Source organism: Euleptes europaea, chromosome 5, assembly GCF_029931775.1.
Source record: "Euleptes europaea isolate rEulEur1 chromosome 5, rEulEur1.hap1, whole genome shotgun sequence".
NCBI lineage: Eukaryota > Metazoa > Chordata > Lepidosauria > Squamata > Sphaerodactylidae > Euleptes > Euleptes europaea.
In genome coordinates, this window is record NC_079316.1 from 95343024 (window position 1) to 95631381 (window position 288358).

The window sequence follows — 288358 nt, forward strand, 5'->3', positions numbered from 1 at the left end:
CAGCCAATCACAGGGAATAGGTAATTCAAACCAGATATTTGTCAGTGAGAGCATCCTCCCTGTGATATACCAAAGAGATGGGTCTTATATTCCTATCGAGGACAGAAAGAAGGATATTTCAGCTATTAGCAAAACCTTCTAATGGGAAGGGCTTCTGCAGCTGAGATGATCACAATGAAATTATATTTCTCATTGCACCTATTACTAAACAGGTTTGTGACAAACAAAGGAGAGAGGTTTGGGTGGCATAGTTTTCAAAATTATGTTTAGAATCCTGTGCAGAGTTACCACAGACTTTAAGCCAACTGAAGTAATGGACTTAGACTAGAGATACTTTGCATAGGACTGCACAGTTGGAATAGCACTTAAAGAAAACAATGTAAATTAAAACAAAACAAATCTACTGCTAAAGAGCATGATACACTTACTTTGCTCTTGGAAGTGAGAGAAGCTTCCTGTTTCTATGAACAAGGGGAGAAGCTGTGGATCAATGGTAGAGATCTATTTGGCATGCAGAAGGTTCCAGGTTTAATCCCCAGCATCTCCAATCACAAGTTCCAGGCAATAGGTGTTGCAAAAGACCTCTGCCTGAGACTCTGGAGAGTTGCTGCCAGTCTAAGTAGACAATACTGATGTTGATGGACCAATGGTCTGATTCAGCATAAGGCGGTTTCATGCGTGTGCTTATGTGTGACAAGCAGATTATCTTAAAGGAAGGGTGAAGCAAAGACAAAAGCAGACAAGGGACCAAGTCTCACACAATCCATAAGCAGCAAGGAGCAGCACGTTGCCACTCAGACTAACCAGTCACTTGATCTTTAGAGATATCAGAGACTATCACCTGGCCTGCTCTGGCTTCTGGGAAGTGGTTTCCTGGCTGCCTTGGCTGGTCTTCTTTCAGTTCCTTCTGTTGGCCATAGCTAGATGGTGGCACATGAGCTGAATCTCTCTCTGCTATGCCTCAGGTTGCCAATGCAGACATTGCCAATGCAGACTAGGGTTATGCATATCGATAAACCCGAACCAAAAATAAAACTGAAATTAGCCATTTCAGAAATGTTCAGGCTTTGGGTTCACCCAATGCCAAAACCTGAGGGCCTGCCCAAAGCCGAATAGGTGATTCCTGAAAAAGCTGAATAAATATTTGGCTTCTTCAGGTTTGGCTATTTGCCTTTGCTCAGAGGCACAACTCTGTGCTTTCTCCCCGTTTTCTTTCTTTTTTTGACTGATTTTGTTAGGGTCCCATAGTTGGGGCCCTTTTGAGGTAGGGGTCGTGTAATTGGAGCCAACTTGATCTAACCAACTTTTCAGGTATCTCACCCAACAGAAGACTTGGTCTGACCAACATCCAACCACACAGCCATTTTTCCATCACCGTTCAGTGAGTTAATCTAGATCAAGCATAAGGGTTATTTAAAAGATGGGGCTCACCCAGTCCCATCCAGAGGGATGTACCCTCCAACTAAAAATTGCCAGCTTTGACTGCTGCTATCACCAGGCTTCTGAAGGAGATTTCTCAGCTTCGTGGATGAGCACTTTCCTTCAGAAAGCCCTCGTGGTTGAGTCTTCGGCAGGCTCCGATATCCCCCCCCCCAAAAAAAAACCTGCTCTCAAACTGAAGGTCACCCTGAGTAGAGGCTTTGTTTCCCAGCACTGTGACCATCTCTTGCAATCAGATTTTTGATGGCCATAATAAAGGACTGTTCACTGTTCTTGCCACCAAAAGAAATTTTTCCCATGCCTTATTTTTCTTGCATTTAAACCTTTTTTCTCAGTTTGGAAGCTAATTTGCATGGACATGTGCTCCAGATAAAAATGGAGTTCCCAGACTTTGAGGCGCCAGCCTGGCTTTTTCCACCAGTCTTCAGCAATGCTGAACTTCTGAACCTGAAAACCGATGGACAGCTTGGCTCCCAAATGCCTGGAGGATGGGGGCGATTGCTTTGGCCCATAAAATTGGACCCCCTGTCCCAAAGTTCACCAAACTTTGATGACCATCCAAGGAGAGTCATCCAAGGAGAGCCCTGTCATCCAAGCAGAGTCCCTTGCAGCCATGCTGCAAATTTGGGGACTCTACCTCCAAAAATGCCCCCCAGGAGCTTCAAAAAAGTCCCCATAGGATACAATGGGCCTGAATTTTTTGATAAACACAAAAATAAGCCGAATACTGAAATTTACCAGTATGGGTAAATTATTCTGGGTTTACTGAAAAAAGCGGGCCCAATAAACCCGAACCCAAAATTTACCGATCCCCCCCCCCCACAACCCTAGCTCTGACTGTGCACTGGCTTCCTATCCAGTCATTCCCATCATAAGCAGGACTTGTCTCATTTGCTACTGGTTAGCATGATTTTTCAAGGGTGGATCTGAAAGCCAAAATGGCCCTCGAAAAGGACTGTCCTGCTTCTGCCACCATCTCCATCACTGATGGAGAGCCAAAGAACCAGCTGGAAAGAAAGGAGGCATCACTGTGCTCTAGCGTGGTGTAGTGGTTAAGAGTGGTGGGTTCTAATCTGGAGAACCAGGTTTGATTCCCCACTCCTCCACATGAGCGGTGGACTCTAATCTGGTGAACCAGGTTAGTTTCCCCATTCCAACACATGAAGCCAGCTGGGTGACCTTGGGCTATTCACAGTTCTCTTTGAACTCTCTCAGCCCCACCTACCTCACAAGGTGTCTGTTGTGGGGAGAGGAAGGGAAGGCGATTGTAAGCCGGTTTGATTCTCCTTAAAAGGTAGAAGTTGGCATATAAAAACCAACCCTTCTTCTTCTCCTCACTGCACACACTGGGCCCAGGCCAGCACAGGGCAAAGCCAAGGGCCACCATGCTCCTCTTCCTCCTCCATGCTTCATTGTGGGGGGTAGAGGGTTTCAGGGCAGCAGCCCACTGGGAAGTTTGCCTGTACCCTGTCCAGTTCTCCCAACCCCCACCCCGTTTCTTATGGATTGCACTCACAACTTTTATGGGCCACAAAGAGAATGTATTATTCATGTATCAAGTAAATTTAAATTTTTCCCCTCACCCAATATAAACTCTAAATCTGTTCTAGTCAAGTGAAATTAATTGGCTGACTAAATATTCTTACAATTTCACTGAGAGTGGCATACAGTGATATTTATCTCAGCTAGCTAATCAATCAGTGAAAGGCCAGGAAACTAATCAATCAAAATAGGCTGACATCCCTACTTTCTCAGCTGTTTCATTTCAGGTCCTGTCCAGAAGGGTTTCTCTGCCAACGAGCTTCCCAAGTAAATTAATATTGAACAAAACTGATTATTTTCAATCTCGTTTCAGTGAACAAAATGCTGCTTTAAAAGAAACAGCTGATATTTTGCACAATATATGGTTGTATCCTTTAACACAAAGAGGAAAGTAAAGAACTGACCCACCATGAAAATTGTCTAACCTATGCAGAGAAAGGCCACTCAGCCTCCTGCCCAACAAAAGGGCATAAATCAATGAGGCAGAGCACAAAAAGTATCTGCTGATCAGAAAAATAAAACACTGCAGTAGAAAGATGTGCTCTCTGGCTGACTACAGCAGATAGATGAGGGGGAACATGAAGAAAAACCATTATAACGGAAAGATAAATCAGTAGGGAAAAGATCACCATGAAAAAGGCTACTATAAAAATGACATGAAAATCAAAGTACAGAGTGGTAAACAAAACTAAAATGCATCCATAAAGGACAAATATGAACAAAAGACAGTCAAATGGATACAGAAGACCTGCCTGGAGTACAAAACACAGTGCCAGCATAAGTCAAAGGAGGGATAACAGTTCAAAGAAGAGGCTCAACATTACAACAGACAAGGAAAGCATGCAGAAATTGGACCACATTAAACTAAGCCAAGAGAAACTGATCAGATAACAGTACTTTTGCATTCCAAACATAAGTATGTTCCTTGCTGCAATTAAAGCAATTTTTAATCCCCATTTGTAGGAGAGTCATGTCTCCAACAGTCACTGCTGCTGACCTTGAAAGGTCAGGAATACATTCAATGAAAACCTCATCATTTTGTTATAGAGCCAGTATGGTGCACAGGGATGGACTGGAAAGTGAGGGGGTCAGGCTGTGGGTAAGGGGAATAGTAAATGCTTTCTTGAGAGCAGGAGTTGTGCCCTCTGTGCTCAAGGAGGCAGTGACTAGATTTGTTCTGAAAAAACCCTTCCCAAGCCTTACTACGTTGGAAAACTTCTGGCCAGTCTCCAATCTTCCATTTTCGGGCAAGGTGCTACAGCAGGTGATTGCTTCTCAGCTCCAGGGGCTCTTGGAAGAGACTGATTTTCTGGGCCCATTTTAATCTGACTGTTGGTTGGGATTTGGAACAGAGACTGCTTTAGTTATCTTGGTTGATGACCTCTATTGAGAACAAGACAGGGGAAGTGGGACCCTGCTCTTTCTGCTGGATCTCTCAGCAGCCTTTCATATCATTGACCATGCTATCCCATTGGGATTAAGAGGCACTGTGTTAAGGGGCACTTTGTTTGAGTCCTATCTGGGAGATCAATCCCAGAAGGTGGACCTGGGGGAGTCCTGCTCTGCCCCATGGCTGTTGGTCTGTTAGGTTTAGCAAGATTCGATCTTATCCTCCATGCTATTTAATATCTTCATGAAGCCACTAGAAGAGGTCATCAGGAGGTTTGGCTGCAGTGTCACCAATATACAAATGATACCTTTCTTTTCAACCTAATTCCAAGGAAACTGCTGATGTTCTAAATGGGTGATTGAAGTCAGTAATGCTCACTGCTCTTTTGAATAATTGTTCACCCTATGTTCTGGAAAAGGTAGCACAGTTGTTAAAGATTGCTATAGAACGCCACAAATTATTTAAATAGATGGATGTGTTAGCTCACAACACTATCTTATGCAAGTGTTTTTTAACCATTTTGTAAGGTTATATCTCAAATATTTACGCTACCGTATGTACAGTGATTTTATGACAATAAAGGACAATATGACTGACTGACTGACTGACTGACTGACTGACTGACTGACTGACTGACACATAGAAATAATCCTTAGGCAGGCTTCATCAAAGTTTGACTGGCCTATCCCACAGCAAGCATGTAGCCAACGTCTACAGATCTGGTTGAGTCCAGATAGAATCCTGAGAATTCTAATGCGTATGCATGCATACTAACAAAACCTTGATAGTTTCCCCAAGATCTCCACCAAAGGCAAAGGACAGAAAGTCCTTTAGGTACTAAAATAGGGACTATCCCTGGTAAATATAGACGGACAGCTGGAGCAGTATGAAGATTTAATAAGGTGACTTCAAGATGAAAGTATCAAAACATGACTGTCAAAAGTTAACTGAAGTTGAAAAACACATCTTTATGAAGCAGTTCTTCATTTTCCCACAGCTGGGAAGAAATTCCCCTGATGTGGGAAATTTTACAATTGCTTAGCACAAAGAACAGGATACATCACCCATTCTCTAGGTGTATGTGCTTAGATTAGGGCTGCTGAAAAAAAAATTCGGTAAAATTTGGATTCGGCAAAATTTGGCCCATTTTTATTCAGGAAATGCCGAAGTCCGAACTCCCCCGCTTCGGGTTTGTGCAATTCGGCATGAGGTCTGGAGTTCGGGGGAAAATTCGGCTGAATAAAGCCATTAAAATCACAACCGCACCTTTCCACGGCTCTGGGGGGTAGAGGTCCCAAACCTTCAGCATAGCTTCAAAGGACCCTTCTTGCAATAACCCCCAAGTTTTGTAAAGATTGGATCAGCGGGGGCTGAGATATGGGCCCCGAAAGGGGTCCCCCCTCCTTAATGTGCATTTGCAATTAGCAGAGCTTGCCGCCCACTCAAAACTCCCAGCCCCGACAAACAGCTGAGCTGTGGGGAGCAAGGGCGGGGCAGGTGCGAAGAAGTTTGCAAACCATGCAAAGCAACACAACCATGCAAACCATCACGTTTGCAACCATGCAAAGCAAGACCTGACGCCTGGGAGTTTGCAAACCATGGAAAGGGACAGAAGAAGTTTGGAAACCATGCAAAGCAACACAACCTTGCAAAGCAACACCTTTGCAACCATGCAAAGCAACACCTGACGCCTGGGAGTTTGCAAACCATGGAAAGGGACAGAGGCATGCTGGCTAAGCATAAGAAGCAGGAGGGGTGGGATTTCCCCTTTTGCATCGGACTCGGGACCAGGCAAATGCATTCTTTAAGTCACAATTTGAAAACAATTTTTGAGCAAGCATCAAAATAGACCTAACCGACCTTATGAATGAGGGCAAACCTGAGGACACACAACTAAAGCCCCCCCCCCAACCCAGGGAGAGAGAGACTCGGGGAACACACCCCCAGACAGAATGGGCGAAAGCCCCCTTTCCCTTCCCCCCCACCCACAGAAACTGCTCCCTCCCCACACACACACACACAGGCTCTGCTTCCCCCCCACACACACACACATACAGGAGAAAAAATATAGATTAAAGCCCCAAAAGGAGTCTTATTGTGGGTGTCTTCTGTTCCATCAGGAAGGACTTGGAGGACTGAGTAATCCAATATGGTTCCATTTAAGCACGGGAGGTTTTGCCTTGGATTTGCCGCTGTCAAGATGCACACAGGATCGGCTGATCCCATTCATCCCAATAAGGAAAAGGGGGGCCATATCTCAGCCCCCGCTGATCCAATTTTTACAAAACTTGGGGATTCTTTCAAGAAGGCTCCTCTGAAGCTACGCTGAAAGTTTGGGGGCTGTACCCCCAAAAATGCGCCCCCTGCAGCCACGGAAAGGAGTGAATGTGCCCAAACACCCCCCCCCCCACAGGGATTTCTCTCTCACACAAACAGATACTCTCTCTTTCTCTCCCTGGCTGGGCCGCGCAGCAGCTGGGCTCATGCACTCAATCGCGACTGATTGGCCAGAAGAAGACCCAGCTTGGTCACCGATTGGCCGGGGGAGAATGCTGCTTACTAACTGACGGTTATGCTGCTGCGCCGAACCCTGAATTTGCCGAATTTATTCACCAAACACCCCGAACTCGCTGAATTTGGCTCCCCGTTTTCCTGCCTTTTTGAGTTCGGTTCCATCTGAACTAAAAACCGCCGAATCAGGGGAAATTCGGCTGTTTTTCAGTTTGGGATGAACCGAATCGACAGCCCTAGCTTAGATAACTATCCTTTACAATGTTGTTGTTTGGCTGAAGCCCTATTCCACAGCATAATAAGGCATAATGGTGAACCCAGGCCTGAGCTTCCTGGTTCATGAAAATAAGAAAAGCATTATTCTTATTTTGAAAAAAATGTGGCATGACTTATATTAAAGAAATGTTTATTATTAAAGAAATATGCTTTCCTTGAGAAAAAGCCCTGTCATTTAGATTAATAACATAAATAATTTTGATATATTTGTGATCATGATTCTCCACCTAATCTCTAGCATGCTAAATCTGCTAAACAAAAATGCAAGGCTGCATGTATTTAGACAGCCTGCTATTGATAGCCCTTGTATTTATGTCTGAACGACATTTAAATATAAATTGCAATACTAAATGCCAAGTTTTATCCATGTCATTCACAATCCATTAAGTATTTTATTACACGGATTGTGTCAGAAAGCAATTTATAGCACTCATTTACAGCATTAAGAAGAGATGATGAAACCACACTGAAAACGGATTGCTTTGTGGTTTATTCAGTGGCTTACAGTTAATGTATAATGGGAATCAGGGCTTTCATGTTTTATTATAAGAAGAGGGAATCCAAGCATTATCATGTGAATAAAATAGGGAGAATTTTTTGCTAAATTTATGCAGGCAGGAATTTTGTTTTGCCCTAACACAGGGGTGTTGACCTCATTTATTACAAGGGCTGGATATGATGTAAATGTCACTTGGTCGGGCCGGGCCATGCCTCACCAGCCAAGATTGAGAGGTGGAGGGGTCAGGGCAAAAGGGGGGCAAAAGTACCAAATGGCGCTCCCATATATTATACACATATTTGTCTTTATATATACATATATAATCAACAACTCTTTTAAACAATAGAATAAATTGTGTTGACCTCTATGAATTGTTAAAGAATAATTACACTTTTACCTTATCTTACCTATCTGTTACCTATGAATAATTACTCTAAGAAGTAACTCCTGTCCAAGTTCTGCAAGGCTCACTCCCCAGCAAAATTATGCCTTCAAGGGGTCACAGCTTTATTACAATGTCCTGTAGTAGTTATCTAGTCCCAGTCCCAGAGTAGTGTATCTGGGTTTAGAGACCTTACTGGAAAATCCATTCCACATTTTCTTGCAACTTTTTTTGTGCTGTAATGTATTTCAATGGAGTCCATGCAAGTCAATGGGCAATCCAGGCTCCCATTATGTTCAATAGGCTGTGCAGCCTCTCCCATTGTTTCTAATGGGCTAGCCTGTCATTCGTTTTAGTACATCCCCATGTTACACAAAGAATCAGGGCAGGTATTATGGCCCTGGTGGCCCTCACCAGGCCAAGATCACTTGAATGAGGCACCTTTTCTTGTCCTTTTTTAAATCCTTGGGAGGTTTTGCTGCACACCAACCGCTTGCCTTTGGAGCAGCCCTCTTTAGTTCCTGGAGGTTGGCAACTCTAGGTGCAGCCCATTTGCAGAGACACTGGGTGGCACTGGCTGAGCCTGGGAGCTGAGTGGTAGCAGTTACAGGTGGTGGTGGGGCTGGAGCACAAGCCCCATGCCTCCGACCTTGGGAGCTCAGAAGCGAGGAGTTGCCCTGCAGCCAGCCTCGCTTTGGCACTCCTCCTCTCCCCACGCCCAGGGCAAGTGCTTTGGCCGGTCAGGCAGGGGGGAGGCTGCCTTGGCTAGCTCATGGGCCAGATAAGAGCTCTCAAGTTTGAGACCCCTGCCCTAACATATATAAACTTTTGTGCTGTATTTTTGCTCAATAATGCCATATTATAGAAACAATGGAGACATCTCATGTTTTGAAAGCTGAAACAAAGTAATGCACAAAGTAATACACCATCCTTTAGAAATTTACATATTATTACTAAGAAGATGCTAACATTTGAAGAATCAGTCTTAGAAACATCTTCTGCCTGCTTCCACAGAGAGAAAGAAGGGGGTGACCCTTATACAATACAGACAACTCTGTCTAACATACAACATCCCAAGAATGTGTAACATTCTTGGTGCTTGAGGCAAACCCAGAAAGCCTCGAAGGCACAAAATCATCAACCCTACAGGTTACAAAAGTTGCAAAATGGTACATGTATTTCTTGTACCTAATTCAATGAAAGAAATGCACACAAATGTGTCTATGAGTTTCTTATCTACTGATGATGCCAATACTCTGACCATTTGAGTTACTAGCAGACACAGGAGAGAAATAAGTCCACATGGGAGTTCACTAAGGAAATTAAAAGACCCAAATCCACAAAAGAGGACTGAAAATAATATAATTCCCAGTCTTACACACAAATCCACCAAGGTTACTAGCCCACAAAATGTCTCATATTTACTCAAAAGGATGCTGCTGAATATAAGACAACTTGCCACCCAAAAAAGAAGGCTCTATGTGTTAGCCATTGTTAGCTGTGTTGCATGTTTGTGTATGCATGTGTATGTCAGACAGTTCTGTGTGAAACCTCAGTCTTAGAACTGACTGCAGAGCATATTCAGTGCTCCCCCTTTGTGTAGAGAAACCCCTGGAATACGCTCTGTTAGTGGGCCTCTTAGAGAAGCTGCATTTACTGTCTGTCAGAACTAGGAAGTCTATACATGAGATAGTTCTTATGAGAAGACATTAGTCTTGTTAGAACAAATGAGTTCTCAATGTCACCATATTCAAACATGGTAAGATCCATATCCTTATAATCCTTAGAGTATAAGGACCTTCATCACATATTTAGGATGAAGCATTGTACAGACAGTTATTCCAGACAATCAGTCTTCAGAGAGACAGACTGTGTGGCATAATACCTCTCTTTGTAAGAGTTCTCCAGAAATAGAGACAAGAATAAATGATTTCTCCTAATTCACGCAAGAATCAGGTTCCTAATTCACACAAGAACTAGGGTGTCAAAGTTTTACATCTTTGATAGATGGAGGAAGTCCATAGGTCAGCATGTTTAGACCATCAGGAACCTCTCTAACCTGTAGTCAGCGAGAGAGCTCTATTTATACCTTTTAGAATCCTTATCAGAGCCATTTATCTTGTAGATCGGCTGGTTCAGTCAACTTTAGTTCCAGCATCTCTTAGCTAAAGCATTCTATAAATAAACCATAACTTGTCAGTAGCCAGTAGCTCAATCAGTCATTCAGCTGCAAGCTGAAATGGATACAATACACTTCTGCCATCTACAGTGGTTAGTGGATATGACCCCTGCCTATCATTTGCTTAGTCAGATAAGTGCTCCTGTAGCTGAGAGCAGCTCAGTGCTCCTGCAGCTGTGACCTTCAGCTGAGTCAGGAGTATTAAATGATTACAATATCAAGACCTTGATTTCTATTGCAGGTTGCCAACCTTGAGCTTAATACTGTCACAGTATTCTACAGCATAGCAAGTAAGCCTTGAGCTTATACAGCCAAAGGTATTCCAGCTTATGAAATGACATCATTTTTATAACACATTTTAACACATTTCTATCCTTATGAAGCCTAATGGGACATGCTTCCACACCAAAATCCTGGTCATACGTTGCAGCCTGTGACACTATGTGATACACTTTGTCTTTATGGAGGTGCAGGGTGAACTTTCCCACCATTTAAAGCCCGGCTTCCCCATTGAGATACATTGTAAAGATCACATTAAAGAGTCTGAACACAGCCACTTTGCCAATGCATTGCAATGAAGGAGGATGGGGTGACCCATTCCAGACCCATAACTCCAGACCCCCTGACCCAGTCTTTACCAAACTTGGGGGTTCTTGCAAGGAGACTGAAAAGGCTACCCTGAAAATCTGGGACCTTGACCTGCAAAATTGCCCCCCCAGGAGCCATGAAAAGCAGCAAATGGGTTTAAATGGGTTTAAATGGCCAAATTATTTGGGAAATCCGAATTTAAACCCGAATTCCTACCTTTACCGGTATAGGAAATTCGGCAATCGGGTTTTCCTGAATAAAAAAATGGTCAAAAAACCCGAACCCGAATTTTAACGAATTTCTTTTTCAACAGCCCTAGATCAGACCAGTAATATCAGGATGCATTACTCTAAATACCAGATCCATCACCTGGGGGGCACATGAGACTGGTTTCAAGTGATTTTGCCATTTGAATGAGATGTTCATTAGAGATGCTAAGATATTTGTTGGGGGAATACATGCACAGTTCTGATACGATGTCTTTGAAAGAGGGCTCAGAGGCATAATCCGGCTCCTATTTCATAACCAGAGTGGTTGTAGCCACAATCCAAGTCCCCTAGAGTGTTCATTTCTTCATCTGGTTCTTTTGGGAGTCCCAGGTCATCCATGTGATATGTGTCTGCATCCACTTGGTTGGAACTGAGAGAAGCATATGGATCCCAGCCTTGGTCATAGTGGTCATAGTAGTCACACTGGAGGTCTTGGCATGGCAATTTGGATGACATCCAATACAAATCTCTTGGAACAATTGGGGAGATGGTTCCAAATACTAGGATGAGAGGAGTTAAATGTACAGGGTGGAAGGTTACGAGTCCTGGACTTCACCTTCTGAGATGGAGCAGGATGAGGGTGATGAATGATCTGTTGGAGAAGGCATTCTCAGAACGAGGACAAACTCTTTGACTGGTTCCAAAGAGATTTTATAATGGACCAGATCCTTATGATGACAAGAAAGAGTGGATGATGACAACATCTTAGTAGACCTCCACATGCTTGTGCTTATGCTGAATCCTCTTCAATTGAGCTTCCTCTGGCTGGTAGCAACAGTTCTCTGGGGTCTCCAACAGAGGTTTTTCCTTGTTCTGCTACCAAAGATTCTGTATATGTGGAAATAGCAGAGACTGAACCTGGGTCCTTTGATATGTCCTCTACAATGAAACTATGGCCTGTCCCCAATTGTGGAGCCAAAATGCCCTTTAACAGGAAAATAATCTGAGCATTCTCTGAGGCATTTAGCGTCAGAATAACTGGAAAGGGTTTTTTTTTTTACTTTACCCAGCTATGCAAATGAAGACCAAAGTAGTAATCCTCCACGGTAATTCTGCATTTTTGTTTATCCTTTGAGGTGTTATCAAGCTAAAGGTAATTCTTTTTCTCCCTTACACAAAATCATAAACATGAAAAAATGGTCCTTCCTAGGGCTGTTGATTCGGTTCGGTCCAAACCGAAAAACAGCTGAATTTCCCACAATTCGGCGGTTTTCGGTTCAGACGAACCAAACTCAAAAAGGGGGGAAACCGGAGAGCCGAATTCGCAGAGTTCGGGGTGTTCCCGAATAAATTCAGTGAATTTGGCCCCTTTAAACAGATCTGCGCCTTCCAGCTGGAAGGCGCAGATCTGTTCCCCCCCCCCCCCCGCGCGCCTCCAGGGAGCTTCCCTCCAGGCACGCGGCAGGCTCTTTAAATAGATCTGTGCCTCCCGGCAGGGCTGGGGGGGGGTCCCTGCAGGGCTGGGGGGGTCTGGAAACCCTCTGCGCAGAGGGTCTTGCCAGCCCCCCGCCAGCCCTGCCAGGAGTCCCGGCAGGGCGGGGGGGGCTTCAAATAGATCTGTGCCTCCCAGCCGGGAGGCGCAGAGCTGTTTGAAGACCCGCCGCGCGCCTCCAGGGAACTTCCCTGGAGGCGCGTGGTGGGCCCTTTAAATAGATCTGCGCCTCCCGGCCAGGAGGCACAGATCTATTTAAAGCTCCCCCCCAGCCCTTCACAGACCAAGTGAGAATGGCACACCTGGCACCATGAGTGACCAATTGCAGGGATATGGGTAACCCAGGGCAGAAGCTTCTAGTCTCTCAGCTCAGATGACCACTGGTCTGAGAGAATAAAAGCCAGAACCAAACGGCCAGAAGGGAGGGAGTAACTGGAGGACAGCTGAAGCTGTCTGGCCTTGGTCTCTCCATCCTGAAAGATGTAAAACCTAAGAAGATTGAAGGGAGACAACTCTGGTTGTCAGGCTTCACTCTCTTACCATCTCTTGCATACAGATTTACAGTCTTCTTGCCTAAAGCTAGAAATCCCTTTTGAAAGGGAATTCAGTTCAGCAATTCTGGTTCTCATAAAGGCTAGAATCTGAAGTGAAATGCTGGCAGGCTGCTCCATGACAAAGATGGAGACCTTAGAACTCCTAGCACTCTACCTTAGAGATGGGAGTCTAAGTGTATTGGATCTTCACCATATTTGGTATATTGAGCCTCAATTGATCCTAGCAAGGTTTAATGGAACCTCAAAGAATATCTGTCTGATCCTGTTCTGGCTTTCCAAATGCTGGCAAGCATGAGGATTGTATATCCTCTATAGATCCTATAGAGATAACTCCCTGGACCTGTTCAGAAGTCTTTTCTAAATAACAGAAGGGCTTCCGAACTTTCTCAGGGTAAGAGGCCAGAGATATTCCTGAAAAGAAAGGAAGATCTCTGTTTTCTGTGGTAATACACAAGGCACATATAATGCAGTGCTTACATAAAACATATACAGAACCTATGAGGCTTATTTATGGAGACTCTTAACCAAGTAAACATATTCTCTGAAATTGGCAAAGCCAGAGAATAACTGAGTCTTCCATAGAACATTAATACAGCCTTAAGCTTACACATAATAAATTATACATAACACATAAGCTCTGCATTGCTAACTGTAAAAATACACGCATACTTTCAGCATGTATGTAGCATTCCTGATCTTAACAATGATCAGAAGTCCATAAACATATAATAGATTAAATACAAAGCTTATGGAATTCTATCCTCTACACACAGCATTGGGTAAAGATAACACATATTGAAACATATAAATATCCTGAACATAAATTCAGTTCCCATGAAGTTAAGATGATTTACAGATGACATGGCAAGATAAAAGCATGTCTTTTGTCCTGAAATATTGCTATGATACCTGGAATGATTTTAAGATGTTTTTACTAATCATATCTTCCCTCCCATTATATTAATCATGTTTCGATAGGGATTCTGTAATGATTATACAATAACCATGTTTTTACAAGATTCTGTAACTGTAGTATACTAAATGAAATAGAGATACAAGTTGAAAGGTTTAAACTCTCATAGAGAGAAATATTATGAAACATAGAAATTGCTTATAAAGATTGTTAGAAACTGCTTGCATATATCATAATGTATTTATGACATGTTTTGAGAGTGTGTAAATATTCACATGCATATATATATATATATATATATATATATATATATATATATATATATATATATATATATTGTGAAATAAATGTTATTTAAAGGAAGTTCATTGTTTATAAATTTTCTGGCACACTTCAATAGAAAGCCTACAGTAGTAGGAATTATCATTGACTCCTGTCTGTGAGGTCTCGCTGAATAAGATAACTTCACTTCTTAGTAAGTGATACATTCTAAGAATGTAGACCCCTTAACGACATGAGCCATGACACTGGAATGTAATTTAGCCCTATGAGCAGAACTATAATCCAGTAAATAAAAAGCAAAGTGGTTCTACTGTGATACTTTCCCTAACTAATACAACAGGCATTTAAATCCTCTCTTGTATAGCTACAGAAGATTCATGGCAAAAGGAATCAATTTGTGTCTGGAGTTCTGGCAGAAGGTGCAGCATGGATGCTAGGAAGCACTGTCACCTTGATTCCAAACTGAAGGAGCACCACTAACAAAAGGCTGGAGGATACTTGAGAAATTTGGGTGCAAAATTAACACCAACACCAGGATCTGCTTTATGAAGATTCCCTGCTTTTTGCGTAAAGTAAGAGCTTTGCCTAGTCCAAGTTCAGTACACCTACAACTTTACTCCTAAGAAATGTATGCAAGTTGGCTCACTCAAATACATAGAAACATAAGTATATACAACTCCCAGAATTTAACATTTATATAACAGTGACACTGAAGTTTAAGAACAATATAGCATGCCTGAATCTCCCAGAGCTCTCTGTCTGGTTTCTGCTGATGGACAGAAAGCTAAGCTGTATGGACAATTGATCTAATGTGATATAATCATGCATTTATGGGAGGATATGGGAATTCTCTCCCCCAAACAGCACACAACAGAAAAATACTAAAAATTCAACAGTTAACATTTGCTACCTCTGAACAGCCCTCCTTTTCATAATCAAACTGTGAGACTATATTGGGTGTCAATGTGTACCTTACAGCCAACTTGCATTTTGATACAATTTTAACAGCCATTAAGGAGGTATTTGGGCTTGGGAAAAGAAATAATTTCTTAACAATCACAGTTTAGCTTCCAATGCCATCCTGCCTCCCTGGAAAGCAGATGTGTTAAGCCCTGCTGCTTTCCCATTAAAGATTAATAGGGAACACAGCAGGGCTGAGAACACTGATGCTCCAACAGTACGGAACACGATCTTACTAGTAGTGCTGCAGACTCCCCCTTTAACTACTTGCTTTTCTGTACCAGAAGTATAATTTAGGCATTCCTGAAAACACCTGCCCAAATACAAATGGAAGTCATTTATAAATATTTGTAGAGTCCCTACAGGACTTCAAACAATATTAAGAACAATATTATAACCAGCCTCTGTCAAAATAATCAGGTGATTTTTTATAAGTGTTCAAGGGAAGTACATGTATAACATCAAGGTCATTATTAATGCCAGGAATAATGTACAGTAAAAAAAAAAATTATCCAGCCCTCATGGGGGAATGGCGGTTGCTGGTTAATCAAATATGCTGGATACTCAAGCTTATTGCTCTGTCCTGCCAGCTACCCAGAGGAATCTATCACCAGCAAATCCTCCTTGGGAATGACACAGCAACAGTCCCCATGGCTTCTCCTTGAACCATTGAGATACCCTACTCAGCATGGTACAGATGAGAAGCCAGATGTCCAAGAGCCCTCTGACAAAGCTGGCTCCCAACAGTTGAAGGCTAGCTGAGGGGTAAGGAGGTACCCAAGGATGGTATCAGCTGGTAGTGCCAGCTGTCAAAAGCCCAGCAATGGCTGGAGGAACCAAGCCAAGCAGCTGGAGAAGCAGGAGTAAGATTTGCATACACTTGAAGACACAATGGTATAGTGCCTGACAGGGAGGAGTTTGCCCTCTAGGTGATGCTGTTTAACTAGGCATTCTGGATAATCATGTGCCAGATAACAAAGCCTTTCTGTATATATTTTGCTGGAGGCCATTGACATGGCTGGTCAATAGTTGTGCAAAATAAAAGACAGGACTCATAGCTTAGTGGCTGAGCACATGTTGTGCATGCATATAAACCTGAATTCAGTCCCCAGCATCTCCAGTTAAAAAGGATTGTGGGAAGAAGTGCTGGGAAACAGTCTGAGACCCTAGAGCAGTCATCAATCAGATGATACAATACTTGGCTGCATGCATCAATTGTCTGACACAGGCAGCTTCATACTTTCAAAAAAGTATTTATTGGAATCTAAAAATCACCAACTTGTCACTGAATATGTATGCATTTGATTTCAAGATTTTCCTTCAAACATTATTGAGTTCAAGACAGAAGAGGAAGTCTCTTTGACCTAAGAATCCCATCACAAAGAATCAAATAATTGTACTCATCCACACCTGGTAAGTGAAAAATCTAAGAGAGTCTAGTCATAGCCTTAGCCTGGATACATTATTGCCTCTCTCAGCATGATTCAGATATCATGTTTGATCTCAGCTTTTCAGAGAGGTACTATATTGTTACATTCAAAATTTGACCCATTCTTTAACTTTGATGCCTTGAACAACTGCAGCTGAAGTTCTAAAATTGCCAGCCATTTTCTTTCCCTCAGCTGGAGTTTTTAAAGAGATGACTTTCTGGTATTTTTCAGCTCTGGCATCCTCTCTGCTGAATGGCTTTGTCTCCTTTTATTCTTTTCTGTTAAGAAGAGGGTTATAATGGCGAATTCATTGGCTATAGAGATGTGAACATTCAGCTGTTCATTAAATTAAGAGTCAATGAAGATGGTCAATTGAGTCCCGAGTGGACTGAGCAAAGAACCGGAGAAAAATTTCTGGAGTATCACTGCCACTTGCTTGTTATGAGGCCATGAAGTTGAAATTCAGACAGAGCTGAAGTCAAAGGGAGATTATTTAGCATTAATATTGACTAGAGAGTTTCATTTTTAAACATCAGATGAATTTTCTCTCAAGAGAATGCAAAACTGGGCTTCTTTTTAATGGCATTTGACATGCCTGACATTCCTATTTAAATGTATTTTTGCATCCCACTTTAATTGTGGTCTCTTTACAATTTTTGATTCTGGAAGCCTGCTGTTGCATTTCATTCAAAACAGCATGACTTTTGACCTCACCAGAAATGTCTTCAGATACCCAGTTAAAAAGAAATTCTGTAAGATGATGTGAAACAAAGCATACTCAGTAGCAAATAATTAGCAAACTCACACACTGTGATATTTTCTGAAATACTTGCCTTACAGCAGTTAAAATATTGCTTTAGAAAAAATAGACAGGAAGAAAATGGGTAGCTAAGAAACATCTCCTCTAGGGCTGACTTTGTAAGAATCATGTACAATGCATTTCATCTGGATTAAAATCTCATTAAAACTGTGTATTTCATTCCACTATCTGAATAATAAGTTCAAAAAGTCATTTCAGCATGGTCCCAATATATCTCTAATGCCCATAATTAAGACATGCAATGGGCTGGGAAGACCTTGTGTACCAACCCTATTTCCAAAGCACATCCATCAACTCTAACAAACAGGTTCACCCATGTTTTAATGTATACAATACAAGAATAGGCTACTATTACTTGGAAAAATGGGTTGGGGTGGGGAAATTGTATACTAGTCATACAGAATGGATGGTATTTTCAGGAAATACTATACATGGTATCAAGTACCATGGTACCCCCTGGCCTGGTGGGAAAGTAGGTTCAGATGAGCTCAGACCAGAGTGACATAATCTCATTGAAGGTACATGTGAATATGATCATTCTCTCTCAAATATCTTGTTTTATAGTCTAATTAAAGGATTCTTCCTCACTTTTGTTCTGTTAGATAAATGCAGGAAGAAGATGGTACCATCTACATTTCCAGTTGCTTCAGTAACCAACAATGAGCTTTGTAATTTGGAAGGCAATTTTACAATATGACAATCAACAGGACTGAACAGTTATAACAATCACTTTGTGAATAAGATGGCTCCATTATTTGACAAAACTTTTGAAATCACGGGGGTGAAACACTCCCCCACCCAGCAATATTGTAAATACATGCAAATAAGTTTATTTTAATGTCTCAAACACACACATACACTTACCTATAATATACTTTGTGGAAAAATGAGAATTGAAAAATATATATTTACAGAAAATAATAAACAATCTATATGTATATTTTATTTATTCAAGGGAAAAGAGTAATGGGTTAAGCCTTAAGGCCACCCAAAATAGAGATGAATAAGAAAACATTTCCAAAAAGAACAGCATTTGTTTTAATTTAGGGCTTACAGTTTTCAGTAGTACTTAATATTAGGAAAAATGTTTAAGGTATCAGGCATCATATTCAAGTCACTTATAATTATTACATAAAGCAAGTTGCAGACCCAGGAGGATTCATGGCAGGGCAGAATAAAAAGATTCTTCCCCCAATCAGCTTAAAAGTTAGGGGTATGATTAATTAAGAATTAAATTTGGATTTTCCTCGGATCCTACTTAATTCCCTGGTCAGTTATCTTTTAATTTAAAATACAGAGTTGCCCTTTCCTGTAACTGCTGTTCATTGAGTGTCTTCAGTGCAGGCATGCATGGGACTATGCAGGCCGGCTGCAGAAGAAAGCTTTCAAGTTTCTAGAAGCTTCAGAGCACTTGCAGCACCCTTCATGACTGGGTTGATTTCCTGCCCAAAAGATCGCATGCTGGAGGCAAGGGGAGTTCTCCTCCCTCAGTTCTCCCTTCGCCGCCATGGAGGAAGGCACCAGATCAAGATGCACAAAAATGGCAGCCCACAGCGGGGAAAGGAGGGAGGGATACATGCCTGCACAGAAGACATTCGATGAACAGCAGTTACAGGTAAGTGCAACTCTGTTTTCATCATTGTGTCTAGGGCTGTCGATTCGGTTCATTCCAAACCGAAAAACAGCTGAATTTTCCCCAATTCGGCGGTTTCCAGTTCGGATAGAGCCAAAGTCAAAAAAGGCGGGAAAACGAGTTCAGGCAGATGATGGATAAATTCATACAAGTTTGGCGCACCCAAAGCAGCATTCTCCTGTGGCCAATCGGTGGCCAAGCTGGGTTTTCTTCTGGCCAATCAGTCGTGGATGAGTGCATGAGCCCAGCTGCTGCGCAGCCTGGGAAGAGAAAGAGAGAGAGTCTGTTTGTGTGTGAGAGAGATCCCCATGGGTGGAAGGGGTGCGTGTGCACATTCGCGGCTTTCCGCGGCTCCGGGGGGGGGCACTTTTGGAGGTAGAGGTCCCAAACTTTCAGTGTAGCTTGAGGGGACCCTTCTTGCAAGAACCCCCAAGTCTTGTAAAAATTGGGTCAGGGGGTCCTGAGATATGGGGCCCAGAAGGGGTCCCCCCAAAAAATTGCCAATTAGAATAAAGCCATTAAAAACACATTAGCGGCTTTCCATGGCTCTGGGGGGGGCATTTTTGGAGGTAGAGGTCCCAAATGTTCAGTGTATCCTGAGGGGACCCTTCTTGCAATAACACCCAAGTTTTGCAAAGATTGGGTCAGGGGGTCCCGAGATATGGGGCCCGGAAGGGGTCCCCCCCAAAAAATCACCAATTGGAATAAAGCCATTAAAAACACATTTGGGGCTTTCCACGGCTCCCGGGGGGGGGACATTTTTGGAGATAGAAGTCCCAAACCTTTGGGGTAGCTTGGAGGGACCCAACTTGCAAGAACCCCCAAATTTTGTAAAGATTGGGTCAGGGCCCCCCGAGTTATGCAGTCCCCCCCCCATTGGAATAAAGCCATTAAAAACACATTTGCGGCTTTCCATGGCTCCAGGGGGGCATTTTTGGAGGTAGAGGTCCCAAACTGAAATTAAATCTATCAAAGACAGAGATCCTATGGTTGGGTCAGAAAGAGAGAGATCAGGCGAATCAACTCTTGATGGGATGCAGTTGGTACCATCTTCCTCTGTCAGGAGTTTGGGTGTGAACTTGGATGCCTCCCTTGCTTTGAAGACTCAAGTTACTACTGTGGCCAGGACAGCCTTCTTTCATTTTCGTTGGATCTGACAACTTATGATCTATGTAATGATAACCTCCAGACTGGATTATTTTAACTCTCTCTATGTGGGGCTGCCTTTAAGGCTGTTTCAGAAGTTGCAACTGGTCCAAAATACAGCTGCACAGGTCCTTACAAGAACCCTTTGGACAGCACATATACGTCCGGTGCTCCATTAGCTGCATTGGTTCCAGGTGGATTTCCAGATCTAGTTCAAGGTGCTGGTGCTTACCTTTAAAGCCCTTACCTTTGGTGCTTACCTTTAAAACCCTCGTATCTTTGTGACCGCCTCTCCCAATACACCCCCCAGAGGGCTTTACGCTCATCTGCTGACAATCTTCTGGTCATCTCTGGCCCAAAGTCTATCCGGCTATCCTTGACCAGAGCCAGTTTCAAAGGGCTTGTAAGACAGATATGTTCTGCCAGGCTTATGGGTGAGGACAGCAACGGTTATATAGGTACTACAACTATAAATGCTGACATGAATCCTGGACCCTTCCCCCTTGTCTTTTTCTGCCCAGTCCCCTCACCAGCATTTTCCAACTATCATCCAGGCTGTCTGGCTTATCTGACTCCCTGAGCTACGGAGCAGATTTATATGTGGTGATACTTTTGCTGCAGGGTGGATGTTTATATGTTTTTAGGTGCTATAGTTGTTTTTAGGCTGTTGTTTTTAGGCTGTTTTATTAATTTTATTGGTCTTTTATTGGATTCTAATTTTTTATTGTTGTGCTCATGGCAGTTATTAATTATTGTAGTATTACATTGTGAACTGCCCTGAGCCCTGCTTTGGTGGGGGAAGGTGGGGTGTCAATATAATCAATCAATCAATAAAAAGAGGACAACCAGCAAACTAAGTAGGAAAAAAACTCCTGACAACCTGCTTCTCGGACAGCAAGATTTGGTCCAAAGATGTAGCTATTTGGAGGACCATTCTTCCATGTATACACCTATAAGGTCACTCCAGTCCTCTCAGCAATTTCTCTTCACCATTTCCTCCTGCAAATGTGTAAGAATCACCTTGCCTTGATCACTGGCCTTTATTGTGATGGCTATGGTTTTTGGAATGATCTTCTTGAACAGGCTGCACATTATTCAAGAGGGCTGCTGAGGGTGATCATAGTAACAGTTTATTTTCTGGTCTTGGCTTTCATTTTTTGCTTTCTTGTTTTTATTGTCATTTTCAAGCTGCCCTGCTGCTTTGAGTCCCTTCTTTGCAAAGGAAAGTGGAATTGAAGTGTTTCAAATAAATAAGTAAAAAGAGGCACCTGGCTTTTGACCTGGTCAGAAAGTTTAACCCATATCCCACCTATCACAGATAAGTCGATCCCTTGAAGAACATCACTATCCCTCACCAGGATCACTTCCAATTTGCCTAAACTCCATTTCAGCATATTTACCATCATCCACTTGACCACTACATCCAGACACTGATTCAAAGCATATAGCCATTCCTAGCTACTTTGTTAATAAAACACATACTTGAGTGTCATCAGCATACTCAGCATAGTCTGCCACCATCTGCTTGATCTGCTTGAACAAAAATGAAACATTGGAAACTGGAAAAATATTGGCCAGGTCATCCCAACTGGAAGAAGATTTTTCTTTAGCAATTGTCCTGTCACTGCTTCTTTTAAGGCCCTAGGAAACTTCACTCATTCAAGAATAATCCTGACCTCTCTGAGGCAGGACCGCAAGGATCTAATTTCCAAGTGATGGCTTTCACAACTACAAATTGACCCATTGACTTCATTATTTATAATATTTTTTTAATGTTAAAAATCTTTTGATAAAATATTGTGTGTGTGTGTGTGTGTGTGTGTGTGTGTGTGTGTGTAAAGTCCCGTCAAATTGCAATGGACTTTTGGTGATTCCAGAAAAGGGGCTTTCAATGCAGATGAGAAGCAGAGGTGGTTTGCCATTGCCTTCCTCTGCAGAGTCTTTCTTTAAGGTCTCCTGATCCTGCTTAGCTCCCAAGTTCTGATGAGACTGGGCTATACTATGCCACCTTCCCTCTGTAAAAATATTATAGCCACATATTAAAGGGCTTTCTCTGACTTGGGATAGCAGGTCACTTTAAAGCAAGCGGTATTGGCAGTGTATTGTGGGAATGAAAGACATCTGGTCTCCAGACTCTGCCAAAGCATGAACTGACAAAATAAAGAATGATATGGAACCAAAAGGATGTGGATGTCACACACTCAGACGTTGTGGACTGGTTGCAGTGTGAGCCGAAAGGCAAAACTAGCCTCTTTTCACAGTGCTTTGTCTCTTTTTCCAAGCTTCACATCTTCCCTCATATCCTCTTGTGCTGTCTGTCTGGTCAAATTTATGTACCCTCTACTACATGCACTCTCTCATTCCTGTTTCCATGCCAAGTCTCCATATTGCTGCTCCTTGTGCAAGGAATAGTCTTTCCCTTGGAAATTAACAATCTGTCTTGATATCTCCCTTTTCTGTTTCTGATCATATAGCTCTTTGTCTTCTCATGTCTCTAATGACCACTGTAAACAGTATTCAACTAATATTCTTTGGCCCACTGCTATTCTGGTTTGCTATCATACCAGCCCTTCCTCTTTCCACATATTGTTGCCATCACACAATTATATTCTAAGCCCATCAGTTAGGTCTGAGTCTGTTTTATATTCTGTACAATGGCTCTTGTCTCTGGTTGGCATGAAACAAGTTATTGAAATGTATCTGCAGTTCTTGATTATAAGAACAAATAATGTTACACAGTTGCCTAAACAGTGAACAGTGCTTTGTCAAAAAACGAAATGTTCAGCCACATCCTATCCCATGTTGCTTCAGCTGGAATATATACAGCACCAATTAGTCTAATATGTCTTGACTGACGCTTCACCATTGAATTATGTACTTCTGGGGAAATGGTTCAGTAGCTGTCTCACTGAAATAAAATTAAGCAAGGATTTATCATCTGAGCATAATGAACAGGCTAAGGGAAAAAGCTCACTCTCTCCTGTCAATTGCCTCAAAAGGTTAGCATATTAGAAGAAAATTATATATCTGAAGTGGTTCATTGGAAAGAGGCAAAGGCTGAAACCATTCTATCGTTACAGCGGCACCTTTAACTTTAGGGAAACAGGTGATCACATAAACATGATCCTGTAAACATTGGAGCAGGAGTCAAATGGCCTAAAAGATTATCCCTCCCCCTTAACATCCAGACTGATGAAAAATTATGTACAACTTAGGGCTGTTGAATTAAAAAAAAATTCGGTATAGTTCGGATTCGGCTGAATTCATCCCGTTTAGATTCGGGATATGCCGAAGTCCGAACTCCCCTGCTTCGGGTCCGTGCAATTCGGCAGGAATTCAAAGTTTGGGAAAAAAATTCGGCCGAATAAAGCCATTAAAAACACAACCGCGCCTCTCCGCGGCTCTGGGGGGGCATTTTTGGGGGTAGAGGTCCCAAACTTTCAGAGGAGCTTCAAAGGACCCTTCTTGCCAGACCCCCCAAGTTTTGTAAAGATTGGGTCAGGGGGGGCTGAGATATGGGCCCCGAAAGGGGTCCCCCCACCCTTAATTTGCATCTCTGGGCAGAGCTTGCCGCCCACGCACAAAGCTCCCAGCCCCGACAAACAGCTGATGAGAGCAATGGCGGGGCAGGTGCTAAGAACTTTGCAAAGCAATACAACTGCAAAGCAACACCTTTGCAAACATGCAAAGGGCGGGGCAGGTGTGAAGAATTTTGCAAAACAATACAACTGCAAAGCAACACAAGCACACAATGCAACAGTGCAAAGCAACACAATACAACTGCAAAGCAACACAAGCACGCAATGCAACAGTGCAAAGCAACACAAGCACCTTTGCAACAGTGCAAAGCAACACCTGACACCTGGGAGTTTGCAAACCATGGAAAGGGACAGAGGCAGCTAGCTATGCATAATGAGCAGGAGGGGGTGGAATTTCTCCTTTTGCATTGGACTTGGGACCAGGCAGATGCATTCTTTAAGTCACCATTTGAAAACCAGTTTTGAGCAAGCATCAAAATAACCTAACTGATCTTATGAATGAGGGAAAACCTGAAGACATAAAAATGAAGCCCCCCCCCCTCAAACCAGGGAGAGAGAGACTGGAGGGGGAACACACACCCCAGGCAGAACCAGCAAAAGCCCCCTTTGGCTTCCCCCCCACCCACAGAAACTGCTCCCTCCCCCCACACACACAGACTCTGCTTTCCCCCACACACACACACAGAGAGAAAAGAAAAATTACAGATTAAAGCCCCCAAAGGGGTCTTACTGTGGCTGTCTTCTGTTCCATCAGGAGCGGCTGGGAGGCTGGGTAATCCAATATGATTCCATTTGTATCCAATATGAGATCCATATGTATGCATCTCTCGAAGGTGATCCATTCATCCCAATAGGGAAAAGGGGAAAGCCCATATCTGGGGGGGCCCTGACCCAATGTTTACAAAACTTGGGTGGTCTCTTATGAAGCCTTGTCTGAAGCTCCGCTGAAGGTTTGGGATTGGCACACCCAAAAATGCGCCCCCTGCAGCCATGGAAAGAGAAAAGGGGGAGCCGATATTTCTGCCCCCACTGAACCCATCTTTACAAAACGTGGGTGGTCTCTTAAGAAGGATTGTCTGAAGCTATGATAAAAGTTTGGGGGCTGCACCCCTAAAAAAGCGCCCCCTGCAGCCACGGAAATGGAAAAGGGGGGAGAGGGAAAAGGGGTGGAGCCTATATCTCGGGACCCCCTGACCCAATGTTTACAAAACTTGGGGGGTCTCTTAAGAAGCCTTGTCTGATGCTCCGCTGAAAGTTTGGGGTCGGCACACCCAAAAATGCACCCCCTGCAGCCATGGAAAGAAAAAGGGGGGAGCCCATATCTCGGGACCCCGACCCAATGTTTACAACACTTGGGTGGTCTCTTAAGAAGGCTTGTCTGAATATCCCCTCAAAGTTTGGGATTTGTACCCCAAAAAATGCGCCCCCTGCAGCCACGGAAAGGAGCGAATATGCACAAGCACCCCCGCACACACACACAAGGATTTCCCTCTCTCTCTCTCTCTCCCCGGCCGGGCCGCACATCAGCTGATTCCTCCAGTACTCAATCCTGACTGATTGGCTAGAAGAAGACCCAGCTTGGCCACCGATTGGCCGGGGGAGGAGAATGCTGCTTACTGAAGGTTATGCTGCTTACTGACGGCCAAATTTGCCGGATTTATTCGTGAACTCCCGAACTCACTGAATTCGGGGCCCCCGGTTGCCCGCCATTTTTGAGTTCGGTTCGTCCCGAACTAAAAACCACCGAATCAAGGGAAATTCGGCTGATTTTCAGTTCGGGCCGAACCAAATCAACAGCCCTAGTACAACTTGAAATATTGTACATTATGCTGTATTGTTTCGTTTGGTCTTTTAAAAATGTATTGCATAGCGTTTGTTTTTGGATGAATACGTTGCTTACCTGCAATTGCCATTTTTCAGGTGGTCAACTATGCAGTCACACAATTGGAAATTCAAGAGTGAAGAGGGCCTCAATTAAACTTGCTAGAGCTAAGAATGTTTTGGCGTTAAGCCTGCTGTCTTGGGAGGATCTGGATGTGAGGCGCTGTCCTCCCCATCTGGCTAGCAGAGTTGCCCCACACATACCCAGAGTGGACAGAGCAGCACCTGCTATTCAGGTCCTCTCAAGATGAAGCAGCAGGCAAAAAGGAGCTCCTTTTGTGGGGAAGGAGGGCAGGTTGTGTGACTGCACAGACAACCACTCAAAGAACCAGAGTTACAGGTAAGAAATCTGTTCTGCATGGTGGTCTCTGTGCATCACATTGTTGGGAGAAGAATGGAAAGCTTAAATAGCTGGAGGTGGGAAAAGGTGAAGTCACACAAAGAGCAAATTAGGGACTGCCTTGCCAAATGTTGCATCTCTCCCAGCCCAAACATCAGTAGCATAATAATTGATAAATGTGGATGTATGCAAGCAGGTAGTGACTCTCTAGAGGTCTGGTAACAAGACTCTGGAGAAGGCTGGGCAGGTTGCCATGGATTTGGTAGAATGTACCTTAACTACAGATGCTGCAGGTTTCACAGCAAATGTGTTCAACAATCAAATTTGATGCAGCAGAAAACGTAAAGAGAAAAAATAATGAGATAAAAATCACAATGTTTCCCACTTAGCTGTGAAAAGATAACGAGGAAAGAGAACATTGTTAATGGAGGACTTGCTACAATGGCCACTGAAGAACTGAGCAGGAGGCATTGCCCTGCTGACCCTGATGTCAGGTGATGTTGGACAAGTCATCCCCCTTCAGGCTAACCTACCCCACAGGATTGCTGTAAGGATAAAATGGAGGAAGGGAGAAGGTTGTTGCTTTGGGTCTCCAATAGGGAGAAAAACGGGGACTAAACAGCTAAATAAATGAAGGCAAGCAAGAGTGTAGCCTTTATCTAAGCTCACAATTCTCTTGCTACTGCCTGGTGTTGCCAACATCTAGGTGACTGTGCCACTTGGAATGCCAGTGCCACAGGTTGCCAACCTATGAACTAAAACATGGCAAGCTCCAGTCTGGGCTCATGAAAAAGCAACCACAAGAGCAGGATTAAACCATACATGCTGACTTCAATAAATAGAAGGTAATTTGCCTAGATGCAGCTATACACATTTTATCTTGAACTCGTAGACACCTCATCCAGCTGTGGCTGCTGGCAGCTAACCACATGTCATAACTGGTGGTCCTAATGTGGCTGCAAATCCCCATACACATTAAAGAATGTATTCAGGAGTTCCAACAATCCCAAACTGGGCTTCCCAATGCAAATGGGAACACATATCCAAGATGTGAAACTGTAATGTGCATAGAAGGCTGATTACATACAAGCTTCTTTCTTATTGAATAAAGGTAGTAGGAAGTAGGAAGTGCACATTGCCAGCAGCCAAAGGTCAGTCCGAAATAAATATATATATTTACAACTGCAAAATGCCAGATACAATGATAATAGAAAGTGCTGTTGTCACAGCCAACTTAGGCAAATCCTCATAGGGTTTTCAACTCAAGAAACAAAATGTACGAACACACTGAAAAGAACAAAATGCGAAACAGCAACTTTTAAAGAGATTTTCTGTGTTTTCCTTTTGCATTTCGCATTTTTATTTTGCATTTTTACACTTGGAATAAATGCACTTTATCCAGCTTATGTATATTTGAAATACAGAGTACTAAACACATCCCCAACATTTCTGTAGGCATTAAAATTGTATTGGTGTCCCCAAATGGTCCCTTCAAATGCATTCATTTAAGAATCTGAATATATCTCACTGGACATTAACAGTGCATTCCTGAGATGAGTCCGGGTGGTGCACACCGGCATTTGTGGACCCAGCGCCGGCGTTTGTGGCCGGACACCGGTCTCCAGCTGCTGCCGCAACAAGCGCTTATGAGGGCAAAGGCCACGGCAGCGACCCAGGAGGTGTAACCAGGGCGTTCCAGTGCCGGCCGGGGGGCAGGGCCGCTGTTAGGCCCCCTCCTAAGTCGTTATGGCTTGGGAACACCCCCTTTTATTTTTGCTGAGATTTATTTTTGCTGAGATATGCCATCTTTTAGGGGGCGTATCTATAGGGTTGCATGGATTTTGGGCACTGGTCGGAGGTTTTGGCCGGGCCGATACCTCCTTAGGAGGCAGTGCTGCTGTGTTGCCTCCTAAGCCCGGTGGAGGCATTCTGCTCAGGAATGTACTGTAAGAAAATATCATGTTAGTTCAAAGAAGTTTTACTCCCTGAAATGAATAAACATTTTCAGTATTGGAACGAATTCTGTAGAGCTTTTAAGAGCGGAAAAGAATTCCAAATATTGTCATCCAGTTTGGTTTACAAAATCAGTACATTGACATACCTGGGATAATTCACTCTATTTTATAATCTGTAAGGAAAGAAGTGTCTGAAGAAGTTTGCTCATGTTTTGGGAGAACCTCTTGATTCTTCAAGGTGACATCCATATCAGATGTTACAGTGACAAAATGTGATAGCCAAGTGGTCAAAGGCCAAGAGTCCCACACCTCTCTGGTTCCAATTACCAAGGAGGAGATGACTCAGGCATCAGGTAAAGGAGTTTTATTAAGCCGGCGGGAGAAAAGCACAGCAGAGAACAGCAGGGCTGAAATCAGTTCTCCAAAGATTTCCACCCAAGGTTCAAGCAATTATACTTTTTTTCATTGCCCATATTTGGGGCTCCCCTTATCTTACACATTCTATTGGATGATCCACATTTCCTTTGTCCCTTGTCATTTCCTTGTCTCCATGTTTTCTGCTATTTTGGGGAAATTTTGAGGTGGGTTGCAGCAGGGGGGTATGTCTATGTCTGGGTACTAATATGGTCCCAAAGTGTCAGCAATCTGCTTATTGCAAAATCAGCTATTAGTGTCTTAGACAACTCTGTGGTTAGTGGCTTACTTGACGGTTAGTAACTGAACTTCAGGCGTCTTGACCTTCACCCTACATCCTGTTTGTTCCATTGCTATTTCTATTCCTGTTACTAGCTAACTCAGCACCAGCCTGGGTGACAGGGTGACTGGGACTTTCCATTTATTGTCTATTAGGGTCCAGATTCCAGGGGCTTTCCAGCGCCAAAGGCTTTGGGGTTGGGGACTTTGGGATTTTCCAGTACCTGGGCCAACTGGCATGTTCATCAATGTATAAACATTTGTGTTCTAGAAACCGAACTGGATAAACCAAAGCCTCAATTCAGATAGCTAGTGATTTCTTGGTCTCATTAAAATCAATGGGATTTAAGTTAGTTTTGATTAATTATCCCTTTTATCTCAGTGGGCCTTATGCATGGCTTACTTTTTCTGGAGATAGCCTTGCAAATCCTTATATAGGACAAGTCAGTCCTTAATCAGCTAAAGGCAGCATTATAAGGTCAACTATGAGGTCAGCATAGGTTTATTTTCAGTTCGGATATATCAATATGCACAACCCTAAAACGAACCTATCCATTTAGATTAGTTTGTGAGCACCATCCACCAATCATCCCGGTCGCTCATCTCTCACCACTTCAAACTCCTCAATTCCTACTTTTCATCAGTCTTTTCTTGCAAGGGATACGGTGCTCAACATTCTCACCACTGCCATCTGGCCTCCAGGTGCTCCCTTTCAATGGCAGCCCACATGGAGGAGAAGGTGGGGAGGATGGGTTGTGCCAGCCAGGGGCCACGTGCATGAGGTGTATTCGGGTAACTACCAACCCAGCAGCTTGACTTCTATACCGGGAAAAGTTTTTGAACAAATCATCAAACAGTCAGTCCTTGAGCATTTAGAAAGGATGGATCTGATTACTAAAAGCCAGCACGGGTTTCTCAAGAACAAGTCATGTCAAACTAATCTTATCTCCTTTTTTGAGAAAGTTACTAACTTGCTGGATCAGGGGAATGCTGTAGACATAGTTTTTCTTGATTTCAGTAAGGCTTTTGATAAGATTCCCCATAATATTCTTGTTGACAAATTGGGAAAATATGATTTAGATCCTGTTGCTGGTAGGTAGAGCTGTAATTGGTTGACAGGTCGCACCCAAAGAGTGCTTGTTAATGGTTCCTCATCCACTTGGAGAGGAGTGACTAGTGGAGGGCCTCAGGGATCTGTCCTGGGCCCTGTGTTGTTCAATATCTTTATAAATGACTTGGATGAAGGAATAGAGGGGATGCTTATTAAATTTGCAGATGATACTAAATTGGGAGGGGTAGCAAATGCAGTAGAACACAGAGCCAGGATACAGGATGATCTTGACAGGCTGGAGAATTGAGCTAAAACCAATAAAATGCATTTCAACAGAGATAAATGTAAAGTTCTGCATTTAGGAAGGAAAAAACAAATGCATAATTATAGGATGGGGGAGACTTGTCTTAGCAGTAGTGTGTGCGGAAAGGATCTTGGGGTCTTAGTAGACCAAACACTGAACATGAATCAGCAGTGTGATGCGGTAGCTAAAAAGGCAAATGTGATCTTGGGCTGCATCAACAGAAATATAGTGTCCAGATCACATGAAGCGATGGTATCACTTTACTCTGCTCTGGTTAGACCTCACGTAGAGTATTGTGTTCAGTTTTAGGCACCACAATTTAAGAAAAATGCAGACAAGCTGGAACGTGACCAGAGGAGGGCAACAATGATGGTGAGGGGTCTGGAGACCAAGTCCTATGAGGAAAGGTTGAAGAAGCCTGAAGAGGAGAAGACTGAGAGGGGATATTATAACCATCTTCAAGTACTTGAAGGGCTGTCATATAGAGGATGGTGCCAAGTTGTTTTCTGTTGCCCCAGAAGGTCGGACCAGAACCAATGGGTTAAAATTAAATGAGAAGAGTTTCTGTCTAGAGATTAGGAAGAATTTTCTAACAGTTAGAGCGGTTCCTCAGTGGAACAGGCTTCCTCGGGAGGTGGTAAGTGCTCCTTCCCTGGAGGTTTTTATGAAGAAGCTAGATGGCCGTCTGTCAGCAATGCTGATTCTATGAACTTAGGCAGATCATGAGAGGGCGGGCATCTTGGCCATCTTCTAGGCATGGAGTAGGGGTCACCTGGGGTGTGGGGGAGGTAGTGGTAAAATTCCTGCATTGTGCAGGGGGTTGGACTAGAAGACCCTGTTGGTACCTTCCAACTCTATGATTCTACTTAGGAGCTGGCCCCGCTGCACCGTTACTCCGCAGCTCACAGCCCTGGTACTGCAGCCTCCCCCTCAGGAATGAGCTGCAAGTTAGCAAGATTAAAATAGAAAGACAGATTTAATTCAAATCACATTGAATGTCCACATGAAGAAAAGCATAACAATTGAAATTGTTGATCTCCGTTTTTTAAGGATTTTATCCACATCCTCAGAATGCATAAGTAGAGAAGACTCTCAAATATGTGTAACAAAAGATGTCAGTTTGCTTCATGATCAGATGAACAGCCTCAGTGCAATCTTTATCCCCAAAGGAATAAACCTAACTGGTTCTGTCATACAGACTTAAACTAGTTCATTGTAAAGTTTATGGTAAACTCGTTCATTTTGACATTAATATTGGTTCATGTAACGAATTTAGTTGTCATCTTTTCACAAAAACAAGGTCTCAGAGCAGACATAGGATTTCAGAGCAGCATAATATTACTACATAGTAGAATACCTTTTAGAAACCAATCACTTTTTAAAACAGTTAGTCATACAACTTAAAATAAATTTTGTGGGGGTTCCAATATAAGGAACAGAAACAAAATTGCACATCAAACAAATCTATTCAGATCTTAAGTTAATATTGAAAACCCTGTAGGTCGTACTTATATTTAAACTTAATTATGTAAAAAGCATCATTAGGCAAGCTGTATTATGCAAAATTGAAGGAAGTTAAATGATATGAAGAGTGCTTGAACAAATAGCTACAGGGAACATGTAACTTATACATAACCATTAGTGTGAATCCATAAGTCTATTTAATTAGACTTTATTTCAATATGTCTGTGATCTAGACAGAAGTGCAGAGATGTGAAAATAGACATTGATGAGGTTGTACAGCAAAGGGCTAAATGGATAGCCCTTTATTGTTAGCCACCCTAAACCCTGTTACCCACCCTGAATCTGGGGGAGGGAGGGCTAGAAGTATGATAAATAAATAAATAAATAAATAAAGATTAACTGTGTCTACAGCATTCCCCTGATCCAGCAAGGTAATAACATTCTCAAAAAAGGAGATAAGATTAGTCTGACATGACTTGTTCTTGAGAAACCCGTGGTAGGGTGGTGGTGATGACACTGCTATGGAAGCAGTGGTACTGTGTCATTGTTGCTACATCTGCTATTTGAGATATTGTTTTGTCTTCTTTTTAGCTGCTGTTAGTGTCCAAGTTTACGACTGCAACTACATTGCAGTCTATGCAATGTAGTTGCAACTAAGCAGGCATTAGCAGCTGCCGGTATAGTGTGGCCATAGTTCATTCAGCACAGAAAGCTAAATTTAAAAGTCATCCAAATTCTCAAGTACCACTTAGCACTCCTGAGACATCTGAAAAGCACTTAGATGCAGCCTAACCATTAGCAGGCATATTCTAGAACTGTGATTGTTCAAGGTCCCACCCTTTAAACATTTTATTCTACAACAGCTCCATTAAAGATACTAGAATTGTATTATTCCACTTTAAGTACTCAGAGGCTTACAACTCAAGAACACAATGGTGATGCCAGAGTCAAGTAACAAATTATCCACTGTTAAAATAATACAGGCAATAAACAGGGCAACAAACTTGGAGAACACTGTAGTAAAACAGTATATTACATACAACATATAATCCAATAACATGGGATTACAAAATTAGATAACAATGTGTTTAAATACAATATAATACAGTAAATACAGTATAAATACAGTATAATCTATACAGTGAAGTCCTTGGAAGAGTCAACCTCATTCAACCTCATTTCCAAGCTGGCTGGGAGTGCATAGACTTCTGTAAAATGGATTCCTGGATCTATCTTGTATTGGCAATAAAAAGGGACTCTGCCAGATTCCTGTCTATGTCTATCTTGTAAAGAGCTATTGGCAAATTCCCTTGTAAATACAGCTCACTGGAGCAGACTACTTTTAAAAATGATCTGGGGGTCTTTTCCACTTTGTGTGCATGCATTTTGACTTCCATGGGGCAGCTGCCCCATGCTTCGAGGGGTTATGAACTGATCCTCCAAGGGTTGGAAAATTGCTCAGCAGCCTATATTGTTAACATTATGGTGTCTGGCTCCATGTGGAACCAGCACTAGCAACACCTCACCTGTGTTTTCACTGCTGGGCTCATCACCAAGCCCAGCAAATATAGTGTGGCCTAAACTACCATCAAATATTTGGGGCTTGTGGTGAGGATCAGAACCTGTTCTCCAATCCCAAGATCTATTTATTGCATTGTTAGTGGTATCTATTATACTCTGCCTTGAGTCTCAGCAAGAAAGATGGACTATAAATGAAGTCAATAAATTAATGCATTCTTCACTAACCCCTAGATTCTCAGGGCTACAACTTCTTGATCTATGACTAATCTCAGCAGGAGGGGCAAAGGCTGATTAGACACTCAGACCACTTTTCCTTCAGGCATTTTTATATGGTTGATGCCTAAGTGGGTGTTCCCTGGTTTGGATGACTACAGATTCATCTAGCTCCACTCAAGGGCCCAAAGCTGATGACACCATATGTCTAGTGAAGTAGGGATCCAGGTCTAGCTGGCCAGTGGGCAGGAAGTAGGCCACTTTCAGCCCTAACTCATCTTACTCTCTCTCTCCAAGAAGATTCCCGCCACCACTCCATCCTTTCAACAAACTGATTTGAAAAACCTATAAAGGCTTCCTTTATTCAAGGTGTTTGATCTCAGTTATCAGGGCCAACCATTTAGGCTATTTCATTTGGCTCTGTGAGCAGGCCATTCATTTGGATCCTGCTGAAGGCAAAGGAACCAAGGTCCATTGCCCTTGGTTAAACTTGCACGACCTGACTTTCCAGTTATAATATAGGTTTTTTAAATTTTTATTTTTATTTTATATAAGAGGGATACAGAAAGGAAAAGAAGGGAGGGAGGATAAAATAAAAGATATATCATCCTCCAAGCTACTACATAGTTAAAATTTAAAAGGAAAAGGGAAGATATTACCAGATATTCTATTGTTCATCCTAAACATTACACTTCTTAAGATTCTCTAAGATGTGGGGGGGGGGAATATATTTCATCCTCTGAGCCTTCACATCAGCTAGACTTAAGAAAATCGAATACCATGGCTTCTATTAAATTTCTTAAACATATGTACATCTTATAAATCTCCATAAAATCTCTTATAATTTGCCTTCAACCTTATTAAATTGTTTTTTGCCACCTAAATGGTAATAAAAAAAAAGGCTGCCACATCAACATAAATTCATCTGTTGATTTCATGTTAACCAGTTGCGTTATTTTGGCCATCAACGCAAAGTTGGAGAGTTTGTTGTTCCACTCATTGATATTGGGAATTATATTAGATTTCTAATATTTGGCATACACAATTCTGACGACTGAAATTGCATATTGATAGAGTTCTTTATTAGTAGAATTCAGTTGGGTGGGGATCATGCCCAACAGCATATTTTTAGGTTCTAGTTCAAAGCATTTTTAGGTTCTAGTTCAAAGCATTTTCTGTAGTTGTTGATGAATCATTCGCCAATACTTTTGACTTTTTGTACAAGTCCACCACTGATAGAAAAAGGTTCCTTCTGTATCTGAACATTTCCAGCACTAAGCTTGATCCATTTTGTACATTTTCTTGTGGTCCTTAGGTAAAAGATATCTATAAAACATATTGTACCAGTTTTCTCTGATAGTTTGTGAGGAGGTGAATTTTATCTCCATTGTCCAAAGTGATTCCCACTGCTTCATCGGGACCATCTCTCCAAAATTTTGCATCCATTGGACTATACAGGTTTTCACTTGTTCTGTTTCTGTATCATGTGTCAGAAGGAGTTGATATACGCTGGTCTGTAAATGGTCTTTTGATTTGGTTATTATGGATTCAAAATCTGTTAACTTTCTAGGATTTCCTCCTGCAAAACAGTCTTTCTTTAATCTGTCAACTATTTGGTGGTGTATGAACCACGAGATCTGAGCAAGGCTGTCAAAGATAGGACACTTTGGAGGGCATTGGTTCATAGAGTCACCATGAGTCGGAAGCAACTTGTTGGCACTTAACACACACAACATGAACCACGAGACATTCTTGCCTGCTTTCTGTAGGTCTTGAAGTGTCTTAATTTTCCCATTTTTCATTATTAAACAGTTATAATATAGTTTTAATGCATCCTGGGCCCTCCTCTCATTTAATCAGTCTATCGATTCCCACTGGCTACGCGAATATCCATGACCAATGTGGAGGAGAAAAAACTGAATCTGCAATGGGAGGAGGAAATCAGCAAAAGTTGTGCTCTCCCCTCCACCAATGAAAGCACCATTCCCAGGCATAAGGGATGTTATAACAGCGAAACAACACTTCTGAACCCAAAGAGATTGGGAGAGTAGCAGGACAAAAGTGAGACTGTTGCAGCTTGATCCAAAACTGGTAAACCCTTTACAGCTGAACTCTCCCTTACTCTCAACCTTCTGTTTTCTTTCCCTCGGCAGCCTTGTCCATTTCTAATGCAGTGTATGTCACCCTCCCTCAAGCCCTTCTGCAATCAATTGAAAAGCAGCCAGGCAGGCTGAAGCAGCCAATGGATCCCAAGGCAGGGAGCAGCTTTTCTTTTCCTTACCCGAACCAGACACCAATTGAGTCTCCCTGGCCCACTAAACAGAGTAAAATCCATCCTTTTTTTGCCCCTGTTAACTCCCCAGGTTCCCTAGACAAGATCTCTGGATCAGTTTGTTGGATGTTGGATGAAGACAATGATCCTCTAGGTATTCTTGAGCCTGAGGAGGGTGGTTATGACACCAAAAAGGCAGTAGAAATTGCTCTTTTATGCTCTAGAACACAGAGGTATATATTCGAACAGCTAAATTTGGTGTTGTCTAAACTCAGTGGTCTCATCACAACTCTTAACAAGTCAAGTTTGGCTCCAAAACTCTCCTCTCAGGGCCTATGTCCCAAGCCACAAAGATATAAGGTCCTACACCCCTCTCATTACTCACAGAATAATTCAGTATCCCCTCCTTGGTATATTTTGGGTCAGCCTGATAGGGAACAGCAAAAGATTTAATCAGTTGGGAAGACTGCCCAGCAATTCCTTCAATTATGAAATGTTTTCATCTGCCCAATCTATTGGGGAGGACCTAATTTATTCTTTCAAAGCCCTCCCAGATTAGGAACAATTGGTTATTACTGGTCGGCCAGCACAGCTGAGGTCAACACTTCTGGAGCTGAGGGGTACAGAAAATTCTCCCTCTTTTACCTCTCTGTCCTCTGCTGCATTAAAAGCTAATAACTTTGACTAGGTTTTCCTGGGATGCCAATCACTACACATTCAACCTGGAGATTCCAGTCTACATGAAACTCGGTCTTGTAGGGCTGAGTACAATAATCCTGTGAACGTAGCCCCTTCACATTCTATGAAAACTCTCAAGCCTACAGATGTAGAACTCTTTGATTGTTACCTGGAGGATCATGAGCTTAGCCCGCAATTCTTTCTCCCATCTTACAACTAGGACACCTAACAAGAAATAATAGCTGCATTTTTTTGGACATTAACAAGTCTCTATATATAGTCGAGAAAGCAGATTAATGGTTTAAAATCCTTTCATGGAACACCATGTGATGGAGTAATAAATTTCATGATTCAGCATTTTCCTTTTATTTACAGAAATTTGATATTTTATGTATTCAGGAAACTTGGATCTCAGAGTCCAACTCTATATTTCTTCATGGGTTCCGTACATATGCGGTTCCTGCAATCAAATTCAGCAGCAAGGATTGAGGTAGTGGTGGGATACCAATACTAGAATCGGTGGATTTATTGGCTAATATTCAAATGATGACTAGCGAATCACCAGATTACATTCAGGTTTTGAGGATATGTGGAGCCAAGGATAACTCCCCAGTCGACCAATGTTGAACTTCTAGATATCTGGGAATCACATTTAGTGATACACTTTCTTGGAAGGCCCATCTAGAAATTACAAAAACAACAGCCCTCCATACAATGGGCTCCATCTTCAAATTCTATCGTACCAAAGGGAGCTACCTGATAGATCTGGTAATAAAGATACTCCAGAGCAATGTGATTGCACAGCTGAGTCGAGGTATGGGGTTGGAATGATGCTCTTGCAGCTAACCTGGAGAGAATCAAAAAAAAAGTATTTTTGAAAAAGAGTCTAGCTCTACCTCCTAATACTCCAGCTGCCTTACTGAGAGCGAAAATGGGTCTTCCTTCCTTGCGGGCATGTGCTTACAAAGCCCTGTTTAATTATTGGTACAAACTGAAGAGAGCTCCAGTAAGCCAGCTCCCAGGTACTTATTTTGCACTGAGCATCCAACTACAATAGAATCCTTCAACTGTATGATTTGCCATATGTTATTTGAGGGGCTTCCCAAGCAGACTTCAATTGTAGCACCAGATTTATAAAACTAATGCAGTATCTGACAGGCAAGTAATTCTAGGATCCAAATTTTAACCTGGGTATAAATTAATAACAGTAGATCATTCTAGGGCACACAATCTGTCTATTATTACATTCTTTAAATTAAGTTCCGCTTTTACATCAATCTGTTTTCAAACAATGCAAATGGCTATGCTCGAAGGGCACTATTTCCAACCAGTTGCCCAGCATACATGTATTTGCAGAGGCTCAGAACTGGAAGACCTATGCCATTATATGCTGGTTTTCCCTTTATATCTTGCTCCAAGACAAAAATTCTTAGGGACAATCTTGACCAGGTTAGATCATTGTACAATGAAAGAGAAAGTTCTATCTCTCCTTGCAGACATGGAACCAGCTGTCTCATATAAAGTTGCCCTGTTTGCTCTAGCAGCAAAGAAAATTAGCCTGGCCCAACACATTAAAATCAATTAGAACTGAACTGCAAATTCCATTTACATGTGGTTGGCATGGTAAGAAGTGAGATTCTCTATTCATAAAAGTGAGCTCTAACTAGGCAAGTGTTAAAAGCTATGACTCTAAGTTATGACCGGCTGTGGTTTTTGGTGGTTAAAGGTTAGATAATTTTGATTGTAAACAATGTTTTATGTTCAATACTTTGATAAGGTTCGGCGGTTTAAAGATTTTTCTTTGTGTTTTAATTTGGTACTAAAATGTAAATGTAAACATATATGTTATCAAAGATTGTTAACATGATTTTATAGTGATTTTAGTCCAATTTCTGTAATGGCCTTTGGTCACACACAATAAAACTGAACTTTGAACCTTGAGTACAGTGATTCATGCTACCAAGAAACCTAGATTCATGTCAAGACCGAATTTAATCTGAGCCTGGACTCAGCCCCACACTAAGTGACACCATAAAGCCAGAAAAAGTACAGAAATTAACAAATAAACAAGTACCATCCCTAAAAGAAAAGGTTAATTTTGGAGCTTCTTATGGGGGGAAAGGCAGCATAGATTAACAGGACTGGCAAAAAAAAAAAGTACACACTACCCATAACCAAGTAATAAAATTCACTACACCAGAGCTTTAATATAATTTCATGGAGAATAGGCTTATCAATGATTTTCAGTCCCAATAGCTAAATGTACAGCTCCACGTACAGAGAGGATAGACTGCTGAAGACCAGTTTTGTGTCTTGCTTATGAGCCACTGCTTATGAGCCACTCATGGAAAATATCAGCCCTTTTATATGCAGAAGATATGATCTTATTGTCCATAACCTGAATTAGGCTGAGAAGGAATATATTCAAAAAGGAATATAAAAACTGTCTTGCTATATAGTCCTATATTCTTTTCTAGCAAGACAGTTTTTATATTCCTATTTGAATAAAGCACTATAATGAAAAGAAACTATGTCCATGAGCTTTCCCATATTACACAGCCCCCTTCCCAACATATGATTTGAAGACAGGGTATCTAAACCAAAGAGTTTCCAGACAGTAATCGACCATACTAATTTCGTTGTTGGAAATTAAACATTGTCCTGAACTTACTTACAAGAAACAGATTTATGTATATTTCATTTTGGCAAATGATATCATATGCAAAATAACACCCATCACAGAGAAAGCACTGCACTTGTAGAATACAGAGCCTAGCCCTGGCTCTAGTTAAATCTTCGAACAGCAAGATTGTCTTGAGACCAGATTTTGAAGATAGACTCCCCTTCTTAAGTACCTACAGTGAAGCATCTAGATTTATGAAATTACTCAGGATCCAACAGTTCTTAAAATCTGGGCCCTGAATTGATGTGGAATTGGAAAGCCAAACTGTTCAGGAAATCTGTTTTGAAGTGCCCAATAAATGTACAAACATCTGAACTATCTGAGGGGAAGCAACATTAAAAAGAATTGAAATTAAGGAACAGATGCGCAGAGAGCTGAAATTAGCTGATGTTAAAAATTAAGTAAAGAAAAGTAGGAAGGGAGAAAAAGAGAGCTGCATGATCCAAACGTGAGCATAAGAAGCAAATGTGAACCCAGCCACCACTAATGTCAGCCTCTCAAAGTACACACCTGTTCTCTCCACCCACCCCTGCTGAGTGTATGAAAAAACAATTTCAAAAGACTGTAGTGAATGTGAAAATTACAGGCCCATCCATCACCATTATTCCCTCTATAGAAACAACTGCTGAAAAGGGAACAAAATAAATGCAATACACTTTTTTATTTTATGAAAAGACACATTTTCTATAGACTCAGGCTGTGTGCTGAATTATCTAGGGCAAAGATAAGCTGGGACTAGCAAGTTATGTTTTAATGCCTTGGAGAAACTGTCGTGAACAGATATTACAAAATAACTCTTGCAATGTGTCTCTTGATGAAGTCCATATGAACAAGTGAAGTCTATCAAGGTCAGTACTGTCTACTCTCTGGCAGTGACTCTGCAAGGTCTCTGGGTCAAGGTCTTTTGCATCAAGGTCAATATTCTCTTCTCTGACTAGCAACAGTTCTCCAGGGACTCAGGTCGAGGTTTTCCCATCACTTACTACTTGAAACTTTTTTAACTGGAGAAGCCAGGGATTGACACCTAGGAACCTTCCGTGCACAAATCAAATGCTCTGCCACTGAACCAGAGCCTCTCCTGAATCAAGCATACATAGCAGTAGCAACATTCAAAGCAACAACTGAAAATCCGCTTTAAATGCTGTGAGAACAAGATACAGTTCATGATTAGCTAAAAATTGGTATTGGTATTGGTATACTAGCAGCACGTGAAATATGTAATTCGTGAAACTAGTTGGCAAGAGAATGGCGTGCACCAATCAAGTGGAAGTAAAAAAAATGTATGAGCTATGAATGTAAAAATGTGTCATGCCATGTTTTTGTATGCTGACTTTTTGCCTAAAAAATCCCCTAAAGCCGCTAACACTAAAACCAAAAATTGACAATAATCAGTTGCTGTTAGAAACAATTATTCAAAATATTTACCAAAGAATGCAAAAGGGGCCATTCTACAATCAATCAATTCAGCTCTAAGGACTTCCAGAACAGGAATTTCTTTAAATTAAACAGCAAGACTCCAAGGAATGCAAGTAATATTCATAGCTTTATTCCATTGGCTTAACACCAAATTGTGTTTCTCAGAAACTTGTCAGGGATTCCCCAACACAAGCCTTTCTAAAATATAGAAGAACACAAAACAATAGACACATTTGTGCTTAACAAGGACCTATTAATTTCCAAACATTACCTGGAAGAATCAAAGGAAAAAATTAGAATGTGCAAAGAAATAATAAAACTATCTTTCCAACACCTCAGTTCCATCAACTGTCAGCATCACAGTCTAACATGTCAAAAAATACAGAATTCAGGATGGGGCCATGTGATACAGATGAGGGACTTACTCAAGTTTCTCCTATTTAATTCTATGGGACAAAAGAATCTGGAACTGTTAAGGAGGAGGGGGAGAACTGACTCTCACCCACAACACAGGGTTCTCCACATGCAGGAGGTTGGTTTAGATAACTGCAATGTGTTTGTTGTTCCTAAGTGCTAGTGAAGTGGGTCTGTGCCTTTCGAGTGACTATGCTCTTAGAAATGACCCCTTCCTGAGAAGTGGTATGTTATCTTATTCAGTTAGTCACCTACTAAGCAGGACTCAACTACTTTACTCACTTTAAAAAAGTAAGTCTTTTTATTGATGTGCTCCCAGTAAATATGTGTATATGTATATGTGTGTGTGTGTGTGTGTGTGTGTGTGTGTGTGTATGCATGTATTACAAAGTTTTAACATTCAGTAACAATGTATACAGTAAAGCAAGCAAGTTCTACATACTATTCAGTTTTAAAATCCAATACTTAAAATATAACAGTTAAAGAAGTCTTATTTAGTTCAAAGTATCTAATTCACAATATCTAGAATAATATATTTGTAAAGCCATACATACCAATAGCCTCTTCTTGAGACCCTCTGAGAGAGGTCTAGCCTTTCTGTGCCTGTATTTATACTGTTTCAAGCACATTCAATAATGCTGATCTTAAGAGAATTAAATTCTCCTTCTTACTGTTCATGCTCAGTAGCCTTCCTTCCTATTACCAAATATGGGCTTTCTTTCCATCAGGCTATTTTGTCAAACTATAAACAATCAGTTTTGAGCTTTGTGATCACTCTACATACTCATTTTTAACATCATTCTCATCTCCAGCAATAAACGTTGAGATTGAACCCATTCATTAATCAATAGCATCATGTTTACATATTTAAATAATAAAATACAATTATTGCTTACATTGCATTATTACATCTTGGTCAGCATATCATACCATCTAGATAGCTGCTTGTTTTTCAGTAGAAATAATCTCTCATGAGAATTAGTTTGCCATAAGAATTAAAATGCCATGAAAATTAAGTTGCCATGAGAATTAAGTTGCCATTGTTGCAAAAACTAGGAAAGGTCGTGGACAAGGCAAATGCGCTGCTAGTTACTTATTGAAACCCTTTAGTAGTGTAATTGGGTTTTATATTGAATAAATTCTACATATGTACAACACCAATACCATGTTCATGTGCTCTAATATGTCAAAGCCTGCAACACTAGGCTGACCATATTTCCTTGAGACAAAAACGGGTCATTGGGATGGTAAAACAGGACAGGGGTTATGTAATATTCTGTATTCATGAAAAAGCAAGGTGATTAAAAAAAAGTTTTATTACATAAACATATTGAGCTTACCATTCTTCTTCAGTGACAGAACCCATACAAAAATTCAGGTAGACATAGAGGGGGACCTTATTTCACCATGATCGTACCATGAATATTTCTCCAATGAAGTAATCTTGCACAGCAAATTTTGGTCTTTCAACACCTTATCATAAAACTCCTCACACTCCATGGCACAATTTTGTCTAACAACTAACATAGCCCTCATTGTCTCAAAGTTAACCTAGATTTCTTGTTTGACCAAAAACAAAAAATGTTCTCTCAACAGGTGCTGTACTTCCTGGAAGACAAAGAATAAACTCTACAATATTACAAAAGTCTTGAAAGTCTAGGCATTTTTTCCTCATTTCAGAAAAAATCTGTACCCATCTATCAGATACAGGAATGTTTTCTATATTCCATGTATCCAACTGCCTCACAATTATAGATTTTATCCACTGATCGAATACGCAAGTTTCTTCTGTTTTTGAGTGTATGATGTCATTCAGGCTGTCCTGTATTTCTTTCCATTCATGTGTCTTCCTTAGTGGTATGCCAATGAAGGTACTGAAACTGAAACTGTGTCTTCCTTAGTAGCACCCACTTGAACTTCCCAGTGTTTCCTAAACTGCACTTCCACTTGTTCACATATTCTAAGCTGGTTTCATAAAAATTCTCAACTACCTCAAAAAACTTTGCCCCATTAATTTCTTCTGAATCTACTAACATTTTCAGTTGTTTTTTGACGTCAGTAGTTACAAACACTTCACTTTTTCTGGACTCTACATTGTTTACACAATTTTCAATGTTCATGGCTACCTCTGTAGCTTTAATATTCTCTTTTTCAATTAAACTAATGTATGTTTGGAATGTAGACACTTGATCTTTTGCAAATGACAACCACAATTCCAAACAGGGATCTTCAAACAAATTTCACAACGTAACAGGGCATTTTCTTGAGAAAGAAAATAAGAATGAAGCCCATCAAACATGTTTAAAATTCTGTCAATTGATGGACCCAAGGACAAATTTCCATGCTCTTAACAATATACCGTAATTGTTTCCTGCAAAGTCACAAACGTTTTTCAGTTCTTAATCTCTGACTGTGCAGATATTGAAGTATTTGTATACTTTCACTGCAAAACATTCAATATTATTGGTAAACAGACAACAGCATACTGGAGACAATAGTGTATAAAGTGTGCCCCACAACGAATACCGATAATCTGCCTCTTCAGTTCAGTTTCAGGTTTTCACCACACATTATTTACAAGTCTTTTGCAATCACCAAAATTGGTGTTTGTGTTATCTGCACACAAACCAACAATTTTGTTTTGTAAGGCAAATTTGTCACTTATTTCCTTCAACATAGCACACTGTAGATCATATGTTTCACCAGGTAAGGAAATAAAATCTATAATTTTGTCTTGAACACCACAGTTTGGCAAAAAGTACCACACAATTGGAAGAAGCTTGATGTCTTTTTTGTTTGATGCATCTAAAATGACCGTAATGCTTTTCATTTTATTCAAATCCTCTATTACTTCACCCAATATGTATGATGATAAAAAGTTGGTAATTATTGCTTCTGATTTGGGACGTGGTAAAGAAAATTTTGGTTCATAAAATTTCTTTATCAATGTCGACAAGCAGTTAGGGCTGTTGATTCGGTTTGTCCTGAACCGAAAAACAGCCAAATTTCCCCTGATTCAGCAGTTTTCAGTTCAGATGAAACCAAATTCAAAAAAAGGCGGGAAAACAACGAGCCGAATTCGGCGAGTTCGGGGTGTGCTGAATAAATTTGGCAAATTTAGGGGCTCAGAATCAGCAGCATAACCGTCAGTTAGTAAGCAGCATTCTCCCGCACCCAATGGTGGCGAAGCTGGGTCTTTTCCTGGCCAATCAGAGCAGGGATTCTCACTTTTGAAATGGCCAGGAGAAGAGTTTGATTTTGGGGTTTTTTCTCTATACCTTTTCTCCTGTGTGTGGGGAGGTGGGTGGGGAAGCAGAGTCTGTGTGTGGGGGGGGAGCAGTTTCTGTGGGTGGAGGGGAAGCCAAAGGGGGCTTTCGCCCGTTCTGCCAAGGGATGTGTGCCTGCTTGCCTCTGCGGGAGTGTGTGTTCTGCTTTTAAAGTTTAAAGTTGAGTCTGTGCGGCGGCTAGCAAGTCTCTCTTCACTAGGCACCCAGGCCACGCCTCCTCCTCTTTGGTTTTTTTCCCATTTGGGGTTGAGCCGAGCTGTACTGGTTTGAGGGGGGCTTCGCCCGTTCTGCAGAGGGTGTGTGCCCGCTCACCTCTGTGGGAGTGTGTGCTGTGCTCTGCTTTTGTTTTTTGCCCCTAGCCTGGGGTTGAGTGCAACGGTGCAGCTTGCGTGAGTCTCTCCCCGGCGCCGCTCAGCAACCGCGCCTCCTCCTCCTTGGTTTTTTCCCCGTTTGGGGCCGAGCCATACTGGTTTGAGAGGGGGGTTTCACCCGTTCTGCCTGGGGGTGTGTGCCCGCTCATGTCTCTCTCTCCCTGGTTTGAGGGGGGGCTTCAGTTGTGTGTCCTCAGGTTTTCCCTCATTCATAAGATCAGTTAGGTCTATTTTGATGCTTGCTCAAAACTGGTTTTCAAATTGTGACTTAAACAATGCATTTGCCTGGTCCCGAGACTCCCGACTCCTGAGTCCGATGCAAAAGGGGAAATTCCACCCCACCTGCTTCTTATGCATAGCTAACGCGCCTCTGTCCCTTTCCATGGTTTGCAAACTCCCAAGGTCGCGTCATGTGTTGCTTTGCATGGTTTTGCAAACTCCGAACGGTCTATTTATTTCTATTCATTCCAATGGGTGGAGGGGGGACCCCTTCCGAGCCCCATAACCTGGGACCCCCTGCCCCAATCGTCACCAAACTTGGGGGTTCTTGCAAGAAGGGTCCCCTCAAGCTACGCTTGAGGTGTTGGGTCCCCGGCCGGTGTTGGACCGTAAATCGGAACGGCAGGAGGGACACATACCACCGGAGTATCCGCGGGTTATGGTGCTTCATCTGATGCATCCAACGAAGGGGGGCATGGTCGGTGACCAGGACAAAGGGATTATCTGTGAGGTAGTACTGCAATGCCCCTACGGCCCCTTTAATGGCCAAGGCCTCTTTCTCGATGGTGGCGTAGTGGCGTTCGGCCGCCTGTAGCTTGCGACTGAGATACAAGATAGGGTGTTCTGCCCCATCATATACTTGGACCAGCACTGCCCCGTGGCCGGCATCCGAGGCGTCGGTGTGAACGTGGAATGGTCTGGAAAAGTCCGGGTTCCTCAGGACGGGGTTCTGGGACAAGGCGCAGCGGAAGTCCTGGAAAGCTTCGTGTCGTTCAGGTGTCCACCGGACTTGGTTTGGTTCTGAGTTCTTCAGGCAATCCGTTAGCGGGGCGGCCCGCGTAGCAAAGTGGGGTATGAATTTCCCGTAATAACCTACGATTCCCAGAAATCGGCGCACCTGCCGTTTAGTGCGCGGGGGTGGAGATTCCGCCAACGTCGTTACTTTGTCGGGTACGGGCCGAAGTTGTCCGTTCCCTACAACATAGCCCAGATACCGTAACTCCCGAAAACCTATGTGGCTTTTGGCTGGGTTGGCTTTAAGCCCTGCGTCATGTAAGGCTTGCAATACCGACCGCAGGTGGTGTAGATGGGAGACCCAGTCTGGGCTGAAGACAATGATATCGTTGATGTAGGCCATGGAAAACCTGAGACAGTGGGCTAGTACGTGGTTGACTAGCCGCTGAAAGGTAGCAGCTGCACCATGAAGGCCAAAGGGCATTACGGTGAATTGGTAGAGGCCGGATGGTGTGGCAAACGCTGTCTTCTCCCGGTCTTCCCATTTCATTGGGATCTGCAAGTATCCCTTTGTCAGGTCAATGGCCGAGATGTAACGGGCGGTTCCCAATTGGTCGATGAGGATGTCCGAGCGGGGCATGGGGTAGGCGTCGAACTGAGCTATGTCGTTGACCTTTCGGTAGTCAACACAGAACCTCACTGTCCCATCGGGTTTTGGCACCAGGACGATGGGACTCCGCCAGGCACTCCGTGAGGGTTCTACTACCCCCATGGCTAACATTTTGGCCACTTCGCGTTCCACGGCCTCCCAACGCTGTCGGGGGATGGGGCGCCAGGGAGAACGGGCCACTTTCCCTTCCGGTGTGTGGACTTCGTGGGAGACCAGTGTCGTGCGTCCGGGGTCGGAGGCAAATACTACTGGTAAGTTGGCAAGTAATCGGACCACCTGCTCCCGCTGCTCCGAGGTTAGTCCCTGATCTATGTGAGGCTGCCCCGGAATCGCCCCCGGTAAGTCCCATGGTACTTGCCCATCGGGGAGTTCTAGGGGCTCCTCTCCCAACTGGCATATCCCTGTCGGATCTGACCTGTCAATCCACTCTTTCAGGTCATTGATGTGTATTTGTTTCCGTTGGTGTCCCCGCTGTCCACACTTCACCTCGTAAGTGTAGGGACCCACCACTTTGGTCACTTCGAATGGGCCTTTCCAGGGATCGGTCTCGCCGACCCCAAAGATCTGTCCCTTCACCAGGACCTGGTCTCCCACCTGGAGGTCGCGGTCTCGGGTGCCCCGGTCGTACGTGGCTTTCTGTTCCTGCTGGGCTTTTAACAGGTTTTGGGCGGCCAAGTCTCGAGATATTGACAGTCTCCCCTGTAGGTTGCGCTTATATTCTTGCACCTCTAGTCCCTCGGTCCCCTCCTCGGGGCCTCTCCACTGCCGTTCAACTAGTCCCAAGATGCCCCGGGGTTTCCACCCATACAACAGTTCGAATGGGGCATAGCCGGTGGAGGCTTGCGGGGTCTCCCTCACTGCGAACAGTACAGGGTCTACATAGAGATCCCACTGTCGGGGATGATCTCCTGCCAGTTTCCTAAGCATGCTCTTTAGCGTCTGATTGAACCGCTCTACCAGCCCATCTGTCTGGGGATGGGCTACGGACGTAAAGACCTGTCGGACGCCGAGAGTCCTACACAACTGTCGGGTGATACTTCCCATAAAGGAGGACCCCTTGTCAGTTAATACCTCACTCGGTAGCCCCACCTGAGCAAAGAACCGTATCAGAGCCCGGCAGACCCCCATCGCCTGCATAGACCGTAGCAGGATAGCTTCGGGGAACCTCGTGGCGTAATCTACAATCACGAGTATGAACCGGTTTCCCCGGGGCGTCCGCGGAAGTGGTCCTATGAAGTCCATTGCAATACGGTTGAATGGGGTTCTGATCACTGGGAGGGGTTGTAGCGGGACCCGAGGAGGTGGGTGGCTGGTCCAGCGTTGACATTGTGGGCAAGACCGGCAGAAAGCCTTTACTTCCTTAGAAATGGCAGGCCAAAAGAATCACCCCAGGAGGTGGTGCAAGGTATTCTTCACCCCCTGATGGCCTGCCCAGGAGTGATCGTGACTCAACCTTAGTAGTTGGGCCCGGTACTCGGAGGGCACCAACAGTTGGTCTACCTCTCTACCCTTGTCTTGAACCACCCTATACCACCCCCCTTGTTTCTCCCTTATATGGGGCCACCGCCCCGCCCTCCGGGAATCCCTAACCCACCCTTCACTCACCGCCACCATTCGTCTGAGGGCCGCCAGGGAGGGGTCCTGGTTCTGGGCTCGGATGAACTGGTCATCATTCTCCCATCTGTTCGTCAGGGAATCCTCAGACGTCGGGGTCGTTTCTCCTCCGTTGCGGGAGGGCCCCGGCTGGGCTTCGTCAGCGACCTCTGCTACCCCAACGCAGTTTCCCTCTTCCCCTGGTACTTGGTGTCCGACGACTGTCATCATTTCACCAAAACAGGGGGCGTCCCGTCCGATCAACATAGGATAGGGGAGAGTTCGGACTCTCGCTACCTCCATCCGCCACCAACGGGCGTTCCATTCAACCCCCACTTGAACTACCGGGTATTCCTCCACGTGCTGGTGGAAACACGCAATCGCCACAACCCTCCGCACTGGCAAATCCGGAGGCAAGAGCGAATCGAGTACCATGGAAATGGAAGAGCCGGTGTCGAGTAAGGCTTGGAGGGTTCGTCCCCGCAACTGTAGACTCACCAAAAGGGGTCTGGGCCTTGCCCCGGGTGACCCGGCTTGAAAGGCATACTCTCCCCCGAAGTCGCACTCCATAAGGGGACATTCCCGTTTAAAGTGCCCCCACTGTCCGCACGTAAAGCAGGGGCCCTTCCCCGGTGTCTCTCCACTGACTCCCTCAGGCCGGGGTGGAGGACGGAGGGGCCCGCTTGAGCCGGCGACAGGCCCACCTCCTGGTTTTCCCAGCGGACTGGGTTGACCCCGGGGGTTCCCTCCCTGTAACGGGCATGGGAGGAAGCGGGCCTGTCCTTCTCGGGGCGGACCGGGGCCCCCTACTGGACGACTGCCTACTCGAGGGACTTCCCGTGTCACCTCCCGTATCTCCAGGGCCGACACGTTTTCCAACAAATTCGTCGCTTCATCCAGAGTTTTGGGCCTGTTACAGACCAGCCAGTCCTTAGCCCGGGAGGGCACAACCTGTACCAGCTGTTCCATTACCACCTTCTCTACTATGGTCTGGCTCGGTGTGATGGCCGGCTGGAGCCACCGTTCCGCCGCCTCCTTAAGTGAGGTGACAAAAGCTCTGGCCGGTTCCCCCTTCTTCCATGTTAGTTGCCGGAATTTCTGCCGATAGGTCTCTTCTGAAATCGCACAGCGAGCCAAGAGGGCTTTTTTTAACTGGTCATAATTAGCACTTTCAGCCTTGGGTAATGACTTCAGGGTGGCCTGGGCGGGGCTGGTAAGGTGTGGACCAATTATGAAAGACCAGCGATCCTTGGGCCACCCCGATGCTTCGGCCGTCCGTTCAAAGGCCTCTAGATATCCATCTATGTCGTCATCCGGCCCTAGCCGGGCTAAGGGGATTAAGGGCATGCGGGGCGTGGAGCCGGGCGGGTTGCCCTCCGTTCCATCTCCCCTGCTATTTCAGGCTGGCTCTAAGGACTTACAGATGTCCCGCACCAGACTGGCTTGCGCCTCTTGGCTCTGACGCATCATGTCCCTAATCAGCCGTTGCTGGGACTCCTGTTGTTGCTGCCACGTTTCTTGCATGAGGCGACTTTGGTGTTCCACCATCCACTTCCCGAACTGGGAAAAGTCGGTACCGGCCGCCCCTGGTGCTTCCGCGGGCTCCATCGATGGACCTGTGGCGGGTCAGGGGATGGCAAAGACCGGGGGTCGTAGCACAGGGCGAGAGGGCCGCCAACCGGGTTGGGCCGGGATATGTGGGGGTGGCCGCTTCACCTGGCCCCCACTGCCCGCATCCTCCACCACTGTGAGGCGCTCTGGCCCCCCTGGACTGATGACTCCGCCTGCCGGTAGAGGAGGGGTCCGGGTTGGAGGAGTTTCCTCGGCCTCAGACCATTCTGAGGGCGAGTCTGTGCTCTGCTCCCCCTCAGAGGAAGCCAGGATCACTGTGCCGCTTGCTCAGTCGATCCCCTGGACTTCCTGTATTCCTCCCCGGCCTCCACTTTCTCCACCCTTATATCCTCCTCTCCCCGGTGCCGCCCTCCACCCTTCCCACTCTCTTTTTCCCCTTCCCAGCTGCTGCCCCTCAGGGCCTTCCCCCTCTAGCCTGGTCCTCCCGTGCCTGGGCTGCGTGCCCCCGCCCCTTTCCCGGACGGGCGCAGCCACTTAGCAGCTGGCTCGCAGGCTTCCGCCCGCATGGTTCCGCCTGGGGGCCGCCTCTTCGCCGCCGTCCCTCTCCGCCTCCACCGCTGCCGCCGCTCCCCGGACCATCCGGCCCCCGGTGGGGCTCACGGCCGCCTGTAGAGGACAGCGGGGAGCCCGGTGAGTCTCCGCCGGGGCCGGGCCGCTCCCCCGGGACCTCTCCTTCCCCTGCACCGCCCACCCCTTCGACCGCCGACCCAACCCCTTCTGTTGCTCCCACCGGCTCTCCGGACAACCCCCCTCCCGGTTCCTCCCCCGGCGAGAAGGGGGGGAGCCCAGCTGAGTCCGGTGACACCCGGGGTCCCGGGGGTCGCAGGACAAACACGTTGTTGCCCTAATGCATGTGTTATTATGTTGTCTTTAGTAATACCCTTCTGTGTGAGACATTTATCTTTTATATGTTTATTTCCCTCAGAACGTAACCGCGGCTATAGTGGAATATTCTATGTAGTATAAAATAACAGTATTATTTTTACATTTCTCAATTTGATTTTAACCAGTAACTATTGAACCTCAAAATAATGTGAAAAATAAGATTAAAGTAGGCTCAGGTCCACTTCAAAAGATAAAAGGCAGGACAAGGGGACGGGCAATGACAAATCTTTTGACAAATGGTTGGCAGGTTACGCCATATTCATGGGGGTGGTCTCTTTGGCTTACCCCAAAAGGGGATGGCATTTGGCTAACCACCTCAGAAATGTTTTAAGGACCTATTCATTAGCCGGGGACCAAGCAACTGTTGAGTACGACAAGGCCTTCAGAAAGCAGGCATCGCAGAGCGAACATGCCAGATGGGACCTCATAAATGACAAGCTTTGGCTGGTCAATGTGGGGCCACATAAAAAAGGAAAATCAGATGGGAGCCGCACAGGCCAATGGAGGCCCTCCTGTAGCAATAGCTCAAGGCGTATCTGCTGGGACTACGGGCAAGGGAAGTGCCAGCGGTAGATACGAGCACTGTTGCAACACATTCTATGGACCCCATCCCCGGATGCTCTGCCCCCAGTGCAGCACTAGCTCACTGCCCTTTGGTGGGAATAGACCCTCCGTGAGGAAAGATGGGGGGCCCACCAACAACACTACAGGCAGAAAGTAGTGCCGTGGCACTTGGCAGTTTGGTCGTGACACTGGTTAAGAGGAATGTTATGGCCAAGTTCCTGGCACGTTACTCTGCTAGAGCGGAGGCTGGTTTTTTGTGGGAGGGCTTCTTTATTGGCTTCTGCATTCCTTTCTTTGGCCCCAGGGTGCCAAACATTGACATGTTTCCTACAGTCCCAGCCTCATCAACCAGGCATTCTTTTCATCCATAAAGATGAGTCATGCTTGACGTGCTTTCAATTTGTACAGGTTTTCCGTTTGGGATTGGGGGGTGGTAGGTTTGTCAGCAGAAGAATTTGGAGCCCACTTGTTCTGGATTGGGGCAGCCATGGCCACTGCAAGATCAGGTTTGCCGGCCGAGGGCATTCAGGCTCTCAGCAGGTGGAGATTGGCAGCCTATAAAGGTTATATACGGCCACACCTTGAGCTGATTTAACACCTTCCATTTTTTCTCTCCTTTCTGAGTTTCATTGTGTTGCCTAAAACACATCTGGATTGTGGGGCAGAGCATTGTGCATTGGGCTGGACGATATTCAGTTTCCTCTGGTTGGGGCATCATTTGGGTCTCAAGGGTTTGCTGACTATTCGCTGGCTTGAAAGGAGTGGCATGAGATGGGCAGCTCTGATCCCCACCTTGCTTCGGCAATCTCGGCGGTACAAGATTCTAGATATCTTGTTGATCCAGCTCGGGGAGAACGACTTGGGCTGTCAAAAGGGGAAGAAATTGTCAGAAGCAGCTTGCAAGGATCTGAGGGCAATGGCAGATCAGTGGCCCAGTACAGTGCTTGATTGGTCGGACCTATGGGAACAGTGGTGTTGGAGGAGAGGAATCAGTGCAAGGAAGAAGGAAGTGGCCTGGCATAAGGTTACCAACACAGTAGGGCAGACAATTGTCTCTCTGGGAGGCTTCATTGTGTGCCATTGGGAAATCTCTTATCGGCAAGCAACCATATTTCAACTGGACGGGGTCCATTTAATTGATTAGGGGATGGACACAGGGCTACAAAGCATTAGGCACTGCCTGCAAAATTGTCTTTAGCTGTAGGCATGTTGGTGGTAGCTGGGCGGCTTTGACGGCCCAGCTCTTTGGCCGATTAAGCATGGGGGCTGGATTGGTTTACTGGGGGGAAGTGGCCTGTGTGCCCCTTTCCTTCTTTTGGGTGACCCCTATAAGGGGTTTTGGGTGAGGCCACGGGTTGCGAGATGCCTGGCTTGGGGGCGGCATGGTTGGCCTCTACCCAAGTGGGGGGGGGGAACCACCAAGTGGCTCATGACCAGGTGTATTCCCAGCACCGCCATCCCTTGCTACTCCCAGTGGGCTCACTGGGAGATGAGGCACATCAGTTTGCCTCGGGCCAGCTGATGTCCCAATCCAGCCCTCATGCTATGCCAATGCGTTTGTTACAGCTGTTTGCCAATAAAAGAGTTGTGGCCATTTTTTCTCCAATCTTAAGCGTGTTGTGTTAATTTGTGTGCTATTGCAGTTACTTGTTTAAGGTATTAGATTTCATGCCCCCAATGACATTAGCCCCATTAGGCTTAGGACAGCAATCAGAGTACAAATGACTGAAGGCCTCAGTGATAGCACTGTAACTTTCCAGAATAGCTTCTGTGGCTTTGGCAGGTGCCTCCCACCTGGTGTCTGACAAATATTTAGGCACTTTTGACTGAGGCTGCAAAAATGATTTTAGAACTGCCCATCTCTTTGTGGAGGATGAAAAGAAGGTATACATTTCTTTGATAATGCCAAAACAGTTCACTGCATCAAGGCAGCAGTCAACAGCTGAATGGCCCACCAAATTTAAAGAATGATCAGTGCATGGAATAAATCTTTCAAATTTGTTTTTTTTAATGACTTTTTGCTGCATACCATTGCACCTACAAGCCATGTTGGCATTTTCTAAAGTCAATTTCAAGCTCAGTAGTGAGGCAGTTAAACACTAAATCAGACATGCTTTCTCCTGAGTTGTCTTTTAGCTCAAGGAAAGTTAAAAATCTCACTTGATCTTCAGGGGATACATATCTGATAATTAAAGTCAACTGATCAGAATGTGAAATGTCAGGGGTGGAATCTATTGTCAAGCTGAAATAGCCAGCCTTTTTCACGTCAACCAGAATTGCATCCTTAATTTTCTTTTTTTTTCTTTTTTTTGCCATGAGTTGAATCATTTCCTCATATACAGTTTTTGACAAATAAGATGGATTTCCCGATCCGGAATTTCCATACCGATTGATATGAGCAAGTAAAAATGGATCAGATGTTGCTACTAGTTCTAAAAGACCAAGATGATTGCCATTTTTTGGAGATCCAAATTTTTAATTGTCTCCTCTGAATGGTAAGTCTCATTCTGCAAGAGTGCATGATATGACAGCATGTGTAAGAAAGGCCTACGGCAGAGTCAAAAATATTATACACCTTGGCTGGAGGCCCCCTAGATTTTGAGGCCCTAGGCTTCAGCTTGCCAAGCCTATAGGTAAATCTGGCGCTGGCTCGTACCCTCCTGGCTTTCCAGTGAAGCTGCAAAACACAATTATTGCAGAGGGTTTTTGGGGTACAGAACCTGGGCAAACACAAAAGACAATGCTGGTGGAGACATAAGGTGTTTTTAGACAGGTTTTAAATATTTTTTATCTCTGTTGTTTCAATGTTTGTTTTATCAAATTGTTTTAATATTGTTATTTCCCTTGGATCTTGAGATGCTCAGGAGAAAGGTAGGCATATAAATATTTATATAATAAAATAAAATTATATGTCATGAAAGGGGAAAAAGTCTTTTTTTAGACCATGTCATGGTAACAGGCTTACCGTCTGAAAAAGTGTACCTGTTCCCCGCCCCAAAGGGTATAACAGGAGAAAAGTACCCAGTCCAGACCTGTTCATAATTTAAATCTGAAGACTATTTATCAACAGGCCCTTACCAAGTGTTTTTAACTAGCACAATGAACAGGGTTGCCAGCTCCAGGCTGGGAAATACCTAGAGATTTTGAGGGTGGAGCCTGAGGAGAAGAGTTGGTTTTTATATGTTGACTTTCTCTACCACTTAAGGAAGAATCAAACTGGCTTACAACCACCTTCCCTTCCCCTCCCCACAACAGACCCCCTGTGAGGTAGGTGGGGCCAAGAGATTGTGACTAGCCCAAGGTCACCCAGCTAGCTTCATGTGAAGGAGTGGGGAAACAAATCCAGTCCACCAGATTAGCCTAAGTGGGGAATCAAACCCGGTTCTCCAGATCAGGGTCCACTACTCCAAATAGGGTTGCCAGGTGCCCGCTGCTGGTGGGAAAACCCCCAGCAATTTGCCCCTCTGCCCACCAACCACCTGAGGGTCTGCAGGCAAACGTGCACGTGCACACCTCGTGCGTCACTTCTGGTTTAGAACTGGAAATTCCGCCTTGCGAGGGGCCTTATACCTCTTAGTTTGAGTGATAAAGGGCTGATTTACCACTCAAACTTAGAGGTATAGGCCCCCTTGCGAGGCGGCACTTCTGGTTCTAAACCGGACGTGATGCGCACACATACGCGCATGCACACATTCATGCTACAGCCTCCCACTGGAGAAGAAGGACCTGGCAACCCTAACTCCAAACCACCGCTCTTAACCACTACACCACACTGGCTATTTTCTCCAGGTGAACTGATGAGATCTGTTGTAATAGCGGGAGATCTCCAGCCATCACCTGGAGTTTGGCAACCCTAACAATGAAGACCTTGAGCAAGCCCTTACTCTGGGGACATGAGAAACCTGAGCTTGTATTCTAAAAAAGCATGCAACCTAGCACCCTCAGCCCTCTCTAGTATAAAATGTGAGTGCAAACAGGCTCTTCAGACAAAATTCTTTTCTTCAAAATACAGAAGAGCAAAACAAGGGATTACTTTACTTAAGCAGATGTATTGCTTCTCTGCTTGGATTGAGTGAAATTAGCATATCAAAGAGTCGAGCAGGAGACCAACTGCACCTTATTAAGCAACAGCCAAGCTGAAGAATCTCTAATCATGCTATGTGTTATACAGGTCAACTCCATCCCATCAGAGAGATTTCCTCACAATCTTCCCCATCCCAGTAATCTAAACGGACATCCATGATTCCAGGGTCCTGAGCCAATAAGAGCTCGGCAGATCAATGAATCTGAGTCCCCAACACCTGCATTAACATTTACATTGATAATGCTACACAAAAAGGCAGACTAGAATGAATCTACAACTTGCTTACTGTGTGTGACAGACAGGATTCAGCAGCAGGACTGGCTGCTTTGCTGGCTCCCCAAATGAAGTCTGCTACTTTCAAAATCACAGTAGCCTTGTCAAGCAGCAGGTCAGGGTTATCAAACTTGCATATGATTGAATAGGTGCCACCATGCACTTAAAGGAAAAGCAAAGAACTGCACTTTGGGACCCTGTTGCAGTACAATCTAATTCCCAAGAAATTTCAGAAGGAGGAGGACAAAGTACCTCTGTAAGCAGAATGCATATCAATACGTTGTACCTATTAGGGTTTTTTGGCAATATATAGGCCTTCCTTCCCTTTCCTTAGGAAAAGGATTGAAAATAAGATGGCCAATATTGTAATGCCCTTGTATAAAGCTATGGTGCAGCCTCATTTGGAATACTGTGTTCAGTTCTGGTCACTGTATCTCAAAAAGGACATTGCAGAACTGGAAAAAGTACAAAGGAGGGCAACTAGGGTTGCCAGCCTCCAGGTGGGGCCTGAGGAGCTCCTGGAATTACAGCTCATCTCCAGACTACAGAGATCAGTTCCCCTGGAGAAAATGGATGCTTTGAAGGGTAGACTTTATGGCATTGTACCCCACTGAGGTCTCTGTCCTCCCCAGGTTCCACCCCCTAATCTCCAAGAGTTTCCCAACTTGGAGCTGGGAATCCTACCCCCTCGCCCCCCTGCCAGTGGCCAGGGGGAACCTGGCAACCCTAAAGACAATCTCCTGAATGGATTACCTCAGTATTTTCTGTTCAAATTAATCTTGAACACCTGTGCACTTGGCCAGTTGCTGCTTGTGTTATAGGGCCAGGTCATGACTTGGTAATAAAAAAATAACAAATGTGCATCACGGTTTGCAGAATCTTGCCCTCTTGCACAGTCTGCAACAAAATCTTCTTAATCATCTGAGAAGAGACCCATATCTCAGGGAGACTACTTTATCACAGCTGCTGCTCCTGCTATCTCCTACTACTTGTATGCCTCTGCCTCCCCCAATTGTTAAAAGCATAGGATTAAAAAATTCTGTTTGAATTTGAGTTCAGAGTTATTATTTAGGTATCTCAGTGTGCCTCATGGGTCACCTGGGGGCACAGCTGGGTCACTGAAATTATCTATTTGCCAAGCAAAGAAGCAGCCCAGTTTAATTCTGTCCTTGTGCCTCTTTTAACTCTGATGCATCTTTTAACTCTAGAAAGGATACATTGTCTACCTTTTGTACTTGCACACTCAGTGGTACTGTGTGTATCAAGAGGTGACTGCAAGATTACAAGGTTAAAGGGCAGACACCAAAGGCACAACATAGTAAGTCACAGATGGGGAAGTAGCAGCTGTGAGACAGCAGTGTAAATGGATACATCTGAATTAATCTGGATACTTCTGACCATCCCATTGAACAACTGACTTCCTAATCACAATGACTGAGAAAGATGCAAGCTGAACTGGCAGGTGGTCAAGCATGAGTAAAGACTAGTAGACATATAAACACTAGCTCTAAGAAGTAATGGGCAAAACACCCCACCCCAGCCTGGACAGCACCCTCTTGGCTCTTTCTGTGCGTGTTCACACACACACACACACACACAAACAAACACACACACACACACACACACTGCTCTATTTAGTAAAAGCAAAGGAGGATAGAAAGGACTCCCAAACTGGGAATATACAGATTTCAGGAAGGCTGCAGACTCTGCTAAGTATTCATGGTATGTCCACATCAGGGATCATAGGAGCTCCAGAAAGACAGAGATCCATATCCCTTCAGATGCACCTGCATCTAAGTCCTTCCTAAAATTGAGGGCCTTCCTGATCTGAATAAGATCCTTCCAGCTTCCACACCCTGTCCCATCTGATAAATTATATGGAAAAGGTCCAATCCAAGATACAGCAAGAAATGTCCCATCCAAGTTACAAAGGGCACAGTTTCAAAAAAGCATCTGCACTTTTTTGCTCCCAACTAAATCAGTGAAAGACAAAAAGGTCCACAGGACTCTGCAAACATGTTTGGTCAAAAACTAGTTGCAGGCTGCAGTCTCTGTCTCACTAGGATTTCAGGTATCCTCTAGAGGGTTTATGCAAATCTGAAACCCAGCTTGATCAACAGGCCAAGGAGGCAATGTGTATCTGTTCCCCAGGGATGCATTGCCTCCACCATAGGGAAAGCGTCTTTAGCTTCCAATGAAGATACTGCCAAATCAGGTCAAGGGGAAGGCATTTTCTGCTTGGCTTAGCTCAGTCTCTCCCCCTTTTATGTCTGGTTGCCTCCTACATTGCTGATTCTTCACATTTGTAATATATTTGATTGTCCTCTGGACCATGAGGATAACTGCGAATGCAATTCATTGGAAATTCATTGTCCCAGATTAAATAAATGATTGTGCTGTGTATTGAAATTGAACAATTCTATGCAAATTCATTCAGCTTTATGTATGTCACACTATGCCAAACTGTCTTACAGAACATGCCAGGAATGGCAGTTTTTGCAGCCCCTTACTTGATCATTAAGGAAACTGCTTCCAAAAGCGAATGATTCCAGTGACCTCAAATGGTACTTTGAATACCTAAGTGCTCACTAGTTATTCATGCAAAGGAGAAAAACTCCAGACAAATAAAATGTGAATCATCTGTTTTACTTCAGCATTAATGGTAAAGTACTTTGCACATTCTGGAGCTCTCCCTCTGCCAAGAACTTCTTATTGGTTTGCAGGGCCTTACAATGATATACATACAGGTTGGTATTCTATAATAAAAATAGCAACACATACGTTTTTATCTCAGAAAGTCACAATAAGAAAATCTATGCAATGCAGAAAACAAATGTTTCTGGATACACTGGTCAGGAACTAAAAGGAACCAAGATGATCAGGGGGTTGGAGCACCTTTTCTATGAAGAAAAGCTGGAAAGTCTGGGACTTCTTAGTTTAGAAAAAAAGCTAATAAGGAACATGATAGAGGTTTATAAAATTAAGCATGGGGTAGAGAAAGCAGATGGAGGAAGTTTTTTCTTCCTCTCCCATAATACTAGAACAGGACGGGGTACCCAGTGAAGCTAATGGATAATAGGTACAGGACAGACAACATGAAATACTTCTTTACTCAATAGGGTTGCCAACCTCCAGGTACTAGCTAGAGATCTTCTGCTATTACAACTGATCTCCAGCTGATAGAGATCAGTTCACCTGGAGAAAATGGCTGCTTTGGCAATTGGACTCTATGGCATTGAAGCCCCTCCCCAAACCCCGCCCTCCTCAGGCTCTGCCCCAAAAACCTTCTGCCAGTGACAAAGAGGGACCTGGCAACCCTATTACTCAATGTGTAATTATGTGGAATTCACTGCCAGTGGAGGTAGTTGATGGCCACAAGCATGGATGACTTTAACAGGGGGGATGACAGATTCATGGAGGGTAGTACTAAATGGGTACTAGCCATGATGAATAAAGTGAACCTCCACATTCAGAGGCAGTAATACTCTGCAGCCCAGTGCTAGGAGGCAATATCATATGAAGGCCTTGATCTGTGTTCCTTTTTTGTTGGCCATCCCCAGGGCATAGAGTTGCCAGGTCCCTTTTTGCCTCTGGCGGGAGGTTTTTGGGTGGAGCCTGAGGAGAGCAGGGTTTGGGGAGGGGAGGGACTTCAACACCATAGAGTCCAATTGCCAAAGCAGCCACTTTCTCCAGGTGAACTGATCTCTATCAACTGGAGATCAGTTGTAATAGCAAGAGAGCTCCAGCTAGTACCTGGAGGTTGGCAACCCTACCAGAGCAAATGCTTGACAGCTGTGTCAAACAGGATTCTTGGCTAGATGGACCACTGGTCTGATCAGGCAGGTATCTTCTTATGTTCTTAGCACATCTCTCCATGTCATGCTTTATTCTCACAAGGCTCCGCGTGTCCGCCCTCCCCGGAGCACACCCCGGAAGTCCACTCCACTCCAATGTTCTGACTGCAAAACAGATTCCTTTCATAATCTGAAAAACTCCTTGCAGGAGATGTTCTTCATGTTTAGCAGCTCATGAATTATGTGCAATAATCCAAAAGGGTTCCTTCTGTTTTTGCAGCCTGGCTAGGACTGAAAAATGGGAGAGGAACTAAGCACCCAGCAGGCCACAATAGATCATTGGTGGGCTGTGTTTGGTTGGGTAAATCACAAGCTATATGGACCTGTTCTAATTTATGGCTAGATATAATCTGCTCAGGATAAGAAAATATTTTTAAGGGATAGCTAGACCTGACTTGTACTGTGCTGTGAAGACAGATGGCTCCTTTCCTAGAGTAAAAAGTGCAAAACAGAGACTTGTACACAAGCCTTTAGGGGTATAAAAGCCTCAGAATTAATTGCCCTGTCATGGGAAATTGAGAACTGCTATACAAATAAAATATTCACATTTAAACCAAGCAGGTGAGGTCAAGACAAAATATATCTTTCTCTTTACAAACACTGTTAATATTTTACCAACCAATTTGTCCTACAGGGTATGCCTTAAGTCTTGTCAGTTTCATGAACACACACTGCATATACACTATATTTAAAAAAAAAATTGGAGGAGAACGGAATTCCATTAATTATGTACAGGTACAGACTGAAATTAATCTGAAATTAATCATGCAGAGCGATGCAGTTCTGGTAGAGAAGATCTGTGATTTCCTGTTCCTAACTAAATCCTCATTTGAAAAAAAAAAACCACTCCTGAAAAACAAGCCAAGATTAAACATTCAGGAAATGTGTGCCAAATCTGCTGGAGACAGCGTAGACAGCTAAAGGCTGTCAGTGGGGAATATTGTCATAACACTAAGAATAATGTGTTATCAGGTGTCTAACACTGAACACTGTGTAAACAATTAATCATGGGATAGAAACTGCTGAAAATCAATAATTTGAGTTGCATTTACAGTGCTGTGCTGTTCAAGAATTTACTCTTAGTTACTGCTTATGATAAATAAATCTTGTTAACCTTTGTTGATAAAAATATGTCATACCCTAAGATGTAGGCATCTCACATTAGCTTCCTTAAGAGCTGTCTCTGAGAATGGAGGAATGCAAACACCAATGCAGGGATGAACAAGCAGCAAAAAGTTTTAAGGATCTGGGGAACAACAGATAAATTATCAGTGCCAATTGCTTGGTAGGTACACGTACAAAACCAGTTATTATATGTTCAGAAGCAGAAAATCCTGATTTAGAAATAATAGCATAGTAGATGCTTAACTGATGCAACATAGTCCCAGAAGGTCAATGTATAAACTTTTTTTTTGCTGAAGGCTTTCAGGGTCAGAGTTCATTGGTTCTTGTAGGTTATCCGGGCTGTGTGACCGTGGTCTTGGTATTTTCAAATACCAAGACCAGGGTCACAAAGCCCGGATAACCTACAAGAACCATTTTTTTTTTTTTGCTGTCAAGCCACAGGTTACTTATGGCATTTTTCAAGGCAAGAGATCTTTGGAGGTGGTTTGCCATTGCCTGGCTCCATGTCATGACCCTGGTATTCCTTGGAGGTCTCCCATCCAAATACCAGCCAGGGTCAGGGCTGAGACTGTGTGACTGACCCAAGGTCACCCACAAGCCTCCATGGTGCGAATAGGGATTTGAACCTGGGTTTCCCAGGTCCTAATTTGACACCTTAACCACTACACCACACAGACTCTCTTCAGGCCTACTCAATGTGCAATTCACTAGGCAAAAGCACCCCACTGTACATTTATTGTGAACTACCAAATTAACCTATTTTTTCTGCCTGTCTTGAACTGCATAGATAGGGAAGTTGTCCAAGCATCTGGCTGGCTGCAATACATGAATGGTGGGCTGTGTTCAGTTTTCATCGATTCTGCTTGCCTGCGATACATTGTCAAGACTGGGAAGTAAAAATTGACAGTGAACTATGCTCTTTTTTTTTTTTAAGAAAGCAACAGAAAAGCTTTTTTTGGAAGAAGTGGGTATTGATGAAAGATGTGAAGAAGGGAAAACAGAGGCTGTTCCAGGCTTTAAGGAACAGCATGACAGAAGATCTGGAGACCAGAACTGGAAAAGAGCCGAAAGAAGCTGATGAGAGATAATGAGTCAGAGGAGTGAGATAAGAGTGCCAAAGGAAGGAGGAGACAAAGTAGTCGGGGAAGAACCCGATGGAGAGCCTTACAAGTCCCCTTTGGCTTCCCCCCCACCCACAGAAACTGCTCCCTCCCCACACACACACAGACTCTGCTCCCCCCCCCCCACACACACACAGGAGAAAAATTATAGAGAAAAGCCCCAAAACGGGTCTTACTGTGGATGTCTTCTGTTCCATCTTCTTTGCACCTGCCCCGCCCTTGCTCCCCGCAGCTCAGCTGTTTGTCGGGGCTGGGAGCTTCGGGAGTGAGCGGCAAGTTCTGCTAATTGCAAACCCCCATTGTCAGAGATGCACATTAAGGAGGGGGGACCCCTTTCAGGGCCCATATCTCAACCCCCCCTGACCCAATCTTTACAAAACTTGGGGGTTCTTGCAAGAAGGGTCCCCTCAAGCTACGCTGAAAGTTTGGGACCTCTACCCACACAAATGCCCCCCGGAGCAGCGGAAAGGCGCGATTGTGTTTTTAATGGCTTTATTCGGCTGAATTTTTCCCCGAACTCTGGATCTCATGCCAAATTGCATGGACCCTAAGCGAGGGAGTTCAGACTTCGGCATTTCCCGAATAAAAACGGGCCGAATTTTGCCGAATCTGAATTTTACCGAATTTTTTTTTCAACAGCCCTAGTTCTGATTGGTGCACATGTTTCCTATTTAGTGACTTCTATATTTTTAATAATTTTGTCACTGTAGGTTTCAAAGATTCATTTGTATCATATAAGCACATTACAGGTCTGAAATACAACTGATACATGTTTAGATTATACTGTATGTATATGTTTGGTATACTAGGCTGATCAACTGATGCACAAACAGCTCTGAAAAATTGATACATTTTATAGGGGAAATCTGGTGCAAGGAAACATACAATGGTTCAAAAATAAAGAATTGTGGATTCCGTTCTCACACAAGAAACTGCATAGTGGAATTTGGGATTTTCAGGCTGAAAGGCAGATAATGAGAAATTTCAAATCATTCCTAGAAATTATTTCAGGAAATGAAAAATAAAGTGGAAACCAGAATAAAGGGACCCCTATCATGGAAAGGAGATAACAGAACATTACAACTAGGAAATCCAAGGAGATTGGGGAAATTTAGAGCAACCCATTGTTGCTTAAAAGGAAAATGGGAAGGAGGAGACCTTGGCATCTTCCTGGCCATGAATTCCTGAAGATCACTTAAACAGTATTGGGGGGGGGGGAGGACCCAACATGGAATGTAACTAAGTCAAAATACAGGTATAGCATAAGTAGCACACAGCAATTCCTTTACACCGCATATTGTCATCATGTACCACCAACTATGGCCTGTCCAATCCACTAAATTGTGCCACTTTTTCTTTTTTGCTGGAGTGAGCAGAGCCAACCCCATACAGCAGACAAATCATGCACAGACTAAACAAAAACTGGAAGTTGTATGTGTGTGTGTGTGGGGGTATTATTCTAGTATTTATCTCTCTATGCTCATTCCCACACCTTGCATCCAAACTCCATCTTGTATCTCTACTTCCACTCTCATTGGTGGTTGCCAAATCATTAGGTGTGGATAGGGTTACCCTCTATTACCACCCTCCAACTGATTTCTAGGCACCAGAGACCAGTTCACCTGGAGAAAATCACCGCTTTGGAAGGTGGACTCTATGGCATTATACATCATTGAAGCCCTTCCCTTCCCCAAAGCCCACCCTCCTGAGGCTCCATGCCCAAAAATCTCCAGGTATTTCCCAACCTGGTGTGACCCTAGCCTCCCATACCTAGCTTCCCTGGCATATATGTACTAGTGTGCAGTACTAAGGGACTATGCAGAGAGCCTACAACACAGCAAGCCAAGGCATGGAAGTAACCCAGACACTACCTTGGACCAAGCAGTATGGAGCCAGCAGGACTCTGCACATGGCAAGCAGTGATATGGATCCAGAAAAGGAAGTGACCTGAACTCCATCTTGGATGTGGCTGCACAGTAGTGGAGGAAAATACTGACCTCCAGCCTCGCCTGCATCTCCCTTGAGCCATGGAAGAGCTAGACATTGGGGCGTTTGCATAACCATCAATGTGGCCATCCTATCAAGATCTGTCTGACAACCAGAGTGAGAGACAATGGCACTCCCCTGTCACACCCTGAATTCCTCTCCTGGGATAGCCTGGGACCAGGCTAATCCCATCTTCTAATTCCTCCTCTTCCCCTTCACACCCTCCAGCTCCTGACAGCTGCTTGATATCCATAATGGCTCAATACCTGCCAGCCATCAATAATCCTATCACTTTCTGAATAGTTTAGCTCCCATCCTTTCTCCCTATAACACCCAAATACTTGACAAGCAATTTTACCTTTGAACACCCAAGACCACCTGTCTGGTGAGTCACCCTGCCTCAAGGCAGAATTTTAGTATAAATATCACTGCCCTCCCAATGGCAACTTTGTAAGCATTTTACTGGATCCAAGCGTTTTGCCCCGTGCTGTGAGTGCAGTCTACTTTTTCCTTTGCTGACTCCTGGCTGTAGTTATGTTCCTTGGAACCTCTCTCTGGACCTCAGAAGGATGCTACAGAATCCAATTGCCCTATCTCTATTAGGAATCTGTGTGTGTTTGAATTACTGCATTATTTCTGTATGTGTATACCCCTTCTTTCCCCTTATTAAAGACCATCTGTTTTACTGTTTAAATTGCTTCCTGCTAGTTTTATTCCTCTGGATTTGCTCATCCCTTGTATACAAAGGTCCAAGACCCTGCTTTAAATCAAGCCTCTCGTTAGCTCTCTAAATTCTGTCAAAAATAAGCTAATTCCCCCATTAAATATTGGAGACCCCAGCATTCCCCGTAACACTGGAGCTGGCAACCCTAGGTGGGGACACTGGCACTTCCTCCTTTAGTTGTTTTTGAGCCACAATGGTTGTTTTGAGCCACAAAGAAGCTGAAAGCCTTCTAATATATCACCTATTTACCACCTATTTTCACAGTTACTCTGTGCTCATGAGTCAAAATCCAATCAACACAACAGAAAGACTGCATCTATGTGCTATACAGTATGGCCTGAAAGGACCAGAAAGCCACATTCCTAATTATAGCCACCCTTTTGATCTAAGCACAGGCACTCTAAATTAGCTTTCTTCATTCCTTATCACATAAGTAAATGACTTGATCACAACTTGCAGAACTGAAGTTTCAGAAGAAGTTGAACCAATTTAAATTTGGGCTGAAACATTCTCAAAAGCAGGAAAGATAAATCTGCAATTAACACTTGCCTACAGCTGTTTCAAAAATATATTTGTCAGCTTCTGGCAAATTAATTAATCCTGAAGGGAGTGAGCTAATGTTCTTGCCATTCTTTCTTTCCTCTATCACTGCTGCAAAGACCCAGGTCCTTCCTGAATGGCAGTGCATTTTAATTTCAAACTACTAATGAGATAGGACATTTTGGAGGACTTTCATTCATAGGGTCGCCATGAGTCGGAAGCGACTTGACGGCACTTAACACACACACACACTAATGAGATGTGTGTAGTTTAATGCAATGGCCTTCTCAGCTTGATGAAACACATTTTCTTAAGACAGAGCTACTGTTAAGTTATCTAGAGATGCTACCTTAAACATGTGGCTCTATTAGATTTGTTTCTGATAGGGAAAATAAGAGCCCCATGGTGCAGAGTGGCAAGCTGCAGTACTGCAGTCAAAAGCTCTGCTCACGACCGGAGTTCAATCCCAATGGAAATTGGTTTCAGGTAGCTGGCTCAAGGTTGATTCCGCCTGAAGCGGGTCAGGGCCTTTCGAGTGACTATGCTCTTAGAAATGACCCCTTCGTGAGAAGTGGTATGTTATCTTATTCAGTTAGTCACCTACTAAGCAGGACTCAACTACTTTACTCACATAAAAAGTAAGTCTTTTTATTGATGTGCTCCAATGTAATTGTATATATATATATGTATGTATATAAATATTACAAAGTCTTAAAATTCATTAACAATGTATACAGTACAGCAAGCAAGTTCTACATACTATTCAGTTTTAAAATCCAACACTTAAAATATAACAGTTAAAGAAGTCTGATTTAGTTCAAAGTATCTAATTCACATTCTAGAATAATATATTTGTAAAGCCATACATACCAATACCATCTTCTGAGACTCCCTTAGAGGTCTGAAGCTCTAGCCCTTTCCCTGCCTGTATTTATACTGTTTCAATCACTTTGAAAAGGGGCTGTCTTAAAAAATCTCCATGCATTGGAGTAACAGTGCTGCTGCACTGTTTTAGGAATGTTACTACACATGCTCAGTTGCTCTACTTTAGATGGCCATATATGGACATCCACTTCCTCTAGGCTAAGCATGCTATTTCTTAAACAGTCAGTTTTTATTTTTGTTATACTTTATATAATCACTTTTACCATCATTCTCATCTCCAGAAAAATATGTTGAGATTGAACCCATTCACTAATTTCTAGCATCTTGTTTTCATGTGTAAATCATAAAATACAATCTATTGTTTACATTACATCATTACATCTTAGTCAGCATTGAATACCATTGGAATGGAGAGTATTTCTGCACTTGAAGTCATTGGAAGGGCAGGAAGTGCGGCAAACATGCTGCTCTTTAGCTTAAAAAATATAAAAAGTGCTGCGGGGGCTTTGCTCTTCTCCATTGAAAGGGGAAGGTCATGAAAAAATAGGAAAAGTACAGCTTGGGAAGGTGCAGTGAGCAAATATGCACTGACACTGAAATAGGAAAAGTGCAGTGAGCAAATCTGCACTGAAACTGAAATATTTGACAGAATAATTCAGAAATATGGCAAGTAGGGCTGTCAAAAAAAAAATTCGGTACAGTTCGGATTCGGCCGAATTTGGCCCTTGTGGGTTCGGTACGTGCTGAAGTCCGAACTCCCCCACTTCGGATCCGTTCAATTCGGCGGGAATTCAAAGTTCGGAAAAAAAATTCGGCCGAATAAAGCCATTAAAAACACAACCGCACCTTTCCGCGGCTCTGGGGGGGGCATTTTTGGGCTTAGAGGTCCCAAACTTTCAGCAGAGCTTCAAAGGACGTATATTGAAAGACTCCCCGAGTTTTGTAAAGATTGGGTCGGGGGGGGGGCTGAGATATGGGCCCTGAAAGGGGTCCCCCCCACCCTTAATGTGTATCTCAGCAGAGCTTGCCGCCCACGCACAAAGCTCCCGGCCCCGACAAACAGCTGATGAGAGCAAGGGCGGGGCAGGTGCTAAGAACTTTGCAAAGCAACACAACTGAAAAGCAACACCTTTGCAAACATGCAAAGGGCGGGGCAGGTGTGAAGAATTTTGCAAAACAATACAACTGCAAAGCAACACAAGCACGCAATGCAACACCTTTGCAACAGTGCAAAGCAACACCTGACACCTGGGAGTTTGCAAACCATGGAAAGGGACAGAGGCAGCTAGCTATGCATAATGAGCAGGAGGGGGTGGAATTTCTCCTTTTGCATTGGACTTGGGACCAGGCAGATGCATTCTTTAAGTCACCATTTGAAAACCAGTTTTGAGCAAGCATCAAAATAACCTAACTGATCTTATGAATGAGGCAAAACCTGAAGAATAAAAATGAAGCCCCCCCCCCCTCAAACCAGGGAGAGAGAGACTGGAGGGGGAACACACACCCCAGGCAGAACCGGCAAAAGCCCCCTTTGGCTCCCCCCACCCACCCACAGAAACTGCTCCCTCCCCACACACACACACAGACTCTGCTTTCCCCCACACACACACACAGAAAAGAAAAATTATAGATTAAAGCCCCCAAAGGGGTCTTACTGTGGCTGTCTTCTGTTCCAGCAGGAGGGGCTGGGAGGCTGGGTAATCCAATATGATTCCATTTGTATCCAATATAAGATCCATATGTATGCATCTCTCGAGGGTGATCCATTCATCCCAATAGGGAAAAGGGGAAAGCCCATATCTCGGGGGGCCCTGACCCAATGTTTACAAAACTTGGGTGGTCTCTTAAAAAGCCTTGACTGAAGCTCCGCTGAAAGTCTGGGGTCGGCACACCCAAAAATGCGCCCCCTGCAGCCACGGAAAGAGAAAAGGGGGGGAGCCGATATTTCAGCCCCCACTGAACCCATCTTTACAAAACTTGGGTGGTCTCTTAAGAGGGATTCTCTGAAGCTATGGTAAAAGTTTGGGGGCTGAACCCCCCAAAAAGCGCCCCCTGCAGCCATGAAAATGGAAAAGGGGGGAGAGGAAAAAGGGGTGGAGCCCATATCTCAGAACCCCCTGACCCAATGTTTACAAAACTTGGGGGGTATCTTAAGAAGCCTTGTCTGATGCTCCGCTGAAAGTTTGGGGTCGGCACACCCAAAAATGCGCCCTCTGCAGCCATGGAAAGAAAAAAGGGGGGAGCCCATATCTCGGGACCCCCTGACCCAATGTTTACAAAACTTGGGTGGTCTCTTAAGAAAACCTGTCTGAATATCCCCTGAAAGTTTGGGGTCGGTACCCCAAAAAATGCGCCCCCTGCAGCCACGGAAAGGAGCGAATGTGCACAAGCACCCCCTCACACACACATGAGGATTTCCCTCTCTCTCTCTCTTTCCCCGGCCGGCCGCACATCAGCTGATTCCTCCAGTACTCAATCCTGACTGATTGGCCAGAAGAAGACCCAGCTTGGCCACCGATTGGCCGGGGGAGGAGAATGCTGCTTACTGAAGGTTATGCTGCTTACTGACGGCCCCGAATTGGCCGAATTTATTCGCGAACTCCTGAACTCGCTGAATTCGGCCCCCCCGGTTGCCCGCCAGTTTTGAGTTCGGTTCCTCCCGAACTAAAAACCGCCGAATCAAGGGAAATTCGGCTGATTTTCAGTTCGGGCCGAACCGAATTGACAGCCCTAATGGCAAGAATATCCAGGCTTTCTTTTCCTTTTAAAAGGAAATTAAAACCTCTGCTGTATTCTTTGCTTTTTGTATGTGTATTTGGGCTTTATCTTGAATAATTCTGCATATGTACAACATTAATACCATGTTCATGTGCTCTAATATGTCAAAGCCTGTAATAAGCCTGCTATCCTTCCAAGGCTGGTAAAATGAGCTTGCTTGGGGTAAAGGGTAGATGACTGGGGGGGGCAATGGCAATCCACCCACCCCCTAAACATAGTCTGCCTAGTAAACATTGGGATGTGACGTCACCCCATGGGTCAGTAATGACTTGGTGCTGGCACAGGGGACTTCCTTTACCTTTACCTGATAGGAAAAAGATTTGTTTATCAGCTGGTGAATTACTCAAAAATATCTGGAATAATAAGCATGGCACAAGGCTGATTTACATACATGTGCAGAAAATGTGATTTTTCAATATTTGATTATTAGACAGGACTAATTGTAGTCAAATGTATGAACCAACTCCATGTGAACAGCTCAGTGTATTTCTGACAGGATTCCTTATTGCTTTCAGTACTGGGATCTGTGACTGCCAATTCACACATGCAGATCATCAAGGATAAATATACAAGTATGAACCCATCCAAAGGTTCTTCTCTAACAAGGCTGCCCATCTGGAATTACAGGTTGGTCAACATTTTGTGGCTAAGTACTGGGGTTGTGCATATCGATGTAACCGAACCAAAAATAAACCCAAAATTAGCTGTTTCAGCAATATTTGGGTTTCAGGTAGACCGAATACCAAAACCTAGGAATCTACCCGAAGCCAAATAGGTGATTCCCAAAAAAGCCGAATAGATATTCGGCTATACGCCTACTGCAGAGTCTCCATTTTGTGGCCCTTGTTGCATTTAAAGGAGAGCTATCTCTTTTCTTCCTAATCCTGCCCCCTGGCTGGTTTCCAGGGCAGCAGGAGGGAGGGAGCAGGCACCTCGGAGTGGCCAATAGGAAGGCTCACTGGAACTTCCCATGTGGCCAATGGCTGGTGCAGTCTTCCTGGAATGCAACAGCCAGCTGGTGCAGTCTTCCTGGATTGCAACAGAAGACAACCTAGAGGGGGGAGGGAGGGATGCTAACTGGCATCATTGTTCCTACAGTACAGGGAGTTAATGGGGGATAGGCCATAAGGCAAGGGGGTGTATACCACATTGCCTAGATTGGTTGGGGCCACAAGTCAGGGCATTAGCTGTAGTGACTGGGAGAGGGTCCTCACTAGAGGGAGCCAAGTCTTCCTGGTCCCAGTATACATAATTTATTAAAGAATTTGTCCCCACCCCTTTCTGCCAAGATAGCACTTGTGGCAGCTTACACATTTAAAAACAATTACAAGCAACCACATTGTAACTACAGCAGTAATAAAACACACAAAAGCATAAAACATAAAAGGAAACATGAATGAAACAGCCAAGGCAGGAAAAACAGAAATAAAAATATCCAAGCAAATAAAACAATTACGTTAGAGCATCAAAGGAGCATACAAAAATTACAAAACTGAATTTAAAAAACAAAATTAAAATTATACTGTCTGCAGTAATTGCTGGGGTCTGTGGTGGGGGCCCCTTTCATACTTCGAGCAATCAGGCTCAAGGAGCTGGTAGGTCCTGACCAAAGCCTGCAAGCAAGCCTGACAAAAAAAAATCCTCCCCCGTGGTCTTCCCCCTTGGTATTCAGAGATGCACTGCCCCTCAACAGCTATTCCTAATCAAGGCCTGGACTCCCCTAACATATTCAATTCATGGTATTTTATTCTTGATTAAGTATAGCATATTTTACAAACCTAACCCATTCATCTTTTCTTTCAAAGACAATGAGGGAACAGTGATCCTACCATCTTCTCTGCTGTGCCTTGGCAGGGCATAATTTCCTTCTCAGCTGGGAAACTGCAGCTATTTTGGAGGCTGAATTGGTGCCATCTCTTCAATGCCAAACAAATTGGCCTTCTGTGTTCTTCCTGCTTTTGATGCTGATGTATGTGGAGTTAGCCCTGTCCTTTGTGATCCCTCTCATTGAGAATGCAAATGCTATGACTTCTCGGAGAGTCTCACAGAAACTCAGCAAACCCAAGGGCTTTGCTTGTGATCCGTGCACAGCAGAGGGGATTTGAGCAAGAGTGCATTTAAGTACAGCTCTCCACTAGATGCCTTCCACACCTGGTTATTTATTCTCTCTGAATCTGCCGCAAGTCTCATGTCAATCACATTGTGCAGCACAAAAGGGGGGAGACAGCTTTATCACTTAAGATATTCTAGTATTCCTCACGTACTTTCCTACAACACCTGGTAGACAGAACACAAAGCAAGAAAAAAAAACTTCATTCATAGAAACCATTGCAGCTGAAAACAGGCCAAGCATCAGAGGTCAGCAAACTTGACTTAGAAGCAAAGCTATGACACGTTTGAGGGCCTTTTTGGTTGTCTGCTAAGGGGCAATCTCTCTTGTCTGATTTAAGACCATGATTTGACAAGGAACATGAACAACCACAGCTGCCATCACATTCAGCAACCAGCTTTCTGCTCTTTGTTTTCTTTTACAACATAGGAAACCTCTAAACTACCAGCTAAATGGAAAATTGAAGTCCAACTGCCTCAGCCAGGGGACAGCCCAAGGAAAGCCTTCCACTAGTCCTGTTTCCTGCAGTGACTTGTCTGCCAACTGCCTGATGCTGAAGAAAGCGACAGCCCCTCGGGGTTTTGTATTGATTGATTTCTGGTTTTGTTAGCTCCCTTGAACATATTAGAGGGAGGGTGGCATACAAATGTAAGAAACACTCACAATATCATGTTGTGCACTCCAACTATCCTTGTGTTTCAGGATTTCCCCTTGGCAAATGATTGCTCTTTTGAGAAGATCTTGGGGATGACTTTTCCAAATGGTTTTGGTAGTTACAGGCATACTCTTGAGTCACCATTCCTGAAGCTTCTGCTCTTTGCCCAACAAATTAAAACCTCTGATTGGGTACTTGCATCTTGACTTCAGCGCCAACACCTTCCTGTGAAAACTAAAGCACCAAGGAGTGGGGATTCAAATGCTTCCTGCTTCCAGGGAGTTCTTTCTGAGCAAAAGAAAGGATTTAAAAAATGAGGCTAGGGTTTCTTGCCCCCTCCCCATTTCTTTTAGAGAGCTCTGTTTTTTAATGCTTTCTTTTCATGGCACTTGGATTTCTGCAGGGGGACAACTTTTCTCTCACAGCCAATTACAAAGCAGCGTTTCAAGGTGCAGGGACTCCAATGCTTCTTTATTTGAGTTTTGAGACTGCTGGTGCATAGATTGGCAACAGGAAAGTGTGGATCTAGCGTACAATGAACCTCAGGTAAAACTCCAATGCATGAATGACATTTGACAACTAGAAGATCATGTGATTATGGATGAACTGGCAGATGCTCTGGTTTGAAAAAAGTACTGAACATCCAGCTTTTCTCCTCCTCAATAGAACTATGAGGTGCAAATGAAAAAAGGAAGTTCACTTTTAATAAGTCTAGGTTAGGAAACCAGGTATTATATATGGTTTCTATAGCAACAAATTCAATTTGCCTCCATTTTAAACATTAAACACATATTCCAATGGCTACAAAATGTAAACAGCTTTCAGTCCAAATTGATACAAACTGTTGTAATGTGTGTGAGAATCAGGCATAGCGGGATAAAAGTTTCATAGCTAAAAGAAACTTAAATCATTGTTACCTCAATTAGGAAATGTTTCCATGAAGGATTTCTTCAGACTGTCAAGTACATTTCTGGAATATGTTGGAAACAACTTCTTGATTCAAGAGATGTTAATACACTCTAAGAGAAAAGCTATCACCCTTCACACCAAAAACTGAAGAAGAATGAATTAATGGAAAAGGGATAAGTGCCAAAATCCTGATCCCTATAAATTCATCCCAAACCTCTGCACAGAGCCCACACATATATTAATTGTATACATGCAGGCTTTCTCCACATCCATACTCTGAAGGTACAGATTCTCTGTACATAGCCTATGCAGAGATGCCTTATATATTATTAGACTTTCCATACAATGCCAGATTTACACATAGACATGAACAAACACACACATGTATTCTTTACAGATTATTGTCTGAACAGGAATTTAAAAAGACCAAGTTCTTACAAACAGGCAGGGCTGCTGGGGGTATGTGTGCAAAATTCCCAGGGTCCAATCAGCTGGAGGGCCTCTGAAGCCAGCGCCATGCTACATTCATGGAACACATTTTTTCACTTCTAATTTAGTTCCACACTGCCACCACTAGGGGCACTTGGGGCACAAGGAAGGCCCGGCACTGCAAACAGGAATTGTTCTGAATCCGCTTGATGGGAGTTTATACAAAGAGGCTGAGGGAAACCTTTGCTTCTCAGATCCTGCTAAATCCATCAGCCAAGCCAGGACTGGAGTAAGGCAAGACAAGCCAGGACAAGCTAGTCATTGCCAGGATGCAGACTTCTTTTAAGTTCATTATCTCCAGCAGTCTATAGTTTCCCTTTTCTTTTAGCTCCATACTTTGTCTGCAGAGCCAGGTCTTGCAAAGGGGTAGCCCTGTTAGTGTGTGGTAGCAAAATTAAAAAAAAAACTTTTGTTTTTTTTCTTAATTTCGCTAACTCTTTCCCTCACTTTTCTCCTTCTTCATGTTGCTTTCTTCCTTTCATGATCTGCCAGCCATCTATCCCCCCTTCTCACCCCCCTTATTTTTAATAGGTAAAGTTCAGGTTTAGGTTTATTAAGCCTGAATTTTTTTTTTTGGTAAACCCAAAGTAAGCCGAATCCCCATACCAGTAAATGGGTATTCAGCTTTATTTTCGGATTTACCAAAAACATTCAGGACCATTTTAGCCTTTGAGATATTTTCGAAGCTCCTGTGGGGGCATTTTTTGAGGTAGAGTTTGCAAAATTTCAGGGTAGCTTCAAGGGACTTTCCTTGCATGAACCCTGAGGTTTGGCAAAGATTGGTTCAGGATGTCCAATTTTATAGCCCCCCAAAGAGTCACCCCCCATTCCCAATAGGAAAACATTGCAAACTTCACAATGTTTTCCTGCGGAGAATGGGAGCGACCCCTTTGGGGGCCCATAAAATTGGACCCTCTAACCCAAACCTTTGGGGTCATGCAATTAGAGTCCCTTGAAGCTACCCTGAAAATTTGGGAACTCTAACTTAAAAAATGCCCCCACATGAGCTCTTTTTAAAAATCCCCATAGACTACAGTGGTCTTATTTCACAGCAAAGAATATGTGCTGGGAATTGCCAAGCCAACTTTCTCATCATTGGTTTCAATGGATCCATGCAAAGCAATGGGAGGACAGGTCTATTGCTTTACATGGGCCCATTTTAGCTTCTAGGGTCAGTTCAGGCTTGATTTGATCTATAACCTACTGATTATTATTTTTTGGAAGTCCAAGATATTCCGTAACACTCTCCTCTAACACATTTCAAAGGTATCTACTTTCTTCCTATCAGCTTTCTTCATTGACTCATAGGGTCACCAGGAGTTGGAAGTGACTTGATGACACTCAACACACACAAACATTGACACTAATGATGATAAAGTTCCAATGGAAAAGGGGAGAGGCATGTGAGTAAGCACAGGCCAATGCCTCCCTCCCCAAGAACTCACACAAGCCCTATACAACCAGACACCAATCCAGCAGCACAACAAACCACATAGAGAAGTCTAACAGAACCAACTCTTTACCAAAACCCTGAAACACAACATACCACAACACAATCAAAAGTGGGGGAACTTTTGTCATCCCATATAAAACCACAATCCTACACCATGCACAGGATGGAGGCCAAACACTAGCACCCAGGCACACTTTGGTGGCACACACCCAACAAAACCCATGTCCAGCCACACAATGCCAAGTAGCTGGAGATCCGGGGGCACTGCTGCCAGCCCAGATGTGGTGCCAAGCCAATCTGACACACAGGGCAAAACCCAACAACATCCAGGCACGCAACAAAGATACATACTCACACTTTTCCCTTGGAAGGAAGGACTCAGAAAGTAGGGCTGTCAAAAAAAAAAAATTCGGTACAGTTCGGATTCGGCCGAATTTGGCCCTTGTGGGTTCGGTACGTGCCGAAGTCCGAACTCCCCCACTTCGGATCCGTTCAATTCGGCGGGAATTCAAAGTTCGGGAAAAAAAATCGGCCGAATAAAGCCATTAAAAACACAACCGCGCCTTTCCGCGGCTCTGGGGGGGGCATTTTTGGGCTTAGAGGTCCCAAACTTTCAGCAGAGCTTCAAAGGACGTATATTGAAAGACTCCCCAAGTTTTGTAAAGATTGGGTCAGGGGGGGCTGAGATATGGGCCCTGAAAGGGGTCCCCCCCACCCTTAATGTGTATCTCTCCGCAGAGCTTGCCGCCCATGCACAAAGCTCCCGGCCCGACAAACAGCTGATGAGAGCAAGGGCGGGGCAGGTGCTAAGAACTTTGCAAAGCAACACAACTGCAGAGCAACCCCTTTGCAAATATGCAAAGGGCGGGGCAGGTGTGAAGAATTTTGCAAAACAATACAACTGCAAAGCAACACAAGCACGCAATGCAAAACCTTTGAACAGTGCATAGCAACACCTGACACCTGGGAGTTTGCATACCATGGAAAGGGACAGAGGCAGCTAGCTATGCATAATGAGCAGGAGGGGGTGGAATGTCTCCTTTTGCATTGGACTTGGGACCAGGCAGATGCATTCTTTAAGTCACCATTTGAAAACCAGTTTTGAGCAAGCATCAATAACCTAACTGATCTTATGAATGAGGAAAAACCTGAAGAATAAAAATGAAGCCCCCCCTCAAACCAGGGAGAGAGAGACTGGAGGGGGAACACACACCCCAGGCAGAACCGGCAAAAGCCCCCTTTGGCTTCCCCCCCCCACCCACAGAAACTGCTCCCTCCCCACACACACACACACAGACTCTGCTTTCCCCCCCACACACACACAGAAAAGAAAAAATATAGATTAAAGCCCCCAAAGGGGTCTTACTGTGGCTGTCTTCTGTTCCAGCAGGAGGGGCTGGGAGGCTGGGTAATCCAATATGATTCCATTTGCATCCAATATAAGATCCATATGTATGCATCTCTCGAGGGTGATCCATTCATCCCAATAGGGGAAAGGGGAAAGCCCATATCTCGGGGGGCCCTGACCCAATATTTTCAAAACTTGGGTGGTCTCTTAAAAAGCCTTGACTGAAGCTCCGCCGAAAGTCTGGGATCGGCACACCCAAAAATGCGCCCCCTGCAGCCATGGAAAGAGAAAAGGGGGGAGCCAATATTTCAGCCCCCACTGAACCCATCTTTACAAAACTTGGGTGGTCTCTTAAGAGGGATTCTCTGAAGCTATGACAAAAGTTTGGGGGCTGAACCCCCAAAAAAGCGCCCCCTGCAGCCACGAAAATGGAAAAGGGGGGAGAGGAAAAAGGGGTGGAGCCCATATCTCGGGGGGCCCTGACCCAATGTTTACAAAACTTGGGGGGTATCTTAAGAAGCCTAGTCTGATGCTCCGCTGAAAGTTTGGGGTCGGCACACCCAAAAATGCGCCCTCTGCAGCCATGGAAAGAAAAAGGGGGGGAGCCCATATCTCGGGACCCCCTGACCCAATGTTTACAAAACTTGGGTGGTCTCTTAAAAAAACCTGTCTGAATATCCCCTGAAAGTTTGGGGTCGGTACCCCAAAAAATGCGCCCCCTGCAGCCACGGAAAGGAGCGAATGTGCACAAGCACCCCCTCACACACACATGAGGATTTCCCTCTCTCTCTCTCTCTCTTTCCCCGGCCGGCCGCACATCAGCTGATTCCTCCAGCACTCAATCCTGACTGATTGGCCAGAAGAAGACCCAGCTTGGCCACCGATTGGCCGGGGGAGGAGAATGCTGCTTACTGACGGTTATGCTGCTTACTGACGGCCGAATTGGCCGAATTTATTCGCCGAACTCCCGAACTCGCTGAATTCGGCCCCCCCGGTTGCCCGCCAGTTTTGAGTTCGGATCCGTCCAAACTAAAAACCGCCGAATCAAGGGAAATTCGGCTGATTTTCAGTTCGGGCCGAACTGAATTGACAGCCCTATCAGAAAGTAAGAGGGAGGGGGTTCATTATGCACCCAGATCCTCCTCTCTCTGCAGTCTCGCACACCATCACAGCCCATGAGGTGGAAACTGTGGTGCTGCGGCTGCCTTTCATAATTGCTGGCTCTCCTCTAACCACCTCCCACCCCTGCAAAGAAGTAAGTTAGGAGGGAACACTTGAATAGCTTCATTATTCTGCTAGCCACTCTGTTGGTTTCTGCTATGTAATGTTTAAAATGCTGGTCCCTATCATACTGTGTCCTTTTCATCTCTGAAGAGATGAAGAACAGTTTTGGTGCAGCTGTATTAATCTCAGCATACAAATTTGGTTTGGGCAGCCACTACTTTCTAATTTAGACTTTTTTATTCCAGGAAGAGTGTTTCACTCAAACTTCCCAAGACAGTCACTGAGGGAATGCAGGCACAAGCATGTGCTCACCTCAATTGCCCTCAAAGTCCAGAACTGGGAAGTTGAACAGAGGCAACTTGACCTTGAGGAAAACCAACTGCTCTTCATGCCAGGATTCCAGGGATGAACAATGTGAGCTGAGGATGTCACACAAATGGGGAAAAATGCACTCACTCTGGAGGAGGGCAAGAGGGGAGCTTCTGGGCCACTAGAGAGAAATCCGGCCAGACCGACTCCTTCATAGCACAGTAGTTCAGCAGACTTGTGGACTGCAACTCATAGGGCTCCTCACCATTGCAGCCGCCATGTCCTGTCTCATGAGCCTCATCCTCCCAGATGAGCTCCATCTCCAGGGTCATCTAAGCGGTTGCCCTCGGGGTGGATGTGGCAGGGGGGGGGGAAGTAGGGAACAAGCAGCACAGGAACAACTTGGACCTCCACCTCTTCCTCCACTGGCAACATCCCCCTTTGCACTTGAATTTGCTGAACATGCTTGGAGAGCTTGTCTCTCCAATGCACCACCTGGTCTGCTCGCTTGGCAATACTGCCCTTGATGCATGGATCTCACATGGTTGCCAACATGTAGACCAGCTGCTTCGTGAGAGGCTCAAGACAGGTTGTCACACTGTTTTGCAGCCTCAGCCCCAGCATGCACACTGCTGGAATGTAGTCTACACATCCTTCAGCTGGCTCCAGAAACTCAGCCATCTTCTCATGAAGTACTTGTGTCATGGGAATGACCAAAGCCAGCGTTGCAGTGTCAGATGAGAGCAACTGTGTGTAGTCCTAAAAGGGCTGAAGGACCTTCATGGTTTGAAGGACCTCCACGATTTTGTATAATGTGCCAAAAGAGGCGAAACAAGAATTACTAAATATACTACAATGTCCCTTAACTAACAAAAATGTGAAATACCTTGGAATAAATATTCCATCAGAAGGAGATTCATTTTATGATTTGAACTGTAAAGTTTTATGGGAAAGAATTGAACAAGACTTGGAAAGATGGAATAGGCTGCAAATATCATGGCTGGGTCAAATTGCAACTATTAAGATGAATGTACTACCTAAAATGAACTTTTTGTTTCAGACACTGCCGATTTGCATAAAGACATCCATTATCAGAAAGTGGCAACACAGCATAAATAAATTAGTTTGGAGAGGGAAGAAACCAAGAATGAGATTTAGCGTATTACAAGATGGGAAAAAAATGAGATTGATTGGCGTTACCAAACCTCAAATTATATTACCAGGCAGCTTCTCTTGTATCATTAACAGATTGGATATTGCATCTGGAGGATAGGAAGTTCAGATTGGAAAAAGGCAGAATGAATCGAGGCTTTCAATACCTCTTATGGAAAAAAAGAGACAAGACTATTGACCCCATAAGGTAAGAAAGTAATATAACAGGACATCTTCTGAAGATATGGGATTCACTAAAATAAATTCTCAGCCCTTCCCCGTTCACATTAATGTCACCAACGGAGGCATAAATGGATTATCCCAACAGGAAAAGTAATGATTATGTAACTTATCGAGACTTGTTGACAAGAAATGGTAAAATAATGACTTTACAAGAGCTCCAAAATGAAAATATAAATACTACATGGTTTGCCTATCACCAGATAGTACATTGCTTAAGAAAAGACTATCAAAGTGAAAGTAATACTAGAAAGTTAATGGAGATTGAACAAATAGTAATAAAATCACAAGACTATTTGTTGACAAACTTTTATCAACTTTTATTGACTTATGAGACAGCACCAAGTCAAGTCAAAACTTGCATGATTAAATGGATGCAAAACTTCAGAGAGATGATCCCTATGAATGTTTGGGAATGACTCTGGACCACGGAAATAAAATTTTCTTCTTCACAGCTCATGAGAGAAAATTGGTATCAGATGTTCTACAGATGGCACTTCTCACCGAAAGATCTTCAAAAGATGTGCAAATCAAATCAAGCAAACTGCTGGAAATGCTCTGAAATGGAGGGAACTTTCTATCATCAATGATGGACATGGGGGAAAAAGTCAACAATATTGGAAATCAATACATAGGGAAATTCAGAACATGTTACAGATTAACTTTGAACTGAATCCCAAATTCATGTTGTTGGATGTAATACCTGCTCAAATAAATCCCATTCATAAAGAACTCTTTCAATATGCGACAACTGCAGCCAGAATCACATATGCAACCCACTGGAAAGCTACAATGATTCCAGAAACATCGGAATGGATTACCAAATTATTCGACTTTGCACTGATGTCAAAATTAACATATTTGGTGAAGAAGAAGCCAATAGACTAATTCAAGTTGAAGTGGCAATCACTCTATAATAAATATACAGGCATTTAAAATACCTTTATCTCAAAGTAGGTAGAGAAGTAAAAAGTTTAACCAGTACTTAACAACTGAAGTGGTTAGGTTCTCGTAGGTTATCCGGGCTGTGTAACCGTGGTCTTGGAATTTTCTTTCCTGACATTTCGCCAGCAGCTGTGGCCGGCATCTTCAGAGGAGTAACACTGAAGGACAGTGTCTCTCAGTGTCAAGTGTGTAGGAGGAGTAATATATAGTCAGAAAGGGGTTGGGTTTGAGCTGAATCATTGTCCTGCAAAAAGTAACAAAGGTACTGTGCTAACCATTGTCCTGTAAGTATCAAGATAATGTGCTAATGAGGGTGTGGTATGTTAATATGGAACCATTGTATCCTGAAGTGATCTGTTAATGTGTGAAATCCAAAGCTAATCTGCATGGCTATTGTTGACTGTAGTCTTTGTTAGTCTGGAGGTTTTCAAGACAGGAAGCCAAGCCTTGAAAACCTCCAGACTAACAGACTAACAAGTTTCAACACACTTCTGAACTAAAATATACTAAGGAGTTTTAAGAAATTAGGTAAAACAGCAAAAACTATTTTCCTTAATATCAAAGTACTGACTGGCTCAGCATCAGCTGAGCACCACAAAATCTAGACAAAACAATGATGAGATTAAATAATACAAAATAAAATAGTCTGTTAAGTGAGCACAGGCTCATTGCTACTCTCAGTTCCACGCATGCATGGAAAGAGAAAACAAGCCAACAGCTTATACCAAACTAAACAAAAACACCTATGCTGCAACAGTAAGTTGTAGGAAAGAAAGAACAGCACGGAGCTCAAGAAATCAAATCACAGCAATAGCTATATTGAATTGCTATATTAAGCTTACCATTCAAATAAGTAGTATACTTCAATAATAATAGTACAATGCAAGGTAAGTGAACAAACAAACCCAATGGGTATCACTAACAACTATACAAACAGAGCTCCGGCAGGGAGCTGGGGGAGCCAGGGAGACCCGGACTGCAACTACTGAGGAAATGCTTTTCGGGAATAAATCTTGTATGTTTTCACTAATATTTTAACTTCATCAGCCAAAAGATAGTTGTGTTGACTTCATCAACCTATATGTTGAATAAATAATAATAAAAGTACAGCTAACTTTGAGGGGTACACCTTGTTTAGAACAGATAGACAGATAAGGAAGGGGGAGGAGTAGCACTGTATGTCAAAGATGTGTACAGTTGTGAAGTACATGAATCTGAGCATGGAAGTTCAGTCGAGAGTCTATGGGTAAAAATAAAAGAAGAAATAATAGTGATATTATGGTGGGGGTCTACTATCGAACACTAAGCCAGGCAAAAGACTTGGATGAGATACTCCTATACAAGATTACAAAGTTTACAAAGAGACGGGACACAGTGGTCATGGGAGATTTCAATTTCCCAGATATCTGTTTGAAGTCCAATTCTGATAAAAATGCAATATCCAATAAATTTCTGACATATCTTGCTGACAACTTCATTTTCCATAATGTGGAGAAGAAAACAAGGGGGTCTGCTATCTTGCATTTGATTCTCACCAACAGGGAAGAACTGGTCGATGAGGTGGGCACCCTGGGTAGTAGTGACTATGTAATCTTGGAATTTACAATCTTGGGCAAAGGAAAAGCTGCACATAGTCAGATATATAGGTTGGACTTTAGGAAAGCAAATTGTAATTAACTTAAATTTATGCTGGTAGAACCCCACGGTCAGAAAAACTCAAGAAGAAGGGAGTTCAAGAGGGGTGGGAGTTTCTTAAAAACAAAATACTGAAGGCACAGTCACAAATTATTCCTATGAGAAGGAAAAATGGGAGGAACCTAAAGAGGCCAGGGTGGCTCCATAAACAGCTTTTTAAAGATTTGGGAAATAAAAAGACTCATTTAGGAAGTGGAAGCAGGGCCTTATAACCAAAGATGAATATAAACAAATAACCAATGCTTGTAGGGACAGTGTTAGGGAAGCTAAAGCACAGAATGAACTTAGGCTAGCGAGAGATGCTAAACGCAACAAAAAAGGGTTCTTTTCCTGTGTTCAGAGTAAGAATAAGAACAAGATAAGCCCACTGCAGGGACTGGAAAGTGTAACAGGAGATGAAGAGAGGGCAGAACTGCTCATGATATGAGAAAGGAGTTGCAGTCTAGGATTGGCATAGGGTTAGAATATAAACATCTAGTTTTTTTAAATGAAACAAAGACCTCAGGGCCAGATGAAATGCAACCAAAGGTACTCAAAGAACTTGCAGATGTAATTTCTGAGCCTCTGTCCATTATTTTTGAGAATTCTTGGAGACCAGATAAGGTGTCAGAAGATTGGAGCAGGCAAATGTTGTCCCCATCTTCAAGAAGGGGAAAAAGAAGGATACCAGGTAACTACTGACCCATCAGCTTGATGTCTACACCTGGAAAAGTCTTAGAACAAATCATCAAAAAGTCAGTCCTTGAGCATTTAGAAAGGATGGATCTGATTAATAAGAGTCAGCATGGGTTTCTCAAGAACAAGTCATGTCAGACTAATCTAATCTCTTTTTTTGAGTAAGTTTCTACCTTGCTAGATCAGGGGAATGCTGTAGACATAATTTATCTTTATTTCAGTAAGGGTTTTGATAATGTTCCACATGATATTCTTGTTGACAAATTGGGAAAATGTGGTTTAGATCATATTACTGTTAGGTGGATCTGTAATTAGTTGACAGATCACACCCAAAGAGTGCTTGTTAATGGTTCCTCATCCACTTGGAGAGAAGTGACTAGTGGAGGGCCTCAGGGATCTGTCCTGGGCCCTGTGTTGTTCAACATCTTTATAAATGATTTGGATGAAGGAATAAAGGGATGATTATTAAATTTGAAGATGATACTAAATTGGGAGGGGTAGCAAATATGGTAGAAGACAGAGCCAGGATACCGGATGATCTTGACAGGCTGGAAAACTGGGCTAAAACTAATAAAATGCATTTCAACAGAGATAAATGTAAAGTTCTGCATTTAGGTAGGAAAAAACAAATGCATTATTATAGGACGGGGGAGACTTGTCTTAGCAGTAGTGTGTGCGAAAAGGATCTTGGGGTCTTAGTAGACCAAACACTGAACATGAGTCAGCAGTGTGATGCGGTAGCTAAAAAGGCAAATGCGATCTTGGGCTGTATCAACAGAAGATCACGAGAAGTGATGGTATTGCTTTACTCTGCTCTGGTTAGACCTCATGTAGAGTACTGTGTTCAGTTTTGGGCACTGCAATTTAAAAATGATGTAGACAAGCTGGATTGTGTCCAGAGGAGGGCAACAAAGATGATGAGGGAGATCAAGTCCGATGAGGAAAGGCTGAAGGAGCTGGATATGTTTAGCCTGAAGAGGAGAAGACTGAGAGGTGATATGATAACCATCTTCAAGTATTTGAAGAGCTGTCATATAGAGGGTGCTAAGTTGTTTTCTGTTGCCCCAAAAGGTCGGCACAGAACCAACGGGTTGAAATTAAATCAAAAGAGTTTCTGGCTAAACATTAGGAAGAACTTTCTAACAGTTAGAGTGGTTCCTCAGTGGAACAGGCTTCCTCGGGAAGTGGTGGGCTCTTCTTCCCTGGAGGTTTTTAAGAGGAGGCTAGATGGTCATCTAGCAATGCTGATTCTATGACCTTAGGCAGATCATGGGAGGGAAGGTAGGAAGGTTTGTATCAGTTTTTGACTCTCATGGCCCTTTCTTGCATGCCCAGGGTAGTGCCGATTGCCACTTTGGGTCAGGAAGTAATTTTTCCTGGGGCCGACCAGGCGAATGGGCGCAAGTTGCGCTTGGCGCCTGGGCCCAGTGGAGAGATGGGTAGAGGCCAGCTCTCGGTCTGGGAGACAAGGATGGGCTGAAGCAGCCCAGGGAGAGACTGGAAGGTCGAGCACATCGGCAGGAGCGTGGGAAAAGGGGAAGGGGGCCCCTAAATGCCCTCTGAGGGCTGGGCCGGGGGAGGAGTGAAGGGGAGGAAGGCCCTTAAAAGCAGGGCGGAGGAAGAGGCCGAGGAGGAGGAAGGCAGCCGGGTGTGCTGGGCAGAAGCCAAAACACCCTATGCCGGGAGAAAGAGCCAAGGAAAGTGGTCCTAGCTTAACTTCTCCAATTCTGAGGCCTGGGAAGCTGGCGCCTGCCAGGGCTCTATGTCATGGTGGGCCTGACAACAATAGGGGGTGCCGTGGCAATGCATCACACCTGCTATTACAACTGATCTCCAGGTGACAGAGGTCAGCTCACCTGGAGAAAATGGCTACTTTCGAAGGTGGACTCTGTGGCATTATACCCCATTGAAGTCCCTCCTCAAACCCTGCATTCCTCAGGCTCTACCTCCCAAATTTCCAGGTATTCCCCAACCTGGTGTTAGCAACCCTACCTTCATATGACCCTGATCTAAATCAAATATGACAAAACAAATCACTTAGCTGGCTGTTACCATGTATCTATAATACTAAAAGAATGCACACATCCATCTGTCTTTCAATTTGTGGCAGGCATAACTCATCAGAAAATAAAACTAGTTTTCTTAAAATTGTCCACCAGCTTCAGGATGATCATAGGAGTTCCAGGGCCAAAAATTAAAGGAACCAGAATATCCTGGCCCAAGATATTACAACAAGAAGAAGATTTGGTTTTTGTACTCTGTTTTTCTCTACTGTAAGGTATCTCAAAGAGGCTTATAATCGCTTTCCCTTCTCCTCTCCACAACAGGCACTTTGTGAGGTAGGTGGGACTGAGAGAGTTCTGAGAGAACTGTGACTAGCCCAAGGTCAGACAGCAGACTTCATGTGGAGGAGTCGGTTCTCCAGATTAGAGTCCACTGCTCTTAACCACTACACCATGCTGGCTTTCATTATCAATGAAAGCTAAACTGGGGGGGGGGGCACTGCTTCAGTTTCTTCACTGCTTGCTGTTTCAAAGTTTCAGTGCTGGAATTTTTGGGTTTCCTCTGGCCATGGGTTTCTTACCCATAGAAAGGCTGTGTAACGGGAGTTTTTGGATAAAAATCTAGCCCGTGGGTTCATTCGACCCTCCACCACCCCTTGCTCGGCACCATCCTTTTTCGTGCGGAAGAAGACGGGAGACCTGCGGCTTTGCATTGACTTTCATAAGCTCAATGCTGTCACCAAGACTAACGTCTACCCCCTTCCATTGATGCCAGATCTTTTAAGCCAGCTCAAGGAGGGCCGTGTTTTCTCCAAGTTGGACCTGGTCGAAGCTTATTACCAAGTGCGGATTAGAGTTGGAGACGAATGGAAAACTGCCTTTTCCAGCTGTTTCAGAATGTTTGAATATCTGGTCATGCCATTTGGTCTTTCTGGGGCACCTAGTGTCTACATGCAAATAATCAACGAGGGTTTACATGACTTGCTTTTTAAAGGGGTGGTGTTTTATTTGGATATCATATTGATTTATACAAAAACCTATGATGAACATGTAAACCTGGTGAAAGAAGGTTTCTGTTTTTGTTCAGCCATTGTAGAGACACTAGCTAGCCCTGTTAGGAACTTGTTGGGTTACATTTTCCTCAAATTTTAACCATAGCTGTAGAGCTGAAGGTTCTTACCTATTAGGCTTCTGTTAGGCCTTGTGTTGGTTGCTCCTCTATTTGTTGAGATACCTTTCTCTCCTCCTCCAGTTGCCCCCTCAAAAGTGCTTCATGAGTTCTGTCCATTAACTCTTCACCTTTCCTTATAAAATGGAATGTGGACAAGAGTGCCTCAAGGCTCTGTATCTTCTCCTCCAGAAGAACTACCAACTTACACATGCCGCAAGTGTAATTGCTGTTACCCTCAGGTAGGAATAGAAACATGCCACAGACATTGCCTCAGCTCCCTTGCTTGCCATGCTGCTGAGATCCATTTCTGAAGCGGTTCAATTTTTTTCTACTTGATGGACCAATTCTTATGGATCAGTACAAGGCCACTTTGTGTGTATTCATATGCACTGCTACCAAGCTGGGTAAGAAGGGAAGGGACAGGGAGGAAAGAATGGATGTCGCACAAGCTGCTTGCTTGCTGTTTCATAGCATACTGGTGGAGGCAGAGGGCATGCTTAACAAAAATGGCAACAGCAGTATCGCTTTGCCCTCTCACTGAGCATGTTCTCCACCTCAACTTGTCTAACCAAACTCCATGACAGTCACATGTACCTGTAACTATACACATGGACACTGTCACATATAGTTAGGCCCTTAGGCAGCAAAATAGGTAGGTATGTTATTTTCCACATTGTCAAAGTGTTCTCTCCCTCCCTCCAAACCCACCTTTAACAGGTTAATGTGTGTGAGAGAGAAATATTTTATTTCATTCATTTGTACTTTGCCATATGGACAATGATTGGAAGCAATCTGTTTGATATGATTTGCTGATGTTACTCAAAAACACATCAAATTGCCATGATGATTATCACCCAAATTCAATACATGAAAGAGTTAGAGGATGAAAAACACAGATGGTGGCCAAGTTACAAAACGGCACTTTTAAAAATATAACGAGTAAATATAATTCTAGAATGAATATTCATAGATGTTAATTATTAAAAGGTGTACTTTCCTCTTCTACATACCCAGCATTCAAGGTTAGCTTTTTCTTTTAAAAACAAGCTGTGTTCTGAATATATTTTAAAACAAACTTTACACCCAGCAAACAGGGCACACTCTAAGGCTATATGGGCAATTCAATTCAAATCATTTTGTAAATTAATATTAATTATAAAAATTAGTCAGAAAAAAAGTGGAAGAAGCAGAAGAAAAGGATGGAAAGACTTCCTCTACAAAGAAGCTAATGCCAGTGCTACTATCCTGTCTCATTCACAGCCTGGATACCATGTCAGGGGAAAACATGGATTCTTTAAGGGTCATTAAACATTTGAGTGTAAGCAAGTCCTCTGAAATCAGCGAGCATTGTAGTGATGTCTTGGGTTATGTCCAGTACCAGGTAGCTTTCTTTGTCTTTAAGGGAGCCATCTATAACTTGTGATAATTCCAAGTGGGAAGCTGTGTTATTCTGTATGTAGCAGCAAAATAAAACAAGAGTCCAGTGACACCTTAAAGACTGATGTCATTTATGCATGGTCGCTTTAACCTCCTTTATTCCCCATTTCAGCCAGGATCAAATTTTTCAGTATGCACAATACCTCATTCCTGGAAGCTCAACGCTGTTTCAACGCAAAATGAACCCAGCATTTCCCATTCCTCTTCTGGCCCGAATTAAACCGTTAATCCTGTCTCATTCCAGAGTCATAGAGCGTGCATACTTCGTTCTCGGGTTGAGCTTCCCCGAGCCATTATGCCCCACCCTTTTCCAACCCCCTCCTCAAAGCAGCAAAGTGGCTAAACAGGGAAAACAGAAAATTGGCTTCTCTCACAGCCAATCACAAAGCAGTGTGACGAGGGGATTCAAGTGCTTCCTGCTTCCTGCTACCTTGGAGCTCTTTCTTAGCAAAAGAAAGGCTTTTTAAAAACGAGGCTTGGATTTCTCCCCCCCCCCTTCTTTCAGATTGCTCCTTAAAATGCTTTTTTATGTGGCAGTTGGGTCTGGGGGGAAGGAAATCTTCTCTCATGGGGAGCACTGTGAAGTAAGCCAATTACAGAGCAGCGTTTAAAGGGGTGGGACTTGATTTGAGCTTGGGAGACTGTTTTTCTGTATTCATGGTTCAATTAGGACACAGTTTCGTCCCTGATCATTCAAGCCAATGCATACCGTTTCTCCCAACCCAGGTTACTTTTATGTGCGATGAACCCAGGTCCAAGCAGGAAGATCCAACCCATGCTTAAAAGACCTGTGTCCTGTCCTATGCCCCCAAAGGAAGCAGAGGAAGTCCCACCAGTTCGTAAAGCGGGTGGTAATAGTGAAACTACTAGCCAAACAAACAGGAAGGGGTTGTGGCTCAGTGGTAGAGCCTCTGCTTTGCATGCAGAAGGTCTCAGGTTCAATCCCCGGCATCCCCAGTTAAAAGGACTAGGCAAGTAGGTGATGTGAAGGACCTCTGCCTGAGACCCTGGAGAGCTACCGCTGGCATGAGTAGACTTTGATGGACCAAGGGTCTGATTCAGTATAAGGCAGCTATATGTGTTCATGTGGTCAATGTGGCATGTCATATAGGAAAACCAAAACAAACAATTGTGCAACATTTTCCCTAAAGTTGAACTTGGGGGGGAAACACTTAAATACGACTTTTACTTTCATCCTCTTTCGAATTCTAAAAGTGCTAGCGACCTGTATGCATTTTCTGCTCACTTTCTTACCAAAGAAAAATAATTTACGAAGTTTCCACCAGCAACCACTGCAAATGGATCAGTGATCCCTTTACATCACACCATGGAAGACAACAGTCCCCCCTACAAGTTCTGTGTTCTTGTTGGGGTTTTTTTTAAGTAGTTAAAAAAAACTTATGGTTAATATAATGCAGAGTAACTAGGAAATGTGAATGAGGAACTGGGAACGAACTGGGAACCAACTTCAGCCTCCTAATTTCTTGCCAAATATAAAAAGAGATACAGAGAACTCTAGATGTAAATGCTACTGGAAACTTACTATTGAGCATACTCAAAAAGCAAACAATTTTGAGAGGGGAGAGGAGGCCATATACAAGTACATTTAGTCACCTCTCATGATTTGTCATTACAGTGCACCAATTCCATAGTGGCAGGTGCTGTTTGTGGACTGGTCATGGAGGCAAATTGGAGAAAGCATGCACACCATGCATTGCAACAGAGATGCCAAAGTAGGCACAGCCAGAAAAGAACCTCTGTGTGGGCTCAAAGCTGTGAAGAATGTAGAACCCAATGAGAAAAGCTGGAACACAAGCACTGTATATTAGCCTCCTTCTCTTCAGTTCAAAGCTGACACAATTCCAGTTGCGCTGACAGCATGTCTGACTCCTGACACCCTTATACATTATACTTCCTGGTATTACATTATACCTCTAGGCATTAAATCCCCTGCTTCTATTAAACAAAAGTTTTCCTACATTCGATTGGCAGCTCGGTATACATCAAATGATGCAAATGCAATAAAGAACAAGGTCATGCAACATGAGCCACACATGCTTGGCAATGAAGGAATCTTCAAAATGGCAATTATACAATCATCCCAGAGAGCACAACAAAACAGGGATGCATAAATGGCAGGGACCAGGAATGTTTTTAAAAATAAACAGATGCAAACATTTCCCAATATTATGTCATGCTTTCCACATTTAGGTTAATTTTTTCTGTACCATCTGGCTGGCTTTCTGACAATAACCTATTATATTTTCTAAGAAGTGCTGCAAGTTAACAAAACGTATGCTGATTATGAAGGCTTTTTTAATTCATAAATGCAGAGGTAGACAACAGTAGGTAATCACAAAAGAAAAGATAATTATCTTAATTAGCCATCCAGTTAATAATCTCATGTGAGATGGGGTGGGGAGGATGAATTGCCTAAAGCTAACTCGCAGCATCAATTTCCTTCTACTGAAAGGAAAGCAACCTCATCATCAGCCTCTTTCAGAAACAATTAACATTTTGGGTTGCATTTTGGGATCAAGACATGCCAAGGGTCTGGAAGACAGGTCTCAATTAGATGGAGGTTAGGAATCTTTTTTGTAAGTCTCTATACTAATTAAGCATCAAATCTGAGTGCTACTTGATCGCAACAAATAAAATATGTTTCCTGGTTGCTAGTGCTGGGAAATTCTTGATCACAAAAATTGACTGCAACATACTGTGGATACTTCATGTCAGTTTGTGATGACATGTTTTTTAAAAAAGTTAATGTGAAAATATCATTGCAACTTCAGAAGTATAGTACAAAGCAGGTTCTCCTGATTTCGCAGATCCTTTTCAGCGGTCCTAACAGTAAGCAAGCTTTGTCTTTAGGAGGATGCAGAATCATAGGATCATATCCTAGCAATTACTTCCAAACTTCACCTGTATGGCCCAGGCTAGACCAGTCTCATGAGATCTTAGAAGCTAAGCAGGGTGGGCCTGGTTAGTATTTGGAGACCAGTAATGATATCCAGGCCCTGACCTGGATGACCCAGGCTAGCCTGACCTCATCAGATCACAGAAGCTAAGCAGGGTCAGCCCTGGTTAGTATTTGGATGGGAGACCACCAAGGAATACCAAGGTTGCTGTGCAGAGGAAGGCACTGGCAAACCACCTCTGTTAGTCTCTTGCCATGAAAACCCCCCAAAAAGGGGTCGCCATAAGTCGGCTGCGACTTGACGGCACTTTACACACACACAATGAAGTCCAGGGTCACTAAATAGATGCAGGCAATGGCTAATCACCTATGAACATCTCTTTCCTTGAAAACCCTAAAGAGTCGTCATACGTTGGTTGCAACTTAACGGCACTTTTCACCATTTCCAATGATAGAAGGGCCTTCTGTTGTCAGAAAAGGGGGTGATTTTTGCCAACTCCCCCATCCCCCACTCTGCCCCTATGCTGTTCCCAAGGGTCTATAGACTCTCAGAACAAAAACTTTAAGGGGTCAGCAGGCTGCAGCAAGAGGGGGAAGCAGGAAAGTGCTGCTTCATACGCACATCTTGTAGGATACAAGCCCTTGCCTGGACAGGACTGCATGAAGACACCATTTTTTGGATCAATACTTCCACATGGGCATCTGTTGCCATGCCATTCCCAAGACATTGTGACTCAAGGAAGTGTTGCTCATCACACGAATCAGAAGCCCTGAAGCACTGTCATATGCCATAGTCGTGAACCCATCCTGAGTGCAAAACTAGAAGTCCTGTGCCCTCTTGGTGGAAGTTGCATGTGAGAATACCCCCTATGCCAATGAAAAACCCATGCATTCATAGCTGTACAGATTCCCCAAAATGAGAAACAAAGCACAGGGGAAACTACATCTTTTGTTGAACCAACTGATTGCTTTTAAAAGTGTTATATAATTCAGCAAAAAAAAACGTATATATAAGACTGTAAATGACTGATCTATGCATTGTATATCTATACCTCAATCTTTCTGATGTTACGATATGGAAGCATGTTCTTTTCTCCATGTTACTACCTGCACATTTAAATTCTGCACAGACAAATAGATCCATTGCCATGAAGAGAAGAAAGACTTGTAAAAGTTATTTAATTTGGTATTCTTATATGGAGCCTTCTCTATCAAAAAAAGGCCACAAGGAAGCTAACAATAAAAGTAGCAAACTTACAGCAATACTAATTAGAGAGGAAAAGATCTCTTAAAAATTATAAATAAAAATATAAGATACATCAAAACCAACAGGTGCTGTCCCACAATCAGTAAATTCAATCTACCCAAGCTAGAATTATACCCCAAACCAACTGTTTTAGGTAGGATCACGGATACCTAAAGTAACCCCAAACACTCCCAAAATTCCAGGGGTTTCAGGGTGGGGTGGGGGCAGAAAGAGAGAAAGCCAGCCTGGGAAGCAGCTGTTATTTGGCATCTCTAAAGGGAAAATCTAAAGTAATTCCATCTGCACCCCACACCCCAATATCTCTGTAATGAACAGGGCAAAAAACAACGTAGAAGAACGGCACCGAAAGGATTTGTCAATTTCAAAACAACTATGACAATCATCCTGGTGACGGAAGAATGCAGCTGGATCAACATATCCTTGACCACCACATAGTGGAGAAAAACATGCAATGCATATGAACTACTCCCTATTATTTTCTCCTAATTATAGGAGTCTCAAATGTTGTTTTGCAACTGGTTATGCTAGTTAATTGTTGATTATTTGTATTCACTGTGAACTTTGAATAATATAACATGTTCATTCTTTGCAACAATTGTTTATTGTTTGGCAACACTGCTGTTATATTTTTTTTGCCAACACACAGTACGGCAGGCTAACTAGTGTGTGCTATACCTTAATAATAGGACAGGCAAATACTGAAGTCACCAAAATTAAAGACGAAACTACTAAAATCAAGGAGGAGATTAAATCTTCCATCTCAGTGTCTGTATTTGAAAACAAAATCAAACAAATGGAAGAATTAAAAGCATATAAGGATAGCATTCGATCCTACAAGACAAAAAAACTTGAGCGTGACACCAATGACTATACCATGGATACTGTGTATCCCTGGTACAATTCGTCAAACGAATAAGCTTCCAACCAACCCAACCATAGAGAATCTTTGAGGGGAAAGGATAGAAGGTACGATAGTGAGTCATCTAGCATATCAGGGAGATCCTCTAGCAGAGAATATGATCTTAGACCCAGATGCAGTAGGGGAAGAGGCAACCCCTGCCCTTTTCGCAGGCGCAGGGGAGGGAGGAATCCCATGACTTAATCATAAACTTATCCGCACGTATATTATCGGAAGAAAAGAGAATCTTGAACTTAGAAATACAGCAACAATTAAATGATAAAAAGCATTATAAAATTTTGACACGAGATCCTACTGAAGAAGTCCAGCTAATCCTATGCACAGCAGTGAATGAAGCCTCCTCTCTTGACTATATCACTAATGAGGTAGCAGAATATCTGTATAATAAATTTCCCAAAATGCCCATTTTCTACATCTTCCCCAAGATCCACAAAGGGATTAATCCGCCTCCAGGCAGACCAATAATAGCTGGCATAGAATCACTATTACACCCTCTAGCCACATACCTGGAATCTTTTCTGCATGAGTACAGCATTCGTACTGAATCCTATGTTAAAGACACAGGACATCGTATAACACAAATTGAAGGTGTTATCGTCCCTTCAAACAGCATCCTGGGAATGCTTGATGTAAATGCTTTATACACGAAAGTCCCAACAGACACAGTATGATACATCATTGAAGATCTTTTGGACTCCCATCCTGATCCACAACCACCCACACACTTTCTATTAAGTTTATTGGATGTAATAACAGAACACAATTTTTTTATGTTTCAGGATGATTTTTACTTACAGATCAGGGGAGTGGCTATGGGGAGCGCATCGCAAATATATATATATGGTGTCCTTTGAGCATAAGTTCATCTTAGATAATAACCCACATAAACATAAAATACTATTCTACAAATGTTATGTGGATGACATTTTAGTGGTGATGCTAGACAAAACAAGTTTTGATGAGTTTAACAACTGGATAAACGAGCAGGACCCGAATATCAAACTTACAGGGAAATCTCATTATAACCAAGTCTCATTTTTGGATACTGTAATATTTAAGAAAGAGGATGGGGGTTTAGCTGTTCACCCATATAAAAAAATAGTGGATAGGAATGAACTATTACACTACAGTTCGTTCCATTCCCCCCACCTAAAAAACAACTTTCCATATAGTCAGATGTTAAGACTCAAAAGAAATGCAACCCACAATACGGACTTTACGAAAGCAGCACAACAATTAAAGAATGATTTACTAAAAAGACAATATCCTAATAAGGTAATCAACCGTGCAACACAAAGAGCTAGATCCAAACCAAGATCAGAACTTCTAACATACAGAAATAAAAAGTATGAGCCAAGGCTTTCTTTTGCCTTACAATACACCTCAATGACTCCAGCAATTAGAGGGATCCTTTTAAAATACTGGCACCTGATACAATACTTACCTGGATGTATGCAACTTCCTAGACTGGCATACAAATGAACCAGATCTATTACGGATATTCTGGTGAATAAAAACCCACGATCTACACAGGCTGCCAACTCCCGGAAGGAAATTTTAAATGTGGAAAGTGCTCTTACTGTAAGGTCTTATTACCTGTAAAGGAACTTACCAATCCAACTACTGGCTATAAATTCCAAATCAATAGCTTTAATAATCGTGACTCAAAAATTTGATTTACGCAGTGAAATATTCATGCCAATTATGGTATATGGGCAAGACCAATAGAGTGATTAAATATAGGATCGGTGAACATCGATCGCAAATTAGGAATCGTGTTTTTGAGGCACCAATGACACAGCACTTCGCAGAGAAAAACCATGGAGATGAAGACTTTGTCTTTTTTGTATTATGGCACTATATTAAATCTTTTTTTATAAATTTTTATAACATAAAACAAAACAAACAAATACAATAATAATAATATAAAAAAGAAAAAAAGAAAATACAAAAGAGTATCTATATATACTTATTAGTATATTCGTAGTTACGAAATTATAAGGTTCAAGAAGATACCCCTTCGACCTACCACTCACCTTAAAAAAGTGACCCAGCACCCGACTTCCGAAGAAGTGTCTAAACAGTTTTGAAAATATCTATTGACAGTAAAATATAAAAATATTAAAACTAGTTTCTATAACTCACTAATTAAAGTAGTAAAATCCATTTTTACCAGTTTATCCCAATATGTGACTGCCTTTGCCCAAGTTTTTAAAGATTCTTCCTATATTATTTCCATGTAGGAATTCCATTAATTTGGCCATCCTTACATCCATAATTTCTCTCTCCAGTCACAAATTGAAGGTTTATTCATTGCTTCCAAAGTTTAGCTATTACAATTCTTGCAGCAGCAAAACTATATTGACAAATAACCCTGTCATTATTACTCATATTTTTTTGTAGAATTCCCAATAAACAAAATGCAGGTTTTCTTTTTACTCTGCCATTAATCAAATTATTAGTTTCCCTAATAACTTTTTTTCAAAAGTTTTTAATTTTTTTACATATCCACCGTACGTGCATAAAAGTGCCTCTGTCCTTTCCGCATTTCCAACATAAATCCATATCTCCTTTTTTCATTTTAGATATCATCACAGGTGTTATATACCATCTATAAAACATTTTATATAAGTTTTCTCTGATTTCATTAGTTATTGTAAATTTCAATTCTCTTTTCCATAAGTTTTCCCATATTTCCAAATCAATATGAAATCCTAACTCCTTCATCCATTTCACCATTACTGGTTTAATTCTTTCTTGTTCTAAATTAGTTTAATTTAATAATTTATATATTCTTCCTATCAATCCTTTATTTCCCTTTATTAATATTTTTTCCAGTTTGGATTTATTTTTATTAAATCCAAGCTGATTATCTTTATTAAATATATATTTTAATTTATAATACAAAAACCAGTCCTTAATATTAAGTTCTTCTCTACTTCTTAAAACCCATTCTCCCTCCTTACATTCAATAATTTCTCTATATATATCCATTTCTAAATTTAAATGTATCCCTCTCTTCATATAAGCTTCTACTGGATTAATATAATATAGCTTTTACTGGCGCTATATTAAATCTAATCAGGATAGGGTTGATATAGATTTGCTCCTTAGACAACAGGAATGTAAATATATACATTTTTTCCGTACCTCATCCTGGTGACGGAAGAACGCGGCTGGATCGACATATCCTTGACTGCCACATAGTGGAGAAAAACATGCAATGCATATGAACTACTCCCTATTATTTTCTCCTAATTATAGGAGACTCAAACGTTGTTTGAGTTGTTTTGCAACTGGTTATGCTACTTAATTGTTGATTATTTGTATTCACTGTGAACTTTGAATAATATAACACATTCATTCTTTGCAGCAATTGTTTACTGTTTGGCAACGCTGCTGTTATATATTTTTTGCCAACCTCCAGGTACTAGCTGGAGATCTCCTGCTATTACAACTGATCTCCAGCTGATAGAGATCAGTTCACCTGGAGAAAATGGCCTCTTTAGCCATTGGACTCTATGGCATTGAAGTCCCTCCCTTCCCCAAACCCTGCCCTCCTCAGGCTCCACCCCCAAACCTCCCACCGGTAGCAAAGAGCGACCTGGCAGCCCTATCCTTTCACCACCATGGACTTTTTTAAAAAACTGGCAATTAAATAATGTTATATTGATATAACAGTACAGCAAAAAGTATATCAGGTTCCTTGAATTCCCAGCTTTTATTTTGCTAAAAACTCTCTAGGGCCTTTCCTTGTGGAGAGCTAGAGACTTTTGGTGTTTAAAAATAATGAAAGCTGGGGATTTGAAGAACCTGATACACATTTTGCTATGCTTTAATATCAATATAATACTATTCAGTTGCTGATTTAAAAAAAAAAGCCACTCCACCAGTTTCTGGGGAGGAAACAGCTACAGCAGGAGACAACTCTCATGGGAGTCCAGGAGCCTACACACCATTTTCTGGCTGCTGAGAGGGCTTTGCCACTTCCGATGCTGGTTATGGGCAGAAGCCTCAATTGGGGACCATGCCAACATGATAAGTCCAGAGCTGGCTCCCTCTCTTTTCCTCCTTTCCTCACTGCTCCTGGGGCCTCCAGGGGAGAGCTAGGGAGAAGTGACAAATATTGTTTCCTTTCATTTTTATGCTCCTCTGAACAAAGGTCTTGAGCAAAATCAATACAAACACAAAACAATAAACTTTACAACACAGCAGGGCAAATTAAAACCCATCTCTGTAACAGCTTAAATATAATTGTCTTCCAAAACATAGGAAAATAATCCTGAACCGGCAACACCACACCCTAAAAATTGAGATAATTAAAACAGTGCTCTACTCAAAATCTGGATCTGAAATTCATATATAAATTCTTTAAGTGCTCTTATTTCCTGTGGGAAGGGAGTTGAAGAGTTTGCAGGCAGGCAATGGCAAAAAAGACTTTCCTGTGCAAGGCCAAGGCACTGTAGTTCTTGCAGGAACGCAGCATCTCAGAGCTTAGGTAGGTTGATATGGGTGGAGGCAGACCATCAGGTACTGTGGACCCAAGACACTAAAGGTTTTAAAGGATCATATAAGCACACCTTCAACTGAGTCCAGAAACCAGTTGGCAGCACAATCAGCAAATCTAGCACTAGTGTGCTGTTTCCAAGCCACCTTCAAGGCAGCCATAAATAGAGTAGAATATTTATTTAATTAAATATTTACATCCCTCCATTCTCTTGTAGCTCAAAATGACTTGCAATTCCAAAATTTAAAAACATGCAAAGGACAGCAAAAATCCATCTACCTCCCTCCCCAAGAAAACACTTGCATCTTAGACCTCATTAAAGACCCTTTAAAATTTTATGGTAGTGGAACATGTCAGGAACTCACAGCCCATTTATGGAGACCCCATAGGATTTTCAAGGCAAGAGACATTCAGAGGTGGTTTGCCATTGCCTACCTCTATGTTGCAACTCTGGACTTCCTTGGCGGTCTCCCACCCAAGTACTAACCACGACAGATGCTGCTTAGTTTTTCAGATCTGACAAGATCTGGCTAGCCTGGGCCATCCAGGTCAGGGCAAATAACATAGCACATCCTTGTCACCACTCAGAAGCCTGTTCCACAAGATGGAAGACACTATAGAAGAGGAAGAATCTCTAGTAAGCAGGTCATCTTAAGCAAGGAAACAACTAAAAATAACAAGTAGAAGACCACAGTTGGTACACAGGGCCATGTGTAAGAGACAGCCTTCAAATATCTAACCTGGATTACAAAGTAGCAAGATCTATCAATATAATTTCTAAAATAAAACACATAATCCTTTTGTTATATGGAGTTGTCCATGTGAGTGTGAGGAACAGGCCTGCTTTGTAAGTTTGTCCAAGACTGGCATAATATTGTTAAGGGAACAATGACAGATATCAATTCACCAACTACCTAGGTAACAGGAGATCTGACAGCATATGCAAAACAGAATTAACCTTTCTGCTGTGATTAATGCTGTGATTAATGCACTCCACTCAGAGGAGTTTTGCTGCCATCTCCCACTACTGCACAAAGTCAATGGGATGAGATATATGCATTAGAAAGGCATTTGGAGGACTGCAAAGAAAGCTGTTATATCTTCTACATCATAAGGCATGTTGATTGTGAAAGACGTCTTGCTATTGCCACTAAACTGATATTAAAAAGAAAAACCCTGTTTTAAAAAACCCGTCTCTATAATATTTTGCAGATTGAAAGAGGCAGAAGGGCCGACAGTACTTGTCAGACAGGTTTTTCATTTCCATCTGCCATTTTCTATTTCTTAAAGTATTTAAAAGCTACTTCAATAAAAATCGGGAAAGAGACTGACAAATTCAATCCTACCAAGAGTTAGAGGACGAGATTTGACTTTTTTTAATCAATACATAAACAGAGGGTTACTTGATCATTCTCAAATAGCTCTTTAAAAGGGTATTTATGCATGGCTAGTTGCACCACAGAGTGGCTGCAGATGTGCATTCAAATGCATATCCTACTGAACACAGTGTGGATACACGGCATTGGCATTCTGATGTACATCCAAATGTGCGTCAGATTACACCCACAGTTCCTGGACCAGCAAATTATATCAATGCCAAAGCTTCAAGTTCTGACATGCACAGAAACTTGTTTCTACGCTTACATAGAATGAGCATTAGTCTTTCAGGTGCCCAAGTGTATATGTTCTCTTGCATCAGCCTATTGGATCTAATGGATTTTTAAAAAGATTACTTGGCATTCCCACTAACTCAGAAGAACTACAGTGCCCTTCTCCTGTGCCTTTATCGACACAATTGCACTCACATCTTTAGGAGATTATGCTCCTCATGAAATTTAGCGCAACCAACAGCTCCAACCCTTGCCTGCTGACAGAACTTGCTTTCCACATTGCCTAGCACATTGGCCTATGAAGATGAGGAAATAGTGGTGAAATTATTCAAGAACAAACATGTAGACATATCTTCTTCTTTTTCTTTCTTTTTTTTAAAAAGATTCCCCCCGGTTAACTGAAAGCAGGCAGGTTGGGAGGGGAAAACAGTTCTAAGCCACACACATCAGCGCCTCTTCCACAATGCACCTGCTGATTTGGTGACCAAAGCAACTGCTTGGATGCTAAATTGCCCCTGTTTATGAAGTCAGAGGACGGCATCTTGTTAACAAAGTTCAGCAAAAAGTACGTTGTAATATAAAGTGTCTCTGGGTCCGTGTGCATGCTTTTTTGGGTAGGGAGGTGCTGTGTTTTGCAGGGAATGCACACCGAGAGAAACATTGTGCTCTCACATTCATGGGCTCCATGTTGGTTAGGGGGGCTACAGGACAGGTTTTAATCTCATTGCAATAATGTCATCCATGGCAATGCTTTACTTTTTCCCAAAGGACTGAATAAGCATCATCCCCATATCGCTGCATTTAGGGACACCATTGTAGTAGTAGTTAAGCTTCTCAGATGACCCCGATACTGATAGTCAAGACTTCACCAATAAGCATAGTACCAACTGTTCATCTGCATTACTCTATCCTGATTTTTAAAACACATTTTAGTGCATTTCTAGCCTACCTTTCTCCCTGGCAAGGTCCCAAAAGCATCTTACACTGCTGTCCATTTTATCTTCATATCAACCCTGTGAGGTAAGTTAGGCTGAGAGTGTGACGGACTCAAGGTCACCCAACAAGCTTCCTTGGCAAAGTGGGGATTCGAACCTTCATCTCCCAGCTCATAGTCGGACACTCTGACCACTATACCACACTAGCTGGTTGTTGATTAGTTTAATTTCCACAAAGAGTAGATAACATGGTTTCCAGAGTGTACCAATACAGATTTCAAGTGGGGGCTCGTGTGACTGAATGACCCTCCATAACAACGTTTCCTATACACAGAAAGAGTTCCAGCCCTGCTTTTTTTTCCTGACACGCAAGCTTTTTATGTTGTTGGGTAGAGAGCGCCATTCAATCACCACTTCCTTTGCTGCCCGTGATAGCTAAACTTTAGCTACACTGGACTATGATAGATCCTTGTGAATTTGGAAGCATGGCAGCCACTTGAAAATAGAACTGGGAGCATGTTGCAATAGCAAACTTTTTATGTGAAGCGGCAGCTAACCCAACCATTTATGGCAAGGCAATTTCTATCACAAACCTTTTTTTCCCAAGGATATTAAAAACCAAGGAAATCTTTTTCAGGTGGTACATACAATGCAGGCCACTGAAAATGTTCAAATTAATTCCATGAAAGTACTCAAGTACCACCAGACCATCTGTTTTCAGGATAATGCTGATTCTATAATACATAGCAGCAGAACTCTGCCGCAGGTTTAGACACGGTGAAATAGTTTCAGACAATAATTTCGCTTATTTCTCAGAGAAATGCCTATATTGTTCTGGGGCTTTAGAAATGTGAAAGATAAGTAAGGAAAATAAGCTGCAGTGCATATTTGAAATTTACAGAAGAGAAAAATGAATGAATAAGAGGACTGACTCAAATAAAACAAAACAGGTATGTATTAAGACAAAGACAAACTTGCTCACTTTATGACCTGCCAATAAGACTGTGCAAAAAAAAAAAGTCATTAAATTTCGGGTTTATGGGTCCGATTTATTCCGGGAAACCTGATATAAGCTGAATACCCATACTGGTAAATATGGGCATTTGGCTTATTTCTGGGTTTCCCGAAAATATTCAGCCCTGGGGGGGTCATTTTTTGAGGTAGAGCCCCCCAAATTCACAGTGTACCTTGAAGGGACTGTTCTTGCACAAACCCCAAAGTTTGGTGAAGATTGGGTCAGGGGGTCCGATTGTATGGAGTTTGGAAGGGGTCGCCCCCTCCTTCATTGACAACCATTGCAAAGGGGGGGCAGCCCCTTCCAAACCCCATAAAATCAGACCCCCTGACCCAATATTCACCAAACTGGGAGTTTGAGTGGAAAATGCCCCCTTGTGATGTGTTTTACACCCGGAAGTGCCGTATCGCAACAGGCCTTTACCACTCAAACTGGGAGTTTGAGTGGAAACCGGCCCTTTGCAATGCAGCACTTCCGGGTGTAAACCCCCCCCACACACACACACACCTCCACTCTAAAAACCTCCCGCCAAAGAAGAAGAGGGACCTGATATGCCTACCCATATTGGTGAGAATTCCTACCTCCATAACAAGAGACAAAATAGTCCCTTTTTTGCTGATGGAGATCCAAATATAACATTGGTTGTGGCCAAATATCTCTCCATCTTATTTTCCTCTAAGAAATAACTGCTCAGGACCTATGGGTCATAGGAGCAAAGAAGGAAAGAAAGCTGCCCTCAACTGTTGGCCTGGCAGTGGTGGAACATCTTGGTTTTTCAGGCCCTGCGGCAATGCATTCGATCTTGCAGGGCCCTGGTCTCACTAGACAGAGAGTTCCACCAGGCCAGAGCCAAGGCTAAAAAAGCTCTGGCCCTAGTTGAGGACAGCCAGGCACTCTTCAGGCTGGGGATCACCAGTAGGTTGTTATTCACAGGGCGTAATGCTCTCTTAGGGACATACCAGGATAGACAGTCTCATAGATACGATGGACCCTGACTGTTTAGTGCTTTAAAGATTAAAACCAGCACCTTGAACCTGATCTGGTACTCCACTTGGAGCCAGTGCAATTGTCAGAGCACTGGCTGAATGTGTGCCCGCGCTGCAGCATTTTGAACCCCACCTCCAATCCTCTCCGACCTAGCCAGAAGACCTCCATCTTTGAGCTTCAGCTGGCTCTGTTTAACAATTTCATCATGGCCTCCAAGCACCTGGCCAGTGTGTCTGGGGCGGCATCAGGCCAGCTGTCCATGAACAGGTAAAGCTGGGTATCATCAGTGTACTGGTGACAACCCAGCCCGAAACTACAGACTAGCTGGGCAAGGGGACACATATAGGTGTTAAACAACATAGGGAAAAGCATCGCTCCCTGTGGGACCCCACACACTAAGGGGTGATACAACAATGCCTGTTCCCCAAGCACTACCCTCTGTCCCCGACCTTGGAGAAAGGAGTGCAGCCATTGAATCCCAACATCGGTGAGGCAGTGGTCTAAAAGATCGTAGTCAACTTAATCAAAGGCTGCTGAAAGATCAAATAAAATCAGCAGCCCCCACGGAGATAGTCTGTGAGGGTGACCAGAACTGTCTCCATCCCATGGCCAGGGTAGAAGCCAGACTGAAATGGGTCCAAAGCCAATGTGTCCTCCAGGAATGCCTGGAGCTGTTCAGCTGCTGATCTCTCAACTACCTTACCCAGGAAAGATAGACTTGACACTGTGTGGTAGTTGGCCAGATCACTAGGATCTAAAGATGGTCTTTTTAAGAGCGGATGCACCACTGCCTTCTAAAACCTATCCTAGGTAAAAAGACAGTGCCCTCTAAAGGTAAAGGTCCCCTGTGCACTCACCAGGTCATTCCTGACCCACTCACCAGGTCATTCCTGACCCATGGGGTGACGTTACATCCCGACGTTTACTAGGCAGACTTTGTTTATGGGGTGGTTTGCTAGTGCCTTCCCCAGTCATCTTCCCTTTACCCCCAGCAAGCTGGGTACTCATTTTACCGACCTCGGAAGGATGGAAGGCTGAGTCAACCCTCAGCTGGCTACCTGAAACCGACTTCTGTTGGGATCGAACTCAGGTTGTGAGCAGAGCTTGGACTGCAGTACTGCAGCTTACCACTCTGTGCCACAGGGCTCCTTACTATTTCCTCTACTACACTTTAAAACCAATATAAAAAGGGAGTCATCAATTACAATGCAGGGACATTAATTTCCAGGAGTAGTAGGGGAGACCAAAAAGAAGAATGGGGAGATGTAAAATCTGGTTCAGTTCAGCAGAAAACAAAGAAAAAAGGAGAAGGGAAAGAAAGGAAAAGGAGGGGGAGAAAAAGAGAGGAAGGGAGGGAGGTCAGCTAGTGTATATGCTGTCACTGCCCTCAACCATAGGCCTGGTGGAACATCTCCATCTTACAAAGTGCCGGATTTACGTAAGAGCTAAACAAGCTATAGCTTAGGGCCCCACTCTCTTGGGGCCCCAAAAAAATGTAAAGGAAAAAAAACTGGATGTACATTTCCAAAATAAATGATAAAAAACAAATAAAATAAAACCTACATACAGCAACAGTGTTTTGTGTTGTGTAGGCTCCTATAATGTAAGTAATGGGCCCCTAATAGCCTGCTCCCTAAAATATCACTGGTTTGCTCATTTCTATATATAGGGTGCCTACAAAAAACAGCGACAATTTGTTGTTGACAAAGGACAGCTGGACATATAAAGGGCCCCATTACCTTCAATAGCTTAGGGCCTCATCAAACCTAAATCCGGCCCTGATCTTACAAGCCCTTGAATGTACATTTGGGGCAGTAAAGCCCTTTTAAGTTTCATTATTTTTAACTGGCATTACTTTAAGCATGTACTTAATTCCTCCATTGATTCATCACGATTTCGTTTGCAGGAACTTTCAAAATGCAGTTGTGAACACTTAAGGAAGCTTTTAAAAAAATGAACAAGAAAAGATTTAACCCCAGTACATCATGTTAAATAATTTGTGGGTTTGCCTCTCTACGGCCCATGCATATACCGGTACAAATTTTCATAAAGGGTTTCATATTCTGCACAAAACTCTTTTAGATCATTCTATTTTCTGTACTGCCAAGGGCAATATACAAGTATATTGTTTTCAGAGATATTTCTGTTTTCTGTTTTCATTGAACAGGTGGGGAATGGGTAACTGCGTGCAAGAACAAAAAAAAACGGGAGAGTAATTTTGGGCAAATGCAATACGTATCAGTATAAAGCTTAAATTCATATATAGTTTCTCATCTTTCAACTGCTCAGAATTTTTACAAAGCCTGCACATCCACAAGAACAGCTTGTCATCTTAATATATACTGATGTTTGCAAGCTTTGAAATATCACGTTCAAATTTGTATGCAAATTTCGGCTTCCAGTTACATACTTATTAGGTCTTCTGGAACTTCATTTTAATATCCTCAAAATGATTATAATAAACTTCCTTAAGTATTTCTTCTTGCAATTGCTCACCAAGGTCACCCAATAGATATAAAAACAAAGAAATCCTTCGGAATACAGGCAAATTTACTTTTTAAAAGTTGTCATAATTGGACACTTTAAAAAATTGTCTAATTATCCATTATAATTGCAAGTAAACTGATCATGTGATTAGAGGTAAGTGGGGGAGCAGGATGTAGATTCAGCCCCCTTCAGCCCCCTCTGAACAAATGATCAAAACAAGTATTGTTTCACTGGTGCTTTGTTCACATATCAACACCCAGTTATACCTGTCTACAGCTGAATTATGATCTTGCTTTCCTATTGTAAATGTTTAGAATTATACAATCTATTCTTTAAGAAGCATGCTCATCCTAAAACAATACAAATCTCTGATATTAGAAATGTTGATTTCCTTATGATGTTTGGTCTCTGATATAAATTAAACACACACAATATAATAAAGGTACTGTAACTACCCCCTCTGACACCACTGCATGGCACTTGGCACCATCTGTTGGAAGCATTGCCACATGACAAGAAAAAGGGCCTGGCCTGGCCTGGCCCTCTCCAGTATCCCCTCACAATGCCCTGGCTAGGATTGCCAACATCGAGTTGTGAAGTTCCTGGAGATTTGGGGGCAGAATCTGGGCAGGGAGTTCAGCAGCAATGTGATGCCACAGAGTCCACTCCACACTCCAAAGCTGCCTATTTCTCCAGGGAATGTATCTCTCTAGTCTGGAGATCAATTGTAATTCTGGGAGATCTCCAGAGCCCCTGGACATTGGCAACCCTAACCTTGGCTCAGGGTCAACAGGGTACTGCTGCCACCATCAAGGCATGATTTGGATTAGATGGGGGCAACTTGGTTTTCGTCCCTCTAAAAATGAATACTAGTCATGATGCATCATATTCTCAACAGTATCAAAGGAGCATGCCTATTATATTAGGTGCTGTGGAACACAGATAGGATAATGCTGCTGCAGTCATCTTGCTTGTGGGCTTCATAGAGGCACTTGGTTGGCCACTGTGTGAACAGCCTGCTGGACTTGATGGGCCTTGGTCTAATCCAGCATGCATTTTTCTTATGTTCTTATGTTCATTTATTGGTCTTCTGGAGTATGCTAAGGCAATTCTACCTGCATTGGGCAGCAACGTAAATGGGGAAAATAGGCTCATCCTGCTTACACATTAGAATTGCCTCATTAGATTAGACCAGAGGCTCCGCTGCTGTGTTTCCAGAGACTAATTTGAGGCCACAAGAAAGCTCACAAGTCAGAAGTAAGTCAAAAGCACAATGTGACAGCTGATTTATTGTGACTGTGTAGGCCTCAAAGGTGGAAATGGCTTAATTACCTGCACTACAGGTGTTACAAATTCTGAAACCCCTGTTAAGGAAATAACATATTTTCCCAACCTAAATGTAGTTTCACTGTTCTTTCTGGAGGCATGCAGAATGGAATGTGAGGACTTTGAAGTGTTTTGCCAACACCCCTCTGGGATACAAAGTCTTGCTTCAGTCCATTTCATAGCCCATCTTGGAACACTGAAGAAGGAACACCTTGGATGTCCCATATAGCTACCCTTTTCCTCAGACAGCAAAATCCACACAACGTATGTTTATCAGGACAAACCACAAAACAATGGGCAAACTTTAAAGTTTCCCAGAATGCACCATCAGGTTGGCTTTTAATATTTAAAAAATTGATAAGGAATGGCCAATTTTTTTAATAGCATGGTGAAAAGGCCCCAGTCTACAGCTTCTAGGTCTTAATATGAAATACAGGACTGCAAACTTGATAGGAGTATATCATGTTGAGTGCAAGACAGGTTTCAAGATGCACCAAAGGCTACTGAGTTGGGGATTTAAAAAAATAGCTACACCCTTTGAGAACCTAAAAACCAGCAGTTAAGTATAACAGCCCATGCCTGAGCTGCGCCGGCAGCCCGACCCAAAGGCCTTTGGAGGCCAACGAAGGCCTCCGCTGGTGCAAGGGCCCACAACGCTGGCGCCCGGAAGGCACACACCGGTGTTAGTGGCCCCAGCATTGGTGTGCATGCCCAGGCACCGGTCACCAGCCGCCGCCACAGCAGCGCTGGGCCCAGACACCGCCGGAGCCTCCTGCTGGCATCCAGCCACCAGCACGAGCTGCAGCGGCGACCCAGGAGGCATTCCGGCACCCCAGGAGGCATTCCCGGGGTGTTTCGGCGCCAGCCAGGGGGCGGGGCTGACATTAGCCTCCTGAGCCGTTTTGGCTTGGGAACACCCCTTTTTTTTTGGCCGAGATACGGCACCTTTTAGGTGTCAATGATATCATACATACCTTTTAGACGGCGGAGGTTTCGGTGCTGCCGAAACCTCCTTAGGAGGCAACGCCGCTGGGTTGCCTCCTAAGCCCGACACAGGCATTCCTCTCAGGAATGCGTTGTAAGTCTTTTATATTACACTCCTCTGTGGTCCTTCACATTCCACAAGAACATACACTGCATATTTCCCTAATTCAAGCAGCCTTTTGTTCATGCTTTTCAGTGGACTCACTCACTTTACCCTGTTGATATTATCATTTGAGTCTACAGTTACCTTTATAAATCTGTTTTCCTCACACCACCCAGTGCAAACCACCACATCTGCCCCCCTCGCCTTGGTTACATGACTTCTACTTCCCTCCTTTTCTGCCTTGTTGTGCTTTTATCTTACAATTTTTGGCTGTCTGGTTTTTTAGGCAGCTACAACACTGAGGCACTTTTTATGCTTGCAGTCAGAGGAGAAACAAACTCCTCCTCAACAGAAGCAAATACTTTTGAATTTTCTCATCACTGACTCCATAAACACTGACTCCAGGACACTGCCAAATAAGCAGTATTCAGTTTGCTTTTTGAGCTCAGTTGTATATCCAGATATATAGTCTCTTCCTTTTCTCACCCTATTACAAGATTTAAAACATTCTTTAATAACATTAGACTCCGGGTTTAAGGTTGTGTTAAGATCTCTTGTGACTCTGCTCAACTTTGGTCTCCTTGTTTTCTTAGGCTGCAACATGCTTATCATCAAGAGGAAGCATGCATACAGGAAAAAGGATGCCCTCTGTTCTGCTCTGGGATTGCAGCTGCTCTAAAATCATGGCCTAGGCCAAAAACGCATGGTCCCTTAACCCACTTTATTCCCCGTTTCAGCCAGGATCAAATTTACCCAGGCTGGGGGAAAAACTGTACGCATTACCTTGAAAAGCAGGGATGAAACTGTGCCAATCGATCCATGTAAACAGAAAGTGCGGGAGACATGAAGTTCCTGTTTAGTTTGGCACACACCCCACGCCCCCGGTGATTGGTCATTTCCCGGGGCAGGGAAGGCCCTCATTGGTCAATTTGAAATGACCAGTCACACTGGGCGTGGGGTGTGTGCCAAACTAAACAGGAACTTCATCTCTCTCGTACTTTCTGTTTACATGGATCGATTGGCACAGTTTCGTCCCTGCTTTTCAAGGTAATGCGTAAATTATTCCCCCCAGCCCTGGTCAATTTGATCCTGGCTGAAACAGGGAATAAAGTGAGTTAAGGGACCATGCGTTTTTGGCCCTAATCTTTCTACATACTGCTGCCAATCTACATTTGGGTGGATCAAACTCCCCGGTTCTCCTGCAAGATGCCATTGTCAGCTTGGTATAAAAACTCATTTTAAAATATAAATTAAACTCCTACTCATTTTTAAAAACATATTTTCAAGCTTAAGAAAAGTGTTCTTTATTGCTTGTTGCTGGACTAACAATGTGCAGAAATGGAAAGGAACTGGAAAGACAAAACCTGGAGGTGCAGTCCTGATTCTGCCCGTCGTAAAAAGGCATTCTAAACCTATCCTGCAATAGGCAGTGTAGTACAGCCTCCTGGTAGTGCAGTCCTCCATAACGTATTAAGTAAAATGGGGAGATATACAAGCTTAGCAGTCCCCATATCAGCTTCTTACACAACTTAAAGGGGGGAAGCTGAAGATGTGTTAAACTTCTATTTCAGACATTACAGAGATGTGAAGGAATCCAGAAGTGTGACACTTTTGTGTTTTCTGTATCTCTCCTCCATCTGTGTCTCATCCAGAAGACAGTTGTCAACCAAAGGGGTAAGAGCAGAGCTGTGTTTGTACTTCATACAAATGAACTGCCACTATTTTTCTTATTGAAATACTTTCCCATCACACCTATTCTTTATTTGATCTAATTTATCACATAGAAGTAGACATGACACCAAATTTCAAAAGGTCTTTGGTTTGATTTAAATATCCCCATTTGTTTTCACTTCTCCCTTTTGAGAAATGAACCCATGAGTCTATTTATACAACCTTTTTTTTCTTCTCGTGAAAAATGTTCCTGAGAAAAGTAATGTGCTTGCAATGTTTTTTTGCTTCAGTCGCACAATGGTGTAAAACAAGCCTCAAAATTGAGGCAGATCGAAACCATTGTCAATGATATCAAGCAAAAATGAGATGAAATGAAAACAGACATATTGGTTCTTCCCTACACAGAAGTTGCTTTTGCCTGTCAACATCCAAGAAGTACTGGAAACCGTCAGCTGTGTGCTCAGGCTTAGTGAATAAGGAAATGTCTTTCACCTTGCATGGGTGAATACTCTTCCCTGTTTTGTGACACCTACTAAAATATCTCTAACTCTGCTGTGAAAAGCGTCCTTCACTCTCACTTTGGTCAAACTAGCTGACATATAATTTATTATTTGCAAAACCATCTAAAATTTTTGGAAATTAAGGACTTTGTGTTATCTCTTAACCTCAGACTTCAGAGGGGGAGTTAACTAGAGAGTCAGGGAGATAGAGGGGTTCAGGCACTGGGCATCCTTTCTCTACTGCTCTGACACTATCCCTTTGATGCATAGATTGCTAATCTCAGGGAAACATTCTTCCTTCCTGCTTTCCCACCTCCTCCACACGCACACACACTCTGCTCCACCTTGCCACCATGTGCCGTTTCCGCACTAATTATTTGTAATGTTTAATGAAATGTCTTATCTTTTTGTGTCCGCACCATTTCCCCTCCATTTGGTCTTGGAAATGTTTCACAATCATTTAATCTCTGTGTTATCAACAAATGCTTATAGACCAATATATTTCTTTACTCCATTTCCAAGACAACAGGATTGAGACGGCATTCATTTTTCTGCCCATGTCACTCCTGTTTCCCCCTCCCCTTCCCTCCCTTCACCTCTCCTTCGATCATCCATTTCCCAGCACTTAACTTTTTATGAGATAACGAAATAACTAAGTAAAGAGATAATGTTAGAGTTTGAATAATCCTCCCCGTTTATTTGCATGTTGATTTATGTATTTTTATGTGTGTGTAGGGCTGGAAAGGGATGGGGGGGACAAGACACACACACCGCCTAGAAGAGAATGGGGCTCTGTGTGGCTGTTCTCGTGAGGCCAAGAGAGGGATGCTGCTCTGGGGAAAGGGGGAGATAACAGCACAGGATCCCTCCAGTTTCTCATCTCTCTCCCCCCCCCCCCATTGCTTTGTCTTCCATTTGGCCACCACAGAGCTCCCTCCAGTTATGCTTCTTTTGTCGCCACCCCGTTTTCACTGAAGAAGAAAAAAACCACAAACACATCTCTGGTATCAGAATGAGGAGCCTGCTTTCCTCAGCACAGGAAAGTGGTTTTAGCTATCCCTTCCCCATTGTCTTTCCTGCCGTAGTGTGAATCTGGGCCGTTTTTGCTGGTCCTGGACGAAATGGAGAGAAAATGCAGCTGCTGCTTCTCTGTCACTGGTGCAATTTTTATAAAAGGAGCGTCTCCCCACCCCACCCCGCATTTCAAATTTTATTCTCCCCCCTGCCCTGCAGTGAGTGCTTTTTCACTCTGCCTCAGTGGAAGGGTGGAATTGGAAGGGATTCTTTTGTGCAACGCTGATCCCAATTTAGCGAGCCTTCTTCTCTCTTCTCCCCCACCACTTTCTCTTTTAGCTTCCAGCTAAGGAACAGCTTGTCTGCACACATTCACTCCCTCCACCCTCGCTCCCCTCTCACTCTCTTTTTAAAATATGTTTGTTCATTCAAACGCACACAGGGCAAGACTGGAGGGGGGAGAAGGGAATGTGGTGGCATGCATGTGCTACAGGGGATTTAAGCTGGGGAGGGCCCTGTCCTCTTTCTATTGATGAAAGCATGAATAAAATTCTTGCTTGCTTGACTTGCACTGATGAGGAACTCCAAAAAAGAAACCCATGCACAGCGCACCACTGCTGCAACGCATGCTCAGAGCAAACAAAAATGGGGCAGGGGGGGGCATACCAACATCACAAATGATGTCACACTCCCCCATGGAACATATCATTCCTTCTTTGGAAAGTGTGTGAAGGGAAAAAATACACTCTTGGATAGCTGTATACAACGATGAAAGAGGCAAAATGCAGACATAAATTTTGAAAACACAGCCAAAGCTCACAGATTGACCACGAGGATAATATGCAGTAAGTGAATGTTGTGGAAACAGCCAATATTTACTCTATCCTATCCAAAATTGGAGTTAGCCTTTGTGCACTCTACTGACTTCAGATTTTACACAAAAATCTAACAAAAATATTGCAGGTGCTGCTTGTAAATAAAAATGCAAGGCCCCAGTTTGCAGAATCACAAACCAAAATACGAATTTCAAACAAGATTATTATTTTTTTACTTGCTGGATAAAACAAGAGGAAACAACAAAAGCATTACAGTAAAAGGAAACCTATACAAACTTACCTTAAACAAATGGGGAGGGGCCGTGGGTCAGTGGTAGAGCATCTGCTTGGCATACAGAAGGTCCCAGGTTCAATCCCCAGCATCTCCAGTTAAAGGGATCAGGCAAGTAGGTGATGTGAAAGACCTCTGCCTGAGACCCTGGAGAGCCGCTGCCAGTCTGAGTAGACAATGCTGACTTTGATGGACCAAGGGTCTGATTCAGTAGAAGGCAGCTTCATGTGTTCATGTATACCTTTTAAAAAACAACTACAAATAAAGCAGGACTATATATCTTTTGACCCACCAAGACAAATGCATATCAAGGGAAAATGTGTTGCGGCCTGACAGGTGCTTGTCAGACTTCTGTCTCATTTTTGTAGTCCCAGGCAGTCAGCAAGATTAATGTAGCTCCTGATGGACCATCATACTGAATTGGCAGGCTGCATTTGTCTTGGTGAGACACAAACACTGCAAGCCTGAAGTAGAGATTGCAGGCTACTTTGGGCCATTAATTTATCCCAAATGCATTCTACACTAATATGCCATCACAGAACATTAAGCAACATTTTCTACTGGAGCATCTTGACACATAGCAATAATTTAAATAGCAAGAGAGGGGTGGGGGGACATACCAAACAGAAAGTTTAATGCAAAAAGAAACAAACTGATAGCTTCAAGCCTAAGGAAAAGTCAAGATCCATTAATAGTTTCAGTGCACCAGTTGAATGAAGTTCAAATATATCTGATCTTTTACCCATTAAACATGGATGAGCGTAATTGGTGACTTATGCGTGATTTCAGACTCAAGGGATAACAGGAATTTTAAATGCTTTACACATCACCCTAACAGCTAATTTTCAAAACATTTTGAAAGCAGTTGAGATTCTGCATTTAGAACAGGGCTTCAGAAGCACAAAAAGAAAACTGTTGAATGTTATGATGGGACACTTGCCCTTCATTGCCTCAGCACTGAATCTGAATTTAAAAGGCATCGCCTGGAGTAGAGGTGAGAATACTTGGAGAAAGTAAAAGTTATGTCTCTTTTTGTGTGTGTAGGGGAACTGGTTCAGTGCTATATGATTTATCCATGTCATTGCTCATCGCCTCATTGATAGCAAGATAGTCAAATGCAAATGCACCTATTGCCAGTTAGGCACCCATCCATTCTTCAGGAAGACATAACTTCAATTTGCCTGATGATTAAAGGCCAATTTCCCATTATGCTCTTTGTGAAGGAAACACCAGGTATTGTCAGAGAGTTATCAGATTGACCTCCAGAAAAACAGCAGCAAACTCCTTCCGAGGAAGGAGAATTATTGAGCAGTAATCATTGTGGAGATCAGTTGTAATTCTGGGAGATCTCCAGCCTCACCTGAAGGCTGGGAATCCTCCTTCCCATTGATGACCAAGGATACTGCAGGCCCAGTAGCAAGGTGAAGAACATGGAAAGGGCTCTTTAAACTGCTCCCCACACATATAGACCCCTCTCCACACATATATAACCACGCGAAGTAGAAAGGGATGAGTCATGCTAAAAATGTATTGGAAAATAATCTTTGCATTCTGCTTTAGTATCTCAAGCCAGCAGTAAAACAGAAGGAGCTGCTATTACCATAACATAGTCTGATTTAGCTATCAGATGTGCCTAGAATTGTTGTGCTTCTGTTTGCCTTCTTTAAATGTTATCAACAGCCCTGTTTCTCATCTATATTTATAGAGCAGTAGAAAATAAGAGCTTAGCTATGCCACTGAGTAAATTACATAGCAAAAAATTGGATTGAAATATAGATTACCTCAGAACTGAAGAACAGGTAAAATTGTTTATTGTAATTAGATATTGACCTACTGGGGCAGACAACTTCCCTTCCAAGGAAGGCCCAATAGGAAAAGGACAGAAGACAACTGCAACCTAACATTTCCCATGAAGAACTATAGAAATATATATATTTTTCCTACCATTTCTGACAGGAAACACACACACACCTTGTTTTTTTTCTTTTATTATTATTATTTTATTTATTACTTTCCAAAAGATATTTGAAGATATGCCTGTAGAAAACAAATATGTCATATTTGGATAATAATATAACATTAATATGAGAGAAGGCATCAGTTCTAAAGGACGGAGGTATTTGACTTCGTATTGTACTTGCTCATTGCTCTATGGTTTTTGCCTAGCATTAGAAGAAGGCTTAGATTTCTAGTATTCCAGACAGTTAGAAAAAGTGAAGGACTTTTCATGCATGGTGAGATTAGCTTATTCATGAAGGCCTAATAACTTAAATAATGTAAATATTTGGAGACAAATGATTATCTCTATGGGAAAACTTTAATAGCAATTTATGGTAGGTAAATATATTTATTTATTTAATAATCATTTTTATATCCCGTCCTCCCTGGCAAACCCGGACTCCCAGCACATGCTTGAGGCCGCAGGCGCTGCGCAGTGGTGGGGAGAGGCACAGCAATGGCGCAGCCGGGAGGCCTCCCAAGGGGCCTCGCAGCAGCATGTGCAGCCAAGGAAAATAAAAGCAAAAAGAGAAGGGAGAGGGCAAGGTGTGGGGCAGCAGCAGCGCAGGGCCACCATCGCGCAGCCCGAGGCCAGGCAGGGCTGTTGGAAGGTCGGGGCTGGGATGCCGGGGATGGAGTGAGGGTGGGAAAGGAAGGCCAGGAGAAGTGTGGGGCACAATCAGGAGTTGTAGCGGCAACAAAGACAACTGCAGTGGACATAGAGGGCACTGCATTGCCAGAAGGGCCCTCCCCCCGGTCACTGCCCCGACCTCCAGTCGCACCCAAGCACCACACCTTCACTTGTCATTAATGCCAGGGTAGTTACCAAGGAGTCAGCGGGAGCAATCTTGCCATCCTGCCTGTGTCTCATCTTCTCTGGAGTGACCCTGCCTCATCTGCAAGTGGTCCACCTGCTAGTGGCTCTGCACTGGTGGGTGGCTCACGGCCGATGGCACCGACGTCAGGGCCGCAGGTACAGGGCACAAGTCAGGACCCTTTGGCTCCTGCACACTGAGGGACAGGATTGCCTCCATCTGCACAGGCCAGTACTCCAGAAGGACCGTGATGAGGTGACTACTGCTCACCAGGGTCCTACTCTAGGGCCATCCCTGTCCGGCACAAAGTGCTGTTGTCTGAGTGATTTCCACCGGCAGCATCCATGGAGTGTTGACAGATGTCCTGGAGGATTCCCCCTCCTTGGCATGGCGCGGCACCCGCACCTTCCTGGATGCCATGGTCACCAACCATGGCAGCAATGCCCATTTCCCCACTGTGGAGGCATGACTGCTCCTCATTCGGCCAACCTTCCACACCCTCTTCGCCTTCCCCAATGTCATATGTGCCCTCAATTGCTCGGACGTTGCCCTCCTGGCCCCCCACCAGGACCCACACCTCTGGTGGAGCTGCCAGCGCCTCTACAGCTGGCAGCCATGCATGCATGAGTGCCTGCACCTGTCACCCACCACCTCCCAGCCACCTCGTGCATTGGGCGCTCCCAGTGTTGGGGGCCATGGACTGCCCTGGGCCTCAGGGAGAGGGTCACTGCTCGATCTGTTTTTCAACCAAGGGAAAGTTGAACCCCCTGAAAAGGGGACTGGGGCTGCCGCTTCCAAGCTTAAAGGTGCCACGCAGGAGCTAGCATACCTCTGGTGGGTAGGGGAGGGGCCGACGGATAGTTCCATCAGCCCCTTTTTTGACTTGGGTCTGGCTAAAAGTATCCTGCCACTGGGGCAAGACACTGGAATGATGCATCTGTACAGATGGCTGTTCCCATGCCCATGCAGGACTCGGGCATCCCAGCTTCATTGGTGTGGGACATCCAAGCTCAGAAAATGGCCAGACCCCATGAGGCTGGGATGAGTGGCAGTGGAGCCGCCTGTGTGACCATGGCAGACCGACATGTCATGGTGGCCTGAGACCTGGGGGAAGTAGGGGTAGTCCGCACAGGTGGGCAGCAAGGGGGATGGCACCACCTCCATGCAAATGTCCGTGAGGGTGGCTGGGAGCTGCCAGCACTGCAACGCAGAGACATGCCCTCTCAACCCCCCTTCTCACTCTGCAGCCACTGTGGGAGCTGGCCAGGTGCTGAACCTCAGCCTCCCAAGAGTATAGCCACCAAGTGCTGTCTGCCATGGAGGCGGCAGCAGAAGCTCCCCCTCCATGGGCACCCACATCCCTCCTGGAGCAAGATCATCTTTATTGGGAGGCACCGGGGGCTTGGGGAATATGAGCTCACACAGGAAGGGAGTTGGGAAGACAGAGGAGAACCGAGGCGGCCTGGTCATGGTACTGGGAGGGGTGGCAAATCTACTGAAACAAAGACTGCAGTACTGCCCGACCAACCTCCGACTCCTTTCTGGATTGCAGGTCCAACGCATAATGATGAATGACGGTGTCCCCGCTGAACCAAGCCACTGCCCGACAGATCTCCATTAATGGGATCTTCCTGTGGAATGCAGCTGAAGCACCCTTGGCATGTACCAAGTGAGCTTTCACTTCCAATGGGCACCGCTTCCCTGCAGACTTGTAGGAAGAAACAATCGCAGCCACCACCCACCTAGTGATGGTTTGCGAGGATGCAGCCTTGCCCTTTTTACGCCCCGCATAACAAATAATCTCTTATCCTTCCTAAAGTGTTTTGTCCTATCAATGTAGTACAGTAGGGCTCTTCTTACATCTAAAGAATGAAGAGCCTTCTCTGCCTCTGATGTAGGCTCAGGGAAAAATACAGGCAATGTGACGTCCTATGCTAGATTAAAAGGGGACACTACCTTTGGTAAAAAATCTTAAACTAGGATGCAACCCCACCCTCTCTTTAAGGAACTTAGGGTATGGTGGATCAATTCTCAGTGCGGCCAACTCACTCTCCTAGTGGAAGTTACTGCCGCTAGGAATGCGACCCTTTGTGAAAGAGTAGCCCGGTCACATGAGAACAAAGGTTCAAACGGGGGCCCTAGCAACTGAGCCAAAACCAAGGAGAGGGACCACTGTGGGACCAATCTGGAATTTGGGGGATAAACATTCAAAAAAACGCTTCACCACAGTATTGGAGAACAAGGATGAGCCCTCTATGGGGTCATGGAATGACAAAATAGCAGCCAGATGAACCTTGACTGATGCTACAGCCAGGCCACCTTGAGTTAACTCAAGTAAGTAGCCCAAGACTACAGGGAGAGGGCAGGAAAATGGGGATAAGGACCTAGGTTCCAGCCACTTCAAAAACCTGTCCCATTTATTTTTATATGAATATCTGGTGGAGGGCTTTCTAGCCTGGAGGATGACCTCCTTCACCTGTTGCAACAGGCTTAATTCTGAGGTCTGATGTGCCATGCTGTGAGATGTAGACGCTCCACATCATGATGCACATCTGACCAGCAGCTGCTGAAAATGTAGGAACAGCCCTTTCAATCTGTGTAGTAGTTCCAGGAACCAGATTTGTCTGGGCCAAAAAGGTGCGATTACAATACAGTCCGTGTTGTCTGCAGTTATCTTGCCCGACACCCTTTGAAGCAAGGGGAAAGAAGGGAATGCATAGAAAAGGTGGCCCCTCCAACTTAACTGGAAGGCATTGCCCAGGGAACGCGGGTCCCATCCTTCCAGGGAGCAAAACAGCTCAGCCTTCCTGTTTTGGAATGTTGTAAACAGATCTATCTGGGGGTGCCCCCATAGCCGGAATATAGGGACCAGTACCTTGTTGTTGATAGACCATTCGTGGTTGGTCTGGACGGAACGACTGAGTTGATCCTCCAAAGTGTTTCGTATCCCTGCTATGTGAATGGCCCTGAGAGAAATGTCCTGATTTAAGGCTGCCCAGCATAAAATGATGGCCTCTTGGCAAAGCACCCTGGAGCCCGTGCCTTCCTGCTTGTTGAGGTAAAACATGGCCACAGTATTGTCCATTTGGACCAACACCCTGGAGCCCCGTAGCATATCTGAGAATGAGATAAGGGCCAATCTGATGGCACGCAACTCCAATACACTGATGTGCAGGCAAGAGGCCTCCCTATCCCAGAGGCCCTGAACCTTCTGAGAACCACAATGAGCCCCCCAACCCAGCATGGAAGCATCAGTGGTAAGAGTATACTGGGGTGACCAATATCCCAAGGGGATTCCACAGTCTAAGCTGTCAGTCTCCAACCACCAATTTAAGGTCTTGACCACCTTTCTCGGAACCGAGAAATGATGGTGGGCCAAGTGCACACTAGGGTTGAAGCTAGCCAAGAACCATAACTCATATGAAACCGGGCAAAGGGAACCACGGTCGTGGTGGAGGCCATCAGGCCTAAGACCCTCTGAATAAACTTAATAGTCTGAAAGTACAGCTTCTGGGATGGTTTCTGGACCTCAAGATGTTGGGATTCTGGGTAAAAAGTAACACCATTACCTTAGGTGATAAGTGTTTCTTACTGCTATTGGCTGCAGTGATATCTCCATCACCCCATCCTCCAGCTAGGCTATCAGTACAGTTATAGGTCTGCCTTGGGCTGAAGGGAGGGGCTGAGGAAGAAAGGAGTAAATGAGCAAGGTTTGCATTGAATTGGTAGTTCAAACAAACAAACAACAACGTCTCCCTCTACAGGGATGCTTTAGGCTGATCTTGCATTGAGCAGGTGGTTGGACTAGATGGCCTGCATGGCCCTTTCCAACTCTATGATTCTAAGTCAGTGGCCCAGTAAGTGGAGTAAAGAAGGAAGGCTGAAATGACTTCTGGTTCTGGACTTACATTTTCACAGACTATTCTTATTGCCTTAGAAAAGAAGTATGATTTTTTTCAAGTGAGTACTATTTGACAATGTTGATATGTGTGTAACCCTGAATAATTGCCTCTACCCACCCACCTCCTTTTTATAAAGGACCTGCTCCAGTCAATAAGAGCTTTGCCTTGTTGTGTTGCATTTCTTCCTCCCCTTTCTTGTATTAACCTTAGATGGATTTTCCTCTAGATAATTCTGTGTTGGACATTGTATACCTTTATATTAAGAAATACATATTTGTTTGTTTTAAAAGGAGATCCCTTGTAATTAATTTGTCAGTCACCATCACAGAAATAGCATCACCTGGGCATTTATTTCCAAATAGTAACAGGTTTTCCAGTGACTTAAATAGATTCCAACTTGCCCACCTGGCAAGGACTGTATGGACTCATTGCAATTAAATTAGCATGCTATTAAACATTAACTCTACAGCATCCATCTAAACTGTTTAACATCTTGTCTGGTGCAAGCTTTATTACAGACCCTACTTAATCGATGCTTATCCATTTTCTTACTCCAATTTAAATAAGAACAGTAATAATAAACAGGTTGCAAACTAATAGCATCTCTGAGAGCTTCAGGACATATTTACACTTTTCTATAATTCCCAGTTATAAAAAAATGTAATTCATGACATCAAAACCTTTATATTACAGTTTATGCTTCAACACACAAATTGCCTGAGATGGTTACAAAAAGATGATTGGGAAAGAGAAAGAAATGAACATAAACAATTGCTTTGGGGTTAAATTGTGCCTTTCTCAAATCTTCGCATTATCTCCCAGTTTCCAAATTGCAAGAAACATATGTGTGAAATGTACTTCTTTGGAAAACACTTCTGTTAATACCAAATAAAGATAATCTAGGTAGGCTTTAATTTCTGCTTTTTATCTTGCAAAATCCTATAGAGCTGAGTTTTATTGGTAACAGCTTACAAATACAAATGGCTGGTCATTTTCAACCACCAGTGGTTTGTTTTGTTTTGCTTCTTCAGTGCAAGGCTACGTACATGGAGTTTCCCCAGAAGGATTTCCTCAGTTCTTTCCTTTCCTGTCCACAGGAAAGAGTCTGGCCAGAGGTACCTTTTGCAAGAAGGGCCACCTGACAGCAAGTCTGCCAGCCGTATCATATTAAAGCTAAGCTTTTCTTTCTCCTTCCTGTCTGCAGGTAAAAGCCTAGGCGTGACTAGAGGCATGAGCTAAAGGGCAGTAGCCAAAGGGCTCTTCAGTCACAGCCCATGGCCCCTGAATGAACCAGACCACTAGATCCAGAAGCTGCCTAGGATGTTGTTTTGTCCTCTTTATTTGAATTTTTAAATTTTATTTATTTCAGTTTGTTCTATGCTGCCTTTTTACCCAAGTCGGCAAACACCAAAACATTTTAACATTAAAATGTTTAAGACATTAAAAAGCATTTAAGATGGAGTATGTATAAAACATTTAAAACAATGTGTGCGCCTGAGCACCTGCCTCTGGGCTTTCCCCCATTACCTCCATCCTGTAACCCTCCCTCAGTCATGGTTGGGCCAGACTCAGACCTGGGCAGCGATGTTGAATAAGCGCTCCTGGCATCTATTCTGCCCTGCACTTTTGCCTAGCAATAGCTCTCTGGGCTCCAGACTCTTGTCCAGCATCCTCCTCGGCTGGCCCTTCCCTTCACTATTTATCCCTTTTCCCTAATCTCCCCCACCTGTCCCTTTCCATCCTCCACCCCTTTCCCCCCAGGTGCTTCCATTTTCCCAATTACCTTGGGCTTCCTGGTGCACTCGAGGGCGGGGCCTGGCGCTACCTCCTGTTCTGAGGCTCCTTGTGAGTTGTTCTCCTTGGTTGCTCCTCTGCCCATCCCTCTCGGCTAACCAGTGTTACCCTGGCTGTGTGCTGGCATTGCACTGGTCCTCTTCCCAGATTGGCAGCCTGTGTCTCTGGTAGACTGCCTGCTGTGAGGGGGCGGGGGCGGTGTTCGCCCCATGCAGCAAGGTTGAGAGTGGAGGTAAGTGCTGCTACTGGCGCTGCCCCCGCCCCTCCCCTGTCCTCCTACCAGACTTCCGGGGTTCAGGGAAGTGGGGGGGGGCTGCACCCAGGTCCCCTGGCTCCTCCTCCTCCTTGGTGGTGGTGGCTTCCCACTTGCCGATGGTTCCCTGCCCGCTGATCAGCTGATCAGTGGGCCCTGGGCCTTCGGGTGCTGACCAGCGTTGGGAGGGCTCTGAGGCCTGCCCATCCCTGCCGTCACCCAGGCAGCCCTCCCGGTGAGGTCTGAGCTCCCCTGAGCCTCACCCCACTTGGTGGCAGAGTCCAGAGTTGGCCTGCCTGCAGCAGCGTTGGTGCCCAAACACAATTCAAATAAAAATTTATATAAAGTTGTACTTTATTTGATTTTAATTCTTCATTTAAATTATACTTACAAATTGTAGTAAGCCACTTGAGGTCCCTATCAGGGAGAAAAGCAGGGTAATAGATTGCCTAGATTAAAAATTTACACTGCTCAAAGAATTTATATGCTTAATACATAAATCACCACTCTGCAAGAATATTTTTGTGCCTGCAAAAGTTTCATTGATTTTGGTGGTGATTATTCATTCATCAAGATCACTGTGCTTCTAAACATTTAAGCACATTCCTAAATTTAAACATGTGCTTAATTCCTCCATAGTAATTAATTACTACTTTGCTTAAAGACCTTCTGAACTAAACCTTTGCGGGCACAATATTATTTATGGGCCTTCTCATTAGTTGCATTCATTAGATAAATTGTGTCCAGGGTTTTTTTTTTTTTTTTTTTTTTTTTTTTTTTGCTACATTGTGCCAAAGAAATTTCCCCTTTAGTTTGGCTTCATAGAAGAGTATTAAAATACTTCAAGGCAAGTGTTTACATTAAAGAGGTCCATTATTTATTTAGATGTGGCACACTACTTTTTTCTTTTGGTTAGAATATCATCACACCAAGACCTACAATTACAAAGGAACTGTGCAACTATGCATATGGTGGCCTCACAAAACATATAACAGAATTCACAGTCTTTCATCACCCTGTACTGATGATTAATAGGAATGAATCTCTGGAGACATGAGCAGTGATTTGTTTTCTTTTCATGCCAAAATATCCAACCATCCTGCCCCTTCTCTCCCCTCCAGCTGTTACCAAAAGTTAAGAGGAAGAGTTGCTTATCCCAGTTCTACCCCAAATCCCCCAACAATCTTCTTTCCATCCTCAATAATAATTCCCCCCCCCTTTTGTTTTGCCTTGGACCTACACAGAAACATTAAAGCAGTAGGGAAATAGCTGTCTCTATGCTGATCTGGTAGAATCCTTTGGTCAACTCCCACTGAGCCCTGACTGAAATAACAGAAGGCAAATCATGACGATCAAACAGCACCATGAGAGAGGCAAAAGGCAGTTGTGTATTGCCTTTGAATCTTTAGGCTCCAGTATGAAATTTCATATATTCAGAATTAATTAGGTCAACTCCTTTGAGGACGTCTTTCTGGCACCTTATCATAAAGCAGCCAGCATGTATTTATGAGTATATACTGTGAGAACTGATCTTGCCTGTTTCCGCAAGCAGCTGAAATAAACAAACAGGAGCAATGCAGTTTTACGGAAGGTGAGTGTTGTGGGATGAGGGGCAGGTGGGCAAGATATGCTGCGGTGTTTCGCTATGTGTGCTTTATTTCTGTGATTTAATGTGGTGTTTTATAGGTACAGTGCTGTGGATTAAAATGTAGGCCTCAAGACTAAGAAAGAGGGGGATTGGATGGGTGGTTGAAGTGTGTTATGATTAGATGGCAGCTGTACTCTAGAGGGCACACTGGCTTGTGGAGAGAGAGTTCAGTGTGTGTGAGCAGAAGAGAGCTGAGTGGGTGACGAGTGAAGTCCTGTGAAAGAAATCTATGATCTTTGTGAAACTTACTAGCCTAAGTGGCAAGTTAGGAAATTAAGATTTGTGGATGTTATTAGCCTAAGTGGTCGAGTTTCCAGCTCTAAATTGGGATATACCTGGAGATTTTTGGGGTGGAGCCTTAGGAGAGCAGGGTTTGGGGAAGGGAGGGACTTCAATGGGATATAATGCCATAGAGTCCACCTTCCAAAGCAGCCATTTTCTCCAGATGAACTGATCTCAGTTGGAGAACAGTTGTAATCCCAGGAGATCTCCAGCTAGTACCTGGAGGTTGGCAACCCTACTAAGTGGTAAGTGAGAACCCTCCCATTTTGACCGAATACACTGCTTGATGCATCCACATCCTTAAGAACCCATCATACACCAGAAGGTGAAACAGTGAAGCCAGGTTTTCACGTATAAGAAATAAAGAAATTCACAGGGAGCTTCACTGTACTAGAAGGGCTTTTAGATATTTCTTACTGCCCATTATGTTATGATTATAATATTAGGATGTGTGATAAGTTATAAGTTTATATTGACCACTGAGGAAGGCCTATCCAGGCCGAAACGCCTCTGGTTCTTTTGGGATCTCATATTGGTCAAAGAAAGATTGTACATCGCAGTTGTTTATGTTTGTATATACTGAATGTTTAAGTTTTTGCCTTTACTAGGAATTTATGCTTTTAATCTACATGTGCACCTTATTAAAATTTATATAAGTGAGACAATAAGCCTTTGTGGCTAGGTCTGTTTAAGGGACTATAGAGAAAGGAGGAGAACTGTATCAAGAGCCAGCATGGTGTAGTGGCTAAGAGAGGCGGACTGTAATCTGGTGAACCGGGTTGGTTTCCCCACTCTTACACATGAAGCCAGCTAGGTGACCTTGGGCAAGTCACAGTTCTCTTAGAGCTCTCTCAACCTCACCTACCTCACAAGGTAGAGGAAGGTTGTGGGGAGAGGAAGGAAAGGAGATTGTAAGTCAGTTTGATTCTCCTTAAATGGTAGAGAAAATTGGCATATAAAAACCAACTCTTCTTCTATCTGAAATCATTTTGCTTATGAATCATACACAAATTGTTACACTGTTATGCTTCTAAATAAACCCTGTTTATGTTAAGAGAAAACAATAGTTTTATTTAGAGTGTTAAAAATCCCCAAGGAGTCAAGGCTGATGGACGAGGATGACCATCAGGGAAAGCCTGATGCCACTGAGGAGCCTGCAAACAATGGTCCAGCAGCACCAGAGACCATCCAGCCTGAGCCTGCAAGGGAGGCCTTGCCATCAGCCCCTGAAATAGTCAGCAGGCCTCTGCTGGGCAGGACATGAACCCAGGCACATAGCCCCCCAGGGGACCCACTCACTCTGCAGGAATGGTGACGGCAGAAGGCCTGGGCCAAGGTGGCCCAAAGGAGGCAAAGCTCTCCACTGCCTACACGGGGCCCCATCCCAGAGCAAGAGAGTGAGAACATGTTTCTTCAAAGCACAGGATCCTCCTATCCAAAGAACAGTGAAGCCACAGGAGCTCAACACCTGGCAGGAAAAACATTACATATGCTGTGACAATTATGGAGATGGAATGGTGGAATGGTGTCTCTGACAAGCAGAGTATGGGAAAATGTATTCTTCCAGATAGAGATCATCGTTTACAGCCTAAAGGGAAAAGACACTAGCTCTTTGATGTGTTAACACCTCTTGATTGAAGGGTACATGTTCTGGTAGGCTTGAGCCCAGGACCTGGCACCCAGATTGGCTAAGGCCCTGGGAGTCCATGTGGGGAGGGGTCTGAAAAGAGGAGCTATTCTTTTGTTTGGGTCCACCTCTGGTTGGCAGGTTTTGGTTGCAGAGAGCAGCTCGCCTGCTCATGTGTGTGTTTGCGATGAGGGATGATAGAGGAGAATGATGCTAGAGGATACTTGCTGGTGTGCTGGGGGGCACCATGCAACCATCAAATACCATATGTTCCATGGATTATAAGTACATAGTTAGTAACTTTTCTTTATTTTGCTTAGTGTACCTAGACCTTGTAGTTACCCTGAGTTTGTGCTTTGTAGAAATTCAATGTTTTCCTTACCCAACCGCCCTGCCACACAGCATGCTAAAGAAAGGGACCCCTGTGGCGTCACCCTTAAGCAATACCATGAGAAAGAGGGACTGATTGTACCTGGGGTAGTGGCACACTATCCTGACTATGCTGTGAGCTGACTGGGAAAGTCTGGGAGAAAGTACCCTCCCACTTATGGGGTGGTAAAGCCACCCCACCACAGTGGGAGCCAGAGAATCCCAATATGTCATGTACGCTGCCATGGACCAGGCCATAACACAGCAACCTGAGAGGCTCTACCCCTTCAACAAAGATGTACAACATCCTGGGTACCGTGAAGACACGGTATACCTGTCAGGAACAGGCGTTCCCATTTGCATTCTCCTATTCAGAAACTGCTTGCAGAGCACATGGCATACTTCAATAAAGAGATGAGCTGCCACATTCTGCACTTGCTGAAGACTCTGAACACTCTTCATGGACAACCCCATCTAAAGCACATTGCAGTAGGAAGGTTTACAGGGGGAAAAAACAGTGCAGACTAATTCCTAAAAGAAAAGGTATAGCTGCAGAACCTACACAGCTTGAGAAGGGAAAAATATTATGAGGCATGATTGCCACCCAGCCTCATTGCCACAAGCCAAGAGAGCCCCCTTCTCCCTCTAATAACTCAAATATTTTGAACTACAACTCTTTCTCTTCAATACTCTACATTAAAAATTTATTAGGGATTGTAACAATGTTCTATCTAGCCCAGCACCAGAAAATGTGCAAGATCTACAAAGATCAAAAAATGTGGCCCCAACAAATGGACTGCAGAATCAACTTTCATGGGTTAGTGCCTGCTTCATTGGATGCATCTACTGCCTCTGATTGAAGGCTGTAGCCCTCCAAGGTTTATACCATAATGACTTTGTTAGTGGTGTCAGTGTCAGTTAGTTTCAGTGTCTTTTCCAGATGTCAATAATCTTATCAATAATTTTATTGCTGTAATTCTTTACCTTGAAATACTGTTCTTCAAAACAATAAAAAACCACCCTTGAAGTCAACTGCTACAAAGGGATTGCTCCCATTTATATACATCAGAAAGTTGTATATTTACCATGAACTCCTTTGTGATACTAAATATTTTCCCACTGATTATCCCCATGGAGATTTCAAAATATCATTTTTGGAAATATGGTTTCTTTTTTTCTGCTCAAACCAGTACACAATGTTTTGTGGATTTTTAAAAAAAAGTTTTTGTGGGGCGCTCTGTTTTGCTTCTTTATTCCCAAATGCTGCATACATAATTAATAGAAAACCTCACTCAAAGAAGTTTTCAAAAGTTCTCTTGCCATAGATTTTCTTTGCTAAACAACATACAATGTATTTTCTCTGCTGGAGGGGGGGGGGGCGGTATAAACCTAAAATTTTCCAGCCATGGGATCTATCTAATGAAGTCAAACATTTTAAGAACAAAAAATTGATAGTGACATATGCTGTCATTGTCTCCCTAAAGGTTTACTTTTTTTGTGAAAGGATTTATTTCAAACCATAGGAAAATGGAGATGAAGAGTCTTGGCATTGGGATGTGCTAAGAATCTTTGTGTATGTTAAGTGCCGTCAAGTTACTTCCAACTCATGGCAACCCTATGAATCAACGTCTTCCAAAACATCCTATTGTTAACAGCCTTGCTCAAGTCCTGCAAACTGAAGGCCATGGCTTCCTTTATAGCAGTGATGTCAAGCCTTTTAGAGACTGAGTGCCCAAACTGCAACCCAAAACCCACTTATTTATAGCCAAATGCCAATACGGCAATTTAACCTGAATACTGAAGTTTTAGTTTAGAAAAAACAACTCATACATTCACATATTTTGCATTAAAAGAAAAACACAATAACAGAGCTTTCAATGATACAAACAACTTTTTATTGAAAGGTAAAAGTTTGCATTTGGCATGCATCTCTCCAGGACTCTTCCTCTGCTCAGCCACCGGACATTATTGTACATAAGTAAACAATTATACTGTGCCTGAACCTCCTCAAGAAGTGCTGGAAACTGTCGACAATTCAGAGCACGAGCCATGATGTAATTCACCATTTTTGTGACATCTTTGAAGACATCGTCAAATTTTTTGAACAATTAATGTGATTTTTGCTGTTGTGTGCATGCTGATAATTTGTCTACCCTTGGCTCATACTTTGTAAATTTGAGAGCAACACATGCAGCACAGGATGGGGGATTGGGACCGGCAAATGGTTGTGGTCGTGGACTCATTTCCCCCAGGGGAACCGATCACTTGCAGTTGGAGATCAGTTGTAAACCCAGGAGATCTCCAGCTACCGCCTGGAGGTTGGCTACCCGACCTCATCATCATCACTGTGGGACACTTCCCAAAGGACCTAGAGGCGGCCAGAGCCCCAGGAGGGTGGGGTCTCATATTGGGGACACTTCCCAAAGGACCTAGAGGTGGCCAGAGCCCCAGGAGGGTGGGGTCTCATATTGGGGAAGCCCATGCATCCAAAGTTTGGGAGGGGCTGTGGCACAGAATGAGGGGCATCCACCAATCAAGAGGGTGGCCACCTGGAATGGAATGGGGGCACCAAGTGTTACCCTGGGAGAATAGTCGCCCCTGCCAGTGGGCTGCCCATCCCCAGCAACCCACTCAGTGCCTTCTGAGCTAGGGGGACCCACCTCCCCATCATCAGGGCATGGAGAGCCGTTGTGAGTGGCTTGGGTACACCTCTCAGGGTAAGCCCTGGTTGGTCTCTCTCCCGCACCCCCATAGCTCCAGCCCTCCCTGTTTCCCCCTGTCACCACTCAGCCCACATTGCCATCTGACATTTTGGGGCATCAAGGATTTTGGGGGGTCGCACCCACAGCACAGGATGGGGGATTGGGACCGGCAAATGGTTGTGGTTGTGGACTCATCTCCCCCCCCCCATGGCTGCTGCAGCATGTGGGGTTATTGGTGTTGGACACAGTTGCCTGCTGTGTGGCTGGGGGAACCCATCTGACCCCAGCTCTCTCCCACCACTCTCCTGGCCTCTGCTATACTTCTTTGGTGCCAGATGGGGCTGTCTTCTGTCCTCTTTTGCCTGGTCTCACCCCTCTCCCAGCCTCCAGTGTCCTCCTTGTAACACTGGGAGGTGTGGGGGCAGTGGCTGTCCCACAAGATGCTTTGCCTAGTCCTGCCCCCTCCCCACCCCTACCTGCTGCAGCCTCCCTGAGGCCTCCCAGTAGCTGCATGCCTGCATGGCAGCCTGGTCCCCAGCTCTGCCCCCTCAGCACCGGCACACCCACGCCGACGTCCACTTCACTGTTATTTTGTTTAACATGCTGAATTTGCTGAGCTGGCTGCATTATGGCAAACCTCTTAGGAAGTGGCTCAGCTGTGCCTTGCTGTGCTGTCCATGGCCGTGGCGCAGGTACCCCCACCTTCAGGAATGGGCTACCCATCATGGGTATATTCAATATCAAAAACGTTAGTTCTAATCATCAACTCCCTCCCTACTGGATATACAAGCAATATCCTTATAGGCCACCCAGACCACTGAAAACTTTTTGAAATTCCTGATGGCTTTTAAGTTAATTTAAGAGCAGAGCAACACTTTATTGTATTTATGTATTTGGGGGGGTCGTTTTGTTTTTTAATCTTTGCTTAATGGTTTTAATAGCTGTGGCTTTACTTTGTATTAGCGTAAATTGGATCTTGGAATTATTTTATTAGCTGCATTGGTGGTTTATAACAACCAAAAATGTGGGTTATAAATACATTAAAATACTCTGTGTTGGAATGTTTCATAGACAGAAAGTTCTCAGGCTTTGGAAGACAAAGTTATGGTTTATACCAATTTATTTGTTCATCTCTAGACAAAACAAAGTTATTATTGTCATGTCAAAAATACTCAGCTTAAGTGCTAGTGGTGTCAAAAAACAGTCTGTGTAGGTCTAGGAAACTTAATGTTCAAAAAACAAAAAAAATGATGATTTTTCTCCAATGTGTGAGAGAACAAAACAGATTTAAGGAAGCTTTCTTCTCACAAACAGTGCCTGGGGCTGAATTTCTATGCTACAGGAAGGTTATAACAGATGAAGAGACTTGAACAGAAAGAAATTTTGCCCTCACCTGAAGATATTGGAAAAATTCTGTAACAAAAACTGTTCTGTAATTAACTTTAATTACTTCAAAAACAGTTATGCTGACCTTATAAGGTTGGTATTCAAATTATCCAAACAAATCCTTCCAGATAATCTGAGCAACCCTCTGTGCTGATTTTTTTCCCACAGATTGGCTTGGGCCATTCTTTTTTTTTTTTTTCCCCAGAATGGCTTCAATATGTTTACCGTATCAAACACCATGGGGGAGTGGTCCTGTGATTTCCAGCAACATCCTAAAAGGTAACATAGTCTTTCACAACCATTTTTAAAAGCCCACATGCTGCTCTTCCAGTGTCGGTTTAAGACCCAGTTCAGATGTGCTAAGAGTAACGTCTGACTTTGTGACAAAAACCCTTCTTAACAGCAGACCAAATGAGCACCAACAGAAAACATTTAGCCACCGCACGGGCATCACCACTGTGAAGCCTTTCAGCACAGTCACACAGAGTCCGATGTTATTTTATCCATGTGGCTTATCTGTGGGAGGATGCCACTCCCCTGGCTACCACAACTTCCCCTCCACACACACAGCATCACTTCAAATGGTAAAAAAAAAAGTGCATTAGCACTTAGGTGGAACAGATCATTTTGGTTTCTGCATGGTTGCTGAAGGGTCACTTACAGCACAATCCTAAGGAGAGTGCTCCATTCCAAGCTCATTCATTTCAATGAGCTCAGACTGGAGCGGGCAGACCAGCCGCAGCACTGGAGAGACGAGCTCTCCCAGCGTGAGCAGTAAATGCAAGCTGAAAGGGGGACCTTGCCAGGGGAGGGGGAGGCGGTGGCCCAAGCAACTTTTCTCCTGCTTGTCCCCCACCTCCCCCAACCTGCTGTGCCCCCCCCCCCGGGGCAACCACCGAGATGAGGATGGAGATGGAGCTCATCAGTCGGGCACTTGGCCCCTCTGGGACGAAGAGGCGCTCTAGACAGGACTCGGTGACTGTGATGGTGAGGGAGTACCTTGCAGAGCCCTACTAGTCACAGTCCATGAGTCTGCTGAGCTACTGGGCCATGAAGGAGTTGGTCTAGCTGGACCACTCTCTAGTGGCCCAGAGGCTCCTCTCTTGCTTTCCGACAAACATCCAGAGTGAGTGGCTTTGTTCCCATTTGGGCGACACGCTCTGCCCACATCACCCATGCCTGGCACCCTGGCATGCAGAGCAGTTGGTCTTCATCAAGATCAACTTGCCTCTGTTTGGCTTCCCAGCTCTGGACTTTGAGGATGACTGAGGTGAGCACATGCTTGTGCCTGCATCTCCTCAGGCCCTGTCTTGGGAAGTTTGGGTGAAACACTCTTCCAGGCATAAAAAGTCATCATCATTAGAAAGAAGTGGTAGGTCAGATTGGCTCTCCTCTCCCCAACCCCTAATGTCACCTGGAACACACCAGCAAGCACACTGAGGCCACCATTGACCATTCATGGCCATGCGACACAGGAGAATGTTGAAGGAGGTTCTTGGCACACTCACTCAGCCTCTTGGATATGCAACCCACACCAAATTTGCATGCTGCTGAGACTGATGCAGCTGCAACAAGACTGTTCCTTGTCTCTTCAGAGATGAAAGGGATGCAGTAGGATAGGGGGCAGCATTTTAAACATGCGTTACACAGCAGAAACCCACAGAGTGGCTAGCAGAATATTGAAGCTCTTCAAGTGTGTACCCTGTAACTTTCTTCTTTGCAGAGGTGGGAGGTGGGAAGAGGAGAGCCAGTGACGATGAAAGGCAGCTGCAGCACCAGTTTCCACCTGGTGAGCTGTGTGATGCTGTGCGGAACTGCAGAGACAGGAGGATCTGGGTGCATAACAAACCCTCTACCTCTCACTGTCTGAGGCCTTCCTTCCTTGGGAAAAATGCGGGTATGTGTATCTTTGTGGCATGCCTGGTTGTTGTCGTCGGGATTGGCCCTGTGCGTCAGATTGGCTTGGTTGGCGTCACATCTGGGCTGACAGCAGTGCCCCCAAACCTCCAGTTACCTGGCATCATGTGGCTGGACATGGGGTTTTTTTTAAAGTTTTTATTGTGTTTTAAGGAATACAGAAGGGGAAAAAGGGGAACGGAGGAATTTTTGCATCCGTTTGCGATAGACGATATTATCTCAATCAATAGTATACACACGTAATACAGAGATTGGGCTTGCTACCAATGATTCAAAATATTGGTTTCTATTCTATTCAAGATATATTCTTGACAGCCACTCACATGAGAAAAAAGAGAGTAGGAAATAAAATAGCATTAAAGATAAACCATGGTCAATTTCTCTAAAGGTAATCATCATTAGGGTAAACCAAGTACATTATACATGAAGAAAACATCTACTCACATAAAAAGGAGAGAGATTGAGCTAAAATTAAATATTTGAAGACATATACATATACCATGGTAACCATTTCTCGTTAAATTGCTCGACATGTTGCGTATCATCTAAATTCATCAAGTAAGTCATTTTAGCCATATTTGCATATTCCAACATCTTTTCTTTCCATTTGTCTATTTCTGGTAAAGTCATTTGTTTCCATCTCCTTGCAAGAATGACTCTCGCAGCTGTTGTGGCATATTTAAGCAAGTCTTTATATTTTGCTGGTAAATCTGATGGTACTATGCTCAATTAAAAAAACAAATTTGGATCCAGGCTGAGTTTTAGATTAAGCATTGCCTGTATCTCACCACGAATCCTTTTCCAATATATTTGTAATTTCAGGCATATCCACCAAACATGAAAGAAAGAACCATCTGTTTCTCGACATTTCCAACATGCCCCCTCTTTCTTATTCACTTGTTGCATATGAGAGATCACGTTGGGGGTGATATACCATTTATAATACATCTTGTATCAATTTTCTTTTACTTCTTGAGTTGCAGTGTATTTTAGTTCTTGAGTATATTGTTTTTCTCATGTTTCCATGGTTATCATTTCGCCAAAATTCTGCATCTATTTTATCATATTAACTTTGACCTGTTTGGTTTCTGAGTCATATTTCAATAACAGCTTATAAATTTTCCTTAAAAGATGTTGATCGTTCTTGGCTATGACTGTTTCAAACTCTGTTGAGTCTCTCATAACTCCAGTTTTTAAACTGTCCTGTTTAAGACAAGATTTTAATTGAAGATATGTCAACCAGTTTATGTTCTTATGTTCCTTGTGAAGAGCTTCAAAGCTTTTAATCTCCCCTTCGGAATTCATCAATTCTTGATAGGTTACATAAGGCACGTTTGGTACAGCATCGTCTAAGTATGCTTCCATTGGGGACATAATTGATGGCGGAGAATGACTTATTCTTTTTTTGTAATTATTCCAAACTTTCAGAAGTGCTGGTTTAATATCGCAATCTTCTAATAGTTTTCTTGATTGAAGGTGGGATTTTGAGCTCCATAACACTTTATGGAAACCCTGTTGTAAGTCAGCTCTTTCTAATGTAATATTTCTGTTCTTTTGTTGTTTAATCCAGTCTGTTATCCATGTTAAACACACAGCGTGGTAATACAATTTAAGATTTGGTAGTGCTAATCAGCCTCTTTTTTTTTGGTCATCCTTCAGTACTTTAAATCTTATTCTTGGTTTTTCCCTTTCCAGACATTCCATGGGTATTGTGGGGCATGTGCCGCCAGAGCATGCCTGGGTGCTGTGCCTGGCCTCCACCCTGCATATAGTGTAGGTTTTGTATGGGATGGCAAAAGGGCCCCCTTGTGATTTTGTTGTGGTGTGTTGTGTTTCAGGGTTTTTGTCAAGAGTTTCAGCTCCATTAGACTTCTCTATGTGGTTTGTTGTGCTGATAGGTTGGTGTCTGGTGGTTATGTAGGGCTTGCATGAGTTGTTCAGGAGGGAGGCATTGGCCTGTGTGCTCATCTCTGCTTTAACGCTGGAACTTAGACCTGTCCTCCCATAGTTTTCAATGGGCTATTTTTATTTGCCTGGGCCCATGCAAAGCTATGGGAAAGTCTATGGGGATGTTTGCAAAGCTCCTGTGGGGCATTTTTGCAGGTAGAGGTCCCAATTTTTCAGGGTAGCTTGAAAGGACTCTCCTTGCAACAACTCCCAAGTTTGGTGAAGATTGGGACAGAGGTCGCCCCCCTTCCTCCATTCAGAAGCAATGCAAAGTGAGACTGCATTGCTTCTCTATAGAGGGGGTGACCTATTCCACACCCCATAACCCCTGTCCCAATCTTCACCAAACTTGGGGGTTCTTGCAAGAAGAGTCCTTCAAGCTACCCTGAAAATTTGGGACCTCTACCTGTGAAAATGCCCCCCCCCCCCCGGGGAGCCGCAAAAAGCCGCAAAAAGTCCCCATAGGCTTTAATGGGCTGAATTTTTTTTGGGAAACCCAAAAAAAGCCGAATTCCCATGTTTACCAGTATGGAAATTCGGCTTATTTGGGGGTTCCTGAAAAAATCAGGCCCAACAAACCCAAACCCGAATTTTACCGATTTTTTTTTCTTTGCACCGCTCTAGTCTTAGACGACCATACTCTGAACATGAGTCAGCAGTGTGATGCTGTAGGTAAAAAGGCAAATGTGATTTTGGGCTGTATCAACAGAAGTATAGTGTCCAGGTCACGTGAAGTGATGGTGTCACTTTACTCAGCTCTGGTTAGACTTTAGCTAGAGTGCTGTGTCCAGTTTTAGGCACCACCGTTTAAGAAGGATGCAGACAAGCTGTAACGTGTCCAGAGGAGGGCAACTAAGATGGTGAGGGGTCTGGAGACCAAGTCCTATAAGGAAAGGTTGAAGGAGCTGGGTATGTTTAGCCTGGAGAGGAGACGACTGAGAGGTGATATGATAATGATCTTCAAGTACTTGAATGCTATTTAGAGGATAGGGTGGAGTTGCTTTCTGTTGCCCCAGAAGGTCAGACCAGAACCAACAGGTTGAAATTAAATCAAAAGAGGTTTCGGCTGAACATTAGAAAGAACTTCCTAAGAGTTAGAACAGTTCTTCAGTGGAACAGACTTCCTCGGGAGGTGGTGGGCTCTCCTTCTTTGGAGGTTTTTAAGCAGAGGCTAGATAGTCATCTGACAGCAATGCTGATTCTGTGAACTTAGGCAAATCATAAGAGGGAGGGCAGGAAGGGTTGCTTCAGTGCTTGGCTCTCGTAGCCCTTTCTTACTTGTCTAGAGTAAGGACAATCGACACTTTGGGGTCAGGAAGCAATTTCCCTCCAGGCCAGACTGGCCAGGGATCCTGGACATTTTTTGTGAACTTCTGGGTATGGAGCAGGGGTCACTGGGGGAATCGGGGGGGGGGAAGTAGTTGTGAATTTCCTGCACTGTGCGTTGTGAATTTCCTGCATTGATTCTATAACAGTAGATGGACTAATACTCTGACAAAGCATAAGGCAACTTCATATATGTTGATATGTGGAAATACAGAGGGAGCCTATCTTGCCCTTTAAGCTATTTAAATAGATGTTCTGCAGTTGGTGCCTTGGAGATTTATATAAAAAGAGAATGAACAAAGTGACCATTTATATAGAAGAAATATTGTACCTGCTTCAAATAAATCATTGCTCATGAGATTCTTTCCTCTGAGTAGAGCTCTATTTTTGTTTTGTTTTTCCTCTGTCTCCACAATTTGCTGACACTTAAGCTCTTATGTCCTTGCAGATTAGTGCCACTCAACAGAGTTTATAACTACTTTGATCATGAGCTAGAAGTCTCGGATGTTTGTCATGTCATTCATCACTGAACTTAAAGGGTACAATACAAATGCAAGTTTTTGGTCATCACGTAAATGTGTTTACTAATATTAGCTATGTGCACTGGATAAAAACACATCTATTGTCTTTTATGAAATATCAATACAGATTGTCCTGGGAGGGACTCCTGGCCGTGTCTCCCAGCCCCTCCCGACAGCCCCGCGCTTACCCTGATAGGCGACGGAGGGGACTCCCTGCCCCTGCCCCAACGGTTCCCTCTCCCCTTCCAGGGACCACCAGAGCTGAAGAGCCGACAGGATGACGTGGCACCATGGCCGCAGCTGGGTCGGAATGCCCCACCCTAGCCGCAGTGAAGGCACCACTGCGGGAAACGCCCCAGCCCCAAAAACAGCTGATGAGCGGGCGGGCAAGAGCGAAGCAGAAGCGAGAGGCAAGACCTGCATCATGCAGCTGGGAAGATGGTGCTTTCCCCTTCCAGCCTCTTTATGGACTTCAGGGAGAAGGGTTAGGGGTGGAGCATGGGAGGGACTTCTCTGGCCTGAGAAGATAAAAGGCCAGAGAAGACGAGCAGCCAGGGAGGAGAGGAGCCGGAGGTTGCTAACTAGGTGTGTCCTGAAGCACCCTGGCTGCGTCCGAGGGAGAGCTAAGTTCTGACTCCCCCTCGGATTGGTATGAGGCTGAGGAAGCTGTCTCAGCCTCTACATCCTCCAGGCCAGAGACCCCTCAAGTGGCGGGGGTCCGGTCCCCACCTGACACAGATTTCACTATCAAAGAACCATATTTTAATGAGAATAGGCTGCCACAGTTAGAAAAATACTCACGTTTTCAGTTCCCAGGAATGTCTTCACTCCCCAGGTACATGTCTAGAGGGAGAAAAACCTACAGACACTGAATAATGCAGCGAAAAAGCACACACTGGGGGAACTGACAGCTTCATATTTCAAAAATGTTCACTCCTAAAGCATTGGGGTTGGGGAAGGAAGTCATGACACATGGAAAAGGATAGGATTTGGTAAGATTGGGGAGGAACCAGGAGAGCATATTGTGAAAGGTGAATGTGGAATCAGGAGAGGATGTTGTAAGTCAGAAACAAAGCTAGGGACTGGACTGCCAGTGTGATGTATGGGTCAGAGCATCGGACTAAAGCCAGAGAACCCCAGGTGGAAATCCTCAATCTGTCATGACTTTACTGGGTGACTTTGGGCCAGTCACTCACTCTCAGCCTATCTTACCTCACAGGGTTGTTATGAGAACAAAATGAGGAAAAGATACATGTATGCCAGGCCAAACTCCTTGGAGAATGGGAAGCACAAAAATAAACAAACCCTGGCAGACTCTCAAGAGCTTTTTCAGACCCCAATAGTTGTTACTGGTTTGCTTTTCTGATCAGACCATAAAATATGGGCTAGCTGGTTTTTCTGTGAATGGGTCACATAGCCCAACCTTTTGCCTGACTAGAAGATATCCTTTGCCTGAAGATTCCCCATAATGCCTTTCCTGTACTAGTCTTGATTGCTGAGCTGCTCTAAGGATGTTATATAAGTTTTAACTGTATGCTTTAGTTAAAATGTTTTTAACTAAATGTTTAATTCCAAGTAGAGTACATTGCAGTAATCCAGTATATATCATGGAATCATAGAATCACAGAATCATAAAATCATGGAGTTGGAAGGGGCCATACAGGCCATCTAGTCCAACACCCTGCTCAATGCAGGATCAGCCTACAGCATCCCTGACAAGTGTTTGTCCAGCCTCTGCTTAAAGACTGACAATGAGGGGGAGCTCACCACCTCCCTAGGTAGCTGATTCCACTGTTGAACAACTCTTATTGTAAAAAAAATAATTCTAATATCCAGCAGGTGCCTTTCCACCCGCAATTTAAACCTATTATTTCAAGTCCTATCCTCTCCTGCTAACAGAAACAGCTCCCTGCCTTCCACTGAGCCCTTAAAATTTTTAAAGAGAGCAATCATGTTCCCCTCAACCTCCTCTTCACCAGACTAAACATTCCCAACTCCCTCAGCCTTTCCTCATAGGGCTTGGTCTCCAGGTGGCCGTTCATACTCATTGCTCTCCTTGGCACCTGCTCCAATCTGTCCACATCCTTTTTGAAGTAAGGCCTCCAGAACTGCACACAATACTCCATGTGCAGCCTGTCAGTATCAGGCGTTTACACAGCCTGACCAATGTAATGTACAGTGGAAATATGACATCTAGCGATTTAGATGTTATGCCTCTGGTGATGCATCCCAAGGTTGCATTAGCTTCTTTTGTCACTGTATCACACTGGCTGCTCATATTTAACTTACGGTCCACCCGTATCCCAAGATCTGGCTCACACACACTGCTACCCAGAAGTGTATCCCCCATCCGAAAGCATGTCCCTCATTTTTGTTACCCAGATGTAGAACTTGACACTTATCCTTGTTGAATTGCATCTTGTTCACATCCGTCCACATTTCCAGTGTATTCAGATCTAGTTGAATTCTTTCTCTGTCTTCTGGTGGTCTTCATCCCAATTTGATGTCATCTGCAAACTTAATGAGTAGTTCCTCCACACCCTCATCCAGATCATTTATTAAAATATTGAAAAATACTGGGCCCAGAACTGAACCCTGTGGCACCCAACTGGACACCTCTCTCCATTCAGATGAAATGCCATTGACAACTACTCTCCAACCAATTCCTTATCCTCCTAACTATCTTAGGGTCCAGTGGACAGTCCTCTAGTTTAACCATCAGAAAATCATGGGAAGCTCTGTCAAAAGCCTTACTGAAATCTAGGTAAACAACATCAGCCACATTCTTTCAATCCAGTAAGCTCGTCATTCAATCAATGAAGGAAATGAGGTTGGTCTGGCAGGACCTGTTGGGGACAAATCCATGCTGACTTCTCCAGATCACCAAGCTGTCCTTCAGATGCTTGCAGATTGACCTTTTTCATATCTGCTCCAGTATCTTCCCTGGGACAAAGATCAAACTGACTGGCCTGTAGTTTCCTGGGTCATCCCTCCTCCCTTATTTGAAAATTGGGATAACGTTCACCCTCCTCCAGTCTTGTAGCACATTTCCTGTCCTCCAAGATGATGGACAAAGGCTCTGCAAGCTCTCTAGAAAGCTTTTTGAGCACTCTCGGTTGCATACTGTCTGGCCCGGAGGATTAGCACTCATCTAATGCAGCCAGGTGCTTCTCAACTACCTCTCTGTTCATGTCAACCACCAGCCCAGACACCGTGCTCTGACTATTATCATCTCTAGATGAGCCCGTGGACATGATCATTTCCCCCTATAGTCCTCACCACCTTTGCCTCATTTACCATCTCTTGCCTGTTGGTCAATATTAAGTCGAGTATGGCTGAGCCCCTTGTAGCTACCTCCTCCATTTGATGAAGGAAGTTATTGGCCAGATGAAACTATAGGATGGATCATGATGGCTAGATTTGACTGACACAACAATGGACAAAGCTGATGCATCTGCCGGAGCTGGGCAAACACACTCTGAGTCACATCAGTCACCTGGTTTTCTAAAATGACAGCTGTGTCAAGCAGCACTCCAAAGCTCTGAGCCTGGCTTTTCAAGAGGAGCATAACCATATTCAAGCTAGGAGAGATCTGAAATCTCTAGTCTGCCTTTCAACTAACCTGGAGAACCTCTGTCTTGTCAGGATTAAGTTTCATCTTGGTCACCCTTGTCCAGCCCATTACTGACTCCAAGTACCAGTTCAGAACATCAACAGCATCCTCATAATTAAATGGAAAAGAAAGGTAGAGCTGGCTATCACCTACATGTTGGTAACATTGAAGCCTTACCTTCTGATGACCTCTCCTAGTGGCTTCATGTAGATGTTAAATAGAATGGGGAATAAGATGGACCCCTGAAGCATCCCACAGGATTATAGCTACAAAGCAGAGCAGGAATCACCCAACATTATCTTCTGAGACTGACCCCCCCCCCAGATAAGACTCGAACCACTGTAATATGGTGCCCTTTACCCTCTGTATTGAGGCATCTGAATGGTCAATAGTAATAAAAGCCTGTGACAGATCCAGCAGAACTAGCAGGGCCACCTTGCCCCGTCTAGTTCTCAATAGAGGTCATCAACCAAGGTGATAAAAGAAGTCTCTCTTCCAAATCCAAGAACCCTGGAGCTGAGAAGCAACAACCCACTCCAGCACCTTGTTCAAGAATGAAAGATTGGAGACTGACCAGCAATTTTCTCAGGGACGTGGTTTTTTTTTTTTCTCCCCAAAAACAGGTGTAATCATGTAGCAGGTGATTTCCAATTCTATGATTCAATAGCTCAAAGACAGGGAAAACCAGGTTGGTTAATCAACTCAACGTGCAGGTGAGTGAACGAGTCTGCAAGTTAGAGGCAGGATGCAAAAAACCTAACTTTGTATTAATTTTCCTAGTACAAAATGCTAGTTTTAGTACTCTTCAAAAAGGCATGATGGAATTGATTTTATATCATTCCCTAAGTGAAATAAGTCTGGCAGTACCACATAGATATTTTAACACATTAGCATTTTTGTCAGTTGATGAGAAAGCATTTCATACAAAAACTCATATGATCAGTGAAACATGAACGCTGCTAACTTATTGCCTGCCTGATTTTCATTTTCCATTCAAAGCTCTGAATTATTAATCTCCTTCTAAGTCAATTTATGTAATTTCTTTTCAGAGGAAAACAAAATGCTTTGTAGAAAAAACAAAATTCTGAAGGACTTTCAGAGATCCGAAGAACCAAAGCTACTAATCACCCTTGTCAACAAAAGGTTAGCAGAATAATAAAATGATACACCCTTGTCAAAAATAAACTGTCAGAGCAAGAAATATAAACCCTGGGACATTGCATTTTTAAAAACAGACAGAAAGAGCTTATTACTGACACAGCCATTTGGGAATGGGAAAGAGGCCACCCATAAATTAGGGTATGAACATCAGAGCAGCCAAGGTAGCATTAGACCAAAAGGCCCATCTAGTCAAGCATTCGGTTCCAAAGTGGTCAGCTAAACACCTCTGAGAAACTTACAGGTATTACTTGAAACCAATAGCCCTCTATTGTTTTGACCCACTGCATGTGATAAACATTGTTGCCTCTGAACATAGCAGATCCATTGAACTATCATGGCAGCCACTGGAAGTATATCACTAAAAAAAATCATCATAAGTTTGGGCAACTAGAAAGAACCTATATCTAATCTTTTGTGTTTGTGACAATGGGCCAAATGCCACCCCCCCCCCCAACTATGACCATTTCTAGTCAGGAAAGTGGCATGATGGGAAGACTAATGCCCCTTCTCCATGTGCACCACAGCTGTGATTAACATCAGGCACCACACATGTGGGAATTGGAAAAAATCTACAACTCCTGAGGATTGCACAGGGCAGGAACCCCCAGCCCCTTCCTATGTGTCATGCAATGCAGTCCTGCATTGAAGAAGTTTCCTCCAACCTTCGCTAGGACCGCCCCAGCAAAGCCACCAGACCTGAGGAAGGAGAAGCCAGGCGCCCCACAGAGGCAGGGCCTGCACTCGCCTTGCAGAACAGCCAGGCCGACCCGGAGGAAGACCCAGAAATGCTGAGGGACGAGCTGGGCAGAGGGGTTGACAGAGAGGCAGAGGGGTTGACAGAGAGGCAGGACCTGATGATGACAGCCAGAGAGAGTGAGGCACCATGGCTATCAGGCATGCCCAAGAGCCAGACACCCACATAGGTGCGGCTCTCCCAGCTCCCCAGCTGATGCCCTCTGGCCCTGCAGAGGGAACAACAGCAGTGCACACGGCTGGCAGGGTTGGAGCAAGGGCCAGGGTGGGGCTGCCCACAGGCCCTTATATAAGCTCGGGGGAGGACAGGGCTAAAAATGAGGGAGGCAGGAATAGGGCCTGCTCTATAAATTAGAGGCTGAACCATGGTCATGGAGGAGTGGGCTCTAGGGCTCGACTGAGGCAAGTTGGCCCTGGGAGCTGTGGGGCAAGCTTGACACTCCCTGTGGAGAGTAGGCCAGCACTTTTATCTGAGGCCTGAAGAGCCTGGGAGTTACCGGCATGCTGGGCGAATGAGCCAGGTCGCCTGTGACAGAGGGGAGTCCGGGGACAAGGGCGAGCGCGGCAGGACTGGCACCATGGGCCCGTCACTGACAGGGGGCACCCATGAAGAGCACTACACTGTGTATTCCCATAATGTGTACATCAGCTAAGATCATATACATACAGTAAGGCAAGGGGTCAGTACTGTCTTTTCTGACTGGTAGCACCTCTCTACTATTTCACAGAAATCTTTCGCAGTTGTATCATCGGAGGACCTTTAAGTGTAGACATGAATGGATGCACTCTACCACCAAGCTATGAGCCATACATTGAGCTTTGACCCATCCACATTGGAAAGAGGTGTGATTAAAACTATATTACATAAGGCTATTTTACCCTGCAAGTTGGAGCATGGGGACAGATTCCATTTCTCTCCAAACAGGCCAGAAAATGGAGGGAGAAGTGCACTGTTGCATTAAGCCTGATTTTTTTTCTTCCACCTTATCCTCTGATTTTGTTCACTGCATGAGGATAGCTTCTCAGCAAGTACATTTTATTATATTTATTATATTTAAGCAGAATACCAGACAGTGCAGAGATACAGCTAATACTTCAACTGGATCATTTGCTCTTTGCAAGCCAAGAACGTATATGTGCATTTGGCCTTTATTAGTTAGCCTCAGTACAGAATAAGAGTGGAAGCCAATTCCAAGTGAAGAATACACAAGAGAGCTCAAATAATTGCACAGTAATGAAAGCCCTGCCGCATGGGAAATATATGGCCACAATAAAAAAAAAAGAATCTAATGGGCTAGTGAGCCCTCCAGGCGTTCCTACGTCTGATAAAAATAAATTAGATATACACATCAGTTACAGCCTCTTACAATACTGCACTGCTTATCTTTACATGTACACATAGCTGAAATGTACTGTCAGTTTTCTTTCAATAGCAACCTGAATCTTGAAGACCTGTTGACTGTATTCAAGAAAACAGTTTTATCCTATGCCCATTTACTCTGAAGTAAGTGCCACTTTACTCAGTGGGACTCATCCTCAGGTAGGTGTGCACATGATTGTAGCCCAAGTGTACAATCTTGTACACTAACATAAAAGTAAGCACCACTGAACTCAGCAATTCTTACTTTAACATAAATACACCTAGGATTAAGCTTTTCCAGCCAGTTCTACATTCTGCCTGGGCAATGTGATTACTGCACCTCCATAGGTATTTCCACACTACTGTGGTGATGGTGTAAATATCATCCACTGTGGTTAATGCAGATTGCATGATTACAGAACAGCAACTAACAAGGGTGGCCACCTGGCCAGTTTTTATTAAAGAATGCCAGATGCCAGGTTATGTTTATCATTAAGCATTTTGCCACTCTGGTCAATTTTCCTTGCTTCCCCATTACTCTTTAAAGACAGAGCAGCAAGCGTGCATGCCCTATAGGTCTTGCAGAACTCTGACAAGATTCTTTTTTCTGGCAAGAGTTTGGCCACCATTTTTGGTTGACAATGCAGTGCCAAAGGAATCTTGCTTGCTATTCTATTTTTTTTTTTTTTTAAATGCCTGGGGAAGAAAGAAGGCAAGGAGGATCAGTGATGATAGAGTAGCACTACCACCACTCCACCACCACATAAACCTTTTGGTTTCCCACACCTTTATTACTTTTCTCCCTCCTCTCAGCTGCCTGCCCCACCAATATAAAATGATAAGGCCAACTACCAGAAGGAAAAAAGAGCCACCACCAGCAACAACCAGCAGAGCAACAAAGCTTTATAAAAAAAAATTTCGGCAGAAGATGGCCATCGGGCAGGATAGCCTTTGCTAACTGCCCACAGCCCCTGTCAGCAGGAGGAACTCTAGGCAGTCTAGAGATTCCAGGGGCACAGAATTCCGGTTCTGAACCTCCCCTCATTAGATTGAGGTCCGTGTGTACAAGGCACCTGTAACTAGAAGCAGGAACCGGGCAAAGCTGACGGCGAGTCAGGGTCTCCCGAGCCGGTCTCCATCCGCCATTCCCCCCCTTTTCTCCTTTTTATTTTTTCTTTCTTCTTCTTTTAACTGGCTACAGAACCATGTTCAAGCTAATCCTACTGACTCAAGGAGTAACCCCCAGAATACCGGAGGGGTGACTGACCCACAGCACCTTAGAATATTGGAGACCTTCACGGTAAGGGGGAAGAGGGAGGAAAAGGAAGAGGCAGGTGCTGATATGAATCACAGAGAGGCCGGGAAACTGAAACCAACATCCTGATCGACCCAGGGGGGAGAAAAAATTGATTGAACAGCAAACCCTACTTGGTGGGATCCCTCCCTGGCTAATGTGGACTTCGCTTTATAAAATCGAAGCCCAGGCATCAAGAGGCATGTAGAGGTGATGAGAGGGGGTGAAGCTTACCAGAGAGAAGAGAGCTCCTGTAGGTGTGAGGGCATCGGAGCCAGAGCCTATCTCGTTGGTTGTTGGGGCTGGGGCTGGAGCCGGAGCCGAATAGGGAGGATTTGGAGAAATTCAGGACTGTTCTGACTGGTGGAACCTTGAGAGGGATCAACTGGAAAGCAATGGAGCTGGCCCTGAAGTGCTTTTGTATGCAAGACTGTGAGATGATTGTTGGGGGTTTCTGAAGAGTCATTGCTTGGTGGCTTGGATCTGATTGCATTGTTTCCTTTAGGCTGCCCCCCCCCCCAGGACATTTCATCCCTGGGTACCAATTTTATAGGATTTGGTCTCCTCCCCCCCCCCGCCTCTCGTTTTCCTTTTCAAAGGGAATATTCTTCTAAAACTTTTCCCAGACATTAATTGGACGTTATATGGATTTTAGTGCCATCTACCGACCATGACACGATGACAGGAAAAGACTTTACTTGCAATTAATTCTCCCACACACTAGTTGCAGTAACCTTTCCCTTGGCTTGCTTAGTTTCATAACATTAAACCCAAAACTAATGAATTGCTTAATATAAAATTAACTTTATACTAACTCAAATTAATTTGGTTCTTGTAGGTTATCCGGGCTGTGTAACCGTGGTCTTGATATTTTCTTTCCTGACATTTCGCCAGCAGCTGTGGCAGGCATCTTCAGAGGAGTAACACTGAAGGACAGACACTGAAGGAGAGACACTGTCCTTCAGTGTTACTCCTCTGAAGACGCCTGCCACAGCTGCTGGCGAAATGTCAGGAAAGAAAATACCACGACCACGGTTACACAGCCCGGATAACCTACAAGAACCAATGAACTCTGACCGTGAAAGCCTTCGAAAATATTTCAAATTAATTTGTTTTGCCCTAATTAATTTCACTAACTCATATTAAAAAGATTAAAATACTAAATAATTTTTGTGGTCAATGTTTAAAAACAGCTGCTTGAAATGAAAAATGAATTAAGATTGGTGTAATAGAGTGGTGATAAAATAATTCAATACTGGGGATAGCTTATATTAAGAAAATAAGTAATTTTATATAGTTAATCACTGGAAAAGTTGATTGCTAGTTAGTTGATTGGTTGTATTAAATAATATGAAAAAATATTTAAGTCTGACAAAAAGGCCCCACTCACCAAGGATACAGTCGTCCCAGGAAGTCCAAGAAGAGAAGTCTGCCCTGACTCTGGAGAGAATTTCTGAACTTTCAGAAGTAGACCTTGAATCCTTTTTATCTCAAGCAGCCAAGCCCAAAACCACCAAGAAGGGAAAACAGAAGATTTCTGTCAACTTTGGCTTGCAAATGGAAGAATTTAAAATTTTTATGATACAGCTTAGTGAGGAATGTGAGAGGAAACAAGAAGAAAGTAATGAGTCTACAAGAGAGTAATAAGAAATTGCAAGCGACCCTAACAAGGATTGAATAGAAGATAGATGAAAACACCAAAGATATAAAAGCACTTCAACAATGACAACAGAATTTTGCAGAAAAATTCTGAAAACAAACTAAAACTTTGAGCCTTCACGAGGACAAACAAAAAGAAACCGAAGAATGCTTTGACCTTCAAGAGATTATCAATCAAGAGAACAATCTGAAGTTCAGAGGCCTGGAGGAAAGTTCCAGGACAACAGACCTGGAATATGAATTGCAACAACTACTACAAGAGATGTACAGTTTTTGAGAAGAATTTCTTCAGATTGAAAAAATATTCAGGGTTAACTCAGCATACGCGAGAAGAAACAAAACACCTAGAGACATCTTGGTAAAATTTTCACATCAAAGATAGGGCTGTTGAATTTAAAAAAAATTGGTATAGTTCGGATTCGGCTGAATTCAGCCTGTTTAGATTCGGGATATGCCGAAGTCCGAACTCCCCCACTTCAGGTCCGTTCAATTTGGCGGGAATTCAAAGTTTGGGAAAAAAATTCGGCCGAATAAAGCCATTAAAAACACAACTGTGCCTTTCCGCAGCTCTGGGGGGGCATTTTTGGGGGTAGAGGTCCCAAACTTTCAGCGGAGCTTCAAAGGACCCTTCTTGCCAGACCCCCCACGTTTTGTAAAGATTGGGTCAGGGGGGGCTGAGATATGGGCCCCGAAAGGGGTCCCCCCCACCCTTAATGTGCATCTCTGAGCAGAGCTTGCCGCCCACGCACAAAGCTCCCAGCCCCGACAAACAGCTGAGAAGTTTGCAAAGCAACACAACTGCAAAGCAACACAACTGCAAAGCAACACAACCCTGCAAAGCAACACCTTATCAACCGTGCAAAGCATGGAAAGGGACAGAGGCAGCTAGCTATGCATAAGGAGCAGAAGGGGGTGGAATTTCCCCTTTTGCATCAGACTCGGGACCAGGAAAATGCTTTCTTTAAGTCACCATTTGAAAACCAGTTTTGAGCAAGCATCAAAATAGACCTAACCGATCTTATGAATGAGGGAAAACCTGAGGACACACTGAAGCCCCCCCTCAAACCAGGGAGAGAGAAACTTGAGGGGGCACCCCCACCCCCAGGCAGAATGGGCAAAAGCCCCCTTTGGCTTCCCTCACCACCCACAGAAACTGCTCCCTCCCCACACACACACAGACTCTGCTTCCCCCCCACACACACACACACAGGAGAAAAAGTATAGATTAAAGCCCCCAAAGGGGTCTTACTGTGGCTGTCTTCTGTTCCATCAGGAGGGGCTGGGAGGAGGACTGGGTAATCCAAGACGATTCCATTTAAGCACGGGACATTTTGCTCTGGAGATGCATACAGGATCGGGTGATCCATTCATCCCAATAGGGAAAAGGGAAAAGGGGAAAGCCCATATCTCAGGGGGCCCTGACCCAATGTTTACAAAACTTGGGGGGTCTCTTAAGAAGGCTTGTCTGAAGCTCCACTGAAAGTTTGGGGCCTGGAACCCCCAAAAATGCGCCCCCTGCAGCCATAGAAAGAGAAAAGGGGGAGCCGATATTTCTGCCCCCACTGAACCCATCTTTACAAAACTTGGGGGGTCTCTTAAGAAGGCTCGTCTGAAGATATCCTGAAGGTCTGGGGGCTGCACCCCCAAAAAAGCGCCCCCTGCAGCCACGGAAATTGAAAAGGGGGGAGGGAAAAGGGGTGGAGCCCATATCTTGGGACCCCCTGACCCAAAGTCTACAAAACTTGGGGGGTCTCTTAAGAAGGGGGTCGTCTAAAGCTCCGCTGAAAGTTTGGGGTCTGTACCCCCAAAAATGTGCCCCCTGCAGCCACGGAAAGAGAAAAGGGGGGAGCCCATATCTCGGGACCCCCTGACCCAATGTTTACAAAACTTGGGGGGTCTCTTAAGAAGGCTTGTCTGAAGCTCCACTGAAAGTTTGGGGTCTGTACCCCCAAAAATGCACCCCCTGCAGCCATGGAAAGGAGCGAATGTGCACAAGCACCCACACACACACACACACACACACACACGAGGATTTCTCTCACTCTCTCTCCCCGGCCCGGCCACGCATCAGCTGATTCCTCCAGTACTCAATCCTGACTGATTGGCCAGAAGAAAACCCAGCTTGGCCACCGATTGGCCGGGGGAGGAGAATGCTGCTTACTGACGGCCCCGAATTTGCCGGAGGAGAATGCTGCTTACTGACGGCCCCGAATTTGCCGGATTTATTCGTGAACTCCCGAACTCGCTGAATTCAGCTCCCCTGGTTTCCCGCCATTTTTGAGTTCAGTTAGTCCAGAAATAAAAACCGCCAAATCAGGGGAAATTCAGCTGTTTTTTCGGTTCGGGCCGAACCGAATCGACAGCCCTAATCAAAGAGTGAGAGACGAGATTCTGTGCATTCAGAGAGATAAATGGTTAACATACATTGGAAAGGAAGTCTTAGTTCTCTCTGATTTGCCAGCTTGTGTTATTCAAAAGAGGAGGCAATTCAATGAATTGAGAACTATTCTACATAAGAAAAATATAAGATTTTGTTGGATTGCTCCCTATGCTCTAAACATTTCCTTACCAAGAGGTAGAAGAATCGTAAAGAGTTAAGAGGAGGCCGATCAACTTATAGAAGAATTGCTTTATCAACATTCACACTATCAAAGCAGACCCGGAAAAGATCAGAATATCTCTGAAGATGAGCAGAGGAGAGCGGAAGAATCATTACTAAGAAAATGTCTTCAAAGGCAGGAGGTTAAGGAAGCTATTCACCACTTAGCTCAAGTGGAACCACAGACAACTAGCCATAGTCTGTGCAAGCTGGTGCAAGACAACGGGTGCAAGTCAATAAGTTGGAGGGCATGTTTAAAACTGTACTTTCACCAGAAACACTATTGGCAATAAATCAAGAGGAAAGCATCCAGGATGAGGTACCTGCCATTTACAAAAAAAAAAAAAGCCCCACAAAAAGGGAATACAACATGCTAATAAACAACTCTGTTCACATACAAGGGAGAACAAAGCCTCTACCACCATTGCACAAGATTGCAGCAATACAAAAATCCACAGTTGCAAACGATGCATAGAAGTGCAATGAAGAAAGTCATGTGTTAGGTTTTCAGTCCACTGAAGGTACAAATTTTATTCCAAAATGAAACCTGTGTTTAGATAGAGTCAGCATGTGGTCAATTTTCTTCACTTCTCTGTTTTCTTTTTTCTTTTCTGTTTTCTTTTCTTGGTCACTTCTCTGTTTTCTTCACTTCTCATTTTCCTCTGTGGCCCCCTAGTCTCATGCTGTGGCCCCCCATTTACGCAATTTTCACCTGTGGCCCGCTTGGAATATCCTGGGCCTCCCCGGGGGGCCATATGGCCCCAGGTTGAGAACCACTGCATTACACCATGGTTGGTTTGACTTGCTCAGACTCAGTGTCCTATTTAAGTAGCAATTTGTATATCCTGTCCAAAAGATGATCTTTGTGTTTCATAATCTTGTTTTCAAATCCTGTCCTATCTCTCATTTTGCCTGTTGCCAGGCAGTCTTTTCTTAATCTTCAGACTAGTTGGCAGTGTGTAAGCCATTTTATGTTTTTATTCGTTGTCTTTTGGAGATTGATTGCAGGATCTAGCTTCAATTTCCCAATTGCACAAGTTATTTCTTGAATTACAATGTTTTGTTTCCATATCTCTTCATCTTCCTCCTCAAAGGTTTGTAGTTTTGACTGTGTTATATAATTCTCTATCTCCTCCGAGGTTGGATCTTTGATAAAGTTATCTTTGATAAAGGCTCTCCCACAGGAGGGGGGTTAGGAAGTGATCCTTGCCCCTCCCAGCTCCAATCCGCCAATCAGGACGCCAGAAAGGGGCCCCAATTTGGAGCCGCAAAATTCACGATCCCATGACCTGCCACTCCACACTGGAAGTCCCCTTGCCTCCATTTCTTGAACATTTCTTTTTTTCTCCCTTAGCTCATCATGGAGTTGTCTGTTCATCCACAATGGCTTCTTGGATCCTCTATCATGTTTCCTTCTTGTTGGAATAGTGAGGGCTTGAGCTTGCAAGAGCTCTTGTTTTAGGAGAGCCCACCCTTCACTTGCTCCTTATATATGTCTTGCCCATGGAATGATTCTCATCATGCCTCTGAGTTTATTAAAATCTGCCCTACGAAAATCAGACACGTGTGGCTATGAACTTCTTTGATCCCCAAAAGCAAAAGGAATTCTAGGAGGGCATGGTCACTTCCCCCTAAGGTCCCCACGACATTTACCTCATCTACCATCTTCTGGCTGTTGGTCAATATTAATTTGAGAATGACTGAGCCCCTTGTAGCTACCTCCACCATTTGATGTCGGCCAGGAAGGTGAGGAACTTGCATGACTTTGGTCGCTTTGCAGAGTTTGTCTCCCAGCACACATCAGGGAAGTTAAAATCGCCCATAACTACCAGCTGTTGTTGTTTGGATACCCTGTCAAGCTGCTTTATTATGCATTGGTAATTATGCATGCAGAAAAACCAGGCTACATACAGACATGGCAGAGGTAATTAGTTATTTGAAATGTGGTGTTGGAGGAGAGTATTATGGATACTGTGTAGCACCAAAAAGACAAGTGGGTTCGAGATCAAATCAAGGCTGAAATGACTAAACAGAGGCTATCATACTTTGGTCACATTATGAGAAGACAAGAATCACTGGAAAAGACAATCATGCTAGGAAAAGTTGAAGGCAGCAGGAAAAGAGGAAGACCCAGTATGAGATGGACTGACTCTATAAAGGAAGCCTTGGCCCTCAGTTTGCAAGACCTGAGCAAAGCCATTAATGATAGGACATTTTGGAGGACAATGATTCATAGGGTTGCCATGAAGCGAAAGTGACTTGATGACACTTAACACAAGCACATACATCCCACCCTGCTTCTAAGATATTCAGGGCACGTGTACAGAGTTAATGCCATAATAATCTTGTGAAGTAGATTAGGATGAAAGAATCAGCAGAGCCCTGCTGGATCAAACCAGTGGTCCATGAGGTTGAGCAGCCTGTTTCACATAGTGGCTAACTAAATAAATATGCTGTGAACTTTTGCTCCTCCTCATTTTCCCCCAAAATTTCTCAACAAGGCCCCCCAAAAATCCCACCCTCATTCATCCAGCTATTCTAGAACTGAATAGTTGTTGTCCTCAATGGAGAAATGGAAGTAAATTATTTTATCCCAGGAGAAGTGATTACACAATTCCACAAAACTAAATATGACCTGTATGAATAAAAACATGCAGTGTGTGAAGTGTGCCCTTTAAATACGAACTCTTAATTGCAGTGTTGTGAATATGAAAATCAATGATGTATGTTTATGAATTGGGCATTTCATTAAATTGTCTTGATGTAAATAGCACAATCAGGTCTCTTATCAAGAATGATAACCAATTTCCATTATGGTATTTGTTAATAATAACTGATGAAATACCATATACTCTCCATAGCTGTCAGCATCTTGGTACTGGCTTGTCAGCATGGATATATACCGGTATTAAATATACTTCTGGTAAGATCCAGATCATTGATGATAGATTAACATCTGATGTAAAAAAGAATAAAAGTATGTCATTTTCTAGGCTGTGGAGAGTATAATATTTATTATGTCCAAAGGTAGCTAAATGCTATTCAATTACCTGGCATCTAAAAATGTTTTTGCCCTGTTGCCCTCACAGCTGCTCTATCAAAGTATTAATTTAATAGGAAATTGAGATCAGATTATAAATCCAGCAAGAATAGCACCATCATCTGGATGGACTAGGACCGTTGTTGTTACAGTACCTCTAATAATTGCAGCTACACTCTCTCTGGTATTGTCAGCCATGGCCTGAGAAAGGAATGTTGTGGTTTTCTCCAGCTGCTAGCCAAGGCCAGCTATAGCCCTGCAAACAACATGTTTAGACTGAACTCTGTGGGAATGCCGGTAGAATCCTACCTCCCTGACAGCTCCTGGGAGGGGGGTTGCCATGGCATCCAGATCTACCCCGATTTGCCCTATGCTCTTCCATATATGCCCTGTACTGGGGTTGTAGTTTTCATTAGTGTCCATTTGATTCTTAGCTTCTGTTAACCTGTGGATTTTCCAATAAATCAACTCTCTTTGGACTGCTTGTCTGTGGGTGTCTGTTTATGGGATTATAATGAGACTAGAGCTCACAGGTATTAATGTATCTTTCATCTTGTAGTATGCTAATTTTGCACTGTTAAATGCAAGGAAAAATCCAAGAACTATGGATTTAGAAGAAAGATGGCAGACGGAGGGTGTAGGCTGCTCTGTCTTCAGAGGTGTTAGCTGATTTGTGAGATTTTATATGATTCATGATTCAAAGAGACTGTACAGTGAAAAGTAAGTTCATTTGTCATGCTTCAGAAGGCAATAAGGCCTGAGATAAAGTTTTAGCTTTACCGGGAGTAGAGCCAAGAAGGCAGCAATTACCAGGCAGCCATTCTCAGCAAGGGCAATTGATGAGACCTTTTAGACACAAGCTAGCCTGGGAGACATTACAACAGTATATGTTGGCCGGGAGGGAGAAGAACATGAAAACATCTAGGAAAAGACAAAGAAGAAGTACTAATGCAAAAGGAAATTGGGATTCACCAAAGTCTCCCCCCGCTAAAGCCCCCAAACAGCTGAAGACTGACGAATTGCTCAACATCGAGTTTGCTTCTACAAATAGGTATAAGCTATTAGAGGGTCTGGAGGAGCAAAATACTACCTTATCGCTGCAATGCCCTCAGCTGAAGCAGGGGTCTTAGAGAATGAAGAACTGAGAGAAGTGGGTGGAATCAGGGACGATATTAGAGGAGACTCCTTTTGGTCCATGTCCACTTTAAGACTTGATACTCATTCTCCCACTCCCATTCCAAGTGTAGAGCCCCAGGAAACAACTAAAGCTGAGCTATACAACATGACTGGAAAACAGTGTCTGCTCACTGTGGAAATCGTTGTGGAAATTTTTAAACTGAACAAGATATCAGAGAGACTTGAAGAGTTTAGAGCACAGATTGTGTTAGCAACTGGAGGTCAACTTCAAGAAAAAGCATTGGAAAAAATGAAGCCAAGTAAGAAGCTAGAAGGCTCTTTACCTTTAAAGAGACACTGCCGCAGTATTAGATCAGGCTTTAAAGAAAATGATTTACTGGTTGGCAAGGGTGAAAATAATCTCGTTCTGCTTAACAATCAAGTGACTTTAGAGATTGCTAAAATCCCAGTAAATTTTGGAAGATGGGCCTCTAGAAAGGAAATCATCTACTCATTGTGCTGTCTTCTGAGGGTGGGTCCCCGCGATGTGGACTTGGAATCTGTGAAGAAGCTTCCTGAAACCACAAGGTGCCTAAGGTTGCTCCTGGCTTTTAAACAACCCATCATCCCCTGTATGCTCTTGCGGATGAGAGATTTTTTGGGCAGATTCAGGATTCGACTGATCAGGACCTTTCAGGAGGAAGGCAGGAAACCACTGCTAATGGGCGCTGGGAAGAGGTCTGCTTTTGAATGTGGGATTCTACATGGCTTCTGTCATAAACGTTCTAAAAGTCACAAGCTCAACCCCCTAATCAACCTGGAAATTGCACAACTGCACTGAGGTACTGGAAAAATGATGAAGGACCTGATCAACTTTGCTGAGCCCTTAATGATCTGTGTGTGTGTGTGTGTGTGTGTGTGTTAAGTGCCGTCAAGTCACTTCCAACTTATGGTGACCCTATGAATCAAAATGTCCTATCTTTGACAGCCTTGCTCAGGTCTTGCAAATTGCAGGCTGTGGCTTCGTTTATTGAGTCAATCCATCTCCTTTTTTTATTTATTTATTTATAAGATTAGGGGGATACAAAAGGAAAAAAATAGGGGGAGGGATAGACATTAAGTAAATAGAAACAGTATAATATATAAAAACAATATAACAATTTCCGTTGAAAATAAACTCATCGTGTTCAAAATATTAATCATTTGTAGAACACTATATCTAAATAGAAAAGTACATATTGAGATGTAGAAATCATTCAAATTGACTATCTATTACACATTAAAAATATAACATAGTAAAACGTTTAGTTTATTTAACAGACGGTCAAGCTGCTCTTCTTATTTGGCGTAACTGGAATTCATGTAAGTGTAGAATGACTCCCACTTTTCATCAAATTGTTCTATAGATGCGTTAGACTTTGGGTTTAAGACGAAAATCATTTTGGCCATACTAGCGTAGTCCAACATTTTTTCTTTCCAATCCTCTATTTCTGGTGTATGCATTTGTTTCCAAGTTCTTGCTAGAACCGTTCTAGCAGCCGTTGTCGCATACTTGAAAACATCATAAAATTTGGGGTCAAATGTTGTTTTAACTCGGTGTATTCTTTTCTTTTAGTTAGAACACTTCCCGGAAGGTCAGATAAAATCTGTATCGAATTCCCTTCCCAAACTAAGGGATCATTTCTTTGTGTCCTAAGCAGCAGATCTCTGGTCCTTTTGTGAACAAATCTCACCAAAATGTCCCTGGGTTTGTTGTATTTGGTGGCGTAGGATGAATTTATTCTATAACAATATTCCAGCAGGGTGTCATCGTCATCAAATTCGTAATTTTCATGAAGCAGTGTTCTAATATCTGACTCCAAGCTGGTTTTTCCAAATCGTTCGGGAATCCCACGGAATTTAATATTTTTGTCTCTAAACTTTACTTCATGTGCATCAGCTTTGATTGACAGGTCTTGGATTAATTTGGATTGTTCTGAAAGCTCTGTAGTATGCTGCGTTACTGAAGTCTCTATATCTTCTTGCTTTTGTTTAATTTTGACTATTTCTTGTGAGTTAAGTTCAAGCTTTTCTTCAACCTTTGCGATACTTTGAAGCACCTTCTGCTCAGAGTCTTGAATTGATTTCTGTAAGGAAGTTTTCATATCCAGTATCATCTCTTGAGTACACAAAAAAAAATCCTGGTTTTCTTTGGCCATAACCGAACTTTTTTTCTGAGGATTCTCTGATGTAGGCTTGAATTTTGCAACGTCAACCTCTTGTTCTTCTTCTTCAGAGATCTCAAAGTCTTCTAAAAACTTCTTTTGTTGTTTGCCTTTCAATTTTTGAGATTGCCGATGTGCAAAGCTTGTGAATCTTTTCCTCATAGTAATTAGAAACCTGAAGGAGTGTCAGTTCAAATTTCACACCCTCAAAATTATTGAGTCAATCCATCTCTTGTTGGGTCTTCCTCTTTTCCTGCAGCCCTCAACTTTTCCTAGCATGACTGTCTTTTCTAGTGACTCATCTTCTCATGATGTGACCAAAATATGATAGCTTAGTCATTTTAGCTTCTAAGGTCAGTTCAGGCCTGGTTTGATCTATAACCCACTTATTTGTTTTTGGGGGGGGCAGTCCACGGTATCCGTAACACTCTCCTCCAACAACACATTTCAAAGGAATCTACTTTCTTCCTATCAGCTTTCTTCAATGTCCAGCTTTCACACCCATACATAGTAACAGGGAATACGATGGCATGAATTAACTTAGGGCACTTTCACCCAGCCCAAATAATGCACTTTAAATCCACTTTCAATGCACTTTGAAGGTGGATTTTTCTGTGCAAACTGGCAAAATCCACTTGCAAACAATCGTTAAGGTGCAGTGAAAGTGGATTTAAAGTGCATTATTTGGGCTGTGTGAGAGTGCCCTTAATCTTGGTGGTCAGTGACACATCCTTACACTTCAGAATCTTTTCTAGCTCCTTCATGGCTGCCCTTCCCAGTCTCAATCTCCTTCTGATTTCTTGGCTGCAGTCTCCCTTTTGGTTTATGATGGAGCCAAGGAATAGAAAGTCTTTTTTTATTATTTATCAAATAGGGGCTACAAAAAGGAAAAAGGGAAGGGACTAGGAGAAATCCGTTTGGTATAAACAAGCACGGTTTTGGTCTCATAAATTCAAAGCATTCTACATATTCAACCTGTAATAATCAAGCATTTTGATTAAGTACTCTTGATTATACAGCTAAGAATCTCAATGAAATTCTTCCAAATCCTCCCCTACTTAGAGGGAGATCACTTCCCACTATGTCTCCAAATTTTTTTACCTAGTAGGGATTTCCATCTTAGAGCTCATCAACCAATGTCGGTGTCAACTCCCGATCAAATAGGAAAGCGTATAAAATGGACAAATGATCTCCACTCTAAACTAAAAGTCCACTTATTGGCAGAAGATGCACAATTTTATTGCTCAGTCTTTTTAAATCCAACTGTAGATCAAGATCCCTTGATACTATGTGAGAATTTTATTCAGAAACGGAGCCCTATCCTATATAACACAGGCCAGAAAAGGTAGGTGTCAGCTCCTAAATCCAAACCATGGTTTGATAGGGAATGTTCTGAGGCAAAAAAGGCCCTCAAATATGCATATTATAGGTTTACTACAGCACATGACAATCAGATTCAAGAGGCTCAGCAATCTCTTATAGTACATAAAAAGACCTACAAACAGCCAATAGCTCAGAAGAAAAAGGAGCATACCAGGGATTCCTGGCAGATACTGATACAAGCAGCCAAAGATAATAAGTCATCACTTTTCTGGAGACTCATTACTAGATGTAATATGAAGGAAATCTCACCATTAAGTTCCTTCGTGGCTCCTGACAGATGGGTTTCCTTTTTCCAGAGCCTTTATGGTGACATACATCCTCAGTCACCTTACACTCCAGACTTATATAGTATTCCCCCTTGGCCACCAGTCACATTAAAGGAGCTTGAGTCACACATTAATCGGCTCACATTAATCACACATTAAGCTTTTATAAGAGGGAAAATGATAGCCCTGAACTCCAAAAAGAAAAAAGATAGACAGAAGAAAATTAAAGAATTACAAGACCAATTAAGAAAACTGGAAAAGAAAGTCCAAATTAAGTCAGACAAAACTATTCTACATGATATTAAGATGACTAAGCACCAAATAGAGTTGATAGAAACAGAAGAAATCAAAATAAAAGTTAAATATGCTAAGCAAAGGTTTTTTGAAAGAGCAAATAAACCAGGTCGTTTCCTAGCCAACCAACTTCGACAACAAGAGAAGAAAAGGAAGATAATTGGTGCCAAAGCTAACGGGATAACTTACAACAAACAAGAGGAAATCGAAAAAATATTTCTGGAGTACTACAAGCAACTTTACTCGAAAGATGATCTGCAAGAACAAGGACTTTCAACTTATTTAGCAGATGCACAACTACCTAAATTATCATTAGAAGAACAAGAGACTCTTAACCAGAAGATAACAACTCAAGAAATTGTAGATGCCATTAATAATTTAAAACCAGACAAGGCACCTGGTCCGGATGGCTTAACACCACAATACTACAAGTTGTTAGAACAACAACTAATTCCGGTTTTACTCTCTCTTTACAACGAGGTAATTGAATACGGCAAGATCCCTCTGTCATGGCAGGAAGCACATATCTCTTTGATTCCAAAAGAAGCTGCAGATCAATATCTTCCTCAAGCTTATAGACCAATATCTTTACTGAACATTGACTATAAAATTTTTGTCTCTATAATCACCAAAAGATTTCAAAAATACATTGGAAACTTGGTACATCCAGATCAAACAGGTTTTATTCCTAAGAGATTAATGAGAGACAATGTGAGGCTGGTTCTTAGTGCAATAAAATATGCAAAGTCAAAATCATTAAAAACTGCAATGATATTTTTAGATGCAGAAAAAGCTTTCGACAACGTTTCTTGGCACTTCATTTCTAAAACATTACAACAAATGGATTGTGGAGAAACTCTACTTAAAGTTTTCAACACGATATATTCGGTGCAAAGAGCTTGTCTCTTGATCAACGGTCAGTTGTCAATAGAACTAAACATTACAAAAGGTACAAGACAAGGCTGTCCTCTTTCTCCATTTCTATTCGATTTATCAATGGAGGTCCTTTCAAACCATATAAGAAATGATCCAAAAATCAAAGGTTTAACAATAGAAAATGAAGAACACAAAATCAAAAGCTACGCAGATGACATTGTCTTAATTTGTCAAAACCCTGAACAAACACTTCCACATGTTTATAATCACCTCATCGAATATGCAAAGTACTCCGGTTATAAACTTAACAAAACGAAGATGAAAATTTTGACTTTCAACCTAACAGCAGATGAAGACAAGCATATTGAAGACATCATCGGATGTCGAATTACTAAAGAACCAGTGAAATATTTGGGTGTCAACAAATCCTCACAAAACAATACACTTCTAAGGTCAAACTACTTGAAAATTTGGGGAGAAATAGAAAAAGATGTGAGCTTATGATCAAAAATGAACATCTCGTGAATAGGAAGGATATCGACGATAAAGATGAATGTTCTTCCTAGACTAAATTTTTTATTTCAATTTTTGCCGATTGACATCCCTGATAGGACACTAGAAAACTGGCAAAAACAAGTCAACCGATTTGTTTGGAATGGGAAAAAACCGAGAGTCAGATTCAAAGTCCTTCAAGACGAAAAGAAAAGAGGAGGGCTGGCATTGCCTAATCTCAAATTATACTACCACGCTGCCTGCCTAACTTGGATAACTGAATGGATAAAACATCCTAAAAGCCGGCATGTTATTTTAGAGTGGGCGGACCTGGGACAAGGTTTCCATAAAGTTTTGTGGGACTTCAAATCAAAAATTCAAAAAGACAAAGTATCAGAAGATTGCGATGTCAAAACAGTGTTATTGAAAGTGTGGAAAAGATACAAAAAGAAAATAAGTCCTTCTCCGCCATCCATAATGTCACCAACTGAAGCTTATCACGATAATGTTAAACTGAAACCGGGTGTTCATTTTACCTACAATGATATGATAGAGTCCACGGGAGAAATTAAGATCATGATTAAACTTCAAGAAAAAATTCAAAAGTTGAATTGGTTAACTTATCTACAATTGAGGTCCAATCTGCAAAAAGACTGTTTATACCCACAACCATTTCGTGAATTAACAGAATTTGAGCAGTTAATATCTAAAAATGATTCACACGTCTTAGGAAAAATATACAAGCTTCTCCTAAAATATGATACAGAAGAAGAACAAGTGAAAACAAATATGATAAAGTGGATGCAAAATTTCGGAGAAATGATCAATATGGATCTATGGGAAAAACTTTGTTCTTCCGAATTGAAATATACTGTCTGTCAAGAAGTGAAAGAAAATTGGTATAAAACTTTTTACAGATGGTATCTGACTCCTAATATGCTTTCCCAGATGACAATTCCAGGGGAAAAAGGAGCATGTTGGAAATGTCAAGAGTCAGACGGCTCTTACTTTCATGTCTGGTGGATGTGTTCAAAACTACAACTATACTGGAAAAGAATTCATCGGGAACTACAGCTGATGTTAGATATGAAGTTTACATTTGATCCTAAAATTTTATCTACTCAGTATAGTGCCGTCAAATTTACCTTTGAAATCGCATGACGTCTTCAAATATGCTACAACAGCTGCCAGAACAATTTTAGCAAGAACCTGGAAACAAACTCACATACCTGAAATTGATGACTGGAAAGAAAAACTTCTGGAATATGCAAGTATGGCCAAAATGACTTTTGAATTAAATCCTAAACCTAGTGAATCCACTGAGCAATTCGAGGAGAAGTGGGCGTCCTTCTATACTTACATGAAATGCAGCTAATCTAAACGAAGTATGTTTAAACATTATAATAAACTCTGTACTATTTTTTTTATCTCAATTAACTGCCAAGTAGAATATGAATTAATCGGCTCAAACGGGGCAAAGCTCCTGGGCTTGATGGAATATCCCCAGAGTTTATCAAGGAAAATGTAGAGTGGTGGGCACCTTTTTTATCCTCCATATTTACATACATAGATGCTACAGGGCAGATTCCTAGGGACTGGGGGTCAGCAGTAATTGTACCTTTATATAAAAAAGGCAGCAGGGAAGACCCCTCCAATTACAGGCAAATTAGTCTCCTTAATGTTATTAGCAAAACATATGCAAGGCATTTGCTTGATAAATTTGCCTGTTGGCTTGATCAAGAGGACATTCTAGCTATAAAACAGGCAAGACGGGTTGCCCAAGACCCCCTCCACTCGTGTCTGCTCCTCGGTGACACTCCACTTCATTCCAAGCAAAGCCCCAAGGTTGCCAGAGGCTGTTGCCATGGTGGCCAGGAGAGAGACCAACCAGTGTTTGCCCTGAGAGGTGCACCCAAGCCACTCACTGCATCTCTCCATGCCCTGACAATGGGGAGGTGGGTCCCCCTAGCTCAGAAGGCACCAAGCCCTAGAGAGAGAGGTGGGTGGCTGCGGATGGGCAGCCCACTGGCAGGGGCAACTATTCCCTCAGGGCAACACTTGGTGCCCCCATTCCATTCTAGGTGGCCACCCCCTTGATTGGTGGATGCCTCTCATTCTTCACTGCAGCCCCTCCCCATCTTTGGATGTATGGGCTTCCCCAATATAAGACCCCACCCTCCTAGGGCTCTGGCCGCCTCTAGGCTTTTTGGGAGGTGTCCCGCAGTGCTGAGGTTGAGGTCAGGTAGCCATGCTCCAGGTGATAGCTGGAAATCTCCCGGGTTTACAACTGATCTCCAACTGCAAGTGATCAGTTTCCCTGGAGGTAATGGCCACCTCAGAAGGTGGACCCTATGGCATGAACCCCCATTTAAAACCCAACCCTCCCCAAGCCCCACCCTCCACAGGTGTCGTCCCCCTCCCCATCTCCAGGTATTCCCCAGCCTGGAGCTGGCCACCCTTGGGTGGGGGCTTGGCATCCTAGGGAATGCCTATGCTTGCTCGGAACCATTGGGAGGGGATGAATTCTGCAGACAGCCTGCAGTGCCTTATGTTGGAGGTGGCCTTTAAGAGTTCCATCCCCAACCAATCCACCCACCAGCCCCCCCCCCCATCCATCCTTACAGATATGCACAAACATGGTTGTCAAAGCCAAGTAAACTTTATTGGGGGGGATTGGGCATCAGGCCATTGAGGCTCTATATCCACCTATGGGCCAGCTCGGAGCTCACATTACACTCACTCCTGCAGTAGGTTTCCATGAAGGCTGATCTTTAAAAGGAGAAGCTGTCTGACAGTGCCAGATCCATTATGAACAGAGGCTGGGTTTGTGGGTGACCTTGTGGGTGGAGCAAACGGCTGTCAGCTGCATGCAGAGCTTCACTTACTGGATGGCTTCCCACAGCGGTCTGTGGCCACAGAAGGACACCATGGATGTCCTGGTGGGCACATGATAGTCCCTCCGGGATGTTCCACCAATCCAGTCAGGAGACTGCAGGGGAGGGGTCTGTGGCATTGGCACCACCAGCCCCCCCCGGCTTCGCAAATGCAACATCTGGTGTTGCTGCAAACGCCAGCATTTGTTGATGGGTCTAGCTTGCTGTCCTCGCGAGGGGGGGCTGCTGTCCTCTGAAACATAAAGGGTGAAAGTTGTCTTTGGGGATACATAGACCTTTGAGTGTTGCGTCGCTGCGGTTGACCCCAATGCCCTCCCTCCATGACCATCAGGAGTGGTCCATTACTGCAGGGAATGGGAAACAATTACACATCCATTTCCCCCCCACCCTTGCCCCAGAGCATCAAACCCCCTCATTGGTGAGTACAGGGGGCAAAGGCAACTTTTGGGCTCCAAAGTTCTTGTCACTCCCTGACACTGATGAGCAAAAGAGCCACCTGGCCCATGAGGGCTGCTGACCCTGGGAGAGGGGAGGGGAAGCAAAATGGTGGTTTGGGGGTGCATCACCAAGATTACCTGTCATGGTGTGGGTTTCCCGTCAGGTCCTGCCCATGTATCTGTTGTACCTGAAATGGAACTTGAATGGGACAGCTCAGCCACAGTGTGCGTGGACTTTGCTTTCCCAGGTGGGTTTTTGTGCAAAGTGCCACCCCTGTTGTGCACAGTGCTCTTCCTGTGCTCTTGCCACCACCAGGGGTGTCATGCTATTCATGTGAAGCCCCCATGTTTGGGAGCTCACAGTCAGCATCCCGAGCCATGTGCACCTTACCTGCCGGAAGGTCTCTGCGGCAAGACCGGGGGTTGGTGCTCTGCTATTGGGTGCTGCTGTAGGAGCTTGGCCCCCTTCAGCCCCCTGTCCATTGGCTGGCCACTTGGTCAACATCCTGAGCCACCTGGGCCCTGAGGGCGTGGCTGCACCAAAGGGGGGGGAACTGTCAAACTCCTATAATGGGGCTTTATAGGCTACACCATGATTTTAGCTGCCATAACTTTACACCAGGAAGAGTGGGCATTCCCATCCCAAAAGCTTTCAGGAAGCTGACTGATGTCAGCCCTTCCCTCAGGAATGCCCCCTTTCACGCCATGTGGGCCTCTGTGCTGGAGATACACCACTGTGGAGGCTGGCCTGGTGCTCATGCGGCATGCAGGTCTGTGACTCCCAAGCGCAGGCATGTGTGCCACCCAGGACAGCGTAAGTGCCCGTTATCCTGGGTTAAATGGGAACTTACACTGGTGCGGGGTCATGCCAGCTCTTATGGCACCTTGCCTCCCCCTTCAGGATTGCACAGTTCAATATTCTTGTATGCTACATATTACTGGAAAATGTATATTTGGGTACTATATTAGAAATGATCCCTAAATGCCAACAGGAGTGGTTCTCAGACTGTAGAGTGGTTCTGTAGATTGGGGATGGGCTATAGCTCAGTGGAACCTCTACTCAATCCCTAGCCTCTACTCAATCCCTAGCATCTCCATTTAAAAGGAACAGGAAGTAGGTGATGTGGAAGACCTGGGACCTAAAGAGCCGCTGCCAGTAGACAATACTGACATTGATGGAATGGTAGGCTGATTCAGTATAAGGCAGCTTCATGTATATTAATGTGTGTACCCAACAATGGGTTGCAAAACTCTCACGGGTGGGTTGAGAAGCCAGGAGGTAGAAGGAGAAAGAACAGGGTGAGTTGGGAAAGGAAATTTTGGGAGGCTTGATTGCAAATTTTGTTTGCATAATTTATTTCATGGTCACTGTGCACAGCATAGTCACAGCTCAGTCACGCTATACATCTATAAATAATAAACATTAAAAATCTTCTCAGTGTGATCCAATGTGAGATTCTTGTATTTTATGTTAGGAAGGAGAAAACATGGAGTTACATTGCAAGTGGGTTGCAAAAACTATAATAAATGGGTCCCAGTTCAATAAATCTGAGGACCCCTGACCTAGAATGTAATTAATGTTAAAGTATTAAATTATCAAGTGCACATCTGGAGATGCAGAAGCTATAATTTTAGTTATTTTTAATATCATCATCTAGGAGAACTACTGAGTGTGCAAAGTGTAGGAGGTTGGTTAAAAACTCATATTTGACTCTTAGGTATGCCATAGGGAGATTTTTGGAGGGTGTGGAAGAACCAGCCAAAAGGGAGGAGCTGAAAAGCCCATGTTATGTATGCATGTGTGTGTGTGTGTGTGATTGAATCAAGGGAATGAAGCTCCTTGTAATTGCATCAGGGGAAACCCTGGGCGTGTGTGTGATTGAATCAAGGGAATTAAGCTCCTTGTAATTGCAGCTTGGAGTTCCCCAAGGCTCCTGAACTGTATGCTCCCATTGGCTACTGGGGTTTTCCCCCCATTCATGGCTGTGGGGGGGGTGGCTGCAGGCGGCCAAGCGGACATATAAGCAGGGGTCTGGACACTGTAGTTAGTTCTGTTCTTGTTTGTACAATAAAGCGGTTACTGTTGGAACTCCGTCCCCGACCTTGTGTGTTCCTCCAAGCAAACTTAACAGCCCATGTATTTATAAATCACTGGGTGTGGTTGGGGTGGTCCTAGTGATTCTGGGGCTCTGGGCAAAAGTCAAGATTGGGCCCCAGAATCACAGCCGCCACCACCACCCCACACCAGGGCCAAGCAAGGTTGTCACTAGAGCTGCCCAATCCCCAGATGGAGCAGGTACAAGCAGCAGCAGGAGCCTACTCTTCTTCTTTTCCCTCTCCTTTAATGGGGCGAGGCTATAGGCAGACAGGTCTCCCCTCAAGCACAGGGCCTGGGAGAGCTGCCCCTGTTGCCCACTGGCTAAGACTGCCCTGGGTGTAGCGCTTTGGATGCTGGCCCTGCTCTGTATAAGCAACAACAGAAAACGTAACTGAATTTCATCACAACTGTCTCCAATTACTGTGTGTTTAATGGCAATTCACATACCCTTTCGTTTTGCTGCCAACCTTTGCATTTCACCTTTAAGGTGTTCACAGTCTTTGCACATGGGGAAGAATGATTAATAGCTACTATTGATTTTTTCCCATCCAGAGTAAGGAAATACAGTAACATGAAACAAACAAAAAAGAAAAAGGGGTGCATACTCGAATGGCTCAGAATGCTTTTCCTTCTGGAAAGGGTAGCTGAAGACGGCCAGCTCTTGCCGAATGTCAGTGAGTTTGCAAATATTAACAATCTCTGCACATGTTTCCTTCTAAAGGTGACAAATGTTTCCATTTCAATTTCTGCTTGCTGCACAAGTTTGAGCACATTTACTTGGAAATTGCTCAAATCTAGCAGAAAGATGGGATGGAACACTTTATTTTATTTCTGTACTTTGCCTTATCTTTATAGATCACAATACAAGACACACAATCAAACGGTAAGGAATAATAATGCAGATGCACAGCTCATTTTTCAAAGATACATGATAATTAGAAGGCAATTCCTATTCTGCCAAAGGAGCATTTTTTTAGTAAGCAAGTCCAAGGAAATGTTTAACTGGCCAATAATTAACGTTTAACTGGCATTTAATGGCAATGAGGTCTTCCAATGCTGCTGCTTACCCATTAAAATAAGCCCAACACTGGCTCTATGGAATGGAAAGAAGCATCATTGTTGATCTGGCAGGATTGTTCATTATTTTGGCATCTTAATTCAGCTACATTGGAGGGCAGTGAAGATATCATCAGTTGGGAGGAGAGGTATGTCAATACATTAGATGTGTACTAGAATGAAAGTTGGTGACAGATTAAAATTGAGGATCACTGAAAGTCATATTGGATTTGTATGGAGCACGCATAGTTGCCAGTAACAATGCTGAGGAAATGAACTCTCTAGCCAGCAGCAGAGCATCTCAGGCTAAGTTACAAGGATCATAACTACCAAGGGATATTTCACACAAAATATTTGTACAAGTATCCAGAAATCCATCAAGTAAACTATTTGCAAATGACATTTTGCAAGCAGGAATGCAGCTACACAATCTCAATTCAGCAGTGTGTCCAGGTACTAGCTCAGGGGTGGGGAACCTCAGGCCCGGGGGCCGTATGCGGCCCCCGAGGACATTTTTTGTGGCCCTCGGGAGCTCCAGGAATCCTGCCACGGAGCTCTGAGAGGGGGAGTGCACGGAGACTGGGGCCCGGTTGCTTGGTGCTCTGTGCGCCGCCGGGTGTGTGTGTGGGGGCGGGGGAGGTGGGGTGGCTGGGGCCCTGTCACGCAGGCTGGCATGCGCGGGTGTGTGTGTGGGGGGGGGAGGCTCTTCTCTCTTCCTCTTTTTCTGTCACTCTTTCTCCTTTCACTCCCTCTCTTCCTCCCTCTTTTTCTGTCTCTGTCTCCCTCCGTCCTTTTTTTCTTTCCCTCTATCCTTTTTTTTCTTTCTCCCCCTCTCTCCATTTCTTTCTCCCTTTCTCTCTCTTTCTCCCTCCCTCCCTTTCCCTTTCTTTGTTTTCCTTCCTCCCTTGCCAATCGACTGTGGGCTGCGCCCCCCTGGCGCCTAGTTTTCTGAGGCCCACCGCTGGCTGCCCTCCCACCTGGGAGGGGGGAGGGGGGGTGCCCTGCAGGCCTTCTCTGGGTGGCCTCCCCTGGGGTTGCCAACCTCCAGGTGGTGGCTAGAGACCTGGCAACCCTAGCCTCTCCCCCCCCACGGGAGATCTACACCTGGTATGGCCCCCGAAAGATGTTATAAATGTGCGAATGGCCCTTGGCAGGAAAAAGGTTCCCCACCCCTGTACTAGCTAGATGTTGGCCCTCTCCTATCAGAATTTTGCAAGGCCAGGTCAGCAAAACAAGGGGCACATTGTGCCAAGCAGCCTGTTGATCATACTGGGTGCCTGTGACATCTTCAACTGCTCATAGTTTTACAAGCTGAGAAAAAAATAAAGCGATGACAGTCTTAACATCTTTCTCCTGAGCTGTGGGTGGAACTTTACCAAAGGGAAGGTACAGCTAGGGACCCGGGGAAGAAATATCAAAAGCCAAGAAAAGAAAACTGCGCACTGCATGTTCTAGGCTGGCCTTGAAGAAGCAGATCAGTCAGAGATTGTTAGAAATTTAGAACCATTTTGTTATACTGAAGACCTAGGACAACACAATAGTACTATTTGTAACAAGTGATAGGACCAGGCAGAGGTTGTTCGTTAATACGGTAGATCCTTAATTAATAGGAAAAGCAATTTCCCATTGAGTACCTTCTAAAGATAAATAAAATGAACACTGTAGATACAAGAGTATGAATTAGACATCTTCTTTCCCACCTCTGTTTATTTGCTTGGTTTACAAAAAAAAATAGACATGCCTTGAATTATTTCAGTTGGCTTGAGCATGTTATGGGAACAGCACCTGGAAATTACACTGCACACATTGTACTGATCCTAAACAGATATAAAATGCAGTGCCATGGATCAGTGCCAGATAATCAGTCAACTAATGTTAAATCCAAAAGAGCAAGACGATAATAGAATCAAAGTCAAGATTATGAGGATTGTCTAAGAAATCCATCCAACAGCCACCTCAATCAGGCTGTATGCAGAGGTGGCATAGAAATCATCTAAATAACAAGCAAACATGGGTGGGGGGAGGAAGCCATACAAGAAGACAGAAATACTATGGCCATTTATGCAGGGGTATTTACCCCGCCTTGTGCTTTCTCCACGGTTCCAGGATGCTGTTTTATCACAAACTTAAATTCTGCTTTGAGGCAAGAGCGATGCAAATGCTTCCATTTGCATGCATAGTCCTAACTTTGTGATTCTCTCGCCATGCTCATTCTGGCTTCTCCCTCCCATCCAACCCCTCACCTCATAGAATTGGAAGGGACCAGCAGGGTCATCTAGTCCAACCCCCTGCACACTGCAGGAAATTCCAAACTACCTCCCCCCACACCCCCAGTGACCCCTACTCCATGCCCAGAAGATGGCCAAGATGCCCTCCCTCTCATCATCTGCCTAAGGTCATAGAATCAGCATTGCTGACAGATTGCCATCTAGCCTCTGCTTAAACACCACCAGGGAAGCTTACTACATCCCAAGGAAGCCTGTTCCACTGAGGAACCACTCTAACTGATAGAAAATTATTCCTAATGTCTAGACGGAAACTCTTTTCATTTAATTTCAACCCATTGGTTCAGGTCCGACCTTCTGGGGCAACAGAAAACAACTCAGCACTATCCTCTATATGACAGCCTTTCAAGTACTTGAAGATGGTTAACATATCACCTTGTTACAGGCATATGAGACCATACGAGACCTTATGAAATGTTGTATTTTATGTTAGTGTTGTACATAGACAGAATTTCGCTATTTCTGAATCGTTGAGCTCTTGTTGAAATCCATTCAGAGGCTTGTCTCTCCCTAGTATTGGCTGGATAGGCAAGAAGAACCTCTCTCTATAGCAAGGCTGGGGGAGCAAGGAATGCTTTCATTCCATTCAAAGGGTTCTGTCTCTCTCTGTAGCCTTGTTAAAGTGTCTCTCAGCTCTCTCTCTATGTAACACTAGTTTGGGCTGTTGGACAGTCCTTTTCAGTTGGACAGTGTAAAGACCTTGAAGAGTATCTGGAAGACTGCCAACTCTTACATTAAGTACAAGGAGACTGATCTGCTCTAGCAGCCTTAGTGAAGTATCTCCTTCAGCAGCCCAGTTAAAACTGACTGAAAGATGCTTAATAAGAATATAAAAAGCTGAAAATATGATATTAGCCTTATAAACTGTAGGTATTCAATACATTTACAGCCCATTCCTGAGCCGCACCGGCGTCCGCACCCAAAGCCCTTTGGAACCCGACGACGGCCCAAGCCAGGGCAAGAGCCCACAGGGCCAGCGTCCGGGAGGCAAACGCTGGCGTTAGTGGCCCCAGCGCCGGCATGTTGGGTCGAACGCCGGTCTCCGGCCACTGGCATGGCAGCGCCAGGCCCGAATGCCGGCGGAGCCTGCTGCTGGCATCCGGCCACTGGCAAAGGCCGCAACAATGACCTAGGAGGTGTTCCCGGGGTGTTATGGCATTTTGGGAGGTGTTCCCAGGGCATAATGGCATCCCGAGAGGCATTCCTGGGGTATTACGGCACCGGCCAGGGGGCGGGGTCGCCGTTAGGCGGCTTCCTGACCTGTTTCAGCTTGGGAATGCCCTCTTTTTCTCTCTCCATGCTCAGCATCCAACCATGCACAGATGCAGCCCTCCATGCACACCAACCTGCACCAACAAAAGATCCAGCTCTTCCTTCATGCAGTTTCCTTTAATAAATTTCCAAACAATCTTGGAGGTTATTGGAATAATGTGTGCTCCCCTGATTTTGAATAATGTGTTTAAAAACCCACCTCTCAGTACATATTAAAGTGGGAATTAAAAAATAATCAAGGTGAAAAGTTACCACGGGGGGGGGGGGATTTGCCATTTTTAATCATTTGTAAATAAAGCTCTGCTGCTGAACAATATCTGTATTTAATTGCTAATGATGGCATAAACTTTGAGAATCAAAGATACTACAGAATTTGTTTAATGATAATTCTACGCATTGCTGTAGAATAACCATCAGTTCAGTCTAATAGATCAGGTTGAATTTAGACTTCAGAGAATTGTGCCTCCAATCTTTACTGGGGTTTAGACTCAAGGAAATTCACAGATTTCAGAAGCAGCAAATCCATTGCAGTACACATTTATTTCACAACACTGAGATGAAAACACATTGCAGAGGGTGCTCTCCACAGCATGTTTCCACAGTTAACACAGAGCAAAATAAAATGTGTGTGGCTGCCTGACACATAGCGGAATTCATTGCCAAAATGTGTGTTGACTCCACTAGTCTGGCTTGGGGCTGCATTGCAAATTATTGCAGATGCTGCTAAAAACTAGTGGCCTCAGGATGCATTCTCTCCTAATATAATGTTCCACATAGCCACAACGTGACTCTGACCTGCCAGCAACCACTAACGATAAAGAATCAGGCAGGGAATGTCTAGCTTCCCCAAAACCTGATCTCACATACATATAAGGGGGAGGGAGAGGAAATACTCATCACAGGGTGGCTGAGTCTGGCCCCTGGGTTTCCCAAGTTATTTTTTTACAAAGCTAATCATGGTTTTAAAAATAAAAAGGTTGAAGTCTAGACTTCAGTGGAAAAATATTTCAAAGCATAACTAGACAAAGCCTGCCCTCTAGAGAGCATTGCATTTCCAAATGCACTCATATTTAGCATCTCGCTAAGGAAAAGGAACCTATATGTTTGTTATGTTAAAACAGAACTGCAGTTTGAGGCCTTTGTGGTTACAGAGAAAATGAGTTAGTTCAACCATCACCCACTGTCCTACTGCTAAAGCTGAGCACTCTTCATTCCTTGTGCAATTAATCTCCTCCTGCTCAAATATAAATGGTGTGTGTCAGAAATCTTATACGTAAGCATATACTGTGGTCAATGCATACAGTGGTTTACAGCCTCAGGCAGAATGTTCAGATACTAAACTCATGTACACTTACCCACATGTTGCAAACTCCTGTGATGCAGATCTTCCCCATCATCAGTAGAAGTGCCAGCTCCTGGTTGGGAAATAACAGGAGACTTGGGGAATTGGGAGATTTCAGATAAATAGGTTGTATTGCAATTTTGATGTTGTTGTTCCTATACAGTATATGTTGTGTTTGATAATTACATTGATCCACGTGCTATTATTTTGTTTGAGCAATTCTCATTATAGCATTTTGGTGTGTTTTCTTATTGGGTTACCACCTGGAGGTTGACAACCCTAGTGAAATGCATGAAGTTATAAAAAGATGTATGCCTATGGGTGAATTTATTTATTTATTTTATTTAAAACATTTAATGTCGGCTTTCTACCTGATCAGTGTTCTCAAGGAGGAGCACGCATTAAAACATTAAAATATTAGGACAATTAAAGACAACATTTAAAACGTAAAGATGCAGGGAAATGGTGGGTTGAGGAGACGCGTTTTTCGCACATCCCTATTAGGCTTTCCATTTTGGGACTCTGATAGGCTGATTAGGGTGATTAGGGTGGGGTGGGGTAAGGAACTGAGTTTCTTTTTTTAAAAAACCTCTATTTTTGAGTGCCTTGTTTGCCAGCTGCAGCTGATGTTGCAGTGGCTTGGCTGAATCAAAGGGGAGAGGCACGGGTGCATCTCAGTGAGACCCTGCCCCCACCAACTTTATTTTTTGTGTGTGTTGTCCTGTTCATGTAGAATGAATTGTACTGAATGCCTGTGAGGATCTTTGGGGTGTGAAAAAGGAAAAGAAATAGGGCTGTTGAATTTTTTTTTTGTAAAATTCAGATTCGGCAAAATTCATCCGTTTTTATTCGGGAAATGCCAAAGTCCGAACTCCCCCGATTTGGATCCGTGGAATTCGGCGCGAGATTTGGAGTCCGCAAATACATTCGGCTGTTAAAAGCCATTAAAAATGCATTTGCTGCTTTCCGCTGCTCCGGGGAGGGGGCATGTTTGGAGGTAGAAGTCCCAAACTTTCAGTGTAGCTTGAGGGGACCCTTCTTGCAAGAACCCCCAAGTTTTGTGAAGATTGGGTCAGGGGGTCCGGAGTTATGGGGCCAGGAAGGGTTCCCCCCTCCGCCCATTGGAATGAATAGAAATAGAATAGACCGCTTGGACTCGGAGTTTGCAAAACCATGCAAAGCAACACGTGACATGACCTTGGGAGTTTGCTAACCATGGAAAGGGACAGAGGCACGCCAACTATGCATAAGGAGCAAAATCAACAGCCGTAGAAAGAAACCTATCTATCTTTGAAATCAAGCATCTTGTAGTGTTGGAAAGGAAGACTGGATGACAGGCTGAGTGAAGCTGCGGTGTCAAAACTCTATAAAACAAAGTAAGAACGTCTAACCTATCACTTCTATGGAAGTTAACAAAAAGTGACATCCTGCAGTGGGATGAGGAGAAAAAGCAGGTTGCTTAGCCCCTCATAAGAAGTAGAAATAACGAAGGAAGGAAGCTCCCCCTCACTATAATATATGATCGTTAAGAAAGTGAAACGGATTGTCTGCATTGAGAAGAGCTAACCAAGCTGCAAGAGAAAAACCTAAAGTGGGGGGGGGCATCTGAAGCTAGCTGTATAGGTGGCTGGGCGCTCCTCCTTTCCCTAGAGTAACTTGGAAACTGGGGAGGCATTTGGGGGCCTTAAAAATATAGTGATCCACACTCCTGGGCTGAATTCTCTGCACAGAACTGATAGAATGGATAAAGATCTAACAGGGAACCCATTACAACAAAGAATCAGAGAATCAACACAGGCTGCTTAGATATATAAAGACTGACATCTAGTGGATGCGCATCCTGAGCTTGCTATCTCTGTTTTATTCCACGGTGGTTACTATTTTATGGCTGCAGACAAGCCTGGCATTTAGTGGATATATTATATGACAATTCCCCCTCCCCGAGATTTCTAGTGTTTTTTTAAAAAAAAAACAATACTTTGCTGAGCCAACAGGCTTATAATTAGCATAAACCTTTACCTTACAGAACTGTGACTGCAAGCCTTGGACTCCTTGTTTTGCCTTCCTATTTTATTTCCAATTTTGTATTTTTTGTTATTGGACTTGGGTCTAGGTTTCATAGCATATTTTTATCTTCCTCTACTTTTGCCTCTCCTATCAATTTTTTAGATTGGGTATTGCAGTGTTTTCTTTTTCCTTTCTAGGTTAGTTTTTGAATTTTTTTTGCCTGAAGTTTTATTTTGGCAATTAAAAGACCTGGACTCTTGGTGATTTTGTGTTACTTACTTGGCTTTTGAATTTTTTCTTTTCTTTTTTCCTCTTTTCTTGTCATCTGGAATTTTGCTGAACATTAGATAGATTTTTGGGGGGAAAAGACTTACTTAATTAATCTAACCAACTTAAAAACACTAAACTTACATTAACAAAGCTGGGGGATATTTTAGTAAAATCAATTAACATTTACTAATAAATATTAATAGGACTAAATTACTAATAATTAAATAGTAATTTATCTATTCTAAGACTAACAGCCCATTCCTGAGAAATGGGCTGGAAATGCATAGGAGGTGGCGTGACCCCACCATCAGCATAAGTGCTCTCTTAGTCTGTGATGAGAGGCACTTATGATGGTGGCGGGGGCAGTTCCGTCAGTCCCTGGGTGCCACAGAGCTGCATGCCACTCCCCCGATGCCGCAGTCTCTCCAGGACCCAAATTCCAGAAGAGAAATGTGGAGCCGGTGGGGGGGCATTCCCAGGGCATTCCCAGGGGATGGAGCTGATGGTAGTCAGCTTCCAAAGCCCCTCCAGCCCAGGAATGTCCCCCTCCTGCAACAGTGTTGCTATGTCAGGTTTTTCCTGGCACAGCCTTGCTGTTCTCTATGGGGGAAAATGCCCTTTTAAAAGGCTTTTTTAGGCCCTTTGGTGGCCGGGGAACCTCTTTGGAGGTGCTGCAGCAGTGCCTCAGCCACACCATCCCTGGCTGCCAAAAGGCTCAGGAATGAGCTGTAAGTGTTGTATCAGTGACTAATTTTGCATTTATTGGTTGTAGGTATATCTTGTATACTCCTTTTTTCTTGTGCTACATCACTGGTTATGTTTTATAGAAAAACTCTATAGTTATATGCAATTGAAAAGAAGAAGAAATAGGCAACAATTTATTGGCAAAAAGAGGGGGAAAGATACCACAGCTGCTAAACTGCCAAGTGAGGAAGAGTTTGAGGAAGAAGAGCAAGAAGAAACTATGCAAGCACTTCAAAAGCATCAATATCATCACAACTTAAGGCTTTGGCTAATCTAGTAAAGAACTTTGAAGAAACATTGAGATGACCTAAAGTCCCTTAAAACAGAAAAGAGAGGATCACCATCAGATATCAAATCTAAGATTAGCAAGAATACAAAGGAGATAAAAGAATTAAAAACTGAACAAGCAGTGGTGACACAGGTCCAAAAGCAAGACATTTGGAAAGACAGTGCACAATGAAGATTAGTGATGTTCGAGGTACAGAAGAGTGAATTGAATCTAAGATTTCGCGGTTTTACAGAGGATTTCAGGAAAGAGAATTTGGAGGGAAGTTTTAGAGAGTTAACCCATGTGCAAGAGTTAATGCATGTGCAAGGAGATTTTCCTGATATAAATAATATTTACAGAATTCATTTTTTGCAAAAAGAAACACTCTCCCAAGGGATATCTTGGTTAAATTCTCCCAGAAAAATACAAGAGACACGATTCTTCAACATCAAAGGGAAAAACCACTGACATACAAAGGCAAACAAATACAAATCTTTCAAGACTTACCAGCAAGTGTTAAGAAAAGAATATAACTTTCTAAGACAGATCCTTTTAAGGAGAGAAATTAGATACTGCTGGTTGATCCCTTCTGCCTTAGAAGTATATCTCCCCCAAGATCTTTTAAAATGGGAAGAGAATAAATGTGCCCTGAAGGATTTTGATGAGGTTAAAGACCACCTAACATGGCTTCAATATTATCAAGTACAATCTGTATATATCCAAGATATGTAAAAGGGATTTCTTAAAGAAAAATCAATTCTACAACAGACACTTTTGGATAATACTGATCATCTAATTTCTAGGATGTACAAGCTTTTATTGTTGCTATATACAGAACAAGAAAGAATCAAGCCAACAATGATTACCTGGGCACAAACAATTGGTCATTCTATTTCCTTGAAAAGTTGGGAAAGACTTTGGTCAAGAGACATGAAAAAGATTCTTTCCCAATCGATAAGGGAAAATATCTACAAAATGATTTACAGATGGTACCTGACACCGAAAAAATTATCTGCAATGTACAGTACAATGTCACCAAACTGCTGGAAATGTCAGGATAAAGTTGGCTCTTTTCATCATGTTTGGTGGCTTTGTGATAAAGCTAAAAACTTTTGAGATATGATATACAATGAGCTAAGGTTAATTCTACAACAAAATATCCCTAAAACTTCAGATGATGTTGTTAAGCATTATACCGGACTATATTATAACACAACGGACCTTTTTACTCTATGCCACCACAGCTGCGAGAATGGTCTATGCAGCTAAATGGAAAATGACTGAAATACCGGACAAAACTGATTGGATTCATAAAATGTTTGAACTAGCAGAAATGGCAAAATTGACTGAGTTAGTAAATCAAAAAGATAATGATGAATTTGTCAAGGAGTGGGAGGCGTGGATTGTTTATTGCAAAAATAAACATAATGTCCAAAATGTTAAAGGTTATAATTTAGACTAGGTTAATTTTCTTGTTTCTATTTTTCTTTCTTTTTTAATAACTGTAGAAGGTTTTATAAAAAATTTTTTTTATAAAGAATTAGAAAATAATTGCTAAGAGGATTACGAAGATAAGTTAGAGATAGAAGAAGGAAGGGGGGAAGTCAAAGTAGGGGAAGATAATTGTCATATATATGTTAGTTTTAATTGAGAATTAGAAAAGATTGAAAGGCAATGTTAATTGATTGTATCGAATGTATGAAAAAACAATTTAAAAAATTTAAAAATGAAGAAGTATATCTCCCCATGGGGAAGAGAACAATTACAAACACTGACCAAGCAGACTTATTGGCAAGAGAGCTGATTGCACCAGAAAAGGCTGAAAAGAAGAGAAGGAACAATTAAAAAAAGACACAAAGACCAAGGACAAGGAAAGCAAAGATAAACAGAAGAACATACCAAAGGAATCATCATTAGAAGAAGAAGGGACGCTTTCTGAACGAGAAGATAATAAACACCTGGATAAAGAAGAGATCACACTTGGAGAAGCAGCTGCATTTAAGTAATTGAAGGCAAGATGGAGAAATTAAAGATTATATCATTAAATATTAATGGTAGGGACCCATTATCTCTTTTAAAAAGAACAACAAACAACAATACTATGGGCTGGTTAACACATACATTACTCAATCCCAGAAAGCCAACATAGAAGAGTGGGGCAGTAATGTGGTGTCCCTGAAGAACAAGGACATCTGATTTGAAACACTAAGGGGGAGAGGTTTCTATGTAACACAACACTACTAAATGATGCCGCTGCCTAAAGGATTTGGTCAACAGAACATCATATCAAAAGAATTTCATACACAGAAATATTTTCAGGTTGATTACTACAAAGGGCCACATCAGGCTGCCACAAAACTGCAAGAAACTCTTCATTCACACACATTATAATGCTACATTGAACTGATTTGCACCGTTATATTATTGACCAAAGTTAAAAGCAATGGCATATATCAGGTGCTTGCATTTGTTAAAGTGTTTTTGTGGCTTTCTGTAATCTTTGTTCATGTCACTAAATGGCCTTTCCCATTTTGCTGAAAAGGTCACCATGTAAGTGATGAGGAGGTGGTGCTTCCAAAATCTCAAATTGCAAGGTGCAGTGACATGAAAACACAAGCATGTTCTGCTCAACTGATTCACATTTTCCCTTATCTTTTGCTATAAAAACAGTGTTCTTAATGGTACAGAGTGCAGTTTCTCTGATGTGTCAAATATGTGTCTTGTTTTTATAGCTTGCTGAACAAACTTCTCCTTCACAATCTCCTTTTCTGCTCCCTATGCATGATAGTCATCGGTTGTGTTAAATGATGACATTGGGAACAGCTTTGAAAACTTAGTAAGCCATTGGCTAACTGGACATTCTTGATTAAAGGACTGAGCCCCAAATCTAAAGATATTGCTAAAATGTGTACTCACTTGGCTCAAAGAAGGGCCATCAGTGGCCCATAATGCTTGCAATGAAGGGAAGGTGAGCATTACAGCTTCCACCCAAGTTTTTCTTTAAACAAGTCAAAGATGACTTTGCAGTCCTAAGGGCAGAAGAAGACCCATAATGGAAATGGAAGGAAGAAAATAAATACAAATACACCCAAATAGGGTTAACAAAGGCCACAGCTTTATTGATTACAGCAGATGGAGCATTGGTGAGGCATAGGGCACAGATCCAGACATCGGACAACCATCCTGTCAGCCAATAAAACAATCCCCAACCCAAGTGTTAGGGGGTAAACTGGAGTGGCAAACCAGTGGTTCCACTAGGACTTAAATCTCTAAGTGGTCCCTTCATCACCTGGGTGTGAAGCCACACGACAGCCCCCAAGCTAGGCATCCATGGTAGGCCTCAAACCCAAGACCCCTTATGGGGGGGTCCCTAAAAGGGGGAAGGCAGGTCTGTAGGCGCTTCTTCCCCAAATTGGTTTCGGCCCAATGCCAAAAACCACCTACGCTGTGACAAAAAAGACAAGAAACAAACCATTAAAAATAGGGAAAGAGTGCGAGTTCACTATGCCGGTGACCAAGGCCAGGAGGCTGGGTGAGGATGCCCTTATATAGGCATAGGAGGTGGGGCTAAGCAGGCATTCCTGCATCATCCACCTCCATTGCCTGGCCCAAGCAGCAGCTCGCCCCCAGCACCAGTAATAGGCTGCAAATCGAAGGGGGCGGGCAGAAACGGTCAGGCCATGTGGCCCGCAGAGCAGAAGCAGTTGGAGCCACAGGCCCAGCAGCAATTCCATTTCCAGAGCAGGGACACAGCCCTGCAGCTGCAATGGATTGCCTTCAGTAAGTTGCCTTGGCAGTGTTTCTCCTCTTCTCTTCTACTCCATTCCTCTCCAATTTTCCTGTTGTTGTAAAGACAGGTAGCTCCTGGTACATAGTGGAATGGCTACTTAGTTGTCCAGGAGAAAGGAAGAATATTCCTCTCCTCTTCTACCCCGCACCCCCAGTGCTGGAGAAATGGAAGGAGGGAAGAAAGGAACAGAAAGGAACAGAGAGGCGCTTCTGTCTTCCTGAGTGGCTGGGGGGTCTACTACCTACCTCCCTACCTTCTTCTGCAGCAGCAAGTGAGTTGGACTAGAGGCAGGAATTGGGGCTTTGGAAACCCATGGTTTTCCCCAATCACATTAGGGGTGCCATGGAGTTTCAAGCATTGCAGGCAGCTTCCTATCCCATTTCGGCCCTCGGCGCCGGCGCCAGGAACGGCAGTGCTGTGCCTGCTTTTTAGCAGGAGCAGCGTCGCTGTTCCCTATGGGGCGAAAGGCCCCGGTAAAACAAAACAAAAAGCTGCGAAACAGCTTTTTTGTTTGTTTGTTTTGTGGCGTGCGCAATTTGGCTTAAGAAGAGGTGCCGCCGTGCATCTTTCCCGCTGACTCCGCACACCACATTTTCAGGAATGGGCTGTAAGAGGCAATTTGAAGATTGAACACGAGACTGTTTAGAAAAAGTAATTCCTTTCTCCCACCTAAATAGGCAACCAGAGCTGCAGCTCCATCTCTGCAGAGGGCAGGACTTTCTCAAATAATGGAGATAAGCTAAGTAGCATTGTTTTACAAAAAAGAGCAACAACTAAGCGCGAATGTATTCCTTTACAGCTTGGTGTTCACTTTAGTGCAGGCTCCCTCCAGTCCCTAAAAGGGCTCTGTGAATGGATCCCATTGAATTTGTCTCTGTAAAGCAACAGGAAAAACCTGGATACATGCTGATTCTTCTAACCATTCATCTATTAGCCACATCAACCACCAGCTGCTAAAGACTTACTTGGACATACACCTGGGAACAATTCATGGATCATAATTATTATTATAACTATTTAGAGGAATCTTTATTGCCATTTCAGAATTAGATGGCGCGACATCACCTTCCCATTCTCCAGTCATGTCCTCCTGGTCTCTTAATGATAAGTTTATCTATTTTATTAAACAGGCAATTGTCACTTCTGTCACACACAGAACAAAATTGCTACCAACCACTGCAGCTGTCAAAGAATTCCCTTGCTCCCATGAGCACACCTTGGTATCCAAGGTGATGGTGATTATGCATTTTGACACATATTTAAAGATATATCCTTTTAAATATTTTCAAATTATGGCACTAAGAACCAATTTTATGTATACAGACAAAATTATTTACAGACCTTACAATATCATACTGCAGGTGGGCAGAGTGAATATATGAATGCACCCATGTTTAAAAAATGCCCTGCATGTAGAAACACTTTATAGCAAGTAGAAAAGTTCTCACCTAACCCTTCTCCAACACACTATTTTTCTACATGCAAGGAGCATTTTACCTGCAGGAGCATTAAAACTTGCTACGCTATGAGAATTCTATTCCTGTGTAGGAAGACACCAATTGCATTGGCATATCAACAACTATAGCTTTAGTCACAAATTCCAAGGGTGCTTTCTGCATGTGTGTGCTCACACCATGTGTACCTCCTACCAACTATTTTATCCACTTGCTTTCTCCCCAATATTCAACATATAAGCATAGCCACAACAAGGTTCCCAAAAAATACAGCAAACATAGTCTTAACATCTTTTGGTTGTTCACAACAGAGAACAAGCCATAAAATAAAGCTAGATAACAAGAAAGCATTCGTCTCCTCAGGCTGGGTGGGAAAGAGTAATTTTCCATTATCTTTAACTTTTACTGTCCCCTGCTCCTCCAGCAATATAATTCAATCCCCACGATGTGTACCTTATTTATTTATTTATTTATTAGACTTATAACCCTCTTTCCCGAGCAAGCCGGCTCAGGGCGGGTAACATCATTTTAAAAATACAACAATATACAGTATAAATATACAGTAAAACCCATAATAAAACTATCAATACAATTCTAAAAACCTAACATCTTAGGTTTGTTGTTTTACTTAAAAACCCTACAGCGCACAAGTCTAAAAGCTGTAGGGGACCATACAGGTGGCAACCCTTTGCTATTTGTTGTTCCCACTAAGGGGAAAGGGGGAGCAGTAGATGGTATAAATAATATGAGCAAATATAGGTGGCTGTCCTCAATTGTAGGCCTGGTGAAAAAGCTCTGTCTTGCAGGCCCTTTCAGATCCTGCAGTGCCCTGATGTTACCAGGCAGAGCATTCCACCAGGCCGGAGCCAGATCCAAAAAAGCCCTGGCTCTTGTCGAGGACAGCCGTATGCTCTTAGGGCCAGGGACCACCAGTAAATTTTCATTGGATGATCTCAATGTCTTTCGGGGGGTATACCAGGAGAGGCGGTCCTGAAGATACAAGGGTCCCAGACCATGTAAGGCTTTAATGGTCAAAACCTGCACCTTGAACCTGACCCGATATTTCAGCCAGTGCAGATGGTAAAGAACTGGCTTTATATGCTCTCCTGACGGGAACCTCGCCGCCGCATTCTGAACCAGCTGGAGCCATTGGGTCAGTCTCAAAGGCAGCCCTACGTAGAGCAAGTTACAGTAATCCAGCCTAGAGGTGACTGTCGCATGGATCACCATGGCTAGGTCGGGGCAAGAGAGGTAAGGCACCAGCTGCCAGGCCCAACGGAGATGGTAAAAGGCCGCCTTGATCATGGCTGCGACCTGGGCCTCCATAGAGAGGGAGGCATCTAGGATCACACCCAGACTCTTGAGGACAAGTGCAGAATGTTAGTTGCATTCCATCAAGAGTCAGGAGCTGGCACCCCAACCCCAAGATGCCCTGGCCTATCCACAGGACCTCCTTCTTCGCTGGATTCAACTTCAGCCAACTTTGCCTCAACCATCCAGTCACGGCCTCTAAGCACTCAGCCAGTGTGTCCGGGGCAGAGTCCGGGTGGCCGTCCATCAGTAGATAAAGCTGGGTGTCATTTAGTGTTTCATTCATCAACAAAAGCCAAGGACTAAGCTTGAAACTGGAGGCAGCTGTAATCATGACACTGCCCACGAACAGCAGCATGAAAGAGAGAGCAGGAGAACTGCAATGTAACTTTCACATATTAATCAAAGGGCTTCAGGGGAGTTATGGTTGGACATAAATGAGAAAGTTCTGTTAATCTTGTCATGATGATGATGTCACAAAGCCATACTGTTACATCATTACTCGCCTGTCAGTATGCTGGGCCTGCAATTACCAACATCTGATGTCAAAAATCCTGATCCTCTAAAACAAGAAGTGAAGCAATAGCAGACAAAGCAAAGCCGTTGGTAAATCAATATCTAGGCCAAGGAGGAGCCTGGCAGGACAACAGTGGAGACTGAAGGCATTTGGGTGGCTCAGGAAGAAAAATGTCCTTTTCAGTCTCCAATATTGGTTACCCATACTATTTTATTAGATGGAAAGCTACAACGTATGCTGCTTGAGAACACTTGCTGTGTCCCATATCTGTCCAACGCTGTATTACTGGAATGCTTTCCCAAGATTCAGGATAATACCATATGTTTATTTTTACTGCTGCTAGCAGTATAGACAGACACTGCCAGTTAACCCCACAAGGAATTCCCATTGATGGACTTTTGGGGAAGATGGCTGTCGAACAACTTCGCCTCCGCAAAGTTGCTTGCAGCCCCGCCAGCAAGGAAGAGTTTCTAGATATATTAGGGACTCTGGAAAGACAGAACCTTGGTTCTGACTTTCCCCTCATTAAATTGAGGTCCATTTGAAAGTCGGGCTTTTGCTGCATGTGCGGATTCGACTGAAGCTGACGGTGAGTCGGGCTTTGCCCGAGTCAGCCCCCTTCTGCCTTACCTCCCCCCCATTTCCCTTCCCATTTTGGCATTTTTCTTTAAAAAGAAATCCATGCCTTTCCAACTCCACTGAAGCATAACAAACGGAGACCAACTATGGAATGTCAGTGAGTTTGGACTCTATAATATTGAAATCTTTGCCGATAATTTGACTCGAGCGCAATTAGGAGGAGGAGAAGGGGAAAGACTTTCCAACAAGATGGAGAGGCGTTAAAATCGAAACCGAAGGCTGGCTGCCTGTCTGGGTAATTTATGAAATGGGCAAGGACCTTTTTTGTGATTCAGTCGTGGGGACAACACCTAACCCCCCCAGCCAGCGTAAGTAAAACAACTAAAACTTACTGTGTGACGTGCTCCGTGTGAGTGTGTGAAGGAGCGAAGGCTGGTGTGCTGACTGTCAGCTGCTGGGACTGCCCGTTGGAGTGAGCCTGGAGCCTGGAAGTGGCGAGCATGTGGAACAGCAGGCTGGCTTGAATCAAGGCCAGGGTGCTGCTTCTCAGGTGCTAACTTCGGGCACCAGGGTGGAGTGTGACTGTGGAGCGGAGAGCTGGTTGGGCGCCAAGATCAGGTGACGGGGCCAACTTGACTGCACGCATCGCTCTCATGAGAGTTAGTATTGTGGTTCTGGAGAGCTAGGAATGAGTGTCGGAGAAGGAGCGGCTGTGGACCTGGTGCTGGTTGGTGCCAGGGACGGGCAAGAAGGTCTGCGGTAAAGAAGCTGTTTATTCCTTTACTGATTCGGGCACAGAGATTGGATGCCGGGGCGGGTGGAGAGGCGAGAACTAAACAACTGTGCAAATGCCATTTTTGAACATGGAGGCATTGGTTGTTCACCAAAAATTCATTTTTGAGACAATAGTGCCATCTTTTGGTTAAATTGAACTTGCAACTAATTCACTCCCTATAGATGCATTAATTCCCTCCCTTAGCTTGAATAGTTTTATAACAACGATTCCCAAACTAATGAATTGCTTATTGATTAAATTAACCCATTATTGTCGAAGGCTTTCACGGTCAGAGTTCATTGGTTCTTGTAGGTTATCCAGGCTGTGTGACCGTGGTCTTGGTATTTTCTTTCCTGACGTTTCGCCAGCAGCTGTGGCAGGCATCTTCAGAGGAGTAACACTGAAGGACAGTGTCTCTCAGTGTCAAGTGTGTACGAAGAGTAATACATAGAAAGGGGTTGGGTTTGAGCTGAATCATTGTCCTGCAAAAAGTATCAAAGGTAATGTGCTAATCATTGTCCTGTAAGTATCAAGATAATGAGCTAATGAGGGTGTGGTATGTTAATATGGAACTATTGTATCCTGAAGTGGTCTGTTAATGTGTAAAATCCAAAGCTAATCTGCATGGCTATTGTGGACTGTAGTCTTTGTTAGTCTGGAGGTTTTCAGGACAGGAAGCCAAGCCTTATTCATTCTTAAACTCTCTTCTTTTCTGTTAAAGTTGTGCTGATGTTTACGAATTTCAATGGCTTCTCTGTGCAATCTGACAAAATAGTTGGTAGAATTGTCCAGTCTTTCAGTGTCTTGGAATAAGACCCTGTGTCCTGTTTGTGTCAGTCCATGTTCAGCCACTGCTGATTTCTCAGGTTGGCCAAGTCTGCAGTATCTTTCATGTTCTTTTATCCTTGTTTGTATGTTGCGTTTTGTGGTCCCGATGTAAACTTGTCCACAACTGCAAGGTATACGATATACCCCTGCAGAGGTGAGGGGGTCTCTTTTGTCTTTTGCTGATCGTAGCATTTGTTGTATTTTCTTGGTGGGTTTAAACACTTTGTAGGTTATGTTTTTTCAAAAGTTTCTCCATGCTATCAGTGACTCCTTTAATAAATGGCAAGAATACCTTTCCTATGGGAGACTGTTTTTCCTGAGTTTTCTGATTTTTGTTTGGTTTAATGGCCCTTCTGATTTCATTTCTGGAATAGCCGTTTGCTAGGAGTGCGTGATTTAGATGATTAATTTCTTCCTTGAGAAACAGTGGTTCACAGATCCGTCTTGCACTATATATTACTCTTCCTACACACTTGACACTATATATTACTCTTCCTACACACTTGACACTGAGAGACACTGTCCTTCAGTGTTACTCCTCTGAAGATGCCTGCCACAGCAGCTGGCGCAACATCAGGAAAGAAAATACCAAGACCACGGTCACACAGCCCGGATAACCTACAAGAACCAATAACCCATTATTAACTAATCATGTCATTTTGACTAACCCCACTAATATGTAAAGGTAAAGGTCCCCTGTGCAAGCACCGGGTCATTCCTGACCCATGGGGTGAAGTCACATCTCAATGTTTCCAAGGCAGGTGAAATGAGTACCAACTATATTCGACAACTATACTCCTGCAACAGCTGCCAAATTTGGTACAATAGATCCGGCCAACTTACTCCCCATATAAACTCAAACAAGGGAGTTAAGCAAAGTTGTGTTTTGGTGCCCCACCTTTTTAATTTATATCCTGCTGACCTTCCCTCTTATTTGGAGATGGTGGACAGTCACCCACCCATTTTAAATGCCCAGGCTGTCCCCCTGCTCCTCCACACTGATGATGCAGCATTTTTATCTCGTACAAGAGTAGGTTTGAACCGCCTTCTCCAGGCTTTTGCTGACTTCTGTGATGAAAACTCCTTACTTATTAACTTAGATAAATCCAAAATGTTGGTGTTCTCAAAGTCTCGCAAGATGTGGTCCTGGGTGCTGAAAGGAAACAGCATTGAGTAGGTTAGGGTGTTCAAATACCTAGGTGTTCACTTTCAGAGCAACTTGAATTGGAATAACCAGGCCAGCTTGGCCATGAGACTTTGGTCTGATGCTGTCGCAAAATTTTTCTACTCCAGGGGTGGCCAACACATGCCTGCCGCTCTCAAACTCTATAAAGCAAAGCTGCTCCCTGTGCTACTCTATGGAACCCCTATTTGGGGGGCCACCCTCAACCAGAAGCTAGAATCAGCCCAGTCTTCCTTCTTACGTCGATTACTAGGAATTCCCAATTGTGTCCCGTACTCCATTCTTTGTTTAGAGACAGGACTAGTTCTTTTAGAAACTAGGGTCTGGCTGCTTATTTTTAAATTCTGGTTGAGGCTCCACTATAGAGCCACCCAGTTGACTCTGATGTGGCATATGCTTTCTGATTGCTCTGTCTCTCTTTGGAGCAGGTCCATCACTGATAAAATTAATCCATAGGGATTTCCTTTGAGGCGTTACTCCCCTTAAATGAGGCGCAAGCCTATAGAATCTTAAAACGAAGGATCACAGACATTGGGGAACAAACCCTTCTTGCTAGAGCCACAAGTTCCTGCTCACCACTACCCTACGGTATTCATATGACCCCGAGCTCCCTACCCAGTTACTTCTAAACTCTGACCACTTCCCTCAGACGCCTTTTTATGCAAGCCTGCTTAAATATCCTTCCCACGGCCTGGACCAGGGGCAGATATGCCAAGGTCGCCTATGTTAAAAGGCTATGCTCTTGTGCCATTGGCCAAGCTGAAGCAGTGGCCCACATTTTGCTACATTGTCAGCACGGCTCTCCCTTCCGAGAACAGATTATCGAACCCCTCCTGACAGGTTGCCTTGGCGGCACCGATAAGGAGCTAGTCAGATTTCTCCTAAGTGATAGTCACTCTCAGGTTACTGCAGGAGTTGCCAACTTCCTGGGACTTATTTTTAAACTACTCTAAACCATGTATATGATTCTAAGGGAGAATCTTACTCAAGTTTTAAAACCTCCTTTTATCCTAATATGTATTTATTTTATGCCAATAAAGGTTTTGATATTGAGTACCCAGCTTGCTGGGGGTAAAGGGAAGATGACTGGGGAAGGCACTGGCAAACCACTAATATATACTAAAAGTTAAAAAGACTAATCAAGCTGAACCTGTTGAGAAATTTGGCAAGGAGTTGAATGTATTGGGTCAGAGTGTGTAACTAGATAAGGTGATTTTAAGTCTATGTATTAAATTAATTGCCCCTGAAAGAAGTTGATTAGCAAAATTTTACCATTGATTTATTATTTATTGATTATATGGTAGTTGTTGATTTGATGAACTGTTGAATAATATGAGAAGGTATTTGACCCTGACCAAGAAGCATTTGCCATCAAGAATTCAACTGTTGTTAGTTCAAGAAGAACCAGCTGATGCTTAGGGGAAGACAATTGAACTTTCGGAGACTGAATTAGAATCCTTTCTTTCCCAAGTAGCAATGCCAAACCTAAAATAGGGAAATCTAAAAATTCTGATGAGGATGAATTTTAAACGGCAGAACTTAAAAATGATATGCTCCAATTAAGTGAAGAAAATGCGAAAAAGCAAGAAGAAAACAATAAATGACTTCAAGAAAGTCTACAGGAGAGTAATAAGAAATTACAAGAAACCTTATCAAGGATCAAAAAGAAGATTGACGACAACACCAGAGATATCAAAACTCTTCAGCAAAGGCAACAAAAATTCGAAGAAAGGTTTGAACAGCAAACCAAGACTGGATGTTCATGAAGAAAATCATAAAGAAACAGAGGAATGCTTTGATATTCAGGAGATTGTCAACAGAGAGAATAAACTGAAATTTAGAGGCCTTGGGGAGAATTTTGGACTGGTGGATTTGGAAACAGAGCTTCAGCAGTTATTATTGGAGACTTATGATTTTCAAGAACTTCAGATTGAAAAAATATTTAGGATTAACTCTGTATACTCAAGAAGACATCAAACTCCTAGAGGTGTATTGGTGAAGTTCTCAAATCAGAGGGCAAGGGATGAGATTCTTCGCATTCAGAGAGAAAAGCATTTAACACACAACGGTAAAGAAATTGTAGTTCTTTCTGATTTGCAACCTGCTGTCATCCAAAAGAGAAAACAATTTGATGAACTGAGAACTGTACTACACAAGAAGAACATTAGATTCCGCTGGATTGCACCTTATGCTTTGAATATATCCTTACCCAACAGTAAAAGGATAGTGAAGAACAAGGAGGTAGCAGATCAATTAATTGAAGAACTGTATTATACATATCCATCCTGACGAGAAAGACAGGCAGAAGAACAGAATCCATCAGAAGATGATGACACAATTGAGGAATCACTGGTAAGAAAGTGGCAAAATAGACAAGAACTGAAGGAAGCGGTTATCTCTCTAGTTCAAGTGGATCCACGTACACCTACACACGAATGAGTACAAGTCAAGCAACTAGTGGGGGCAGTGAAAACAGTGGTTACCCCAGAGACACTGTTGGCTATTAAACAAGCAAAAAGAAAACAAGCTGAGATACTAGCATTAGAGGGACTCTCACCAGAAGAACAAGAGGAATTCAAATTGGACCAAGCAGCAGAAATAGAGTAAAATGGATAACTTAAAGATTGTTTTGATTAACGTTAATGGCCTAAATTCACCAGCTAAAAGAAAAAAAGATCTTCCACAGATTAATTAAAACCTCTTCGGATTAGATTTGTCTTCAAGAAACGCATATCAAGGAATCCCATGAAAAACTTTTAAAAATGATCAAAGCTAGGAACCTTATTTACATCTTCTTCTTTAACCAAGAAAAAAGGCATTGCAGTTTATGGCAAAGGTAACAAATTAGTAGTCACAGACTTTAAGAGATAAGGGTAGATACCCCATTCTACTAACTCAAGGGTCCGATGGCAGAATATTAATGATTACCAATGTTTACGCACCAAAGCAAGCAAAGGAAGAATTTTTTAAGGACTTCTTTGAAGATTCAATTAATTTTCATCAAGGTGAATTATTGATTATTGGTGACATGAACAGGGTTATGGATACCAAACAAGATAAATCCATTAAATACAAAGGGGGGGGGGGGAACTGCCAAAGATTGTCCTCAAATTTCTGAAGGATTGGAACTTAGTGGATGCCTGGCGGTTTAGACATCCAAAGGAAAAAGGCTACACTATTTTCTTCAGATAGACATAACTCTTATTCCAGGATTGACCTTGGTTGGATCTCCAGTACACTGTTCAATTGCTTAGAGGAAGTTGCTATTTTCCCTGCAACTTTTGCTGATCACAATCCACTCCTAATAAAGCTGCAGGGTGAAAGGTCTGAGAAGATGGTGTATGAATGATAATTTGCTTCTTCATCAAGATATTCTGAAACAATGCCAGGAGGAAATCAAAACCTTTTTTGAATTAAATGTAACACCTGAATTGGCAGCCAGTACAATCTGGGATGCCACCAAGGCATATATGAGAGGAAGACTAATTGCTTTAGCATCCAAGTTAAAGAAGGACAGAGACAGCCTACTGGGAAATGTGTATATTCAGCTGCAGCAACTGGAAGAAATCCACCAAAAATCAGGAAGTAAAGAGGATTTACTCAAAATTCATAATCTGAAACATCAAATTGAGGGGGTTGAGATAGAAGAGATGCAGAAAAAATTGAGATTTGTAAGACACAAATATTTTGAGCAGGCTAATAAATTCAGCAAGTTGTTGGCTAATACACTTAAAAGGGAGTCAGAAAAAAGGCGGATATTAGCAGTTGTAAAAGATAACCACTTATTGAATAAAGAAGAGGACATTCAGCAGATTTTCAGTTCTTTCTATTCTTAACTTTACCAAAACAACGATACTCCCCAATTGAATTCTGATTCTTATATTTAATCCGCAAACTTGAAGGGGTTATCGGAAGAAGATTGACTAATACTTAACCAAAGTTTTGACTCAGGAGATTACAGATGTCGTTAGGAAACTAAAACTCAACAAGGCTCTGAGCCCAGATGGTCTAACAGCTAGTTACTATAAGGCGCTGCAACATCTTTTGACTTCTCATCTGCAGAACGTCTTCAATGATCTACTCCAGGGAAGTAAAGCTCTAAAGCCTTGGGAAGAAGCCCACATTACATTAATACCAAAAGAAGAGCAAGATTGTTATTCTCCTCATGTTTACAGACCAATTTCACTTTTGAATGTGGATTATAAAATCTTGGGGACAATTTTAATGTACAGACTTAAGAGATGTATTGGGAAAATTATACACCCAGATCAAACAGGTTTCATTCCTAGAAGACAGTTGAAAGATAATGCTAGAGTTGTTCTGGCTGTTATCAATCGAATTAAGACTACAAAAGAAAAGGCGGCGATGGTATTCTTAGATGTAGAGAAGGCTTTTGATAACATTTCTTTGAATTTTCTTTTAAAAACGCTTCCACAGATAGACTGCGGGGTAAACAATTCTTATCGGCTGTTAAAGCTATATATTCTTCACAGAATGCAAGGTTGCTGATTAATGGAATGCTAATGGACAGTTTTAAGATTGAAAAAGGCACTAGACATGGCTGCCCCTTGTCACCTTTGTTATTCAATCTGGCAATGGAAGTTTTAGCAAACAAGATAAGATCCTGCACTAAAATCAAAGGCTTAAAATATGAAGATCAAGAATATAAAATCAGAAGCTATAATGACGATGTGGTGTTAATCTGTCGAGAACCAACAACATCAATACGTTGAGAACCAACATCAATAATCTGTCGAGAACCAACGTCACCAAGCAACAGATAGAATCATAGAATAGAATCATAGAGTTGGAAGGGACCACCAGGGTCATCAAGTCCAACCCCCTGCACAATACAGGAAATTCACAACTACCTCCCCCCCACTCCAGAAGATGGCCAAGATGCCCTCCCTCTCATCATCTACCTAAGGTCACAGAATCAGCATTGCTGACAGATGGCCATCTAACCTCTTCTTAAAAACCTCCAGGGAAGGAGAGCCTCCCGAGGAAGCCTGTTCCACTGAGGAACTGCTCTGTTAGAAAATTCTTTTTAATGTCTAGACGGAAACTCTTTTGATTTAATTTCAACCCGTTGGTTCTGGTCCGACCTACTTGGGAAACAGAAAACAACTCGGCACCATCCTCAATATGACAGCCCCTCAAGTACTTGAACATGGTTATCATATCCCCTCTCAGTCTTCTCCTCTTCAGGCTAAACATACCCAGCTCCTTCAACCTTTCCTCATAGGACTTGGTCTCCAGACCCCTCACCATCTTTGTTGCCCTTCTCTGGATACATTCCAGCTTGTCTACATCTTTTTTAAATTGTGGTGCCCAAAACTGAACACAGTACTCTAGTTGAGGTCTAACCAGAGCGGAGTAAAGCGATACCATCACTTCGCGTGATCTGGACACTATACTTCTGTTGATGCAGCCCAAGACTGCATTTGCCTTTTTAGCTACTGCATCACACTACTAACTCATGTTCACATTTGGTCTACTAAGACCCCAAGATCTTTTTCACACACACTACTGCTCAGACAAGTCTCCCCATCCTATAATTATGCATTTGATTTTTCCTACCTAAATGCAGAACTTTACATTTGTCTTTGTTGAAGTGCATTTTATTAGTTCTAGCCCACTTCTCCAGCTGTCAAGATCATCCTGCATCTTGGCTCTGTCTTCTACCATATTTGCTACCCCTCCCAATTTACTATCATCTGCAAATTTAATAAGCATTCCCTCCATTCCTTCATCCAAATCAAATAAAGATGTTGAACAACACAGGGCCCAGCACAGATCCCTTAGGAACTCCACTAGTCACTTCTCTCCAAGTGGATGAGGAACCATTAACTAGCACTCTTTGGGTACGATCTGTCAACCAGTTGCAGATCCACCTAACAATAATAGGATCTAAACCACATTTCCCCAATTTGTCAACTAGAATACTATGTGGAACCTTATCAAAAGCCTTACTGAAATCTAGATAAACTATGTCTACAGCATTCCCCTGATCCAGCAAGGTAGTAACTTTCTCAAAAAAGGAGATAAGATTAGTCTGACATGACTTATTCTTGAGAAACCCGTGCTGGCTCTTAGTGATCAGATCCATCCTTTCTAAATGCTCAAGGACTGTTTGATAATTTGTTCGAACACTTTTCCTGGTATAGAAGTCAAGCTGATAGATCTGTAGTTACCCAGATCCTCCTTTTTCCCCTTCTTGAAGATGGGGACAACATTTGCCCGCCTCCAATCGTCTGGTACCTCACCTGTTTGCCAAGACTTTTCAAAAATAATGGACGGAGGTTCAGAAATTACATCTGCAAGTTCTTCGAGTAACCTTGGGTGCAATTCATCTGGCCCAGAGGATTTTGTTTCATTTAAAGAAACCAGGTGTTTGTGCACTACCCCAATGCCTATTCTAGGCTTCAAATCCCTTCCCTCATCACATGTTGTGTTTATGCCATGTTGAGCACCACTTCCCTCATGAGAAAAGACTGAGGAAAAGTAGGAATTGAGGAGTTCTGCCATCTCTTCATCTCCTGTTACAATTTCACTGTCCGGTCCACGCAATGGGCTTATCTTGTCCTTGTTCTTACTCCTACTCTGTACATAGGAAAAGAACCCTTTTTTGTTGTGTTTAGCATCTCTCGCTAGCCTAAGTTCATGCTGAGCTTTAGCTTTCCTAACATTCTTCCTACAAGCATTAGTTATTTGTTTATATTCCTCTTTGGTTATAAGGCTCTCCTTCCACTTCCTAAATGAGTCTTTTTTATTTCTCAACTCTTTAAAAAGCTGTTTATGGAGCCACCCTGGCCTCTTTAGGCTCCTCCCATTTTTCCTTTCTCATAGGAATGGTTTGGGATTGTTCGATTCAACTACTACTCTGGGTATAAATTGAATAAGCAAAAAGCTAATATGTTATTATACAATTTATCCAAGGAAGAAAAATCTGAAATGCAAAGCATTTTGCAATGTTCAATTCCAAAGAAAGTTATCAAATATTTAGAAATTAAGATTTCCACAGGAAGTGATAAACTCTATGAGTTAAACTACAAAGCTCTATGGACCAAGATGGAGCAGACTTCAAATTTCATGGATTGGCCATATAGTGACTATTAAGTTGGATGTCCTTCCATGATTAAACTTTCATTCATCTATTAAGATGAATGTCCTTCCAAGAATAAACTTTCTGTTCCAGACACTGCCAATAAGTATAAGTCCACTTATTATAAAGAAATGGCAACGATCTATAAATAATTTTGTTTGGAAAGGAACGAAACCAAGAATCCGATTTGTTGTGTTGCAAGATGACAAGCACAGTGGAGGCTTGGCGCTACCAAACTTGAAACTGTATCATCAAGCTGCCACATTAATGACATTAACTGACTGGATCCTTAATCCAGAGGACAGAAAAATAAGACTTGAAAAGGCCGGTCTCGGCCAGGGATTTCATTATTGGTTATGGTCAAATATGTCAAAGATATTTTTTAAATCGGGACATCCGGAAAATATAACAATTCATCTTCTAAGAGTGTGGAATTCACTAAAATGGATATCCAGTCCCTTTCCTTCAGGTATAATGTCTCCAATGGAAGCCTATATGGACTTTGCAAGTAGAACTAACAATGATTATCTAACATACAAAGATCTGATTTAAAAAGATGGACAAATCAAGACCTTGCAAGATCTACATAAGGAAAATTACAAGATTTCTTGGTTTGCATATCACCAATAGACCCATGCGCTAAAAAGTGACTATCAAAACGTAGGAAGAGATAATAAGTCAACAGAATTTGAAGAGATGATTATTAAGTCACAAGATCACCTTTTATCTAAAATCTACCGGCTGTTATTGACTATAGAAATGGCTCCGGAACAGGTTAAGATGTGTATGATAAAATGGATGGAAAACTTTGGGGAGATGATTCCCATGCATACAATGGAAAGGCTGTGGAAGACTGACATTAAATTTTCTAAATCACAAGCAGTAAGAGAGAATTGGTATAAAATGTTTTATAGATTGCAATTTGCACCAAAAGATTTACAAAAGATGTACAATTCCAATCAAGCAAACTGTTGGAAATGTTCTGAAGTGCAAGGTACTTTCTATCACCAATGGTGGATGTGCAAAAAAATCTCAAAAATACTGGAAGTTCATCCATAGAGAAATTCAGGCTATGCTGCTCACTAGTTTTGACTTAAATGCTAAGTATATGCTACTCGGGATAATCCCAGACCAGTTACATCCTACACACAAGGAACTTTTTCAATATGCAACCTCAGCGGTGAGAATTCTGTTTGCAACTTATTGGAAAGCTAAGGAAAAACCCCAACTATCAGAATGGATTACAAAAATGCATGAGTTTGCAACCATGTCGAGCTTAACAAATTTGCTTCGAAAGATGCCAATTGATTATTATAAGCTGAGATGGCAACCGTTTTTTGATAGATATGCATGAATTGTAAAGTTACATATCGGTTAATAGTAGAGCTGGGGCTTAGCAAGTAGATATTAAATGTAGTTAAAAGGTATTAGTTAATAAATGTAAGAAAGTTTATAAGGTTGTTGTTTGATTTAAGATAATTGACTGGTTGATTTAAATTAATTTATATAACCGAACCATAATGAAGTAATATGAGTTTAGATTAATTAATTACACTTTGTAATTTTTTAAGAGATTGAAGCCGGGGTGGTGTTTTGGACTGTGGTTGTAATGGGCACAGATACAGATGAAATGCCATATTTTCCCTTATTCTCTTCCCTTTTACTTTTGCACCCCATAAAAATTAATAAAATTATTTTTAAAAAAGGAATTCCCATTGATTCTGGGCAACGATCTCTGGAATGACACATTTCTAGACAGGTAATGCAAGATAGAGCAAATAAAAGTTTTGTGCATGGGAGCGCCACTTTGGGAAACTATGCCCACCTCCACTGCCTGATGCATGTATATTCACTATAGACATAAAAATGAATAGATGAACTTGTAAGAGATACAACTTGATAAACAGCATTGATTTAGATTTTAAAATATGCAGTGTTCCAAGAGTAAGTGGCATTTTGTCAAGGAGCCAATTTGTCAGTGTCTTGCATATTATTTTGTATCATAATCCAACAGCATGTTCTTTTACAGTTTCCTCTTATTTCTCATTTCCATGAATAAAATATGCCCTTTGCTACTAATACAAGCTGACTTTTGGCCACCCATCCTGCTCTTTCTATCTCTCTAGGGAATGGGTTTCCTTCAAAATTTAAATGACAGCACTGTGGGGCTCTTCATGGATTTCAAAGCACATAACGAGCATCTTTGTAGGGCTAGCTTATCGTCCAAAGTTTAAAATAAAACTTCTAATGCTGTGGTCCTATGGACACCAACTTGGAAGTAAATCACAGTGAAATCAATGGAGGTTACTTGTGAGTAGACACAATTAGGATCAGGCTGTGAATTATTACAAGGAGACATTAGAAACCCCAAATCTTTGGCCAGTGATGTTGTCCAAAGCCAGAGCTGGTACCCCACTGGCCTTCAATGAAGCTTGGTCAGCATATGCCTCCTACTATTTAACCTCATGACTACTATCAAGGAAATCAGCCAGCTCCACACTTGATGTGAACCACTAACAAGCAAACATCAATAGAACTGAGATGTAAGAAAGCAAAGGTACATTTAATTGGCAAGTGCTTTGAGCAGACAATATACAAATGAATCATTCATTATGAAGACAAGATACAACTCTGTATTCTAATATCCCAATATGTCCATTCTGATTATAGACATCTTCATAGATGATAGTGATGCTACCTTATCAAATGATCTGTAGTACTGCTTAAATCAAAAGATTCCTGTCAATTGCTTGCTTTCATCATCATTCTACAATAAATACATCCAGGTAACATCAAAGCAGCATTTGAGCAAAACAAAGTAATTTGGAAAAAGGACAACTAGATTCTTCAAAGCACCATGTTTGGGAGGAAGAGTATAGGCATCAAAAGCTAATGATCCATGCAGCCCAGTACCAAACCTCACAGATAGAAAAGATCTTTGAGAGAGAATTATATAAAGAACTGAGCCATTTACAGTGTATCATAAGCCATGGATGTTACTTCCCAAACCATTGTATCTTGATGGTAATGACCTGAACTTGAAACTGTAGCTAGATCCCATAAAGCAGTTTACATGGGTGTGAAAAACCTCTCCCAAGATATCACAACTGTACATTCAGTTTCAGAAGAGCAGGATAGAGAGAAAGGATGTGTTGGCGTGGCTCGAGGGAAAGGGATTCCCAGAGTTATGCTTTACAGTATGTTGTGTACATGGGCTTTCCATCCCCAGCCAAAATAATTACTGGATTACTTTTTTCCCACAATTTACTATTGAGCCCAACTCTCTCAGTTCCAAAAACATTTTAAATGCTTTAACAAACTTGCATGCAAACAAATGTGATAGTAACATATTTGTATATATATATATATATTTTTAATAAAAAAATTTATTGGTTTTTTATAATAAATCAAAAAAAGAAAAGAAAAGAAAAGAAATACAAAGTACATGAAAAAGAAAAAGAGAATAATACATGCCATTATAGAGCATACAATTCCATTAATACATTATTATTCATCTAAAGATATATATTACGCCCTAATTCAAGCTCCCACCCCCCACCATAGTGCCCATCATCCATGGACTTCCGATGGAGTGTCTTGACAATAAAGAAAAATCACATTATTTTACATTAATTGCAATCACAGTATGCTATAATTCGTTAACTATATTTTTAAATTCTGTTTTTGCCAATTTATCCCAATATGCAGCGGCCTTTAACCATGTAGTTTTAAATTCATCCATGTCTTTACCATGTAAAGATACTGTAATTTTGGCCATCCACATATACATCCATAATTTTTCTCTCCACTCTTTAATTGAAGGTTTATTTGTTTGCTTCCATTTTTTAGCAATAGTAATCCTTGCTTCTGCAAAACTATATTGACATATGACTCTGTCACCTTTATCCAAATCTTTTTGTGGTATACCCAGTAGACAAAAAGCGGGATCTCTCTTAATTTTAACTTTAATCAAATTATTAGTCTCATTTATGACAAATTGCCAAAATCTCCTAATTTTTTCACAAAACTACCAGGTGTGCATAAATGTACCTATCTCAGTGCCACATTTCCAACAAAGCGCTTTATCATCTTTCTTCATTTTGCTTAATATTTGTATATTTTTATTAAGCTACTCATACTTAGTTGTTTCATGTATGGAATTAATTGCAACATCTAAAACTTTTGTCTTGGTCTTTACACATAGTTATGGCCCAAAAACACCTTATGTGGTCTGAGCCTTTGAGCTTTTTTAGTATGTCTCCCAAGGACAGTGAAATGTAGATCTGTCCTGAAAGTAAATTCAAAACTGCCATGGTAGTATAAAGGGGATTATTATTATTATTTTTAAAAGAGCAGGATAGAAATGTTTTAAAATAAAATACAAATATACAAAGGCGTTAAAATATTTGAGATACAGCAACTGAAGTAGACTAAAGGAAAATGTGTTGTCTTTCATTACGCTCTTAAAAATGTCAATAGAATATTCCATAAGAGTGCATAAGATTAAGTTTTATTCTCCATTACACTGAAAAACAACTAACTAGATATTAAAATCAATTTTCTATGTGTGTATGTACATATATACAGATCACAAGGGCTAGTTCATATTTACCAGACAAAAGAGAATTCTTGCAAGTTATTCAAACACCCAAGCATTGTCTAAATGGCAAGTGTTGTGAAGGCTTGAACAAGCACCTGCACACAGACAGAACACACACCAAAGCCATGACATCATAATGAAGATGCAACATGAACAATACGTTGCTGCAGCAGGTTTCAAGAATGATGAAGCACACGAATCTTGAAGCACTTAAACAGTTCAGAGGTCTTGAGCACATAATACCTATGGTTGTTCAGGCACTATCATTATTTATTTCATTTATACCCCACTTTTCTTCACAACGGGGACTCAAAGCAGCTTAAATTGTTCTCTTCTCCTCCTTGTGAGGTAGGTTATCTGACAGTGTGTGTCAGGTCCAAGATCACCCCAGAAGTCTTAGAAAAATGTATTGGGGAGTTAAACCCCCAAAACAATAGAAGCAATACCGATAGTTTTAAGACATGAATGCCCACAGAGATCTTGCAAGACTACATTCTGAGATCTTGGTGACCATGGCGGGGGGTTACTAGGCAACCACAACTGAGTCTTCTAAGTCTTGGTTCCTGTTAATCAGGTGTGGGGAAGGGAGAGGCTGAAAACGGTAAAAGATGGAAATGAGGAAAGGAAACAAGCAAAGGGAAGTTGAAGGACAAAGGAGAAGTTGAAGGATGGAATGAAAAAGGGCCTCAGGCTTTCTGGTCCACCAGTCTCTGTGGCAGAGTCTTCTACCATGCTGGGATATACTTGAGCTTCCTGCTCTTCCCTAGGATCCTCCTCTGTGGCTTCCAGAGCCAGCTCAGAGGGAGTCATAACAGGTAATTAGATGGATGGGAGAGAAGAAAAGGGGAGAAGCTGCTAGGGAGAGGAAAAACTGAAGGGGGGGATTAAGGTAAGTAGATGGCTTGGTGGGAGAATGAAGCAGGGAAAGGGGAAATACTGTGGTGAAGGGGATACAGGGGGGAAATGAGATGCCCCCACAAGTCCTTGTGGGTCCCTTCCTTGTAATGCTTATTGGTTGAAAATAGAGTGCTCATAAGACTAAACAAAATACTCCCTTCAAAAGAAATCGGAATGCAAGAGCTACTTTCCAGATTATACTTCATCATATCAAGTAAGTTTGGCTGACCAAGTTGATCCCCCTTGGAGAAGAGAGCACTGGAGATTCATGGATTTTTTGTAGTATTTATTTGCAAATGTACAAAAAAGCAAAGGTGGAAGCACAGAGGCATTCCTACAAAGCAGGATATCTGCGATCCGACATCAGATTTCAAGAACAAATAGTCTGTCTGCCTCTCCCTCTATGTCTCTTCCAGAGTCTGAATTACACTTTTTGCACATAATTCACAGTGGGTAGCCGTGTTAGTCTGTCCGCAGTAGTAGAAAAGGGCAAGAGTCCAGTAGCACCTTAAAGACTAACAAAAATATTTTCTGGTAGGGTATGAGCTTTCGTGAGCCACAGCAGAAGTGAGCTGTGGCTCATGAAAGCTCATACCCTACCAGAAAATATTTTTGTTAGTCTTTAAGGTGCTACTGGACTCTTGCCCTTTTTTACTACTTTTTGCACAGACACACATACCTGCTCTCCTTCTTTAGCTTGGTGGGAGCTCACCACTTCCAACACTTGGTCAGAACAATTTCCTGAAAGGTAGCACATTTATAGAATCATAGAGTTGGAAGGGGCCTTACAGGCCATCTAGTCCAACCCCCTGCTCAATGCAGGATCAGTCTAGAGCATCCCTGACAAGTGTTTGTTCAGCCACTGCTTGAGGGAGCTCACCACCTCCCTAGTCAGCCAATTCCACTGTTGAACTATTCTCACTGTAAAAAAAATAAATTCCTAATAACAGTACCTTTCTGCCTATAATTTAAACCATTATTGCGAGTTTTATCCTCTACTGCCAACAGGAACAGCTCTCTGCCTAAGTGACAGCCCTTCAAATAGTTAAAGAGAACAATTATGTCCCCCTTCAACCTCCTCCAGACTCTTCCTCAGACTTTCCTCATAGGGCTTGGTCTCCAGGCCCCTGATCATCCTCATTGCTCTCCTCTGCACTCGCTCCATTCTGTCTACATCCTTTCTGAAGTGAGGCCTCCAGAACGGAGCCTTGTTTACTCACCGTGGCTCCTTCTGTTCTGGGGTCGAAGGGCATCTTGCAGACAATGGGTTTTGCCATCACGTACCCAGGGAGGCAGGACTAAAGTTTTAACTTCCTGTCTTCCTGGGCAGGAAACCCGCCTGAGCCAGTCTGTGGACTCACCGAGCTAATAAGACAGGTAAGTATAGAACAAACACTACAAGAAAAAACAGCTTGAAACAGTAAACAGTAAGTGAAAACCAGAAAACACATAAAATTATGAGACTCCCTTGCCTGTTGGTGAATACAGCGAGCTCAGGGAAAACTATAACACCTAGCTTAAGGCTAGATCTGAGTTCAAGATCGCCCAATGGGGCGAGGTTTTTCAGTCGTCTTGCGGATGAATAGTCTTGGGAGGGCAAGATGCCCTTCGACCCCAGAACAGAAGGAGCCCTCATGGTGAGTAAACAAGGCTCCATTCTCGTTCTGGGGCTCCGGGCATCTTGCAGACAGTGGGATCTCCAAGAGCTAGACCGTCTGGGTGGGCCTAGGATTCATCCAAGACGTGCTACAACACTCTTCCGAAGGCTGCATCAGCAGAGGACATAGCGTATATTTTGTAATGCTTTATGAAGGTGGAGACCGTGGACCATGTGGCCAGCCGGCAGATCTCCTCCACAGAGGCTTGCCTATTGAATGCTGCCGAGGTGGCAGCACTACGTACAGAATGAGCGGTGATCCCGGTTGGGACCGTGATCTTGCTGGCCTTATAAGCTTTGGTTATACACTGCCTAACCGCATAGCTAATTGCTGTCCTGGACATTTTTAACCCTTTAGATGGGTTAGTCAAGGAGATGAATTGTCAGTCAGACCTTCTAATAGGGGCTGTGCATTTTAGATATACCCTAAGGGACCTCCTAAGATCTAAGTTGTGCTTCTTTTTTTCCCTGGGATGACCAGGGTTAGGGCAGAAAGAAGGGAGATTAATTTCCTGCTTGCGGTGGAAAAGGGAATTCACTTTTGGGATGAAGGTAGGATCAGGTCTAAGGACAGTCTTATCTCTATTGGATGTGCAAAAACCTTTGGGGGCCAATAAGGCCCTGAGTTCAGAGACTCTCTGAGTGGATGTGACTGCGGTCAGGAAAATGGTCTTCATCCTCAGCATCTTCAAAGGGATCTCTCGAATGGGCTCAAATGGAGGTTGAGTAAGAGCCAACAGTACCACGTTGAGCCGCCAGGTAGAAAACCGGTGCACTGGAGGTGGTTTTGTGTGAAGCACTCCTTTTAGGAAAGTTTGGATGTGTGGATGCCTAGAAAGAGCCGTGCCATCGATAGAGGAGATGACCGTTGACAGAGCGGCAATCTGCCTGCGTAGGCTGCCTTGAGGCCTCTCTCCGCACCCTCTTGTAGAAAGGTGAGGATCCTGGGAAGGCCTGGAGAGAGTGGGTCTACTTGTTTCCTTCTGCACCATAGGACAAATGTCTTCCAGGAGAAGTCATATATTCTCCTAGTAGACTGGACTCTGTCATGGTGTTTACTATCTCTAAGCTGTAGCCACAACTCAGGAGCCTGCTCCACTCAATTTCCAGGCAGTCAAGTGAAGCCATTGAGGGTCTGGGTGGAAAAGGGCCCCTGGAGAAGTAGGTCTGGGACAGGTGGGAGTTCCCACAGTTGATTGTCTGAGAGCTCTTTGAGGCTGGGGAACCAGGGCCTTCTCGGCCAGAATGGGGCAATTAAGATGATCGTAGCCTTCTCCCTCCTGATTTTTCTGATTACCCTCGGGAGTATGGGAAGAGGGGGAAAGGCAAAGAGTAACTCCCTTGGCCAGGGGGACATCAGGGAGTCCAGAGCTTCTGCTGCTGGGTGGAGGTAGCGCGTGAAGAAACGAGGAAGAAGATGGTTGCTTGCTGAAGCAAGCAGGTCCACTGTGGGCTGGCCGAACCTCTTCGTTATCTGCTTGAATATGGTCTTGTTGAGAGACCATTCTCCTTTGTCGAGGGTCTGGCCCCTCAACCAATCCGCTTGTAGGTTGAGAACTCCTCCTTCCGCTGAGAGGGAAGAAATGTGAGTCTCCACCCAGGAGAGGATTAGCTCCGCTTCCTGATGTAGTTTGGAGGACCTTGATCCCCCCTGTTTGTTTAGGTGAGCCTTGGCGCTCACATTGTCCGTTCGTACAAGGACATGCTGGTGGAGGAGAGATTCCTGAAAATGGAATAGGGCTAGACGGATGGTTTATATGGAGCTTCTTTTCTGACCTTGTCCATTCACCCTGGGCAATGCGGCTCTGACATGTCACTCCCCAGCCCTCTAGACGGGCATCTGTGTAGATCTGAATTTGATCCTCCACACTGAAGGATAGCCCTTTGCTGAGGTTCTTGCAGTTGCACCACCACCTGAGGCTGAGTTGGAGGTCGTGGTCCTGGAGAATGGGCATGTCTCTCTTCTTGGCTATGAGATGCTGGTATGGTTGTAGCAGACGTTGCAGCAGCCTCGTGTGAAACCTGGCCCAGGGAACACAACTTAAACAAGACACCATTATACCGAGCAACTTGGCGAGGAACATAACACCCTTCGTTCTGGACTTGATCACGTCTAGAACCACGGACCTGATTTTTACCACCTTGCCTGGGGGGAGAATGACCAAGCTCTTGCTGGTATCTAGTATTACCCCGAGGTATAGAATTCGCTGGGTTGGGAGCAACTGGCTTTTTTCTAAATTTACTAAGAAGCCATGCTCTGTCAGAACTTGGATTACTCTGCTTGTATGAGCCCCCGCTTCGTCCCTGGACCTGGCGCAAATCAGAATATTGTCCAGATACAGAAATATATTTATTCCTTCCTGTCTCAGCAAGGCTACCAGTGTCACTAAGATCTTGGTAAAGACACGTGGTGCCAAAGCCAAGCCGAAGGGGAGGGCTCTGAACTGGAAATGTTTTCTTTCATACGAAAACCTCAGAAATCTCCGATGCAGGTGGAAAATTGGTATGTGGAGACTTCCTTTAAATCTAAGGAAGTCATGAAGTATTCTGTCTGTAGGGCTTCTATCATGGACCTGAGGGTTTCCATCCAGAACTTCCTGTACTGAACAGACTTGTTCAGGTGTTTTAGGTCTAGTATGGCCCTCCAGTCCCCATTGCGTTTTGGAACTGTAAAAAATATGGAATAGATCCCGGTGCCAATTTCCGGGCTCGGGACAGGTTCTATCGCCTGGATGAGAATCAAATGGTTTATGGCATCTAAGGTCCTGAGATGTTTCTGAGATTTTTTAATGGCCTTGGAGACAGTACTAGCCTGTCCTTTGGAATACTGGTAAATTCTATTTGGTAGCCTGTTGAAACTACTTGTGAGACCCATGAGTCAGTGTAGGAGGGTGCCCACTTCTGGTGAAAGTTTTGGAGTCTCCCCCCGCCACTGCCATTGTCCTGGCATCATTGCCTGGAGTTTTTGGAGAATTTGTCTCCTTTGTTGCCGCTGAGCTGCTGCTGTCCCTGTTGGGGATGAAAAACCCTACCTCCTCTATGAAAGGAGCCTCTATTTTTCCAATTTCCCCTGCGCTGGTCAGGTCTAAAGCGCACGAGGGAGTGAAAGGATCTGAAACTAGGAATGGAGGAGGGGGATTTGCCTTCCTTCCTATAGGATTTGGGCAGAACCTTTTTCTTATCTTTGTCTTCTACAAGTATTTTTTCAAGTCTTTCCCCAAACAGTTTACCACCTAGAAAGGGGTAGGATAGTGTGAGTGACTTTCTCTTGAACTCATTCTGCCATGGGCGTAACCAAAGGGGCCGTCTAACTGCCACGTTGGAGGAGAGGGCCCGGGCAGCAAAAGTCATGGTGTCAAGGGAGGCGTCTGCCTTGAATGTAACAGCCTTTAATAGTCTTTTGAGGCCCTCCACTATTCTACGGTTTTCTCCTGTGTATAGCTGAGCTATCTTCCTAGCCCAAACTATCGAAGCTCTAGCCATAATGGAAGTGGCAGCCGAGGCCTGCATGGCCAGGGCGGAGGAATCATGGACCTTTTTGGACAGTATCTCTGCTTTCCTGTCCATGGGGTCCCTTACATTTCCCAATCCGTCTTAAGCAGGTAAGTCTGGGGAGCGGACTGCCACCACTGGGGCATCAATTAATGGTATTTGGAGGTTCCATCGCTTGGGGAACCATGGGGTATAACCTCTTGATGTTAGATGAGTATTGCCTATTTGCTTGAGGCTTATCAAATTCCGCTTTGACCTGCTTTCCCAAAAATTCCGGGAATGGTATAGCGTGGCTGTGAGATCGGGATCTAGGGGGAAACTCTTTAGTTCCCTTCTTTCTGGACTTAGGGTTGGGATCTGGGGTTGGTTCAGGATCCTCATCCAGATCCAAGGCAACTAGAGCTTTGCTTAATAAGGTCTGAAATTCCTCTTCAGGAAAAAGCCGAGGTTGCTGTTCTTCCAAGATGACTGGATTTTCCTCATCACAATTAAACTCTCCCTCCTCCCTGCTTTCCCCATCAGAGTCTTCCCCCAAGGAGGCGCAATCCTCCCTGGACTGATGGGTGAGGCCTTGGTAAGGGGCCTTCATGGCTGCCTTAGTAGGCCATCTGGAGTCTGATAGATTAGATTCGACCATAACCTCTCCCCTAATGTGGGCTTCGGACCTACCCTGGGGTGGGGCGTTCCTCATAGCTTTGAGAAGGGGAGAGAGAGTGTCACTAAAAGCCTGTAGCATTTGTGACTGTCTATCTAACATGCCACTAAACAGATCAAAAGCTTCCCCGCAGGACAAAGGTAAATTTGGGTCAATTACATTACCCTCGAGCTGGTCTGCTGGGTTAATGGTGGAAACACCCATCCCTGATGAGCCTTCCAGTCTGTGCGCTGTGCCAGCCGCTTCGGTGCAGCAAGTTTTTCATGCCATTTCCAAGCAGCCCATCGGGCGCGCTCTCTTAGGCGCGCTGGGGCCCTCTGCGGTGGGCTCCGCAGAACTGCAAGAGCAGCCATTGGAGTCATCACAGTGACCTTGTCCTGTTGAGGCAACAAGGGCTCAATCACTATCCTCCTCGGAGAGGAGTTCTTCATCCGACTCCCTCCTTTCGCCCGCCATCTTGCTCCCGAAAGCGAAGGGGTGGTGAAGATGGGGGAGACAAACTTGGGAGTCAGAGGACAGGGAGACGGACAGAGGAGGCGGACAGTAGGAGAGGACTTAAGAGGAAGTAAGAAGGGGTAAGGTGAGGATTAAGAGGAAGAAAAGAGAGAATCTACCATTCCTAATGCGCTGGAGCTCAGCGAAGAAGCTGCCTCCCTATAGCAAGGCAGGACAGAAACTGGCTCAGGCGGGTTTCCCACCCAGGAAGACAGGAAGTTAAAACTTTAGTCCTGCCTTCCTGGGCACGTGACGGCAAAACCCACTGTCTGCAAGATGCCCGGAGCCCCAGAACGAGAACAGCACACAGTACTAGAGGTGCTGCCTGACCAATGTAGTATACAGTGGAACTATGACATCTTGTGATTTGGAATCCAAGCCCATGACACAGAATCATCAGAATCCAAGCCTATGACACAATTTAGGCCTATGACAGTGTAGGCCTATGACACATTTACATGCACACCGAAATGCATATTTTAATTTACCCCATTCCCCAGTTTGGGCCCCACTTAGATCTACAAAATGGTTTGCAACAGCATAACTACAGCTTTTGAAGCAGACTGTGGACAATCCTGGGGCATCTGAAATTTAGCTCATTAAAGACTAATTGATTGATCACCTTTGGCCTGCTGCAGACAATGCTCTCGATTCCCAGAAACTTTCAGTATGTTGATGATCCTTCCTCTAGCAGTGCCCAATTCAACAGACAACTCAGGACTAATGGCAGTTCTTTTGATTTAGGTTGTAGCTAGGATGCCTCTCAACCTGTGCCTGGTTTTAATGCATGGCATGGTTATAACATCTCTTGGACTATTTCCCTATGTACTTTCAACAATCTTTATGTCACCAGACATACTGAGTATGCGGAAATATCTTCTTTATTTTGTTGCTTATTCCTCCAGCAATGCCAAACTTAATGGACAACTCAGAACTAGTGTCAATTCTTTTGATTTAGATGGTAGCTAGGATGCCTCTCGACCTGTGCCTGGCTTTAACGCATGGCACTGTTATAACCTCTCTTACTTTGACAGATGTTGAACCTAACAAACACGAGCTAAATTTGTTTATTTGTTCAGTGTACAGTTAATAGAGCTTCATAGAGATTAACTTGGGAAATCGGCTAGTAGAGCATACCAGGTTCAAGAAGGAATGAATTATGAATGAAGGAATTAGACGATGTACTTTGTGCTGCAATCAAATAATTCATAACTGAAGTTTATGAAGAAGGCAAATAAAACTTGGAAGTGGACTTAGGCTAGTGGAACAAATATATTTTAAACACTTTTAACCCACTCTATATCTATAGCTTATAAATAACAGCGTTATGATTGGTTTTGTCAAGTATGTGAATTTGCAAGCTTCTCTCCTGTTCACAATTCAATTTGATTGTTGACAGTACAATTCTATGCTCTTTATTCAAAAGTAAGTAATGGGCTTACACTCAGGTAAGAACACATGGGACTGCAAGCACAGAATGGGACAGTTCACACATTGATTTCTCAATACAATAGCTCCATTGAGGCCCTGTGTAGTCATCATATTCACCATCAGAAAGCAACTCTGATGGATTTATTTTTCCTGGTTTTATCACCTCATTGTGTCCTTCAAGGCCATCATATTATGACTGTCCCTGCCTGTAATCCACATCAGTAGTGTTTACTAGGGGGGGCAAAGAACACAAAGACCGCTCCATCTCATTTGATGAGTTCTCATGGGCAATGTGCCCAGGGTCTGACAGATCAAAACCTGTTTTCCAATGTTTTTCATCGTTAACGCTGTAAAGCTCTTTTCTTTTGCCTGCAGTCTTGTTATAAGCTGTTATTTCATTCTTTCTGCATTGCTTTGCATGCTTGCAAAAAAGTGATTCATAAATGCAAAAATAAATGCCACCATAGTTTATTTCAAAAGTTTTGGTACCTTAAATATAGGAACTTGCCCTTACAGTTGCATGTTTTTGGGAAACACTATTAACACCCCTGTCAAAAAATCACCCACAGTGAACTACATATACTGATAGCAATTCATGTCATCCTGCCCAGCAATGGCAAGAAGTTTATTTTTAATCAGGTCAAGTGCTTCACAAAAGCACAGGACATTAAATTCAAGGCCAACAAGATAAAAATTGTCAGTTTAAGGGGGAGGAAAGGAAAGATGAGCTGCTTTTTCCAGCAGCATTTCAAGGTGGGTGGAGGAAGGAGATAAATCTATTTGACTAGATGACGCCCTGGTCCGGTCTCTCAACTGCTCACTCACAGTGCATTCCTTTTTTTATATATATATATAATTTTATTTATATAATTGAAGGGGTACAGGAAAAAAAGGAAGGGATTGAATATTATAAGTATAAAAACAATACAATAATAAAAAATAAGCTCGATTGTATATTAAGAGACATTCTCTATACTAAAAAAACTGTTACATAGTGTCATTCTGTTATTACTTATATTAGTATTCTATTGTATAAGAGTCTAAGATTACATTACTATTGTGTATAACAAATTGAATATTACATAACCGTCATGTTACATTCAATTAACTAGAATTCATATAGGTGTAGAATGACATCCACTTATCATGAAATTGCTCTGTAGATTCAGTAGATTTTGAATTAATCTCGAAAGTCATCTTAGCCATGCTAGCATATTCCAATAGTTTTTCTTTCCAGTCTTCTATTTCGGGTATGTGGGTTTGTTTCCAGGTTCTTGCAAGAACCGTTCTAGCTGCAGTAGTAGCATATTTAAGAACGTCCTGAAATTTCGCAGGTAAATTCAGTGGTACTATACTGAGTAGATAGAATTTGGGGTCAAAAGTTAGCTTAATATTTAACATTAACTGAATTTCTTGATGAATTCTTTTCCAATATGTTTGTATCTTTGAGCATGTCCACCAGACATGAAAATAAGAACCATCAGTATCTTGGCATTTCCAACAGGCACCTTTTTTTCCAGGGGTAGTCATCTGAGAAAGCATATTAGGAGTCAAATACCATCTATAAAATGTTTTTTACCAGTTTTCTCTCACTTCTTGAGAGACGGTGTATTTCATTTCGGAAGTACAAAGTTTTTCCCATAAATCCATATTAATCATTTCTCCAAAATTTTGCATCCATTTTATCATATTGATTTTCACTTGTTCCTCTTCTGTTTCGTATTTCAGAAGAAGCTTATAGATTTTTCCAAATAAGTGTGAGTCATTTTTAGATGTTATCTGCTCGAATTCTGTTAGTTCACGAAATGGTTGGGGATAAAAACAGTCTTTTTGTAAATTAGACCTCAGTTGTAAATAAGTCAGCCAATTCAATTTTTGAAAATCTTCTTGAAGATTGGTCAGGGTCTTAATTTCTCCTGTGGGCTTGATCATACAATTATAAGTAAAATGAACGCCCGGTTTTAATTTAACATCATCGTGATAAGCTTCAACTGGAGACATAATGGATGGTGGAGAGGGACTTATTCTCTTTTTGTATTTCTTCCATACTCTTAGTAACGCTATTTTCACATCGCAGTCTTCTGGTATTTTATCCTTTCGGATTTTCGTTGTAGAGTCCCACAGAACTTTGTGGAAACCTTGTCCAAGGTCCACTCGTTCTAAAATAACATGTCTGGCGTTAGGGCGCTTTATCCATTCTGTAATCCAAGTCAAACAGGCGGCATGATAGTATAATTTAAAATTAGGTAATGCTAAACCTCCTCTTTTCTTTTCGTCTTGTAACACTTTAAATCTGATTCTTGGTTTTTTCCCGTTCCAAACGAATCGGTTAATTTGTTTTTGCCAACTTTCTATTGTTCTATCTGGAATTTCAATCGGCAAAAATTGAAATAAAAAGTTCAATCTAGGAAGTACATTCATCTTAATCGCCGATATCCTACCCTTCCAATAAACTTACCTGCTTCTGAGTTGACCGTCTGAGCAAGTGATTTTGTGGAAGCTTCAGACAGATAGGATCTCTTACAAGACCAAAGTTGCAAGTGCCAGTACATTCACAAAAGCTAGACTATAAGCATTTCCCTACTGCAGATGTCAGTTACATGTTTTGAGAACTACAGACAGATAACCGTGACAGGCCAAGCCTTCCACAGTAACATCAAAGGTCTCGGGAAGCTCGTTAATGCAATCTACACAGCCAAGGCCACGGAAAGCAGGAAGGAGGGAGAAGGGACTGGGAGACAGGAGGGTATGGGAGGCAGCACAACATTCCAGCTTGAGGCCCACTGGAAATCTACAACACAGCAGCCTGAACCAAAGTCCTGCCTTGCCGCTTGTACGGGCAAACCAGACACACACAGCAAAAGAGCAGTACAGTTCCTCACAACCAGGACTGGGCCAGGCTTTCAGAGAATAGAAACCTGCACAGCCTTACCACTTTCTCAAGGACAGAATGCCAAATTTACAGCAGTTGTGGATCTAGTCCATGGGCATGAAGGAACTGTACAGTAACTATGGGGAAAATGTAATGCTTTGCTTCACTATTTTGGCATGACAAGCTATAGTCCCAACTGTCTTACAGTTGGGCGTTTGAAGCAGCTCTCGAACCATTAAAAACCCTTTAAAACTAGTCCAACACACACAGAAAATAAAACTTACATCTAAGTACTAAAATGATGGGAGCAGTTGCAGAGCCTTGATTAAGTGTGCATTTGCAATCACTATTAGAAGAAAAAAGAGGGGAATGAAATCCAACCTAGAAAACAGAAGCTGAGTACCCAAGGTTGGGCGGGATAAATAAAATATATAATGAAAATATAGTTTATTGGAATAAATTATATTTTCATTATCTATATATTTTATTTATCCCACCCAACCTTGGGTACCCAGCAGGAGGCATCCACTAGACATCAGGTTGCACTGTGAAACGAAAAGAAATGAAAAATGCTTCAGTCTCAATTTAGCGTCAAATTACACATTATAATTCTAAAAAATCTAAGGTACATCTCCCAAACTGTTAACCTCAAAAACAACCACAGAGGGCCACAATTTGGTTCAGTCACAGTGCCAGGGAAGAGGTTTCAACCCTTTTCCCCATAAATTTTTATCTCTTGCCCCTCCCTCCCCCAGAGTTATTATATGGGATGTGAGCACTTGCCTTTTTCCTCCTCTGTGGCCAATAGCAGTTGGGGGAAGGACTTCTCTTTGGGGAAAAGGAATGGGGGAAGGGTTAAGTCTCCCATCTCTAGCATTGTGGCCCAATTCAAATCAGGTCTTCTCGTGGATACTTCAAATATTAACGCCATGAATCTCCCAAGTAACTAACAGTTTGGTCCTTGATTGCTCATTGGCACTGGTGGCTGGTCAGTGCACAGACCTACCTCAACTACCTGAAAATACAACACGTTCCTCCACATTGTTGCAACTGTGAGTTGGCTCCTCCCGCTTAATCACTCTGGGCACACTGGAGCAGGTTTCCAATATATCCACAAAGCCATCTAAAAGTGGCGAAAGTCATGTCTAGCTTCTTCCTAGCTTTGCAACCCAAGTTCCAAACCTACACACCAGTGAACTAAATCCACACTCAACCCATCCATCTTTACTTCCTCCTCCCTGTTTAAATGGTGCTTTCTGTTGGCAGAGTTGAGGTTTTTCTTTGTGCATTAAGAAATGCGCTGTAAGGTTTTTTTCCGTTTAAGAGAACATACAGACCTTTTATTCTAGAGTAGTTATACTACCTGATGCCCTGACCTGGATGGCCCAGGCAAGCTTGATCTCATTGATCTCAGAAGCTAAGCAGGGCTGGCCCTGCTTAGTATTTGGATGGAAGACCATCCAAGGAAGTCCAGAATTGCTACACAGAGGCAGGCGATGGCAAACCACCTCTGAACATCTCTTGCCTTGAAAACCCTTCAGCAGGAGTGTCAGCCTCATTTGTTGTGAGGACTGGATATGACATAAATGTCACTTGGTCAGGCCGGGCCATTTGTACCATAAAATTTAATGCCAGGTACCAGAGATACAAACTTTATAGAAGACACAGGCAAAGCCAATTAATGATAAAAAGGAAAATACTGTAAATGTTATTGTTTGAAGCATGTTTGTATTTTAAGTAAAAAATTTAAAAAATCTCATTAATTGGCTTTGCCTGTGTCTTTTATAAAGTTTGTATCTCTGATCTCTGGCATTATAATTTTTTATTTTAAACTGGGGGGAGGGTGGCTGCCTTGGCTGGTGAGCCAGCAGAAGACTCGCCAGCCCAGATCTGGACTGGGTGAGGGGTCAATCCTCTTTGCAAGAACAGACAGCAACTTCTGACTACAAGAGAAAGAGAGAGAGGGAGAAGGAAAAGGAGAAAGAGATAGGGAGACATTTGCTTCTGCACAATTCCAATACTGTCCACCTTTCCCATTTTTCAAAGGTGCAACAAGAACTTTCAGGATTAATGGAAATATTCCAGGGTGTAAATACCTTCAAGTAAATACCTTCAAGTCCCCCTCTGGGGGACATCATAGTGTTACCCTAATCATCCAAGGGGTGCAGTCTTTAGTTGGGGAAATTAGATTTGGAGACAAAAGGCAGCAAAAGGAGGATGACAGGGGATCTTTGGATTGTGTCTACCTGGATAATCTTGGAGCAAACTCTTAATAAAGAGACTGTTATTGAACCCAAACATGTATTGGTTCTTGTAGGTTATCCGGGCTGTGTAACCGTGGTCTTGGAATTTTCTTTCCTGACGTTTCGCCAGCAACTGTGGCAGGCATCTTCAGAGTAGTAACACTGAAGGACAGTGTCTCTCAGTGTCAAGGGTGTAGGAAGAGTAATATATAGTCAGAAAGGGGTTGGGTTTGAGCTGAGTATTGTCCTGCAAAAGTATTGTCCTGTAAGTATCAAGATAATGTGCTAATGAGGGTATGGTATGTTAATATGGAACCATTGTATCCTGAAGTGATCTGTTAATGTGTGTAATCCAAAGCTAATCTGTATGGCTATTGTTGAATGTTGTCTTTGTCTGGAGGTTTTTCAGGGCAGGAAGCCAAGCCTTATTCATTCTTAAACTCTCCTCTTTTCTGTTAAAGTTGTGCTGATGTTTATGAATTTCAATGGCTTCTCTGTGCAATCTGACAAAATAGTTGGTAGAATTGTCCAGTCTTTCAGTGTCTTGGAATAAGACCCTGTGTCCTGTTTGTGTTAGGCCATGTTCAGCCACTGCTGATTTCTCAGGTTGGCCAAGTCTGCAGTATCTTTCATGTTCTTTTATCCTTGTTTGTATGCTGCGTTTTGTGGTCCCGATGTAAACTTCTCCACAGCTGCAAGGTATACGATATACTCCTGCAGAGGTGAGGGGGTCTCTTTTGTCTTTTGCTGATTGTAGCATTTGTTGTATTTTCTTGGTGGGTTTAAACACTGTTTGTAGGTTATGTTTTTTCAAAAGTTTCTCCATCCTATCAGTGACTCCTTTAATAAATGGCAAGAATACCTTTCCTATGGGAGACTGTTTTTCTTGAGTTTTCTGATTTTTGTTTGGTTTAATGGCCCTTCTGATTTCATTCTTGGAGTAGCCGTTTGCTAGTAGTGCGTGATTTAGATGATTAGTTTCCAAACATGTATTATTTAAAAAGGGATAATTGCAAACACTAAGGTTAATACACACACAATTCATAAAACAGTTACAGAGGAAAAGGATGGAAGTTGGATAGAGTTCCAGGGAGTGGCTGCTATTTACCAGTTTGGGAGAGATGATGTTTCCAGGAAAGCAGTGTTGAGAGTGAGAAAAGTAGGGTGAAATCCACCATGCAAGGTGGGAGTGTGCATCGATCCAAAAAAAAAATGATCCCTGAAGTGTTGTAAAAGTAATCTAACAATTGTTAAAATAACCAGGAACAAAGAATTTTTATTGCTTATCCGGGGTCCATCAAAGAGAGGGTAGGAAATACTCAATATTAAAACCAAGAGATGTTTAAAGAGTAAACAACAGTGTTTTGATTTGTTGACAGAATGCATGGAAGTGTACATGGTCTTTTTTTCTTTTTTTTTAAATAGTTTTTATTATTTTTTAGGAAATACAGAAGGAAAGAAGGGAAAGGGGAAAGTTTGGCATCCGTTTGCAATAAACAATGTTATCTCAGTCAATAATAAACGTATTTAATACAGAGATTTGCTGCTATTAATTCAATATATTAATTTCTGATCTTATTTTTACTTGATAAAAAGATAATCAAATATGTATTTAAAAAGATGGTGTCATTAAAGATAAACTATGGTGTATTTCTCTAAAGGTAATCATCATTGAGGTAAATCAAATATGTTTATACGTATAAGAAACATCTACTCATATAGAAGGTCTTCTGATTGATTACATCCTTTCATTGATGTCAAGGTGCAAAAGATGTCTGTGTGAGTTCCAGAATGAACACCAGGTGCATGAGGCATGTTTGCGATCTCCCTTGCATATCTCAAGGATGCCCCCCAATGGAAAATCAAGAATCCAAGAGAATATCTATGTGATCCTCTCAAATAACTTTAACCACCCAAGAGAGGGTACAATAAAGATGGCGGAGATTTTTTTGCTGTGGATTGCTAATTAAGTCACCTTTTGGTGTGGCCAAGGTACTGCCATCCTTCTTTGGCCATTTGACAACTTTGAACCCTGGGAAAGTGTAAGGCTGTCTGCTTTCTGCCTGCCTGGGTCAAGCAAACACACAAAGATGCATCCCAGAGTACTCTGAGAGAGTTTTGCTCACCTCTGTGGAGCAGCGTTCTGCTCATTGCCAACTTTGGGGCAAATATGGTATCTCCTTGGCTAGAGATTGTAGCCTGGCAGCCTACAATAGGGGCCACCCAACCAGCATCACACACCACCATCTTATGCTAGAAACTTGTAGAGCAGTGTTCAGTTTGACCCTGGAAAAAGGGATCCATTTGAAAGGAATGCAGTGAGGATTCTTTCAGGGCAGGCACACAGTTCTAAAATGATTACACACCTCTTATTTGTTTGAAATGTTTTTCCCTTGCCTTCCCCCTCACCCAGGAGGGGGCAAATTAGCTTGTAACAAATATGCCAATAGATATCATTAAAAACTGACCAATATTAACAGCAAAGGTTTGGAGACAGCATCCAAAAACCCCACATGGTCTAAGAAGCATCAAAAAGTGAGCTATATCTGATGGGACATGATCTCTGTATCTGATAGGACTCAACCTCAATGACTTCTGAAGAGGATTCTTGTTTTTCTAACAGGTTCAATGGCATGGCAGCAAAAATCATCTTTTACTCTTCTCCGTAAAATGTATGCTAGACATAGTAGCCCAAAATGTGTCAAGGCAGTAGATGTACATCAGTGGCACCACTTGACAGGCTGAACTGGTATCATAGACCCTTCTGCCCAAATTCTGCCTAATAAAAGTTATCTGGGAAGACACCATCAATCAACACCACTAAACAAAAGACAAAGTACCACTATGAAAAAGCATGCTACAAAAGGTGCAAGTCACATGCAAGCATAACCCAAGCAGTTCAGGCCTTCCTCTACTTTCCAGGAATTCCAGATAATTAGTTGTCACCAAGACATGAACTGTACTGTTTTCTCTAAACATCCATGTCTGGTTACTGCCTTGAGTTACAACCATTATACAACAGCTACATTACTCCATATCCTTTTACCTACCATAAGCATTCTTAAAGGAGGACAATTTTCATATCTAATGTATTCTGAATATTTGGCATTAAAAATACCAGACAGCATCAAAGAAATATTGCACAGTGGCTGCAATTCCAGACAATGAACAACCAGTGCCCTAACTTAATAAGCTGTGAATTACCAGGCAATGTCAGTCAAAACACTACGGAATCCAAACCAGGCAGCAAGCAGAGAGCCTTTGGCCATCTCTGCTTCCCATTCCAGATGGTGCCACCATCTGCTGCATGCAATCCAATAAATACTAGATTCTGCCTCATCCCCTGATAAGAAGAGCACCTGAGACTTTGTGCCATCATAAATTTTGTATCTCTGCTGCCTATATAAGACAAAAAGCCACTAGAAAGATTCTCCATGTAAGCCCTGTTGCAATGAAGGAGAACTAGGCAATTGACACCTATCACTTTTGTGTTAACTTTGTTCTAGTGTACTCCAAACAAACCTGGATATCATTGAATAGTTCATCTTGCTATTTTTTCTAATCACGAAAAGAACCGTAATCCCACAGAAGCCTCATCTTTCAACACTGCACTGCTCACATAAGCAGGCTTCTCAGAACTGCCCAGATCAAATGTGCTTCCCACTTTCCTCTGTTTATTTGAATAGCTCTAGACTTCAATAAAACAGAGTTACCAAATGGTGAAACAGTTGGCTTTTAAATAAAATATTCATAGAATCACTTTTCTTCTACAGAATATTTGCCTACTGTTTAAGGTAAATTATTACTTTAATATCAGAGCAACTGAGTCACACAGGCCTTTATTAACTACCTATCTCAGCAAATGAAAGCATTACTCACCATAGGGAGGAAGCCTACCTTATTATTTGCCTTTTTGATTCAACTGGGAACAGATAGCTGTCCCCAAACACATGCAGAAGAGCTTCCCTGTTCACAGGTCACCTTTTTCTTGTAAGTAGAAGGGCATCATCAAGCCCCCAGTGCCAAAGCCACTTTCCCACCAGGTTATTCCATCTTCCTCCAACCTTACTAGAGATGGTCATCAGCAGAGCAGTAGCTGAGCCTCTTGTTTAATCATATCAATAAGTTTCACAGAAAACTCCTGGGCTCAGCAACCAGGTGACCCACGTGTCAATTATCAGCTTCACTAGGCACAGCAAAGGTTCTAGTCTGTTTCCATGCATGGGTACCAGCCCTAGGTCCTCCAGCTACTACCTCAGTCCACTCCAGTCCTTATTTCAGGCAGGAATGTCAACAGCCTTGAGGGACAAAAGATGTCCCGACGCTTTAAGAGAGGCTCAATTGGATCATATTTACCCCCCTGCTATGAACACCTTCAACTGCCCAAAGATATGCCAGCCTCCAGGTGGGACCTCGGGATCCCTCGTAATTAAAGCTCATCTTTAGACTACAGAGATCAGTTCCCCTGGAGAAAATGGATGCTTTGGAGGGTGGACTGTATGGCCATTGTCTGCACAGATGCTCCTGTCCTCCCCAGGCTCCATCCCCAAATCTCTAGGAGTTTCCCAACCTGGATCTGGCAACCCTACCCCCCATCCCTCTCCAGTGGCCAGGGGGGACCTAGCAACCTTAACTGCTAGGTTCCACACAGTAAGCTTCCATTAAAGGAGCAGGACAGTTTTTCTCCCAGTTCTTGGCCATCTTAAGAGTTAGGCCCTGAGGCAGCTATGCCTAGGGTTGCCAGCTCTGGGTTGGGAAATACCTGTCCAATTGCCAAAGCGGCCATTTTCTCCAGGTGAACTGGTCTCTATTGGCTGGAAATAAGTTGTAACAGTGGGAGATCTCCAGCTAGTACCTGGAGGATGGCAACCCTAGCTATGCCTCCAATGCACTTGGTGATGTAGCTGGTCATCCCCTTAGCTAGGACTGGTCCTAAGGAGGGCCTGTTCACCTCCGGCTGTGGAAATCCCAGGCCTTGTTAGCTGCCCTGTCTCTCTCTCACACTCCTGCTTCAACCTTTGATCCACCACCTTCCAGCCATGTTTACTTCATGACTTTCTTAGTTTATGTCTGCAGAGGCGGTTTTTCTCACAGAAGCCTTTACCCTGAAGAGGCCAGGGCTTTTAGCCATTCTGTGACCCTAGCCTCTCATACCTAGCCCCTTGGCACACATGGACTAGTGTGCAGGACTAAAGGATTATGCAGAGAGCCGACAACGCAGTGAGCCAAAGAATGGAAGAGATCCAGTCATTACCCTGGACCAAACTGTTAGGCGCCAGCAGGACCCTGCAGATGGCAAGCAGTGCTATGGCCCAGGAATGAATGGCCTGAACTCCATCTTGGATGTAGCTGCACACTTGTGGAGGAAAAGATTGTTTCCATCCTTGCCTGCTTTGAGCCATGGAAGAGCTGCTCCCTTCCAGACAATGGACAGGACATTGGGACGTTTGCATAACCATCAATGTGGCCACTCAAGATCTGCCTGACAATGGCACTCCCCTGTCACACCTTGAGTTCTTTTCCTGGGATAGCCTGGGACCAGGCTAATCCCATCTTCTGATTCGTCTTCTTCCCCTGATACCCTCAAGTTCCTGACAGCTGCCTGATATCAATAATTACTCAATACTTGCCAGCCATCAATAAACCTGTCACTTTCTGAATGGCTTAGCTCTCATCCTTTCTCCCTACATACACCCCAATACTTGAGAAGCAATCTTACCTTTGAACACCCAATACCACCTGTCCGGTGAGTCATCCTGCCTCAAGGCAGAATTTTAGTATAAATATTGCTGCCCTCCCAATGGCAACTTTGTAAGCGTTTTACTGGATCCAAGCATCTGCCCCGTGCTGTTAGTGCAGTCTTTTTCTTTGCTTATTCCTGGCTGCAGGTATGCTTTTTGGAACTTCTCTCCGGACCTCTGATGGTAGCTATGCCTTCCAATTGCCCTATACCTATTAGGAATCTGTGTGTGTTTGAATTATTGTGTTAGTTCTCTGTGTGTACCCCCCTTTATTCCTCTTAATAAAGACCACCTGTTTTACATTTTTAATTGCTTCCTGCTGGTTTTATTCATCCCTCGTAGACAAAGGTTCAAGATTCTGCTTTAAATCAAGCCTCTCGTTAGCCCTCTAAATTCTGTCTCCAATGAACTAATTTCCCCATTCAATATTGGAGACCCCCAGCATTCCCCATAACAATTCCTCATTCCTGCCACTTAGGTATCCTGACAGGGCAGCCTCATCCTTCCCTCTGCTCTGCAGCTGCCCCACTGCCCCTCTTAGGGCTCACCTCATGCTCCCCTGCTTCTTCCCCAGATTAAGTGTGCCAGGGGGTGTAATATTAACTGTGTCACTGATTACATGCCAGGCTTCCTCTATTTTGTAATTTATTTGATTAATCTTTTATGAAAAAAGGGCATCAGATTTGGAGAAAGCCCTGCCACCTCCCATAAAACTGTGTGTCAACACACCTTTTTGTACAAAATGATACAGGTTTACTCCATGTTTCTTAGGACTTGACCCAACTTGCTTTGTACTTAGGCAAAGCTGTAACAGACTCTTGGATCAGAAGTCAACCTCTAGTTAGGCATACATGTGATGCTAAGAGTTCAATGTGTAGGGGCCCAATTCAGATTAGGGAGGCAAGGCGGCATGGTATACCCCCCCGGATCTTGTCAAATCTTGGAAGCTAAGCAGGGTCAGTACTTGGATGGGAGCTTATCAAAGAAGACTCTACAGAGAAAGTCAATAGCAAACCACCTCTGCTTCTTGCTTATCTTGAAAGCCCTTCTGGGGTTGCTGTAAGTCAGTTCCAACTTGACGGCACTTACCTCCATCATTCAGATTGGGACTATGGCACAAGGGGAGGGGGATTAAGACCTTGCCTTTGCACAATTTTCTCGCCAGTATGTTTACCCCTATAGGGCCCTATCAGTTGGGAAAATGGTCCAGAGGAGAAGGATGAAACTGTCTCTCCCTTCATGCCTGCCTAAAAACATCCCTGAGACTATACAAATCCCTGACTAGTTGTAAACATTCTTCTTTTTAAAGAAGAAAATCCACAAAATAAATAAAGATGTTAACTACAAAACTCAGAGGTGAAAAATGACATCATTTCATTATTCAGTCATATTAATTTAGGAAGAGCTATCTCCAAAAAAATGATTTGATTTAACAAAAGCAAGTGTCTCCATTTCTTGTTAAAGGTATTTAGTTGTCATTATAGTACCTAAATTCACAAGATCTGAATTCTAATTAATATTCAGAAATTGGTTTTAAAGTACAAATGATGGGAAAATTTTTATTTCTGCACAAAATTATCTTTAGATACAAAGACTACTTTGAGAACCCAAAGTGTAAAATGTGATTCTCGTAGGTTATCCGGGCTGTGTAACCGTGGTCTTGGTATTTTCTTTCCTGACGTTTCGCCAGCAGCTGTGGCCGGCATCTTCAGAGGAGTAACACTGAAGGACAGTGAAAGCCTTCGACAATATTTTGTAAAATGTGAGTTTAACACAGATCAAAATATGTTTCAGTTGCAATAGTTGTCTATGGAGGAGGGGGCAGCCCCTTCCAGACCCCATAAAATCGGACCCCCTGACCCAATCTTCTCCAAACTTCAGGGGTTGTGCAAGAACAGTCCCCTCTGGCCGCACTGTGAATTTGGAGGCTCTACCTCCAAAAATGCCCCCAGGAGAATTTTAAATGTACTAACCTTCTTAGACTTGTCAGTAATGGCGGCCAGTCGGCTTCCTTCCCCCCTCATGGGTCGATTGCAAGGTTGCTGTTAATTATGGGAAATTTAGTTTTCCCACACTTGTAATGGCCACTTCCTTCCTTCCTTAAGAACTCAATTTCCCATAATTAACAGCAACCTTGCAAACTTCTCAATGCTTGCCTATGGAGGAGGGGGTAACCACTTCCGAACCCCATAAAATCAGACCCCCCACCCAATATTCATCAAACTTTGGGGGTTGTGCAAGGACAGTCCCTTCAAGCTATGCTATGCATTTGGGGGCTCTACCTCAAAAAATGACCACCCCCCAGGGCCAATTTTTTTCAGGAAACTGAAAAATAACCCAAATGCCCATATTTACCGGTATGGGTATTTGGCTTATTTCAGGTTTCTCGAAAAAAATCAGGCACAATAAACCCAAAAGTTACCGGGTTTTTGTTGTTGTTGTTGCTGCACAGCCCTAATCTACTCTTTCACAGAGGGAAAAAAAACAGGCTCAAGCTCAACTGTACCTATTTGGGAGTCTTGCAAATTAATGTGCCAATAAGGGAATGGGGGGGGGGGCTAAGAGAAAGCCCACATTGTTTTATCTAACTGGAAGACCAGCGTACAGAGAAATAAGTGCAAGAACCACCAATGTAGAAAGAAGAGGCTATAGCTTGTGACAAGTAGACATTAAGCATGAGACGAGAGACGACATTAGTTTCCAAGAGGCAAAATGAAGATTAGTATTGCAGTGACACAATGTTCTCTGGAGCAGTTATTGTAGAATGTGTTGGAGACAAAATATAATGCTAAGTTGCTTTGGCCCCCAGCAGCCCTGCCTAGGAATGACAGAGCAGTCTAATTAATTGCATTTAAAATACAAAGAGACAAGAGGTAAAGCGGGGGTTGGAAAATGAAAACCTTTTAGAACCCAGAAGGAAGCTGGCGAAGACTTGCTGATTAACCTTCTACAATGTACTACCAAAGGGAAAAAGGACAACTATCCATTTTACTGGAGTAGTAACAAGCGTCAAGACTTGTTTATCTCCCGTAACTGATCCAGGAGCAAAGTGACTGCACTTAGCAGGGAGAGTGAACCCTACCAAGGATCAGGATGGGGAGTTGCTGGCAGGAGACAGAAGACGGGTTTTTTTCAGAGTGCTGAAGGTGATATGCAAGAGGCACTGATGCCTCGAATGTGCACACTCATCCTTCTACCACCTCCAGTAAAAAGTTTTGACAAGCTGCAATAACTTCTCAAGAGCTACAAGAGTTCAAGTTGGCAGAATCAACCTGCTGTGCACCTCTGAAGTGGTAAGCACAGTTGGCTTGGAAAACACTTACTGCATGAGAGTTTCTGGCCATGGGAAGGCTTCCATCAGTGCAACATTCAAGTGTTAGCTCTACTAGGCTGTCATGGTTGCTCACATAAACACTCCTGTCAAGATCTGCAGGACCAGAACTGAGAATCCTGTGTTCAAACACCTCTGGGATCAGCCTCTCCAAGAAGCAAAGATGGGAGGGATACTCACCTCCCTGAGCTCCAACATGACTCCATCTACAGGCAGCCTACTGGCCATTCTTGGTCTGATTGAAAGAATTTGCTGGGTTATTGCTTAGCCATTAGTTTGGCCTTGGCCGCCCAGGCTCTCTCCACTTGCTCTAAGCTTCTCTGTTCCCCTGGACGCCCACCCTTCTGTAGTCAGGACAAAAAAAAGTCTGGCCACTTTAACAGAGGTTTAATGGGATGCTGTTTATCCCAGCTTGCTGGGGGTGAAGTGTAGATGACTGGGGAAGGCAATGGCAAACCATCCCGTAAACACAGTCTGCCTAGTAATTAATTGTATAATGTCTGTAACTTGCATGGAGGAATGTTAACACAATACCACACTATTATTCAACTATGAACTCTGTATTATACAATTAAGGTGTTTGTTTATTTTTGATATATAGATTGTAATTGAGATTTACCCAATACAGCCTGGCTACCAGCAATCGGCCTTGCATATTTCCTCATGATGTCTATTTAGCAATTTATGCTGTTGTGTGTTGCTGTGGCTTTGTGCTGTCAGCATAGGTCCCCGTTTTGTTTGTTATGTCCTCAACTCAAGCACGATTGTCGTACTGGAGGGCAGAGGCCCTCAACCATGAATGATGACATGGGACGACCAAGGAAGCCATCACCTTACTACAACTATCAGCAATGTGTCTGGAGGCACTGATCTGCTGTTTCCCCAACTTCATCCCTTCAGTCTGCAGGACCTTAGCCAGTATTTTTTTCTTCTTCAGACAACAAATCGATACACTGGGACATCCTGTCACAAAGAAAGTACTGGAACTTGCCCATAATCATAAGGAAGTTGGAGATTCTATGCCCCAGGGCACTAGACGTATATATCTTTCTCGAGAAGAACCTTTATGTTGGCAAGATTAAATGCCTTTCCATTGGCAGTGATTTATGGCAGGTTTTTTGGTACACCTCACAATGCCCGATTATGCGCCTGCGACGCTGGAGTCCCCGACTCAGTGGAACATATCTTATTGGACTGCCCATTCCATAGCAGACCTTGGCACCAGAGGTGACCCTCAATGGTGCTAGAAAGATCAACCCCAATGGGGTTTGTTGTGGAGACCTGCTTGACAGCAATGGTGCCAGAGGATCTGAGGAAGCACAGTCAGGGCTCAATTTGGCCCATTCAGCAGAAGTCCCAGGGATTGGCACAAACACAACTGAGGGCAATCTTTCTGCCCTGGAATCACCTTGGAAGTAGTGGGGGTGCCCAGCAATGTCTCCCACAATGAGGCCTTGAAGCAGGCCACACATTCTATTCATGTTTTTGGGGTCAGAAGGGCACACACTTTACACTTCGCTGGAACATGGCCCTCTCCAAGGCATCGCAGACACTCCAAGTGAGAATAATTTTGGGCAATTTTGCTCCCATAAGTCTGACACTTTTTTAAAAGTGCCCCTTTTTTCGCCTGACTCTCCATTACCTCAGTTGTCTCAGCCATTGCAGAAACCAACAAAGCACTTCTTTTCTCTGCGGTGGAAGGAGAACTGAGGGAAGAGCGCTCCCTCCCCCTCAGTCACGTGACCATTTGGGCAGGAAAGTTATCACTGACAGAAAGGAGTGGGAGCACTCTTGGCATAGCCGATCATTCCAGAAGCTTAAGGAATCATCACCGTGGCTGGCCTGTGCATGCGCAGTCCCATGTGGGACTGCACAGAAGCCACCCATACACCCGGACGCCAGCACTGGGAAAACACCTGTGAGGATCCACCACCCCCTTCAGGAATGGGCTTCTCATCTCTGTTAAAAGGGGCAAGATGTTTTCCCTCCAGGTTATTGGCAACCCTACCTCCTCTCAGTTTCCTTGGAAAGCTACCTTGGTTTTGACTCCCAGGCAGTAAAGGACTTGGTTTTGGATTATCCTAACGATTCAGTTCATCCCGAACCAAAAAACAGCTGAATTTCCCCCGATTCGGCGGTTTTCAGTTCGGATGGAACCAAATTAAAAAAAAAAAAGGCAGGAAAATGACGAGCCGAATTCAGCGAGTTTGGGGGACGCCGAATAAATTTGGCAAATTCGGGGGCTCAGAATTAACAGCATAACCATCAGTTAGTAAGCAGCATTCTCCCGCAGCCAATGGTGGCCAAGCTGGGTCTTCTCCTGGCCAATCAGAGCAGGGATTGTCACTTTTGAAATGGCCACAAGAAGAGTTTAAAAACTCCCGTCCCTCCCCTCCCGTCCCGACTATATTCATTGCCTTCCAATTTGGTGGTGGTGCTGCTGAGAGATCCGATTCCTGACAGGGCCGAGCTGCTGGTGCTAACCGGAATAGGATTGGATTTACTTCTCCTCCATGCTCCTGCTGGAAGACATCCACACAGTTTGATTTTGGGGTTTTTTTATCTATACCTTTTCTCCTGTGTTTGTGGGGGAGAGCAGTTTCTGGGGGGGGGGGAGCCAAAGGGGGCTTTTGCTCGTTCTGCCGAGTGGTGTGTGCTTGCTCACCTCTGCGGGAGTGTGTGTTCTGCTTTTAAAGTTTTAAAGTTTAAAGTTGAGTCTGTGCGGTGGCTAGCAAGTCTCTCTCCACTCAGCATGCAGGCCATGCCTCCTCCTCCTCCTTTTTTTTTCCTGTTTGGGGTTGAGCCGAGCCGTACTGGTTTGCGGGGGGGGTTTCGCCTGTTCTGCAGAGGGTATGTGCCTGCTCGCCTCTGCGGGAGTGTGTGCTGTGCTCTGCTTTTGTTTTTTGCCCCTAGCCTGGGGTTGAGTGCGACGGTGCGGCTTGCATCTCTCCCCGGCGCTGCTTGGCACCAGCGCCTCCTCCTCCTTGGTTTTGATGCTCGCTCAAAACTGGTTTTCGAATTGTGACTTAAACAATGCATTTGCCCGGTCCCGAGATTCCCGACTCCCAAGTCCGATGCAAAAGGGGAAATTCCACCCCCACCTGCTCCTTATGCATAGCTAGCACACCTCTGTCCCTTTCCATGGTTTGCAAACTCCCAAGGTCGCGTCACGTGTTGCTTTGCATGGTTTTGCAAACTCCGAGTCCAAACAGTCTATTTATTTCTATTCATTCCAATGGGCGGGGGGAGGACCCCTTCTGGGCCTCATAACTCAGGACCCCCTGCCCCAATCGTCACCAAACTTGGGGGTTCTTGCAAGAAGGGTCCCCTCAAGCTACGCTGAAAGTTTGGGGCCTCTACCTCCAAAAAGGGCCCCTCGGAGCCGTGGAAAACCGCGAATGTGTTTGTAATGGCTTTAAATGGCCAATTTTTTTACCGAACTCCGAATCTCGCACCGAATTGCACGGATCCGAATCGGGGGAGTTTGAACTTTGGCATTTCCCAAATCAAAACGGGCTGAATTTTGCCTAATCCAAATTTTACTGAATTTTTTTTCAACAGCCCTACAAACTACATGTTGCCTTGACTTTCTGGGGAAATGGGGCCCTTTGGATATGCTCATCCTTGATCCTGCCTGCTAGTACTCAGTACCTACAATACTGTCCCACCAGGCGGCTGCTTAAAATGGCTTCTTCATTGGTCCACAGGGCATATGCCAGGATTCTGGTAACGTATTCCAGATGTTCTATGACAAATGTTCTGGAAGTGCCCACTGCCATATCTGAAGCACCTGGCTTGATGTGAAGCAGAAAGAAAACAGGCAGATAATAAACAACACAGCACTTTAATGAGGAATACAGTTTGAAGCAAAAACTGTATATCTGCACAATCCTCTTGACAAGGGAATACGTTACTCCCTCAATCCACCTTACAATTGCAATGAAAACTAATGCTTCAAAATGTGTATCCTGTTGAGTAATTGAAACAGTACAGTTGCCTTTAAATTTAGGAAACAGCAGGAACTAAAAAGGTAACAGAGTGGAACAGGAAATATACAACCATACTCTTGTGGTATTTCACTTTGGCAAGCAGAGCCGAGGCGGGGGGGCGGGGGGGAAGGATGATGTATGCTCATCTGCTAAAAACGTCCATTCTAGATATACATTAAAATCTCAGTTTATTTGCATCACTTAGCAAACAGAATGACTAGAGTAATAGTAGTCAGAGGCATGTTTTCACAGAGACTCTTGCCCTTACTTCAACCGCTCCCAATACAAAATTAATAAACACAGTCCAGGTGCCTCCAATATGATTGTATTTCTCTTGCTGAAAAAGTCCCCGCAGAATGCTGCCTGAATACCAATTAGTTTTCTAATAAATAAAGAGGCAGGAAAGGGAAAACACCATTAAATAATCATAGAGAAGGAATAATGACTCAGGCCAAATAATTTTTTTCTGAGATATTAATGGCTGGTTGTAGTTAATGGCCCTTGGTTTCACTCCAGATCATTAATTCTCAAAGCCATCATTAATCCCTAGGGGGGGGAATTGAGCTTTGATCATTATTGCTTAATTACATGGGAAAACAGACAGATTGTTAATATTAATTTGCATTATACAACTGGTCAAATGGAAATTTGCCAAGGCATTCCTAGCACTCTACTGCCACCACTCAATATGGCTACAGGAGGAGGGAATGGAAAAAATGTTAATTTATTGAGGCAGGTAGCCTGGGACTGTGAAATCTGTGCATGACAGAAACAGCCATATTTTAGCCCCTTTTGTGCTTTATTTCCTGAAGCAATTAAAATTCACCTCCCCACAAAATCTCACATTTCAGGTTCAGCCCCACATCTGCCCACACAATGCATGCTCAAGTTTCTATCAGAGTAGTCCTACGAACAGTTTTCTGGGAGCAAGCTCCATTGAACAGACCCAAATAAGATTCTGAATAGACCTGTTTGTTTGTCTGTTTAAAATAAGGTTGCATTCTGTGTTTTCAGTTCCCAGTAGGGTTGCCAGATCTGGGTTGGGAAATACTTGGAGATTTTGGAGGTGAAGCCTGAGGAGGGCAGGGTTTGGAGAGGGGGGGACTTCAGGGGGTATAATGCCATAGAGTCCACTTTCAAAGTAGCCATTTTCTTCAGGTGAACTGATCTCTGTCGCCTGAAGAAGAAGAGTTGGTTTTTATATGCCGACTTTCTCTACCACTTAAGGGAGACTCAAACCAGCTTAAAATCACCTTCCCTTCCCCTCCCCACAACAGACACCCTGTGAGGTAGGTGGGGCTGAAAGAGCTCTTAATAGAACTGTAACTTGGCCAAGGTCACCCAGCTGGCTTCGTGTGTAGGAGTGGGAAAACAAATCCAGCTCACCAGATTAGCCTCCACCGCTCATGTAGAAGAGTGGGGAATCAAACTCGATTCTCCATATCAGAGTCCACCACTCCAAACCATCGTTCTTAACCACTACACCACGCTTGCTCTCCTACACCATGCTGGTTTGGAGATCAGTTGTAATCCCAGGAGATGTCCAGCCACCACTTGGAGGATGGCAACCCTAATTCCCAGTATCTCCAATGAAAAGATCGTAGTAGGGTTCCCAATAGCCTGGAGGGGGGGGGGAACGTCCAGGCTGTTTAATAGAGGCTTCATGGGATCCTCTTTACCAGGTGATGTCATTTACCATGAAAAGCTTCAGCAGTTCATTTCCACATAAGTTTCTGTTAAAGGGACATTTTTTTTCTCCAGCCCTGTTGGCAAATCCAAGGCAAGTTTATGTAACCGGCACACTGTAATACAACCCCCTGTCAAAAAAAGGGTTTTTTTCTTTATATTTTGTCAAGATTCTTCTTCTTTCATGCTCAGTCACTTGTGTGGCTCCATGAAAAATGAACCTTCTGGATGACAAGGCTCCAGACAAGAGGACTGGACTTCAGGCATTCAGCCAGGTGTGTTGTTAACAATTAATTATTGTAGGCATTTAATTATTGGTTACTGATTAATTATTGAGTAGTCTCTCAATTAACTTTAAGCAAGCATACACAGATATGGATTTGTAATTAGATCCATTCCCCAAGTATGGATGACAGTTTGTTAAATTTAAATGAATGCTGAAAAACATCCTGAGAGGGAGAATACACAGAAGGGGCTTTAGCCCTTTACCACATCCCTTTGGAGATCCAGAAATATACACCAATATAGGCAGTCCTCCGTTTTGAGCTCAATGTTCATGGTGTCAAAATGTGCAGCACAGTATGCTTGCCACACAACAGAACATGCTTAATTTGAAACTGACAAGGCAGTGTGCATGCCATGATTTCTCAGGATCACCGAAAAAGCACTCTATCTGATCACTCTCATAACATCCAAGAACTTTCTTAACATAGCCTTTCTTAAGATGGAACAAACAGTTCTGAAAGTGTATAAGAGACAGTTACAAGCTCTCACATACCAAATGCCCTCCCTGCCCCTCTCTACTGGAGGCGAGGGCTTCCCCATCATCATACCTGGTCCAGCCTCATCTTCACTTAAGTACAAGAACCTCACAGAGGGTTGCATATGAAGGTTTAAATGCTTCTTCTCAAGAGTGCCCTGAAAAAAAGCCTTAAGACAACTGAGCACCCAGCACCTACCTCAGACTGCCTCCAGTCCCTCCCTCCCCCAAGCTCTTCTCTGTGATGTCAGAATGGAGCCAGGTAATATGATGAGTTGCCATGGAGCTAGAGTTGCCAACAACCTCTTCAACAAAAGGCTTAATGTGTAGAAATGGAAAGCTGAAATAACATCACCTGGTAAGTAACATCCTATTAAGCCTCAGGTCTTTTTTATATTCTGTACATAGCTGGGTAACTCTACATGGTGCTTGGGAATCTACCCACCAGTCCTCTTTAAATGGCTGCCTACCTACCTACTGTTTTTGCCCTTCCTACACTGCTGATCAAGGCAAGCTCGTTTCCTGTTCCACATTGCTCACCTCCTCCCCCACCCCCCATGAAATTGCTTTTCTGATATCTGGGTTATCTCTAGCTGCTCAACATGAGCAGGGCTATTTCTTCCTCCCATTCATCTTTGAGCTGTCTGTGTCTACTATTTTGGGTTGCAAACACTTCTTGTTTCTAGCCCCCTTGCTAACCATCCATTTCATGGCCCATTGGGCTGAGTATGTGAAACTAAATAATCCCATTATCGTTTTGCAGGAAGGAGCAGAGTATAGACTATCCCCTCCCACACATTCCAGTATACCTGTAGTGTTTTTGAAACAGCCATTCCATGATCCTAGCCAATGTATAAAGAATGCCTAGGGTAGCAACAGTTGCAAATAAGTCGACCCATGTTCTGTATTCGACCCTGAGATCAAGGGAAATTTGAGAATATAGCTGATCACAGACAGGGACACACTCCTTCTTGCCAGTCCAGAAAACCTTACGCCTTTTCATACACAGTACTGCTGAGCTGCACTCGACACTTAGAATTCTCCCTCACTCTGCACTCTCTGGTACCCTGCATCACCATCCAAGAAGATGCTATTGATCTTGTGCCCAGCTGTTCTCCTGTAAGGGACCAAAAAGCAATAACTCTTATATTAAACTCCCCACCACCACCAATAGCGTACCTCATTCAGAGAGCCAGTTCCCCAGCCAAGTGATCTAAGAGGCCTATTGGGGCACAAAATCTACTGAGAGTGGCACAGCTGAGAGTTCAGTGAAAAATGTATGTTAACATTGTTAAACCTGGGCTTCAGAAGATGAATCACAGTATTTTGCAATGGGACAGAGGCTTGGATCCATGATAGATCTCCAATAATGGAAGGTACTTCCTTCACAAAAATATACTGGGGAAATTCTTTTATCAGAGGTTTTGGATCGTATGCTTATGGCTGGTGAAAGTCAAATTAAGACACACGCACAATGAATAGACAAAGTCCTTTTGTCTTAGCAAAAACAATCTTTACTTTCTATAAAAATAGGAAGGGTACACTTGGGTTTAAAACGAGAAATCCTCTCTACATTCTCTAGTTCCCTATACGTGCCAGAAAGAATTCTGGCAGGTTTCTAAATCTCTAAAAGACAGAGTTGCCCCATCTTTACTGTTTGAGGTCTGAAAAGCAAGAGGCTCTGCTCTTTCACTTTAGACAAAGAAAGGAGCAGTAATATGCAGATTATGCATACGTGACAACAACAGGTTTACAACTGATCTCTCTTGACCAATAGCTAATTGACACACTGTAGGTTACATCACCCTTTTGAACTGGTCAGCATCAATACTATCAAATTAACCCTTGTCTGTCTGACATGTAACGAAGCTCGCTACCTAATCCTCAACAAAATAGGACCTCCTCACCCCTTCCCTCCCACTGCAGTCCAAAATGCCTACTGAAATACTGCTCTTGAGGGTCAGGGGACCCCCAGAAACAACACTGGGGCAAACTGGAGGACTGCAATAGGAGGGGGGATCAGCAAAATTCATCCCGTTTCTGTTAGAGGAAATGCACTGCAAGATCCAAGCCTAAGTGCAGTGTGCCTTGTGGAACACCCTTCCTGAGGAGGTCACAAAGGCCCCCATGCTTGTATCACTTAACAGAATTTGCAAACAGAAATGACCAGGAGGGCATTTTTGTAAAGAATTAAAACTGAAGACAGTGCAGGATGCCGTTTTATAAGGGATAGGTCTGTAGTCTCTTGCAATATTTTTTGTATTTATCACCTTCCTTTTACTGTATTGTCTTCTGCCTTTGTTACCTAGTTTCTGTATTTTTGCAAGTCATGCCTGAAACACCTTTTTTCCTTTTTATTTGCATTTTCGGCCAATTTTGTAATCCTAGTCCTACAGCACTGTTAATTGGAGGTCTCTGCTGTGGTGATTGTTTGATATTCTGTAATGTGCCCTGAGTCTGAGCAAGAAAGGCAGGCTATTAATGAAGTAATTTTTTTAAAAAAGATATAAACATTAGAAATGCTGTCAGACTCTGATAAAACTAAGAATTTAGAAATTGCTCTAGTTGAAAATGACTGTTTTGGGGAAACAAAACACAATAAAATAAATTAAAAATATTTTTCAACTAGATTGGGACTCACTAGATCCAGCAGTGCTGGTTCTCACCATCGTTTTGCATGAACTAAGAGCAAATCCAACAGCTTTGCATGGTAGGAGACAACCAACAGAATTATACATTATGTTTTAGGGAGGCTTATCTACCATGACTGAACTTCTCAATGAGGAAGTTTTGCCTGCAGAGTAGTACAGTAGCACCCTACTAGATCTAATGGAGGAAATATAATTTGCCACATCAGGACATCTGTCAGCAATGCTGACTATGACCTTATGCAGATCATGAGAGGGAGGGCATCCTGGCCATCTTCTGGGGATCACTGGTGGTGTGGGGGGGGAGGTAGTTGTGAATTCCCTGCATTGTGCAGGGGGTTGGACTAGATGACCCTGGTGGTCTCTTCCAACTCTATGATTCTATGACTGCAGCAACTAGCCCATCGTACACAGCATATGTTCCTGGAGATAAGCCCTCTGCCTCTAAAGCCCTTTAAAGTGCCTTGGTTTGCTGCAGTTTGCAGTTCAACATAAACAACATAACCAAAAGCCAGAGTGTCGGACTAGTGTCTGGAGACCCAAGTTCGAATCCCCACTCATGCTATGGAAGCTGGCTGGGTGGCCTTGGGCCAGTCACACACTCTTTGCCTAAACTAACTTACAGGGTTGTTGTAAGGATAAAATGGAGGAGAAAAAGAACGAAGTAAGCTACTTTGGGTCCCCACTGGGGAGAAAGGTGAGGTACAAATGAATTAAATAAATTAATTAATTAAAAGTGGCCTGTTGCATTATGCATACCTAGGTCCTTCTCATTTTCTGATGGATGGTAGGCCTGTACACTTCTTCTGTGACAGTAACATCAAGACAAGCTGCTTTCACGTTCAAGGAGAAACAGCCATGTGGCTCTGGAAAGTTCAGCTCACTTAATTCAGGTCAGGAATATGTGAGACTTTGAAGAATGTGTGAATGATTTTTGTGACATGAAAAGTAATGAAAAACTGACAGGATGGAATGAAAACCCCTCACTTGTACAAGTTAGGCTGACAAGTCTTGGTCACATTGTCTGGCACAGCTGGGCTTTAAAGAAACATAAAACTAACTCCTTGTCAGTCAAAGAGAATAAAACCTGTTTTCAAGAGTCTCAACCAAGATTCCCTCCAGAAATAACCATTCATACAGCCCAAACATTCCTTGTCAACTTTCTCCTAGTTCAGGGGTCTCAAAACTGCGGCTCCAGAGCCGCATGCGGCTCTTTGGCCCGTTGAGTGCGGCTCTCCGAACTTGGTTCGGAGCCCCTGCTCTTGTGCCCGCTCACGACGGCAGCCGGGCTGTGGAGACGGCGCACCTGAGAAGAGAGAGAGCGGGCAAGCGGGTGCGCTGTCTCCCCCCCCCACACACCGTGGAAAATGGCCGGGTCCCCCTTTCCCTCAATGGTTGGGAGGCTAAAGCCTCCCCTCTAGCCACGCGATTGCTGGGTGGGCGGTTCCTGCCCCCCCGCCTATCGGCTGTTGGGCAGGGCAGGCTTCCTTTGGTAGACCTGGCCTCCGGCTGAGTCCCATTGGGAGGCCATGTCTATCCACTGGCTTTCTTGGCAGTAGACCTGGACTCCGAGGAGGGGGAAAAGTCCCCCTTTAGAGGCCAGGTCTACCAATTGGCTTCTATGGGCCTCCGGAGGCCAGGTCTACTGCCAAGAAAGCCAATGGGTAGACCTGGCCTCCCAATGGGACTCAGCCGGAGGCCAGGTCTACCAATAGGCTTTTATGGTGGTAGACCAGGCCTCCAGACGAGGACTCTGGACGGGAAGAGGGAAATGGCAGGGACTTACAATTTAATTTTTATCAATATATAAGATCACTATTAAGTATGATAACAAGTTTTATTCAGTGTTAAGACTTAAAACTTTAATTAAAGTTTATTAAGTTAATAAACAGTGTACCTACCTATATAGTTTAAGTTTAAGAAATTTGGCTCTCAAAAGAAATCTCAATCGTTGTACTGTTGATATTTGGCTCTTTTGACTAATGAGTTTGCCGACCCCTGTCCTAGTTTCATGGACTCAGCTTCTTTAAGAATGGCAACATCCAAAATAGTCAAAACGTTAATAAAATTCCACCTATTGGAGCTATGCAACTATAAACAGTAACATGAGATAGATGGGAATGCATTCAAAAAGCCAGGAGCCGATTTGGCAGGGTAGCTAATATATCTGACTAGGACAGGGGAGACTCAGGTTTGAATTAAGCACAAGAATAAGTTTGGCAGGTGAATAAACAATTTTGACAGCCACAATTGCTCATGAGTGAAGCTTTGGGTCAGTTTGGTTCACCTTCACTTTTTACCAACTCACTGTGTTGAGCAGCTCTGTGGTTGTGTAATGACTGTGGTGGTGGAATTTCATTTCCTTCTCCCTTGTGGCCTCTTCTGCACCTAAGCAGTAGGTGAAATCCTTTTCCCCCAGAAGCAAGGCTGAGTCAGGTAACTAAACAAGACTAGCAAGGGAGCAGGAAACTCTAGATCCCATGGGGCTGTGCAACAATGCTCATGTTCACACTGCCACAGATGCAGACAGATCAACAACCATTAATGTTGATTTGTGTCAGACTCAAACACAAAAGGGTAAGACTTCTAAAAAAAATACACGTTTGTATATGAGGGTTTTTTTAAAAAAATTTGAACTACTGGTGGTAGAGTGTGGCAAGGTGGCAGCCATGGGTAGAGCAGCTAATGTGCACCTCTGTGTCTGACTGTCTGCATGTGCAGAAAGCAACCTAGTAAACAGGCTTGAGCTGCTCACAAACAACCCAACTTCTTGACAAACAAATCAGCTGCAGCTCCTGATGGGCATCAAACCAGTAGGTGCAAGTGCAGCTCTGCAGCCAAGTTTCTTCACTAATCCTTTTTGTGCTTTGGATTACAATAACTGCTAAGGTTGAAATAAAGCAGTTTAAAGAATGTTAAAAAAATTGCCATTATTTTTGTGTTCTGGGCCAACCCTGTCCTTTCAATTAAAAATATGCATACTACGATCTGTTCATTCTGTGTCTCATTATTTAACACCACATATTTCTGAGGTCAAATAAGATATATGGTTAATACCTGTCACATGAACAAGGGGATACAAGAAACATATTGTGTACTGTACCATGAAATACAAGAAACAAATTGTGTACTGTACCATGAAATACCAAGATCTGGGTACCCCATACACACACACACACACACACACACACACATATATACATATACATATACATATATATACACACACACACACACACACACACACACACACTCGGAATTGGGCAAAGAAGTCAGCCCAACACACTTGTTTTGCGGACAGTTTGCGGGCTTCCATTAGGGCAACCAGATTTTTGTGATCAGACCACACTTCAAAAGGCACGGTGGAACCCTCCAAAAACTGTCTTCACACTGTTAGGGCATGTTTTACAGAGGCGGGTTCCTTTTCCCAAATAGCCCAATTGAGTTCGGATTGGGTAAACCTTTTGGAAAAATAATTGCATGGACGCAGGTGTCCATCCACCCCCAGTTACAGAAGTGCACCCCCCATCGCTACGTCGGAAGGGTCTACTTGAACTATGAACGGCTGAGTGCAGTCGGGGTGTTGCAAGACCGGCTCGGACGTAAAGAGCTGCTTTAGACTATCGAAGGCGGCTTGACACTGGGGGGTCCACTCCACCCGGGGGTAGGGTAAAGTGGCCGAATCCCCCTTCCCCTTAGTTTTAAGGAGATTCGTGATGAGTAGAGCAATCCGAGCAATCCTGTAAAAATTTGCAAACCCGAGGAATCTTTGGACTTGTTTACAAGTAGAGGGTGGTTCCCAACTGAGCACAGCTCGCACCTTTTCTGGATCCATAGCCAGTCCTTGGTGCGAGATGACATAGCCTAGGAAGGTTAATTGCTTTTTGTGGAACTCGCACTTAGAAAGTTTGGCATAGAGCTGATGATCTCTAAGACGTTGCAATACCTCTTTGACCAAAGCAACATGTTCCTCTATGGTTTTGGAGTAAATAAGAATGTCATCTAAATAAACTACCACTCCTCTGAACAGCAGGTCATGGAGGATCTCATTAATGAGTTGCATGAAGACCCCCGGGGGCCCTTTTAATCCAAACGGCATCACCATAAATTCGAACATCCCAAAGCAACTGGAGAAAGCTGTCAGAGATTCATCCCCCTCCCGAATTTTGACTCCGTAATAAGCCTTGACTAAATCCAACTTAGTGAAAATGTGTCCTTCTTTCAATTGTCCCAAGAGATCAGAAATGAGGGGGATGGGGTAGGCATTCATTTGAGTAACAGCATTGAGTTTCCGGAAGTCAATACACAAATGCAAATCCCCCATTTTCTTCCGCACGAAAAAGGCTGGTGCCGAACAGGGCGCGGTGGATGGTCAGATGAAACCGCGAGCCAAGTTTTTGTCTAAAAACTCACGGAGCACCATTTGTTCTGTAGGGCTCTTTGGGTAAATCTTACTTTTTGGCAGTTTTTCATCCCCCACCACCTCAATAGCACAATCAGTCCGGCGGTGGGGAGGTAAAACATCACACTCCTGCACATTGAATACATCCGCAAAGTCCTGATAGTCAGGTGGCAAGTGGGTCGGACTGAAGGGGTCCAAGTTAAGAGCAGGGGTTGGTGTGACTATGGTTTTAATGGCCATGTCATGTTGGTGTAATTCACACAATGGGCTATCGAACATTAAAGTCCCAGCGTCCCAGTCTGTGGCGGGACTGTGTCCTTTGAGCCAATTTGCTCCTAACACCACAGCATATCTAACATTGGGCACAATAGTAAGGTTGATTTGTTCCCAGTGGTGGCCAATTCCCATTGCCACCCCGTCAGTGCGACAATCTACTGCCCCCCCCCCCTTGAAATCACTGCTGTCCATCTGGGCGAACTGGACAGGAGTAGGCAGAGGGACTGACTTCACCTGGAGCACCTTAAAAGTGGTTTCGTTTATTAACGAGCGGGCACATCCAGAGTCAATTAAGGCTTTTACTTGTAATTGAGGACCCTTTCTATAATGTTGTATTATGACATCGACATACACAGTCTCTTCCACTTCACTCACCATGAAGGGGGCTTTGGGTCTTGCCCCGGGCTTTGCAGGAACTCCTTCGGGGGTCTGCGGTATTGCCCCCTCTACCGCAGACCCAGTCGGTTTTTTGGCGGTTCGAGGGGAGTCTCCAGATAAAGGGCAGGGGAGTTCCAGTGGTCACCCTCCTCAGAGGAAGCGGAGCTGATCTCTCCAGGGGTAGTAATTGTAATCCTGGACCCTGATGGGTCCGCTGGCGAAGGGTCCGTCATCACCTCTCCAGCAAGCAGAGCTGGGGGTGCTTTTCATCTTGGAGTGACGCTTTGCTCGACCACGGCGCCTCTCCCTCGAGCGCGTCCCCTCCCGCAAGGAGTCCCCTCCGGCTGGGTAGAGGAACTCAGCAGTCCCTGACGTGACGGGCAGGCGGCTGCGAAGTGGCCCATGGCACTGCAAACGAGGCAGGCTCCCCTTTGAAATTGCAATGCTTGGTCCGGTGGAGGTAGAGCCAGCCTCTGCGGTGCCCTAGGAGCGGCCGGTTTGGGAGGGTTTTTCTGGCTTCCCCCCTCCCTGGCCTGCCATCAGGCAAGAGAAATAAACTGGTGGCAACTTTCCACCTCTTCCGCCAGTAAAATCCATTCTTCCAAGGTGGTTGGGTCTCGCTGCATGTATGCCCAGTTTAGAATCTCAGGATGCAATGCTGCTCTGAAGTAGTGTAATCAGGTCACTTCAGTCCAATCAACTATTTTATTAGTGAGTCTTTGGAACTCGTCTGCAAACTCACGGACTGAGGAGGATCCTTGCCAGAGTTGGAGGAGGGCCGCCTTGGCCTTCTCTCCCAGGAATGGATCCTCGAAGCTTCTTCTTAACGCTCGCATGAACTCATTAAGTGACCGTATGGAGCGGGCCCGGGTATCAAACTGGAGGACCATCCAATCTGTGGCTTTTCCAGCCAAAAGCGAGGAGACAAATCTTACTCGGCTGTCTTCCGTGGGGAAGGAATGCCCCTGTTCTCTCATGTAACTGTCCACTTGGTGTAGAAAACGGCAACGCATCCGCGGAGCCATCAAATGTCACTCGTAAATGGGGTTGCTTCCACTGCACAACCGGGACTACAGGGGGTGGTGCTGGTGGTTGCCCTGGAGCCGGTAGCACCAGGGCTGGCTGTCCCGGCTGCCCCGGAAGTGGCTGCGCTGGTTGCCCTGGCTGCCCCGGCTGTCCTGGTTGCCCTGGCTGTGCCGGCTGCCCTGGTTGCCCTGGTTGCCCCGGCTGTGCCGGGGTCGGCTGTGCTGGCTGTGCCGGCTGCGCTGGGGTCGGCTGCCCTGGTTGCCCTGGTTGCCCTGGTTGCCCTGGCTGCGCCGGGGTCAGCTGTGCTGGCTGTGCCGGCTGCGCTGGGGTCGGCTGTCCTGGTTGCCCCGGGGGTTGTTGGCTTGGGACAGGTGTCCCTTGAGTACGCTGCAGGCGACCGTTCTCACGCATCACTAAGTCCAGTTGGTCCTGCATCTGGGCCATACGTTCCATTGGCTCTCGGTTTTGAAACCGCAAGGCATGGATTTCTTCCTCAGTTCCCCCAGTCCGTCGGGCTTGGCTGACTCGGTAATTTGTATTGCAGTCGCCCTCATCCACGTACTCGGTCTCCTCCTCATATTTGTGGACATCAGGAGCAAAGGTGAGCAGCTGTCTGCGTGCTACCTCCCGGGGTTGTCCTGGTTCCGGGGAGCCCCAGGAGAATGAAGGGAAAGACCAGTCCATTCCCCTGGTAATTTTTGACCGTGCTCCAGTTCCCGCCGTCGCTCATGCCCGAGTGGCGGCCGCCTCCGCCAACAGTTGCTCCTCTGCTTGACTCTGGTCAGCAAGCGCTCGGTCCGCCTCAAGTTTGGTCACAATTGGTTCAGCCGCTTGCTCCAAGAGTAATAGGATCTCCTTTTGTCGACCCAACAGCGGTTGGATCTGTTGAGCCAGATCCGAAAGGAAAGACCAAACTCCAGGCTTAAAACCGTCACTGTGGTTGGCGGTAAGTCCATGAGGGCCAGGACTGTCCGGGCGGCAACACTCTGTGCTTCCCGGTGGCATACAGTGGGGTCCAGAACAGTTAGCGGAACGTTTCCCTCTCGAGCCCCGGCCATCAGGAAGCAGGACCCGAGCCCCTGGATGGGGGCCACTGACTCCCATCACGGCTCGCTGAGCGTCAGCTCAGACAACAACCGAGTTAGCAAGGCAAGGTCCTCCTGCACCAACCGGGTCTCTTCCAGTAAAGTATCCAGTCCCAAAAGGTCGTCACAGGCACATAGATCAGTGTCCTGGGTCCCCCAGGGGGCCGTCTCTGCCAGGCGACACCACTGATCAGTCACCAGCCCAACCAGCCAGGTGGCCTCCGCGTCAGTTCGCAGCATCTCCTCCAAGACGGCATGCAGTAAATCGGGATCCTCGGGGAGCTCGTCTTGCGCCCCAAGCCGAGAGGACGAGTGCCTAGGCGAACCCTCCAGGGCTCCAGCCAAGGTCAGCAATTAAAACTGAAGACTAATGGAACGTATTGTAAAATCTATTACCAGTTACTCAGACATCTAGCTCTACTAGGTTGATAACTGCACACATAGTATATGAGAGATATATACTAACCAGTATTACAACTAGAACCAATCAGACCAGATATTTGAGTTAACTGTAACCTGTTCAGTACCATCTTTTGATAGTAAAAATACTTCCCCTTTCTAGCACCCTAGCAACTTTATTGCTCAATGAGATATGAATAGGTTCCATTGATTCCAGCAGGCCAAAAACACCTTCCAACATCCTATGGATGCATGACTGCGGGCATCAATGCAAACCCATGATGATGATAATTTAAACCTGCCTTCACATAGCGTGCATTATTTTGCCAGTGTCTTACAGCGCATTCCTGAAACGAATGCCTGCACCAGTTTTAGGAGGCAACCCAGCGACGTTACCTCCTAAAGAGGTTTCGGCACCACCAAAACCTCTACCCAGCACCAAAAACCTGTGCAACCCTGGTTGCAAGGGAGATATGCAAGCAAAAAGCTGGCGTATCTTTTAAAAAACAAAAAGGGGTGTTCCTGAGCCAAAACGGCTTGGGAGGCCGACTAAAGTCGGCCCCGCCCCCCTCCCGGCACCAGAACACCCCGGGAACTCCTCCCGGGGCACCGTGAAACCCCGGGAACGCCTCCCGGCTCACCTCCCCGGCTTGCGGCGGCATCCAGGCCCAGCGCTGCCGCAGCCAGGAACCGGCGTCCAGGCCTGCATGCCGGCACTGGGGCCACTCACACCAGCGTGCACCTTCTGGGCGCCAGTGGTGTGGGCCCCTGCTCCGGCCGAGGCCGGCGTCGGCCTCCTAAGGACTTTCAGCCCAATTTTCAGGAATGGGCTGTTAGTTTCTTGCATTGTTTCTGGTTACCCAATGGGTGTCATGAAATGCCTTTAACAAAAATCTTTAAGCCAGTTCATCACTGAAAGTAGAAACATAAAGCACCTACTTCACCTTTTGAAAGTAAAGCCATAGAAGAAAATGAAATGTGGGCCGGGGGGGGAGGGGAGAACTGCTGAAAAAAATTGATGTTGACATTTCAGGAAGGGTTTGTTCCAAGTTGCTAAAAATGGGGGCTCAATTTGGCTATAATGCACAAAAAAAAGGAAAACCCATTATATTAAATCTTTCCCCATATAGAAATACTTTCACATTATGAAGCTGTAAAAAAAATTCCATCATAAATATATCAACAAAAAACAGAGTAATATAAAACGAACAGAAAAACAGCGGAAATAAATGAACTCTTGGGTAACTCTTCCATCGCAAAGGGGTCAGAAGAAGTCTTCAAGCCATTTCATGAAACATTTCTATTATCTTCCTGTGTCAGTGGCACAGGGGAAACTATCAATAAATGTCCACAGATGTTTTATGTGGTAGTTCTCCACAGCCAGTTTCAATTTAAACCAACTTGTTGAAAATAAAGCAAGTTGGGCACAGTTATCTAGGCTAGGAATTGCCAGACATTCTTCTATAAACAGTTCTTTCAGTTACATTCAGATCCTCTCAACTGTCTAATTCATTTTACTATCAGAACAAATGTTACTACACGTAGAATAAAGATGAAATATATATTTCAGTTTAGAAGTACATCAAGACTTCTTGCATTCATGGGGCAGATACACATAAGGGGTCAGAACATTCTAAAGTGGCTTGCAATATTAGATATATTCCTGTGCTTTGTTTATGAAAATGTAATGACATTTCCCTTCCAAATCATCGTAAGAACTCTCATTTTTTAATCTGGCCATGAGTGAAGAGATTTGCTATAGTTAATGCTTCTGCACACAGCGCACATACCTGCATTATGTCAATTAAGAAACTCCAGTCACCTCCCCAAACAGTTGCTCTGAGTCAAGGTGAGTAATTCTGGGTTGGAATTGAAGCGCCAAGGCTAGAAGTTTTCTAAAAACTTCTTTTTTAATCAGAAAAAAATTAGGCTCGCCAGTGCTCTGACATCAACATTTAGCTTCAGATGCTAATGAGTGTGCCACAGAGTGTAAACCTTGTAGGAAAAGAGGAGAAAGGCAGACTACTGGCTAACTTTGGTTGCCATGGAAACTAAGTAATATTGAGGGTAAGGCCAACTATAATAGAATCTAGGGAGGAATGGGAATAGGGTTGCCAGCTCCCCACTCACCTTCAGCGGGAGGTTTCTGTTCAGTTGTGTGCATGCGCGCGCGCCGACGTGGCACTTCCTGTTGTAAACCGGAATTGCCGCCTGGCCCATGGGGCTGCAGCAGGCGGCCCGCTCGCCCCTGGGAGGGAAGGAGAGGAGAGGCTTCCTGGCCGGCGTGCGGGCCTGTGCGTAAACGATTGCTCGCCGACCCTCAGCTGGTCGGCGGGCAGAGAGGCACTTTACCGGGGGTTTGCCCGCCACCAGCGGGCACCTGGCAACCCTAGATGGGAATGACCTGCTGAAAGGCCTCTTTATGTTACTTAAAAGCTACATACATATCAGGGGACTGAATCCATAAGGCAGAGTTGCCAACTGGCCAAGAGAAAATGTCCTGCCCCTTTCATAAAGGCTTCATGTGTGGAAATGGGCAGTTGAAGCTTTTCAAGGCATGGAGGTAAGTACCCACACCTGTTATTTGCTGCAAAGTAAACTGATATAAAAAGGGACAGCTTTAGGGACTAGTTTAAAGGTTGGCATCCCTACCATAGGGAGAAGGCAGGTCATCCTAGGTAGCCAGTATGTGTCTCAACCATGGAGGAAGAAACTGAACAGGTTAGGCAAAGGAGTACAGAGGCCCCCAGAGGCACTCTGGGATACATTCTTTTTTGTATCCATGTTCAGTTTCATGGTCTAACCTGCACCGTGTAATCCTTCCCAAAAGATATGGTATGGACAGTTAATATATATTTTTAAAATACATCAGACTAGAACAAAAACATAAAACAAAATATAATAAAATATAACATATAATAAACAAAATATAATAAAAAATAGAACACAAAAGAAAGGAATTACATAAATTCAGATCTTTACATTTATTAGTATCCTTAATTTATATTAACTGGCTATGCAGATGTTCCTGCATATGCACTCCAAATCTCTTTGTACAACCATAACAGTCTGCTGTAATACCCTAATTCATAGATCATAGGTCCACTGGTGTATAGCTGGACAATGATGGCTTTTCCAAGACCACAGTATCAGCCTTTTGGCCACAAGTAGATCTTGTAAAATCCAGCATTTATGCACAACTATAACATTCCATACAGTTGAAGCATATCATAAAAAGGCATTTGAAGCATATCATAAAAAGGCATTTAATCTGAGAATTTTAGAGCTATTTCTCCTGATGAGTTTATTCATACTCAGACGTCTCTCTAGAAGCCCATGATGGGACAATCTGACATCATATGTACCAGCAAACCCATAGAGATATCTATATCTCCAGCAGTCGATGAGACCACTTATCAATTTATGCTTTAAAATGGTCCAGGAAAATCCAAATATCACCTTTTGTTGTATCATCTTAATTTTACATCTACAGAAGATTTTTGTACGGATTCTACTGCTATTTTCCACCAATGTTTCAGTATGGGTCTCTCTAGCTCTTTATTCCACTCATCACACAGCTTGTCCTGCTGCAGGCAGATAGCGAGGAATGGCATGGAGTGTAGACTGGAATGCACTCCAAGGCCATTTACAGTTCAGGCAGAGTCCAAGGTATCAACACAGGCAAGGGCAGTCCAAGTTGAGAGTCAGGTTCAGTCCAAGAAATCAGGATGCTAGGAATCCAAAGTATAGCAGGGAGGAAAGGCCAGTACACAAGGGGGTTGATGATGAGTTGTTTCCACAACAGCCAAGCCTAATTGATGGCTTAAATAGGCTCTTATCTCACTACTATAGCAAAGCCAGCTGTTGTCAATTAGGCAGCTCTAACATTCTCAACCAGGTGATGTTCTTCAGCTCTGCTCTGCTTTGTCGTTGTCAGGAATGGCTCTATGTTGGGCTTGTAATCTCACACTCCAGCATTGCTATTGCATTTCCAGTCAAACCCACTTCCTCCTCTGATCCAGTGGCTTTGGCGAGGTGTCTGGAGTCTTGTTGCGAGGTGTCAGGCCCAGCTGGAGTCTTTGAGCTGGCAGGCTGCAGGCACCATGAGCCATCTTCTGACTGTGGCTGTTCCTCTGTTCTGGCAGGCTGCAGACTCTGTGAGCCATCTACTGGGTGTAGCTGTTCCTGAAGCTTTCCCTCTGTTCTGGTTTCTAATTCCTCTTCATCAGAGGAGGTCTCTGCAGGCTGACTCATGACACAGATATTCCAAATCGATTTAGTATATTGCATACAGTTGTGGCACAAGGAAATATTAGACAGGCATCTGAGGTCAGGAAATTCTGTCTTCCAATGTTTCTGGACATTCTGAAGCCCCTAATGCAGGCCACGTTTAGATTTTAACACATCCTGCAATTGCATGTTCTGCCATTCCATTTGCTTAGAAAGCATGCTCTAGAAAGGGCAAGAAATTATAATCTGGTCCAATTCCAGTATAAATATTTTTTCTCTGCCCAATATTCCATGTAAAACATCTACCCACTTTTCAAAAATCTGTACTTAACTCCAGTATCAGCTTCGAACATGGTGATGGGGTGAATTTAAATTGTTGTCCCATCATTCTCTATATTTCTATAGCTGAAATAATGGTGGGAATCTTACCAGCTTTCTGACTAAGGTGAGCCCAACACTGCTCAGTCTTTCAAAGGAGAGAGGAATGTGGCTTCATTTTTGGCCCACAGTGTTTGCATGTTCTCTGTATCTTTCCATTCCGGTGTGCAGGCTAAGAGATTCTACGGTGGTGGTGGTGGGAAATGCCATCAAGTTGCAGCCGACTTATGGCGACCCCATAGGGTTTTCAAGGCAAGAGACATTCAGAGGTGGTTTCTATGGTACTGGATTTAATCAGGAAAATTGAGGCCACGTTCTAATGGTACACGTGAAGCCATTTTGAATCTTAAGATCCTAGAAACCATTTGGACCAAGCATCACCTTCTCTCATGTATAAAATATCCATATATGTGTATGTGTGTGTGTGTGTGAATTATTATTGACTCAAGTATATTAAAACACACATGAATATAAAATACAAAATTATAAGATATACATCCACCGATAATTACGCCAATTTTGCCATTCAATATTCATGTTGTTATTCTGAAATTAGTTCAAGATACAGATGAATGTTGGAGACTGTTTAGTGAATTTATTCTGTTTCACATTGATCTACAATCATTTACAAATGCAAGGTCTAAAAAGAAAACCATGCTTTTTTAGGAGGATTTAGCCCCGTACAACATGCCATTGCTTGCGGCAGCTATTATATGTAAAATCAGATATTGTAAATTTGCAGGAAAACATTTTAACCTATAGGGCACTTACTCAAAGCACATCATGAACAGCAGTATTAACCATATTCCAGAACATTTTGTGCACAACCACCAGATATGGGGGGCGGGAATCTCTGTTCTGATGGCTCACCTTCATCCCACTTAGTAAAAATCAGAATTATACTCCTTTTTCTCCACTAGGTGCCCTCTAAGAAGTGTTGCTGGTCCCTCAGCTACTGTTATTTCACCACCTTTATTGTAAAGAAAGTTGCATTGAATAGCCTCTTTGAATACTGCTTTTGAAGTATATTTTTAATTAAAGTTCTGGCAAAGAGATTTGGTAATTTCAAAGGTTGAGGAAATAATCTTAAAGGGTGGCCTTTGATTGCATTTGAATGCCTTTAAGTTTTCGAAACTTGCAATTCATTCTACATTTCCACAACCCCACCTAGGGGGGGAAACAAGTGTAAAGTTAAGGTGAAAAATATTTTTTCCTGCTGTTGTGGTTTTGCTAGGCAATTTGGATAGGCTCACTTTGATACTTAAGCAGCTAAGGCATGCCAAGTCAACATTTTTATCTCAGAAAAAGGAAGCACATTCAATAGCCCACCCACCAAAAAAAGCAGCATCTTAGTATAAAAGCCAAAAAGAGGGAAATGGGTAAACAAATCTGATAAAAATCAACCATGTTAACAAAATGGAACACAGCAAAGACAATAAGGTCCCAACCTCTCGCCTTCTGTCTTCTTTTGCAGTGTCTCTTCATTGTTCTATGCACACTGCACGTTTTATTCTGAAAGCTTATGCTTCCCTTAAATACTGATAAAGAACAGAGAAATTTAGAATCTATATCCCTTTATCTATATCCTAAATAATGTGGTTGAGAACAAAGCCAGCTTTACCCTGTGCTTCCAAGCTTCAAACGTTTTGCTTTTCTTTGCTAGCTTTTTGCTAAGCCTTTTCTACAAAGCTCTTGAAAGAATTAACCTTCAAAAGAGAATATCCTCTTATAACCTCCACAGTGGTGGGAGTCCCAAGGTACACCCTCACAGGCTGACAGATCTTGATAGATTCCTGCTTGCCTCAGGGAGCATCCAGCTGGCATGACGGGTGCTCCTATTGATATGGCTGGTGCTCCTGTTGTTGATATGATCATTCCCAACACCCTCTTCAGTCTTGTTGAGCCCTCAGCTTCCATCTTCACTAGAGAGTGAGGAGCAATGAAACAAACAGAAAGATGAATAAAGCACAGCTGGAAGAAAACTCCCAGTGAACACAACTGAACATGATTTACAATTCATTCTCAAGCCATGTCAGTGGCAGTGATGGTGGCAAAGCATTCGTACTTCCCGATCACCACTGTGTCTACACAAAGCCATTCAGTGGAGTTGTTCCATGTTGTTAGAAGGTTCTAAAAGCTGTACCCTGACGCAGCTGACTTGGATTTATCCATCACTCTTTGTAATGTTTCTTCAACGTTTTACATAGGGCTGTCAATTCGGTTCGGTCCGAACTGAAAATCAACCGAATTCTCCTCGATTCGGCGCTTTTCAGTTCGGACGGATCTGAACTCCAAAATGAGAGTAATCCGGGAGCCCGAACTCTTCATGTTCGGCGTGTTCGGTGAGTAAATTCGGCGAATTCGGCGGTTCGGCGGAGATGCATGCGCAGGAGCTGATCCGGCCGCTTTCTCCCACGGCCAATGGTAGCCCAGCAGATTCTTCTCCTGGCCAATCAGAGCATTGATTTGAAGTTTTGAACTGGCCAAGAGAAAGTTTAAAACGCCTGCCGTCCATCCCTCCCTTCCCCAGTGTTTGCCATTTTGGTGGCGAGATCCAGCCAACAGAATTGTTGCAGTTGTGAGAGATCCACCTGAGTTCATCAATCGGAACTGGTTTGACGGTGTTTGGTGGTGTTTTTGTTGTGCGGGTGGTTGGTTGGTTTGGGGTTCCACAGTCTTGCGTGAGGGGTCTCCGTGCGGAGGTGCGAGGACCCTCTCGCCGCCGAGGCTTGCGCGCCCCCATCCCACCCCCTCCACCGTGCTTGGGTGCCACCTGAGTTGATCCAGCACACCTGCCTCTGGGTTGTCTGGGGGTGTTTGAGTTGCGCGGGTGGTCGCTTTGCTTGGGTTCCCCCCCCCCGGGTTGGCTTGAGAAGGGCGAGGAGGGGTCTCCGTGCAGAGGTGCGAGGATCCTCTCGCCGCCGAGGCTTGCGCGCCCCCATCCCACCCCCTCCACCGTGCTTGGGTGCCACCTGAGTTGATCCAGCACACCTGCCTCTGGGTTGTCTGGGGGTGTTTGAGTTGCGCGGGTGGTCACTTTGCTTAGGTTCCCCCCCCCCGGGTTGGCTTGAGAAGGGCGAGTAGGGGTCTCCGTGTGGAGGTGCGAGGACCCTCTCGCCGCCGAGACTTGCGCGCCCCCATCCCACCCCCTCCACCGTGCTTGGGTGCCACCTGAGTTGATCCAGCACACCTGCCTCTGGGTTGTCTTGAGGTGTTTGAGTTGCGCGGGTGGTCGCTTTGCTTGGGTTCCCCCCCCCCCCGGGTTGGCTTGAGAAGGGCGAGGAGGGGTCTCCGTGCGGAGGTGCGAGGTTTTCCACTGCAGGGGGGGGGAGAGACAGTAGTGTTGACATGTCAGGTCACAACTTTACTATGTTGAAAGGGGGGGAAGCAATGCCAGTCACAAACCTTCCGTGGGCAATGCGTTGGCTGACCTGAGCTGCCACCAAAATCCCAGCGCTCCTCAGGTCAAAGCTCGCCATGTAGCTTAAAATTTTCTTAGAAATAGAAACCTTTGAAAGCGTACAGGATCAACTGTTGAGCTATGCTTCTGTGGCAGGTCACGTGCGGGTGAGGGGGGGATTTGAGATTTGGAGAAGAGAACACAGATAGTGGTAGCCTGGCCTCTTCTAAGTGGGTTAAGCAATGTGGGCTACAATTGTGGTCCCTCTTAATCTAGAAAGATAGGTCAAATCACTGAAAGGACTCACCGGAGGCACGCAGTTCTCCCACCACCTCCCAGAGTTCGCAATCTGTCCCATGGCCATGGTCTCTGTAAGAGGAAAACCTTGTTCAGTGAGATTATTCACAGGGGGCAGCCGCGTTAGTCTTCTGGTGGCAGTCAAAAAGGGCAATAGTCCAGTAGTACCTTAAAGCCTTGCAGAAATAAGTGATGGGAGGGCATGAGCTTTGGTGAGCCACGGCTCACCGTCTTATCTGAAGAAGTGAGCAGTGGCTCACGAGAGCTCATACCCTCCCATCACTTTTTTTTTGTAAGGCTCTAAGGTGCTACCGTACTCTTGGCCTTGTTAATGGATCAATACTTTCAATTAAAATAAAGACCAGATTATGACATTGCGACATGTAGAAGCGCCATTCATGGGGGAAGCATGCTGTGTGGGCAGACGCTCATAGGCTCGCTGTGTCTCCGCTAACTGCAGGGCAGGACACAGTCCGAGACACACACTGTGTATTTAAAGCCACGGGAGGGTCGGAGGGAGATGGAAAGGGGCACAGAAAGTGGGCCTTTAAGGTATGTGAAATGATGGCAAACGGGGGGATGGCAACATTTCCTATAACGGTTCTACCCAGCGTAACCTCCATACTCACCGCTCGTGGAGCCACTGATGAATGCCCTGGCGTCCCGCCATGGCCATTCGGTTTTCCGCCTCTGTGGGGAGACGGAGAGAGAGAAGGAGCATGGTTACTATAACGCAAGGCCACCCAGAAATTGCACTCAGTGCCACTCTTTGACTTCCTCTCTGGATGTGTGAGTTAGCGTTGTGCTGCTGCCCGCTTTGACGAGTTGTAATGGTGGCTTGCAACCCCTGTTAATTTATCCAATTCCAGACTTTGGCTCAAACTGTTTAGTAATGTGGCATTCTCATTGGAAAGTTCAGCAGGTAGGTTAGTCTTACCCTGCTGAATACTTTGATCTTGATTCACTCATTATGATGCGCTCTGGAAGCATGCCGGTTCATTAAATCGTCGCTCCAAGTAGGGAACATTTTGGGCAGAGACAATCAACACTTCACAACACTGGGGGAGCAGTGGTAAGGGGAGGGAATTTAAGTGGCCGTCCCAATTGAGACCCCACCCACCCCTCAAAATGCCAAACTTTCCATTAAGGGTATGATGTCTGCATCCCGGGTCAGGAGATCAACACTCTGCAATGACGGGCAAATGCTCATGATATGAGAAGGGGCATTAAATGCAAGAGATCCCAAGTTGAGGGAAACATAGTACCCCGCCTTGTGCACTAAAATTGGCCAGGAATGTGATGCCGCCTGAATAAAAATTAATAACTCTTTTATATGCTTCCCTGTGGTGTCCTCATACCTGGCCCATGATACAAAGCACTGTTTTGACACATTCACCTTCTTCGGTTCATACCATGCACTCACTTGGAGAGTGCAAACATTTCAGAAGGGAGAAACCAAATCTTTCTAGGTTATCAGGAAGACCAGAGCTCATCTGACACAATAATCAACGATTCGACATGCATGCAGCACAAAAACCAGGAAGTGGTAACTTTCAGAAAAATATTCCACAAGGCTTGGATGAAGCTGGGAGGAGAAGCTTGGACCTTCTCTGTCCATGATGCGGGGGCAAAAATAAAACCAATTAATTCCTTGCATCATTGGCCATCTACCACGACGGGAAGAATATGAAATTGTCCTCCCTTCACAGCGCTGCTTGAGTGCCTGTGAATCTGATGCTTAGGAATGCAAGGAGGTAGGAACATGATAGAATCTCCTGTGCAGAGTTGAGGTTGGGATGAGAAGGTGACACAGGGAAGGCAAGTGGGCAGGAGGTGTGAGGGCTCAGGGTCTGGTTTGAAGAGTGCTTGGGGTTATCCATCTTCAAGGCGGTAGCTGGAGATATCACATTGGATCTCCAGCACACTTTGAAAACAGCAACTGTGAAAGGTCTTCTCAATGGCACCTTAACCCAAGGAATGCCCATCCACCCCAAACCCCACCCTCCTCATGCTCCACCCCTAATTCTCCAGGGAAACCCTCACCTGCACATGGCAACCCTAACCGTGGTTTTGCAAAGGTGACTGAGGTTCACCAGAATGCAGAGAAGGGGAAGTTAGAGTTGGGAATTCCACAAAAGAAAATGCCCTGAAAGGGAGAATGAAGGAGGGCGAGGTCATTCAATTGCATTCCATAAGCACCTTGAACTTGAAGACCAACCAGATTTGCAGAGTGTCATGTCTTAAGATCCCCTTGGTCTGAGGGTGGGAGCTTGGACTCTTGAAAGCTTACACCCCGGGATATGTCAAAGGGCTTTCAAATGCAAATCCAAAACTGAGAAGGGAGAGTGACTCAACCTGGAACTACAAGGTCACCTGAAGTTGGAATAAAAGCCTGAGGCAGGACCAGATGTTCTCATTTAACTGTGTAAATGTGTGTTAATGGTCCCTAATGTGTCATTAGTCAAACAAAACAAGCCCATTACTTCAAAACAAAAGATCTAGGTAAAGCGATTGACTCACCCACACGAACGTCCATCTCCGCGTGGGACGCATCGCGAACCTCCACCAGCCGGTCGTAGTGGGGTGGTCTTTCCCCCCCCTCCATCTCGTATCTCAGGAGGGAGTTGAAGAGGAGGTTGAACTTTCTAAAACAGGTGGCCGCACTCCTCCGCGCGTATCCCGCGCGAGAGAGAAGTCGTGCCACCCTGGTAAAGAAGGGGCGTTGGGGGAGGTCGCTGATGGTCACCTTAAAGGCCAGCCCACGTCAGACAATGATCCTCAGCATCTCCTCCACCTCAACGCCCCTCCACTGCAGAGCGTGTCTTGCTCTCTCCGCCGCCATTTTCTTGCACGAGGACCAGAGCTGGGGCGGAGCTACGCGCGGCATGTTGGGATGGGGAATGACGGGAGTTGCCGGGAGGGAGATTTGAAAGTCTAAAGCACACTGAGAAAACACTTCCTCAGAGGGGGAGGGGGAGAGGGAGAGGGAGGTGGGGGAGCAAAGCTTTCCGTTCTCCCCTTCTTCCTTTCCCAAAACCGTTTCTCAGAGATTGGGGCGCTGTGGTTAGTGACTGACAGCTGGCCTGGCTGAGCTTCCGTTTCACCCCGCCACAAGGACAATTGTTCACAGTCTAACATTATTCTGCTACTGCAACTCCTTGGGGAGGTAGGGTACTTCTGCCTCGCCAGTCGCCACAGACAGAACTGTCACGAACACCGGTCTGGACCAGAGGGTTTGGCACATGTCAATTTCACGGCCGGGAGCGCTCGGTCTCTGACCGCGGCCGGCGATTTGACAGCTGTCAAACAAGGTTGCTTTCACCTAAGCGAATGGTACCTGGTTTTCTGATTTAAAAAGAAGGTTGGGCTTTGAGTCGGATGTCCGTCTTTTGCGGGGGGGGACATCACCTTACAGTGACGTTTCCGAAGCCCCCACCACCACTTGGGGTGGGCAGCTTCTTCACTCAGTTACTAGGCTGTCCGTAACGTGGACAGCGAGCTGGAGCGCAGCACTTGCAGCCTGTGATCCATCTTCTCCATCAAACGGCTTAGGCAACCACGGACCTCATTCTGAAAGGCAGGGGAAGTCGCGTTTAATGGTTGTGAATCCAGCGTTACTTTCGCCCCCGACCCCCTCCAATCTTTGCAACCGGGGCTTGCCAAAAGCCGCTGGGCAGCGGCCACAACTCAAAGTGGAAGATATAGACGGGAGAAAACACACAGAAAAAAGGAAGGGGGGCCAATGTATTTCCCTTCCTTCAACCACTTTTAGTCGTGCAATGCTTATCTTTCGCGCCTCACCCCGGGATGCAGTATGTGAATTGCGTGTGTGGGCTCTCTGAGTCCAATGTGTTGCATTGCATAATTTGTTCTAACTTGAAAATGCAGCCGAGTCACGGACGGTCTATTCTATGCTTTGCGATGGGCAATGGGGGGGGGGTCCCGGTTCCATATCTCGCCTCCCTGGGAACCCATCGTTACCAAAATTGGCGGTCCTTTCATTTAGGGTCAAAATAAGCAATGATGAAAGTTTTGGACGTCCCGCTCAAAATATGCCCCTCCCCCCGCAGCCGCCGCCCGAGACTCATTGTTTGGACTTTAACTGCCAATATTCGGCCAAATTTTTTTCCGAACTTTGAATTCCCGCCGAATTGAACGGATCCGAAGTGGGGGAGTTCGGACTTCGGCACGTACCAAACCCACAAGGGCCAAATTCGGCCGAATCTGAACTGTACCGAATTTTTTTTTTTGACAGCCCTAGTTTTACAAATAAAGTTGCTTGCATCCATCACAACATAGACTCTTACAATGTATAGGGTTGCCAACCTCCAGGTACTAGATGGAGCTCTCCTGCTATTACAACTGATCTCCAGCTGATAGAGATCAGTTCACCTGGAGAAAATGGCCGCTTAGGCAATTGGACTCTATGTCATTGAAGTCCCTAAAGCCCTTTAGGAGGATGGGAAGGGGCCGCGCCAGCATCCGGGCAACTTATGCCAGGGTTAGTGGCCCCAGAGCTGGAGGGGAAAGCTCGGACACTGGTCGCCGGCTGCTGCAATAGCAGCACCACCCCGGGACACCAACGGGGCCTTCCGGCAGCATCCGAATGCCGGCAAAGGCTGCACCAGCATTCCGGGAGGTGTTCCGGCATCCCGGGAGGCGTTCCCAGGGTATTCCAGCGCCGGAGTATTGTGTACAGTTTTAGGCACCACAATTTAAGAAAGATGTAGACAAGCTGGAACAGGTCCAGAGGAGGGCAACAAAGATGGTGAGGGGTCTGGAGACCAAGTCCTATGAGGAAAGGTTGAAGGAGCTGGGTATGTTTAGCCTGAAGAGGAGAAGACTGACAGGGGATATGATAACCATCTTCAAGTACTTGAAGGGCTGTCATATAGAGGATGGTGCCGAGTTGTTTTCTGTTGCCCCAGAAGGTCGTACCAGAACCAATGGGTTAAATTAAATCAGAAGAGTTTCCATCTAGACATTAGGAAGAATTTTCTAACAGTTAGAGCGGTTCCTCAGTGGAACAGGCTTCCTTGTGAGGTGGTAAGTGCTCCTTCCCTGGAGGTTTTTAAGCAGAGGCTAAATGGCCATCTGTCAGCAATGCTGATTCTATGACCTTAGGAAGTTCATGAGCATATACTCTTAACCTTGATGTCATAAATTGATGGATGGTACTGGGAAACTTCATATCAACAATAAATTCCAATCAATTTTTTAAAATATATTTCCAAGGTTCTCCAAGATAACTAAATTGTACTGGTACAGAATCTACTGGAACATATTATAGTTCATTCAAGTGGAACCAGGATCAGGGTAGGGCCAACCGCCAGGTAGTAGCAGGAGATCTCCTTCTAATTCAACTGATCTCCAGCCGATAGAGATCAGATCACCTGGAGAAAAATGGCCACTTTGGCCATTGAACTCTATGGCATTGAAGTCCCTCTCCTCCCTAAACCCTGCCCTCCTCAGGCTCCACCCCAAAAATCTCCTGCCGGTGGCGAAGAGGGACCTGGCAACCCTTGATCAGGGCCATTTGTATCTCACACCCCAGGTTGCCCACATACATCCCAAATTCTTGCAATTCTTTCATACTTGTGGCTCTGCCCCCACAACAGACACAAGTCAACTTTATGCTTTTTTAACAAAATAATAGGCAGAAAAGTCTTCCTTTTAGAACAAATGTGTTGTTTTTTGGAAACCACTTGTATGGGGGGGAATAATTATGGACCAAAAGCTTTTATATTTCTCAACCACAGGGAATGCACAACATAAGGCTGTATCAAGAGAATGATATGCATTTTTCCCCTCTCTCCATTATTAAACTCAAATCCTGCCTGAAATAATCACTGAAAGTGCTCTGGTGACCCAGTCTATTTTGTATTACTGCTCAGTTAAATTACTTGTTTCATATGTCTTCATCTTACAGTTCATTATTATGTAAAATCTTGGTTTAGCAGAAAATACTCTTATATAACAAATGGACTCCTAGTTCAGTGGAAGTCAATTCTACACTGAAAGAGTTCCATTTGTTTTATTTAGGACTAACAGGAGCTGTTGCTGCTCCTTCAGACCAAGACAGTGTCTAGATAACCATGAGAGATATGCCACAGTGCCACTCAATTCTTCAAAAAAAAAAATCAGCAAGGGAGGCTAATATTAAACCAGATGACATATTTCATAACCGGGTCACATGCAGATATTAGCAGCAGTTAACTAGACAAGACATCCACAGATTCTAATATAATTTCATTTAAGGTTAGAGTTCTGCATTATATGTCCGCAGTAGCAAGGCACACAAAACAGCCCTGTGTGTTCACTGAACATGCAGAGAGAGAGAGAAAGTAGGTGTGAGCCCACTGACCCCACCCCTGCCTGTTCATCTGCAGTGGCAACTGTATGGAGGAATCGGCCGCTTGAACTCTCCCTCCCCATGATCAGTGATGTTTGGAAAGCAATGTCGATCATCACAGGAAGGGTGCATATTGTTGGGAATACAATGTGGGTTCCATCTCTGTCAGACAGTTAAGAGTTAATTGTTTGTGTTGACAGTTTAGTTAGTCTCAAGAAAATGATGTAATGATATATGTCAGTATTCTATTGGTTAGCAAATCGCCATTGATTACATGCCAAAAGTCACGTACCTGCAATTGTGTTTAACTGCTGTCCTTTTGTTTAGAAGAGACAGCAGTAGTCAGTCACGTATGGATCTTACACCGACCAGATGCAAGGCCTCTCTGCTCTTAGGAGCGAAGATGGGTTTTAAGCCTGTAGATACCTGTGAGTGCAAACAAACAAGTTTTGTAGGGAACTGGTCATGTAGAAAGGATTTGTTGTGTTTGAACCCCAGTACCCTTTCCTTTAGACAAGTAAAGATTTTTGATTCTTTAAACAAGGAACGAATTTGTCTGTTTTTTTATTGTGTTCTGATCAGACTCTGATTTCTAACCACAATCACGATTCATCAACTCTGATTTCTAACACATATCCACAGCCACTACCTCTGCACTGTCACACTTTGCAGACAACCAGGCAATCACACAGAGACAAAGGACAGGGCCAGCACACACACTAGCTCTCCCTCCTTGCACATTCAGTGAACACATGAGGTTGTCGGGTACTGGCTATAATGCCAATTGTCCGCGGATGCGTAAATAATGAGAGCTGACACCAGAGCTGGGATAATAAAAGGGCCAACTTTATTTAATCGTTCAAGAGGGATCTGCAGCACACAAAACTAAAACATCCCCAATAACTGACTGCAGTCCGGGCCGTTGTGGGGATGCTGAAGAGTCAGGCCTCCTCTTGCTTTTGCATCCCCGTTCTAAGGGCGAGACCCACCCTGGCTCTGAGCTCCGAGCCGTCACATGTGGTACGGCTCCTGCTCTTCCTTGCCAAGCCTTTTAGTGCTCGAGGGAGGTGTGCCGCGTCCAATCCACCCTAGCCGCGAGGTCTATAGGTAAAGGATAGCGGCACCCCTCAAGGAGTTCTTGTCCCAGGTCCCTGCCAGGCACCGAGGCCCCAGTCCTGGTTTGAGGGTTACTCCTTCATCTTCCCAAGTGATGCCAATGGCATTATACCCTGCTGAGGTCCCTCCCTCTCCAAACCAGGCTAAATCAGCAGTGTCAAACACTACTTCTGCTTGATTACATTTGCTATTTTGAGTTTGGCCCCTAATGTAGTACACTTAGAAATAAAGCTCACTGGGTGAACTTTGGCACTCTTTCTATACTTAATCTCACAGAACTGCCGAGAAGGTAAACTGTGAAATGGAGAACATGTGCCAACTCAAGCTGTTTAAAGAAGGCTAGAATAAATACTGTCGCAATATCCAAAATCTTCTTATATCTAAGATCTTCTGAATTTTGCTGAAATTTTCACACTGCTACATCTGCTCTAATCAATACTGGGTTGGATCCAAAGGTGTCCTGCCAGCACAGTGATAGTTAGACTAGCGGAATGGCACCTAAATTGATGGAAGGGAGACAATTTTTGCCAATTCCTTCCCCCCACTGCAGAGTCTCACTTTACCTTACATGCTGTTTTGGGGGGTCCCCTGACCCATAAGAAGATATTGTGGAGAGGCTCATTATACTTTGGATCCAATCCACTGTTTCTTAAACACCTAACAATACTTATCTATGTACAGTAACTTAAAATGAGGTCAGCTTCCAATCTAACTGTCCAGAAAAGCAAACCTGGGTCATCGTTTTCTTGCTCCGCGCTATGTGTAAAAATAACAGCAGAATGACAGTTTGAGCCATTTAATCACACCGTTGGCACCTCAGAGCTCATCAAGATTTGGCAATCTACTGTGCACAATGGACAACTGCAATATTACAGATTAGATCAAGTAACAGTGCAGCAGAATCGGCTACAAAGGCAACCTTTGTGATGGTGTGGCAATACATGAAAATGGTCAAGTCTTTGTTACTCTCCATTTGATCTGTGAAAGCTGGTAATTGGAATTTGCACCTTATAGCATCGGTAGAGCTTGTGAAAGACCTTTTTTTTTTTTTGCTTTAGATTTAATCAAGTACTCTTCAATGATTACCCGGCACCTAGCTGAAGTAAGAGCTGCATAATGGTGGCATGGCTAGGAGATCTGGGTTCTGCTGCAAGACACATTTATTTTGTCGCCTCCAACCCTTCACAACTGTACAAAGTAAACAGGGTAGATTAAAAAAAAAAACTGTGATCATATTTAACTGCATACCCAAGATGTCACTCTGAGCCCCTCTACTTTCTCTGAGGCGATCAAGGCTGGGCCCACAGTACTCCCAGTAGTAGGAATGAGTCACTGCATGGTTAAGGGATTAAAACACACACACACACTAACCAGGCCGTTGCTCCGATTAGGGACAGGTTTTCTCTAATCGATATAGTACAAGAGCTGCAGCCTGCAGATGCCTGCAGCAGCTGTCTCCCAGAGGCAAACGTCCAGGGAAACAGAACCCTGAGGCAATCATTCCATCTTGCCCTATGAGCACTACACCTTGGTATAGTCTGCTGTTACAAATAGGAGGACTTTAAAAAAGAATGTTGATTTAATAGGCCACACATTTTCTTTGGTGCAACTGGTTCTGATGAAGCTCTAGAACATGAAAATGTTGGGTGACTGGTGAGTTTAATACAGCGCTCTAATGCTCTCATGATTTTTGCTGACAGCCCTAAATCTTCATGAATGACTGAGATATTTTCCCCTAGAAATAATCAAGTGTCACCCAGACTCATGAAGTACTCTCAAATGCCAAGAGGAAATTTTAATCTACAGGATGAGTTCACCCTCTGTGGAAAGCCATTCAAATATGATGGATCGGAGTTCATTTACCGTATTTTTCGCTCCATAAGACGCACTTTTTTCCTCCTCAAAAGTGAGGGGAAATGTCGGTGCGTCTTATGGAGCGAATGTGCGGACCCCCGCCCCTCCCGCCAGCCCATGTTCCCTGGCTGGACGCCCAGCTGGGAGGCGGGGTATTTAAACTGCTCTGCGCTGCCTGCCTAGGCAGCGCAGAGCAGTTTAACCTCCCCTCCCCCCGCGCGCTTCCCATTCCTGAGCTTCAGGAACTGAGGAATTGTACTCAGTAAAACAGTACTGAGTAGACAGTACTGACTTGGATAGACCGAGGGGGGGTCTTGTTCAGCAGAAGGCAGCTTCCCGAGGAGGGGCCCGTGGCTCAGTGGCAGAGCCTCTGCTTGGGCATAGCAGGAGGCCCCTGGTTCAGTCCCCGCGGGGCGCCTCCGCTCCCACCCGCCCCTGGCCCAGGCGAGCCCGGCTCTGCCAGGCCTCCGCCTCCCCCCCACTCGCTACACGGAGGCCTGGCGGGGCATGCGGAGAGCGAGGCGGGATCCCACCGCCGGGACGATCCGCCCAGCCCTCCCTCCTTCCCTTCCGCTCGCCCAGCCTCCGTGCAGCGGGGATCGCTGAGGGGGAAGTGGGAGAGGGGGAAAAGGAAGGCCGGGGTGGGGGGTAGGCCTGAGGGGGAGGGGGCTCAGCTTGGGAGGGGGCGCTTCAGGGCCGGGAAGCGCGGGGGGGAGGTTTAAACCCAAACCGCCCCCCTTCTGGGAGTCCTCACAAGAACGAGGCCTGGGCCGGGGATCAAAGATGGTGGTGCTGGGGTGGCTTCTGCTGCTGGGCTCCTGGGCGGCCGGCACTGGAGGTAAGCAGACCCGCGCCCCGGCTTCCCCTCCCCCCGCCCCCGCCCCGGCTTCCCCTCCCCCTGTGGGTGAAGGCAGCGTCTCCCCCTCAGGCCTACCCCCCCCACCCCCGGCCTTCCTTTTTCCCCTCTCTCACTTCCCCCTCAGCGATCCCCGCTGCACGGAGGCTGGGCGAGCGGAAGGGAAGGAGGGAGAGCCGGGCGGATCGTCCCGGCGGCGGGATCCGGCTTCGCTCTCCGCGCGCCCCACCCGGCCTCCGTGCAGCGAGTGGGGGGGAGGCGGAGGCCTGGCAGCGCCGGGCTCGCCTGGGCCAGGGGCGGGTGGGAGCGGAGGCGCCCCGCGGGGACTGAGCCAGGGGCCTCCTGCTATGCCCAAGCAGAGGCTCTGCCACTGAGCCACGGGCCCCTCCTCGGGAAGCTGCCTTCTGCTGAACCAGACCCTCCCCCCTCGGTCTATCCAAGTCAGTATTGGTCTACTCAGACCGGCAGCGGCTCTCCAGGGTCTCAGGCTGAGGTCTTTCCCATCCCCTACTTGCCTAGTCCCTTTAACTGGAGATGCCGCTGGGGATTGAACCTGGGACCTCCTGCATGCCCAGCAGAGGCTCCACCACTGAGCTCACAGCCCCCTCCCCATGGCTCTCCAGGGTCTCAGGCAGAAAGGGTCTTTCCCATCCCCTACTTGCCTAGTCCCTTTAACTGGAGATGCCGCTAGGGATTGAACCTGGGACCTCCTACATGCCCAGCAGAGGCTCCACCACTGAGCTCACAGCCCCCTCCCCATGGCTCTCCAGGGTCTCAGGCAAGGGTCTTTCCCATCCCCTACTTGCCTAGTCCCTTTAACTGGAGATGCCGCTGGGGATTGAACTTGGGACATCCTGCATGCCCAGCAGAGGCTCCACCACTGAGCTCACAGCCCCCTCCCCATGGCTTTCCAGGGTCTCAGGCTGAGGTCTTTCCCATCCCCTACTTGCCTGGTCCCTTTAACTGGAGATGCCGCTGGGGATTGAACCTGGGATCTCCTGCATGCTGAGCAGAGGCTCCGCCACTGAGCTCACAGCCCCCTCCAAAATACCCATGAACACATGAAGCTGCTTTCTAATGAATCAGTCCCCCCCCCTCGGTCCATCCAATTCAGTATTGTCTACTCAGACCGGCAGCAGCTCTCCAGGGTCTCAGGCAAGGGTCTTTCACATCACCTACCTGCCCGGGCTCTTTAACTGGAGATGCCGGAGATTGAACCTGGGGCCTTTCAAGACCACCCCGCCCCCGCCCGGCTTCCAGGGAGTCCCTAGAAGCCAAGCGGGTCCCCGCCCAACAGCTGAGCCTCGGACCGGGAAGTGGGGGGGAGGTAAAACTGTTCTGTGCTGCCTAGGCAGGCAGCGCAGAGCAGTTTAAAGACCCCCGCCCGGCTTCTAGGGACTCCCTGGAAACCGGACGGGGGTCTTTATTCGGCAGAATATTTTTTCTTGTTTTCCTTCCTCTAAAAACTAGGTGCGTCTTATGGTCAGGTGCGTCTTATGGAGCAAAAAATACAGTACATTCCACCAAATGAAATCTTTTGTGACAAGACAGTTCCACATGACAGTCTGACAGAATGTTTGGGCTGTGCATTCAAAATTTAAAACAATTATCCCAAATTCTGTGAATCTGTGATCTCAAATCACAAAGATCTTCAAATCAAAAATTATTTAGTACAATTAAGAAGGGTAAGTTAGATAGATTGTTTATTTACGGCCCTTAGCCAGATAAAACCAGAAACATATTCTTACAAAGAAGGGTAAGTTGATACCCAGAACTCTTAATGAATATGAACAACTATTTAAATCAGATAAAATTTCGGTAAGTAAGGTATATGGAATATTAGTACAGAAGAATAGGACAATTAATCCCCCTTTTCAAGAGAAATTGAATAAAAAATTAGGTTATGAGTTGGATAAAAACAATAGAATTTTATACTCACAAAAGGTCTACATTTTACAATAAGACTTGCATTGAGAGAAAAATTATTGAAGATGACACATATGTGGCATCTTTCCCCAAGCAGAGTTCAAAAAATGTGCAACTTGGATAAAAATTCAAGTAAATGTTGGTATTGTGACTCAGCTGGCACAGATTTTCTACACATGTGAAAATGATCTTAGAAAAAGGCTAATGTGAAAATGATCTTAGAAAAAGCAAGCAAATGGAGGGGGAACCTTCCACTACAGGAGCTGATCAAGAAGACAAACTATAAAGCAAGGGTACACGCCCAGGTCACAGAGCACATCCACAGTTATCACCCTTCAGTAGATATGGATCATTCTTAGAGGATGGACTAATTACATCAGCTCTGCATTAAATATTGTATGTTTTCCAATCAATCCTCCAGCTTACGAAATGTTATGTTGCAATACTCAATGTGCACCACTTTGCAAATGTTCGGCCACCATGCTGCCTTGCATTGTGATCTGCAAGTGAAATGTATTTGAGAACATTGTGACCACCGCTAGTAACAGGACATTCCATAGAGATGATTCCTATGATGATTTTGAATGACAAATGTTTTCCGTCCCAAGTGACAAGACTAATTGCCATAGAATTAGCAAAAATCGGTGTTCTTTGATATAAGAAATGCATCCATACATGTGTATTTAAATATTGATTTTGGTGTAGGTTTCTTGTATGCACACCTATATTCTAAGCTTGACATGTTTGGTAGCTTTATGTTTGTACGAGAAAATACCTAATTTATTTAAATATTTATACAATTAATTCCCCTAATGGGGACCCAAAGTGGCTTACAAAATCATTCTTACCTCCACCATTTCATCTTCACAACAACGGCCCTATGGGGTAGGTTAGGCTGACAGTGATTGACTGGCCTAACATCACCCAGCAGGCCTCCATGGCAGTGGGTGATTTTAATCTGGGTTTCTCAGATCCTAGTCTGCCATTCTAACCATTATACCCCCAAATGATACTAAGTTACAGTATCATATCATCATAATGTCCACCAAAGAAGTATCTGGGTCTTGCATTCCTCCCCCTTCCTGCCATACCACAACTGAAATACTGAAGTTTTTCGGGAATGCCATTTTTTAAAATCACCAATAGAATTCCACATGCTCCTAGACTGGCATATCTGGCTGACTTTGTCATACTGATGTTGAGGATGGTTTCAAATTGCAATTAACTTGAAGTCAAAGCAATAAAGTTAAAACATTTCAACACAGTGTAAATGCATTTCATCTGATTACAGAACTGGTGATTGAAACGAGCCTCAGGGTGCTCCAGAAAATGTCAAGGCTCTTTAACAGAAGTACAATGAACTTGATTATCATTCTGTCTGGATATTTTTCATATGATACTTGCAAAAGGTAACACCTGAGCCTACCAGAGATTTTAAAAGATCTGCATCAAAACTGTGATCTCAGATCACTGAAAGTACTAACGGCACCTGTTGGTAAACTGACCTTTTAAAAAAATTCCTGACCATTTCATGACATCTTGCATCTTCATGAGATTGCAAGCCTTCTGGATTGCACCTTTTAGGAAACTCTTAAAGCTACACTACAAGTATATATTGGTTTTAAACCAGTTTAACTGGCTTGGTTTCCCCCTAGAGTTGCCAGCGTTGGTTGGGAAATTTCTGAAGATTTCAGGGTAGGGCCTGAGGAGGGCAGGGTTTGGGGAGGAGAAAGGCCTCAGCAGGTTACAGTGCCATAGAGTCCACCCTCCAAAGCTGCCATTTTCTCCAGGAGAGCTGATCTCTGTACTCTGGAGATCAGTTGTAATTCTGGGAGATCTCCAGGTCCTAGTGTCCCTAATGAATTCTGGTAATAGTTCAATGAGGGCACTGCGAATTAAGATTTCCTTAACCTCTCTCACAAAACCTCTAGATCTTCTCACAGAACTAGAATTCACAGGGTTCCCTAGGGAGAGGGGCTAAACCAGTGAGAAAATAAATTAAAGCATCAAATCCATTTGTTTAGCTGGAAGGTTTGCAAAAAGTGAGCCCCCAGAAGGAAAAATTCTTCCAAAGAGGCATATGGAAGAGAATTTTGGCTCCTGATCAGTTATGTGAAAAAAGAATCCTACAGCAGAGGTTCCCACAGATAAGATGAGAGCCAGCTTGGTTAGAGTGTCAGACTAGGATCTGGGAGAACTAAGTTCAAATCCCCACTCTGCCATGGAAGCTCACTGGGCGACATTGGACCAGTCAAGCATTCTCAGGCTAGCCTACCCCACAGGTTTGTTGCAAGGATAAAATGGAAGAGAAGGAAATTATGTAAACCACTTTGGGTCCCCACTGGGCAGAAAAGTGGAGTATACATGAAGTAAATAAATAAATAAACAGGAAGGATAACAATTGATATGTAGCCAACAAACAAAAGAATCAATGGATTCCTAAGAATCTTCTGGATCCAAGAGCCCAACATGTTCTATCAGGCAGAAAAGGAGGGTTCTTTTCATAGAATCATAGAGTTGGAGGGGACCACCAGGGTCATCTAGTCCAACCCCCTTTTGATAAGGTAAACTTGAAATGCCAGGAAATAGTCTGTTTTAGGAAAACTAAACCAAAGTCAGGAGCACATTTAACACCACATTTAACACCTGGAAGGAAAACTGATCCTGGAAAAAGACCCTCTTCCAGCCGGCCCTGTGCCATCTTCTTAGGCCAGACATGTCCTTCACTACACCACACAGGGCAAGGGCCACCACTCCCATGGGGCTGGGATGGCCCCGGTAGGAGGTGCGGCCCTCCAGGCTATTGGCCCACCAAGATTTTTCTTGGTAACCTTAATGACCAATCCGCTCCAAAGATGAACAAATCCACCACAAGCTTTTGTGAGTCAGAGTGCATTGACTTCTGACTCAACATAGTTTATGATGCTACAGGACTTCTGTTTAATTTTAGTTAGCAGGAGGGTTAAAAATGATAGATCTCTATTATTCCTGTTGGTGATGGGCATTAATGGATTTTATTTCTGTAGGAAAGGAGGATGAAGTGAGGCTGGAGAAGTGAATTCTTCATTATGGTCTAGGGAATCTGAGCCAACTGGGTGCATTCAATAGCTCCTTGGTTGAGAGCCAGCATGGTGTAGTCGTTAAAGTGTCAGACTAATACCTGGGCCATGGAAGCATGCTTGGTGACCTTGGGCCAGTCACACACTCTCAGCCCTGACCTTGACTAGTATTTGTATGGGAGACTTCCAAGGAATGTCAGGGTTATGACATGGAGGAAGCAAAGGCGAACCACCTCTGAAGGTCTCTTGAAACCCCTACAGGGTGGCCATAAGTCAGCTATGACCTGAGAGGCAGGGGGAATGAGGACATGTACAGAACCCATTTAACCACAACCAAAATCTCTTGTTTGAAACCTGGCAGCCTTAAATTTAGCAGCCTACCCAGTCGTCAACATGCATTCAGCTTATATGATGGAGTGGTAAACGATAGGGGAGAGGAAGAGCTCAAGTTCTCAAGGTGCCCCTGTAGGTAGGATTAAGAACATTGAAATCAGAAGTTGTTTTTGTAATGACCTCTCCTTTTTCTGTACACTGAAAAGGACAGCAGAGTGCTAATTTGCTTTGCACATGCTGTTCTGGAAGGCAGCAATATCGGTTTTCAAACAAAAGCTGAGAAACTGTGTTTGACATCCGTAAGCAGTTCCTTTCAACGGAGAATGGTGAGCTCAAAATGTGTGAAAATCACTAACTATATGAAATCAAACACAAAGGAATCCTGGCTTTCACCTCTTCCTTGACTCACCAGACTCTCAATGGCTCTATCTGAGAGAATAGTTTCCTTAACTAAAAGGTAAGGTTAATAAGGTGCACTTGGACTCGTTCAAATTATCAAGCATCCAGCTGGCAGGACAATTCCCGTAGACAGCAGCAACAATAACATTCTTGAGGCTTTTAAGGGAAACAAAAGAATCTTACACTGAAGCATGGGCCTTTCAGAAGAACATCCAAGAGAAGTTTTCTCTCTCCTCACAATGCGGTAAACGATAAGCAGGGAAACCCAGGCTAAGTATTAAAATGCTGCCTCTCCCCGACCCAAGAGATTGTGCAGTCCCAGATCCTGGTAACTCCTGGTTCTATTGCTACAGCTGGGATGGGGAGAGAGAACAGGTAACCACCACCTAGAATCCCCAGATTGCATGCGCCTTTTAGCACTGTTCAAGGAGCCCCATCCAGAGGGCCTTTAAGGCTACGATGTTGTGCACTTCTTCATTAAGTTTCACTGCCTTCTCTGGCATCAACATCCACAGAGGGCTGGCTGAAAAGATGGCTGCAATTGGTCACTTAAGCCCACACTTTCGTGCCAGAGCCAATAATTCCATCCGTGCAGCACAGCTCCTTTGGTTGCTGCTTCCTTGCCTCCATAGGATTAGGCCTTCCTTTCAACACCCTATTGCTCTTCTATGGCAGAGGTACATGCACCAAGTTGGAATCGAAGACATTCATGTCTCCTGCTGCAACAGAAGTGTTGGCCATGCTGAATGCTGGATAACTCCAACTCCAGCTTGAGAAAATCCTGGAGATTTTTTTTGGGGTGTGTGGGTGCCTGAGGAGGGAGCTTAGTGAAGATGTGATACTTAGTGAAGATGTGATAGAACAGGGGTCCCCAGCCATTTAGAACCTGCAAGCACTTTTGGAATTCTGGGACAACATGGTGGGCACAGCCACAAAATGGCTGCCACAGCTTACCTTTACTCACACAGTGCAGATCCTTGTGCTGTGGTAGCAGCTGCTGCCAAAGCAGTATTTTAAAAATCTGGACCGCCAATCAAATCTCCAGTGGCCAATCAGAAGCCTTGCTGGGCAAACATCCTACCTGGCTCAGCCTACTTTCTAAAAACATTTGACAGTCGCCAGGAATGGTGTCAATGGGTGCCATGGCCCCCAAGGGCACCATATTGGGGACCCCTGCAATACTGTGTGCCCTTTGAACCTGCCATTTCTTCCATGGGAATTGATCTTTGTAGACTGGAGATTCGTTTTAATTCTGGGAGGACCCCATTTGGTGGTTGCTAACTATATCTGGCCTAGGATCCTAGGTGAGACCTGAGGATCCCCCAGAATTACATGTCATCTTCAGACTACAGAGATCAATTCTCCTGGAGAAAATGGATGCTTTGGAGGGTGGACTCTCTGCCATTGTACTCCACTGAGGTCCCTATCTCTAGGCTTCAACCCCAAATCTCCAGGAGTTTTCCAACCCAGATCTAGCAACCTTACCCCCCCATACCCCACTGGCGGCCAGGGGGGACCTGGCAACCCTACCAGAGAGGTGGAGCAGGCACGTTTCCCACAGAACATGTGCATACATAGTTCACAGTGGCCCCTCCTACAGGAATTCATCCAATAATTTTAAAGCCATCTGAAGTTAGCAGCTGTCACCTAAGCTCTAATACTAGGGTAGGGGAATCTAAGCTCTAATTCTGGGATGGAGGAATCTAAGCTCTAATAATGGGGTAGGGAAATCTAATATCTAATATTGGGTGGGAGAACTCTCTGTTTTCTCATGGCATGAGCACAGGCTTGTACTGAAATGCTGCAATCATGGAATTGTGAAGCTTAGAATCCCTGGACAGATGAGTGTGTAAACTGGTTCTTCATAAGACCAGACTTACTGTGTTTTCTTCCAGAGATATACAGAAGGGCTAGGACCAGCAGCACCATCCCAGGTAGATTCCAGATTCCACATTGTCACTTACAAATGTTTACAGGTGTATGTTTGTGGTAAATATAAGCAGCAAATATGAAGAACACTTGCAGAACCCATCTTTTCAGGGTGAAATGCCACACTGGAGAAATTGCACTGTGGTGTTGCAGTTATTACAAACCCAAGAGTTCCTTCAGATTTATGTGAAACCATGTGATAAACTTCTTCATTTCTTCATTTCTTGTATAGAAACAACATGGATTTGGACAGATTTCAGATGTTATTGTGCTCTTATTTTTAAGCTCCTAAAAACAACAACAACCAGGAACTAGAGAAAAGATTAAACAGAAACCCTACCAGAAGGTTTATAATGTATATTACAAAAGACAGAAAAAGGAAAGAAGTCTCACGTTTGTGTGTTTCATTCCAGTGAGTTGATCTATCTACATGTCCAGACAGATGGCCTGCATGCCCTGAACAAGGAACTGTTCTGCATTCCACAATGCAGAATAAACTCCAAGTGTACATATAAAGGGATCAATTATGCCATAAAGATAATTACAGTGCAGTCCTATGGAGAGTTACCCATTCCAATCAACATGCTTAGACCGGAGTAATTCTGTATAGGATTGCACTGTAAGTGTCTCAGTAAAGTGGGCTTTAAGCTGATTATATGTAACTTGCCTGTCATTATAATATCATGATTATTTCTTACTCCTTTTATGTTTACCCATAGACTCTCGACTGAACTACCATGCTCAGATTCATGTACTTCTTCACAAGTGTACACATCTTTGACATACAATGCTACTCCTCCCCCTTCCTTATCTGTCTATCTCTTCTAAACAAGTTGTACCCCTCAATCTTAATATTCCAGTCATGAGTGATATCCCACCAAGTTTCAGTAATACCAATTAGGTCAAAGTCCCCTTCCTGTATTAGGGCTTCCAATTCTTCCTGTTTGTTTCCCATACTCTGCGCATTAGTCTACAGACATCAGAATCCATGGTTTATGTGCCCCGAGGTTTTTGTCTCTGAACTTACCCTCAAGTTTATGCTTCCTCGCATACATGGCACTCCCCACAAATCTTTATTGTCCTCATCTCCAGTTATTGTCATCATGCTAGGCTTTAAATTCTTGTCTCGCACCTCCATAGGATTTAGTTTAAAGCCCTCCTTATCAGGTTGGCAAGGCTCTCACCAAAAACTTTTTTTTTACCCTCGTAAGGTGCAAGCCATCTCCCGATAGAAGAGCTTCATCTCAAAAGCGTAAGCCATGGTCCAAAAATCCAAACCTTTCTTGACGACACCATCTACACAGCCAGTCATTAATTTGTAGTATTCTTCTTTCCCATACTAAGCCACGACCTTCAACAGGAAGTACTGACAAAAAAACAACCTGTGCCCCAAGGTCCTTCACCTTCTTACCCAGAGCCACATAGTCTCTTTTAATACATTCAGGGCTGTGTCAGGCAATATCATTTGTTCCCACATGAATGAACAAGAAAGGGTAATAATCTGTGGGCTTGATGAGTCTTCCTACCCTTTCTGTCACATCCTGAATGTGTGCACCTGGTAGACAGCAGACCTCTCAAGACAACAAGTCCAGTCGGCACACCTTAGACTCTACCAGTCTCAGTAGAGAATCCCCAATCAGTAGTGGTGGGCAAGCTGTCTTTCAAAAAGCCTGCCTGCCATCAGCAACCTAAAGCAAACATCATGTCCTACTTTTTATTAGGAGCAACCAAAATATCACAAAAGAGCAACACATCACATGTATAGCACACAATGTGTAAGCTTCTGATCTCCCCAGAACACAGTGCATAAAAAAATGGAAGCACTATAGTTTGGCCATGGTGGAATAAACCCTGAGCCTACAGTTTCAACCCTGATACTGGCTCAACTTTGTGTGTAATTAAATTTAGTCTGCAATACATCCTGTACTACCTTTAGAAGCTGCAGACACTGGAACTGAAGCAGTCAATTGCTGTGATAAGTGGCTAAGTTGCTAGATCTTGTATTTCACTGAAAAATACGTTATCTTATTCAATCAGCCACCCCAAGCAATGATACAACTTTGAATTAAAAATTCTTTTTATTGTAAATGCTTCAATATTAATAATAAAAAAGTAAAAAAAAATGTAAAAAACACACTAGCATATGTAGAATATATGAGAGTTAGATTACATGAAAAATTCTAACAGATTCTAGCAAATTAGTTCAGATCTGGATACAGGAACACAGCAAAAAATTCAAAGATACCTACCATTAATGAGTCATGTTGGGGAGTCTTAAACAGCATACAAGTATGCCTGAGAAAGAATCTCCAACCTGTTACAATCTTGGATCCCTATATATACCTTTAGAAGTTGTTTATCATAAGAACCAGTAAAATATTGTTTTGAGAAAGTGATAATATTCCCATACATTAAAAGACATATTCTCATACATCAAAAGACATAAAATGCATTAATCAGATAAAATTGCCCTTAACAAACATTTATCCTTAACTTTGATCTCATGTCAGATGGACAGATGACGTATGAAATACAGATATCAAAATGCATTCTCAAAATAAAATTTCCACTTCACACATCCTTCTTCAAAAGTTATTAACCACAAAAGACAAATGTCAATATTAAATTTGTTTATAATGCATTTCCATCAGACTTTAAAATCACATAAAAACCACACAGACAAAAGTGTTCCCTATTTCCATGGGGGGGGGGATTTAAAGAGAGTTTAACTTTTTTTCTCTTCTCTGTTCTCCTTGCACTATCAGCAAGCCGCAAACCTGTCTGGCTTTGTTCCCAGACATTTAATTCACTCTGTGGTATCTCACTGTTCCATCAGGCATCCTTTTCCCAGCCATTCACTTAAATGTCACATAATGTCTCATTCAGGAAAATCAAAATAATCCATTCAAATCTATGCTGAAGTTTGTCAATTATCTATACTTTCAACCCTAAATATATTGAAAACCACTACAGAACTACCCCAGAATGCCCTTAACCATCATCTTCTCATCCCTCTACCACCACAATTTTGTTCCTTCTGAACATTCAAGCCAATGAAGAATTTTGATGAATTCAACAGCTTGCATACTGTTTATTAGTATTTTGGTTGGTCCTTTGACAAAGGTAGTACATAAGCTCTCCTTTTGAATTTTTTCTACCTGCAACCGTTATCCATTCACATTAAAGAATCATCTTCACATTAAAGAATCTCTGACAAACTTTGAAAACCGCTGCTCTGTAACATGCTGTTTGTTCCTTAATTGTATTTTCATTCTGTAGCCAGTGGCTACCAAGAAAAGGACTTTATTGTTCTGGGAAAGTATGCATGATTACTCATCTACTTACAATATTTTATGCCAGTGCCATTAATTTTATGCTTTACTCAAGTCAAGGAAAAGCATCTCTTGCTAGTACCTAGTCAATTAAAAAAAAAACACCCACACTAAACCATACAGTTATACAGCTCAGCCTTGCTGTTTGTCAAACCTATTAGAAAAAAAAAGATTGTGTCATTTATAGCACTTTTCATTTTGTGTCACCCTAAACACAAGCAGCTGGATCAAGATTGCTTTTTCATAGTTCACAAGGGACATTTACAGCTGTCAAATATAAGTAAGTCTTAAAAACCATTTCTCAAAGCAAGATTTATTTGAGGGCTAGCATCTGGTGACAAATGCTGGCAGAATAGAAAAACACCTCATACAGCGAGTGCCTTGACCTCCTTCCCACTTATTAATGTTATTCTTTCCCCATAACTTAAAACAATAGCCACTGGCCTGTGCGCTGAATGCTTCCTGTTGGTGGCATTAAAAAAAATTAATATCTTCCTTGACCTCTTCATATCGCAAAAAAAAACCCTCAGTTCCTTAATAAGTTAACATACCAATGGCCAATAAACACTGGAAATTTTCTTCTTCTTTCCTCACCAATGCCTTGACCTGGAGTACATAAAATTGTAAGTCAGAAGCTTCACCTTGGTAGAGAAAACAGCTGCAAAATTCTGGGTGGGTGACAAGAGGCATGTCACATTGCTTCAGCTAGATGGGTTATCTGTTTGCTTCTGAGTCCAATCCAAGATGCTGGTGTTAATCTTTGACACCTAAGTGCCATGGGATCTACAAGCAGATTCATCAGTCAGAAGGGATCCAGTTAGTCACTCATTAACATGCAAATAGACCCTTTCTCTTTCTCTGTGGCCACATACATAAGGCACAGAACTACTTGGTCTAAATTCCTACAACTGTACACATGGTTTTACCACCGGTTATGGGATTAACCATAAAATCCCTTGCCATCTTTACCTAATCCTACTCAACTATTCCAAACAGTTCAATGAGCTACTGTTTGGAAATAACTCTATTGAAACCAACCAACTTCAATGTTCACAGCATTTGGAACAATCTCACACCGTGGGTTCACATTATGCCAGTGGCATGGCAGGCCACTACAACTCCCTCTCCTTCATGTGTGAGCAATCCCAATCCCCACCATGGGAAGAACTGCAGTTCCTATGCAAGCGTCATCCCCCAGAAAAAAAGAGCAATGCTGTCTAGGGGAACAGTTGCAGTGTAGGTTCATCCCACATGTCCTGGAGCTTCTTATGTTACCCCTTTGAGTAGTGGTTAGGAGTGGAGGTACAACAGCTCCCTTGCCTCTAGCGTAATGCAGAAACTCAGTCTCGGGTTATAACTTGAGCCGCGGTTTGCCGACCACTGCTCTAGCTAGTCTAAATAATTGGTAGAAAGTGCTTATGGCGACCCCAGAAGGCAGGAGTTACCAACATGGTGCCCGTGGGCACCAGGGCATCCACCAACAATTTTTCTGGTGCCCGCCAAGCATTCTTAGGAAGTGGGGGGGCAGGTAGGGGTTCTTCCCCACAAGACTTCTGATTGACTATTGGAGGTTTGATTGGTTGTACGGATTTTTTAAAACATTGCTTTGGCAGCAGCTGCCACCACAGCACAAGGATCTGCATTGTGTTACTGAAGTTAAGCTGTGGAAATCATTTTGTAGCTGGCTCCGCCTCCTGCAGCAGCCATTATGTGGCATCCATTTTGTTGCTGCACCCACCATGCTATGTCAGAATTCCAAATATGCTCACAGGCTCAAGAAGGTTGGGGACCCGTGCCATAAGGTTTTGAAGGCAAGAGATGTTGAGAGGTGGTATCTCTGCGTAGCAACTCTGGACCTCCTGGGTGGGTCTCCTATCTAAGTACTAACCAGGGCCAACCCTGCTAGCTCCCAAAAGCTGATGAGATCAGGCCAGCCTGCAGCATCCAGGTCAGAACAGTCTGAATAATTCCCTACAAATAGTTTCATTTCAGTGTTTAAAGGCCAAATTGTACCATGGATTTTGCCTGATCAATATACATCTTAATGAACTCACATGCCGTAATGGCAAATTCTTTCTTCTTCAGCATTTGTGGAAATGTAGTATACAAACACACCATTCCATACTTAGAATTCATAAATCTTGATAGATTAAGTGTTTTTAAATGTGATTTTCTTTTGCAGGTTGGTCTTTCTTGTTTGATAAGCAGCCTCCTGTGTCTCTTTCACTGGACCCTGAAGAAATAGTGCGATGTCAAGAAGAGTAATGCCTTAATTCATGGGCCATTAATATTTATTGTGTGCCAGTTGCTGGCATTTTGAACATGGCAGCTGTAAATAAAAGTGAAGGGGTGAGAAGCTATATATTTAACAGAGCTATATAAAATAATTTATAGTAAATAATTCAGCTGATGTTTTTATCATTTTAATCTGTTGACAAAATTTGTTGTTAGCAACTGACTGATCGCTAGATTTTATTATTTAGGATTTGGTGAGTAATTACTACAAATAGCTTCACATTTTGGTATTTGAGTAGATTTTGCTTTTACCCAACTTATTTGTAGCAAATAAGTTGCTAGTCCTCAGGACAACTGAACACACCACTCAGTGTTCCAGCTAGGCAAGAGGAAGTCATCAGCCATGACTTCTCATTGCTTTCTTCTCTTGGGCATGATTTCTGTGAACTCCCACTGGCAAGGTGGTGCTCGATTTCCTTCACATAATCGCTTGCAGGTTTGCCTCCGGTGATATGCTGCAAGCTCATGTACCTGTGTAAACATGCAGATCTGGTTCACCTGAAACCCTCCATGCAATCATGGGCACCAAGGTAGCAGCAGAATTTTGTATAGAATCATTAAGCATTTCCAAAAGATGCAAGAACCAGAAGAGTGTCTGAATTCAACTAACTCAGTGGTACTTAGTGGCTTGGGAGCCACATGTGGCTCTCTGACACTCCACTTTTGGCTCTTCTGTGCACTTGCCCCAAGTTTCAGAAAAGCAGACAAGGCCCTTGCCTGGGGGGCTTGCGTTGCCAGGTGGTTCCCACCTTGAAACAGCTGCTGCTAGAGGAACAGGTAAGCTGCAAGCCTCTCTAAGATGGAGACTTCATGCCAGGTATAAAAATAAATGTAGCTGTTTGGGCTGATGGTAATTGCAAATGTGGTTCTCCACAATCAGCAGACTGAATACCACTGGACTAACCCTTTCAGACAGGGATGGTGGCCCCACTCATTCTCACACAACGCCTTTAATTTCAGTCTTCACACCTTTAATTTCAGCATTCATTCTCCAGCTACTACTACTAAACTTTGCATATAATGAAGTACTGAGGCTTTGATTCCCTAGCCATGCTTTCTTGTAGACCCCCACCCCCAGGTTGCACTAATGAATTTCCAATAATTGTCAAAAGTGGCAAGCATTGCACTTGGTACAAACATCTCCTCTCAGCCAACAGCACTTATAGTGCAAGTGACAACAGGAGGGAACAAAGCCACCTGTCTGAAGGTGATTAGCATAGACTCATAGCATTGGAAGGGGCCATACAGGCCATCTAGTCCAACCCCTGCTCAATACAGGATCAGCCTAGAGCATCCCCGACAAGTGTTTGTCCAGCCTCTGCTTAAAGACTGCCAGTGAGGGGGAGCTCACCACCTCCCTAGGTAGCTGATTCCACTGTCAAACAACTCTTACTGTAAAATATTTTTTCCTAATATCCAGCCAATATCTCTCCACCTGCAATTTAAACCCATTATTGTGAGTCCTATCCTCTGCTGCCAACAAGAACAGCTCCCTGCCCTCCTGTAACTGACAGCCCTTCAAATACTTAAAGAGAGCAATCATGTCCCCCCTCAACCTCCTCTTCTCCAGACTAAACATTCCCAAGTCCCTCAGCCTTTCCTCATTGGGTTTGGTCTCCAGGCCCCTGATCATCGTCATTGCTCTCGCCTGCACCCGCTCCATTCTGTCCACATTCTTTTTGAAGTGAGGCCTCAAGAACTGTACACAATACTCCAGGTGTGGCCTGATCAATGCTGTGTACAGCAGAACTATGACATCTTGCAATTTGGATGTTTTGCCTCTGTTGATACACCCCAAGATCGCATTAGCTTTTTTTGTCACTGCGTCACACTGGCTCTTCATATTTAACTTACAGTCCACCCATACCCCAAGATCTTGTTCACACACACTGCTACCCAGAAGTGTATCCCTCATCCAGTATGCATGTCTCTCGTATTTGTTACCCAGATGTAGAACTCGACACTTGTCCTTGTTGAATTGCATCTTGTTCACATCCACCTACTTTTCCAGTGTGTTCAGATCTCATAGAAGCACCACCTGGCTGCAACTTAAATGATTACTGTGTGAACAAATTTTGACAGGAAAGTTCCTATCACTGGGGGAAGTAATAGGGAATATACTGAAGGGGAGAGGGCTTTGGAACAGTGTGAGGTAGCTTGAATTCTGGATGGAGAGGCAGCTGGAAGAAAGAAGCAGACACCAGAAATAGTGCTAAAATTGACTTTCCTATTTGAGGTAAGTCACAGATAATGGCCATGAAAGCAATGCATGCTGTTTTCCCCACCTCATATTTGTGCCCACCTGGGCCACATAGTGGCCTTGGGAAAGGGTGTAACAAACACCCAGTTACTACACCCAAGCCCTACTGAGATGCTCTAGTTTGGATAAAGCAGTAGATTTTCTTGAGAGGTCACTTCTCATTCCCAACTCTGGGTCTAAAAGGTTCTGTCCCACAGGTCCATTTTGCCTCACTCATGTCTTGCCATCATGAAATACTGTCACATTTTAATATTACAGAGCAAAAGAAGGCAACGGTACTATAAAATCAAAACAAAAAAGTGTACATCAAGGCCAAGAATGACATGGAAGCAAACATCACTTGTGTCAACTAGAAACAGCATTCTGGCTAGATTATCTATCTTAGAAGACAAATAGCAGTGGAAGAAGGTCAGCAGCCAGCTGTGCAGAATGTTTAATACGTCCTGTGTTTTTTGATGGACAGCACCACCGCTCCAAAAGGCCTAATTAGCCAAGAGTACTCCATTTGATACCCTGACTGGCATGCCAATAGGAAAGTTCTCTGTTGTGTGTTTGTAAAAGGAAGAAGAACAGGAGTCTAACCCTTCCCTTTAAAAAGTATATAAATACTTCCTCAAGGCCATTGTACTATGTTTACAGGCACAGACCAGGAAACATAAGAACTGCACAATACCATTGCAGGCACAATCTCTTTGGAGTTCAGTTCTTTGCCTTTCCTACACCCTGACTAAAGTGACTTCTTTGTAACACTACACACACACACATACAAAGTATTTTTTTGTGAAATGGCCAACCTTCCGTTCAGCTGCAAACACTCATATCAAAGAGGTGAACCTGGTTTACAAACGCTCTAAAAGTGTTCAATATAACTGTCAAAAAAAAACTGAAGTCAATGAAAACAGAGTAGAGCACCAGAACACTAAATAAATTCCCTTACGAAAACCAGAGAACTGTATGCTCAGCACCTGTCAGTCATTGATTCCGCTTATTCTACAGTTTATGTGAAAAGAATGGACCAAGCTAACTAGACTTCCATATGACTGCTATTTTGCTCTGGATTGTTTTCATTCGATAATCTAAAATCTGGACCAACACTGATTAGAGTGCAGCTCTGGAATCCCTTCCTCTCCCTCAATTCTATTGTCCACACTTTTCCTGATGACCTCTGGAAAGACAACTACTGTTCCCATCTGTTCAGCAGGAGCTGAAGGTTTAGAGGAAAGGAGTCCCTGAATTTTGTAGTGAATCCCACACCATAAGAGAACATAGTGGATACAGCAGTTGTGGGTTCCAACTATTTGACCATGGGTTGTGGGTTCTGACCACTTGATTATTCTGACTGTGCATTGACATGAGCTCTGGAAGTGTTATGGTTCATCGGCAGTGTCAGTCCATTTCATGCTGGAACCTTCATTGTGGTTTGCCTGTCTTCCCCCCACCCCGGGGCCAGAGCCGAATTGTTTGGATTTTTTAACCATAAAATCAATTGTAGTGTCTGGCTGTTGATAGGGCTCCTGCCCTTTTAGTTGTTGTTTTTCCCCCCTGTTGCCATAGGCTTAGTTTTGTGTGTTTTGCTGCAATTTCCATTGTTATTTGATTTTGTGGTTTACTGTTTTATAGTATTTTGAAATTAAGCCTGCTTGCTTTTTGTTCAACTATTTATAGGTAAATAAACAGTTAATTAATTATTATTATTTTTAAAGAAGAAGAAGCCATTTTCCCCATGACCATTTGTATTGTGTCTGCCCGAACCGGATGCTTCTCAGCTCTTGTCGGCTTTCCCCCCAGGTTCAGTTTAAAAGCTACTCTGCCGCCTTTTTTATGTTATGCACCAGAAGTATGGTTTCATCCTGGTCCAAGTGGACCCCATATCTTTTGTACAGGCCTGGCTTGACCCAAAAAGTTGCCCAGTTCCTAACAAATCTAAAGCCTTACACCACCATCTCATCCATGCATTGAGACTCCCCAACTGTCCCTACCTAGCTGGTCCTGCTCGTGGAAAGGGTAGCATTTCAGAGAAAGCTACCTTGGAGGTCCTGGCTTTTAGTCTCCTGCCTAGTGACCTAAATTTGGATTTCAAGACCTCCAGACTACACTTCCTCACATCGTTGGTGCCAACGTGCATTATCATCACTGGCTCCTCCTCTGCACTATCTACCAGACTACCTAAATGATGGGTAATGTCCAAAACATTCACACCAGGCAGGCAAGTCACCATGCGGTCCATGCGCCTGCCAGAAACTCAGCTGTCTACATTTCTAAGGATTGAATCTCCCACTACAAGAAGCTCCCCTACCGTCAGAGGCATATCCTCGGTATGAGAGGATATCTGTTCATCCACCAAGGAAGGGGTCCCATCTAAGGTACCACATCCCTTTACCTCAGAGAGATGACCTCCATCACCAAGGACTCCATCATCCGTGACTGGCAGTGAGCCAACACTATAGGACTGGGACGCACCTATTTAATCCCCATAGTCCTTACCCACCTTTCTCTCTGCCTGTCTCACCTCCACCAGTTGAGCTACCTTGGTCTCAAGGAAGTGAACTCGCTCCTTGAGAGCCAGGAGATCCCTGCACCAAGCACACACCCATGACTCATGACCAGCAGGTATATAGTCATACATGTGACACTCCATGCAGTACACTAGATACCCCCCCCCGACCCCTGCTGGCTTTCTATCTTCATAACTGGTATTTTTATTCCTTGTCTCCATCATCAACCAAAATTTGATGTACTAACTTCTGGCTGGTCAAACAGACCGTATCAATAAACTTGACATCAACCAAAAGGGAAACTGCAGTCAAGAAATCAGAAGGAGATTCAGACTGGGAAGGGCAGCCATGAAGGAGCTAGAAAAGATTCTTAAATATAAGGATGTTTCACTGGCAACCAAGATCAAGTTAATTCATGCCATCATATTCCCTATTACTATGTATGGGTGTGAAAGCCGGACAAAGAAGAAAACTAATAGGAAGAAATGTGGTGTTGGAGGAGAGTGTTGCAGATATTGTGGACTGCCAAAAAAACAAATCAGTGGATTATAGATCAAATCAAGCCTGAACTGACCCTAGAAGCTAAAACGACTAAACTGCGGCTGTCGTACTTTGGTCACATTATGAGAAGACAAGAGTCACTGGAAAAGACAATCATGCTAGGAAGAGTTGACAGCAGCAGGAAAAGAGGACGATCCAACAAGAGATAGATTGACTCTACAGAGGAAGCCACGGCCTTCAATTTGCAAGATCTGAGAAGGGTGTTAAGGATAGAACATTTTGGAGGACATTGATTCATAGGGTTGCCATGAGTCAGAAGCGACTTGACAACACTTAACACACACACAACCTTACAAATGGCACTTGTCCTCTCAGTGCCCACACCATCTAAAATGAAGAGATAATACCGATTTACACAAAACACATGTAGAACAGGGAGGAGAAACCCTGAAGCAACAGGAATACACAAGCAAGGAAAATGAGAATGAGGAAAAACCCTAAGTGAAAAAGGGAGAAAGGGCAAGCAAGTCGGTTCAAGCTCTTGAGAATTTATATAATCCCAGAGGGAAGATTTTTTTAAAATATAATTTTATTAAAAATTTACAAAAACAAAACCACACATAACAAATTTAATCATTCCCATATATACAATATAATCCACCTTCCAAGGGCATCATTTCAAATTTATCATTACAAACGTACAGAAATAATAATCATAAAAACTGAAGGGAACAACGGCCTATTCAACTCTCTTATAATATGTTGCTTAATCTTAACTATGGGCTTTACCACACTCAGCCTTATAGGCCATTTTTTAAATTTGGAAAACATTATACAATAAATCGTTTCTCATGGTTCCTTACCGCACTCTTCTCCTCCAGCACAGTATTCATGGATTTCCGAAACGTTGCATGGTCTCTCCACACCTCCAAAATAAAAATGAACTTTTCACTCCCAGCAGGGGGGGATGGGTGGGGGTCACCTCGGGACCCCCTTCGTCTACTCCCACTTTCCCCATGTGCCCCGTGTAACGTCTCCTCCCCCTTTGCTACCTGTTCCCTCATCCCAAGGAAGCCATTTGGCTTCCCTCAAGGTCTTACCTTCGTGAGTTAGGGTGCAGGCTTGTTTGGAAGTTGAGGGGTTTAACCTGCCTCTTCCATTAAATCCATCTTGATATCCACAGAGAACCAGGTAAGTGGCACTGTGACTCTGGGACCACAATGCCTTTCCCCCTCCCCATGATCCCCCGGAAGCACACGCCTGGTTTGCGGACTGCTCACCAACAATCCACCTGACTTGCAGACTCCTGGCGACTCTTTTGGGGCGTATACTTGCATCCCCATGCAGGATGCGGTGAAGTTGTTGGTAAAAGGGACAAGACATGGCGGAAGCTTCCGATCTGCTATTGTGTGCTGTCACTTTTTTGTACTCATGACGCATTGCTTTTGTCTTTGTCCTGCACTCCATGGCCGTACGCTTGTGCGCCACCATTTGTTTTGCGATGCGCTCGAAGATATCAATATTTCGGCATGTGCTCCCAACCGCCTTCTGTATCTTCTCCTCCCCCCAAATCGAGAGTAGGTTCAGGGTCTCTTTCTCTCTCCACGGCACGCCCTGGCCACCATTCGCCTTACCATTTCCATTCATTCTGAGGGGGGGAAAAGGTCAAAACTTGTGGGAGAGTCATTTAAATCAATGTTGATTGCTGCCTAGATTGAAGCAACAAAACTGTAATGGCAGGTGGCTTGCTGGAGCAGTCCCAAGCTGGTGGGAGGCTGCTACTGCCCTGGGTAAGGCAGAGAGGGCTGTAGGGTTGCATGGAGGGCTGGGAGAGGGGGAGTGTCCTGGGCGCGGGTGGCAGCTTCTACACCAACAAGCGCACAGAGGAATGGGTGAAGGGGCAGCTGCTGGTCTCTGCTTCAGCCACGGAAAGCACTGAGAGGGATGGGAGGACTCCCGGTGCTGCCGCCGCTCCGAGAAGCACAGGGAGGGCCAGGCAAGGGGGAGCGTCCTGGGCATGGGAGGCTGATCCTTCTCCAGCAAGAGCACAGAGAGACAGGTGAAGGGGAGTGTGCTGGCCATGGGAGACTGCCTCACCCCTGAGACACCCCGGAGAAGTGCAGTTGGCTGGGATCGCGGGGAGGGGGGAAAGGCATTGCGGTCCCAGAGTCACAGTGCCACTTACCTGGTTCTCTGTGGATATCAGGACGGATTTAATGGAAGAGGCACGTTAAACCCCTCAACTTCCAAACAAGCCTGCACCCCAACGCACGAAGGTAAGACCACGTGGGAAGCCAAACAGCTGCCTTGGGATGAGGGAACAGGAAGCAGAGGGGGGGAAGTGGGAGTAGACCCCGGAGTCCCGAAGCATCATTAGTGATGTCACTAAAACAGAGAATACTTATACATTGCTTTTAAAGGGTCTTTGGATGTGACAGCTAATAAATGGTTGGAAAATGACTTCACCACTAAAGCGACCAAAGTGCGAACGGTATTTTTTAACATTTTCAAACTTTTAATACATCGCTGGGAATATTTGGTGCGGTGAGCCCCTATACCAGTAGTATTTGCCATTTCTACTTATTCACTTAATCTTCAATCTGCTAATATTCTTTATTTACCATTCCATATGAGCTATATCATATATCCATTAAATATATCATCACATATGCCAATAAAGGTAATTGTATTGTATTGTATATTGTAAATATATCATCTAATATTGCTACTTGTTATTTTTTATTTTCCCCATTTCCCCCCCAAATAAGCATGAATATACCAGTACCCCCACTTTACTTAGTTATAATTTGAATTTTATATAGTCAAAGTAAGCTGCCCATTTCTTCTGAAATTCTTCCATTGATCTTCTTTTCACCAAATTAGATAAAATGGCTGTGAACTTCATTGAAGTAGTCCAAAGTCTTTCCCATTGCTGCATTGTGATCTCTTTCTTGAAATTCTGCATCCACTTAATCATACATGCTTTGAATTGTACTTGTTCGGTCTCATACTTAAGCAAAAGTTTATACAATTTGCCCAGAATATGCTCTGATTCCTTATCTCAAATTCTGTTTCTTCTCTCAATTTACCCTGCTGAAAACAATCTTGTCTACATTTTGCCCCAGATTTTTGAGTGTGATATAATTTCCAAATTGTTCCTTTCTTATGCTATTCCTTAGAGGTCACCCACCCCAACTTGTTTGTCCCCCCCTTTTGTTCCTATTGTAAGCTTCATCGAGTGTTTATCACAAAGAAAATGAAAGGGGCACACTCCATGCCAAGGCTGGGGTTTCTGCATGCACAAAACATTTTCTGGTATGCAGAAAAATATTGCTTTTTCATTTAAAAAAGTAAAATCTTTCAACAGTAGCTGATGAGGTTGAGCACGCTCTTTGCTCTCAAAATTGATGAGCTGACAGTTGGGTCTAGCCTGCTTGAGGACCACAAAGGGCTAGGGCTGTCAAAAAAAAAATTCGGTACAGTTCGGATTCGGCCGAATTTGGCCCTTATGTGTTCGGTACGTGTTGAAGTCCGAACTCCCCCACTTCGGATCCGTTCAATTCGGCGGGAATTCAAAGTTCGGGGAAAAAATTCGGCCGAATAAAGCCATTAAAAACACAACCGCGCCTTTCTGTGGCTCTGGGGGGGCATTTTTGGGCTTAGAGGTCCCAAACTTTCAGCAGAGCTTCAAAGGACGTATATTGAAAGACTCCCCAAGTTATGTAAAGATTGGGTCAGGGGGGGCTGAGATATGGGCCCTGAAAGGGGTCCCCTCCACCCTTAATGTGTATCTCTCAGCAGAGCTTGCCGCCTACGCACAAAGCTCCCGGCCCCGACAAACAGCTGATGAGAGCAAGGGCGGGGCAGGTGCTAAGAACTTTGCAAAGCAACACAACTGAAAAGCAACACCTTTGCAAACATGCAAAGGGCAGGGCAGGTGTGAAGAATTTTGCAAAACAATACAACTGCAAAGCAACACAAGCACGCAATGCAACACCTTTGCAACAGTGCAAAGCAACACCTGACACCTGGGAGTTTGCATACCATGGAAAGGGACAGAGGCAGCTAGCTATGCATAATGAGCAGGAGGGGGTGGAATTTCTCCTTTTGCATTGGACTTGGGACCAGGCAGATGCATTCTTTAAGTCACCATTTGAAAACCAGTTTTGAGCAAGCATCAAAATAACCTAACTGATCTTATGAATGAGGAAAAACCTGAAGAATAAAAATGAAGCCCCCCCTCAAACCAGGGAGAGAGAGACTGGAGGGGGAACACACACCCCAGGCAGAACCGGCAAAAGCCCCCTTTGGCTTCCCCCCACCCACCCACAGAAACTGCTCCCTCCCCACACACACACACAGACTCTGCTTTCCCCCACACACACACACAGAAAAGAAAAAATATAGATTAAAGCCCCCAAAGGGGTCTTACTGTGGCTGTCTTCTGTTCCAGCAGGAGGGGCTGGGAGGCTGGGTAATCCAATATGATTCCATTTGTATCCAATATAAGATCCATATGTATGCATCTCTCGAGGGTGATCCATTCATCCCAATAGGGAAAAGGGGAAAGCCCATATCTCGGGGGGCCCTGGCCCAATGTTTACAAAACTTGGGTGGTCTCTTAAAAAGCCTTGACTGAAGCTCCGCTGAAAGTCTGGGGTCGGCACACCCAAAAATGCGCCCCCTGCAGCCATGGAAAGAGAAAAGGGGGGAGCCGATATTTCAGCCCCCACTGAACCTATCTTTACAAAACTTGGGTGGTCTCTTAAGAGGGATTCTCTGAAGCTATGATAAAAGTTTGGGGGCTGCACCCCCCAAAAAGCGCCCCCTGCAGCCACGAAAATGGAAAAGGGGGGAGAGGAAAAAGGGGTGGAGCCCATATCTCGGGGGGCCCTGACCCAATGTTTACAAAACTTGGGGGGTATCTTAAGAAGCCTTGTCTGATGCTCCGCTGAAAGTTTGGGGTCGGCACACCCAAAAATGCGCCCTCTGCAGCCATGGAAAGAAAAAGGGGGGAGCCCATATCTCGGGACCCCCTGACCCAATGTTTACAAAACTTGGGTGGTCTCTTAAGAAAACCTGTCTGAATATCCCCTGAAAGTTTGGGGTCGGTACCCCAAAAAATGCGCCCCCTGCAGCCACGGAAAGGAGTGAATGTGCACAAGCACCCCCTCACACACACATGAGGATTTCCCTCTCTCTCTCTCTTTCCCCGGCCGGCCGCACATCAGCTGATTCCTCCAGTACTCAATCCTGACTGATTGGCCAGAAGAAGACCCAGCTTGGCCACCGATTGGCCGGGGGAGGAGAATGCTGCTTACTGAAGGCTCTGCTGCTTACTGACGGCCCTGAATTGGCCGAATTTATTCGCGAACTCCCGAACTCGCTGAATTCGGCCCCCCCCCCGGTTGCCCGCCAGTTTTGAGTTCGGTTCCTCCCGAACTAAAAACCGCCGAATCAAGGGAAATTCGGCTGATTTTCAGTTCGGGCCGAACCGAATTGACAGCCCTACAAAGGGCCCAACTCGGCCAAGACCTGGATCTTCCTCTGAGAGATTGTAGTCCTGGAGGGAGACACTCTGCTCTCTTCAGGGCATGACAAATATTGTGGGGAAAATCTGAGAATCCTTTGAATAGATGTTATTGATACAAGCACACCCTGAAGATGTTGGTTTTAAATATTTATTCCCTTAAACCATTTGCTTGTCAGCTTGTGCCAGTATGATGGCACTTCAGCTAAACTGCTGGCACCACTGAAGCCCTTGTTTCATGTGGTTATGTCTCCTGTAAGGCCAGTGACAATCTCTGAATCTTCCTTACAAACTAGCCTCACCAGTTTGCATGAATACTTTAACTAATTTAAGTTGTGTTACTCTGGTGCAACAATGACAGTAACTCTATGTAGGAAAAATAATAGCCTTCAACAAAAAGTCTGTGCTCATGCATGTAAGAATACTTTCAAATATGAGAATTAATTTACCCTTTTAACATGCTTCCACATTTATTACAGAGAACAAAGAGATACCACAATTCTTCATAGTTAATTAGCAAATTCTAACAGACCTTAACAGAAGTAGTGGAGACGTGGAAATTCCTTCCAGAACATTTAACTAGTTAGCACTCAATTTTGTCTCAAAAAGATGGTGGCAGACAAAAGAATGCATATAAGCAGCTGACTGGAATAACATGAATTCAAATAAATTGAAGAGAAGAGTTGAACTAAATAGAAGGTGGATGGATAAGCTATCACACTGATTTACCCTGACCAGAAGCCATAACTTTTGTGCTGTGCCTCTAAGCTCATATTTGAAGGCCTTGTAGATGTATATAACATTGCCACTTGTCTATCTAGTACATTTTTATCCTGCCCTCTTGTGCTTTTTTCTTTTGCTCCTGACAGAAAAAAGGAGCAAACTCCTGAGGACAATAGCAAAACAAATCTATATCAGGCCTCTGCAACTTGTCACTGCAGGGCTTATCACAACCCAACAGCCATGACTCTTGGTGTCAGGTGTTTGACAGCCCCTTTATTTTGGCAAACTCTGGGCCAATTCCTACAAGTATCTTAAAACATTTATAATCCATACTCACAATAAAAAAAAAAAGAAATTCCAACGCAGCTTACAATATCTATTATTAGGGTTCCCAACTACCCGGTTGTGGAAGGCAATTGTACGCCAGTCAACCAGGCTGCCCGTTGACCAGATGATGGTCAGTGGGTAGAAGTGGGAAGAGTAACAAAGTTTTTGGAGGTTATGGCTAGAGCGTCCCGCACAATCCTGGAGCCAGCTCCAATGCTTTCTAATGGGGAAATGGACGTGACCCCTTCCAGACCCACGACATCAGGCCCCTTGACCCAATCGTCACCAAACTTGGGGGTTCTTGCAAAGAGAGCCCCTTCAAGCTACCCTGAAAATGTGGGACCTCTACCTGCAAAAATGCCCCCACAGAGCCACGGAAAACAGTGAATGTGTTTAAATGGCTTTAAATGGCCGAATTATTTGGGAATACTGAATTTAAACCCAAATTCCTACCTATACCGATATAGGGGAATTCGGGATTTCCCCCCCCCCAAAAAAGGCCATTTGAATCCAAATAATACAATGTTTTTTTTTTCAACAGCCTAGCGGGGATGAGGGTTGCCTCCACCTTGGGACCAGCAGCCAGACAGTATGGAGGGCAAGACTCCTCCAGATAGGGTGAGCCGGGGATTGACCTCAACCAACAGGGCAGTTGCCTGCAGAACCTTCTCCCAGCCATCCTGGGCCAGGAGGGTGGCTGCAAGTGGGCGGGGCAGCCCAACAATCTGAAAGCTTTCTATGGTGGCATGCAAATGAAGGGGCAGCTCCTGGAGTGAGAGCTGGGTTGAGCCATCTGGGGACGCCGCCAGTAGATTCCCAGCATCTCTCCTTCGCCCTGCTCTCGCCACCCCACATCGGTCTCTATGCCATGGGCACCAGAGACCGACACAGGGGTGGCCTCCACACCCACAGAGAGGACTGGAGGCTCCTTGCAAGGCCTGCAGCCCACCCATCTCTGGGGGCCTGTCAAGCACTCAAGCAGCACATGCTGCCCACAACCTTGCTGCCCCCAAGGGGCTGCCCCACCTCTTGATCCCCAACCCCCCATCCTGATGGACAGAAACGGGCACCAGTTCAGAGTGTCACTTTATTAAACTGCGTTGAGGGCCAGGCAGGTCCACAATGCAGAAGGTAACGTGGCAACAGCCAACTGTGTAGTAGGCACAGAGAAATACAACACCTGTGTAGTAGGCACAGGGGGGATTTTTCATGGAGATTTACTGCTGTTTCGACGCTGATTTGCGTCGGAGTCAAATTTTGGTTATTCACTACAGATCCAGCTTTTCCTTGATAGAGGTATAAAAGCCGTGTTATGTCAGCGGCAAACCAAACCACTTCTGAGACGTACTTTCCAGTAGAAGCGCGTTTTGTTGCTCAGATGGCCATGAAAAAATGTTTGCTTCGGTTCCGCTGTCCCTCCCCGTGACGTCTCCTTTCTCCTCCCCCAAGAACAGTGATTGGCTGGGGGAGTTTCGCGCTTGGACAAGAATACCGCCCCTTTTGCTGCCTGCCTGCCTAGAGTCCTGGCACTTCTCTCCATCCGTCCCGGAGGCTGGCGGGCGGGCAGACGGCATGCCTTCCCCGCCCCTCGCCCGGGATAGGCCTTGGAGCTGGGCCCACACCTCCAAGCCCAGGGGGACGTCAGACGGACGGCTCCAGGGGGAGACCGGCGGAGCCACACCATGTGCTCCTCGTGCGCTGGGGGTGGTGGTGGTGGCAGCTCAGACTAGGGCAGCTGGACCCGTGGGGGGATGTTCAAGGGAAGGGGCTGTTGGCCCCTCTACCCCAGCGGGGAGGGGGGATTTTTGAGAATTCAGAAGGGAAAAATGTGCATCCTGAGAGTGGAAAACCCAAGATAAAACTCCCTCCCATCACTCTTCTGAAGAGGGGCGGCCAGCCTGCTCTTATCTCCCTTCTCTCTCTCGATGCACTGTGGCCGGATCATGGCCGGCGCGCAAGCCAGGGGCCTTCTTTCCTCTCCCCCCCCCCCGCCATGCACACTGGCTGAATCGGGGCTGGCGCACAAGCTAGGAGCCCTCCTGTCTCTCACGATGCAATGTGGCCGGATCATGGCCGGCACGCAAGCCAGGGGCCTTCTTTCCTCTCCCCCCCCCCCACCATTCCCACTTTCAGCTAAACACTTCTCTGGGCACATGGATGCAATTCCTGCCCCCCCAATCCTGTCTATCATTAAAGGGCAATGGGTTCCACACCTATAGAAAATAGAGGGAAGCTTTGAGGAAAGCGCTTCCTTGCCCCCCCCCCCCAATTTGGAATCTGACTGTTCCAAAAGCAGAACAGAGCGAGGGTGGAAGAAAAATGGAGGAGACCAGAGGGACTGGTGCTTGTTTTTGAGCTGGGGCTGGTGAACCGCACGAGGTAATCTGCTGGGCGGAGTTGGGGCGGAGCTGGGGGCAGGCATAAACAATGAGCCTGTCGGAAGGGGAGGCCTCCTGCAAAAGGGACAGACCAAACCATTGTCAAATACAGCGTGCTTTGTTCCCATGAAAAACCAAAACTACATCGAGATTGACAGGGATAAATCACGGCCATGAAAAAAACATTTAAATCGTGTGTTTTTTAGTCCGTGGCAAAACAGAAGCAAAATCTACCGTGAAAAATGCCCCACAGAGAAATACAATACAATGCCTAATTTCAAGACCTAACATTTATATTAGCAACAGCTGTAAAATGTCTCAAGTTGATCCTGATCCTGTAATTACAATAATGGGTTCACAGAAAACACAAAAGATTATTGTCAGAATTGAGACCAGCTGGACTCAAAGTGTTCAAATTGTAAATTAATCTGCATTCCTGTTGAAATAGTTTCTCCTGAATATGAAATCAAAGGATCTAGAGTATACCTTTTCTGGAAAAAAAGAATTTGAATGTTGAACTAATGGGGCTTCAATGTTTCTGCTTGTTATTCTAGATTTGTGTTCTAAAATGCGAGTTTTCGCTAATAAAAAAATATCTTGGAATTTACGTTGCCTCACATAATGATACTCTCTTTCAGTCAAACTGCCTAAAAACTTGGAAGGAAATAGAGAAAGATTTGGAAAGATGGTCCAGACTAAATATCTCCTGGCTAGATAGAATCTCGATGATAAAAATGAATGTGCTTCCAAGAATACATTTCTTTTTCCAATTTCTCCCACTTCCTCTCAGCGACACTACACTGAAAGCTTGGCAGCAAAAGATTAACAAGTGTGTATGGAACAGAAAGAAACCCAGAGTGAGGTTTAAAGTTCTTCAAGATGAAAAGAAGAGAGGAGGATTGGCATTACCTAATCTGAAGCTATATTATCATGCTTCTTTTTTGGTCTGGATATCAGATTGGATCAAACATCCTATGGATAGAAATCTGTTATTAGAAAAAGCAGATATTACCGTCAGTTTCCACAGATTGCTCTGGTCTCCCAAAATATACAAAACCTCACTTATAGCATCACTTAGCCAACAAGACTGCAACATAAAACCCACTCTTTTAAAAGTTTGGAACACCTACAGAAAAAGGATAAGTCCATCTCCATCCACTCTTATGTCTCCATTTGAAGCTTACTATGAGTCATCTATCTGGAAATGCTACAAGTATTTGACCTATCAGGACCTTATTAACAAAACTGGAGATGTCAAGCAATTATCAACTTTTAAAAAAGAAAGCAAGGACTTAAACTGGTTAACGTATTTACAATTAAGATCAAAACTTAAAGAAGATTGTTTTAAATTAGGTGCACTTAGGCCACAAACAGAATTTGAAACTATTATAGAGAAACACCAAGACCATCTACTTGGTAGAATTTACAAGTTATTGCTGAAATACGATACAGACACAGAACAAGTAAAGACCAATATGCTTAAATGGATGCAGAAACTTGGGGAAATGATCCCGATTGATCAGTGGGATTTGGAAAGAACTGTAACTAAGTACTAAAATGTACAGCCTATCAGGACATATGTGAAAACTGGTATAAGATGTTCTACAGATGGCATCTCACTCCAAAATTATTGAAAAAGATGCATATTTTGGGGAGATGGATCCTTCTTCCATCTCTGGTGGACCTGTCCAAAGGTCCACATATTCCAAAAAATGTTTCAACTAAAACTTCCCTTAGACCCCAAGAGCATGCTCTTGGGCGTTACTCCATCAGAACTGCCAGTGCAAGCCAGAGAATTGTTTAAATATGCTGCAACTGCCTCCAGAATTGTATTAGCAAGGAAATGGAACATGATATCACTTCTGGAATAAGAACAGTGGAAGGAGAAGCTGTCTGAATATGCAATTATGGCCGAAATGACCATCTTAGTGAATAAAGATCAATACTATGAGCTGTTTTTTGAAAAATGGAAAGTGTATTATCAATACATAAAGGTTTAACGATAGAAGAATGCAGATATTAGGAGGTTAGAACTGCTCTCACAAATCATATTCTTATCTTTAGAAAAACAACATGTGAAGGCCAGGCAGTAAGAAATGGATATGTATATATTCATAATTTAGTTTAAGATATAAAGGTTTAATAGAATGCAGTAGAACAATTGATGTTAGAATGCTAGAATCAACAAAATCTTGATATTTCTATAAACTATACTTTTATGTTGGGTAAACTGTTTTGAGCCCCGTGGCTCAGAGTGGTAAGCTGCAGTACTGCAATCAAAAGCTCTGATCACGACCTGCGTTCGATCCCAATGGAAGTTTCAGGTAGCTGGTAGGGCTGTCGATTCGGTTTGTCCGAACTGAAAAAACAGCCGAATTTTCCGCAATTTGGGGGTTTTCAGTTCGGAACGAACCGAACTGAAAAAAGGTGGGGAAACGATGGGAGCGCAGAGGGCGTCGGGGAAGCACACTTAAGGGGGCAACAGGAGGAGGAGAGAAAGGTATCTCAACAAATGGAGGAGCAACCAACACAGGAGAAAGGTGCATGGAAGAATGTGACCCACAGGAGCAGGAAAATCAGGAGTCATTCTGATCCTCTGTTGCTAGGCAATCAGTTCCAGGATCTCCCCATAGATATTGATTCTGGACCACTAGAACAAGGGCTACCCTCCCAACCTCCCCAAAGCTTAAAGGAAATTTCTCAGGACCCTGTGGATGAGAGGACTCAAGCTTCTGCTCCCCAATTTAGGAAGAGGCAAGTTCTGGTAAATGGGGATTCCCTACTGACAGGGGTAGAGTCTAAAGTGTGCCGACCAGACTTGTCATCTCAAGAGGTATGCTGTCTACCAGGTGCACGCATCCAGGATATGATATGACAGAAAGGACAGAAAGACTCATCAAGCCCACAGATTATTATTCTTTCTTGCTCATTCATGTGGGAACAAATGATATTGCCCAGCACAGCCCAGAACATATTAAAAGAGACTATGCGGCTCTGGGTAAGAAGGTGAAGGAAAGGTTATATTTTTGTCACTTCTTCTTGTTTAAGGTCATGGCTTAGCAGGGAAAGAATACTGCAAATTAATAACTGGCTGTATAGATGGTGTCGTCAGGAAAGATTTGGATTTTTGGACCATGGCTTACACTTTTGAGATGTAGCTCTTCTGTCGGGAGATGGTTTGCATCTCACGAGGGTAGGAAAAATGCATTTGGTGAGAGCAAACCTGAAAAGAAGGGCTTTAAACTAATTCCTATGGGGGAGTGAGACAAAAACTTAAAGCCGAGTATGATGACAATAACTGGAGATGAGAACTGCTCATCATTTAACGTGGTTTACATTCTTATTTCCCTTTGTGAACTTTTATATGTGGGCGCTACCACACGTTCCTTGAGACATAGACTCTCGGAACATCACAGCAAAATCAGAAACTGCAATCTACCAGCTCCTTTGGTAGCTCATTTCATGGAGATACACCATTCACCATCTGATTTTAAGTTTTTCGTTATCGACAGGATATTACCTAGATCCTACCAATCTTATGACAGGAAAAATTACTGTTACAAAGTAAGGCCCATTGGATTTTCACTTTAAATACATTAGCTCCATATGGCCTTAATGATCGCTGGGACCTATCTCCTTTTTTATAAACTTTGCTCATGTTTGAGCTTTACACATGGAATATCTCTCTCAGTTTGCTCTGGCCCTTTAAGGGTGTATTTCCCCACATGCATATAAGCCTGGATGATGCAATATACTCCACTTCAGCCCAAAGCGATCTACACTGCACATGTCAGTTGAATTCATGGCTTCATTGCCTCATACTGTAAGTCTTGAAATTGGGTTTGGTAGACATTCCATTTTATTTTTATGTGCCTATGTTTACTAATTGTTATGCATTTTAGTTTACTCGTTAAGAGCTTATGTGTCATAAAGGATAATTACTTCATTTCTGATGATAGCTACAGTAAGTCCCATGTAACCTGTTGTAAATTATTGTGTGATATTTGTACTAGTTCTGTTTGTTGTTGAATTTCAAGGTTATAGTCTGAAGAAGAATATTGAAATGGGATACTAACCGGCAAACCTATCACTGTTGTGGCTTTATGTTATATTATCAGCACTTTTGCTTTTTGTATTTGATAATAATTTGTATGCTGTAATACATGTTTGCAATTTAACTGAACCTTTGATGTTACTACTATTTTGTAAAACTTTGGAGTAGGTACAAGTGAATAGATAAACACCTTGTAACCTCTGGTGCTTTGCACATTTTTTTTCTCTGTCTCCTATCAGAGGTTTCTCCCTCCCTCTTTTTCTTCATGTAATTTCTGAGCCTCTGTCCATTATTTTTGAGAATTCTTGGAGAACAGGTGAGGTGCCAGAAGATTGGAGGCGGGCAAATGTTGTCCCCATCCTCAAGAAGGGGAAAAAGGAGGATCCAAGTAACTACCAACCCATCAGCTTGATGTCTATACTTGGAAGTCTTAGAACAAATAATCAAACAGTCAGTCCTTGAGCATTTAGGAAGGATGGCTCTGATTACTAAGAGCCAGCACGGGTTTCTCAAGAACAAGTCATGTCGGACTAATCTTATCACTTTTTTTGAGAAAGTTACTACCTTGCTGAATCAGGGGACACATAGTATATGTTGCTGAATCAGGGGACACATAGTTTATCTTGATTTCAGTAAGGCTTTTGATAAGGTCCCCCATAATATTCTTGTTGAGAAATTGGGAAAATTGTTTTAGATCCTATTACTGTTAGGTGGATCTGGTTGACAGATCACACCCAAAGAGTGCTTGTTAATGGTTTCTCATCCACTTGGAGAGGAGTGACTAGTGGAGTGCCTCAGGGCTCTGTCCTGGCCCCTGTGTGGTTCAACATCTTTATAAATGATTTGGATGAAAAAAATAGAGGGGATGCTTATTAAATTTGCAGATGATACTAAATTGGGAGGGGTAGCAAACACAGTAGAAGACAGAGCCAGGATACATCAAAGGCATAATTATAGGATGGGGGATACTTGTCTTAACAGTAGTGTGTGCAAAAAAAGATCTAGGTGTCTTAGTAGACCAAACATGAGTCAGCAGTGTGGTGCAGTAGCTAAAAAGGAAAATGCTATGTTTGGGTGTATAAACAGTATAGTGTCCAGATCATGTGAAGTGATGGTATCACTTTGCTCTGCTCTGGTTAGACCTCACCCAGAGTATTGTGTTCAGTTTTGGGCACCACAATTTAAGAAAGATTTAGACAAGCTGGACTGGAACATGTCTAGAGGAAGGCAACAAAGATGGTGAGGGGTCTGGAGACCAAGTCCTATGAGGATAAGTTGAAGGAGCTGTGTATGTTTAGCCTGGAGAGGCGACGACTGAGAGGTGATATGATAACCATCTTCAAGTATTTTAAGAGCTGTCATATAGAGGGTGGTGCTGAGTTGTTTTCTGTTACCCCAGAAGATTGGACTAGATCCAATGGGTTGAAATTAAATCAAAGAAGTTTCCATCTAAACATTAGGAAGAACTTTCTAACATTTAGAGTGGTTCCTCAGTAGAACATTCTTCCTCAGGAAGTGGTGGGCTCTCCTTCCCTGGAGGTTTTTAAGCAGAGGCTAGATGGCCATCTGTCAGCAATGCTGATTCTATGACCTTAGGCAGATCATGAGAGGGAGAGCAGGAAGGTTTGCATCAGTGTTTGATTCTCGTGGCTCTTTCTTACATGTCCAGGGTAGTGCCGATCTACACTTTGGAGTCAGGAAGTAATTTTTTCTCCAGGCCAGATTGGCCAGGGATCCTGGAAGGTTTTTTTCCTGCCATCTTCTGGGTGTGGAGTAGGGGTCACTGGGGGTGTGGGGGGGTAGTTGTGAATTTCCTGCATTGTGCAGAGGGTTGGATGATGACTCTGGTGGTCCCTTCCAACTCTATAATTCTATGGTGCAGAAAGTTAGATTGGTGAAGCCCTGATGAGTAGCTTATGATGAATGTTTCGTTCGGCGAGTCACAAATAATGTAGATTCAATCTGTGCATTTGTTTGTGTTTTTACTTACAAAAGAGGATATTCCCCAAAAGATGAGGGTTTTGCTACCAACTCCTCCCACCCACTCATCCATCTCTAGGAAACTTCTGTTATAACCAGTATTACTGGATGACCTTGAAGAAAATTGCTGTAATTTATTCCAAGACTGCCTCCTAAGAAGAAAGCTGTTAAGAAGAACATCTGGTTACAAAAGGAGGAGAAAAACATTTTCTCTTTTCAAAATATATGGTCTGAGAGTGGAAACAAACTTCAAGCCAACTGTTAATTATATTCAGGGTATCACTGGCAAAGAAACACAAGACTGCTGACCTTGAGTCCATTATTAGCAACTGTATTAAAACTTAAAAGAGGATTTCCATTAAAAATTAAGATTTCTTGGGTCTGCCAAAATCAGGCATGGATTACAACTTTAAATGAAATGCAGCTATTTTAGGTTGACATTGCGTGATATTTTCAGCCTGTGTAATTGATGAGAACATCCTTTAACACTAATTAAGAATTAGAATTTTAAAATATACATAGCTATTGACACGTGGTGGAGAAATAATTCCATTTGATCTAACCAAACTATTTTGTGTTTAGTCCTTTTCTTTTTTTGCACAGTCCTATACCTATATACCCAGGGTCGCGTAAAATTTTCTCGAGCGAAAAGGGGTTGCGAGTGGGAAAAGTTTAAGAAGTCCTGCACTAGAACACGTAGGCAATGCCTGATGGAATTATAAGAGAGCAGCAAAGTAGGTACATAAGAATTCCAGTGGGGGAAAGGAAGCAGTGCTTCAGAGCAAGACCATTTGTTGCCTTTCCCCAGGACTAGTAAAAGTGGAATAAATTATCTAAAATAATTAAAACAGCAGAATAAATTATGAAAGAGAGAAATTATGCAGATTTCCCAACTATGAATAATTTATTGAGGTTGTAGCATTTAGCTTTTCTTGGCACTGAACGTGAAGTGTTTTAATTGCTTAAACCCAGAGTATACACAGTTCTGGTTATCGTATTCCTCACATGATTAAATATGCAGCAATACTTTTGAGGTCACATCATAGGGCACACTCCACTGGAAAACCTGCCTGTCCCACAGAAGCAAATGGGGAGCATTACAGTGCTTTTGTGTTGTTCCCATTCATTTCAGTAAGGTTGTTTAGGCATGGGTACTTTCACTCACGTTTGTCCCCGATCTGTCTCGGTTGTTCCTTGGAGTTCTGCATGAGTCCATTAGAGATGACCTTGCTGCCAGCCCTCACAAGTCCCAGGACTTCCCATTCCTCTGTTAACTCGATTCTTCCCTCTCCCCTGAGCTCATCCCGGGTGAAATCCCCATGCATAAGGCAAAGTGCGGGACACACAAGCTTGGTTTCTCTCACAGCCAATTACAAAGCATGTAAAGAGGTGGGGATTCAAATGCTTCCTGCTTCCTCAGAGCTCTTTCTGAGCAGAGGAAAGGCTTTTTTTAAAGCCGAGGCTTGGATTTCTCTCCCTCCCCTTTCAGATTGCTCTGTTCGTTTTTTGTTCTTAAAATGCTTTTTTATGCAGCAATTGGCTTTGGGGGGGGGTTCTCTCACAGCAAGCTCTACAAAGTATGACTTTCAAAACCAGAGATGCTAAATTCCCCCTCTCCCAACCACTGTCCTCAACATTTGAGCTCATTACTCATATACCGATCATCAAAGTTCACACTGTCACAGCCAGTCCACTTTATTATTATTATTTGCAAGACAACCAGCATGTCTTCTTTGTAAGGAACTTGTATATATACACAGCATATTCCTCTGATACCTATGTAAACAATCTGTTCTGCTAGGTGACTTTTCTCTTTAAATGGCTGTATATTTAAACTGCTCTGAAAAGCTGTTTAACCATTAAAGAAGAAAAGGGTTGCATCTCCGATTAGCAATAGGAGTCATCTTGAGCCAGCATTCCACTGCAGGCTGACAGGAAGAAGAAGAGGTCACTTCTGAGACTACAGGGACAGTGGTCTCCTGACAGGTTCTACCTACCACAGAAACCGGTGCAGCCTTGTTGTGTTGTGCAGGGTATTTCACTTGTACTAGCAACCTCTGTAGTACCAAGAATAGTGAGGACATGATGGGTGCACCTTCACATCCTCAGTCTGGAAGCACTTCCAGGTGGCAGAGGATTCACAGTTCGCAGAGTGCCAGCTCTGTAGGGCACAGGAAAGTCAAGGGAGAGACCTTAACCATCTCTCGACCTCCGCACTTCGAAACCATCTGAAGAAGCACCACCATGTGGTGCTTCTTCAGGGGGAGAGAGAGGCTGGTGGACTGGTGGCCAAGGGGCCAGGAGCCAGCCCAGGGGAGAGGCGATCACCACCTTCGCCTCGTGCTCTCCCCGCTGCACACCATGCAACATGCTGCACAACAACCATGCAACACGCTGCACAACAACCCATTCCGGTAGGGAAGGGACGCCAAGCAACTCTGCCTGAGGTGCTGGGTGAGGGTGGCGCCAGTAGGATGCCGAGGTGAGGTTAGGGCAGTGATGAGAAGGGTGACGCGTCTCATCAGCAAGGTGGTCGCCGTTGAAAATCTCCCATATTGCATAATGGAGAAAGTTGCCTTCTGAAGGCTGATCCACAACCTGGCGCCCTGGTACAAGTTCCCATCTCACTCAACGACGGCACAGTCTGTTGTGCCCTCATTGTACAGGGCTGCAAGTGCGTATGTGAAGACACAGCTGCCCTGTACTGCCGGGAGAACTGTGCACTTCACATCCGACCTGTGGACAAGCCAGCATGCGCAGCATGGGTTCCTCTCCCTAACTGCGCACTGGTGGCAACCCGATGACCTTCTGGGTGGGGGTGTGGGGAGCAGCGCTAGGCAGGGTGAGTGCCGACTGGCTGGTTATCACCAGGCTATGCTCCACGCCCAGTTGTTCAGTGAGGCGCAAATGGCAGCCAACATCGCCGCCACCCTGAGGACACAGGCAGGGATGTCACCATGGGCTTCATGGTGATGGACGGCGGCACAAACATCAGGGTGGCAGCAGCAGCATTGGGCCTGGAGGCACGTGTTTACTGTGTGGCCCACCTTCTCCACCTTGTGGTGAGGGATGCCTTGGGCCTAGGCTCCCAACAGGAATCCAGGCTGGATGCTGCGATTCGTGATTTTTGGCATCTCATAATGAAATGGGCAGCTCCTGAGTCACTTCTCATGCAGTGTGAAGGACAATTACACACTGAGTGAGATTCAGGCCCAGGAAGGCATGCCAGACCACCGCGTAAAGGGCGACGTCAACACTCGCTGGAACTCCACCCACACCATGCTTGAGCATCTGGTGGAGCAGAAGAGAGCCCTCAGGGCAATGTTCCAAGAAACCGATGCAGTGGGGAGAGAGAGGCAGCTCAGCCATGATGAATGGCTAGCTATCTCTCGAACTGTGAAGGTCCCTAAGCCCTTTAAGGAATACACAGAGTTGCTCTCCTCTGACACGGCAATACTGGCTCTGTTTGTCTTCATGACACATGTGATTCATGAGAGGATAACAGAGTTTCTGGAGCCAGCTGAAGGACGTGCAGAGTTGGTTCCAGCAGTGCGCTCTGGTGCAAAGGCTGCAAGATGGTGTGACAACCCATCTTGTGCCTGTCGGCCAGGAGCCAGTCTACATGTTGGCGACCATGTGTGACCCGCGCATGCACACCGAGGCCTCCATTGACCCTTCTTGGCCATGCGCCACAGGGGAATGTTGAGGGTGATTCTCGACTCACTCACTCAGCCCCTTGGACCCACAACAACCCACACCAAATTTGCATGCTGCTGAGACTGATGCAGCCACACCAAAACCACAGAAACCAACAGAATGGCCAACAGCGTCATGAAGGTCTTAATGTGTGTACCCCTTAACTTTCTTCTTTTCAGGGGCGGGAGGTGGGAAATGGATTAGGAGAGCCAGTGATGATGAAAGGCAACCACAGCGCCAGTTTCCACCTGGTGGGCTGTGTAATGGTTTGCAAGACTGCAGAGAGAGAAGGATCTGGGTGAAACCAACCCCCTCCCTCTCACTGTCTGAGGCCTCCCTTCCATGGGGAAAATGTGGGTTTATGTATCTTTGTGGCATGCCTGGTTGCTGTTGGGTTTTTGCCTGTTTGGGGGCAGGGAGCCAGCTTCCTGTGAACTAGTTTGCTGGTTCTGGGGCTCTGGGGGTTCTCTGAGAACTTGAGACTGAGTTAACAGCTTGATCTCAGCTATTTTTTCCTCCTGAGTGCTTTAATTCACTGTTGGCAAGTGAGTGGTTAACTTTCCTTGCTTCCTGTTGAAGTCTCGCCTTTGCCTGCCTTGTTGGTCTTCTGCCTGTGTGTGTGTGGGGGGGGGGGTAGTTCACCTGCCTTGTGACAGTGATTCGCTGGTGAGAAATCAGGCTACTGAATTGGGGGGGGGGGCATTCTGCTGTGGTTGGCTGGCTCCAAGCAAGGTTGAGTTTAGATTACAGACTCACACAGCTGCTTTGATTGAGAGTGTACTTTGCTAGTGGTTAAATTTGGTGGGGGGGAACCTCCAGCTACCTGGCATCATGTGGCTGGACGTGGGTTTTGTGGGGCTTGTGCTGCCAGAGCATGCCTGGGTGCTGTGTCCAGCCTCCACTCCGCGCATAGTGTAGGGGAGGGCAAAAGGACCCCCACTTTTGATTTTGTTGTGGTGTGTTGTGTTTAGGGGTTTTTGTTAAGAGTCTCGGCTACATAGACTTCTCTGTGTGGTTTGTCGTGTTGATAGGTTGTTCTGGTTCTAGGTAGCTAGGTTGTGATGTTGTCTGGTGGTTGTGTAGGGGTTGCATGAGTTGTTAGGGAAGAAGAAAATGGGCTTGGAATATTCAAGGCAATGGGCTTTTTTGTATGCCAAACTCCTGGGGGAGCATTTTTGTGGGTAGAGTTCCCAAACTTTCAGGGTAGCTTGAAGGGACTCTCCTTGCAAGAACCCCCGAGTTTTGTGAAGATTGGGTGAGGGGCTATGAAGGTATGGGGTCTGGAAGGGGTCGCCCCCTTCCTCCATTGGAATGCATTGCAAACAGTTTGCATTGGTTTGGAGAAGAGGGCGACCTCTTCCAGACCCCATAACTTCGGAACCCCTCACCCAATCTTCACTAAACCAGGGGGTTCTTGCAAGGAGAGTCCCTTCAAGCTACCCTGAAAATTTGGGACCTCTATCTGCAAAAAGCCCCACCCAGGAGCCTTGAAAAGCAGCAAATGGGTTTAAATGGGTTTAAATGGCCTATTTTTTCAGAAATCCCAAATTTAAAGCCGAATTCCTACCTTTACCGGTATAGGGAATTCGGCATTCAGGTTTTTCTAGGGGGGGGGGGAAGGCCAATAAACCCAGCCTGAATTTTCCCTAATTTTTTTCCCAACAGCCCTACTGGAAGACCTAAGTCGCATCGTGATTCATATGATAGCGGTACCCATTTGTTGATCACCCACTCCTGTAAAGAAAGAACAAGTGGCAGTTTCCAAGAAGATCTGCAATGGTAAGCCAGCTCTTCAAAGAACATCTCTGTGCCTAAGGACCCAGATACTGCACACCCAAGTCTAGTCTCCAGCATTTTATCATCCTGTCAAAAAGCTGGGGAAAGGAAGTCAGAAGCAAGATTCCATTACAGCAGAGTTTGATGCTCAAAATGGAAAATGTATGCAATTACCTTCCCAACTGCAAAGTTCTACTAATGAGACATGCATACACAGCCCCTTAAGCAATGCTCATCAAGGCAAATCAACAAACCTCTACCATTGTTTCCATTTCAATATGCCTGTTTCATATCGAGATCCATTTTTCATCCATGCATCATGTAGACTTTCATCTCTGTCAAGCGACAAACAAAAGCAGAATCCCGTTTGTCCAGTGTTGGCATGCTATGGGGAGGGGGGAAGAAATCTGTGCATACTTTTCACAACAGAACATCTGAAAACTTTTTAGCATAATAAATGACATCAAACTGTGATCGATGATTCGCTTTTGTGTAAGATTATTAGCTAATAAGTAAGAAAATGAATAAGTAATGAATGCACTTCAACTCTTGCAAGATGCAGCTCTGAGCATGCAAGAATTTGCAAAGATTACCCTTGGGGTATGGTTGTGAAGGGGAGAAATTTAGGTTAATTGACCTAGCTAAGGAGTGAGTATTCAAGAACTGAGCATGGCAAAAAGGCAAGGTTGGCTTACTTCTCAACCCAAGACCAGAGACCATAGGACGCTTGCCCTAAAAAGGACAACAGAAAACTATGGCGGTGCTGGGCCATGGGTAGCTGAGCTTGCAGGGAGCCAAAGCCTGAGTCCTGCCAAGGTCAGGCCAGAGTGTAATGGAGTTCTAGGCC